The 288,358-nt window shown below is 38.1% G+C and overlaps 1 protein-coding gene across 6 annotated transcripts; it reads right to left on the bottom strand.

The window, feature by feature from the left end:
- Positions 1-73,964: 73,964 nt before the first annotated feature.
- TTLL7 (tubulin tyrosine ligase like 7) lies at positions 73,965-225,081 on the bottom strand. Of its 6 annotated transcripts, XR_009735390.1 has the most exons (22): positions 224,994-225,081; positions 170,176-170,375; positions 169,819-169,950; positions 164,233-164,354; positions 163,056-163,123; positions 158,852-159,010; positions 156,785-157,001; positions 151,995-152,159; positions 146,094-146,252; positions 140,638-140,732; positions 134,792-134,939; positions 134,633-134,706; positions 133,415-133,550; positions 124,872-124,958; positions 120,020-120,218; positions 115,610-115,815; positions 114,417-114,551; positions 112,421-112,501; positions 101,247-101,407; positions 95,470-95,643; positions 92,268-92,410; positions 78,351-78,438 (listed from the first exon to the last, which is right to left on the bottom strand). XR_009735390.1 is itself a non-coding variant. In XM_061411457.1 (21 exons), the coding sequence occupies exons 2-21, from the start codon at positions 170,198-170,200 to the stop codon at positions 78,318-78,320; spliced, it is 2,664 nt and encodes an 887-aa protein (XP_061267441.1). In that variant the 5' UTR covers positions 170,201-170,375; positions 224,994-225,081; the 3' UTR covers positions 73,965-78,317. The 6 variants fall into 6 exon arrangements, 5 of the variants coding, with proteins under 5 accessions (XP_061267441.1, XP_061267442.1, XP_061267444.1 ...); XM_061411457.1 differs by lacking the exon at positions 92,268-92,410 and having other exon boundaries at positions 73,965-78,438; XM_061411458.1 differs by lacking the exon at positions 92,268-92,410 and having other exon boundaries at positions 73,965-78,438; positions 170,176-170,256; positions 224,994-225,078.
- Between the last annotated feature and the right edge of the window lie 63,277 nt (positions 225,082-288,358).

Genomic DNA, 288,358 nt, shown 5'->3' with positions numbered 1-288,358 from the left:
ATCATCTTGTCAGGACAATGGAATTCAGACTATACCTCTGGGTAGGATTAGGAGCATCCCCAAAGGAAGAGAAAGTTTCTACTATCAAGAAGGAAACAGCACAGCCTTCAACACAGAGAGAGGCAAGTAGGGATTAGTGAGTCTTTTGACAATAAGAAGGACTTGATAAACATCACTGCAGAATGGAAGGATAGACCAACATTCTTATAAATGGTATCTTCAAGAAACCATGGCCAGAGGTTTATCATAGTCTGTCTGTTCTCATACCTTTGAGAGTGCAAATTTGTGAGAATACATCCATTCTGCACTAAATGGGCTACATGTGTATTGTCTCATGTGATGCTCATCTTCAATATTCCTAACAACCCTATTATTTTGAAGATTGGGAACTAAATATCCTGAAAGGTTAGGACAAAAGCTGTCCAGGTCTCACAGCCAAGAAATTATCATACTGCCAATGTTCGGACCCAGCTAATCTGACTCTAGAACCCACATGCTTAACTGCCTTCAGCTTTCTGCAGTATGGTTTTCTTATTCTTCTCTGCATTCAATTAAAATCTATCAAGTCAGACTGTCAGCGTTTTTGAGCAAAGTATAACTAGGAGCAAGAAAAGCCTTTTGAAAAATTTCCAATTGCCTACCTGCAACATTCCATTGTCTTCTTGTACTCAATAATAGTATCACCATATACGGCCCTGGATAAGTTACCTAAAATCTCTCATATGATCAATTTTTGATCAATAAGATTTATGCCAAAGTATCCTTGTGATGCTCATCTTCATCCCCTCCTCCATTCTTCTATTTCAAACTTGGATAAGATAGTTCGAGCTCTCTGTTTATTGTAGATTAGTAGATGACCTTGACAATGGAAGCTATTTATTTAGTAGTGGAACAGAAAAACAGGAACTATGCAATCTAATGACACTATGAAGTGGTGAGATCCACCCTAGAAGCTCTTCTTCCTTTTATATGAGCAGGAAAGAAACCTTTAATTTGCTTAAGCCAGTATTGCTTTGGGATTTTCTGTTGCATGCAGCCAGGGACTACCCAGAGTTACTTATGCCTCTATTGATTTTTTATTGCACAAAAGCATCTGACTGGTAAAAGGAATGGGGGCTGAAGTCACCCTGTACTCCCCTCAACAAACCGTGAATCTGATGTAGAGCTGAGTTCATTTGGATAAATAGGACTCTATTTTCTAATTCATCCAAAGGTCTAGTGTGTCTGATCCTGAAACCCTCACCCTATCTGGAAAGGGCAATTTTTCCTGATTCACACAAAGGCACTATGTGGCCTAGCTGACTTCATTTTAACTGATCCAACCACAGAGAGGTGAGTTCTGCAATGGTATGAGGTTACAGGAGAAGTCTGAAACAGAGCTCTTTTATAGGAAGAATAATTTCCAAGGGTATTCTGTAGAACTAGAAGTGTTTTCTTTAGTATTCCCAGAAATAACTTGGGGAAAGGGGATACAATGGAAAATTGGACTTTTTAGAATAAGTAGAGTGAAAGATTATGATAATTTATGAAAGTGACTATGGCTTTACTTTTAAATCACGGATGATTTTGCATTCATTATCTCATTTAATTCTCAAAATGACTTTATAATTACTATTGTCCCAGATCTGCATGAGAGAAAGCAGAAATGAGAGAGAGAGAAAAATATATTATTCAAGGTCACAGCTAATTAAAGGCAAAGCCAGGATTCTAACCTGTGTGACTGTGTGACTCCTAAATCTATGCCCTTAACCATTATTGAATATTCCAGCCTACTTATTACATGTCCAAATTAGTGAAGTCCTGAATTCAGTTGAGATTGTGGAAACTTAAAAATACTTCATAAGTGGGCCAGCTGATGGGTTAGAATCCCTTTGTTTAGAATCAAGAGTTTGTCTCACTTCTTCAGTTATTTCTGTTTCTGAGAAGTCGAGTGTTCCCCACATGTGTGAAGCAGCCAGAGTGCAGAGTTCCCACTCAGCGTGATACAGCCCTCCCAGCCTCAAGAAGTCAGACCCGGAGCTCTCTGTGGGAAAGGCCAAGTCCTCTTTAATGAAATTTCTCCTCTGGAGGTGCAGCTTCCTTCCCTCTGGTGCTCAACTCGAGTTCATCTTGGGATCACCCTACCCTAAGTTATTTTAAGGCAGTATTAATGTTTTATGACTCATTTCCTAGTTTCCTGCTGGGGGGAAAAAAATCACAGCCCAGGCACTCAGTCTCAGACATTGCAAACAGCTGATGTGTAATATGGAAAAGTATATTTTATTATGAGTGGGAGGATATGCAAGAAAGAGAAAATTATTTCTGTTGGACTAGTGTCTGTTTCTAGCCTTCTTTATCATGGTGGCCCTGCCCCCACTTTCAATCACGCATACATATACATGGCAGACCTCTGCGCTAACACCTCCTCTAGGACTATAAAATTTACCTTAGAGAGACGAAGTTTTGTTATTGAGTTGACTCAAGATCATTTCAAGGATATGTCCTTGGATTATTTTACTTTATTTTGGTCTCTCTGAATCTTACTCAGCCTCAGATATACAGGTATCTGGTGTGTGTGTGTGTGTGTGTGTGTGTATGTAACCATTGGAAGTAATATATATTCTTCCTCCAAATAAAAGCTGATGCTAAATAAAAGGAATACTAAAGAAATTGCCCTAATACCCACATGAGGTCAGCAATGCCTGCTTTTGCATGCAGTTTAAGAGAAGTGGCTGTGTTTTAAGAGAAGGCCATGAACTCTTAATGTCTCCCTCTGAGGAACACAAAGGGTCCTGCTCTGCCCTCGCCCGTGGGGCAGCTCTCTCACATCTGCCCCATGTACAGGCAAACCCATCATGCCTTAGTCATTCTGGAACTACTCCTCCCACACCGTTCTGGGGGGAGCAAAAAGGTTTTCTGTAAAGCAATTGATGAAAATTGTGCTGAAAAAAAAGGGAAAAAAAATCAAAGAAAATGGCTTGAAACAAACTCTGAAGACTCACTCGCTGGGGCTGAGACCTGAAAGAACCCCAGTCATATAGCTGACCCAGTGAGAGCTCTGAGGACAATTGCATTTGAGATTCATAAGGCATTTTGCAGAGCAGAGATCTGCCACCATTTTAAATTAGCATATTGTCAACTTCATATGAATTTCTGGCATAATTGTGGTTATATATTATAAAGAAAATATTCTATTTCTTTATCTCATGTTAGAAAAGAACTGCCTTTCTTAAACCCCCAATCCTTCCACCCCCTCTTTTCTAATGTTAACAATTTTTGAGTGTTAGCTTTATGTTAATCACATTATGTATTATTTTATTTGCATATATCAAACAAGACGTACCCATGATTATATGCTATAATTCTCCCCATTTAAAAAATGAGGAAACTGAGGCATGGAGACTTTAGATAACTTGTCCAAAGGCATATTCATTTGAATCAGATCTGTCTCATTCTAGTGCTCAGGTTTCAGAATCCCAATCTTGTGATACCATATGCTTTGGATTTGCTTGCCAGGAGATGGGAAAGGGGTAGGGTGTTGGGGGTGTGTCAGGGAAAGGACTGAAGTTGTAGGAGGACCTGACATAACATTTTGTGTACATCAAGAGATGGGAGTGTAATTTTCATGATGCGTTTAGTCTAGTAGCATAAAAACTGCACATTATCTTTGTAATAACCTTCTAATAAACTATTGCACATTTGTACATAGACCAAAGTGATAAAATTATAAGCTCATGAATGATCACAAACAACTTGAAGATTCCCACTGAGCAAGGCATCATAATGTTCAATAAATTGAAGCTATTACGTTGCTGTTGTTCTTGTCCTTATTATGGAGATATGGCATCTAGATGTCTTTTTAGAACAAAAGTGGTTTCACAGCCCTTTTCTTACCAAATCACTGAACAGCCTCAGTGCTGTTCTAAATTAAACTATCTCTTCATTTCATCACCAAACATCTACCAAGTGCCTTCTCCAGGCGAGGCACTCTTCTAGGCTCTGGAGATAACACAGCAAAAGGGATACCACAGTGAAGAAAACCATGTCCCTGCATTCTAGAGATCCCATGTTCCAAAGGGAGAGACAGGCTGTAAACAAATGACCAATGTGTGCTTGTGTGTTCCGAAAAATAAAGCGGATTGAGGAACCGAGAGTGATGGTCCCCAGCGCTAATTTAGACAGAGTAGTCAGACTTCCCTGCAGTGATCACATTTGAGTAGAAGGTAGAATGACATAGCTCCATGGAGGGAGGAGCATCCAGGCATAGGTACCACAGGTGTGAACAACCTGGGGTGGGACCTTGACTTCTGTGTGGTAAGGAGACAGCAAGGAGGCCCATGGGGTTGGAGCACAGTGAACAAGGGCAAGAATAAAGTGAGGTTGCAGAGGAATCAGGGCCAGGTCCCTTGGGCTCACCTGGGCCCTGGGGAGCAAGACCCTGATCTTATTCTAGGTAAGATGTGAAGACATTGGACAGCCCGGAGAGGGGTGTGTTCTTTACATTTTTTTTAATTTTCAAGAATGTCTATAATAGTGATTTAAATGCAGACAAGTGGATGGCCATAAGCATTCACTGAAATATTGTTTTCATATTCACATGAAAGTAGTACTCTGAAACATTTTTAATATATGCTGCTGCTGCTGCTAAGTCGCTCCAGTCGTGTCCCACTCTGTGCGACCCCATAGATGGCAGACCACCAGGCTCCGCCATCCCTCGGATTCTCCAGACAAGAACACTGGAGTGGGCTGCCATTTCCTTTTCCAATGCATGAAAGTGAAAAGTGAAAGTGATGTCGCTCAGTCGTGTCTGACTCTTAGCGACCCCATGGATTGCAGCCTACCAGGCTCCTCCGTCCATAGGATTTTTCCAGGAAAGGGTACTGGAGTGGGTTGCCATTGCCTTCTCCGTTTTAATATACACATGTATTTAAATAGAAATTTACATTTGGAGTGAGGTGATGAACACATTTATTCTTTAAAATAATGTAGCCCTCACTGTTCTTTATCTGACATGTTTTAAACAATCACTCTAGCCCTATTTTGGAAATAGGCCATAACACCTAATAGTACTAATGTTAGGTGACAGCCACTCAGGGGGTTGGAGGTAGCCATGATGCTGAGCAGCAGTTGTGGCAATGGCTGGTGTCTCACTTCCCACAGAAAGAGGCCAGGCAACTTGAGTCTACCCTGAGGGAAAAGTTTTCATGTGAAGCTGTATAAATTGAGCAAGAGTATGAATTTAAAGCATGAATGTGAACTTAAAAATCATACATGTTTCTACTGAAACCATCAGGGCTTCAAATAACAGACTTCTGGCTTCTGTTCTGGCTGAAGACATCCTGGGGCACCTCCAAGAATCACAAACGCCCACCTTCCCTATGAGATCAACAAGGAGATGCTGACCAAGTTACAACATCACAGGAGTGGTCCAACTGTAGGGTAAGCTTTGTTTAGTTGTTAAGTCATGTCCAACTCTATGACACCATGAACTATAGCCTGCCAGGATCCTTTGTTCATGGGATTTCTCAGGCAAGAATACTGGAATGGGTTGCCATTTCCTTCCCCAGGGATCTTCCCAGTGCAGGAATGGAATGCAAGTCTCCTGCACTGGCAGGCAGATTCTTTACCACTGAACCACCAAGGGAGTCCAAGGTAGGGTGAACTAGTGATTTATTTATTTGCTTCAGGTTAGAGCCAGAAGAGAAGGGAGAACAGAGAAAGGCAGGCACAAAAAAAGAAAGTCTAGGTGGGCCCCTAGAAATTAACTAGGAGGAAATTAACACCACAGGCCTACTAGGTAGCAGGCTCTGTACAGATGTGTTCTTGTTTAACTGGAACAACAATTGAGAGGAAGTGAAGCAAAGTGAAGTCGCTCAATCATGTCCGACTCTTTGCGACCCCATGGACAGTAGCCTACCAGGCTCCACTGTCCATGGGATTTTCCAGGCAAGAATACTGGAATGGGCTGCCATTTCCTTCTCCAGGGGATCTTCCCAACCCAGGGATCGAACCCGGGTCTCCTGCTTTGCAGACAGACACTTTACTGTCTGAGCCAGAAAACACGGCTCAAATATGTTCAGTAACCAGCCCAAGGTCATGCATGCAACTGATGAGTGGCAGAGCAGACATTTATGCTCAAACTTTTTTCTTTTTCTCCAAAGCTATGCTTTTTTTTTTTTCAATGCAACGTCCAGTTGTACTGATGGTGTTGGCACAGTGACAGTGAGAAGATTGTCCTGAATAAATGTGAAAATAAATCTTGAGCTATTCATTACCCAAGCTTTATAAGCAAGCCATCATCCCTGCAGCAAGTCTGAGCTGCACCAGAGACATTTCAGTGCAAGCATAGGGAAAAATCAGTCTATATTATGGTGACCCTACCTGCCAGGTTGGAGGGCTGGGGTGTAGAAGAGGCAATATCTCCAAAACTGTCCTGTTTTTGTCGTTTAATCGCTCAGTCATGTCTGATTCTTTTGTGATCCCCTGGACTGTAGCCCTCCAGACTCCTCTGTTCATGGGATTTCCCAGGCAAGAATACGGGAATGAGTTGCCATTTCCTTCTCCAGGTGATCTTCGTGACCCAGGGATCAAACCCAGGTCTCCTCCATTGTCAGGCAATTCTTTATCACTGAGCCACCAGGGAAGCTCCCAAAACTGTCTTACCTGGAGCTAAAAAGACAAAAAGAGAAACTGAATTCAAGAAAACAGAAAAAGATCTCTTAGGCTGAGCTCTCTATTTCATTCAAGAAATATTCATCATTAGTTTTAATCAGTTTTTATTAACTCTCTGTCTGGTTTGGAATTCTACCTAATTTGTGAGAACCTGAATTGTGAAATGTTTTAAATATACTGTTAGCTACTTGAGTCCACCTCCATGAATGTTACCATTACAGGTAAATATATTCTTTTATATCTTTATTCACTGAGTGTTTATTGAGCACCAATTATGTGCCAGGCACTCGGTTAATTTAGTAAAGAAATTCTTAAATTCTGCTGGTGTTCTTTCTCAAGTGTCTAAGTCCTCCTGCTACATCACTGATTCTTAATAACAAACACCTGATGGAAAGTTCCTCAGTTAAGTTACATATAAAGTCTGCAGCCTTTGGAACTTGGAAATGTACACTATATGAAAAATATGACATACAGATTATTGCCCTTAATTTTTCAGTAGTCTTGCATATTGTTCTCATTTTCTTAAGTCTGGTTATTATTAAGTAGAGAGCATTCCCAGCACACTATGACATATTAATTTCCATTGGCAAAATGTCAACTGGAATGACTGATTTTTATGTGTGGTTGGCATGTATACATGTGGAGGCTGCTAACATTTCCTCGTGTGTTCTCCAACTTTGACAGGCCAGGGTGTGGGGAGATGGGCTCTCATCATGGACCAGCACTGCCCATCTGGCTTGTCACCTTCTGGCTCTGCCATCATGTCCAGAGTTCACGTTTGGAGACCCTCCAAGGAAATGTTCTCTGTGGCCAGTGTGCAATTGAGTCTCAAGTCACGCTGCTGGAATCATACAGGCCAGAGGAGAGACTGGATTTATCTTGAAGTCATCACTGTACTATTAGACCAGGTTGCACTCCCTTCCTGGAGCTCTGCATGTCAGAGACACTAATTCTCCTGCCTGAGGAGAATTAAATCAAGCCAAGGTGACCAAACTGTCAACTGAAGCAGCACCACATCAGTCAGAGACTTCCTCGGGGCAGCAAGACACAGAGGACTGAGAACTTGGCTGAAAAGGCTGCTGCTGGTGAGCTGCTGTATAGCAGAAGGTGAAATCACAGCATTGGATTTTAGAGCTGGAAGGGAGCTACATCAGCCCCTCATTTTACAGATGAGAAACGAGCCAGCCAGAGAAAGTAGGTATTCACTCTAAAAATATCCCACTGTGAAACTGCAAAATCAGGCCTGAGCTCCCCACTCCTAGAATCCCAGCCTTGGCTGTGTATTGGCACCATCATAGGCAAATTCCCCTGTCACATTTCTAGAGCTGCATTTCCCATAACTATTAAAGAAGCCCCCACTAATGTGTTTGCTGCTCACATGTCTGGACTTCTCCATAGAAACTTCTTTTCCCCTTTCCCAACTTTTAAAAAATAATCTCAGACTTGGAGAAAATTGTGCACACAGTACGAAGAAATATTTTCCCTAAAGGATTTGAGAGTAAGTTGCTAAAATGATATCCTGAATCCTAAATACTTTATTTCAGTTCAGTTCAGTTGCTCAGTTGGGTCTGACTCTCTGCAATCCCATGGACTGCATCACGCAAGGCTTCCTTGTCCTTTACCATCTTCCAGAGTTTGTTCAAACTCATGTCCATCAAGTCAGTGATGAGATCCAACCATCTCATCATCTGCTATCCCCTTCTCCTCCTGCTTTCAGTCTTTCCCAGCATCAGGGTCTTTCCCAGCAAGTCAGTTCTTCCCATCAAGTGGAAAAAGTATTGAAGTTTCAGCTTCAGCATCAGTCCTTCCGATGAATACTCAGGACTGGTTTCCTTTGGGATTGGCTGGCTTGATCTCCTTGCAGTCCAAGTGATTCTCAACAGTCTTCTCCAACACCATATTTCAAAATCGTCAGTTCTTTGGCGCTCAGCTTTATTTATAGTCCAACTCTCATATCCATGCATGACTACTGGAAAAACCATAGCTTTGACTAGATGGACCTTTGTCAGCAAAGTAATTGTCTCTGCTTTTTAATATGCTGTCTAAGTTGGATCACAATAAACTGTGGAAAATTCTGAAAGAGATGGGAATACCAGACCACCTGACCTGCCTCTTGAGAAACCTGTATGCAGGTTAGGAAGCAACAGTTAGAATTGGACATGGAACAACAGATTGGTTCCAAATAGGAAATGGAGTACATCAAGGCTGTATATTGTCACCCTGCTCATTTAACTTATATGCAGAGTACATCATGAGAAACACTGGGCTGGATGAAGCACAAGCTGAAATCAAGATTGCTGGGAAAATATCAGTAACCTCAGATATGCAGATGATACCACCCTATGGAAGAAAGTGAAGAAGAACTAAAGAGCCTCTTGATGAAAGTCAAAGAGGAGAGTGAACAAGTTGGCTTAAAGCTCAACATTCAGAAAACTAGGATCGTGGCATCCGGTCCCATCAATTCATGGGAAATAGATGGGGAAACAGTGGAAACAGTGGCTGACTTTATTTTGGGGGGCTCCAAAATCACTGCAGATGGTGACTGCAGCCATGAAATTAAAAGACGCTTACTCCTTGGAAGGAAAGTTATGACCAACCTAGATAGCATATTGAAAAGCAGAGACATTACTTTGTTCAACAACGGTCCATCTAGTCAAGGCTATGGTTTTTCCAGTGGTCATGTATGGATGTTAGAGTTGGACTATAAAGAAAGCTGAGCACCAAAGAATTGATGCTTTTGAACTGTGGTGTTGGAGAAGACTCTTAAGAGTCCCTTGGACTGCAAGGAGATCCAAACAGCCCATCCTAAAGGAGATCAGTCCTGGATATTCCTTGGAAGGACTGATGTTGAAGCTGAAACTCCAATACTTTGGCTACCCGATGCGAAGAGCTGACTCATTTGAAAAGACCCTGATGCTGGGAAAGATTGAAGGCAGGAGGAGAAGGGAACGACAGAGGATAAGATGGTTCGATGGCACTGCTGACTCAATGGACATGGGTTTGGGTAGACTCTGGGAGTTGGTGATGGACAGGGAGGCCTGGCATGCTGGGATTCATGGGGTCGCAAAGAGTTGGACATGACTGAGCAACTGAACTGAACTGAACTGAACTGAGCTAGGTTGGTCATAGTTTTTCTTTCAAGGAGCAAGTGTCTTTTAATTTCATGGCTGCATTCACCATCTGCAGTGATTTTGGAACCCAAGAAAATAAAGTCTGTCACTGTTTCCATTGTTCCCCATCTATTTGCCATGAAGTGATGGGACTGGATGCCATGATCTTAGTTTTTTGAACACCACTTCAGTATTCTTGCTCTGAGAACCCCATGAACAGTATGAAAAGGCAAATACTTTATTTATATGTCCTATAAGCAGAAGTAACTCTCCTATATTGTTTTAAATACCCATAATTTATCTGTCTACAATTATTTCTCAAAATTAGGAAATTAACACTTATACTTTGCTACCATCTAACCAACAGATCACACTCAAGTTTCCTCAGTTTCCCTAAAAGTCTTTTAGATTAGAAGAATCCCATCAGAATGACACAAAAGATTTGGATTGTTCAGGAGGGAAACTATTCTGTATGATGCTATGATGGTGGATACACGTCATTATACATTTGTCCAAACCCATAGAATGTACACACCAAGAGTGAACCTAATATAAACTATGGACTTTGGGTGATAAGTTACATGCCAATGTAGGTTCATCTATTACTTGTGACAAGTTACCCACTGCAGTGGGGGATGTAGATAGTGAGGGAGTAGGTCCCTGTGTGGGGTATATGAGAGCTCTCTGTACTTTCCAGTAAATTTTTCTATAAACCAAAACCTACTCTAAAAAACAAAATATTAATTAAGCCAAAGAGACTATATGAAAGTCATTTAGAAACAGAAAGCTGCAGAAGTGCTTTCAGAAATCCAGAAAGAAAAAATAGTGACTATTATGAAGCCATGATGCAATGAAAAGAACTAAAAAAGATGGGTGATGGAATTTCATCACCATTAAAAGGCAATTTAGAAAACAAAGTTAGATTCATAGCATATTTACTGAAGGCAAGTTACATGCCACCCAAGAAGCATTCAACTAATGAGACATTGTGTCATGTAATTTCATTTAATCCCTATCTATTTCACATGAACATGTGTCATTGGCCCATTTTAAGATGAGGAAACTGGAACTTAAATTTGATACGTGGCTTGTCCATTTCAACTGATTCAAGTAAGCAGGGTTGTCTCAGTTCAGTTCCGTTCAGTCGCTCAGTCATCTCCGACTCTTTGCGACCCCCTAAATTACAGCACGCCAGGCCTCCTTGTCCATCACCAACTCCTGAAATTCACTCAAACTCACGTCCATCGAGTCGGTGATGCCACGGGTCAAAAAGTGTGCTAAACTCTAAAAAGTTTCATAATAAGTAAGAACAATTGTCTGTAGAGAAAATATTGACAGCTTCAAGAGACAGTGACTATCTAATCCACTAACAATATAGTGTTCAGGGCCAAGGAAATAGAGAAAGGCCTGGAGCAATTAACTTCACTTGGAAGCACAAAATGGCTCCACAAAGCAGATTTGATTAGAGCTGGGACTTGAAAGATGAGTACAACTTCTAATAAGCATAAAATGTGGGAAAGAGTATTTCTGATAGGAATGATGGCAAATGCAAAGCATGGAAAGTCCAGAGTTGTTGAATTATTGCCCTAATGAGGGAGATGGCATAAGAGGTGTTGGAGCAATGTTCCAGGAACATCGGGTCCTGTCAAGGGGCATCAGCTTGACTCTGAAAGCACTAGAGAACCACTAGATCCTTTGGAGAGGAAAGTCACACAATTGAATCTATAGTTTTGGAATATCATTTTACGGCAATGTGGGATTGTCAGTGACAGAGAACCAGGGTTGGGAATAGGAGAACATAACAAGAACAGGGAAATACCATGACATCCAAGTAAGACAAAGGCAAGGCAGGATGTAGTAATCAAGTCAGAAATATTGGGGTCTTATTAAGTTAGAAAAAATGTAGTATATCTTTTGAGTTGTTTCTGAGTAACTTTTTAAAAATGTTTGACTAAATGTCGCCTTCACAATGAGGTTGCTTCTAACCACCCTATGGAAAATTGGGACTCTACCCCAGACTCCTGATCCCCTTAATCTTTCTTAGTATTTCCTTGTTTCATAAAATTTATCAATATAACTGCTAACCACTTTCATCGTTTCTCTTCCTACCTCCACTGGCATATAAGTTTCACAAAGAAATGCACGTTTCTCTGTCTTGTTTATTGATCATCTCAAACACCTATAGCACTGCCTAGGACATAGTAGATGGACAACAAGTATTGTCAAATGAGTGAATGAGCATAGGCATGCATGGGCACACTCCCAGCAGTGCTTTAATGTAGGCAAACAATATGGCATGAACTACAGACAATTTCAAGCGTATTTAGAGGTAAAATATTTTCTATTAAAACATTTATACCCTACCTAAGGAGAAATAATAGGAAGGAATTCCATGATTAGTAAACTGTATATAACACAAGTCCAGGAGACCAGATGTTTTATATGTGCTAAAGCCTTCTATGATACTGAATATATTTGTAGATTGAGCAAGAGATTGATTTTAAGGAGGGATACTTTAGGTGTGGGGATTGAGTCACTGTAGAAATCCTTGACAAGATTTGGTAAACAATATTTTTCACTTTGGTCTTCCCTGATGGCTCAGCAGGTAAAGAATCTGCCTGTAATGTAGGAGACTCAGGAGATTCGAGTTCAATCCCTGGGTTAGGAATATTCCCTAGAGGAGAAAACAGCAATCCACTCCAGTGTTCTTGCATAGGAAACTCATGGACAAAAGAGACTAATAGGCTACAGTCCATGGGGTTGCAAAGAATAGGACACGAATGAGCATACACACACACATGCAGGTTTTTATCACTTTATTAGGCACCTGCTGCTGCTGCTGCTAATTCGCTTCAGTCGTATCCGATTCTGTGCGACCCCATAGACGGCAGCCCACCAGGCTCCCCCGTCCCTGGGATTCTCCAGGCAAGAATACATCATGACTTATTTTTTACATATTTTATCTCTATCTTTGAAATAGTATGTCAGCACTCTAAGACACTGATATTTTCATCTAACAGATGAAGAAACTGAGATTCAGAAAGGCAGCTCGCTTACCCAGGGATGTAGTTCAAACAAGTCCATCTGATTTTAATGGCTGTGTGCTTCCCACTATAGTAAGAAGACTATATAATAAAAAAGAAGACTTTGGTAAGCATTTGTGCAGGATGATACACCACAATGCTATTCACTTTGCAATAACCCTATGAGATGGCTAACATTAATCAACCCATTTTACAGTTGGAAAGCCTCTCACAGAGAGTTGAAGTAAATTGTTCAAGATCTCACGTCTAGAAAGTTCTAGAGCTGGAACTCAAACCCAGGCCTGATGGACTCTAAGTCCCATGTTCTTGCCACTATACCATGTTGACAAGTGAAAAACAATGATATTGCTAGATGAAGCAGGCTGAGGTTGTAGATTTAGGAGAAAGAGAACCAGTAAAAGATCAGTTTCCAAAAGGCAAGTGCAAAGAGATAAACATTCAGCCAATTAATGCAGTAGCGTGCAGGGTAGCTCAAGCAGATGCCATGTGGAAGTTACCGGAGAAAACATCAGTTCTTTAAGCCAAATGGTATTTTGAGAGTAAGATGAGAATGTGCTGATAAGATTTTTAACCATAAGAACAAATCTGTGTACATAAACTCTTAGCTAGGAGAATGGGGCATGTTGTTGAGACTATTACATTAACCATGTTTTTCACAAATTAATAAGACATTGGTCATTATGAAATTACAAGTGCTCAAATACACTAATTATGTTGGGATTTGATGTATGATTACTGATGTTTATGATTATATTCAAACATGCTTCGTCCCCCTCGCTTCTCCCAGTGCGTGCTCGCTCAGTCACATCAGACACTGTGATCCTGTGGACTGTAACCTACTAGGCTCCTCTGTCCATGGGATTCTCCAGGCAAGAATCCTGGAGCAGTTTACTCCAGGGGATCTTCCTGACTCGGGTATCGAACCCATGTCTCTGGCGTTTCCTGCATCAGCAGGTGGATTCTTTACCGCTGGGCCACTTGGGAAACCCTGGGACTTCAACATACCAAGGAGTAACAAGCAACTACGTGAATAATAATACACCCCTGACTACCTATAATAGACCCAGTTCTTCTCTGTTACATGGGGAAATGATAAAAATAAGCCAAATCCACTGCTAATCTGACATGAAGAATAACCTCAGTTGGGTTTCAGCATCACACATCAAGAACCAAGCAGGTGTTACGCTGTGTTTGCACATAACAGTGTGGAAAAAATATGACACGTTTACACTGACTATTATAGGAACTAGAAGCACAGGGAGAGAGGGCAAATCTTTGTAATGAATAGCAATCTTTGTCATTCAACACTGAGGAACCCCCAGTCTCTCCCAACACAGTCCAGCCTGCAGCCTCCAAGAACGGAGAGAACAAATGCTTTCCTCATTCTACAGCATTTATTTCACCAGCAGTCAACATCTCTGCCATTGCCCTTCTGCATTTCAGGCTCAGATGGAAGTCTCTGCCTTCTTATATTGTATAAAAAAAAAATCTTAAAGTTAGAAGTGGAAATAAACTGAAAACAATGATGGGACCAAAACAAAACATTAGAGAAGTGCATGCCAGAGTGAAATCCAATAAACTTGTTTCGTAGCTTACATTAGGTTAGTTATCTGCAAGTCAGTTTCAGAAAAAAATTTATGGGCTTCTCTGGTGGCTCAGATGGTGAAGAATCTGCCTGCAATGCAAGAGACCCAAGTTTGATCTCTGGGTTGGGAAGATCCACTGGAGAAGTGAATGGCAATCCACTCCAGTGTTTTTGCCTGGGAAATCCCATGGACAGCAGAGCCTGCTGGACTACAATCCATGGGGTTGCAAACAGTCAAACACAAATGAGCAACTAACACTACTGCTACTTCAGGAAAATTATGTTATAATATGATAAACATTCACAGACATGATCCATAGTTGGGACCCAGTAAATATTCGTTGGATAGATTAATTAATGCTAGCTTAAGTAGCACAGTGCCAGATGTGAGGATTCAGCATCATTGTTAAAATGTCTCCAGCTCTGCTCACCTGGCTTCTGTCACAGCACACTCTGCTGATTGTCACTTTTCCTCTGTATCAGTCTTCTTCACTGACATTCTCTTTCTCTGTCCACTCAAAGAGATCATATTCCCCAGAGGACTGAGCCTAGCCTCTTGTTCTTACTGAGCACCCTCCATGTGAACATACTAATTACAATTAAGCTGCTCTGAATCTCAGCCTCCACCATGGTGATTCCCACATCCCATCTCCAACCTCAACCTTCCCCTGAGCTTCAATGCCAGAAGATTTCCTATGTCCACCCATTCACTCTGTCTTCTCTCCTACTGTCCTCTCCCACATCCTCATCCATTCCCTCCAGGATAAATGCAATGTCCCTTGACCTCCAGCCTCAGTTCAGTCGCTCAGTCGTATCTGACTGTTTGTGACCCCATGGACTGCAGCACGCCAGGCCTCCCTGTCCATCACCAGCTCCCGGAGTTTACTCAAACTCATGTCCATTGTTGGTGATGCCATCCAACCATCTCATCCTCTGCCGTCCCCTTCTCCTCCTGCCTTCAATCGTTCCCAGCATTAAACTCTTTTCAAATGAGTCAGTTGGCCAAAGTATTGGAGTTTCAGCTTCAACATCATTCCAATGAATGTTTCAGCTTCAACATCATCCCAATGAATGTTCAGGACTGATTTCCTTTAGAATAGACTGGATGGATCTCCTTGTAGTCCAAGGGACTCAAGAATCTTCTCCAGCACCATAGTTCAAAAGCATCGATTCTTTGGTGCTCAGCTTTATTTATTGTCCAACTCTCACATCCATACATGACTACCAGAAAAAACATAGCTTTCACTAAATGGACCTTTGTTGGCAAAATAATGTCTCTGCTTTTTAATATGCTATCTAGGTTGGTCATAACTTTCCTTCCAAGGAGTAAGCGTCTTTTAATTTCATGGCTGCAGTCACCATCTGCAGTGATTTTGGAGCCCAAGAAAATAAAGTATGTCACTGTTTCCATTGTTTCCCCATCTATTTGCCATGAAATGATGGGACCAGGTGCCATCATCTTAGTTTTCTGAATGTTGAGTTTTAAGCCAACTTTTTCACTCTCCTCTTTCACTTTCATCAAGAAGCTCTTTAGTTCCTCTTTGCTTTCTTCCAGAAGGGTGTGTCATCTGCATATCTGAGGTTATTGATATTTCTCCCAGAAATCTTGATTCCAGTTCATGCTTCATCCAGCCCAAAGTTCCTCGTGATGTACTCTGCATATGTTAAATAAGCAGGGTGACAATATACAGCCTTGATGTACTCCTTTTCCTATTTGGAACCAGTGTGTTCCATGTCCAGTACTAACTGTTGCTTCCTGACCTGCATACAGGTTTCTCAAGAGGCAAGTCAGGAAGTCTGGTATTCCCATCTCTTTCAAAATTTTCCATAGTTTGTTGTGATCCACACAGTCAGTCTTTGGCATAGCCAGTAAAGCAGAAATAGATGTTTTTCTGGAACTCTCTTGCTTTTTCACTGATCCAATGGATGTTGGCAATTTGATTTCTGGTTCCTCTAGTTCCTCTGCCTTTTCTAAAACCAGCTTGAACATCTGGAAGTTCACGGTTCATGTATTATTGAAGCCTGGCTTGGGGAATTTTGAGGTCATTCTCAAATCCATTCCACTCTGGCTGCTAAACCCAAATTAAAGCATGCTGGTCCTTCACTTCATGACTTATACTACTCCATTCCCCAACCACTACCTATAGGACCAAGCTTCACCTATTCAGGATGATATTCAAGCACCTCCAGGATTTATCTCATTTTACTCTTCTGCTCTTATCTCCTCTATTCATTATCTTGTTTCTTTAGTCACTAGAAATTCAAGCTGCTGTGTTACCCACACACTCCATGCTGCTTCATGACTCCCAGCCTTTGCCCTCATTGTTCCCCTAGGTCCTACTCTATTTCAAATATTTAGTTCCAGCTGCCCCTCCTTTAACCTTCCTGTCCTCCTCCTCCACTCTCTGAAGGCTGGGTCAAGTACCCCTTATCCCATGTGACCTTATATGATACACTTTGCTACCACTGAGTTTCCCAGGCTACATTATGATAATCCATGAACAATGCTTCTTCCTCTATCAGAATGCACCAAAAGAAAGTATGCTGCTGCTGCTGCTTCTAAGTCGCTTCAGTCGTGTCCGACTCTGTGCGACCCCAGAGACGGCAGCCCACCAGGCTCCCCCATCCCTGGGATTCTCCAGGCAAGAACACTGGAGTGGGGTGCCATTTCCTTCTCCAATGCGTGAAAGTGAAAGTGAAGTTGCTCAGTCGTGTCTGACTCCTAGCTATCCCATAGACTGCAGCCTACCAGGCTCCTCCGTCCATGGGGTTTTCCAGGCAAGAGTACTGGAGTGGGGTGTCATTGCCTTCTCCGAAAGAAAGCATAAATAAGCATAAATAAATAAAATAAGACCATATTTTTTTCAGCTTCGGGTTCTCAGCCCATAACGTGGTATCTATTAGTAGTATAGAGGACAAAAAGAAAAATATTTACATATAAGTGAATCACTTTGCTGTACACCTGAAACTAATACAACTTTGTAAATCAACTGATTCAATTTTTTAATTAACAAAAAAACTAAATATTTGAACTGAGATTTGCAGATGTGTAAATCAATTAACATCTTAACCATCTCTGAGTGCATAACTACTCAAAGCACAATCCATTATTCCATTTCTTAAATTCCCCTGAGGAATAAGCTCTCCACACTCAAGGCCATTCAGAGTCACAGTTGCTAAACTGGTATTGCCGAAACAGACCTCAAGTAGTGAGAAAAGTTTCATTCCCCTTGATTGTGAAGTTTTTGAGATGCACAAAATTACTTTAGCGATACTTGGCTTGCCGGAGTTAGGATTGTGGCACTTATTTTTACAAATATATTGCTAATTAAGCATTCTTTGACTAATAGTGTCACAGACCAGGAGAACAAGCCAGCCATAGGTAGGTTTTCCCTTAACCTCCCTGGAGTATCCATTTCTTTGTCTTTACACTGTGTGCAGAAATATATTACCCATTTTGTTGATTTAAGCACATTCCCAAACAACTTGAAAATACTCCAAACACCGATAGCCACGTGAAAGGGAAAAAGATAAAATGTAGTTTGTAGAAAATAAATTCTTGATTATGTGGGAATTAGAGGGTATATGCTTTGCTGCTCTCTCAAGAATTAGAGATAAGAGGCCCAGCAGGGTTTGACTCCTGTGTCAAACACAGAGCTGGCAATTTACTGTGCAAAATAAACAGTGGAAAAAACAGAAAAGTTGCATCTCTGCTTTTTAACTATATTCCTCAAAGGTCGTCATGAAGAGAGAAGTCATAATTATAGCAACCATGTGGGTGTTCTCTTGCTTCTTGGAAAGCTTTATAGACCAGTTGTTTATTGCTAACTTTTGGTGAAAGACTAGTTTAAGTATATCAAGGCTTTATAGCCTGCATGGGAGCCATTGCATATAGAAGCTGACCTGACTGTTACTTATAAGGAGGCCAGAGACTAGTATTCATTATACTAGAAATAATAATATTACCGTGGCAAAGAAAGACCAAGATTGAACTAGGAGATCATTTGGAGTAATCAAGCCACAGTTTTCTGCCATCTTGATGTACAAGGATGGTATGTGTGGTGACCTCATTGAAAAAAAGAAAGGAAAACACCTTTAGCCTGAAAATTGGTGAGCAGACGTATGTGTATGGGATTTGGAACAGGTCACACATATATTTATGGCTCACTTGGAGGTCACCAAATGGAAAAGAAATAAAACTCAAAACAGCAGGATCTGTACTTAAATAGTGAATGGCATAGTGACTGGTGTTTGGTGATGTGCAAAGTTGTAATAGACGTAATAATGCTGGTGAATGTCGTAAGGTCCAAGTTTTCTTAAATCCTTCTTTGTAACAGTAATCATGGCTGGTCCTTCACTTATATTCCCAACGTCATCAGCCTTGTCCAAGACTTTAGTTCTTCAGACCTACAGTCTCCCAGCTGGGCCTCCCACATAGAGCCTCTCCCTTCTCCACTATCTTTTTTTACAACTTTACCATAGTTGTTTTTTGCATACCACAAACTTCTATTCATTTCCATTCTATTAAGGAGCTGTTGCTTTCCTATTCTAACCATGTGTCTTGGAATGAGGGAAAGACGCTCTTCTCAGAGGAAGCACCTGACTTAGAGGGGACTAATCATGGTACCCAATTCCCATGCCACAGTCAGGGTTCACACTCAAACTTTTTACTGAGGAATCAGCAAAATTTGGAGATTCAGCATAGGTAGATTTACAGTGACACTAAAGAGGTTTAATCTCCAGGGCCCTTTATTAGAACAGGCTCCCGGGAGTGGTGAACATGCTAGGAGATACAGAGCATCCTACTGAGGAGGGAGGAAGCCAGGTTGCAGTCATGAACATTTCCATGTAGGCAGTTCTGATAAAATGCTTAAAGACATCTCAGAGAGTAGAGATCTCACCGTCAAGATTCCAATAGTTTGATGGATTTTTTTCTTATTGTAAAATAATCTTTTATTTTACATATGGAATTTTGCATTCATAATTTCCTATAATTTTTTCTTAGAAAAAGTCCCTCAAATTCTATAAGCTGAAGGCTCTAGTTTCAGAGCAGAGATCTCTGTGTCACTCTTGGAAATCACCTCCAACATGTGCCTGGTACTCGGTCACATTCCCCACCACCTTCCTTACCACCTGTGTCCTAGGTTCCACCCTCCTCATCTCATCACTCCTTCAATAGTCTGTGTCCAACTTAGCAGCCTCATCCCCCCTTTCCACCCTGGAATGCCCATTTGCATCAGCCAAAGACCCATCCTTTAGCCAAAGCCCCATGCAAATAAATTTGCCATAGTTTTATTCTTTTTATTTTTGTCTTTCCATTATCTTTGTCTTTCCAATATCTAATACCATTTGTTAAATAAAATTGAACTGGATTAGGATACTCATCACAGTATGTCTTGCATTAGTTACCTGTATGTTGATCTTTCCTTCTTTCTTTATGAAAGTTCTGAGGTCAGGACTCTATTTGCTTCAAGTTTATATCTCTACAGCCCCTGTCATCGCTTTACACAAATAACTGAATTGAATGAAACACACGTGCTCATTAAGTGGTTGTTGATTGACGGAAGGGTGAGGATTGCTATTGGGTTGACCAAAACGTTTTTTCAGGTTTTTCCAGAACATCATATGGAAAAATCCAAATGAACTTTTTGGCCAACCCAATATTTTAGCAAGTATTTCCTGAACTTAGAGACCTAGTGTACTCCCACAGAGGCAACTATTTCCATTTCTCAAAATTTTCCCCCTTTAGCACAAGGAAGCACACAGTGGGGGGTGGGGAGAGGTAAGCAAGGAGTCTTGTACTTCCTGGAGCAAGAACCAAAGTCCTGTTCAAATGATTTCCCTTCCCCTTTGATCCCAATCAGCAATTATATTGCATCATGCTTCCTGCAAGTCCCTGCCATGAGGAGCTAGCCATTGGTTTGTAACAGCCCCCTGCAATCTATATCTTACTTATTTGCAGCTTTTACTAAACAAATCTTGCTGGAAGATATATGAAGAAAGGCATAGACAGGGAATCTAAGTGGTAGCAGGTAAAGCACAATCACTTTTCCAAACTCTCTCTTTGGAGAATAAAAGTCACCTATGTAAATAAATAGCTGGACCAGCCATGATTCCTAGCCCTTAAGCTACTTCTACTTAAGTTAGGTGAAAGGAAAATAATAAAGATTGTAAATTGCACACAAGGTGGATTGCTCAGGTCGGATTCAAGGCATATCAGTTGGGGTCATCTGGATTTGTTAACCATCTTTATAGTTTTTGCTCAGAGAAAAAAAATATTCTTCTGGCAATTTTTAGGCCCAGGTGTATAGGGCAGGGCTTTTCATGATCAGATGGACCTCTTGAATAAGGATACTGTTGCACGAAAATATTTACTTTCTGAGGCTGGAATACAAGAAGGTTTGTTCCTTTTTTTTCAGCAGGAGTTGCTGACATGAGGGCACCAGCCTCAAGTATCCCACTTAGGAGGCAGAGAGTAGTTCAAGCAAGCAGGACAGTTGCCAGAATCCACAGGCAGAAAGAAAAAAAAAAAGAAAAAAGGATTCTATTTGGGACTTGACCCCTGCCTGGCCCAGGAAGATTGAGTTTGCTATCAGTGTCTGAACAAGCTCCCAAAGGTTAGCGAGATCTCCCTTTCAAGACTGCCCTTTGTCACTGGGTAAAAAATTTATTAGTGAGAAATTTCAATTTCAGACCTTAAAATTGTCTTGCTTGGCCTCAAGCTCTATCCATGCCATGTATTTGTAATACACTTCCTATAACTGTTTGAACTTTTTTTTTTCCACCCTATGATCCTTTCCCTGTTTGTTTTTAAAGAGATTTTCTTTTAAAACAAACTTATTTTTTCATCTGGGCCATTTTATCCAGTGTCCCAAAGGATTCTTAACAGGCTTGTGGCAGTTCTTAATGGAGTTAGTGGAGAATCACAGCTTTGAGTGTGCCTTGTTCCCATGCTGGTTGGTCTGCCCAGATCTGAATGCATCCCAACTGCAGTTCCACTGAGATGGAGCTTATGGGAATCGCTATGTTAGTTTATGAGGGCTGCCATAAAAAGTTTCACAGACTGTGAAACACAATAGAATAGGTTTAAAACAATAGAAATTTATTGTCTCACATTTCTGGAGGCTAGAAGTCCAAAATCAAGATGCCAACAGGGTTTGTTTTGCCTGAGGATGGTGAGAAGAAATCTGTTTAGTGCCTCTCTCCTAGCTTCTTGACTCTTGAGAGCCCCTTAAGGGTTTTCTGGAATTTGATCTCTTGAAAGGAGATCAAACCAGTCAATCCTAAAGGAAACCAACTCTGAATATTCATTGGAAGGACTGATGCTGAAGCTGAAGCTCCAATACTTTGGCCACCTTATGTGAATAGCCAAGTCATTGGAAAAGACCCTGATCTGGGAAAGATTGAAGGCAAAAGGAGAAGGGGACAGCAGAGGATGATATGGTTACATAGCATCACCAACTCAATAGACATGAATGTGAGCAAACTCTGGGAGATAGTGAAAGACAGAGGAGCCTGATGTTCTGCAGCCCATGGGGTCACAAAGAGTTAGATGTGACTTGGGGACTCAATAGTAACAACAATTCTAGCTTCTGGTAGTTGACTGGCAACATTTGGCCCTCCTTGGCTCGTCGATCTATACTTTCATCTTCACACATTTTTCTGGTGTGAGTGCCTCTCTGTCCAGATTTTCCTTTTGATAAGGACATCAGTCATCTAGGATTAGAGCTCATGCTATTGACCCCATATTAACTAATTATGTCTATAACAACACTATTTCCAAATAAGGTCACATTTGGAGGTACTTGAGTTCAATATATGAACTTGGGAGGGAGACACAATTCAGCCCTTAACAATCACTAAGGAGACACCAGAAAGCCTTTAGAAAAATCCTGTTCCTTGAATCAAGACTTTAGGTCATTTATCATATGACAATCCTGAGATAGGTAGAAGAGACTAGGATATGCTCTGGTAGTATATTTGTTGCTGTTCAGCCGCTAAGTCATGTCCGACTCTTTGTGACCTGAAGGACTGCAGCATGACAGGCTTCCCTGTCCTTCACTATCTCCCGAAGTTTGCTCAAACTCGTGTCCCTTGAGTTGGTGATCCCATCCAACCATCTCATCCTCTGTCATCCCCTTCTCCTCATGCCTTCACTCTTTCCCAGCATCAGGGTCTTTTCCAAAGAGTCAGCTCTTCACATCAGGTAGCAAATTAACTCATGGCTTAACACAGTAAAGGTTTATTTCTCCTTCATGTCAAAATCTAATGTGGATCTGGTTGCTTTTTTTGAGGGCAGGGGGATAACTTTCCTCTAACAGTGACTCAGGGGTCCAGACTGCTTTCATCTTCATCTATCACCATCTCAAAGTTTTTCCTTTTTAGCCTAGCCAATGAGTGAGAAAGAGCAAGAAAAACACTCTTGTTCTTAATTGCCTTGGTTTGGAAGTGACACGAGTTACTTCTACTCCCAATTAATAGACCAGAATTAGTCACATGACATCAACACAACTGCAAAGAGAGCTGGGAATTACAAAGAAGCACATGGATTTAAAGAGCACAAACTTCCTTTGCAACATCTTTCTTCACCTAGAACATACTAGGTTTGATAAACTGATTCTAAGAGAGGTAGATAGAAAAGCATTAGTTCAAAACTCTGGGCTTTAGAGTGAGATCGAATTTGACTGCCAGCTCCACCTCTTAGTAGCTAAGCATACTTGGCCAATTCACTTCATCTCTCTGTCCCTCGATCTCCTTCCTATCAAATGAAAATAATGCCACTTATTTTGTAAGCTTGTTCCACAGATTATATGCATTGTAAAATGGCAACCCACTCCAGTGTTCTTGCCCGGAGAATCCCAGGGATGGGGAAGCCTGGTGGGCTGCCGTCTCTGGGGTCACACAGAGTTGGACACGACTGAAGCGACTTAGCAGCAGTAGCAGCAAGTTTTTATTATAAATGTTTCTAGAGCAAGATACTACAAGAATTGAGCCATTTCATTTACAGAAGATGATTTACAGATGTTAAAACCGAAAAAGGAGGATGGTGGGTCATATACAGAATACTGTGAAAATTTTATTGATCTCAGTCTTGGATAATTAAATCTTGAAGCTTAGTAAAGTTTCTGTTTAATAGAGAAAGCTGGCTTCTTGGTGGCCCCATAAGGAAAAGTCATAATTGGTGTCATCACTGTCAGTCATCTCATAAGAAGGGTCAGGAAACTTTGCTCCTACATAGCTGGGAGCAAATTGTTTCTATTTTGTTCACCTCTTACACAGAGAACTTCCATCTTTGTGACGAAATTTCACCAGAAAAGTTATGAGAAAGAATGCAGGCAATCATCTGATTCTTAATATCATCCTTAGTAGAGAAAAAAATGGGACTTCGTTGAAAAAGTTTTTTCATTTTTTAAAATTTTTAATTGAGTTAAAAATTCATACAACATAAATTCATCATCTTAATGTGTATAATTTAGCATCATTTGACACAATCAAAACATTGTTCAACCATCACCTCTACCAACTTCTAGAACATTTTCATAACCCAAAGGAAACCTCTTAACCACGTTCTTGAAAACCAACCACCCGTTTTCTGTTCCTATGGATTCTGAACATTTCATATAAGTAGAATTTTACCATAAGTGACCTCTTTTGTCTTTTGACCTCTTCAGTCACTTGGCATATATTCAAGGTTCACCAGTTTTGTAGTATAGAACAGCACTTCATTTCTTTTTATGAGTGAATAATACTCCATTGTTTGGATTTACCACTTTTGTTTATTCATTTTTCAGTAGATGGATACTTGAGTTGTTTCCATCCTTTGGCTATCATGAATAGTGCTGCTGTGAACATTCAGGTACAGGTTTTTGTTTGAATATCTATTTTAGATATATATCTAGGAGTAGAATTGCTAGGTCATATGGTAATTCTAAATTTAATTTTTTGAGGAATTGCCAAATTATTTTCCACAGTGACTATATCATTTTACTTACCTACTAGCAAAACACAAGTGTTCCAATTTCTCCACATCTTTTTCAACACTTACTGTTTTCTGTATTTTTTTAATTGTAGATATTCAGATGGGTATGCTTCTTTAATGATTTGCATTTCCTTCATTCTAATGATGCGGAATATCTTTTCATGTGCTTGTTGGACATTTGTGTACCATCTTTGGAGAAATGTCTATTCAAGTCCTTTGCCCATTTTTAAGTGTATTTTTATCTTTTTCTTGTGGAGTTGTAAGAATTCTTTATATATTCTGGGTACTAGGCCCTTATCAGATGTATGATTTGCAAATATTTTCTTCCATTCTGTAAGACTGTATCTTTACTTTCTTTATAGTATTCTCTGATGCACAAAATTTTTAATTTTGATGAAGTATAATTTATCTACCTTTTCTTGTTGCTTTTGCTGTATCTGGAAATGCTTCTTAGAAAATTTCTCTTTCTTATAGTTTCACAAACTCATTGAAAAGAAAAACTATAATTTGTCGATTTGACACAGATAAAGTAAAGGAGTATTCTATGATCTTCTATATTAATTTTTGAGCAAGAATTTACTAAAATTAGTTTCCAGTTTGCAATGTATTCCCTCTAAAATGTGTCTGTCATGAATATGTCTTTACGGCTATGTTTAGAATCAGATATGCAGATAAGAAATAAGCAGAATCCAATAAATGTTATTAAAATATCCATAGGTATTGTGGCCCAAAGAGGCAAGAAGGATCCATAATTTAATCAAGAAATTTAGAAAATGAAGAGCAAAGTTTTGGCAGGTAGTTACATCCTGGTTGAATGCTTTATAAGGCTGGTATCCTAAACAGATCAGCTGAGCCAATTAGATAAAACATATCTTGAACCCAGGAAATATGGGTTATACAACAACCTCATGCATAGAAAGTAACTTGAAGTTCTGTTTTCATAGCAACAACTAAAAAGGGTTCCAGATGTCCATATTTGAGATAAAAAGAATAACTCTGAATATGCAAAGCCCAATTCCACACCTGAGATGAAAAAACTATTCCCTTAGTAAGTGTCTTTCCAAATCCAGGATGGCTTAGAATAAATTATGAAGATGATGAAGTATTAATACTTTTGTGTCAAGTTCAAGAATAGATGTTTCATCATTGGGACAATCTGTGTATATTCTGTATTTAAAGTGTTTGCAATGGTTTAAAATTGGCATAGGAGGCAGTCTGACAGATTAGCCTTGTGATTCCAATTTCAAGCATGTAATTGACTTGTGATTTCAGGTCGAGGTATAAGATTTTTGATTAAGTTTGTAAACAGAATTAGAATGTTTAAGAGAATTAGATTTACTATATTTGTAAATTTAACAATTTATTAGATGGAAATGACATATTTGAATTCTCAAGACAGTTTTGCTCATTAGAGGCTTAAACTTATCTGGTAAAGTACCTCAAGTGCTTAAAAAGAAAGAATATATTACATTAATAATTGAGTTTAAAACCAAGTTTGTAAATGAGTCTATTTAAAGAGAAATTAGTTAATTAAACACTTAGCCAATTCCCCCCTCAAAGTTATGCTTCTTAGTTATTTAAAATTTTAAATTTGTAACAAGTAAATTTGTAAATTGAACTGCCAGATTTAGAAAAAAGTAGGGAGTTTTAATTTTGTGAATTCAACATTAATTTAAATTACAGGTAATCCTAATCATACAATATATTGGACTTTAAAATTTTTAAATTTTATAAGCAATGAAGATAATTCCTGATACACAGAGTATCTAGTAATAGGACTGTGGATATTATAAAATAACTTCTAACTTATCTATTTTTGTTTTGATTACATTATTTAAAGAGAGAAAGAACTTTCTGGATAGCAAACCATAAACATGATAAGCTAAAGATGGTTCTAACCCAGAGTAGCAGTTGATATGAATCACAGGACTTAAGTGCTTTTGGTCACACACACACACACACACACACACACACACAATCACACAGGAAAAGAAAGAGAAATGTTTTAGACAGGCAAGATATTTGAAGCACCCCTATCTTCAAGTCATCTTCCAACAGATTGGAGTTATGTTAAATGACCATATGTCATCATGACCATTCAAATTGTTCAAGGAGCAGGTCCTTCTGGGATAAGACAAATGAAATTCGTTAGCAAAGGTCAACATAAGATAGACTGGGGTCAATTCTGCATATATTAGGGAAAGGCTCAACATTTTTTTAATAAGTGGAAAAGTCAGTCTTCTTTCAAGGAATAAAAAAAGAAAAAACAGGAACGTCCCTGCGGTCTAGTATCTAAGACTCCATGCTCCCAGTGCACAGAGCTCGAGTTGATCCCTGGTCAGGGACCTAAATCCCACATGTTGCAAGTAAAGGTTCCACGTGCCACAGTGAAGACTAAAGATCCCGCATGCCACAACTAACACTGGTGCAGCCAAATAAATACAAATACAATAAATCATTTTTTTAAAGAAAAACACAGCTTTAGGTATTGTTCTCTGAGCTCTGTTCATGGAGAAATATAATTGCTGCAACTAATATGCATCTCTGAAACACTGGTGACCAGACTAAACTTCCCAGAAAAGACAAGGTCTTGACATTCAGGATGGCTGAGCTCAACATTCTTTTAAACTACCTGCACATGACTTTGTGGTTTTAAAATGGAAAAGCGGAGATTTTTAAAGACCTCAAGGAGTGAACAGCTGATATGTTTCTCTAGTGGGAAATGAAGTGCAATCAGGTGGCTTAACAAAGCATGACTTTGGAGTCAGATAGCTTGGGTTCAAATCTTAGCTCAGCAACTTATTAAACAAATGACCTTGGACAGGTCACTTTTCCTCTGGAAGTTTAATGATTTAATAGAACTGTAAGTAGAAAAGGCAACAGCTATTTCTTGGGGTTGTGAAATACTGGTACAGACTTATTACCATGATCAACATGTAAGAACCACTCAGTAAGTTATACGGCTGCTTTCACTGTATTGTTAGATACAGGAAAATTCTGTTAAAAGAACAGGAGTCCACCATTAACATGACTGCAAGCTTTTTTCTGTCCTCAGTCTCTGGCCAAGAAATACACATTGCTGTTTTATATTAAGTTCATGTTTTTCATATACCTGAAGCAAGCTGTCTCTTTAAGAATCAAGAATGATACACGGTCATCTGTTAAACATTTGAAGAAAAGACATAAAAGCTGAAGGCTTTTATTAAAATGTCTCTAGATATGAAATAAAGTTCTTCTCATTGAATGGTCATAAATTGAGAAAGAAGAGGAAAGCCAGTTTGCACAGCTGTGAAAGTATTGTTATTATAAACCAAAATTTGACTTTTAAAATCTCACCCATACATGAAGCAACTACAAAATTATTAAAAATTGTGACAGTTTAGAAGTGTTTGATATGACTTTATTGTTATTCTAATTGGTCTTTCAGTATTTCACTGTTTGTTAAATTAATTCTCTTATATCGGGATAATGCCAGTTCCAAAGCATTAATTAAATACAGAGTCATACTTTGTATTTTTTTTTTTTTGTAAATTTGGGAGCCTGGGGATGACAGTATGAATGGAATGTCATTTAAGATCTCTGAGCCCACCCCGAGAAAATACAGTTTCTGGAAACTGGCCACATGTTCACATCTACCTATGTCTCCATGAAGATGGTCCTCTTGCAAGCAAACTGCTCTGCTTAACTGTTCATTTCAAAGAGACTTGAAACTATTAAGCAGCAAATGTCATTTTTCAAAACACTGTGTTCCCCATGGGTTCAATAAGTAGCAAGTTTTACTAAATGTATACGGAGCTGGGATTTCATTTTTTAATTAAGGAATATTTTAAATAAAGAAATTAGGATTTCATTTTTAATAGAGTATGGAAGTGATAAGATAATCATAAATTTAAAATTTTTATACAAATATGGACCAGCTGTTCCATATCTTCACTAGAAGAAAAAAATATTAAGAAAGGGCACAGGACATTTAGATGGTGAAAAGAATTGAAGAAGATTTTGGAACCACTATGCCTGAAGGTCTTCCAAAGGACAATCCATACATCTGGGGTGATTAGGTCCTTCTGGGCCAGATGCTATCACAAAGCCCCAATTAATCTAAATATTCCATTTTTGACAGATATACTCCTGGGGGTTCTACAACAGGAAAGTGAAATTTATAGTTGGGGAGTGAATCTTTGATTGCTAAGCTCAATTTAGGCTGACCCTGGATGTGGACTTTGATCTCAAAAATGGTTGAATCCTGAAAATGCTGTCATTGTCTTTAAAAATCTCAAGGACTGGAGACAGCTTTTTAAGTAGAATAATTAGTATGGAAGCATCTTTCACAGGTTTCATGGCATAACCTTCCATGAATCTGAGAGGGAAGACTTCATCTTGTCCAGAAACTGGGAGGGACTTTCTTTACACTCCCATTTACCAGATTAAAAAAAAAAAAAAAATTCTTAAAACTAACTAAGGCACACTTAAGACTCAAAAGTTGGAGTACTTAGGATTTTTTTAAATCTCCCCACAAAAAGCTTGAAAACAAATCCTGTCAAATGCTCAATTTCCGTATTTTTGTCAAACATTTTTTGCTTGGCCCTTTCCCTTTTATTACGCTCTGAACTGTTAATAACATTATCTTGCAAAATACTGTATATGATTGTTAGCAATAACTTGTACCTTTAAGCATTTTTCAAAGCAGTTGGAAAGCAAAGCTTTGGTATTTGCCAACATGGTAAAGCTCACTTATGAACATATGATTCAGCAAAGCTCAGTTATGAACATATGATTCACCAGAGAAAATAAACTGAGAGAATATTTTTGAAATGCTATAAACACACCACCTTTTCTTCAGAACTTTTTCTCCATTAGCACAAATTGTTAGCTCTCTTAGGGGGCACCGAAACAAAGTTTTAACTGAATATACACAGCAAAGTTTAGTGAGTTTTCCTTGCCCCAGAAGCTGGCAAGGAAGGCCAACCAGGTCTCATTTGCAAGAAGGTGCAACGTATCAAAAAAGCTTTGGAAATACTGAGATTGACACATGACCGGGAGGACTGACATCCTGAACTCTCCAGGAATGAGACTTCCAATGGACCCCAAGCAGTGCACCTGGATAAACAGTGAACAAATGAAGTGGATGGTGCTTACGGTCTGATGGTGGAAACAAGCCATCCCGAGAAGACCAGGTGGAAGTTAATCAGCTGACCCAGGGATGCAGTTTTGGGGTGGGGAGGTCACAGAAGATGAATGACTTTAAGTACTCCTCGGTTTGGTGGCACTCAGATTCAGTTCAGTTCAGTCACTTAGTCATGTCCGACTCTTTGCGACCCCATGGACTGCAGCACGCCAGGCCTCCCTGTCCATCACCAACTCCGAGAGCTTAATCAAACTCATGTCCATCGAGTAGGTGATGCCATCCAACCATCTCATCCTCTGTCATGCCCATCCTCCCGCCTTCAATCTTTCCTAGCATCAGGGTCTTTTCCAATGAGTCAGTTCTCTGCATCAGGTCACCAAAATATTGGAGTTCAGCTACAGCATCAGTCCTTCCAGTGAATATTCAGGACTGATTTCCTTTAGGATGGACTGGTTGGATCTCCTTGCAGAGTCTTCTCTAACACCACAGTTCAAAAGCCTCAATTCTTTGGCAATCAGCGTTCTTTATAGTCCAACTCTCATATCCATACATGACTATTGGAAAAACCATAGCTTTGACTAGACGGACCTTTTTTTGGCAAATAATGTCTCTGCTTTTTAATATGCTGTCTAGGTTGGTCATAGCTTTTCTTCAAAGGAACAAGCATCTTTTAATCTCATGGCTGAAGTCACCATCTGCAGTGATTTGGAGTCCCAAAAAATAAAGCCTTTCACTGTTTCCAATGTTTCCCCAACTATTTGCCACGAAGTGATGGTATGGGATGCCATGATCTTCGTTTTCTGAACGTTGAGTTTTAAGCCGATTTTTTCACTCTCCTCTTTCACTTTCATTAAGGGGCTCTTTAGTTCTTCTATGTTTCTGCCATAAGGGTGGTGTCATCTGCATATTTGAGGTTATTGATATTTCTCCCGGAAATCTTGATTTCAGCTTGTGCTTCATCCAGCCTGGCATTTTTCATGATTTATATTTCATAAAAGTTAAAGAAGCAAGGTGACAATATACAGCCTTGACTTACTCCTTTCCCAATTTGGAACTAGTCTATTGTTCCATATCCAGTTCTAACTGTTGCTTCTTGACCTGCATACAGATTTCTCAGGAGGCAGGTCAGGTGGTCTGGTATTCCCCTCTCTTTCAGAACTTTCCACAGTTTGTTGTGGTCCACACAGTCAAAGGTGTTGGCATAGTCAATAAAGCAGAAGTAGATGTTTTTCTGGTACTCTTTTCCTTTTTTGATGATCCAATAGATGTTGGCAATCTCTGGTTCCCCTGGCTTTTCTAAATCCAGCTTGAACATCTGGAAATTCATGGTTCGTGTACTATTGAAGTCTGACTTGGAGAATTTTGAGCATTACTTTGCTAGCATGTAAGATGAGTGCAATAGTGCAGTAGTTTGAGCATTCTTTGGCATTGCCTTTCTTTGGGATTGAAATGAAAACTGACCTTTTCCAGTCCTGTGGCCACTGCTGAGGTTTCCAAATTTGCTGGCATATTTAGTGCAGCACTGTAACAACATCATCTTTCAGGATTTGAAATAGCTCAAGTGAAATTCTATCACCTCCACTAGCTTTGTTCATAGTGGTGCTTCCTAAGGCCCACTTGACTTCGAATTCCAAGATGTGTGGCTCTAGGTGAGTGATCACACCATCATGGTTATCTGGGTCATGAAGATCTTTTTTGTACAGTTCTTCTGTGTATTCTTGTCACCTCTTCTTAATATCTTCTGCTTCTGTTAGGTCCATACCTTTTGTGTCCTTTATCGAGCCCATCTTTGCATGAAATGTTTCCTGGGTATCTCTAATTTTCCTGAAGAGTTCTCTAGTCTTTCCTATTCTGTTTTCCTCTATTTCTTTTGATCACTGAGGAAGGCTTTCTTATCTCTCCTTGCTATTCTTTGGAACTCTTTGACTGGAATTCAAATGGGTATATCTTTCGTTTTCTCATTTGCCTTTAGCTTCTCTTCTATTCTCAGCTATTTGTAAGTCCTCCTCAGACAACCATTTTGCCTCTTTGCATTTCTTTTCCCTGGGGATGGTCTTGATCTCTGCCTCCTGTACAATGTCACGAATCTCTGCCCATAGTTCTTCAGGCACTCCGTCTATCAGATCCTATCCCTTGAATCTATTCCTCACTTCCACTGTATGGTTGTAAGCGATTTGATTTAGGTCATACCTGAATGGTCTAGTGGTTGTCCCTACTTTCTTCAATTTAAATCTGAATTTGGCAATAAGGAATTCATGGTCTGAACCACAGTCAGCTCCCGGTCTTGTTTTTGCTGACTGTATAGAGCTTCTCCATCTTTGGCTGCAAAGAATATAATCACTCTGATTTTGGTGTTGACCATCTGGTGAGGTCCATGTGTAGAGTCTTCCCTTGTGCTGTTGGAAGAGGGTGTTTGCTGTGACCAGTGCATTCTCTTGGCAAAACTTTGTTAGCCTTTGACTTGCTTCATTTTGTACTCCAAGGCCAAATTTGCCTGTTATTCCAGGTATCTCCTGACTTCCTACTTTTGCATTCCAGTAACATCATCTTAAAGGAAAATGATTATAAATATTGAGTACCATGGAAGATCAAGCCACCAGAGATGAGCAAGGAGCAAAGCAAGAGAGAAAAGAGAGTATTTCCCCATTTCCAATTGCAAGTTCAGTTCAGTACAGTCGTTTAGTCATGTCTGACTCTTTGCAAACCCATGAACTGTAGCACGCCAGGCCTCCCTGTCCATCACCATCTCCCAGAGCTTTCTCAAGCTCATGGCCATCGAGTCAGTGATGCCATCAAACCACAACATCCTCTGTTATCCCCTTCTCCTCCTGCCTTCAATCTTTCCTAGCATCATGTTCTTTTCCAATGTCAGTCCTTCTCATCAGGTGGTCAAAATTTTGGAGTTTCAGCTTCAGCATCAATCCTTCCAGTGAATATTCAGGACTGATTTCCTTTAGAATTGACTGGTTTGATCTCCTTGCTGTCCAAGGGACTCTCAAGAGTTTTCTCCAACACCACAGTTCAAAAGCATCAATTCTTTGGCTCTCAGCTTTCTTTATGGTCCAACTGTCATGTTCATACATGACCACTGAGAAACTATGGCTTTGACTCTATGAACTTTTGTTGGCAAATAATGTCTCTGTTTTTTAATATGCTGTCTAGGTTGGTCATAGCTTTTCTTCCAAAGAGCAAGCAGTCACTACCTGCAGTGATTTTGAAGCCCAAGAAAATAAAGCGCAAGTCTTGCACAAGACTTCTTCTTTATGCAAGACTGAAGGACAACTGGAACTAAACCATTTTAAAATAGCAGAAGAGGATGGGATTAATACACATACTATACTGTATAGCATAGGAAATTCTACTCAATATTCTGTAATAATCTAGATGAGAAAAGAATCTGAAAAAGAATGGATACATGTATATGCATAACTGAATCACTATGCTGTACACTTGAAACCGACACAATATTGTAAATCAACCATACTTCAATTTTAAAAAGATTTTTTAAAAAGGAAGAAAATAGCAGAAGATAATACCTGAGAATATCCTGGCCATTGCTGAGAGTGTGAGAGCAGAAATAACAATACTGGAGATCAGCAGAATAGAAGAACTTGGCAAGAAAACACAGGTACTTCTTTCATTAATAGGAAGTACTTGGGGAACGAGGGCTCCAGTGACTTCAGTGGGAGGTGCTAAGCCACAGATTATTGTTTTTCACTATTATTGTGATCCTGTTGTGACTGCAGATAAGAATCTCATGGAAAGCAAATGTAAGTGGTGTATTGATAAATCTGGACACCACAAGGCTCAGTCCCTGCCTCATACTTTCTTGTAGGCAAGTTTCTCTCTGCCATGATTTCCTCAGATCTTCTCTCTTTATTAGCACCTGGTACAACTCACCTCAGCCTTCTTGCGACTGGTGTCACTTCTTCCAGCACTTGGTCAACATCCTAGCCAGACGTTTCAAGCCCAGCTTGCTCCCACAGGGTCCAAAAGGAAGAATCTCATAGAACTCTCTTAGGCCAGACAGTGGTTGTAGCTGAGGCAATATTTCCATTCTCACCTCTTGCCAATTCCTTTTCCCTTTGTTCACATCAGCAAATCCTCTTCATACACAGAAGGCCACCTGGAGAGAAGATGCAAGCCTCTCTCCCTTTTTTCCAACCACGCATACAAATTTAAGCGGCTCCCTTAGCTCTCCCTTCAAATGATCTGGTGGTACAAGATGTAGGTGCTCCAAGAATGCATTGTCCTCTAAGCTGACAACTTCTCAAATTATTCTTCTTGACTTTTTCAAATAAATGGAGGGGCTAGTTTTGTCATCTCTCTCTCTTTTTTTTTTTTTCAGCTAAAGAATGAAAGTTTGTTTCTACTACAGTTTGCAATGCAGGAGGATTATAGACATTTTCTCATGGATAAATCAGCATAACTAAGGTTTAGACATGCTTGAGGGCAGGGTCAGCAGTATATATCAAGAGAATAAATGGCTTTTATTAGAGTTGCTGGATCTGACAAATAAAAATGTAGGATGCCTAGTTAAATTTAAGTTTCAGATAACCAATGAATAATTTTTTAGGATTGGTACACTCCATCCAATATTTGTCCTTTGTGAAATATTTGGAACATGTTTATGCTAAATAAATGATTCATTATTTTAAATTCAAGTTTAATGAATGTCCTGAGTTATATCTGGCAACCCTACCCCTATTTAATTTGGTTTTAAGTGGGTTAGGGGTGGGATGATGTAGAAAACCCTTCACATATCTTGGCCACCTCTTAGTATGATCTGCAAGGGTTTTTGGAGACAATTTTTAGAATGGGAGGCCTACTATTCTCATTTTAGGGGATTGCCTCCATGTCTGAAACTTGAAAACAGTCAACATCTTGTTCCATCCAGTAAACACCTTAGTGAAGAGATATTAAGAAGGGGCAGCAACAAGACTGCTACTCAAATGAACAATTTCCACAACTTTTTTAGAGCAACATCACTGACATTTTATTGATACAAAATATGATAGAAATACTACTTTTTATTCTTATTCTATAGGCAATGGCAATGAAACTTAAGCATCTTATACAAGATTATCCAGCTAATAAAATAGAGTGAAGACAAGATTCTAACTCAGTTCTCCTGGAACTGAACTTCACGATTTGACATGTTATTTGACATATTCTCACTACTGTCTCACCTGGGCTTCCTTAGTGGCTCAGATAGTAAAGAATCCATCTGCAGTGCAGGAGACCTGGGTTCGATCCCTAGGTTAGAAAGATCCCCTGGAGGAGGGCAGGGCAACCCACTCCAGATTCTTGCCTGGAGAATCCCCATAGACAGAGGAGCCTTGCAGTCTACAGTCCATGGGGTTGCAAAGAGTTGGACACAAGTGAGCGACTAAGCACAGCACAAAACTATTGTCTCATGTGTTATTTTCTCTTTATAGTGGATCCCTTGTATGACTAAAATAATATCCATGCATTCACATGCCTGAATATTTTATGTTGCTAAGATTAAAATTCATAGTTTTGGCATTTTAAGTAGATGTTATTTGGACATATACCTAAATCCTCTGTATAAACATATAGCTAAATCCCCTAACCTAAACATATAGCTAAATCCCCTATATCTAAGAGACTAACCGATTGTCAAGTGACACTTCATATTCTCTTTAAATGATTTGATAAAATTGAGAATCAATTCTTTAGCTATATGAGGAGAACCCAGAGTCAGTAGGTATGTTAGTTCTTATGTAGAAATTCACAACTTGAGACTATCTCATATTGTACATCCCCTAATAAACAGCAGGCCAATTACAGGCCAATTAGGTAATGGAAAAAATCATTAGCAAAACTAGATATAGCATATCTTGCTTTCCAGACAAACATACTGCAAGAGAAAAAAAAATCAATCTGACCCAGCTTGACCCTCAAGAAATTGCAAATCTATTTATTCACTGTACCATGTCCAATATAAAACATCATCTTAAATACTGGTGAATTTTTAACATTCTGTCTGGAAATACTCCTGAATAATGACACATCACTTTGGGATCAGCTTTTTATAGGGTGTTGTATTGTTATTAAGTCACTAAATCGTGTCCAACTCTTTGTAACTCCATGGACTGCAGCACGCCAGGCTTCCCTGTTCTTCACTGTCTCCTGGAGTTTGCTCAAATTCATGTCCATTGAGTCAGTAGCCTATAATATTTTAATAAGTCAGAAGCTTATAATATTTTTTTCAGATTTTTAAAGACTTTTTTTTTTTACAAAAAGGCTTTTAAGTTCACAACAAAAATAAGAGGAAGGTACAGAGATTTCCATATACCCGCCCCCATATCAGCATCGCTCTTCAAAGAGGTACATTTGTTACAATTGATAGACCTACATTAACACATTATAATCATGCAAAATTCATAGTTTACATTAGGGCTCACTGTTGGTGGTGTACATCCTATGGCTTGGACAGATGTGTAATGACAGGCAACTATCACTATAGTATCACACAGAGAAGTTTCAGTGCCCTGAAAATCCTCTGTGCTCCACCTATTCATCCTTCCCCTAAGCCCAACCCCTGGAAACCACTGATAACTTTACTGTCTCCATAATTATGCCTTTTCCACAATGTCATATAGTAGGAATCATATAGTATGTAGCTTTTCAGATTAGTTCTTTTCACTTGGTATTATACATTCAAGGTTCCTCCATGTCTTTTGATGGCTTTGGTAGCTCATTTCTTTTTAGTGCTAAATAGTATTTTATTATCTGATATATGGCAGTTTATTCATTAATCTATTGAAGCGCATGTTGGTTGCTTCCAGGTTTTGGTAGTTATGAATAAAGCTGCTATGAACATCAGTGTATGGGCTTAGGTGTGAACGTAAGTTGTCATACTCTTTGGGTAAATATTAAGGAGAGCAATTGCTGGATCATATGGTAAGAGTATGTTTAGTTTTGTAATTAACCACCAAACTGTTCTAAAGTGGCTGTGCCATTCTGCATTCCAGCTAAGAATGAATGAGTTCTTGTTGCCCCACATTCTTATGAGCATTTAATGTTGTCAGTGTTCTAGATTTTGGCCATTTTGATAGGTTTATCGTGGTATCTTGTGGTTTTAATTTGTATTTCCCTGATGATATGTGGAGCATTTTTATATGCTTGTTTGTGATCTGAATATCTTCTTTGGTGAGGTGCCTGCTAAGGTCTTTGGCACATTTTTAAATTGTTTGTTTTCTAGTTGTTGAGTGTTAAGAGTTTTTAAATATATTTTGGATACCAGTCCTATACCAAGTATATCTTTTGCAAATACTTTCTCCCAGTCTGTGGCTTTTTCTTGATACTTTTGACAAACTTTTAACTTTGTCCTGAGTATACCTCAATTAAAAGCCAAATGCCAATTGGATGCACCCAGAGAAAGCCTGTCTTCATTAACAAAAGCGTCAACTAATTGGGCTTAGGCTGTGAGGATTATATGATGGTTGGATGTGCTGATATAGGTGCCATTTCATATAAAAATGAAGACGAAATGTGTGGGTTTAAGGACCATTGAAGCTCAGGTGTATATGTGAAATAGAAAAAAAAAAAGAGTTAAAGATTCTTTGAAAAATCTCAAAGTTGAAAACAGAGTTACTCTTCTTAAAACAAAGTGACAAATATCAAGTCTACTTAAATGGATGGGATCTGAGCCCAATATGACATAGGAATTGCCAATAAGCTAAATTGAAAGAATTAGCACATCCAAAATGGATCTATCATTTCAAAACAAAGAAGAAGAAGAGTCACATAAGGAATGCCCAGGTGGTGTCCATCAAACACTGTTGTGGGGCAGGATGCCCTGCCAGGCCAACATGCATATAGTAACTTTAACAGATGTCTATATTGAGCAGAATAGTGCAGCCATAAGCACATAATTAAAGATTTGGATCACATATAATTTTTCTTGCTTTGACTCAAAATGTACTAAACTGTGTATAGATTTACATTCATTGGTACCAACCTTAATTCAGTTCATTTCAGTCTCTCAGTCGTATCCAACTCTTTGCAACCCCATGGACTGCAGCACGCCAGGCCTCCCTGTCCAACACGAACTTCCGTAATTTACTCAAACTCACGTCCATTGAGTCGGTGATGCCATCCAACCATCTCATCCTCTGTCATCCCCTTCTCCTCCTGCCTTCAATCTTTCCCAGCATCAGGGTCTTTTCAAATGAGTCAGCTCTTCGCATCAGATGGCCAAAGTATTGGAATTTCAGCTTCAACATCAGTCCTTCCAATGAATATTCAGGATTGATTTCCTTTAGGATGGACTTGTTGGACCTCCTTGCAGTCCAAGGGACTCTGAAGTCTTCTCCAATACGACAGTTCAAAAGCATCAATTCTTTGGCACTCAGCTTTCTTCACAGTCCAACTCTCACATCCATACATGACCACTGGAAAAACCATAGCCTTGACTAGACAGACCTTTGTTGGCAAAGTAATGTCTCTGCTTTTTAATATGCTGTCTAGGTTGGTCATAACTTTCCTTCCAAGGAGTAAGCGTCTTTTAATTTCATGGCTGCAATCACCACCTTGGAGTGATTTTGAAGCCCCAAAAAATAACGTCTGCCACTGTTTCCACTGTTGTTTCTCCTTCTATTTGCCATGAAGTGATGGGACCGGATGCCATGATCTTAGTTTTCTGAATGTTGAGCTTTAAGCCAATCTTTTCACTCTCCTCTTTCACTTTCATCAAGAGGCTCTTTAGTTCTTCTTCACTTTCTGCCATAAGGGTGGTATTATGTGCATATCTGAGGTTATTGATGTTTCTTCCAGCAATCTTGATTCCAGCTTGTGTTTCATCCAGCCCAGCGTTTCTCATGATGTATTCTGCATATAAGTTAAATAAGCACAGTGACAATATGCAGCCTTGATGTACTCCTTTTCCTATTTGGAACCAGTCTGTTGTTCCATGTCCAGTTCTAACGGTTGCTTGCTGACCTGCATATAGGTTTCTCAAGAGTCAGGTCAGGTGGTCTGATATTCCAATCTCTTTTAGAATTTTCCACCATTTAATCAAATGATTAATGACTAGTCTTCTTTTCCCAACAGCTTTCAGATATGTAAGGGTAGCTATTATGTCCTTCTCCACTTTCAAACTATCTATAGGCCAGTCATTTCTAGATTTTCCAATCTTCCTCCTCATGCCAAGGTTTTCATTTCTTTAATCTTCTTGGTTCCCTTCTCTGATTCTGTTCAAGTTTACTGTGTTACTTTCAGGTTATCCTTGATCAGTTCAGATACTGCAATTTCATTTTTGCAAAGTAAGATCATATTAGCTTGTGACTATATCTCATTGTTATCGAGTCACTCGGTCCTATTTGACTCTTTGTGACTCCATGGACTATAGCATGACAGGCTTCTCTGTCCCTCATCATCTCCTGAAGTTTGCCCAAATTTGTGATCATTGCATGGGTAATGCCATCCAGCCATCTCATCCTCTGACATCCTCTTCTACTGCCCTCAATTTTTCCCAGCATCAAGGACTTTTCCAGTGAGTCAGCCGTTCGCATCAGGTGACCAAAATACTGGAGCCTCAGCTTCAGGATCAGTCCTTCCAATGAGTATTCAGGGTTGATTTCCCTTAAGATTAACTGGTTTGATATCTTTGCTATCCAAGGGGTTTGATCTCCTTGCTGGTTTGATCTTCCTGCTGACTCGCAGGAGTCTTCTCCAGCACCTCAGGCATCAAAAGCATGGATTCTATGATGCTCTGCCCTCTTTACAGTCCGGCTCTCACAGCCATATGTGACCTCTGGGAAGACCATAACAGAGTAATGTCTCTGCTTTTCAACACACCGTCTAGGTTTGTCATAGCTTTCCCCCCAAGAAGCAATCAGTTTCTGATTTTGTGGTTGCAGTCACCTTCCACAGAGATTTTGGGGCCTAAGAAGACAAAATCTGTCACTGCTTCCATCTTTTCCCCTTCTGTTTGCCATGAAGTAATGGAGCCAGATGCCATGATCTTAGTTCTTTTAGTATATAGTTTTAAGCCTGCTCTTTCACTCTCCTTCATTCTCATCAAGTGGCTCTTATTTCCTCTTCACTATTTGCCATTAGAGTAGTATCATCCACATACCTGAGGTTGTTGGTGTTTCTCCAGCCTATCTTGATTCCAGCTTGTAACCCATCCAGCACAGTGTTTCTTATGATATTCTCAGTGTATAGGTTAAATAAATAGGTTGACAGTAGGCAGCCTTGTTGTATTCCTTTCTCAATCCTGAACCAATCAGTTGTTCCATACAGGGTTCTAACTGTCACTTCTTGACCCAAATATGGGTTTCCAAGGAGACAGGTATTTCAAATCCTAAAAGATGATGCTGTTACAGTGCTTCACTCAATATGCCAGCAAGTTTGGAAAATGGCAGTGGCCACAAGACTGGAAAAGGTCACTTTTCATCCCAATCTCAAAGAAAGGCAATGCCAAAGAATGCTCAAACTACTGCACTATTGCACTCATCTCACACACTAGGAAAGCAATGCTCAAAATTCTCCAAGCCAGGCTTCAGCAATACATGAACCGTGAACTTCCTGATGTTCAAGCTGGTTTTAGAAAAGGCAGAGGAACCAGAGATCAAATTGCCAACATCCGCTGGATCATGGAAAAAGCCAGAGAGTTCCAGAAAAACATCTATTTCTGCTTTGTTGACTATGCCAAAGCCTTTGACTGTGTGGATCACAATAGACTGTGGAAAATTCTTCAAGAGATGGGAATACCAGACCACCTGACCTGCCTCTTGAGAAACCTGTATGCAGGTCAGGAAGTAACAGTTAGAACTGGACATGGAATAACAGACTGGTTCCAAATAGGAAAAGGAGTACATCAAGGCTGTATATTGTCACTGTGCTTATTTAACTTATATACAGAGTACATCATAAGAAACGCTGGGCTGGATGAAGCACAAGCTGGAATCAAGATTGCCGGGAGAAATATCAATAACCTCAGATATGCAGATGACACCACCCTTATGGCAGAAAGTGAAGAAGAACTAAAGAGCCTCTTGATGAAAGTGAAAGTGGAGAGTGAAAAAGTTGTCTTAGAGCTCAACATTCAGAAAACTAAGATCATGGCATCCGGCCCCATCACTTCATGGCAAATAGAAGGAGAAACAGTGGAAACAGTGGCAGACTTTATTTGCTAGGGCTCCAAAATCACTGCAGATGGTGACTGAAGCCATGAAATTAAAAGACACTTAGTCCTTGGAAGAAAAGTTATGACCAACCTAGACAGCATATTAAAAAGCAGAGACATTACTTTGCCAAAAAAGGTCCATCTAATCAAGCCTATGGTTTTTCCAGTGGTCATGTATGGATGTGAGAGTTGGACTATAAAGAAAGCTGAGCACCAAAGAATTGATGCTTTTGAACTGCAGTTTTAGAGAAGACTCTTGAGAGTCCCCTGGACTGCAAAGAGATCCAACCAGTCCATCCTAAAGGAGATCAGTCCTGGGGGTTTCATTGGAAGGACTGATGTTGAAGCTGAAACTCCAATACTTTGGCCACCTCATGCAAAGAGCTGACTGAAAAGACCCTGATGCTGGGAAAGATTGAGGGCAGGAGGAGAAGGGGATGACAGAGGATTAGATGGTTGGATAGCATCACCGACTCAATGGACATGAATTTGAGTAAGCTCCGGGAGTTAGTGGTGGACAGGGAGGCCTGTCATGCTGCGGTTCATGGGGTCACAAAGAACTGGACAAGACTAAGTGACTGAATTGAACTGAACTGAAGGAGAACACATAAGATGGTCAGGTTTTCCATCTCTTTATGGCAGAAAGTGAAGAGGAACTCAAAAGCCTCTTGATGAAAGTGAAAGTGGAGATTGAAAAAGTTGGCTTAAAGCTCAACATTCAGAAAACGAAAATCATGGCATCTGGTCCCATCACTTAATGGGAAATAGATGGGGAAACAGTGGAAACAGTGTCAGACTTTATTTTTCTGGGCTCCAAAATCACTACAGATGGTTATTGCAGCCATGAAATTAAAAGATGCTTGCTCCTTGGAAGGAAAGTTATGACCAACCTAGACAGAATATTGAAAAGCAGAGACATTACTTTGCCAACAAAGGTCCGTCTAGTCAAGGCTACGGCGTTTCCAGTGGTCATGTATGGATGTGAGAGTTGGACTGTGAAGAAGGCTGAGCGCCGAAGAATTGATGCTTTTGAACTGTGGTGTTGGAGAAGACTCTTGAGAGTCCCTTGGACTGCAAGGAGATCCAACCAGTCTATCCTAAAGGAGATCAGTCTTGGGTGTCCATTGGAAGGACTGATGCTGAGGCTGAAACTCCAATACTTTGGCCACCTCATGCGAAGAGTTGACTCATTGGAAAGACCCTGATGCTGGGAGGGATTGGGGGCAGGAGGAGAAGGGGACAACAGAGGCTGAGATGGCTGGATGGCATCACTGACTCGATGGACATGAGTTTGAGTGAACTCCGGGAGTTGGTGATGGACAGGGAGGCCTGGCGTGCTGTGATTCATGGGGTCACAAGGAGTTAGACACGACCAATTGACTGAACTGTACTGAAGAGCTTTCCACAGTTTGTTATGAACCACACAGTTAAAGTTTTTAGCATAGTCAATGAAACAGGGGTAGATGTTTTTCTGGAATTCCCTTGTTTCTCTATGATCCAGTGAATATTGGCAACTTGATCTCTGGTCCCTCTGCCTTTTCTAAACCTAGCTTCGATGTCTGGAAGTTCTTGGTTTGCATAATGCTGAAGCCTAGCATGAAAGATTTTAAGTATGACCTTACTAGCATGGGAGATGAGTGCAACTGTCTGAGGGTTAGAACATGCCTTAGTACCACCCTTCCTTGGAATTAGGGTGAGAATTTACCTTTTCCTGTCCTGTGGCCACTGCTGGATTTTGCTGACATATTGAGTGCAACATTTTGATAGCATCATCCTTTAGGGCTTTGAATAGCTCTACTGGAATTCCATTGCATCCACTAGTTTTATTAAGGGCAGTGCTTCCTAAGGCCCACTTGACTTCACACTCCAGAATGTCTAGCTCTGAGTGTTTGAGCGCACTATCGTAATTATCCAGTTCTTTAAGGTCTTTTTTGTACAGTTTTTCCATATATTCTTTCCATCTCTTCTGGATCTCTTTGGCGTCTACTAGATCTTTACTGTTTCTGTCCTTTACTGTGCCCATCTTTGAGTGAAATGTTCCCTTGATAATTCCAATTTTCCTGAAGAAATCTCTAGTCTTTCCCCTTCTGTTGTTTTACTCTATTTTTGTGCACTGTTCATTGAAGAAGGCCTTCTTGTCTCTCCTTGCTATTCTTTAGAACTCTGCGTTTAGTTAGATGTACCTTTTCCTTCTCTGTTTTTCGGTTCTCTTCTTTCTTCAGCTTCCCTCATAGCTCAGTTGGTAAAGAATCTGCCTGCAATGCAGGAGACCCCGGTTCAATTCCTGGGTTGGGAAGATCTGCTGGAGAAGGGATAGGGTACCACTCCAGTATTCTTGGGCTTCCCTTGTGGCTCACTTGGTAAAGAATCTGCCTGCAATGCAGGAGACCTGGGTTTGATCCCTGGGTTGGGAAGATCCCCTGGAGAAGGGAACAGCTTACCCACTCCAGTATTCAGGCCTGGAGAATTCCATGGACTGTATGGTCACAAAGAGTCGGACACGACTGAGTGACTTTCACTTTCCTTCTCCCTTGCTTTTCGGTTCTCTTCTTTCTTCAGCTACTTGTAAAGCCTCCTCAGATTAACCACTTTGCCTGCTTGCTCTTCTTTTTCTTTGGGATTGTTTTGTTCACTGCTCCTGTACAATATTACAGACCTCTGTCCATAGTTCTCCAGGCACACTGTTTATTAGATCTACTCCCTTGAATCAATTTGTCACCTCCACTGCATATTCATATGCTTAAATATGATTTAAGTCATACCTGGTTGGCCTACTCTCTTTAGTTTAGCTCTGAATTTTGCTATAAGAAGCTGGTGATCTCAGCCACAGTCAGCTTCAGGTCTTATTTTTTCTGACTGTATACAGCTTCTCCATCTTTGGCTACAAAAAATGTAATCAATTTGATTTCAGTATTGATCTTTTGGTGATGTCTATGTGTGAAGTCATCTTTTGTGTTGTTGAAAAGGGATGTTTGGTATGACCAGTGCATTCTCTTGGCAGAAGTCAGTTAGCCTTTGCCCTGCCTCATTTTGTCCTCTAAGGCCAAATTTGCGTGTTACTCCAGGTATCTCTTGACTCCCTACTTTTGCATTCCAGTCCCTTATGATGAAAAGGACATTTTTCTTTTTGTTTGGTGTTAGTTCTAGGAGGTTTTCTAGGTCTTCACACAACTGATCAACTTCAGCTTCTTCAGCATCGGTGGTAGGGGCACAGATTTGAATTACTGTGATGTTGAATGGCTTGCCTTGGAAACAAACTAAGATCATTCTGTCATTTTTGAGGCTGCACCCAAGTACTGTGTTTTGGACTTTTTTGTTGATTGTGAGGGCTACTCCATTTCTTCTATGGAATTCTTGATCACAGGAGTAGATATAATGGTCATCTGGATTAAATTCACCATTCCTCTCCATTTTAGTTTACCATGTCTCATATGGCTCACTAATAAGACTTCCAAATCATTTTAACAGAAATTGTTGTCAAGCTAAGCCCCCTACTCCTTTTTCTAATTCTGTACCATTGTCATTTATTTAATTTTTTATTTGAACCCACATGCATAATCTTACAGTTAACTCATAACAACTTGTCTTTTTTATATTTTGCTTACCCCTTCAGCTTGTCAATATCTTCAGTTATGCTAGTAATTTTGTCTTCCATATTAAAGTGGCCACAGAATTTCTACACAGTAGTATCTTTAAGGATGACAGGAGCATGAATCTACTTGGAATTTAGTTTTTAAAGGAGCATTTGCTGAACATATTAGACAAGACTAAGAAAACTTCTAATGGAAGCCAATAAAATGTGGTGAACAGGTTTTCCAATTCATCTCTTTTTGTCTTTATTTATCAAATATTTGATATTCTACCCAGCTTCATCCTATCAGCAAATTTGAAAATCATTCATATTTTCAAGCACACTATCAACAGAATGTTGTACAGAACAGGTTTGAAGACAGAAATGTTATAAACTTTCTATCAGATTAATATTGATGAATTCATCAGAAATATTTTTATATAGTTGCTTAACTTGTTATGACACTGTCTAATTTTACTCCCAAGCAGTCTTTTTGTCTCCTCAATTTAAGCTATCATGACACAAAGGAAAAAGTCAAAATAAAATAATACATTTCCAAGATCTTCTAGTAAAATAGCTCTGACAACGAATTAGATTAACATGTCTTGTTTTTATTAAATCCAGCTATCCATTCAATGGCTCACCTATAATTTTGCCTGTGCTTATGTTAATTTCTAGACTTTAACTTTGGGTTTAATAAAGGTAAATGGAAAGCCCCATGATAGCAGGGTACCATAACCACCTTGTATCCTGAAAGCCCTGCACAGTGCCTAGCATCCAGTAGACAATACATGTTGGTAGCTGGTTAGCTGGTTAGTTGGTTGGTTGGTTGGCTGAATGTATGAATGGCTCTGTGGTTCAGAGAATTCACTGGTCCCATTTTTTAAAAAATCAAAATGGCATTTATGTTTCTAGCCTTCTGTTCCCCACACAATTTCTCAAGTTCTCTGCTCCAGATGTCCAGGAAGTAATGTGAGGTTACAGACAGGATCAGCCTTAAATAGACCCTGAGGTGATTATGGCAAAGTATTATCCCTCCCAAGAAGTGCGTATGTCTGTAGTTCTCATACCCTATGATTCTTTAGTAAATTTTGTTCCTTGAGTGTCTAAAAGAGATTTGACCTCTAGCTCTTTGTCCTAACATTGAGCACATATAGATTGGACTGTTTGTTAGCATATGCCTGACTACCCTTGTGACCAATTTTTATCTGGAACTGAGGCCTGGAACTAATTCCTAAGCTTGAGGTACTGAACTCTTCTCTTTATTGCCAGCTGGAGACTGGATCTTGCTTCTGACACTCCTGTTACTAACCTGTTACAACAAGATGAACAATATCAATTGCCATGCCCTATCTACCATTTCAAAGGACCTCTTAACATCACTAGAGTCTTGGTTAGAATTAAAATGTGTTATCTTCTCTTATATTTAGGGGCCTTGTATGTTTGTCTAGCTTCACTGTGAATAGGAGTAACTCTTCTGCAAGTTCTTAGGTATTCTGCTTTGTTTCCTTAATTCCCATTCAGCCAATCCGAACCCTGGAGGGTTCCTAGAATGTCCCAAGATCAAAGAAACAATGGCATTTAAAGTATAGCCATCTAGATTAAGGACACAGTATCATTTAGATATCTAGGTTTTCTTAAATCTCTTTGTCTCTTTGGATCTGTTTTCTCTGTATAACTTCAGTTCTGTCATATTTAGTTGAATATTAGCTTCCTTGACATATAACACAGAAGTAAAAACAATTGAGAAGCTCTGAAAGCTTTCTTTCTTCCTTTTCTTCCAATATTATACCATCAGTTTTTAACAATTAAATTAAACCTCAGTATTTTGTGTTTTAATCTGGTTGACACTATTATTATAGGTATGGTCCACTCTCTTAATCACCACGATTAAATGTCCTCTTCTAAATCTTTTTTACATGTCTTTTTAATTCATTTATTCAAAAAATATCTCTGGTATCCTTCAACTTGCCAGCTCTTTTCTAAATGCCAATGATATGTTCATGAACAAAACAAAGGGCAAAGATCTGGGTTTTGTTGCTTACATCCTGATATGAGGAGAAAGAAAATTAGCAAATATAAATATAATGTCCGGTGGTGAAAGTGTTATAATAAAAAAATAAGATGGTGTAAGAGCATTAATGAACAGGGTAATGAAGGAAGGCCTCTCAAGGTTACATTTCAGCATAGTGGAAGGGAAGGACCAAGCTGTATTGTAAGATATTTGCAAGGAGAGTTTCATAAGCAGAAGGAATAATTAGGGCAAAGCCTTGAGGTGGAACTATGTTTGGCTTTGTTCACCACAATGAATGAAAGTAGGCTGGCAGGTGAAATAAAATGACACTTAAAAACAGGAAATAAATACAGGAAAAAATAAAAAGAAAAGTAGACAGATGGGACAGATTGAAAACAAATAGCAAGATGGAAGATGTAAATCAACCACATCAATAATTACATTAAATACATATGGTCTAAGCCAATTAAAAATCAGAGATTATCAGTCTGGTTAAAAAATCAAGACAACTGTGTGCTATGTAGAAAAAAACAGATGTCTACAAGAATCTTAAATAAAGATTCAGAGAGATCAAAAGCAATGGAATAACAAAAGATATGTCATGTAATCACTAACCATAAGAAACCAAGTATGGCTTTACTAGTATCGGACAAAAGAGACTTCAAGACAAGAAGCATTACCAGATATAAAGAGGAACATTTTACAACATTAAAAGTGTAAATTCATCTGAAAGATGTAAAAATCATTTTTATTGTGGGAGAATATACATTACATAAGATTTACCATTTAACCACTTTCAGGTGTACAGTCCATGATGTTAAATACATTCACAGTGTTGTCCAGCCTTGGCCACCATTCATCTCCAGAACATCATCATCTTCCCAGATAAAACTGTATACCCATTAAATAATAACTTGCCATTTCCCCTTGCCCCAACCCCTTCACTACCACCACTCTATTTTATATCTCTATAAACTTGACTACTTTAAGTACCACTTATACAAGCAGAATCATATGATATTTGTCCTTCTGTGTCTGGCTTATTTCACTTATTTCACATCTTCAAGGTCCATTCGTGTTGTGAAATGTGTTAAAATTTCCTTCCTTTTTAAGATTAAACATTATTTCATTGCATGTATACACCACATTTCATTTATCCATTCATCTGTCAAGGGACATTTTGGTTGTTTCCACTTTTAGGCTATTGGGAATAATGCTGTTACAAAAATGATCATACAAATATCTATTCAATTCCCTGCTTTCAATTCTTTTGGGCATATACCCAAAAGTGGAATTGCTGGAGGATATAGAAATTCTATGTTTATTTTCTGAAGGACCAGCCATGCAGGGGCTGCACCATTTTACATTTCCATCAGCAGTACATGAGAGTCCCAATTTCTCCACATCCTCAATACTTGTTATTTTCTGTTCTTTTTTAAGTATGTAATAACTGTCCTAATGGATGTAAAGTATCTCATTGTGGTTTTAACTACATTCTCTGAAGATTAATGATATAAAACACATTTAATCCTTATTGGTCATCTGTATATCTTCTTTTGAGAAATGTCTATTTAGTTCCTTTGCCCATTTTTTTGGTGGGGGGGGGGATTGTTCTTTTTTATTGTTGAGTTGTAGGAGTGCTTTATATACTCTATATTAATCCTTTATTGGGTATGTAATTTGCAAATATCTTCTTTTATTCCATTGGTTTTTACTCTTTTGAGGTCCTTCAATGCACATATAATAATCTTAATGAATTTCAAAATACAGGAAGAAAAAACTAACTGAATTAAAAGCATAAACTAAAATCTATAATCACAGTTGATTCCTTTGACATTCCTCTCTCAGAAACTGATGGAAACACTAGACAAAATATCTGTCAAGATAAAGATTTGAATAACAAAGTTGACCTAATTGATATTTATTTTTAATTTTAGTAACACATTTCTAAATAACATAGCAATAAAAATACAACATAATAAAATTTGTGTGATGCAACTAAAGCAGTGTTTAGTTAGGAAATTTATGCATTTAAACACATGTGTTAGGAAGGGAAGAATATGTAAAAGTAGTGATCTAAATTTCTACATTAAGAATCTAGAAAAAGAAGAGCAAATGAAAACTAAAGTAAGTAGGGGAAGAAAATGAAAATATTGGGGCAGAAAACAAAGAAATAGAAAACAAACATCAGGGAAAGTTAACAAAATCAAAAGACAGTTGCTTGAGAAGAATAAAAATAGTGATAAATTTCTAGTGGGCAGAATAAGAGATTAAGACAGGAAGTATATTTCTGGCTTAAATACAGAGAGTTACAAGACACTATCACTCTCACCATAATAACCCAGACAAGGTAGATCAGATAAACTATAAAATAATAGGTTTATAAGACCAATCAAAATACTGAGCACAGAAAGAACCCCAGGTAACCCAAACACCAGAAATTGAGGAACCATATTATGTAGGAAAATAAAAATCTCCAGATGTTCTCATCCCAGGCAGAAATGTGAAAAAGCTACCACAGGAAGCATTAGGATACAAGGTAATAAATAAAAGCAATTGTATTTTTGTATCCTATCATCAAAAACTTAGAAAATAAGTTTTCCACTTACAAAGCATCCAAAATGTATAATACTTTTGAATACATCTAACAAAAAACTCAAGACATGTATATTGAAGTTCAAATCATTTTGTGATATACTAAAGAATTCTTACATAAATGGATAGAGATAAACCATATTCAGAGATTAGAAGACTCAATAATGCTAAGATGTTAATTTTACACAAATCAGTATAAAGTCGATGTAATTCCAATAAAAACCCTAGAATTTTGTAAAAAATTAACAAATATGTCATAAAATTATATGATTCTATAAATAACTTAAAACAGCCAAACAGTTTTTTAAAAGCACAATAAAACTATATTGATACTACTATTTGACTTCAAGACTTTACTATAAAGCTACCATGATTATGTGGTATAAACAGAGTGTTGGCGTAATGATGACAAAATAATCTGTGTAAAGAAAAAAGTGAGGGTGAAGATATTTTTGACTAAAGTATAATATCATGACAATTCAATGAGGAAAGGAAAATATTTTCAACAAACAGAACTGAAACAACAGGACATCCTTATGGAAAAGCAAATAAACTTCACCCCCTATCTCACTATACAAAAACTAATTTGAGATGTAAACTAAATGTAAAAACGAAACTTGTAAAACTTGGAGAAGAAAAGATAAAGAATATTTTAATCATCTGTGGTATACAAAGATTTCTTAAATAAGGTACCAAAAATCATTAACCATAAAAGAAAATATTGAGTAGACATCATCAATATTGAAGACTCGTCCTTGACAAAATATACCATTTAAACAAATAAAAAGGCAGATCAGTGGACTGCAAGGAACTCCTATAGTGTATACACTGAACAAAGGATTTGTATACAGAGTATAAAAGAAACTACTACAATCAATAATAAAAAGAAAAATGACCCAATTTTTTCAAATGGGCAAAAGATTGAACAGACAATTTACAAAAAAGATACACAAATGGCCAATAAGCACACAAAAACTGCTCATCAGAGAAATGCAAATTTAAACCAGAATGTGGTACCATCTTACACACACTTTTTAAAAATGGCTTAAATTAAAATACTGACAAAATCATATGTTGGTGGGAATGTGTAGTAACTGTAGCTCTCATATACTGTGCTGGCAGGAGTATAAAAATGCTACAACCACTTTCAAAACTACCAGTTTCTTATACAGTGAAACATACATTTACTCTGATTACCTAGCAGTTCCTATTCTAGATATTTACCTAATAGAAATAATGGCATATGCCAAGACAAACACTTATACAAGAATGTTTGTAGGGACCTTATTCATATTAGCCAAAAAATGGAAACAATGAAAAATCTCAACAAGAAAATACAGTAAAAACAACAAACAGCCATGGTATTTTCATACCATGGGTTAATATTCATCAGTAACAAAAAAGAATGGATTATTGATACAAGCAACAATTGGATGAATTTCAAATGTCTTATGCTGAGCTAAAAAAAGCTGAACACATACTTTATTATTCCATGAAATCCAGAACAGATAGAACAAATATGGCTATGAAAAATAAAAATGGTGATTGCCTACTGGGTTGGGGAATATTCAGATATATATATATATATATCAATAAGAAAAAAAGTGAGAGTTATAAAGAGGGAGAGAGAGAAATAAAGAGGATGAGAAACAGAATAGGAAAAGGGAATTTGAGATACCAAGTAGGAATAACTCTTTTGGGAAGTTCTGCTATAAAGAGACTCAGAAAAAAAAATGGAGCAGGAAGGGAATATTGGGTCTAAGTAATGCTGTTTGTATGAAGTCGGCTGATATTTCAGCACTTTTGTTCCGTGATTCAGAAAAGAAGGAGTGCGTGAAAATGCAGGGAAAGAAGACCCGAACATAGAAGTGGCATTCTTAAGAAGGGGAGATGAGGTGGAGTCAGCCTTAAGTGCAGGGGCTCTTCAGAAAGGGTTATGAGCAATCATCCTGATCTCTTTAAATACCCCAAATTAAAAGAGATAGTGCATTTAAAATGTTTAATACAGTGCTGGCAGATACTCAACTGCCAAACACACACACACACACACACACACAAGCTACTTTCACTCCTCTTTTTTCTTTTGGGTGATTTCACAATTTACACTTCTAGCATACAAAGAAAAGTTTGTCACTAAGGGAGGATGATGAATTTGAGTTAAGGGATTGTCACAAAGGGTTTTCAAAAGACAGGCACTGCATAAAGAGGAAACATAAAAAACTTCTTGGTCCAATGCAGGTTCAAGAGCTGAATTAAGGTTTCAGCAAAATAACTGGTAATCACCCTTTTCTCATTTTGAACAGATTGAAAACTCCAGCTCTTCCATTAATGTTACAAATATCCTAAACTGCCTGTGATTTCTGTAAGCCTCACTGGTTTAGAATTAATATCACTATAGCTCCATTCTCACCACTTAGGACTATCTCACACACACACACACACACACACACACACACACGCACACACAGCCTGTGTTCAACAGTCACAAATACCCACAGCTTGAGATTAATAGTCAGGAATTAGGAGGGCAGAAACCTTCGATAAAAGCCACATGTGAAGGCCAAAGTGGATTTTTAATACTGGGGACAACAAGCATTAACTAATTTTTCCTACTGGAGTGCACTGTCCTTTAGTCTCTATTTCTGTTCCTAATTGTTCCTGCAGGTAGTAGGTTAACATGGAATGTACTTAGAGAAGGAAGCAATTGAATATGGCATAGACACTGAAAGAAAGGGCTCAATAAAAGAGCAGCATGCGCTCTAATCTGGCCTTTTACAACATCCACTATCAAAGAGCTTTGGGGGTTTAAGGGGATTAGATACCATAACCCATCTGTCAGGTCATTATGTAAGGAAATGCTCCTGCTGTTTTCAAGGGAAGATGCCCTACTGTATATTATTACCATTAAGCATTTACAGAGTACTGTAGGCTTGTGAAACACTTTCAAGGCATTTTTATTTGTTGTTCCTCACAACTCCAAGAATTACAAACAAATGACAAAACTGAGGTTCAGGAGGATGATGGCAAAAGTCTCGGTCACCCAGGGAGTAGCCGGAGCTGCAAGGGGAACTTGGAGCCATGAGAAAAGGCAATACTTCCTGTCTCCCTCTACCTGAAAACATGCCAGTGGGTTTATTTTTATTTTTGCTTGCTTGTTTCCTTTTTTTAAAGCCAAGACCTTTTCTCCTGTGTTTTCCTGCAATCTTATGCATTATTTCATAACAAATACTTACGGGTTATTTTCAGTAGACATAGGATGTATCTTAACAACAGCTGTACATCAATGATTGACATTGTTCCATATGGGAGGAGACGCAGGATGCATTCAAGCATGAGCATGTGTAAAGATGGCCTGATATATCATAGCTATCATTTACAAAACTGGAGATCCCAAATCTAAGGCATAATGAGGCAAAAATGAAATACTACATGTCCATTCATCCATATTGCTCATAATTTACTAGAAAAAAATTTAGTTTTCCAGTAAACCTTAAGGAAGGTACTTAGTATACATGGAAAAAATATAAAGATGCCTGCTGGAAAATAGCAAAGCTGTCTAATATCGGCTTCCTAGAGAGCTGTAATATGTCACAGTAATGTGGGTGCAGTTACCTGACTATGTTTGTTTTTCTGAGATTCTCCTCTGCTTTTTAAAACAGAATTATGGGAGTCATTTTTGAGAATTTTGCAATTGAAAGATTGCAGTTTTTCTTTGAAAAGGAATTAATTCCTATTTAAAATAAAGGAATGAATAGATTTATATATTTAGATCTTAATGTTATAAAATATATTCCTCAATTGTGCCAAATTTTAAAGATACTGATCAAACAGGAAGACAACTGGCGCTGTTTTGTATCTTCTAAAAGTTATGTCTTCCCCCCATTGAGAAGCGGGGGGGTCATATATTCTTAAGCTAGTAAAAATGATTACCAATATTAACTTAGCTATTATCTACTGAGCACCTATCATATGCCGGATACAATCCATTACCTAAGGAGTTCACAGCCTGATCAAAGAGATGAGATATATTCATATATAACTTTACTGCATGGTAAAAAGTGATGGTTTTATCTGTGAATTATAGGTAAACTATTCTGGAGCTTGAGGGAAGGTAAAGCTTCACAGGATTATCATCTCATTCACTGGGGGGAGGCAAGAAGAGGGATGTGGGTAAGCTTTACATGATAAATTTCAATTGAGATGGTTCTCCAAGGATGGGCACACAGGGAAGTAGGATATGGAATATTCCAGAAGAAGGTAATGAGGCAGAGAAGGTAAAGGGGCAGAGAAGGGACTTGTAGCGGAGCACTAACAGTAGCTGGTAGATGTTCAGAGTAACTAGGTAGTTAGACAGGATCAGAGCTACTAGCAAAACGAAGTAGGAGAGAAGACAGAGGCAGACCAATCAGTGCCGTTGTTCACAAATTTGGTTAGTCCTCAGTTTTAAGAAATTCTAACTGACGTGGCCCAGGGTACAGCCTTTGAATCTATAGCTATAATAATCCATGGGTGATCTGATACACAGCCAAGTTGGGAGCCACTGCTTTCAATGTCCTCTCATTCAGTCTGTCTCTTCTTTTCATACCCATCCTCGTTGTCCACCTCATGTCCTCGTTACTCCTCACCTAGATGACAGCAATACCTTCTGCTTCACTTTCTTGCTACTGCTGGAATCATGTTCCTAAATTGTATGTATACTCCTCACCACCCTACTTAACACCCCTGATGACTCCCTGCTGCCTATTAAACAAAAGACATGGTATATACTTATTTAGCCAAAAGCAGACCTCTAACCCACCTTTTACCTGCTTCCAACACAAACGTGCACACACATACACACACTCCCCCCACACATACGCACATACCCACCCACATGTCCTCCCAACGTTTCCTAAAGGCCATTCAGCCTCTGTTGCAATGTCCTGTGCTCCCCTTCTCTCCCAGAAGACATACTAATATTTTGTTCCTGGGAATCTGTTCTAAAGGAATAATGTAAAATGGTAAACTGTCTCTCTTTAGCCCCATCTCTGTCTTCCCAAGGCCCTCTCTGGCTCCAGCTGTAAAGAACTACTGGCAGTTCTCATTGTCTTTCGTGGCCTCCCTCTACTTGATGCCTTCCTGCTGCCTGACTTTCCCCCTTTCTTTTCACATCTCTGTATTTCACCCTTAAAGACCAATTCTGATGCCCCTCCCCTGGTGAGTCTTCTCCATTCCGCTAAGTAGGTTGCTCTTCCCCTCACCAGACTTCATAGCAGCTGGACTGTGTCTCCACTATCACACTCACCACACTGCATTGCAACGATTTACTCACAAGTCCATCGCTCTCTCAACTATGAGGGCCCAGAGAACTAGTAGTATTTCTTTCTAGCTAGGTGCTTTATCAGAGGCCTTCCTACACTTGTGAATAAATCAATAAATGGTTCAATTCAGAAGCAGTAAAGTCTTAAACCAGAGGAGTTTTGAGGGCTGTTGCACAGGTAAATTTATAGGCTTGTTGCCTGTTAAACAGGAATGATGAAGCTGTGAAAGGTGTCAAAGACAAGGTCAGCCCTAGGGGATGGTGAGGATGATCCTGAAAAAGAAATAGAAAACATAGGATGAACAGGAAAGTAAAAGAAAAATGTTAATGAATTCAGGCTGGGGCTTGAAGAAAACAAGGAGGAGAGTGAGCGTTCTATGCATAGATGCACTAGACATGGATGTGAGCTGCTGCGTCTCTCTCTGTTCACGTGAGCTGAGGAATCTGTCTCTCTATGCTCTGCCTGGGATCCTCCATCTTTTGACTCTCACATTTGGGATGTAGTGTGGGTTGCTATTAGTCATTTTATGACTACATGAGAATCGATAGATGTGTAACCAGTCTATTGAAAGGGTTGAACATAATGAGTAGAAACAGGAAGCAGCTGTATTTTTCCTCCTACCACTGCCTTTCAACATGTCAAATTCCCCTCTCCCATACCTGAATGACTTTTCAAGCAGCTCGCGTAACTTTCCAGTCATTTTCAGTATAAAAAAAAATCAGTCCAATTTCAGTAATTATGACTCACTTCCAGGTAATAAAAGCTTCTGTTAAATGTGAAACTTTAATCTCACATCTTATTCAAAACTTTTCTTCTCTTCCTAGCATGATCAGACCCAACCTGAGTTCAGGATCTATAATAGAAAAGCTGGACATGATCTGTTCTTCTCCTCTCTCTCCTGCCATCTACTGTGGCTTTTCTAGAATTAGAGCAGGGAGAGATATGTCCAAAAAAAGGGACAAAATATTGTTATTTAGGCAATGATGCTTATAGTTCTGTACTGGCTGTCCCTAATGCTTTATATGCTATTTGTATATTCACATGTCAGTTTTTTTGCTGGGGTCATTTGTGGGTACTTCAGACTCCCAGGCTGATATGGGCACTCTCCACTTAATTTCTTATGATTCACACACACACACACACACACACACACACATGTGTCCCATCTAAGCACCTGTATCCTGATTACATGGAGAACCTGCTCTATGAAAAATACTTATTTGTGTGACACTGACTGATGGGAGCAGAGGCCTGCCTTAATGCTACCACTTCTGCCTTCATAGGTGGCTCTGTAAGCCCACAAAATCTTGATGAACCATCACTCAATAATGAATAGTCTTTTTTTGTCTCTGGGAGATCAGTACTGTTATAACATGAGAAGAGAGAGAGAAGGGAAACAGTCAGTACTCAGTTTTTAAATTTTAAAGATTTGTGAAACTGATAGCAGAAATAATTGTGAATGATAAAGCTCTTCCTCACAAGAACCAGACTTTTTTTTTTGCAAGAAAGAGACTTTTTTTTTTTTTTAATTCAAAAGCATGGTTTGGGGAATTGGGTAAGAAATAAAAAGGCAAAGCACTGAAAGAACTTGGGACATAAAGTTTATGCCATAAACACTAATTAGAAAGACCAAAAGTGAGTCAGGTTACTGCACTCCAGAGGAGATAAAGATTCAGGGGGCTGGAAGAGGAGAGACAATAATGAAAGAGGATGTGACTAAGGAAAGAGCTCCCTGAGGCTCAAGACAGAGACCTGAGCCTAGAGGAAAAACAAAATGCACCCTGAAATTGCCCAGTCTTTGCCAGAGCAAAAGGTACATGTTATCAGCACCATGAGGTGAAACCGCTCAGTCGTGTCCAATTCTTTGCAACCCCATAGACTGTAGCTTGCCAGGCTGCTCAGTCCATGGAATTTTCCAGGCATGAATACTGGAGTGGGTTGCCATTTTCTTCAAGGCATAGAAAACTGTCTCTTGTCCCATGTCCATTCTAAGAGCATCCAGTGGACCACTACACATCACTGATGCTAAGAAATTCTATTGGCTGCTCTTTTATTACATCCAGGAATTTACTATTCACTGCAATCTGCTTATCACCTGATTATCATGCCTATCTGTTCAGCCCTATCTGAATCATCCTTTATGGACAGTCCACCTCCTCCCACTGATGCTCTGGAAGCTCAGGTCACTTGAGAGTCTCCAACAGAGACTGGGGTCTTAGTGTGGTGATGTGACAGCAGCAGGAAGGGCTACCTGCCCCCAGCTTCTGTACATGGGTTGTCTTGAGTGTTAATCTCACCCATGCCCTTAGTAGCCTCCATGCCAAAACACCATCGTTATCATTGCTTCTCTTAGGATAAGGTCTAAACATATCAAGGTTTACCTAGGGGGAAACACAACATTAACAATAAAACCTGACAACCTAAAAAAAGCAGAATACTGCAAGGTAAGTTTCCGTCTTACCACAGATTGTTACACTAGCTATTGTGACAACTTTCACAACTAAACTATGTGGGGAAGTGGGCTTTCCTGGATAATGGGCCTTCAAAGTACTTTCTCCCAAGGTCTCAAATATGAAGAGTAGTATAACAAGACTAGTTTATTATTTTCTAAAAACTCTAAGTATGTCAGATAAGTTTCTTATAAAAAACTTGATAAGAGAAGAAGGAGGATATGCAGAGGTGGTATAACTATGAGGCATTCTAAAGTCAAATCAACACAGGTACTTAAAGATGCTCTATATTTAATTCAGTAATAATCAGTTTTCAAAATTAAATCGCTAAAATTTATCAGGCCACATTGGAGAAGGCAATGGCACCCCGCTCCAGTACTCTTGCCTGGAAAATTGCATGGATGGAGGAGCCTGGTAGGCTGCAGTCCATGGGGTCTCGAAGAGTCGGACACGACTGAGCGACTTCACTTTCACTTTTCACTTTCATGCATTGGAGAAGGAAATGGCAACCCACTCCAGTGTTCTTGCCTGGAGAATCCCAGGGACAGGGGAGCCTGATGGGCTGCCGTCTATGGGGTTGCACAGAGTCGGACACGACTGAAGCGACTTAGCAGTAGCAGCAGAAAGTGTTCATAGTACATCCCACATTTCTCTAGATATTCACAAGCAAATATCTCATTTCACTTGGAAATCTTTTCGGGATCTTTTGAAATCTATTTGTATTGACCATTTCAGAATCTGTCAGTACTGACCTCAACAATTATAAGTCACAACTCCTTCCATTGCTTTCCAAATCAATAAGCTAAAACATAATGAAAAAACCTTCAATATTCAACAAATCTCTTACAGCTCTTGGATGAGTGACTACAGTTTATATATTCTATTCATACCTATAGTTGCAAAGTATCTTTGTAGGCTACAAGGTGAGATATTGCTCAATAAAAATTTGTTTTCTTCTTTTTTTAACATTTTAACAAACATTTACTAAGAACTTACTTTGGTGTGCTAGGAACTGAAGACACAAAGATGAACGAGAAACAAACCTTGCCTTTAGGGAGTTCATAATCTCCTTTATTTCGTGTATTTATATAGTGTTCTCTTCTTTTTTTCTGTTCAATTTATCTAGATAAATGGGGTGTGCCTGTTAAACCTTTCATTCATACTTGCGCTGCTGTGTTTGAGGTGAAATCTGATTCTCCCTCCCTCTCTTGGTGGTTGTCCTCATGATTGTCAGAGGTTTATTTCTTTTTCTGGTCTTCCCCCTCCTTTCACCTAAGACTTCTTTATATTTCTTCTTCTTTACTTAGTGAGTAAAGTCAAAGTGTATTTTATTTTATTTTTGTTAAATTTGCTAGATTTTTGTGTTCCCTAATCACAAATCTTAATTTTTACACTTAAAATGTCTCTTTACTACTTAGGTAGCCCTTAGGTTGGGGGGCTTCCCTGGTAGCTCAGCTGGTGAAGAATCCACCTGCAATGCAGGGGACCCCGGTTCTATCCCTTGGTTAGAAAGATCCCCTGGAGAAGGGATATGCTACTCATTCCAGTCCTCTTGGGCTTCCCTGGTGGCTCAAGTGGTAAAGAATCTGCCTGCAATGTGGGAGACCTGGGTTCGATCCCTGGGTTGGGAAGATCCCCTGGAAAAGGGAAAGGCTACCCACTCCAGTATTCTAGCCTGGAGAATTCCATGGACAGAGGAGCCTGGCAGGCTACAGTCCTTGCGGTTGCAAAGAGTCAGACACAACTGAGCAACTAAGCACAGCACAGCACAGCACAGCCCAGCCCTTAGATAAATTTCTCCCTATACAAGTCAGTAGAACTCAACAGAAAAGTAGGTTTTCTACCCTCTGAGTTAACAACTTTGAGGTTTTCATATTTAGATGCTTGGATTATATCCTCAGAATAATTTCTTATGAAATATAATGATAATAATAAAAACGCATAAATAATAGAGGATGATTACCTTCATTTCTCATTTCTACCCATTGTCTGATAACAAATTTCTCTCTCTATGATTTTCATTAGACCTAACCTCATTTCTTTCATGTTCTTAGTATGTGGGCCAGAATAAAGGTATTTAATTTGAGAGCAGTAAGAAATGCCTATAAAAGAAATCAGGAAATGTATAGATTTTGAACAAGAAGAAAAATACTGTCATACCTAGAAAATAACATAAGAATAAACCTGGCTCAATCACCATTTCACTGTATTTTGTGCCTTTAGATAATTAACTGACACATACAAAATGAGATCAAGTTTACATGTACATTAATTACACCCTATCTTGTGAAACTCCAGATTTCAAAAAATTAGATTGTGCACCTTTTTCATTCTTATTTGGGGACTGTTTATTATGAAGCCTTACCCTAGTCTTAGGTCCAGAGTACTGACTGAATATATTATCAACTGGTTTCTCTTGAAAACTTCGCCTCCTCCGATCCACTTTATGCACTCCTGGCCACAGCTGTAAACCGCTGCAGCTCCCTGTCTCTCTAACGCTGCACAACAAGCATGTCTGACTTCTCTCTGTGGGGACCTTCGATCTTTTGTTCTGACGGCTGCCTTCTCTCTATGTTGTGTGATGGGAGAAGTTTGAAAGCTCTTTGGTCACATGTCTGCATCTGGACTTTAAACTGAAAATGTATTGTACCACTTCACCACGGCCTAGTGCATCTGTGCAGCGCCAGTTCTCTCGGCTCTCCTTGCCCAACAGTCCTTACTGGCTTCATGCTCAACTCACACCATGGGACTAAAATGATTCAATTCAGTTGAAATATTTGGAATATATACTCCATGCCACACAATCAGATAGGTATTTAGAGATACAAAATGAAAAGACAGGAACCTTATTTTAATTAATTGTCACACAATTTACCAGGCGCGTAGAGATTTTGACTTTAGAAATGCATATAAGCCTTAACATAAAGGACAAAGGCAGTTAGTAATGAGGACGTTAGGGGCTGGTGGAGATTTTGACAGATTTCAAGTAAAGGGAATAGCATTTTACAAAAGGCAAAGCAAGGAGGTAACCAGCAGAGCCTCTTCCAAGAATTGCATGAAACAAATGCTACAGATAAACAAAGAGGCTCAGAGAAGCTTAAGATAAAAAGAGGCTTAAAAACTCTTGTAAAAGGCTTAAGATGACAGAACAAGTATTAGATTTAGAATTAATACTCAGGTCTAACAGACTCCAGAGCCCACGCTCTCCACATTATTGCCCCAAACAGAATGAAATTCACTATCCATATTACACATATGTAGCAACAGGATATGCCCTCTTAATTCTTAATTCCTTGAAGGTATTGTACTTCCCATAATATAGTAAATCTAATTTAAACTAGCTTCCTTTCCAACCACTCTATTGAAACAGCGCTTGTGAAGGTCAGAGACAGCCCCATGTTGACCAGTTCACCTCTCTGCTCATCTCACTCCCCATTGTCTATGCAACTTTCATCTCCTTGAAACAATTTCTCCTCTTGGCACCTATGACCCTTCCTACTCCTGGTTTTCCTTAGACCTCAGTGGCTGCCCTTTTTCAGTCTCCCTTGCTATCTTCTTATCTCCTGCCCTACCTCTACTACAGGAGTATTCAGGTTATGAGTCTTTCTACTCTGTATCTGCCTTCATTTCCAAAGTGAATTTATTCTAACACCATGGTTTTAAATATCTCCAACTCTGACCACCAAAATGACAGAGAAGTGGCTCACAGAGTAGACTTTGAGCCGGACTTCCTGGATTGTAATCCTAGATCCACTGACTAAACTAAACTGAGTTATCTTGGGTTAGTTGCTTAACCTTTGTGTGCCTCAGTTCTCTCATTTGAAAATGGATAGGAAAATAGTAGCTATTTTTATATACAACAATCTTCTTAATAATTCCACTTGAATATCAAATCTCACATGTTAAAAATAAATTCTAAATTCCCCAGTCCCCCACAAACCTTTCCTCTTCATGTCAGTAAATGTCAATAAACCATACACTCAGGTGTTCAAGTCAAAACAATCTAAAACCATCCTTGATTCTTTCCCTTTACTGACTCCCAACACCAGCAAGTCTTACTGCTCTACATCCCAAATATTTTAGATTTCTCCTGTTTTCTTTATCTTCATCTTCTCTTTCATCCTAATGAAAGCTACTAACATTAGCAGCTTCCCAAATGTCCTTCCTATGTTCACTCTTTCTATCCTATAATGTCATCTACAAAGCAGTAAGAATGATCTTTCTTCGAAGGTACACTAGCACCTCACTTTTCTGCTTAAAAGCATCCAGTGGCTTTTCATGGAACTTAATAATAAATATCCAGCCTCCACACCGTGCCTGTATAGCCCATGTGACTAGTTCCTTTTTCTGCATTCTCATCTGCACTGCCCTTCATGACCTTCACGGGTCAATCCCTGCCTCTTGTCACAGCCTTTCTCTGTTCCTTAAACATACCTTGTACTTTTTAAGGACTTTGACTTTGGTGGGCTGTCCTTCCACTGGCAGAGATATTTTACCTTGAATCTCCAGTACTTATCAGACTGCCTGGAACATAGTGTGTGTTCTATTAATAGTTTTTTGATTGATTGACTGATTGATGGGTCTGCAAGTCAAAATTTTATTCTTTTAATTTGTATTGTAAATTCTTTAGGGGAATTTTCTATATAAAGAACTCTGAAGTAAAATATTTTTAAATGTGCAGAATAATTCCTAAGCTACAGCTTTAAAATAGGGATTTTGCAGTTATAAGTATTGTGTGTATGTGTATGTACATATATACATGATCTAGGGATATTTTTATGTATATCTTTTAAAAAGTAAATGACTCACTGAATACATGAAATTTGTTATATTCTGAGGTAACTATATGTAGTATAGAGTTAGTCCCAGAATGTTAAATATAATTACTGTTTTTTCAAAATTAAGTACGAAAGGACAAGAGCAGTACCAGACCTCAAGGGCACAGTGACACAGGGCAATGCCTCCTCGTGGCATTAACATTCCTAACACATGCCTGTCAACAGTCCCAACAGCAAGCTACAGAAAGCATGCAAATATTTACACAGAATCTGTAAAATCCACAAGCTTCTTCCTACAAAGACTTCTAAAAGTAAGTCTTATATAAATAAATGCTTTGAGTGTATTTTTTTTCTGAATTTTCCTAAATTTAAAATCACATGAAAATAACTTTCCTAAAAACAAAGAACTGATGCATTTATTTGTAGCCATGACCTTTTTTTTTTTTTCTGCTTCTGCCCTCACCCTGGTAAATGCCCCCCAGAGGTTGACAAGTATCTAAAGATCCATAAAACATGAATTTAATAAGTATAATAAATCATTTGTCACTGACATTTTTAAGATTTGTGCTTATCGAATTTTAACTGATAGGTTTTGCAGGTTCTTCTGCTGTTATATGGAAGCAATATACGTTTAATATTTAGTTACTGCAACCTAAAGACACTGTCTTACTCAAGTATGAAAACCTTAAGAGGAAATAGTGTCCCTAAAATATTTACGGCAAGACTTTAAGCCACAAAATCCAGCAAAATTTCCAATTAAAGTTAATCACAATTAATTCTTTGAAAGTTCCACTTTTTGGTCAAGTGTCAATTGTTTGTATTCAGAGTTGCCATTCCATTTAATAGTACTAAAATCTCCCTGAGGAAAATTTCCAGATATACCAGTTCTCTTAAAGTCAGATATTATACACCTTCATTATTTTCAAACAATATAAACATTAAAAGTCCACCATCCACACATGTAAAACTCTTACAGTTTTACTTAGTGTCATTAAATCAGATGGAGCAAATACATGTTGAAAATTATTTCTGACCAGACAAACAATGTCAATATTCAGAAACTCAAACATGGATGATAAATGAAATCATAATGAAGAAACATATTGTGCATAGAAAATATTTGAAGGCTAAATACGATCTCTATAAAACTCATCAACTGCCATAACCCTAACTAATCACCGGACCTCATCCATCATGTTTAGAGGCAGGTAAAGTAATAGATTCCTAAGTAAAGCACGGACATGATTCTACCACTTACAATGTAAAATGGCCACTTAATGTATTTTTGTAAAATGTGCTTATGTTGCTCTCTCTTGGCGAAAAAGTGGTACTGTTCAAATTGATTGCCACTGATTTTTTAAAACTTTTAAAAAAGGTTTTCTTGTTAAGAGAAACAGTTTATTTTGAAACAGCATTTTCAGTACCATTTGCACAAATTGAAGTGCTAATTGCTAACCTTAGAACAGCTAGGACTACTTTAAATAATTCTGAGTTTCTAAATTGACATGAATTAAAAGCCAGTTGGAGCACACAAACATTTTCATTTATGGACTCCCAGGAAATTTCACTTTGTAATAAACAGAGTACCAAAGAAAATGAACAGGAGGGTACGAACTACTTAAGAAATTGTACTTTGAAAATCTGATTTAGTGAAAGGTGAAAGTATTTGCTAGCTCCTAAGTGCTCTATCCATTTACATATTTGCAGAAATAAATTATGGCCCATTTGAAAAGAAAACTTACTGTATAAGCACAAGTGGTAGCAAAAAGTCCAATTGATTGGTATAAAAAACAAACAAATAAAAAAAAACAACTGATTACCAATTTTAAAACCAGAGCCAGTGATCTGCTGGAGCCAACTATTGTTGTTGTTGTTTAGATGCTAAGTTGTGTCTGACCCTTTTGTGACCCCATGGGTATTAGCCTGCCTGGCTCCTCTGTCCATGGTATTTCCGCGGCAAGAATACTGAGTTGCCATTTCCTTCTCCAAGGTATCTTCCCATCCCAAGGATCAAACCCATGTCTCCTGCATTGGAGGGGGATCCTTTAACACTGAGTCACCAGGGAAGCCCCAGAGCCAACTATTACCAGCTTGCAAAAGTTAACTGTGAACGTAATGTCGCAATTTCATGTTCACTGACATCATTTTGATATTAGAAATCTGTCACGTGGAAGTATTTCCACTGCAGAAACTGGCAAACACTATAATGACGGTTCCATTTTTCTATGTATTTACCAGCATATCACTAGAATTGCTGAAGAGCACACCACAACCATCTTTTCCATTGGTCAATGACAGCTGATATACAATTAACAAATTGACACAAAACAAAAATTTTCCTAACTGCAATGAGTGTAAATACTGAATAAGGAACCTGTCAGGGTAAGTTTACCTACTAGACACTGTAAAAGTGAAAATAATGCTAAATTAAATTATAGAATCTTGGAATAACCAAGCATATTTTCTTCTCTCTTTAATTCACTTAAAACTCAAGCAACATATAGAATTTTATTATTAGAATAGAAACTTCACAATTACCATTTCTACTCTTCCAAACCAAGAGTCTTTTCAGAGAGGCACTCTAGTCATACTTTAACCTGCATTAGCCAAATAGAGCTCAGTAACCTTTGGGAAATTTAACTTACCAAAATACCACACTCAACCAAAGTGAAAAGACATTTTATGTGCTTTTGTATTTTAAATATGAAACAGAATAAAGTAGATGTTCAATCACGTAAATGAAGACATCAAAGATACAGGCCAAAGTTTGTTTGACAAAGACTTGAAAATGGTGTTCCATCAGCCAAGCCCTTCATCTGCTGATTGAGTTTCTCATCTTTGGAAGGCAACACTCAGGGATTTTTAAGAGCTGTCCTTTCCCTTAGAAGACATACCCATAAGTTTACAGAAATAACCTCAAGAACTGTTATGGTGTTTAAAACTGTAGAGCAGGACCTTCAGTCTATAAAGTTGTTGTTCTATTGTTTAGTTTCTAAGTTGCACTGGACTCTCTGTGACCCCATGGACAGTAGTCTGCCAGGCTCTTCTATCCATGGGATTTCCCAAGTAAAAATACTGGAGTGGGTTGCCATTTCCTTCTCCAGGGGATCTTCCCAACCCAGGGATAGAAGCTGAGACCCCTGCAATGGCAGGCAGATTCTTTACCACTGAGCCACCAGAGAAGCCCATCTATGAGATAAGAAAACTTAACTTCTGAAGTATCAGTATTCTGTAGCTCACAGATGTCAAAGGAAATGCCAGGAACTCACACTGCATGGTCTGGTAGCCTGTGCCTGCTTTAGGTACAGCTCACTGTGTAGGGAGGATTATCAAGTGGAAGTTTGATTGATTATTATAATTCCAGTTCTGCCTCTTCCCCCAGCATCTGTTTGATGATATTATACCTCACAGTGACTATTTTATTGAAAAGAATATAATATTAATTAATTAATGATTACATATAAATAATGAAGAGACTAATTGAGCAATAGTTCAGTTAAGTAGCTCTAACAATGTCACTAAGAATGACAGCAGAGCTATGGAATTGATAAATAGTTCCAGAAACTGAGGACAGAAACGCTGTCTTTTAAATTAATCTTTCCATGTATTTCCTCATAATGAAAACCAATAACAAGGGCATATTTTAGATGAAAAGATTCTAGAGAAGATATAACCATTAAAGCAGCAAGAGTTGTCTCTCTATCATTTAAACTTCAGAATAGAATATCTAGTGATGTAAGATTGCTGCTAATATTATTGACAGAAGAGCAGGAAGATCATCATATCAGTAACACAGAAAGAAAGAATTATCACACTGCAAAGAACAATCAATGGGAATGCAATTTTCACTGTTACAAGTCATTAGGTTGAAGATACATGAGAATCAGCTTTAAATACAACATATAATCAGAATTTATTTTGGAACCATACAATAAAAATAACTTTTGAAACTGCATCAAATCAATAAGGTATTTACTAAATAAAATAAAAGCCTGACCTCCAAGCACCTATTTTGAAGGTAATCTATCATAAGCAATGAAAATAAGACTTTATCTTTCTCTTTGATGACTTCAGAAATACACACATCGATCTTCATAAACACCCTATCAAACCTATCGTTATCATCCCCATTTTACAGATAAGAAAAATGAGAAACACTGTTAAGGAACTTACTCAAAGTCAGGCCATTAGGAGACGGTAGAATTCGGATTCAAATACTGACAGTTCGACTCCTGAGTCCTGCCTCTTGGCAACTGAATTGTATACCTCTCATCATTCGGACTAAAATGAAACTGTAGAAAATCCAGGAATACTTTCTGAAGAAAAATTTTATATTTTCCTCTTCCTACTATATACTCCTCTCACATCCATACATGACCACTGGAAAAACCATAGCCTTGACTAGACGGACCTTTGCTGGCAAAGTAATGTCTCTGCTTTTGAATATGCTATCTAGGTTGGTCGTAACTTTCCTTCCAAGGAGTGTCTTTTAATTTCATGGCTGCAGTCACCATCTGCAGTGATTTTGGAGCCCAAAATAATAAAGTCTGACACTGTTTCCACTGTTTCCCCATCTATTTCCCACGAAGTGATTGGGACCAGATGCTGAGCGCTGAAGAACTGATGCTTTTGAACTGTGGTGTTGGAGAAGACTCTTGAGAGTCCCCTAGACTGCAAGGAGATCCAACCAGTCCATTCTGAAGGAGATCAGCCCTGGGATTTCTTTGGAAGGAATGATGCTAAAGCTGAAACTGCAGTACTTTGGCCACCTCATGCGAAGAGTTGACTCATTGGAAAAGACCCTGATGCTGGGAGGGATTGAGGGCAGGAGGAGAAGGGGACGACAGAGGATGAGATGGCTGGATGGCATCACTGACTCGATGGACGTGAGTCTGAGTGAACTCCGGGAGTTGGTAATGGACAGGGAGGCCTGGTGTGCTGGGATTCATGGGGTCGCAAAGAGTCAGACACGACTGAGTGACTGAACTGAACTGAACTATATACTCCTATTTGTAATCTAAATATTAAACATCAATTCTGCTTTCTCTTAAGCAAAGTACTTATTGTACCTGGATGCTTCTAAGGGAATTCCATCAGGGAACCAGAGCTAAGCCCTCACATTATAGAGATCTTCCATGCTAACAAAAATAAAATGCATTTCATAGAGTTCCTTGCATATTTTTGTTATTTATCCTTATTACATTTCATTATAATTATTTGCATAGATGACTTTTTCCTGTACTGGATGGAATTGCAGCTCCTGAAAAGTGAGCACACTGTCTTATTAATCATTTGTTTCTCTGGTATCTAGCATAGCTCCTGACATACAGCTGATACTTGATAGCTGTTTGTCCAAAATGGAATTACACGTCACAGCCAATGAAAGCAGGCTTGAAAGGAACAACTTCAGCCTGCATATTAAACACACAATCATTTTTTACACTAAATTTTTCACAACAATGAAGAAAATGTAGATAACCCCTTGATTTCTCTCCTTTATTCCTCATATAAAATAGGTGCAAAAGTCTGAAAGATTCCCCTCAGAAATTCTCTTGACTCTGGATCCACACACGTCAGCTGAGGCCCTGGTCCTAACTCCAGTCACAGTCATAACTACCTTCCACCAAGCCCAGTCTTCCTCCTTCCACCAGGCCAGCATAGCCAACTCCACAAATCGCAGACCCCATCTTCTTACTACTTGATTTTTTTTAAATGCCCATTGTCTCTGCTGTGTAAAGGAGAAAATCCAGACTCTTAAGTGCAGCATCTAAGGACTGTGCAATTTGGCCTCAACTTACCTCTCTTTGGGCTTTCCTGATGACTCAGGCGATAAAGAATCTGCCTTCAATGCAGGAGACCTGGGTTTGATCCCTGGGTTGAGAAGATCCCCTGGAGAAGGGAGTGGCATCCTACTCAGTTATTCTTGCCTGGAGAATCCCTTGGACAGAGGAGCCTGGCAGGCTATATAGTAATGGGGTCGCAAAGGGTCAGACATGACTAAGCAACTAACACACACACACACACGCACCTCTCTTCATTCACTCAATACCCCAACCCACATTTAGCTACACTGAATTTCTCAGCTCTGTGAGTCTTGCCCTCTCACCTCTGATGCTCCTTGTGATGGAACCCGCCTTTTGGCTGTTGAAATCCTGCTCATATGTCAAGATCTAACTCCACTGCTCTCTTGTGACACTGTTCCCAGTTCTCCCACACAGGAGGCACGTGGTTTCTGCTATTCTCGCACACATAAAACCCTCACATCTTCCTTGTACCACCTGTCTGCATTAGTGCTACCTAGCAGAGACCTGTGCATCTCCCTACCTGGAATGTGAGCTCTATATACCCCAGAGCTCCATTCAGCGGCACTTGGCCAGTAGTAGGCCTAGTACTGTTTTTGGTGCTAACAGCATTCATCAAGCTCTGTTGAGCAAAACCAAGAGCAGCCCACGGTGGTGGTGGGTTAGTCACTAAGTCATGTCCGACTCTTGGGACCCCGTGGACTGTACCTGCCAGGCTCCTCAGTCCATGGGATTCTTCAGGCAAGAATACTGGAGTGGGTTACCATTTCCTTCTCCAAGAGCAGCCCATATATAGCCTTTATTTATTATGATTTTTCTCTACACCTGTTTCAGAGAAGGCATGTACATGGTAATTCTGTGATGTTTATACTTAGTATTTCCAAAAAACAAATACGTAAGTCTCTTCCTTATAGAAAACTCAATTTCCCCTTCTATTCAATGTTTCCAGAGATCTCAATGATTAGAGGATCTTTGGGGGAACTGAATAGCCACAGTGTTTCCTTGTTCAAAACTGACCTACTACACAAGAGGAGGAATGAGCTAGACTGCAAAGCTGAAAATAGGTGATGGGAGGACCTTGATCATGGCCCAGAGTGCCATGATCGGTTGGGGAGCTTGCAATCCTAAAATATCTCCACAGAATTGTGCTTCTCTGGGATGGAGGAAAAAGGCATCACATGGAAATAAAATAACAACAAAGAACATTTATTGGGGGGCATGTACCAGGCTCAGAACCTTGCATCAGTTCAGTTCAGTTCAGTTGCTCAGTCGTGTCCTACTCTTTGCGACCCCATGAATCGCAGCACACCAGGCCTCCCTGTCCATCACCAACTCCCGGAGTTCACTCAGACTCACGTCCATCGAGCCAGTAATGCCATCCAGCCATCTCATCCTCTGTCGTCCTCTTCTCCTCTTGCCCCCAATCCCTCCCAGCATCAGAGCCTTTTCCAATGAGTCAACTCTTCGCATGAGGTGGCCAAAGTACTGGAGTTTCAGCTTTAGCATCATTCCTTCCAAAGAAATCCCAGGGCTGATCTCCTTTAGAATGGACTGGTTGGATCTCCTTGCAGTCCAAGGGACTCTCAAGAGTCTTCTCCAACACCACACTTCAAAAGCATCAATTCTTCGGCACTCAGCTTTCTTCACAGTCCAACTCTTACATCCATACATGACCACTGGAAAAACCATAGCCTTGACTAGACGGACCTTTGTTGGCGAAGTAATGTCTCTGCTTTTGAATATGCTATCTAGGTTGGTCATAACTTTCCTTCCAAGGAGTAAGTGTCTTTTAATTTCATGGCTGCAGTCACCATCTGCAGTGATTTTGGAGCCAAAAAAATTAAGTCTGACACTGTTCCCACTGTTTCCCTCCCAGCACTATAAGGGAAAGCCCTATGCTACTATGAAGAAACTGAGACTCACAGGCAAGGAAACCCAGGTCATCTGGTATCTGAGGCCACTCTTTCAACCAGCATCTTACTTTACTGAGGATAACAATATCTAGGGATTTTGGTTTAGCTTGGTCTAAAATCTCAGTGTGAATAATTTTAACTTACTTGTGATCTTGAGAGTGGATTTTGTGGGTACATAATAGGTGATTTTACAGAATGGATGAAGGTGATCAGCACTTGGTAACAAGTTTCTTTCATCCCATTCCTACAGATACTGACATCCTGATGACACCCCGACAGACACAGATCACAGGAAGAGTCTTCTGATCATCAGTGAGATTATTTTTTTATACAATGAGAAAATGACAATACTACATAGTTGAGTGCTTCCTATATTCCTCACCGGAGAAGGCAATGGCACCCCACTCCAGTACTCTTGCCTGGAAAATCCCATGGATGGAGGAGCCTGTTAGGCTGCAGTCCATGGGGTCGCTAAGAGTCAGACATGACTGAGCGACTTCACTTTCACTTTTCACTTTCATGCATTGGAGAAGGAAATGGCAACCCACTCCAGTGTTCTTGCCTGGAGAATCCCAGGGACAGGGCAGCCTGGTGGGCTGCTGTCTGGGGTCGCACAGAGTCAGACACGACTGAAGCGACTTAGCAGCAGCCCAGCATATTCCTCACAAAAAAACTCTCACATAGATAAAATCAGTATTTATTTTTAAGAAATGAAGACCCTGTCCCACACAGCAGAACCAGGATTGGAACTCACACCATCTGTTTCTTGTTGCAATGGATGTTCTCTTACACAAGAAAAGTAAACAAGACAATAGATGAGAGAGAAGAAGCTAAGGGAGATGATAAAGCAGACTCCAGCCTATATAAGGAGCTTCATTTTATTTTCCCAAACCTTGGGATTACTTGGAAAGGTGTTATGGTGCCATGGAGTTCTTTAAGAAATCTATAATCCCCTATTTAATAATGAAGTACCTAGGTCAGATGTGCAAACTGGTGTGAAAAATTCTAGTATGTATAAGATCAATATTAGAAATTTCAGCTCTAGAAGTAGGCTTCTCATGGTTTATCAGGATGCACATTCTCTGGAGATTCTGAGTACCCACAGAACTGAGAGAAGTGAAACCATTTACTTGCTGCTCAGAGAAAATGGATACTATGCAGACCAAAATGCTGGGGAAAAAAATATCAATCCAAAGTATAGATAATAATGCAGAAGTGGAATCTGCCTTTGCTCTTTCTATACATTTATGATAAGAACTTGATGTTTTACTTAAAACAACCAAACTAGGCAATGATTACTTAGTATTTTTAGAGTGAAAATAATCACAAGGGAATAAGTGGAACTAGGGAGATGAAAAATATAAAAATTAATAGTAGTCAGGAAAAAAATTAAGAAAAAACAAATATAAGTAATCTTTGACTGAGAAACCTGAGGCTAAAATAAAAAACCAAGCTAATTCTAAGGAATTTACTTATTCTTTATTTGTAGTAAATGTTTCACAGCAACAAGACTATTGTTTCAGTTTCAAAGAGTCAAAAACATAACGGAATTAGCTAGATTTGCTTTTAAAAAAATCCCTTCATTTTCTTCCACAAATTTGAGTTTTCCTTTGTACATCACATTATGATGTAGAACATTTGTTGAACAAATACCAATTTGAGTTAAAATGATATTAGGTTTTGATGATATACCTATTTTTAGCCTAAGTAATTTTCTGAACTTACATTTTCATCATTTAATGAAAATGAGGTATTATGTGAAATCGTATTTTCTTAGGTTTCAGGCTTGTATTCAGCTTTATATAGTCTATATATTTTCACCTTCATTGCCACATATTTTCCGTCAAATAAGATATATTATAAATATAACAATATATTAATGTTTTTACTGATAACAACATATTGCAGTTTGAAAAAATAAATTTTGTGTTTCTTGATCTTTTAAAAGTTATGTTACTCTAACACTAAAAACAGCAGCATCTGTAATAGAACAGAGCTTGGCTAAATTTACATAGTTTTGTTATTATCCTTGAAAGCTTTTGTCACAACAGTGCCAGTTTAGGTGGTTTGTGCTTATCTGCACCTGTTCTTAGTACAAAATCTGGAATTCGCTTACTCTTACTGTATATTTCTATTACTACATAAAATACTATAGGCTGCCTTGCTGTAAAGCTATAAAAATGGTGAGTGTCATTTCCGTGCAACAGTCTAGATACTACTTTCCAAGCCAAAGTTTCAGTATTTTTGATAACTACATAAAATAGTTCAGTTTAGGTCATTATAGTACCATTCAGTGTATAACTCCCTAAATATACTGAATGGCAGTATTCTTTCAATATTTGTAAAGAGGGAGGCTAATTTGGCAATATTTCCTAAAGGACAAATAACTGAAACACATAACTTCTGAAGGCTTTCGAAGTGTCTAACATACTGCTTAAGGAAAACTTAAACACTAGGAAAAAACGGCTCAATAAATTTTGTTTCTCACAAATAATGTAACACATTTTAAATAAATTCTAGCTTTGTAGGAAATCTATCAGTCACAAACTGACCTTTTTTTGTTTATATAAGAAGATTCTTTCAGAAGGCCAGCAAGGGCTTATAGGTATTAATATATTGTCTGTTATATAAAGCTCTTATCATCTGCAGATGGGTACTGTTAGAATCTCAGTGAAGACAAACTTTTATCATGTTAGCTCCTCCAGAATACTGGAGTGGGTGGCTCATCCCTTCTCCTGCACTACTGCCCAACCCAGGAATCGAAAGAGGGTCTCCTGCATTGCAGGTGGATTCTTTACCAACTGAGCTATCAGGGAAGCCCCTACATCATTAATAGTTTCTCATAAAGACTTGAATCACATTCTGACTACATCTTAAGCATTTTATATTACTTTTCATATCATGATTACATTTCAAATATCTAATATAGCTCATGTTTACCATTAAGACTATTTATGTATGGCCATCTTTCTCAGGTCAAGACATTGCAGCTGAAATACTTGGTCAAATATTCTCTGGAAATGGCCAAATTCTCAAGTGACAAGTGCAAGTAAATTCTTGCACTAGATTTGTCAGTGTTAATAATTATACCACAGTGTATATTTAGTAAAAAAAAAAAAATAGTCTGATTTCTTTATTAGCGAATGACTTCATTTTGGTAGTTGTTTTTCAAATGTTAGTCAATAGAAGAATTGTCCTGGGAGGTGCCTTTCAATAAAAGATCCCATAGTGAAATTAGTTTAAAAATTACCATATGTTCCAGTCCCTTGCTGGGGAATCTTAAAGCATCTTAGAACACTAAAGGCTCTTGGGAGGTTCTGGAAGTAAAAAGAAACACATTCCCATTTATACACCCAATGTTTTCCACATTTACGAGACCCTGGTGATGGACATTTTTGTCACCATATTCTGTATTTCATCACCATATTCTATGTGTATATGAATAGTCATTAAGAGAGAACTTTCTGATAAACCAGTTTAAAGATCTATTAATATTAATCTTACTTTCTACAATACAGCTAAGTGATAATTTTGTGTTAAGGCACTACACAAATTTTTCTAACACTTGAGATTATTTTTTGTTGTTCAGTCACTAAGTCATGTCTGACTCTGTGACCCCATGAGCTTGCCAGGCTTCCCTGCCCTTCCCCATCTCCCAGAGCTTGCTCAAACTCGTGTCCATTGAGTCAGTGATGCTATCGAACTATCTCATCCTCTCCCACCATCTTCTCCTTTTACCCTCTACCTTTCCCAGTATGGTCTTTTCCAATGAGTTGGCTCTTCACATTAGGTGGCCAAAGTAATGGGACTTCAGCACTTTTTTTAGAGATTATTTTAGGATGACTTATTTAGAGTTTTAAAAGATTTTCAATCATTTACTATATGTATATTGATCTTACAAATTATTTGATAAAATAGGGAGATACTAAACTAACCACATTGGCCTCATGTATATCTGTCATTGAAAAAAAATAAAAAATTCAAAGTTTAAAGCTTTTACAGAATATTTTTACTTTGTAAAAGAACAAATTTTTAAAAATATACTTAAAAAGTCCATGTCTATGTCACTTGTTGAGTTGTCAACTCAAAAAAATAATGTATACATGCATTAAAGTTCCTGTCATATGATAGATTTTTCAATTTCTTTGTATATAATCATGTTATAGACAACAGTAATAGTGGTAATAAGACTACTAGGATATGCTTCTTATTGAGGATCAGTGTTTTAATCCTGACAAAATTATAAATTCCTGAAAAAAGTAACATCATAGCTGAGACGCTGATGTACTTCTATTTGGGTTAGTAATCCTATTGTCATAATTAATGACGCTAGAAAGATGCTATGTCATATTCAACGATACTAAAAATGCCATTTATAAATTTTAGGCCAGTCTCCTTTCAGCTAACTGAGAGGAACTGACACCAATTTTGTTTACTTGACCTGACTTTAATAGCAGGTAAAGTTATCCCTGACTTCCCAGGTGGCGCAGCGGTCAAGAATCTGCCTTCCAATGCAGGAGCCATGGGAGACACAGGTTCAATCCCTGTGGGGGACTGTCTCCAGGGGAGATCCCCTGGAGAAAATGGCAACCCACTGCAGTATTCCTGCCGGGATAATCCCATTGACAGAGGAGCCTGGTGGGTACAGCCCATGGGGTTGCAAAGACTCAGACATGACTAAGCACACGTGCACAAAGTGATCCTCACGGTGCTATTGTCAGTGCAGCAGAAGAAATTTACTGTGAAAATATGTTTCATCACCCTGAAAGCTTAATTGAGAACCAGTCTCTTCTACTACTTAAAACTCTGTGTGTGTGTGTGTGTGTGTGAGAGAGAGAGAGAGAGAGAGAGAGAGAGAAACAGAAATAAGCATTTGATGACATATGCAGCTTTCTTATGTTAAACATTTTTATTACAGTAACATATCTGAGTAGTTGAAATATGTCATCATACAGGTATCACATGCTGAAGCATGATGATGCAATACTAACTGCACACTGTGCTGACATTTCAAGCATATTTTCTGTAACAACATTTGCATTCATAGACAGGCAGTAAAACACATGGGGATAATCTGCATCATGATTCACGGGAGCAAATGTATTGCTTTCAAACTAATCTTCAAACCTAAAATCTTCAGCCAATCTATTAATATTCAAAGTTGTAGTATGTATATTAGTTATTATATGAACCAACCAGCTCAGGACTAAAACTGTTGTTTTAGTCTTTGAAAGAGAAATATCAGCATCATCTGATAACTTTTGTAAGGTAAGTCTTACTAATTTAGAAAATATTGGCCTATTGAATAATGATTTTACCAATAGTTTTCAAATTGGCAGGTGAGGATAAAGTAAAAACTTTGTGTAGCTCTTTTTAGTTAATACAGTCCAGTTAATAGAAACTGTTTTACCTGCATAGTTTCCTTCAATACCATATACCCAACTCATAATAAGGCAAAAAGGAAAAACACCAAGAAAGGCAACAGTCTCAAAGTGTGCAATTAATTTTAATTTAACATTTTTGGTCACCTGCCAATTTATTGCTGAGGCAAAAATATACCACTATAAACCAATATTTTAAAAAGCAGAATTTCTCTTTTCTTGACCTAGTCCATGCAAAGGTCAAAACTTTAAATGGAACTTGAAGTTTAAAAAAGAAGAAAAGAAAGAAAAAAAACAATGTAAGGAATAAAATTTTGATTAATACACTTTCAAATTTTATTTGTAAGTAGCACTTGTCCAAAATATTTAGATAACTAATTCAGTTCTGGAAAGCTTTATTAAATTTCTCGATCTCAAGATAAAAGAAATTTTCACAAATCACCAGGTCATAAGAATAGAACAACTGTACTTACACTTTTTATTGTTTAACCCTTAGGACCAAGTAAACTAGGACTCAAAATGTTAAAAAAGTTTTACAGAACAGAAAAGGAAGGTATTTATTGTCACTCTTCTCAACATATTTGCTATTATATTTTAAAGAATATACATATAAGAGTTAATCAAATGCTTTAAGAAAACTACAAATAATAGAGCTTACGCAACTATCAATTTTTGGTACTTTTGAAAATGTCAAGTAATGTGGAAGTTTAGATTTAAAGAGAATTTTTAAATGGAATGACTTTGTCATGCTAAAGAAGAAAGCATTTGGATTAATTTATATTAAAACATGAAATTTAAAGTTTGATAACTAAAGTCTATAATCATATACTTTCTAATGAAAAAAGACTTAGAATGAAATCTTTTTCTTGATGTCTACAAGCCACTATCATCTAGCTGTGTGTAAGTATTGGATGAGAAGACTGGGGTTTTTTGCTTGAGTTTGGTTCATATTAGTTTTAGGGGGAGAACTTAAAAAAGTTTTGTGTATTTAGACCTAATTCAGATATATGAAAAAACGTGTGTAGATCTTTGCATCTAACATTCCTATTGCCATTTTCATATTTGATCCTACTATAATTTAATTTTTATACATGCAAGGTAAAATAAAAATTGTTGCTAATAATCATAATATGAATCACAATAGTTCCTTCAACAGAATACATGAAGCAAATACTATTACAATGCTGGATTATTACAGTGAAAACTAATCTGCAATCTCATACAATATTCATATATGATAATTTAACATTAAAAGGTTGCTTCTTGGACAGTTCTGGAATAACTTCAATCATATACAGTTCTGGAAAGCATCAGTCACAGAATGATCAGGGATATATCTTTTAATGACAGAATGAAAATATGCTTTCATCACAAGTAAACCAAACTCCCTATTAAAAACTCTGGTAAGACTGAATAGTTTCTGGAGTTTTTCAGATAAAAAAGTATGTTCTCTCCTAGAAGAGAGTCAGACCCATACTATCACTTATACTGATATATTTTAACTCTATGAATAAAAAATTTATAATAAAAACTAAAAAATATTTTATATTACTAAAACATTTCTATGGCCTCTAGAGACTTTCACAGTTTATTACTGTGTCTTCTTAGTTTCTCATTAAGGAATAAGCGTGAACACAACCATAGTCCACAGGGTACCAGGTAGTATACTTAAATAATGGGCACATGGCTTTTATTCACATCTTCCTCATATCAGAACTAGATGAGTCTAAAGAAGCAAATGTGGGCAAGAAAATTCTAGCACTCAAAAAAAGTCAGACTTGGGTAGCTAGAGGAATCAAATTTGATTGTTAATAACTAACTGGGTAGTTTCATATATGTAAAGTTACTCTTTTTAAAATATTTTTTCCTAGGGGGAGACATGTTAGACATTCTTTTCACTCTAGCAAATTAAGTCACCACTGTGATTTAAGCTAACGCAAGTGAGTGGCCAAGAAACTGGACTGATATCATACATCAGACCTTTGAAACTGTGTCTCATTCATGAACAAATCATGAATCTGAGCCAAAAAAATGACTAAAATTGCTCCATGAAAAGGCCTACTTGCTGATCATTCTTACAATGATTTTATTAATATCCCAATTTCAGCATTATTTATTCTCCAAAATTCTAAACATATTTAGGAATTCACAAAATGGTGTCATAAACACTCAGAGCTACACTGTGATTTCCTTCATCCTGACATCCTTATCCTCTTTTCCCACAGACAATAACTCTCCTTTGGGATGCAATTACCATGGAAGAGTATCCATTGGAATATGAGTGTTTGGTAGTCACAAAGAATCCAGTAACTAGCAATAATTTAGGGAAGAACCTATTTTATCCAAATACAGCCTCAGATTATGACTTTAAAAGCAAAACATATCTAACTTACAACCTTGGGTTGTCAGTTACCCAGCTTGTGAATTAAGCAGGCCAGTTTGCCCCCCTCAGTTCTCCTTCTGCTTTGGGACCATTTCTCGATTTACTGGAAAAAGCTTTCAGGATAGTAAAAGGAGGTAAAACATTCATGAATGTTGCAAATAATTACCATCTGTGAAAAATAAAACTACTGTGAGAAATTAAAATAAAATTCTAAAAGGTGAATATCACAGTCTCGAAGGATATCCATGGTATTTATTATATTTGTATAGAAAACTGAAAGCTCACTCATAGTTTTTGAAACTGTAAGCAGAAAAGGAAGTAAACTGCTATGAAAATTATGCATAATAACTTTGGACAAGAAGAAAACTTCATACTATATTTTGATTTTTTTGAAATTCTCAAGAGAACATCCATGACTAATAATAGTAATCAGAATCTTCTTTTTGTAATAATTTAGATGACTTTCTATGGTGCAATATGAAACTCTGTATTAGTCTTTGCAATGTATGTTGGTCTCAAAATTGAGAGACTTATAAAATAATGTGACATATTCATTCTGTAACATTGAAATAAGTTTAAAATATCAGCTCTTCCCCTTCTGAAGAGAAGAAATTGTATTTGACCATATGTACCCATCAGAGGTATACTTTCAAAAAAGAAAACGTAAGTGGTATGAGTGGTAAGAGATACAAAAACCATATGGAAAGATTTTGCTATTACCACCATTTTCTGTTCCCTTTATGTGACTCTCAATAAAAAGTAAAAATATAAGCTAGTAAGTTTAATTTTTAACCCACTGGATTGTCTTCCATTTTAGACAGTATTGTGATCTTACTAGAGCCTTACTGAACATTTACATTATCATTTTCACAAGTAGCTAGATTCCCACACTGAGGAATAAAAATATTGGAGAATCCAGGTGGGATTTTTAATATTAATAGCATACTACTGTGTGCTACAGTAATGACAAACCCATTTTATACTTAATCCTATCATCAAGCAACACCAAGCTTCTAATTTTTGTTTTCATTTTAAATGGCTACTAGATATATACGAGAATTAATAAAGTAATATACTATTAGTTCTTTTTAAGTCAAAAGTATTATCTAGAAAATAATTTAACACTGTAATGGGATCTTCAAGATCAATTCTGTTTTATATACTCTGCAGCAAAAATAACATTTCTAGTAGGAAGGTATTAATTATAAACCTAGCAAATTCTAGACATTCACATATTTGTGTAAACAATTTTAACATGGTTTATTAGGTTAAATCTTATATCCAGTTTCCTGCTAATTCTTCTTTCATATATTATAATAAATATATGTGTTATTTGAGTGCATGTGTGTACATATTTTCACACACATATATGTCATATATACATAAAACAGTAGTTAATGGTCACTGTCTTTTCAATATTAAATTGGGGAAAATATGAATTGCTATTATGCATAACCCATGGTGATCTTCCCTTCTGTTTCACAAATGGCCATATCGGGATGTAAACAAAACATTGGAGCGAGCCATTCCAGGTGAACTGTATTTCAAGTTGTAGGTTGGTGTTCTCATGAAGAATTGTGTACTTCCTGGCAGTAAATACCTAAAAATAATAGTTTAAAAATTAGACTTTTACAAACAAATTAATATTAATATCTCCCACTAAAGTGTTATGTGGTTAATAATTTGTACATCTTACATGAGAAATGACACTGTAACAATGCAATCCACATAAAAGGATTTCATCTCCTGAGGAGGGGAGGCAGGAAAGGGTCATGAAGCCTCACTTAAAGAGCTGCATATAGATGCAAAATGTGGTCTTAGTATCCCAAGATATTCCATAAAAAGCCATGAACTTACAAGCTAGGAAACTGTTTACATCACTCATGTTAATTTGGAATTCATTAATAATCTCTGTAAATAATATGTGTAGCCAGTCAAATATTTCTTAAAAACATGTAACATCATGTAACATGAGAATTTGGCTAACCACATTAAAATAATTATTTCAAGGATGTTGAAACCATTGATTTTAATTTTATAATATATCACTGATGTATTATGACTGTAGTTAATCTGAAAGAAAAAGTTAAAGATTAAAATTTATAACTAAATTATAAATTTTATACTCCTAGACTACTGGGTGCTTAGATTACAGAATACCAGAAACAATCATGATTACAGGTTGCATGCAACCTTTGCACCCAAATGTATTTCAGAATATATGAATATTCCAGATTTTAGGACAATATGGTGTATATACTATATATAATGCAACATCTTCATCAGAGTCTTAGGGCAGCATTGTGCAAACAAATCATTAATATTTCTGTAATGAAGTGCAGAAACATTCACAATAAATTGGAAAAAGACTATAAACAACTTTGTGTCAATTTAGATGTGCCAATAAATGGGTTACTTTTACTTTATTTCTATTAGTTTGAGTTTTCAGAGCTTTGAGATTTAGGAGTTGCAAATAAGAATGTGTGCCTGTATAATCTTATTCCTCTGGAAAGCCTTTGATTGGCATTAGGCCATTCCAATCTATATGTCAAGAGAGAAATGATTAAGGAAATTGACATGAGCAAACACAAGTATCACTATTAAAAGCCTAAGTCCAGATGATGATGAGGACAGGCTAGAAAGTCAAGACAAAGATATCTATAAAAAATTTCTAAGAGAAGTAACAACAGAAGGAGATTTATAATTAGTCTTAAAAAGAAACAAAGGTAGAGATCAAATCATTTTTTTTCTTCATGTGACTGTAGAATCTTCCAGCCACAGGATCATACTTCCAAAGACAAATGAAGAAACCGAGGACCAAAGATATTATTAGCTACCAATTCTTTATTAAATAATACTGGTAACTACTAACTTCTGTGTCAATGGAAAATTACATTTATATTGTTGTTACATGAATTTTGTAGAAGAATACGAATTCATTATGATCAAACTGCGTACAGCACTCAGATTAAAATGGCAGAATTCCACATAATATTCATAGACATCATTTCATTCTGAATTATCTGATAATATCCCCTAAATCTATTACTTAATATCACAAACTATAAATAATTGCTCAAATCATTATGTTAATAGAGCAGTAAAATAATCTACAACAAACTAAATTAAATCAAAAGTGCACAATGGGTGATGAATAATGAAACAATTGATTTCTCACATCATAGATTATATAAATCATTTTCTTAATATCACTTGGGTAATTCATATGAATTAATTATTATGTCAAGAGCTAGTGTATCATGATGACTGATCTGATATCTTCTGAAAGAAACAGGCTGCCCCTCCTATCTAGGGCAAAGGTGCAAAGGAAACTAAGGTGTCTGATCAAAATGCACTATTCCATACTACCTGAGAGTTATTCTCTCTCCTACTGAAAATTGGTTACATCCTGGTTACCCTGATAATAATTATAGTAAATAGTAACTTTTACCAACTTTCTTTTAAAGACTCTCCAAGCAATAGTTATTACTGGCATTACAATAACATTCACATTGCCTTCTGAGCTAAAGATTTTCATTTACACAGGTGAAAAAATAAAAGTACAAAGTCCAGGGTTACAGTGAACTTATACTATTTTATTTAACACTATTTTGTATTTAAAAAGTATTTGTGTGTGTGTGTGCCAGCACCATTATACTTGCTTTAAAAATATTTATTTTTAATGATTCTCTAGTACTCTTGCCTGGAAAATCCCATGGACAGCGGAGCCTGGTAGGCTGCAGTCCATGGGGTTGCTAAGAGTCGGACACGACTGAGCGACTTCCCTTTCACTTTTCACTTTCATGCATTGGAGAAGGAAATGGCAACCCACTCTAGTGTTCTTGCCTGGAGAATCCCAGGGACGGGGGAGCCTGTGGCCTTCCGTCTATGGGGTCGCACAGAGTCGGATACGACTGAAGTGACTTAGCACCAGCAGCAGCATGGTATATATTATTATCAGCTCCATTTTATAGATGAATACACCAAAGTGTACAGGCGTTAAATGACTTGCCCACAGTCACAAAAGTGACTAGAGCCAAGATAAAGATCCATTTGGTCTCACTACAGAACTATTGCTCCCCAAAAATACTATATTGCCATTTCTGTGTATGAATTCCAATTTTAAAACTGACAAATACAATGATTACATTTATTTTTCAGAAATATGAAGTATACAAACTTAGAAAGTAGAAAAATATTAGCCACAAAACTAAACTTTTAATAGAAGCAGAAAAGGCTAAAATGAAACTAAAGATGTAAAAAGGAAAATAAATTCAGTATGAACGTAAAAAAGCATATAAAATCACACTGTAAGAAACACTTTGCTTCCCTAAAGCAAGGGCTGTGGGATATTTTAAAGCATTACAGTGAAACACAATGGATTATTTGCCTTAATATCTCCATTAAGATCTCTTGGGAGAGCCCACAGTAGCTGAATATCAAAGATTATTTTTAAATTTTCTCTGCAATGAAGTTAATACAATTTGATTTTTTAGCAAGAAGAATCTCTAGAAAGTGGATTTATAGATAGTATCTAAAGAGTGTCTGTTAAAGCACAAAAATATGTGAAGTCTCCAGCTTTATTTCTATTGTAGCTTACTCTCGAAACACAAATATAGCTAACTCGTAGCTAACTCATTCCAAGAAGAAATAACACAAACTATCCTCTTTGTTTCACACACATACCCTTACTCCTCAATTCTGAGATGAGGGATACACATCTTCACATATCCATCATATAAATGTAAAATATGCATTTATCTACTTCCTATTTGACATAGAATTGTTTGGTTTGTCATGTACCAATTTATTGCTGACCATGAAGAATCTCTAGAACATGAAACATGTCAAGACTGGTAAGTTAATTAACCTTGAAACTTAAAATACACACACCTCTGAGATTTTCCTGGAGAAAGATCCAGGACCCCTGACCACACCTCCCCCTTCCCTATCCAGAGTAAACTCAGCTTCCTGGTTTGGGGAACACAAGGTAAATAAATTATATCACTTTATTTAGGCTGTGTTCTTTTTAACTATTTTGATTGTGGTAAAATAAATATATAACATGAAACTCCTTATGATTTTTAGGTATCCATGTTCAGTGTAAATATATTCACACTGTGTAATATTGGCTGTGTAAAATGGTTGTGTAACCAAAACTACAACCTGGTTCCAGATCTTTTCATCATGTCAAGCAGAAACTCTGTACCCATTAAACATTAAATTCCCGTTTCCTCCTCCTCCCAGTCCCTGATAACCTCTATTCTGTTTTCTGTCTCAATAAATTTGTTCTAGATACTGCACATAATTGGAATCATACCATATTTCTCCTTTTATGTTTGGCTTATTTAATATGCTTTGAAGGTGCATCATTCCTTTTTACGTAGTATAATATTTTTATGCTTTTATATTTTTATACATAGTATAATGTATTTTATACTAAGTATAACCTTTTAACATAGAATAATATTTTATATTTATAAATTTTATATAATACTATATTTATATTTACAATTTTACATAGGCATAATAATAAACATGCAAGTAGCTCAGTGATAAAAGAATCAATCTGCCAGTGCAGGAGATGCAAGTTCGATCCCTGGGTCAGGAAGATACGCTGGAGAAAGAAATGACAATTTACTCCAGTATTCTCGCCTGGAAAATTCCATGGACAGATGAGCTTAGCTGCAGTATTTGGGGTCACGAAGAGTCAAACACGACTGGGTGACTAAGCACAGAACAAAGAGTCAGACCCAACTGAGCACACATGCAAAAAGAGCAAAGAGTAGTAATACACACATAAACATATCACATTTCATTTATCCATTCCTCTGCTGATGGACATTTGGGTGGCTGTCACCGTTTGACTACTGTAAATAATGTTGCTATGAACACTGGTATACAAGTACTGGCTTGAGTCCTTGTTTTCAGTTCTTCGGGGTATGTACCTAGGAGGGGGAATGCTGGCTCATATGGAACGGCTACCCACTCCAGTATTCTTGCATGGAGAATTCCATGGACAGAGGATCCCGGCAGGCTACAGTCCACGGGGTCACAAAGAGTAAGACACAACTGAACGACTAATACTTTCATACTTTTCATGGTCATTCTATATTTAACTTTTTAAGGAACTGCCACTGTCTTCTACAGCACTCATGCCATTTTACATTCTGAACCAGTACTAAATTCTCAATATACTTACCAACACTTATTATTTTGTATTTTAAACATAACACCCAGAACATTGTACTGTGGTTTTAACTGCAAATCCTGCCTCTTGTCATTTGCTAACAACATGGATTTGGATGAGCCATTTCACTTCTTTGGGCTTCAGTTTTCTCACTGGTGAAAAGAATCCAATAGTTCTGCCATGCCTGTATTACAGAGTAAGGACCAAAGGGAATAGTGCGTATAGGTGAAATATTATTATTTATGTGTTACTAACATCAGCCTTGCTTCCCAGGTAGCAAAGCGGTAAAGAGTCTGCCTGCCAAGACAGGAGATGCAAGGGATACAGGTTCAATCCCTGGGTCAGGAAGATTCCTGGGAGAAGGAAATGGCAATACACTCCACTATTCTTATCTGGAAAATTCCATGGACAGATGAGCCTAGTGGGCTACAGTCCATGGTGTCGCAAAGAGTTGAACACAACTGAACAACTGAGTACTCACTCAACATCAGCCTCTTTAGCAAGACCATGCCTGTTTTAAGATAGATGTACCAAGCTATCTTAACCTAAGATCAAAATAGTATCATGTATATAACTTGATTTTTAAAACTTTTCAATCAAAAAGTACATAAAATAAACATCTAGTAAATGAATATTATAAAGTGATTACTCATATAACTGCTACCCAGGTTAAATGACTGAATATTCCTAGCACCCCAAAACCACGTACTGCTGCCCCATAAACTTACCCACTATCCAGACTTCTGAATAGCCATGATGGTGTGATCACTCACCTAGAGCCAGACATCCTGAACTGTGAAGTCAACTGGACCTTAGGAAGCATCACAAAGCTAGGGGAGGTGATGGAATTCCAGCTGAACTATTTCAAATCCTAAAAGATAATGTTGTGAAAGTGCTGCACTCAATATGCCAGCAAATTTGGAAAACTCAGCTGTGGTCACAGCTGACTGGAAAAGGTCAGATTTCATTCCAATCCCAAAAAAGGCAATGCCAAAGAATGTTCAAACTACCACACAGTTGCACTCATCTCACATGCTAGCAGAGAAATGCTCAAAATTCTCCAAGCTAGGATTCAACAGTATGTGAACCAAGAACTTCCAGATGTTCAAGCTGGATTTAGAAAAGGCAGAGGAACCAGAGATCAAATTGCCAACATCTGTTGGGTCATAGAAAAAATAAGGCAATCCCACAAAAACATCTACTTCTGCTTTATTGACTATGCCAAAGTCTTTGACTGTGTGGATCACAACAAACTGTGGAAAATTCTTCAAGAAATGAGAATACCAGACCACCATACCTGCCTCCTAAGATCTGTATGAAGGTCAAGAAACAACAGTTAGAAACAGACATGGAACAACAGACTGGTTCTAAATTGGGAAAGGAGTACGTCAGGGCTATATACTGTCACCCTGCTTATTTAACTTATATGAAAAGTACATCATGCAAAACGCTGGACTGGATGAAGCACAAGCTGGAATCAAGATTGCCAGGAGAAATATCAATAACCTCAAATATGCAGATGACACCATCTTTATGGCAGAAAGCAAAGAACTAAAGAGTCTCTTGATTAAAGTGAAAGAGGAGAGTGAAAAAGCTGGTTTAAAATTCAACATTCAAAAAACGAAGATCATGGCATCCGGTCCCATCACTTCATGGCAACTAGATGAGGAAACAATGGAAAGAGTGACAAACTTTATTTTCTGGGGCTCCAAAACCACTGCAGGTGGTGAGTGCAGCCATGAAATTAAAAGGCACTTGCTCCTTGGAGGGCTTCCCTGATAGCTCAGGGAAGGGATAGGCTACCTACTCCAGTGTTCTTGGGCGTCCCTTGTGGCTCAACTGGTAAAGAATCTGCCTGCAATGTGGGAGCCCTAGGTTTGATCCCTGGGTTGGGAAGATCCTCTAAAGAAGGGAAAGGCTACCCACTCCAGTATTCTGGCCTGGAGAATTCCACAGACAGTCCATGGGTTCACAAAGAGTCAGACACGACTGAGTGACTTTCACTCACTCACTCACTGCTCCTTGGAAGGAAAGCTATGAACAACCTAGACAGCATGTTAAAAAGCAGAGATATTACTTTGTCAACGAAGGTCCATCCAGTTATAGCTATGGTTTTTCTGGTAGTTATATATGGATTTGAGTTGGACCATAAAGAAATCTGAGCACCGAAGATTTGATGCTTTTGAACTGTGGTGTTGGAGAAGACTCTTGAGAGTCCCTTGGACTGCAAGGAGATCCAACCAGTCAATCTTAAAGGAAATCGATCCTGAATATTCATTGGAAGGACTGTTGCTGAAGATGAAGGTCCAATACTATGGCCACCTGATGCGAAGAACTGACTTATTGGAAAAGACCCTGATGCTGGGAAAGACTGAAGGCAAGAAGAAAAGGGGATCACAGAAGATGAGATGGTTGGATGCATCACCGACTCAATGGAAATTGAGTTAGAGCAAGCTCTGGGAGTTGGTGATGGACATGGAAGCCTGGCATGCTGCAGTCCATGGGGGTCACAAAGAGTCAGATATGACTGAGTGACTAAACTATCCATACTTCAGTGGCAATTACTTCCTGTTTGCCACCTAAGTACATATTCTGTAATACTATAATTCAGTTTTTCTTGTTTTTTTTTTTTTAATTTAAATATAAATGAAATATGTAGTCCTTTGCCTGTGGCTTCTTTTGCCCAATTTCTGTTAGAGACTCATCCATATTGCTGTGTATGCATGCAGTTTGTTCATTTTCAATGCTGTCAAATATTCCATTGAGTGGACATTACAAAACCTGTCCATTCTTCCTTGAATAGACATTTTCAGTTCAGTTCAGTTCAGTTGCTCAGTCATGTCCGATTCTTTGCGACCCCATGAATCACAGCACGCCAAGCCTCCCTGTCCATCACCAACTCCCAGAGTTCACTCAAACTCATGTCCATCGAGTCGGTGATGCCATCCAGCCATCTCATCCTCTGTCGTCCCCTTTTCCTCCTGCCCCCAATCCCTCCCAGCATCAGGGTCTTTTCCAATGAGTCAACTCTTCGCATGAGGTGGCCAAAGTATTGGAGTTTCAGCTTCAGCATCAGTCCTTCCAATGAACACCCAGGACATTTTAGGTATTTCTAATTTCTAGCCATTATAAGCAAATGCTACTGTGATGATTCTAAGATGGTCTTGATGCACATGGGCATACATTCTGCTTAGAATCATTGGGAATAAGATAACTGAGAAAATGGTAAACTTTAGTGGGTTATCCAAACTTTTTTAAAGGTGATGATGCTCACCATCATCAGCAGTGTGAAAGAGTTTCCATTACTCTACATTCTCAACAACTCATGGTCTGAAAGATGGGTTTCATGTCTCCCTGAGTACGAGTTTGAACACTTTGAATACTTACTGCCTTTAAAAATGCCTCTTCAAGTATCTTCCCCATTTTTCCATGGAGTCTCCTATTTTCTTCTTAGAAATCTGTAGTTCTTAAATAGTCTGTATAACAATCTTTTGTAGGTTAAACAGATTGCAAATACCAACTTTCATTCTGAGGCTTGCTTTTTCACCTTAATGGAGTCTGCTAATAAACATATATTCTTAATTTTAATATAGTAAAGTTTATCTTTTCATTTATAATCTGTACTTTCTTGGTCTGATATTTTACACTGTTTGCGTACCTCAAGGTCATGAAAAAATCTCCTATATTTTCTTCCAAAATCTTTAGTTTTGCCTTTCACATCTGTGTACTCAATAATTTGGAAATGATTTTGTATATGGTGTAGGTAAATTCAAGTTTCTTTTTTTATTATTATTTGGAAACTCAATTGCCCCAGAACCATTTGTTTAAACAAACTGTTAACCCATTTGTTATAAGTGTCCCCCTTTTGTCATAAATCAAGTCTCTATATAAATTTGGGTCTATTTATAGCCTTTCTGTGGTGGTTTAGTTGCTAAGTAGTGTCCAACTCTTGCAACTTCATAGAGTGTAGCCTGCCAGGCTCCTCTGCCCATGGGATTCGCCAGGTAAGAATACTAGAGTGGGTTGCCATTTCCTTCTCCAGGGGATCTTCTCAACACAGGAATTGAACCCGAGTCTATCCTGCATTGCAGGCAGATTCTTTACCAAATGAGCTATGAGGGAAGTCCATGGCCTTTCTGAGTGCTTCTATTGGTCTATTTGTCCATCCTTTTGGTACTAGTGCATTGTCTTCAGTTCAGTTCAGTTCAGTCTCTCAGTTGTGTCCGACTCTTTGTGACCCCATGAACCACAGCACGCCAGGCCTCCCTGTCCATCACCAACTCCCAGAGTTTACCCAAACTCATGTCCATTGAGTCGGTGATGCCATCCAACCATCTCATCCTCTGTCGTCCCCTTCTCCTCCTGCCTTCAATCTTTCCCAACATCATGGTCTTTTCAAATGAGTCAGCTCTTTGCATCAGGTGGCCAAAGTATTGGAGTTTCAGCTTCAACATCAGTCCTTCCAATGAACACCCAGGACTGACTTCCTTTAGGATGGACTGGTTGGATCTCCTTGCAGTTCAAGGGACTCTCAAGAGTCTTCTCCAACACCACAGTTCAAAAGAATCAATTCTTCTGCCCTCAGCTTTCTTTATAGCCCAACTCTCACATACATACATGACTACTGGAAAAACCATAGCCTTGACTAGATGGATCTTTGTTGTCAAAGTAATGCCTCTGCTTTTTAATATGCTGTCTAGGTTGGTCATAACTTTCCTTCCAAGGAGTAAGCGTCTTTTAATTTCATGGCTGAAATCACCATCTGCAGTGATTTTGGAGCCCAAAAAAATAAAGTCAGCCACTGTTTTCACTGTTTCACCATCTATTTGCAATGAAGTGATGGGACCGGATGCCACGATCTTAGTTTTCTGAATGTTGAGCTTTAAGCCAACTTTTTCTCTCAGACACTATAGCTTTATTATAATTCTGAGTACACTGTAGTAAATCAATCCTACTATTTCAAGAATATCTTGTCTATTCTTGGCCCTTTGTTTTTTTGTATAAATGTTAGAACAAACGTTAGTCAAATTCTTCACTCTGCAAAAAAATTGTTAGGATTTATGTAAGGAATATGTTGAATTTATAGATATGAAGAACTATTTGAGAAGAAATGACATATTGATATTGATTTCAATATCAATATAAGGTATAACTTTACATATAACTTTACATCTTTTACATTTTTCTGCATAAGGGTCTTACATGTTTTTGTTACTTTTATTCTGAAGTATTGGTTATTCTTTGATGCTATTAAAAATGACATTTTATCTAATCTGTTTGTTATTGATATAGAAAAAATATTGATTTTATTCACATTTTGATTTCATCAAAATTAGTAGGTTTACTTAGTAATTTATCTGTAGAGTTATTTAGATTATGAATGCTATGAATGTCATCACAACCATTAGTAAGGAGTTTTATTTCTTTCTCTCAAATCCAATGCCTTTTACTTTCTTGACTTGCTTCCTTGAGTAAGCCAGGTCAAGTATAATGATAAACAAAAGTTGTAGTTAATAGGTAATCTTGTCTTGTTTCTCTTCTCAAAAGAAAAGCCTTCAACATTTCACCATTAAGTATATGCTTGTAGGGGTTTTGTAGTTACTTTTTATTAGATTAAGGGATTCCCTTTTGTTTTTAACCTGCTATTCATTTTTTAAAGCAAAAATGTATATTGAATTCTATCAAATGACTTGTCTGTGTATTTTAAATGATTTTTTAGTCTACTAAAATTACACTGATCACATTTTAATTTTAATTGTACCTTTAAATAGATTCAATAAACAAAAGTTAGTCATGATACATTATCCTATTTAAGGTTTCTAGGTTCATTTTGCTAATATTTATGTAAGATTTTTGCATCTATATTCAAGAGTGAGACTGAATTTTCATTATCCTTTGCCTTAATGTCCTGGTCAGGTTTTAGTATCAAAGGTATGGTAGCCTTTGGTATCGGTAGCCTTCTATATTGTCTTGTGTCATTTTGGTAGTATGTGTTTTTCAAGGAATTTTTTAACGTAAATTAACAAATTTATCAGCATGAAATTTTTAATATTTGTAGTATCTGTAGTTATCTCTATTTCTATTCTTGATGTTAATTGTTTCTTTTATATTCTTGATCAGTCCCAACAGTGATCAATTTTATTAGTCTTTTTGAAAACCCACTTTTGCCATGTTGATCTTCTTTGTTCTGTTTGCTTCATTATATTATTAACTTCTGCTCTTGTTTTTATTATTTCCTTTTTCTGTATTCTTTGGGTTTACTTTAAAGTTATGATGTCACCATTCAAGATGATGGATCATTTAATTTTTGCCTTACACTCCCTAATATGTTCTTTTAAGTCTATAAGTCTCCCTGTGATAATGATTTATGTACATACTGCAAGTTTTTATTTCTAATATTTTTGTTACCTAAGTACATTTACATACATAATGATTTTATTTTTTATCTTTCCAAAAAGGATGGATTTTGTTACTTTTAAAGGCCTGTGATGATACTTTGCATGATTTCAATTTTTTGGATGTTTCATCATTCCACTAGTTGATTTTTATAAAAGATTCAGGTATGCTTACTGTATTGTATTCTGAGGTGACTGACTTCACTATTATGTGACAGTTAAATCTGTTAATCATATTGTTAAAATTTTCTTCTTTTTTAAATCTTTTGAGAAATATATATTAAAATCTCCTTCAATGGTTGTAGATTTGTATATTTTCCCCTGTAATTCTGTCAACTTTTGCTTTGCAAAATGTTTGGGATATTATTACATGTAGGAATCTATGCTGTTTATCAAAGCCCCAATCTTTGACAGGTCCTGAACTCCTACTTTTTTCTTTTAGGTCCGAGTGTCTGTCAAAAGCACTATTCAGTACTAACAAGTACCTGGTTTTGACTCTCCGATGTTTTCACAGCAAATGTTTTGTTGGTATTTTGTCCAGCTTTTCCTGTCAACATCAGAGGGAGGATTTGTCCGAACACCTAGTACTCTACTGCTAAAGGCAGAAGCTCTAACTCAGAGATTTAAAAAATGACTTTAGCCACAAAAATGAGCTTATATGAAGGCTCAGTACATAAAAGATAGAAATACAGAGATGCTGAGACTAAAAATTGTTTGGCAATCCCAAAGCCTTTGAAATAAGGCTAGCTATCGTGAAATACTGACTCTAGTATCCTAGATACATGGATATAGATATAGATATGCATACAGATATAGAAACAGAGGTAGATTTAATGATCCAGCTGTGAATATCAGTTAGATTTGCTTAGTTATGAGTCCACCTCTGAGAAATGGCTTCTCAGTTGGTATGGCTATTTTTTTTTTTTTTCTTTTTTTGGTCACACCACACAGCATGCAGGATTTTAGTTCCCTGGCCAGGGACGGAACCCATGCCCCTTGCACTGGAAGCAAGAGGTCTTAACCACTGGACCATCAGGGAAGTTCTGCTGCTAAGTCACTTCAGTCGTGTCCAACTCTGTGCAACCCCATAGATGGCAGCCCACCAGGCTCTGCCGTCCCTGGGATTCTTCAGGCAAGAACACTGGAGTGGGTTGCCATTTCCTTCTCCAATGCATGAAAGTGAAAAGTGAAAGGGAAGTCGCTCAGTCGTGTCTGACTCTTCGCGACCCCATGGACTGAAGCCTACCAGGCTCCTCCGTCCATGGGATTTTCCAGGCAAGAGTACTGAAGTGGGTTGCCATTGCCTTCTCCAAGGGAAGTTCTTGGTATGTCTATTAAATTGCTATCTTTCTGAGACTGCAAGGTTGAAGGCCACTCTCTTCCATGTAACAGGTGCTACATATACCTTTAAGCCACATATACCTTTAATATATTCTTAAGAAATATTAATATCCTGCAGATGTGTGGTCAAGATAAAGATGGTCCATTAACATGACTGATGGGAGCTTTATGTTCTAATTTTACAGATAAATTAGTCAAATATATATTTCCTCATGAAATATTTAGCTATACCCTCTCCATTATTTATATTAGGCATACTTATGAAAGTGAACTGATGAAAGTGAAAGTGAAAGTGAAGTCATGTCCGACTCTTTGCAACCCCATGGACTATAGCCCACCAGGCTCCTCCATCCATGGAATTTTCTAGGCAAGAGTACTGGAGTAGGTTGCCATTTCCTTCTCCAGGGGATCTTCCCGACCCAGGGATCAAACCCTGGTCTCCCACATTGCGGACAGACGCTTTACGATCTGAGCCACCAGGGAATCCCTCTATTTATACTTACACTTACTTATAAATATAAATTTATATTTTAATAGGTATACTTTATAAATACAACTTATCAATCTATTTTTGTTATTGTCATTCAGTTGCCCAATCATGTCTGACTCTTTGTGACCTCATGGACTGCAGCACATCAGGCCTCTCTGCCCCTCACCATCTCCCAAAGTTTGCCCAAGTTCATGTCCCTTGCATCAGTGATACCATCCAGCCATCTCATTCTCTGACACCCTCTTCTCCTTCTGCCCTCAATCTTTCCCAGCATCAGGGACTTTTCCAACGAGTCAGCTGTTCACATCAGATGACCACAACACTGGAGTTTCAATGTCAGCATCAGTCCTTCCAATTAATATTCAGGGTTGATTTCCCTTAAGATGATTGGTTTGATCTTCTTGCTGTCTAAGGGACTCTCAGGAATCGTCTCCAGCATCATAGATTGAAGGCATCAATCCTTCAGTGCTCCGCCTTCTTTACAGTACAGCTCTCACAACCGTACATGACCACTGGAAAGACCATAGCCTTGACCATACAGACCTTTGTTGGCAGAGTAATGTCTCTGCTTTTCAACATACTTTCTAGGTTTGTTGTAACTTTCCTGCCAAGAAGCAAACATCTTCTGATTTCATGGCTGCATCATGGATGCAGTCACCATCCGCAATGATTTTAGAGCCCAAGAAGAGGAAATTGATCACTGCTTCTACCTTTTCCCTCTCTATTTGCCATGAAGTAATAGGGCTGGATGTCATGATCTTAGTTTTTTTTGATATTGGTGTAGTCTATGAAACAGAGATAGACTTTTTTGGTAATTTTCTAGCTTTCTCTATGAACCAGCACACGTTGGCAATTTGATCCCTGGCTCCTCTGCCTTTTCTAAACCCAGCTTGGACGTCTGGAAGTTCTTGGTTCATGTAATGCTGAACTAAGCATAAAAGATTTGAAGCATGACCTCACTAGCATGGGAGATGAGTACAATTATCTGATGGTTAGCGCATTCTTTAGTGTACCTTCTTGGGAACTGGGATGAGGATTGTCCTTTTCCAGTCCTGTGGCCACTGCTGGGTCTTCCAGATTCGCTGAAATATTGAATGCAACACCTTGATGGCATCATCCTTTAGAGTTTTGAAGAGTTTACTGGAATTCTGTCAATCTATTAATAAATATCAAATTAATTGACTCCTATATATAAAGTAAAATGCTATAGGTTCCTAATATACAAGGGAAAGAATGTGTAGCCATTTTTCCCATTTTTTAAAATTAATGTGACTCCGGGAGTTGGTGATGGACAGTGAGGCCTGGTGTGCTGCGATTCATGGGGTTGCAAAGAGTCGGACATGACTGAGCGACTGAACTGAACTGAACTGAACTGACATTAACTTGGACTTTAATAGCTTGATATTAGATGTGCTCAGTCACTCAGTCATGTCCAACTCTTGGTGACCCTATGGACTGGGGCCCACCAGGTTCTTCTATCCATGGAATTCTCCAGGCAAGAATACTGGGGCAGATTTCCATGCCCTCCTCCAGGGGATCTTCCCAACCAGGGATTGAATCTGCGTCTCTTGCGTCTCCTGCATTGGCAGACGGATTCCTTATCACTAGAGCCACCTGGAGGGATGTGTTAGTTTCTCTCTCTTTGTGTTTCCAAGTAAAACTTTGACCAATATATATTTTCTGGGCTCTAACCAGAAGTAAATTATTTGATTTGCAGGTTTAAAAGAAGGAGCCAGTCAGGCTTGGCTCAGCCGCTTTCTCTTTTTGTATCAGCCTACCTGCAGAAAGAATGCATTTTTACTTGCTCTCCTCCCAACACTAATAGAATAAGACTTTATGGATAGTGCTAGTGGAAGGTTTGGGTTGATAGAGTTCTGTCTTTGACTGGATGGATACACTTAATTCTAGAATTCAACATTAGAAAACACGTGACTCTCATCTATATCATGTCTCTCAATAGCTTTTTTCAGTAATGAAGCTACATTTTGATGATCATCTGTAATGCTCCTACATTTCTCTCTCAAATGGTTCTGAACTTGGCAAGGAATAAAGGATGTGTTTACTGACCTCTCTCCCCTAAGAAGCTTATAATCACTATACTGGGGTCATGCTGAACATTTATCAGGGTCCATAACTCAAGATCGCAAGGGGAGAAACATTTCTTCCGATCAAAAGAAGGGGAGGAAAATTTTAAAAACTGAAGCAACTGTAAGGTATAATTTCTTCCTCCAGAATAGCCAGCAAAACTCATCTTATTTTGCTTAGCCATAAAAGTAACATGATCCTTCAACAGAAAATAGGTTATGAAATCTGGATTTTTAAGAGTGATATTAAAGAACCTGAAACCATCCTTCTTAGAGCAGAATTAAAGGTTTTTCTGATCATGATCCCAGAGTATCATTCTTAAAGAGAAGGCCCTTCACTTATATGTTGTAATGTATTAAAGATGGCCCTCATTTTTTTAAAATCATATGAGAATATTAATAAAAGTAATATGAGCTTTATTCAATAATTTGCTTCTGTCAAACCATTAAAACTACAAAATACAGCTTTGGTATTTTAAATATTAATGTCTAACTTTACCTCCATCATTTTTAAAATCAATCAGCTTCTGTTTGCTGGGGGATAGTTAAAGATACTGCATTATACCTCAATAGTGTAAAAGACAAACAAAGGTTAAACATATCTCTCTCAATACTTTTTGTGAAAAGCATTCCAAGCCATTCTGCTGTTGCAGATGAATTTTGTAGAAAGTTAGCTATATTATATCTCCATGATTTTTTAATAAACAGATTAATTTCTAGATATTTCAAAAAGAAAACCCAAGCTATGGTAGTTCATTTTCCTCACCATCTATTCAGTTACTGCTGTTTGTTGTTTACTAAGTCATGTTTGACTCTTTCATGACCCCATGGACTGGAGCCCACCAGGCTCCTCTGTCCATGGGATTTCCCAGGCAAGAACACTGGAGTGGGTTGCCGTATCCTTCTCCAGGGATCTTTCCGGCACAGGGATTGAGCTGACAGTCCCTTCCCAGGTGGCACCAGTGGTAAAGAACCTGCCTGCCAATGCAGGAGACAAAAGAGACTTAAGTTCAATTCTTGGTTGGAAAGATCCTCTGGAGGAGAGCATGGCAATCCACTCCAGTATTCTTGCCTGAAGAATCCCATGGACGGAGGAGCCTGATGGGCTACAGTCCAAAGGGTGGCAAAGAGTTGGATATGACTGAAATGACTTAGCACGCTCCTGCATTGGTAGGTGGTATAGTTGCCACTGAGCCACCAGGGAAGCCATTCAATTGTTACCAGATCCTATTATCTTTTGATTATCACTTAGTTTTTCAAAATCATGGTTTATACTTTTCTCTCTTAATAATACTACAAAAACTTACACATACTAAAAGTCACATGAAAGTGAAAGTATTAGTCTCTCAGTCATGTCCAACTCTTTGAGATCTCATGCTAGGCTCCTCTCTCCACGGAATTCTCCAGGCAAGAATGCTGGAGTGGGTTGCCATGCCCTTCTCCAGGGAATCTTCCCTACCCAAGGATCAAACCTGGTCTCCTGCATTGTGGGCAGATTCTTTACCATCTGAGCCAAGACATTTGTCTTTAATTCTAATGGGAACTACGATTGTCTTGAGAAGCGCTAAAATGTACTTCTTGTTTACTCTGTGTATCTTTGCAGTAAACAATATCTTCATGTTTTTAGAAAACTACCTATTTTAACTGGACAATATTTATAAAAGTCCAATTTTTAAATGGATCTTAAAATCCACCTCCCACAGATCTATTTGGTGATAAAGGGAATAGTAGAGCCATACTGAACATTAAAAATGAAACTAAAGGCATCTTCTCAACTATATTAGGATAGAGGAAAAAGACAAAATATCCCTGCTGAGGGAAAAGTTAAATTTATTACCATTTTGTATGCTCTTACTTGGCTTTTGAAAAAAAAAGTATGTTAAGTTACATAATATCATTTCCATGTTGGTTATCTTTGAAACCTTCAGGTTTGTGATTGTTGTTCTTGTTCAGTCTTTTAAAGGTAAAGATTGTTCAAGTTAAAAGAATCTTGTAGATAGTAGCAAGTATAAATTTTTAGTCTTTAGCTTTTCTCTAGCCATCTAGACAAAAAGAGACTTTCACTTTCAAAGTACGTTGCAGCATTACTTTATATAAAACACACAGGATCTAGGAAATGTAAAACAAGTACCTGGAATTACCCCAATCAGTACCAATGCCTGAGAGTGATCCTCTTGAGTCACTTGCATATTTGTAAACCACTAGCAGGCACTGTTTACAAAGCTCGACTAGGCGCTGGCAACATTGAAGCTGCAAAGGAGTCACCACTTCCGGGCTTTTATTGAAAATACTCTCCCAAGAGGATCTGTTGGCATGGAAACAGACATGACCTCATGTGGCTGTTAAAAATGGCAACCAATAATATCATTTACCTAGCAACAAACCAATAAAGAAAAAGTATAAATGGCCTCACATATATGAAGTAACTACAGATGGTTAAAGTTATCCAGTAAATATGCAAATGAAAGGTAATCTTTATGTTAAAAAAATACAACACAGAATTCCTATCTTTAAAGATTTAACTGATGCCAGCTCTGAGTAGCTAACAGGATGGTTTCCCAATAGCTCCTAAAAACTGAGTTACTTTACATCGAAGGAATTGTAAAACACTGAACTAATTTCTCAAAACTTAGGTATTCTAGAAATACAGATTTTCTAGGAAGCTATATTTATTTTTATATTAATGATGATTCCACAGATTAAAAGGTCACTGTAACTTAATTTGTGATCTCTCTGAACCAACAAAATTTAGATTAATCCCATGATTATGACCACTGCTTTCAAAACATGTTCATATGTAATTATGTCCATGATATTCCTAGAGCACACACTCTATACTGTAGAAGTAATGAATCTCAACAAGTGCTGCCCTGCCGCAGTTCCAAAGGCAGTGTCCTTCAGCACACTCAGCTTAGCGCACAGCACACGGTAGTACACAGTGCCTTGGTAAACTTGAATGAGCACACGTGTGTGTGTGCATGTGTGTGCATGTGTGTGTGTGTACACATATATATTTGTTCACAATTCCTAAGTTGACTGTTATGACCCAAATGAGAAAACATGTTACTACCCCCCCAGCATCGGGAAAGAGAGAGAGAGACTGATTTCCTTAGTGTAACTGAAACTCCTTTCAAGCTTCAAGGGGAAAGTTTGCTTTGAGACTTGGTAATGGTCCAAGTCTCATTTTACATAAACCAATTCACTTAATCCTCAGAGAAAGAAAAGACTAGATTTTAAGAAAGAAAAAATATATTAAGAAAAATATTTTTCTGAAGAACTGCATTTCCCAATGGGAAATTCAAAGACTCCATTTTCAGTCTTCTGTGGATATTTGATATCTTTGGAATTTTTAAAAAATGCTGTAGGAACTCATAAAGGTATTTTTTAGTAGAAAGTCTATTGTTTATTTTTTCAGGAGAAACATGGTCCCAAAAAGACAGCATGTCATCAGTGAATGACATATTTTCTTAAAGGGAATAAGATTCAAATAAGTAGACTGAAAGAAATAAACTTTCTTCTATGTTCTGAGATGTTCAGGGCTAATTATATAATAGAGTTTTTATTATTTAAAAGGGATTAAAGGTTATTTTCATTCAAGAAACAGTAATATGTTAGTTAACTCTAAATTTTTATTTTATTACTAAATGTAAGAAAAACTAGATATGACATACATGTCTATATATCTATATTTGTATATATATACACATATATGTCACCAATTTACTTTATGTGATCAAGAAAAATATTGGAGAATGCCAATTAATAAGGGAATTTGTTTATGTCTTGGCCTAGCAAGTCTTACATGACTGGGTTCAGAGAAATTACAGTTTCATCTGAATGTAAATACACAAAGAAAATGTTCTGACTTTTGACTGAGCACTTTACATTCTCTTCTCTGGGGTTCTAGTTATTTCCATAAAAGCCTACCTCCATCACCACCCTCTCTTCTGAATAAGAATATATTTCTATTTTAATACTTTGGAGCCATTTGATTAGATTCACTATCAGATCACTTACATCATGGTAATTTTTGTTTTCCTGACTTGAAGTAAGAAAAGAACAAACAAAATTGAAGAAAGACAAATGAGCTTCTTTTATCAATATAACACCTTAATTTGACATAACATTCTGAGTAATATGTGAGTTATAATATGGGCAGCTTTGGCCTTTCATTCTGTCATTGTTTCTTAAAAACTGAAAATAAACATGACAAGGTTCTCTACCGAATTTTGCTGTGTATGTTCACTACCACTGACCAAAGGCTACATTCTACACTATTAATCCATATTTAAGTGTCAGAGTGCCAGAGTCACTCATAAAGAAAAAGAAAATGACCAGGACTAGCTTTGCTTGGCACTAGGCTAATGGTACCCCTCTGCAGAAAAGAAACCTATTCTTCGTGTGTTTAAGAACTGTGTCCCCTGCCACCTGGCACAGCTGAGTAATGTGAAATCCCTCTACAACACTACAGTATCTCAATTTTCAATACTAACACAAAAAATTTAAATAAGTGAAAGGATGGAGAATAATTTATGACACTAATGCCTTTATCAAAGAACTCAGGGTCTTATCTGCCTGCTTTCTGAATCTAAATTTCAAGGAAACGGGAGGACCAAAATCCACGAATTCAGAAAGAACATTTAAATGGTTAAAAAGTTCTCTCTGGCACTCCTGAATCCTCAGAGAAATATTAAAAGTAACAACTTCAAATGACATGTTAAAATAATATAACAATAAGATACAGAATACTGAATAACCTCCTGGTAACAAAGGGGAATCATTAATGAAATCCAGAAACTTGAAAAGCCACATATTATCCAATAATCCAATAATTTTCACCACCTTTTTCATGAAAAATATTTAATAAAGCAGCTATCTAAAAAAAAAACATTTATTTCTTTTTCCTCTGGTAGGAGCCCTAATGAATGATCAAGGAGCCCAAAGTTAAGTAGCAAAAAGAAGAAAGTAAAAAAAAAAAAAAAAAAACTGGATATCAGCTCAGAAAGATTAATGAGCTGAAAAGTACTAACAACACAACATCCAACTAAAGTGATACAGAACAGTAAGGGTCACATCCTTTTATTAATAAGTAGCATATATGATATGCATACATTTTCACATAGGCATATAATTCAGCCTAGAAGCAGACCCTTGCCTTAGAATATTCCTTACAATTTCTTCCCCCAAGATTGTTAAAAAATAAATAAAAATAGAAAGCATTTCTATGATGAATTTCCATAAAAAAATGTCTTTGACTAAACAGTCTAGATTCTTTTCTCTAAGGTTTACACACCAGGATTTTGAGTGAAGATGGGGTTTTTCCAAATAATACATTCCTTCTCCCATAGGCCCCTGTTTCCTCTTCTTCCTCCTCCTGCAAGTCTAAGCTGCAATGTTACTTCCCTTGGACACCTCTTGTGAGCTCTATGGCCCAAGTTTAAGTCCCATAGCACCCAGGCTTGCCTTATCTCAGTAAAACGTGGTGGATAATTTTATTTATGAAAATTCCAAGAGCTATTCCCTTGGAGAGGACACATTCAGAATGTGGAGCATCATTCTGAATAGCACTCCCAGGCTGCATGTGATTAAAAGAGTCTCTGGGCATGGGCTTCAGCAGCCTGAAAGAGCAAGAGAAAAGAGTGAGCATGTTTTCTATTCAGTGCATCAGCAAAACCCCTGGGCCAATTGTCAGAAAACCAATGACAAACATCCACATTATTTGATGTTTTGAGATGTAGACAGGGAATGGTTTATTCATTTTGATTTATTATTGGGAGTTGAGACAGGAAGTGGCAGGAATCAAGGTGGTTCAGAGTTATTTGGATTATATTTTTTCCAAGAGTTTTATACCTAACTGTGAAAGCTGCACCTTTTATTAAAATCATTCCTTTAGAACTAAGCTTAGAGTAGATTTTTTTACCTAGACCAATAGGTTGTTAGATCAAAGGTTAAAGTATACATTGACTGGACATGATTCAAAGAAAAAGTAGAGCTATCCTGGATTCAAAGTGCCAATCAAACACACACACAGAATTATCTGACTTCATTAAATTAAGGAACCCGAGGAATGTCACTTGTAAAGGTATAAAATGAAATCTAGTATAAAACTCATCTCTACAAACCACCAAGTTTTTAAAGAAATGGTTAGCGAGAGGAGGTCAAATCGGATGCAGAGCTATTCCTGCTGCATCTGCTCAGTTTGATGGGTTGAGGATTTGGCTAGTGCTACAGGGCTTGCAACATAGCAAGCTTGGCAACCACTGGTAATGCTGCTTTGAGAAGCGTGAATAAAGCAGAGAGTTAAGAACCTGGACTCTTGACAAACACAACCTGAGTTTAAATGCAGGCTCACTATGAAAATTTGGGCAAGTTATATACTTTATGCTTCACTTTTTTAATCTATACAATGAAAATAATAATAATAGTTTACTAAAAATATTATAGTGGCAATTATAAAAATATTTAATACGTAACACAGTATCAGACATTTAGTAATCCTTCAAAAAATGTTATTTACTTTCATTATCATTACCAGTAGTAATAGACACCACCAGAGAAATGTGAGTAGAGTACTGTTCCAGGTACAAGAAGAAAGGATTCTGAATGGAGTCGAAGTAAATGACCAAAATAGAGTCACCAGCACGCATTTCAATAGCTGACTATCTTACTGTCTTCCATTTGTGAAGAGAAGCTGAAATTCATGTTCAACATTCCAACCAATGGATCAACAAACAGAAAGAAAAATCTCTAATTATGATTTAAGATAAGAGAAATTCTGTAGATAGTCAGCAACTAAGGGTCATGGCTGCTGCTGCTGCTGCTAAGTCGCTTCAGTCGTGTCCGACTCTGTGCGACCCCAGAGATGGCAGCCCACCAGGCTCCCCCGTCCCTGGGATTCTCCAGGCAAGAACACTGAAGTGGGTTGCCATTTCCTTCTCCAAGGCATGAAAGTGAAAAGTGAAAGTGAAGTCGCTCAGCCGTGTCCGACTCTTTGTGACCCCATGCACTGCAGCCTATCGGGCTCCTCTGTCCATGGGATTCTCCAGGCAAGAGTACTGGAGTGGGTTGCCATTTCCTTCTCCAGGGGATCTTCCCAACCCAGAGATCGAACCTAGATCTCCCGCACTGCTGGCAGATTCTTTACTGTTTGAGCTACCCCTAGAAGCCTCTTAAGGGCAGGGACTGTATCAAATTCAGCACTATATCTCCAAAAGTATTTAAATTATCAAGTAAATACTAGATAACTGTTAGGAACAATGAAGAACAATCTTGAATTAAATAATTGAGAACTGTTAAGAAAAATGAAAAATAATCTACAGTAGCTACAGTGGGGATGTGATAGAAAAACTAACAAGATTAGCCCATGGCTGAAAAGACAATGAAGGAGAAAAAGGACATGGATGCCCCTGAGATACCAAACCTGTATGACTGAGAGAGTAATAATGGGATTTTGGGAAGTCCAGAAGGGAAGCCATTTACGAATAAAAGGGAAGTATGGAATGCTTGGCTTTAGATACCTTGAGGACAAAATGACAGTGAGTCACAACAGCTTTGACAGGACTGAAAGTCTGGAAAGGAGCAGGAGTGTAGCCATGATTTTGGAAGATGGTTACATAAAGGAAACAGCAGAAGAACCATAAGGATACTGATGTAATTGAGTTTTTTCATTGGGAATACTTTCTCTCCATTGAATTCAAATTAGTTAGGTGGTATTGTGTTCACAGCCATCATCTCATCTACATCAGCTTAAATATTATAAATTATAGTTAAGCACTGAAACTTATATGCAGTTACAAAACCACATTTTAAGAGAGTAAAGAAATTCAGCCATTTGATTGGGCTATCTTTATAATTAAATAGTAAAAGATTAAAAAAAATGAAAGTAATAGAAAATAACTTAAAACTTACCCTGAATCACAAAAACAGTTCCACAGACCTTGGCCATGACTCCAGAGTAAGCGATTAAAAACTCGGTTGAAAATCCTATACAAATTCACTTCCTCAACATCAGGTACCTTCCAGATACGTGGAAGAACTGTGCGGACACTTGTTTTTACTATGTCCAAAACCTAGTGCAAAAACCAAAATATTTAAAAATCTAGGTGTATAGGTATGTGTCTAAAATTCAAAGATGAATATATTTAATTCAAATATGACTACACACACACATACTGACTCACTTATTCACTAAAAGACAGCATAGAATGAAAAATCCAGAAACAGATCCAGTATTTATGAAACTTTGGTATATGACGTAAGTGGTAAGTCTGACCATTGGAGTAAGAAGACATTAAATTTAAAAATTAAATTTAAGTTAAATTTAAAGTAAATCAATAAACAGATATTTTTTAAATAGTAATATTCTTGAAAAAATAGCTGAAGCTGAAATCATTACTCAATCCACAAAAATCAACTCTACAGTGATTAGGGCTTTAAGTTTGAAAAATAAGCCATTAAATATCTTAGTGGAAAGTATTAGTGAATATCTTTTATCATGGGTTAGAAAAAGATTACTTAAATAACAAAAAAGTATAGAATATAAAATATTAACAGATTTTGATTATACTAAAATTAAGAACTCTGGACATCAAAAGATATCTTAAAGGCAATAAAAGATCAAGTTACAAGCTAGGAAAATACATTCAAAACATATACATCTAACCAAATAATAGTATCAGGAGTATATAATGAATGCCTAACCAATTGTTAATATACACACCAACAAATTAACAGAAAAAAATGGACAAAAATACATAATTCACAAAAGAAGAAAAATATGCCCAATAAACATAAAGAATAAAAATTGAGACTATAATTAGATATCATTTTCTATCCATTTAATTGACAAAAATTAAAAGTCTGACAATACCAAGTATTGGAGAAATATGGATCTATAGTATCTCAAACAAAACTGGCAGGAGTACAAAATGGAAAATATTAGCTGGGCATTAACTCCTGAAGTTGAAAATGCATATATCCTATGACCCAGCAAGTTTATTCCTAAGAGAAAATCTCTCATAGGTTAAAAGCAAGAGCATGTACAAGAATGTTCATACAACTGGTCACAATTGTAAACACCTGAAGAAAACCTAACCCTCCATCAGTGAGAAAGTGAATAAATAAATAGTCATAGGCTCATTCCCTTAAGACTTTTATACAGCAGTTGAATAAAATAAAAGGGCACATAACAGAGCATCTTAATTATTATAGGTTAAGTTTTTACAAAATACATACCAGTCAATACATACAAGGTGAAACTTTTTATATAAGTAAAATAGTTAAATTTTTAAAATACTTATGAGGAATACACATAGATATAATAAGATCATATTAAAAAAAGGGGGTGGGGGGGGACTGAGGAATACCGAATTCCAGAAAATGGCTACCTGAGACATGAAGGGCCAGGGGGATAGGAAGGGAGTCATTTGATAAGATCATAGGTTGCCAAAATCATTGCCAAAATCCTTAATTTGGGTGTTGGGTTCACAAATGGTACAGTAACTTAAGAACACTATTTAATAAAAGCAGGCCATATATGGACCAGTAATGAGAGAGTATCACAAAACAATGGCTAGGATTAATCTAATTCTACGCAACTAAAATCCTGCTGCTGCTAGATAGATATTCTAAAAAAGTATAAATCCCAGAAAGCTACTTTGTCTAGTTTGACATATTTAATATTTTTTCAATTCACAAATTTCCAATGAAATGTTTTCTTAAAAAGTAAATATCACAAATATAGTATCCTAATTTCAATCCACCAAAGTAAATTTTTCATTTATTTTATTCATCTAATATAAGGAACTGACTGTAAATAAGACAGTAAAAGATGAAAAAAGAACAACTTTCAAACATAAAGGCTGATAGAAGATACGATTTTTTTTCCATAGGCACAAATGTATAAGAGAATTGGAAGCAGATAGAAGAATTTAATTTGTTTCTCTTTAAAACAGCCATATTTAAAGAAGTGATATTAGTTCTCTCTGATGAAGGGAAATTTAGAATCAACATATGTTTAAAAATCAATTCAGGAAAAAATATCTCCAAATAACATTTTATTTATAGAAGAATATCAACTACAGCTTCTCACATTAGTTGTGTAAGCACCACGGTGCCGTCCCTTCCTGCTCCAGCTTCTTTCTGTGAAGTGGGAACAGTATGTAAACTGAGAAAGGATCAGGGGTGTGTGGGTTGAAGGGGAGAAGAATGAGGAAAGATAATGCCATCTGTAATAAAGCAGCTTGTGAAAAAAACTGTCCCAGAAAACCTTGTTATTACAGATAATGAAACCTTAATTATGAAGAGGGATTTTAAATTTTTAATATGAATTATTCACAATAATACTGATAAAATATGCACATCAGACATTAATTCACACCTTTTTTTTTTTTTTACAATTGCAGTTGAGCTAATAGTTTAACCTCTTATATTTTTAATGTGGAAAACAGGACTTACGATTGATGTGATAGAAGAATCAATACTAGCAGTACATGGTGAATTTTAATCAATGCTCTTCTCAATTTTTCTTCCTCCTTTCTATGTATTAGTGAGTAATAATTTACCCAAAAGTCATAATGCAGGAAGAATTTTAAAAAGTAGCAAAGATAATCCATAAACTGGTTTTAAGAATAAATATGAGTTCTATATAATAAATGAAATTAAAGTGTTAAAAAATGTTAACTATCTTCATTTTGTATTCTATTATTAATTATTCAACTTTAAAGTAACAGAAGGCTTCCCCACTAGCTCAGTGGTAAAAGAATCTGCCTGCAATGCAGGAGACATAGGAAATGATAAGAAATGCAAGTTTGATCCCTGGGTGGAGAAGATCCGCTAGAGCAGGACAAAGCAACCCACTCCAGTATTCTTGCCAGGAAAATTCCATGGACAGAGGAGCCTGGCAGGCTGTGGTCTATGGGGTCACAAAGAGTTGGACACGACTGAAGCAGCTAAACACCCACGCACACAAAGTGACATAGCATTTGAGATGATAGGTTATTCATTTCTTTCTGAATATGTGCACAGTGAAATGCATATGATGCATAAGAGCCAAAGAGGAGGGTGAATCACACGTACAGGCTGCTTGCTCCGTGCCAAGTACTGCACTAGTACATCACTTAGAGGAGACTCTCTTGGCCACCACTCTGTTTATGTTTTATTCTTAATTTTGATGGAATTTTAAAGCATGATGGCCTAATATACTAGCCTTGCTGTTATTATTTGTTGTTTTAGTTAATAAGTCTTCAATTCTTTTGTGACCCCACGGACTATAGCTCACCAGGCTCTTCGGTCCATGGGATTTCCCAGGCAAGAATACTGGAACGGGTTGCCATTTCCTTCTCCAGGGGATCTTCCTGACCCAGGGATCAAACCCACATCTCCTGCATTGGCAGGTGGATTCTTTATCACTGAACCACCTGGGAAGCCAAAACACATGGCTAAAAGCAGCAACTTCAGAAAGTGGTCAGAGAGTTAGGGGTGGGGAATGCAGCTGCTCCACTCCTAATGTTTCCTCCAACATGAAGATGGATAGACCTTCAGGTCTCTTGCATGCCAGCAAACATCACTGCCTGAGGGGTGATTTTCCTGACTGTGGAACTAGCATGGTCTGGGCAACCCACAAATTTCTTTCTTCTTTGCCAGAGTGCCTACTGGAAAGATTCTTTTGCTTCCTTTGCCTTTCAATTTCAAGCTCTGGTCCTGGAGAAAGGAGTGGTTTAGAGAGACCTGTAATTTGGAAACCATAAGAGAATAAAAATCAAGGGATCAGGAGCCCAAACTCTTCATCTTTCCTCTGAGTCTTCATATAGACTCTCCACTGCCTGTGTTCACCTGGTGAATTTCCATGTTTTACCTCAAACATCACTTCTTCAGGGAGACCTTTGCTGCTGCTGCTAAGTCGCTTCAGTCGTGTCCGACTCTGTGCGACCCCATAGATGGCAGCCTACCAGGCTGCCCCATCCCTGGGATTCTCCAGGCATGAACACTGGAGTGAGCTGCCATTTCCTTCTCCAATGCATGAAAGTGAAAAGTGAAAGTGAAGTCACTCAGTCGTGTCCGACTCAGGGAGACCTTTACCTGTCACTACATACCTTATGATCCCTTAATGCCCAATTCTACTATTAATAATTATCTCACTTTATTTTAATTTCCTGTGTAGTTAATGGAGATTGTCAGCTACATAAAAACAAGAATTATACCTACCAGGTCCTCAAGGCCCAAGACAGGCCTAGCACTTAGTAGGTATTTGTTTTAGTGAAAATGCTCCTTGCAAGGAATTGAAACCTATGTCAACAAGGTAAAAATCAGAGCTAACACTTATTGAGGGCTTACAATGGACAAAGCACTGTTCCAATCACTTTTACAGACAGCAATTCATTTAATACTCAAGATAAAAACATTGAGATAGATATGAATTGTCCATAATTTCTTTCCAAAAATCTTGAGGCTAGATTCCACAATCATAAACATTATATTTCTATAGGAAAACATGTGAATACTCAAAGGAAGAGACAGACAAAAATAACTTCCTGTCATGTCATTGTCACTGAAAGAGTTCAGGTGTGTTAGATTTTGCTGCCTAATAGTTTTGAAAAATGTTTTAGTTTTGAAAATGTTTGGATCTCATTTTATAGGTGAGAAAATTCAGGCATAGAAAAGATAAGGAACTTACCCAAGATCACACAATTAGGTAACGGATAGCATTGTAGCTGGACCCTTGTTCTTAACCACTACCCAGCAATACTTCACAATTAATTTGATCTGTCCAGGGGACAACAGCAAAATCAGAAGATAATCAAATTGTCTCTGCTTAGATTCAGATTCACCTTCAGTCAAGCAATACTTGAGAAGATGGGTGGAGTCACTGTGTACATACAAGGCTACGCAGGCATGCCCTCCAGCAGAGCCATGGAATCCATCAGGGACCAGTTTGCTTAAAAGGCCACACAGATGGGGAGACAATGCCTGCACCTCTAGTAAAACACCAACTGAATACTTTTAGGAAGGCAGAAAAGAGGCAAGAAATCAGACTGGAATGAGGCAAATTAGTGTCAGTACTATTTGCAATGCTATTTGATTTTCTGGGTGCTTTGGTGTTAAAAGCAAATGGATGGAAGATGAATAATTTGTGAAACACAAAAACAAGTGGTCAGCAAGGTGCCCTTTGTGTTTATCTGTGGACTCAAGTGAGGCTAACTTGTAGAATATGGGTATCCACTTACTGACATTGTGACTTTTAAAAGCATCATGATCCAACATTAAGCTCTCCAAGGGAAAAAATAAATGGGAGATTCAGTCAATGAAAGCATTAATAAAATGAAAAGATATGTCTTTTCCATATGAAATATAGCACATTTGAAAGCATAAAGCACACAGACAAATTCATATTTTGCAAGTACATACAGATGTTGAATGACAAACTGCTCCATATGGCTGAACAGTTGGTCCTAAATTAAAATAATGGCACGAGGTGAGGGAGGTTTAGAAATAGCATTAAAATCACTACATGCTGCACTAATGATGCATGCAGCAGCCAAGGCTATAGGGTAAAGGCATCTTTGCTGATGCAAAATGAACGGCCTGTACAGCATCTGTGTCAGCGCAAGTGAAAAAGAGGTAGAAAATAAGAACATCAGAGGGATGGTATGGGGAGGGAGGAGGGAGGAGGGTTCAGGATAGGGAACACATGTATACCTGTGGCAGATTCATTTCGATATATGGCAAAACCAATACAATATTGTAAAGCTAAATAAAATAAAATTAAAAAAAAAAGAACATCAAAATCCATGCAGAAGCAGCTACTGTAGGTATTTTTAAAACTGTTATTTAGAGAAGAAATACTTGATAAACAAGGATTTCTTAGAATCCTAAAATAAATGTAAGTATAATACAACCTTTTTACCACTACTTGATATCAGAGAAAAAAGCTCTTCAGAAAATATGGCATTCTTCACCACCCAACATCACGGTAATATTTTCATACTTCAGGTATATTCCTTACAACTGCATTCTTGGGAGAAGGCTAAATTATGCTAGTGTGAAGTTACCACAACATGACATTAAGTAAGATTAGCTGATTCAATTTTCACCTAGTGAGGATTATTTTCAGTAGTTTAGTCCCACATCATTGACCTTTAAATTTTACACCCATTAAGGAAGTTTTTAAATAAGATATGTGGAAGCGTTTGTGTGTGTGTCGCATTCTAATCTGAGAGTTTCACAACATTCTAATGAGCAAGTAGCAAAAGCTTTGATACTAGAATGGAAAAAGTAAAATACATATTTCAACAATGGTTTCTAATGAAATTAAGAGATTTAAATGAGTCTTGTGCATTCCACATTTAGAACTGTGCTTGGGACATTGTAGTCTCTCAATTAATATTGTTAAGTACATGCTTTGATGTGCAAATAAATGAATGAATGAATGAACAACTCTCAAAATCCCCAACAGTGCCCAGTATAGTTCTTGTACAAAGTTGGCAACCAATAAATGTTTGTCACACTAAATTTTATCACACACAACCATTGTGGCAGCCTTGGAGATATGCCATTTGAATCAACTAATCTCTAAGAGTGCAGTTAGCTGACAGCATCCCCATTGAGGATCAATGATTTTACAACTTCAAGCCAAGTTTAGGTACTCCCCAGACTGCTCTTGGCCAAGGTTGAGCATGGCTGAGTACCAGAGGGAAGCCATTTCTGCCCAGTGTGATCGCTCTCACAAGCAACTTGTGTTCTGGGCTCCCAATCAGCCTGACAGGTCTTACTCAGAACTTCTCTAGTCTGAACTTCTTCCTCCCCAGTCCTCCTGTTTTCCATTCACTGGTGTCAGACCAGCTCCAGTCAGAAGGCTCTTCCTGCCTGCTCAAACTCTCTCCACCTTTATCTTTCTTGTATGTCTTTCCTCAGAAATTTCTTTCACTTCTAACTCTGTCATATGTCTGCTTTCCAGGGGACTGAACTGATATAGCCATCCAATAATTATTGACTATACTCATAGTCCAAAGAAAGATAGTTCTGATTAATGCACATCTAGATGTTAAATTAGTTAAGTTCTTGGTCCTCTAGGTGGGTAACTTTTAATAATACCTAATTCTACTTGGGCTCGAAATACACTGTGGACAGTGACTGCAGCCAATATATTAAAAGATGCTTGCTCTTTGGAAAGAAAACTATGACAAATCTAGACAGCATATTAAAAAGTAGAGGCATGATTTTGCTGACAAAGGTCCATACAGTCAAAGCTATGGTTTTTTCCAGTAATCAGGTACAGACATAAGAGTTGGACCATAAAGAAAGGTTGAGTGCCAACGAATTGATGCTTTCGGTGCTGTAAAAGACTCGAGAGTCCCTTGGACTGCAAGGAGATCAAATCAGTCAATCCTAAAGGACATCAAGCCTGAATATTCATTGGAAGGACTGATGCTGAAGCTGAAGCACCAATACTTTGGCCACCTGATGCATAGAACTGACTGGAAAAGACCCTGATGTTGGGAAAGATTGAAGGCAAAAGGAGAAGTGGGTGCCAGAGGATGAGATGGTTAGATAGCATCACCAACTCAATGGATATGGATTTGAGGAAACTCCAGGAGATAGTGGAGGATAGAGGAACCAGGTGCGCTCCCGTCCATGAGGTCACAATGAGTCAAATATGACTTAGCGACTGAACCACAATTCTACATTCCAAAGTTGATCCACATTTCTAGGTTTCTTTTTATTTTTCTTTGATGCAGTTTCTTAAGCAATAGCACATGTATCAAACAGATAGTCCAATGAATGGTTAGCATGTTACAACCCAACAGACAAATTTTCAGATCCCTTTAGTCTAATATCAACATGTAAAAGCTTTTAAATTTTTTTCAATACAGTTTGCAACTTATTATTACACTGGCTTTCTTGTTGTCAAATATTTTTACTTGAAATTTATAAACACAATTGAGCATGACACCCTTAAAACACAAAATAGTTTCACCTAATTCATAAATAGTACTACTATCAGACACATACATCATTTGATCACTCTGTATAATCATATCACATGTAAAAAAACAACAGCATTTTCTAGAATTTATTGTTGCATAGGGTGAGAGATAATGCTCCAACTTAATTTTTTTACAAATCATTGATTGTTTTAGTATCATTTATGGGAAAATTTATCTTTACTCCATCGATTTGAAATGTCATATTTATCAGGTATTAATATCTTATGAACATTTTAATCTGTTTCTGGGCTATCTGTTTTAAGTACCAACTTACTTATCTATCATCTAGTTTAGAAAAAATACATTGTACTCACAAAAAGATTCAGCATTCCAATAAGAGGTTCCTTTTTTAATGAATCAAGGCTACGTACAGTCAGTGACTCAGAGAACAGGAATTCTGGGCTTACAGAATGTTTTCAATCTACCTCTGCTACCAGCTTTGCTACACTCTCCTGAACAGCACTTGGCACGTGACAGGACACTAAGTTGTCCTTTGTTGAATGAGTTAATGCTTAATTCTGGTTTCAGTTTACTCAGAGGAAAATACCTAATTTCAAAGTCATCATTTGATCAGTGTCAACTTTCACCTTATTAGCAATACATTTCAGAAAGGGGAAGTGATAGTTTGCATTATTTAGGGATACAACAGCTTCACTATAGCTACTAAAATAGCACAGATCAGATCAGATCAGATCGGTCGCTCAGTCGTGTCCGACTCTTTGGGACCCCATGAATCACAGCATGCCAGGCCTCCCTGTCCATCACCAACTCCCGGAGTTCACTCAAACTCACATCCATCGAGTCAGTGATGCCATCCAGCCATCTCATCCTCTGTCGTCCCCTTCTCCTCCTGCCCCCAATCTCTCCCAGCATCAGTCTTTTCCAATGAGTCAACTCTTCACATGAGGTGGCCAAAGTACTGGAGTTTCAGCTTTAGCATCATTCCTTCCAAAGAAATCCCAGGGATGATCTCCTTCAGAATGGACTGGTTGGATCTCCTTGCAGTCCAAGGGACTCTCAAGAGTCTTCTCCAACACCACAGTTCAAAAGCATCAATTCTTCGGCGCTCAGCCTTCTTCACAGTCCAACTCTCACATCCATACACGACCACAGGAAAAACCATAGCCTTGACTAGACGAACCTTTGTTGGCAAAGTAATGTCTCTGCTTTTGAATATGCTATCTAGGTTGGTCATAACTTTCCTTCCAAGGAGTAAGCGTCTTTTAATTTCATGGCTTCAGTCACCATCTGCAGTGATTTGGGAGCCCAGAAAAATAAAGTCTGACACTGTTTCCACTGTTTCCCCATCTATTTCCCATGAAGTGATGGGACCGGATGCCATGATCTTCATTTTCTGAATGTTGAGCTTTAAGCCAACTTTTTCACTCTCCACTTTCACTTTCATCAAGAGGCTTTTGAGTTCCTCTTCACTTTCTGCCATAAGGGTGGTGTCATCTGCATATCTGAGGTTATTGATATTTCTCCCAGCAATCTTGATTCCAGCTTGTGTTTCTTCCAGCCCAGCGTTTCTCATGATGTACTCTGCATATAAGTTAAATAAGCAGGGTGACAATATACAGCCTTGACGTACTCCTTTTCCTATTTGGAACCAGTCTGTTGTTCCATGTCCAGTTCTAACTGTTGCTTTTTGACCTGTATACAGATTTCTCAGGAGGCAGGTCAGGTAGTCTGGTATTCCCATCTCTTGAAGAATTTTCCAGTTTGTTGTGATCTACACACAGTCAAAGGCTTTGGCATAGTCAATAAAGCAGAAGTAGATGTTTTTCTGGAACTCTCTTGTTTTTCCGATGATCCAGTGGATGTTGTCAATGTGATCTCTGGTTCCTCTGCCTTTTCTAATAGTGACTCTTAAGTTTTGTATCTCCATATACAGCCTTAGCTCTGAACTCATATATACAATGACACATTCAACATCTGCATTAGATGTCTAATCAGTGTATCAACTTTAGTATGTTCAAAACCAAAGCAAAACAAAACAACAGGGAAAATAAAGCCCTTTTCTTTCTCCAGTGTATACTCAATTCAGTTATCAACCTAGCTAAGCAATGGCACCCCACTCCAGTACTCTTGCCTGGAAAATCCCATGGGCGGAGCAACCTGGTAGGCTGTCGTCCATGGGGTCGCGAAGAGTTGGACAGGACTGAGCGACTTCACTTTCACTTTTCACTTTCATGCATTGGAGAAGGAAATGGCAACCCACTCCAGTGCTCTTGCCTGGAGAATCCCAGGGACGGGGGAGCCTGGTGGGCTGCCGTCTATGGGGTCGCACAGAGTCGGACACGACTGAAGTGACTTAGCTTAGCTAGCTTAAGCAACCATTAGTTCTCAGCTCAGTTACTCTAAAAACCATAGAGTACCTAGTCTCTACTTCTGTTCTGCCATTTTCCATTTGCCCTTGTTCTGTTCTTCACAAGTAGCTCTCATGATCCCTCTAAATTAGAAACCATACTATGTAACTCCTCTGCTCAAAAATTTCTGGTGGTGTTCCATCACTTGGAATAAAACCCAAAGTATTTCCCCAGCCTGTAAAGCTATGACCTGATCCTGCTTATCTATTCAACTTCAACTGTCACCAACACATCACACACTCTTGACCAGCACAAACCAACCATCCTGTCAATCAGGAAATAAATGGTGTCCCCTATGTCTCGTGGACAGATCAGGCTAACTTATACCCCAGGCCTCTGTATCTGTTCTTCCCTCTGTTTAATGCAATGTAGCTAGATGTCTACATAGTATTTTTCTCATTTCATTTAGGTCATCTTCTCTCAATTTTTAATCCTGATTTATTTTCCTCCACAGTACTTAATACCACCATACATTCTGTTATATATTGATTTATTATCAAACACCTTAACTAGAATACAACTCTATGAGACAATAGTATTTTTTTAATCCACTTGTTTATTCTCAGAACCTAAAATAGCACCTGAAACATAGTAGATAACAAATGTTTGTAAAGGAAACTAGGAAACAAATGAGCATGTGTACAGTTTGGTTATGAATGTGGTTTAATGATCCTAGGTTAATACATAATCCAAAAGAGCAAAAACCTGCTTGGGGGTATTCATTACTCACTTTTCGTTGTTTTACAGAATCCAATTTTATGAGCCAATATGAAGCCACTTTTGTTTTATGATACTTCCAGTTATCAATGATCTGTTTGAGGGAAGACATATTAAGAAATTTAATGTAGTTAATTTGTGAAATGAAAACACCATAATACTATTTGAAATAAAGGATGCCTACTTTCATTAAAAAAAAAGAATGCAAATATTTTTTTTAACATAAGGTAAAGAAGCCATCTGAATTTAAATTTTTTCTCTTCTTGCTGTAAAAAGCAAACAATCTTTAATTAATGAAACTCAAATGTCTTCAGAAATATAAGGACTGGGAAGAAGCCCAAACTATAGGTTTTTCATTTTAATTCCAAGAACTGTATTTATAGCATCATTCATAATAACAAAATATTGAATAGCACATTAGAAAATAGCCTATATATAATTAGGATTCTATTATCCCCTTTTATTTTTTGGTGCAAATATGCAAAATATCTGAATATATATTCTAGTTATATACACTATAACAAATAGATTAAAATAGTTGCTGCATAAGTAAACATGCTGTAACTAATCTAATGTCTAATATATCAATTATATAAGCCTATACACATGTTCTTTACAGAACAACCACAGTTATCCACAAACATTAGTTTTACCCTCAGATTATCTAATTTTTCATCTACCTGACTGAAAAATGTAGTATAGTATACAACTTACATCTTAAGAAATATAAACAAAATGTCTGGTGCAAAAACACAACCTCTACTCTGTTGAATAAGATAACAATGTCAATAGAAATATATCTGGCATAATGCTTTACAACTAATGTTCATTCTTCTTCGTTCTCCCTTGATGTAACAAATAGCATCTCATCTGTGAACAAGATACCATTTTCACTTTTTAAAATATATATATAACAAACACAAAGCATAATATTTGGGGGCTTTGGTTATAATTATGTTATGATTGCAAAATACAAATTGCCATTATTGATTTTTAACTACAAAAGTCTTTTTTATTATTGTTTTCGGTTGTTTTGTTTCTAGACAATGCTTTAGATAGGTCTGCTGCTGCTGCTAAGTCGCTTCAGTCGTGTCCGACTCATAGGTCTACACACACACACACACACACACACACACAGACAGAAGTCGCTCAGTCGTATACGACTCTTTGCGACCCCATGGATTGTAGCCCACCAGGTAAAGTACTGCTAAAAAGTGAAAAAAAAGCCAACTGCATGGCTGTGGTTTCTATCCTACAACTGGCCACTAGATGGTGCCTTCTCCGGGTGAAAAACAAAACGAAAAAAAAAAAAAACCCAGAAACCAGAAAACAACATTCTATTACTGAGAAATTATCTAAGAATGACAATTTGAAAGGATGTGTCAATGAAGAAATATCAGTAGAACTCTGGGTGAAGAAATGCTATTTCACTCGAATATTATATCTTGGACCTTCTTTCTAAATCAGGAGTAAGTTACCAACTTTAATGTGAATTTTAGGACTCTGCCATTTTAGAACATTCCACTGGGTGGCGCAAATGCATATGTAACAAGAAAATACACACCACGTAAGCCATTTCAAAATTTCACTAATACCATTCAGGTATCATATTCACACATGTACTTCATGCCCATGGCCCACTTTTTCCCTTATTATCTCATTCCATATTAAATCTTTCAAACTCTTTATAGAAGCAAGCTTAACTTGATGTGTCTTTAATCATTCGGAACAAATAACTATTTAACACTAATTATTTTCAACTTGATGAAGCATCATTAAAATAGGACTATACACTAAAAGATATTTTGCATTGCTGATTATAAATGTGATCTAATTGCTCATGAATCATAATAATTCAAATAACCCCTGTATCTTCTAAAGCTTGTGGAGGTCATTTAAGTTTACTATGTCACTGGAGATAATGACATCAGGAAACAAATTTTAATATTTTAGGAAGAAGAATAAAAATGTATGAGCTCCTTGGAATTTTATATACATCAAATACTCACATCTTCTATCAGAATTAATGATTCTGCATCTGATTTTCCTGGAAACCGGATCTTCATATCCTTGAGAACAAATAAGGTCTGACTTGTTAGATCATCTTCTTGTTCTTTTGGTCTCAGTTTCCGCAAAGACTCACTCTTAAATTTGAAAGAATACAGATATTTGGAGGGGGTCTTATTTCACTGTGTCACTATAATCTAAAAGATATGTCTAGGTAAAAACGATGCACTTTCAATTGAAAACATAACGATGAAAAAGGAAGAAAATAATGTTTTTGCATTTCTTCTTAGCATTAAAATCTTAGGATTAAATGGATATGATTCCCCAAGAATGTCTTTCATGCTTCCACACAGTTGCATTTTATGTAGTTCAAAATACCCAAACAAAAACATGAGTGTTTAAAAATTTTCATTTTCTACATATATCTCAGGCAATTCTTGATTAGCAAAAAAAAAGAAAGAAGCTTGTTACCAAGTGAAATTCATTCACTTATACTTTTCATATTCTTTCCTTTGGAAGCAACATCCACATTAAATAAACAAACTAAATAAGTCATTGGTCTATGTGAAGGTACATGGAGGTATCTGCTGAGTTGGCCAACAAGTTCATCTGGGTTTTACACCTGATTGAACTTGTTGGTCAACCCAATATTTGAGCATTTACTAGAAAACTTGGTTGCAAAAAAGTTCACTGACTTCCTCAATACTGAATCTCTAAGATTTATGCTAAAGGAGGAAATATTATATATATGTATATATATAATTCTATATGCTAATTTAATATACAGAAAATGTTATTAAAAATTCCATATTTCAGTGCTCTAAAGATAATTTACCAATAGTTAATTTTTTGACTTATTTATCAATAGTCCCATTAAGGAAAATTTTCCATAAAACAAAATTCCCCAAATTCAGACACACTGTACAATCAATGCAAAATTACCCTACTCCATGAGCAAATGGAAAATAAATATATTCTCAGTGTTCGTCCTCAAGTTTTGTGATATAGTGAAGCTGGCCTTTTAAGAATCCATACTTGGTTATAGGTGAAGAAAGAGGAATAATCCAAATTCCAGGAGACCAGGAGTTGAATAGAAAGGATTTGATGTTCAATCTGTCCTCCTCCCAGCTAATCCCTCTGCCACCTAATTCCTGAGTACAGTGCTCATTTCAGGGCAGCAAAACAGAAGACTTACCATCAGAGAGTCAGAGGAGCTGGCATCATTACTTTGAGGCAGATGCCTCGTGTAGGAGGAGGCACGGTTTAAAGAATGTGACCGAGACCCTGAAGTCGGCCGGGATGCTGATATCACTTGTTGAGCAGAAAAGGGGCGGATGTCTGCACAGGATGGTGACTGAGAAGAGATGGACCGAGGACAACTGACTGAACGCCTTATGGAGCCTATGGATGATGAAGAAAAGGGATGGCACAGTAGCAGAGTTAGTAGAAGTCCTCCACTGTATTGTATCTATACAAACTAATGATTAGCAGGGTGACTTGTTTTTTTAGTTTCTAAGTCATGTCTGACTCTTTGTGACCCTATGGACCATAGCCCACCAATCTCCTCTGTCCATGAGATTTTCCAGGCTAGAACACTGGAGTGGGTTGCCATTTCCTTCTCCAGGGGATCTTTCCAGCCCAGGGATCGAATCCACATCTCCTGAATTGGCAGGCAGGTTCTTTACAGCTGAGCCACCAGAGAAGCCTTAGAAGGGTGGCAGTAAGTGTCAAAGCATCGGCATCACCATGAGAATATAAATTTGGAGTTATTTCTTCAATTTAAACAGTGAACACAGTGCAGAACCCCTGTCATGTATAAAGAATGGCTCTTGTGAGAATAATACTTAAATAGTACCTTAGTGTTCTATTCTTGAAACTTGACAAAAGGACCAGAAGAACAGAAAGCTAACATGTATGGAACACATTCTACAAAGCAGGCATCATGCTAGGTGGTACACTATTATCTTTGTTCTCACAGAAACCCTCTGAAGTACAAATCTCTATCATGTGGAGACTCCGAAAGAATTTGTCACATGACAAGAAGATTGCCAAGTTCAGTTCTAAACCCTGACTTAATGCCAGCACGCTCCCTTTTTCTATAATATAGACTGGTCACTTATTAGAATCTGCGCAGATGTTAGAAACAGAATATTTTACAGCAGGATTTATAGGGGCAAATGAATAGGGGAGAATGGCCAGGATAAATTGATGTTATCAAATTTAGGGCCCATGAAAATAAAATAATAATAATAATGTGTGATGGTGTGCTCAGTTGTATCCGACTATAACCTGCCAAGCTCCTCCGTCCAAGGAATTTTTCTGGCAAGAATACTGGAGCAGGTTGCCATTTCCTACTCTAGGGGATCTTCCCAACCCAGGGATTGAACTCGCATCTCTTGCAGCTCCTACATTGGAGGGCGGGGTGATTATCACTGCGCCACCTAGGAAGGATGCAATTATTGCAATAATAATAATATAACAGAAGAAAAACAAAGATTATATAGCTGGTTATTATAAAAGTAGTACTAGACAGACAAGTCCTTATTCACAGGACAGACAAATTTTAAAAATTAGATTTAAATTACCATAGTAAAATATTTAAATGAAGAAAAAAACGTCTGGATCAATGATTGTTATCAGAACAACTTAAAAAATCATAGAATATCTTCTATGCTTGTGCAAATTGAGAACATTTAAAGGGAGAACCAATTATTCCTGACAAATTTTAATGCCTGACACAAAGAAATAGAATGTTATTCAATACTATCAACATCTATAACTTTCCTAGCACATATGTTCTATATACCCTCCATTGTATATTTTCTCTCTGCTTAGGAAATATATCACTCTTCATTAATTAAATAATTTCATAAAACTCACATGAAGGCAGGTTCAATACCCAAATATTTCTCTTCAATAGCTGTTGATAAAAATGTAAACCTTTATAAAGGCAATGGACTTGAGCCTTATATTTAGAGATGTATTTCTAAAGGATTTTGAATTGATGATAAGTCTAATAGTTCTATTTAGTTCTGCAGAGTATAAAAAAGTATACTCATTCAAGCTATAAAAAATGTCAAACAAATGAACCAAAAAAGCTTCCATTTGTTCCAACTGTTAATCTCCTTCTAAAAGTCACACTAGTTTTTGAAATGGCACTTCTAAAAAGGGCTGTGTGGGAAACATACCATTGGTCAATCTTCTCCTAAGAAATACTCATAAGCATGTACTAATACATATACCTTGGCCCTGCTTTCTTCAAGGGCTTATGATGGTGGTTTGGATATGTATAATCTGATTATAGCTGCAGAAGGGAAACAAGACTTTTTCTTGAATCACAAGAGATTTTCATTTTTTCTCCTGCATACACTAGAATTCAGACAGAATAACTAAGTAGTTAGATATGTCAATGAAATTTAGGTAGACTAACAAAAAATGGTTGAAACTTTCATGCATAAATTATCTGAGAGAAAATACTTCATACAGTTTTGCATAGGACTGCTGCTGCTGCTGCTAAGTCGCTTCAGTCGTGTCCGACTCTATGCGACCCCATAGACGGCAGCCCACCAGGCTCCCCCGTCCCTGGGATTCTCCAGGCAAGAACACTGGAGTGGGTTGCCATTTCCTCCTCCAAAGCATGAAAGTGAAAAGTGAAAGTGAAGTCGCTCCGTCGTGTCCGACTCTTAGTGACCCCATGGACTGAAGCCTACCAGGCTGCTCCGCCCATGGGATTTTCTAGGCAAGAGTACTGGAGTGGGGTGCCATTGCCTTCTCCCTACCATATATCAAATCAAAATATATCCTTTGGTACTGTAACAAGTTTAAATTTCCTATATTAACCCCCTACAACAGAAAGCGTTGTACATAATCTGAATTTTTATCCTCAGTTATCAACATCTGTTTGGAGAGAAAATTCAAGGAAGGCTTGTGGCTATAACATTCCTTAGTGTAAGATTAAGGTTCGATGCATGATGCTGGATATGAGGATTCGGGATGGGGAACACATGTATACCTGTGGCGGATTCATTTTGATATATTCCTTAGTGTAAGATTAAAAAGAGAATATAAGAAATTGAAACCTTTGTTGCAATTCTTAATGGCTATGAAAACAAAATACAACTAATAAGGAGAAAGATATTAAGTGAATTAGACAAGCTTTAAAATGTAAATTTATACTTAAAAACATTTTTAGTACATTCTTGTCTAATCTCAATTTATTAAAACTACAGGTCTCAGAAGAAAAAAGAATCTGAGTACAAGAACCCTAGTAGTTTTTCTCATCCCTATTCCATCCTCTGTCAGTTCATGCTGTTAGGGATACACACATTAGCCAAGAGGAAAGGGGCTCCAAAACCGATTAAATCTGGGCAGAAAAATGTCAGCTTCCAAAAGAGAAACAGAGCCATACTTACAGAGACATACTGAAAGTACTTAAGGAGTCTTTAAAATAAAGGAAATAACGGATAAAAGAGCTTACAAACTCTGAAACAGGTGCTCAATAAACATAAATTAAAAGAGTAAATAAAAAATGAAATATAATATACTAGTTCCCCTCAAAACATAAAAGCTGTCAAAGACAGGAAGTATTTTTATGGAATAATTTGAAAGTAAAAGAAAGATCATTTAAAATCTTCATATATTAATTCTGCATTGCTTATGCATTTTCCCCATAAGTATGGAAGGCCGAGTTTATCAGGAAACTACCATATTAAGCCATTGCTGCAGACAGAGCAACAGAGGCTCAGAAATGTGTTTACTGAGTGACTGAAGCAGTCCCTTGTGGAGCTCTGGGACAGTGGAGGACAAGGCAGTCAGAGAGATGAGTGACAGAGGTTAAGAAAAGCCCTGCATTGGAGACAACATCAGGAAGGGGTATCCAAACAAGCCTGGGCAACACCAATACCAAGCTGGATATCTGGGGATGAAAGAAGAATCAAAGACACAACACTGGACATTGGGATTGAAAAAGGAATGAAAGAGAGAGAAAATGGGGAAAGAAATAAAGGAAGAAAGCAGAAAAGGGCAGCAGGAAAGAAGGAAACAGAGAAGCTGGTTGGTGGTTCTCCTGAATACTTCCTGTACACCAAAGTCCTGACTGAAGTGCTTACCCGTGATGAAAATGGGAGGGAACAAAACTTCAACTATTTCACAATTGTGTGGCTCACAGATACATTCAATTCAAATACCAAGAGAGAGACACATTTTTTGAAATAGGGGAGAATATAAAACAAAATGAATGACAGAGTGGGGAACGGAATGAGAGAATATTGGGGCTTAAAAGAGAATGCCATCAGCAGATCAACCGATCATCATGAGGCATAGGTTCAAAGACTCATGCAGAAATTTAGGACTTAACGAAGACTTTGAAATATGGAACAGAAGACTACAGAGATCCTTAAGTCAAACTCCTTTTGTTTCCCATTTGCAGACCCCGAAAGGGATTGTGGGATCCAGACCTAACTGAGGTCTGGTTGGGGAAGGAAGTGGGGTAGAATCTAGGTCTCCTCACACAAGGGTTCATTTGGCCCAAGGTCTTTTATTGAGTTCAGTGATTTCAATTCCATACTTCTTCACATAACAGCTAAGCTAGAAGAATTTAACTTACTGGATGGTTGGATTAATTTGTAGTGGTTGGACTGCTTAAGATTATATGTAACTTGCTTTTCTCTTTTCTTATTTTGGTACTCGTCTTTTTCATTTTCGTCGGATTCTGAAGAGCTGTTGCTACTGCCATAGCTGCTGTCACTGCTGTAGTACTTCTGTCTTTTCATGATCTCGGTACTCTCAGGCATGGAAGACAGAGGCTAAAATGGAAGGAAATGTTTATTTTGTTAGAATTCAGAAAGTCTTATGCACATGATTAGTTTAGCATTTCTAGTTTCCCACTTGGCAAATAGATGAGGAAAAGGAAAAGGTGGCAGGTTTTATTTTCATGGGCTTCGAAATCATTGCAGATGGTGACTGCAGACATGAAATTAAAAGACACTTACTCCTTGGAAGAAAAGCCATGACAAACCTAGACAGTGTATTAAAAAGCAGAGACATCACTTTGCTGACAAAGGTCCATATAGTCAAAGCTATGGCTTTTCCAATAGTAATTTATGGATGTGAGAGTTGGACTATAAAGAAGGCTGAGTGCTGAAGAATTGATGCTTTTGAACTGTGGTGTTGGAGAAGACTTGTGAGAGTCCCTTGAACTGCAAGGAGATCAAACCAGTCAATCCTAAAGGAGATCAACCCTAAATATACATTGGAAGAAATGATGCTGAAGCTGAAGCTTCAATACTTTGGCCACCTGATGTGAAGAGCCGACTCATTGGAAAAGACCTTGATGCTGGGAAAGATTGAGGGCAGGAAGAGAAGGGGACAACAGAGGATGAGATGGTTGGATGGCAACACCAACTAAATGGACTTGAGTTTGAGCAAACTACTGGAGATAGTGAAGAACACTATCTTCTGTGCTGTGTCCACAGGAAACCTGCTGTGCTGCAGTTCATTGGGGTCGCAAAGAGTAAGACTCAGAGGCTGACCAACAAAATGTTCAAAATCACTCAATAAATGTGTATATGTGTATGTGTGCATGTGTGTTTGTGAGAGAGAACGGAGGAGGAGAGAAGGAAGAAAAAGAAAAGCAAAAGAGGCAAAAAATAAAATAAGAAAGCAGCAGTCCGATAAGCTATTATAAGTAAGATAATTCACTATAAACAAAACAGGCCACATCTTAAAACAGTCTATGAGCCTATCCACTTGAATAATGTGCAACAAGAAGCGAGATATTCCTCACATGTCTAACTTCATTATGGACACTTTAAGAAACAAAATTTGTAGTTAGTTTTCCACGTTTCCCATTGGCTCATGTCTTTTCTTGGAGGATTCCTACCTCTGACACATAGGGTCTGGTCATAATGGAACAACATTGCTTTCCATTGCCCACACTAATTTTAAAAGGAGATATAAAAATTTCAGTATTACATAATTTTCTTAGAAAATAAGTGCTATGTAGATGGGTAAGTTTGTAAAGATTCAAAATGCCCTGATATCATGTTCCAGTATCTCTATCAGAATCACCTGTCGCTGAATCTCCCAGTCAGTGTGTTTCCAGTGATGACAGCGGAAGGAATAAAACATAAGGGAAGTGGGGAATCTGCACTTCAGAAAGAACGTGCACAACCAAGTGGAGTAAGTCAGTTTCGTAACTTAGTCATTTTAAAAGACAATTACACATGCTATACGCCTCCTATTCCTGCTAGGGAAGGTTCCTGCAGTTGTATACTAGTTTCTTGTTCTTGTTAAATCAAACAAAAATGTTTTGATGTTAGCATACCCTGTAATGAAATCCTTGGTTACTCTGGGATTTCATGGAAATGAGGAATGTCTTCTTATGTAGCAGTGTAGGATGGAAAGATAAAGAAAGAAAAAGCATTTCACAAAGTGCCTAGAATACACAGTAAGCCAAAGCACAGTCTTAAAGTCACTGTCTTAGCAAAGGATGAGAAATAAAGCAGGGAATTAATTTTATACACTAAAGTACCAACTTGTGTTTAAGATATGTTCTTCTTTTGATAGTTTAATATTTACTGAGAGCTAACCATGTTCAAAGAGATACACAGAAAAACATTTACCAGTAACACAATCTTCAAACATTTTGATAGTCTTGGGGAATATGAATTCTAGAGAAAGGATGTTTCTTCAGAAGTCTAGCATACCCAGAAGAAACAATGGCACAACGAAGCTTGCTAGTAGTACCTTCCTTCAGGTAGGCAAGCAGCTTTAAAGTTTCTTAAGGAACTTGACTACATAATGAGCTATTTGAGTCTACAAAGAATCGCAAACAGAAATGGACTGCTAAATCTTTGTTTCATACATGCATTTGGGACTAGTTAAAAATACATTGTTTACGCAGTAATTAATAAGAAGTCATAGCAAATAAACTCCAAACAGTGCCTTAACTACAAAATGAAATTTGCAAACTGGTACTGAGTTCTAACACAAACCGTATCATTCATTTTTATGTCCAACTGTATTATGAATGGGGTTGTATATTAAATATATATAAATGGTATAAAGAATAATAAAACAAATACCAAATACATTCTACCTGACTGAAGAACAATGATAATACTTTATGTGATATTATTCATGTATACACAACTGAGCGAATAAGCACTTATTTATGTATTTAATACCTAATTAATATTTCTTATATTCTTAAATAATTGAAACTTTGTTTCTCCTAGTACCAGTTTCATTTAACCTTGATTACCTTCAATTATTCTACCAGTAAATACATTGGAAATCAATATTTGGTGTGTGATAACATCCCTCTAGCTCAGTCGGTAAAGAATCTGCATGCAATGTAGGAGACCCAGGTTCGATTCCTGGGTCTGGAAGATCCCCTGGAGAAGGAAATGGCAACCCGCTCCAGTATTCTTGCCTGGAGAATCCCATGGACAGAGGAGCCTAGCAGGCTACAGTCCACAGGGTCGCAAGAGTGGGACATGACTTAGCAACTTAACTACTACTACTAACTACTAACATCCCTCTAAAAGGAAAGGCCGTTTTGAAATTTAGTATACTCCAGACCCTCAGTGTACAGGATATTAGAAGTTTTAAAAGTACTTTTATTTCAGATTGATTATGTAACTTTCAGTACTTCAAAATATTTCTAGTGTTAATAACTACAGGAATTAATCAATTCATTTCAAGAAATACATTGTTGTGCTGTGCTATGTGCCAAGTTGCTTTAGTCATGTCTGACTCTTTGCAACCCCATGGACTGTAGCCTGTCAGGCTCCTCTGTCCATGGGATTCCCCAGGCAAGAACGCTAGAGTGGGTTGCCATTCCCTTTTCCAGGGGATCTTCGCAACCCAAAGATTGAACGTGTGTCTCTTATGTCTCCTTCATTGGCAGGCGGGTTTTTTACCACTAGTGCCTCCATTGTTAGCCCCTACTATTTGCCTGGAATAAGAGGGGTTGAAAAATACACAGTGTGAATTCTGTCCTCTTGGAGGTAATATTTTTATTTGGATGATAAGCCTTATTTGACGAAGCTAAACAAAATTATAAGACAGTAGAAGGGTGACTTAGAGCCTTTGCATTTGCAAATCTTCCACAAGTATTGTGCACCCAGGTTGCCTCACATCTGGTTTGCCAAATTGCTAAATAATTAATATACAAAGTCTAGAAACTTCCCTATATTTTCCAAAATGAAGCAATAACATGAAGGTATTCACTTCTACTCATACTCTAAAAATATATTTGTTCCAAAGGAATTACCAACAACATCTTCTACAGTTCTTTAATATAGAACACATAATTCAAAGGAACAATGCCTGACATCCATGTTTCTGGTCTTCACTAGATACGTATCTTTCACCAGATTCGTCTTATATCCATTTACTCTCCAAGAATCTTTCACTTGAGTCATACCAAATTCCTTGTTGTTTTTCCAATACTGTATGCAGTGTTTCACCTCCATGTCTTTGCCTTTAATGTTCACTCTACCCTAAATGTCCTTCTATCCTTCTTGTATGTTTAGAGAACTACTCAAGACGCAACTCAAATGGTGCTTCCTTTACGAAGTCATCCATAGTCTACCAATCCCTTTCTTCTCTATGTTAATGTAGCACTTTTCACTCTCTTAATTGCAGTACTTGCCACAATATACCTTGGTTTTTGGTTCACCTATCTGCCCTTCCACTAGTCAACAAGGTCCCTGTGGACATATTCAACAAATGGTTTTGAGAACCTACTAACTAATGGTTTTGAGAACCTACTAAGACATGTAATAAGAATCATGAATGCATGACAGAGCAGGATATCTGTGAGGATGAAGTGATAGTTTTAGTACTGCTCAAATGTAAAGTGAAAAAAAGTAGAATGCGTATCTTCCCAAGATTTTAGGAATTCAAATTTCCTACTTTACTTGCAAAGCCTTTGACATATAACAAAAGAACACATGGATGAAGCACAGAGCATATTAAGGTAAAGCAAACACTTGCCTATTTTTGCCAGCATGATAGATTTCTATGTATTCTTACAAACTTTAACTGTTTTACCTTACACAAATTTAATGTTGCAGGGCTAGTAAAAGATGGGGCTCCTCATTAGTATCTCTAGAGTCATGATTTGTCTTATCTAAAATGCTACGCATCTCTGAAAATTATATGTCTGGAGATATAAGGAAAACCTAGTACTGAGTATATAATGATGGTACCAGTTCTAGGTCTCATTTGACCCTGACTCATAGGGCTTTCACTCAATTAAGGATAGAATCAGAAAATGAGAAAAACTAACAAAATGAAGTTTCTCCTAAATACAAGATAATGTCATCTAATTCTGTAGTCCACAAAGTTTCATGAACGTGGCATCAGTCATTCGTAGAGTCAGAAAAGTGAAAAGAAAATCAACTGTCCATAGAAGAGTCTACTTTGATAGGAAGTAAGGGAGATGGTACCTTTGGTCCTCGAGACTTGGTAGTTTTGCCCATCAGCTTTTCATCATCAATTTCACATTGTTCCAGAAGATCCAAAATGTCTTCCTCCTTAAAAAAAATTAATTAAAATCATGATCACTAATGGACTCCAGAATTTTTCCAAGTTCATTAGTCTTTGTGTATAGTAAAGATTCTGAGAACTATTTAACAAAGATTGCTCAGATCAAATGAAAAATAAAGGATCCTGGCAAACTCTTGAAAAAACTTTCACTAAGATCTGGTAATAAAAATAGTACTAAGCTGAAATTATTATGTATTAATAATCATACACAATATATCCTTATGTTTTCATAAATTATTAAGATCTTAGAATACAATACTTCAATAAATTAGCCTATTGGATACTTTAAAATTTCTAAAAGTTCACTCTGATTTCTCTAGACCACAATTTCACCAATCATTTCCATATCGATTCGTGTAAAATAAAATTACAACTTCAGGCAGAACACTGACGACTGGCCTAATAGGTTCATTTAGAACAGTCCAATGTTCATATTTGGGTAACGGACACAGTTTAATGAAACTCAAATTTTTAGTTAAAATGAACAATATCTTTAGAACTTTATGAAAGGTTTTCATTTTATAGGCCTAATATCTTCTCTTACACTCTTTGAGAGTCACTTTGAAGTCAAAGGGTAACATTATGAAAAGACAGGAGCAACAGGAGTATAACAGCTATACTAAAAGAGGCGTAGTCAACTGCTTTCATTGAGTTACTTATTCAACATATAAAATATCGTATCTTTACTTATATATTTATGATTTATATTTGTGTTTCTTTTTTTAAAGGGGGGTTAAAATAAACCAGAAATATCACTGTGCAATGGAAATCCATAACAAAGGTCACTCATCATCCCAACCTAAGATTTAGTTATTAAAAAACCAAAAGATTCTTGTTATAAAGCTTTGATTAAACAACAATCCTACAATGAATTCTAAAGACAGCAGTACACAATAGTTAAAAAGTAAGGAGTTCCGATTTTGTTAGGAGAAAGAAGGTCATATAGACAATATTTTCATCGTAACAGCTAAAAAAAAGATGATAAACTAAATAGTCATCGGAAAGCTTTTAAAGTCATTTTTAAGACATCGGAAAGCTATGGATAAAAGTAATGTAAAAGGAATTATACCAGAGAGGGAAAAGTGCTTCGTAAGTGAGCAGAGATAAGTGGCCACTTTCCACTTTGGGGTCATTTGTCAAGCCTAGAAACAGTTGAGCAGAGATTAGGCCTATAATAAGCATAGAGATTCTACAAGGATAAACAGAATCTAGTGGAATTTTCTAATGTCATGTGGGCTAGTGAGACACCTAGAAGAGCCCCATAGACCTGGTTCTCTTCACCTTCTGCCTCTCCAACAGCAATTTTAGTTGAGTGTGTAGTGGAATAGGAGGATAGAGGCACAGATAGAAAACCAGAAACACTTCTCTATAGTCTTGAAATTACTAGATACCAGTAGAGATGAGGCCTGTAATAGACTGAATAGATATCACTCAGAAGGTGTTTGAAACCAGAGGTAAACTAAAGCAAACCTTTTGCAATGCAGCCTGAGCCTCAGTTCAACCGTTTTCTTTTCTTACTTCATTTTTAGTTGAAATATATTTGACATATAACATTGTATAAATTTAAGGGAGACAAAATGTTGACTTGATACTTTTATGCATTTAACATGATTGCCCTTTTAGTAATAGCTCCTTTATCACATCACATAATCATCATTTCTTTTTTGAGATTGAGATAATTAAGTAATGTTTGATAATTACAATATGATAGTGTTGTCTATATTCACTCTACTGAGCATTAGATCTGTAGGGCTTATTTACTTCTAGTTACAAGACCCTTAAACAGGATTTCTCCTACTCCACCACACCCCAGCCCTAGTAACCACCATTTTACTCTTTGTGTTACGCTTGTCTTTTTTGGATTCCACATCTAAGCAATATCATACAGGATTTGTCTTTCTCTGTCTGACATCTCACTTAGTATAATGTCCTCAAGGTCCATCCACATTGTCACAAATAGCAGGATTTCCTTCTTTCTCATGGCTGAATAATATTCCATCTATATACACACCACATCCTCTTTATCCACTCATCCACTGCCAGGCACTTAGGTTGTTTCCATAACTTGGCTAGTGAGAATTATGCTGCAATAAACATGGGAGTGCATTTATCTCTGATATCCTGTTTTCATTTCCTTTGGGTAAATACTCAGAAATGGAACTGCTGGATCATATAGTAGATTTATTTTAATTTTTTGAGGAACCTCTGTATTATATTCTTTAGTGGTTGAACAAATTTATGTTCCCACCAATGGATTATAAGAGTTCCCATTTCTCTACATCCTTTCCAACACTTGCTACCTCTAATCTTCTTGATAATAGCCATTCTAACAAGTGTGAGGTGATATCTCACTGTAGTTTTGATTTAAATTTCCCTGCTGATTAAGGATGCTGAACATCTTTCTATGTACCTGTTGGCCACTGGAATATCTTCTTTGGAAAACTGTCTACTTAGTCCCTCTGTTCATTTTTAATCAAGGTGTTTATTTGTATGTGTGTTATGGAGTTGTATGAGTTCTTTACAAATTTTAGACATTAACCCTTTCTCTTATATATGGTTTGCAAAAATGTTCTCCCATTCTGTAAGTGGCCTTTTCATTTTGTTGATTGTTTCTTTTGGTGTGCAGAAATGTTTAAGTTTGATACAGTTCCCATTGTTGATTTTTTGCTTTTGCTTTTGCTTAACTTTTCTTTGCCTCAAAGAGCAGCCCCTTGACCTAGCACCCTGAAATAAGAAAGAAATTCTTCTTTTGAACAAAATAGTATCAGTTCAATTTTGATGCTTTTAACAATGTCTGTAGAATAAATGAAAATTATAGGACATTCAAACTAACAGAAAAATGTGACCCACAATTAAAAGGAAAAATCATCAATAAAAGCAAGTCCATAAATGATCCAGATGTTAAAATTAACAGACAAGGATTTTAAAATAACTTATATACATATTAGATAAAATTGATAAAAACAAAATGAATAAAAGATGCAAACTTTTAATAGAGAAACAGAATTCAAAAAGCCAAATGGACATCCTTGAGTTGAAAAATATGTGATTGGATAGCCTTATTGGCACACTGAATTAAAGATACATCAATAGAAATCATTCAAACTGAAGGACAGAGAGAAAGAGAGAGAGAAGGAAAACAGAACATGCTATCAAAGATACAGTTTTTCCCTTAGTATCCATGGGCATTGGTTCCAGAACCTCCTGCAGATATCAAAATCTGTAGATGCTCAAGTTCCTCATACAAAATGGTGCAATATTTGCATATGACCTACAGAAATCCTCCTATATATTTTAAATCAGCTTTAGATTACTTATAATACATTATACAAAGTAAATACCATATAAATAGTTACAAATATAATGCTATTAAAGTAGTTGGTGGAGCATGCCAAATTCAAGCTTTGCTTTCTGGATCTTCCTGAATTTTTTTCCAAATATTTTAACCTACAATTGGTTGAATTCACAGAGCAGAACCTGTGAATACAGAAGGCCAACTGTATGTGAGATACTGTCAAATGACCTAATATGTGTAATGAGAGTCCCATAAAGAGACAATATACAAAATAATGCAGCAAAAAATCTGAAGGAAAAACCAAAGACAGGTTTCCAAAACCAATGAGAGAGATGAATCCACAGGTTCAAGAGGTCAAGAAAATTATGAGCAGGGTGAATAAAAAAAAAAAAAAAAACACACAGACACATCAAGGTTAAAATTCTGAAAATAAAGAAAAAAGGCTGCCAGGAGAAAAAAAAAACAGCAACATATTACATTCAGATGTGCTGGGATTTAAAAAAAGAAGTGCCAACATAGAATTCTATACTCAGTTAAACTGTAATTTTAAGTAAAGGCATAAATAAGACAATTGCAGACAAAAACCAAAAGCAAGAAAAACAAACAAACAAACAACAAAAAAAAAAAAAAAACAAGCAGAAGACTCATCACCACTACACTCATGCTACAAGGAACATGAAATAATGGACTTCTTCAAACTGAAGGAAGACAAACCTTGTCAAAAGCATGAATATGCACAATAGAACGAAGAACACAAAAGGCAAATATGTAAGTAAACATGAGAAGTTATATAGGAAACAATTTAAAATCACTGAATGCTTAGGTAATAGTAACAATAATACATTTTGAGGCTTGCAACTTATGTAAAAGTATAGTATATGATAACAGCACAAACTATGGAAGGAGACACTAAATGAAACTAAACTGATATGGTCCTTATATAGTCTATGATGTGGTAAAATATCAATTCAGGGTAGATTATTATGATTAAAGGATGCATACTGTAATTTCTTTTGAGAAAAAATCATATTATACCTATGGCTGATTCATGTTGAGGTTGACAGAAAACAGCAAAATTCTGTAAAGCAATTATCCTTCAATAAAATATTAATTTTAAAAAATCATATTATGCTACAAATATAAACAGAATAATAAGATAAAATAGTACAATAAAAATAATTGATAGAAAAAGTTAAAAGATAAAATAGTATAATAAAAGATTAAAAAGTATGAAAATAAATGGGTGGAAAAGATATGTAATTGAAATAGCAATCATAAGAAAGAAACTAGTATGACTGCATTAATCACACAAAGTAAGTCTTAAGCCAAGAATTATCACCCAAAAGATTTACATTTCGTAGTGGTAAAACAGAATATATGAATTCATTAAAAAGACACCTTTGTAACTTCAAAGGATATGAAATCAAAACTGACAGAACTAAATCCACAATCAAGGTTGGAATGTTTAACAAATCTCTCAGTAATTGCTAGAACAAGTGGGACAAAATAATATAAAAGGTTATAGAATATTTGAACAAAGTAATAGCCAAATTTACTTAAAAGACATATATAAAACTCTATAACCATCACCTGTAACATACACGTTATTCTCAAGTAAATTGGGAAATTTATTAAAATAGTTATATCAAGTTAAAGCAAGTCTCAATTTATTTTACAAGACTAAAATCAGAATATTTTTTCTAACACCAATGAACTAAACTAGAAATCCTTACCACAAGTAAAACTAGAACTTTTTAAACATATGGAAATTAAGCAACAAAGTTCTAAGTAACCAAAATAAAAGTCAGAATATAATTTGAAATTCAGTTAGTAAAAATACAATACATAAAAATGCTATATATAAAGGCAATATACAAAAATAACCAGATGTTTACAACCTGGCAACAAATCAAAAACAAAAAAATTTACAAACAATATTATCAGCAACAATAGCAAAAAAATTAAGAATTAAATACTTAAGAATAAATTTAATGAACTATGCACAAGAAATATAAACTGAAAACTATTAACATAGAGAAAGATCCAATTAAAGATCCAAGTAGATGGAGAGATATGCCATATTAATGGATCAGAAGACTAAGTATTGTTAATTCCCTAGAAATTGTTTTATAAATTCCTCAATCCCAATTAAAATACCAGCAGCCTTTTTTGTAATTAAACAATTAATCAAGATTTAGAATAAAACTGATTCTAAAATTTATAAAAGAATAAAAGGACTAGAAAAGCTAAGATTTTAAAAGAAAAAAAGAAATTTGAGGATTCACTCTCCCTAGTTTTGACACTATGAAACAACAGGAATGAAAATTGTGTGAAGATTGTATAAGAATAGGCTCATAGACCAATGGAATGGGGCAGGCAAAGTGTTGACATTTAAACTAAATTTTGAAATGTATTCATTGGAAGGACTGATGCTGAAGCTGAAACTCTAATACTTTGGCCACCTGATGCGAAGAACTAACTCATTGGAAAAGACCCTGATGCTGGGAAAGATTGAAGGCAGGAGGAGAAGGGGACGACAGAGGATGAGATGGTTGGATGGCATCACCAACTTGATGGACATGAGTTTGAGCAAGCTCCGGGAGTTGGTGATAGACAGGGAAGCCTGGCGTGCTGCAGTCCATGGGGTCGCAAAGAGTTGGACACGACAGAGAGACTGAACTGAACTGAACTGAACTGAAAGTACTTTAAACAGACTATTTTAATTAACTTCAATTTTATTTTCACAACCTGTCACGTATACTTTTAATACTACTATTTTAGTGATCCAATTGAACAAATAGTTTAGTCTAAGGTTACAAAATTGAAACATAGGGGAGCTGGAATTTGAACATAGGTCTGTCTGGGTCCAAAATGCTTAGGATTTCTTAGTGCAGAGTGATGGGAAGATGGATCAAAGACTGTACTCACAGGAGAGAGAAATAACATTACAGAACAGGTAAAGGAAAACTAACAAAGGTCTCTAACTATCTGGGTCAGGAAAAACAAAAAAGCTACAGAACATAATTCTAAAAGTGGAAATAATTGCATATGTCAAAAGAGGAAATTGGAAGGAAAAGAGCATTAAAGTATACAATATCCCTTCTGCTTCTGTCCCTTAGGCCTATTCCGCTTGAAAATGGCTTTATAACCTTCTATTGCAGAATTTAAGTGCAAAGACTATACAAAAATATATTTATAATAAACTTTACCACGATTTTTAAATCACTCAGTATAATAGTGTAGCCAAGATATGGAGGTATCACACTAGGGAGATTTCCAGCAATATAAAATGTAAACAAGTATAATAGGTCTGCATGCTGGAATTAAGAACACAAGAAAATGTAAGTATGAGTAAATATGAATACTTAAAAAAACTATTAAAGACCACTGACTCTTTAGACAACAACAAAAAAATCTTATTTGTCCAGTGGGACATTAGTGAGCACAATGCTAGCAGGGGCTTGATTAGCCTCTGCATGCTGGGTTTGTCCTCTTGAAATGCTCCTTTTTGGAAACTTGAGCCATCATATTGAGTTCTGATTACCCTCCTTACATGGTCATGTAAAGAGAAAGAGACACCCAGCCTACTCCCCAGATGTTCCATCTCTCAACCGAGGCACCAGACATATGACTGTAGCCACCTTGGATTTCCATCCCCAGATGAGCTTTCCAATAAATGCAAATATACGATTCACTCCAAGCTAGCTCAGCAGAAGAGCCACTGAACTGAGCCCAGCCAAGATTGCAGAATAATGAACAAACAAATGAAACGGCTTATTATATTGCAGTAAATAACTAATAGACCTTTTAGTTATACAGATTATTCTGTATAACTAAATAGGCATACAGGTTATTCTGCATGTGAATGTGTGTGTTTCAATTATTTCTCATATGCCATGTCTATGCAGCATCAGGAAGAAAACCACTATGAGGTACCATTTCACGCCAGTCAGAATGGCTGCGATCCTAAAGTCTACAAGCAATGAATGCTGGAGAGGGTGTGGAGAAAAGGGAACTCTCTTGCACTGTTGGTGGGAATGCAAACTAGTACAGCCACTATGGAGAACAGTGTGGAGATTCCTTAAAAAACTGGAAATAGAACTGCCTTATGATCCAGCAATCCCACTGCTGGGCATACACACTGAGGAAACCAGAATTGAAAGAGACACGTGTACCCCAATGTTCATCGCAGCACTGTTTATAATAGCCAGGACATGGAAGCAACCTAGATGCCCATAAGCAGATGAATGGATAAGAAAGCTATGGTACATATACACAATGGAGTATTACTCAGCCATTAAAAAGAATACATTTGAATCAGTTCTAATGAGATGGATAAAACTGGAACCTATTATACAGAGCGAAGTAAGCCAGAAAGAAAAACACCAATACAGTATACTAACACATATATATGGAATTTAGAAAGATGGTAACAATAACCCTGTGTACGAGACAGCAAAAGAGACACCGATGTATAGATCAGTCTTATGGACTCTGTGGGAGAGGGAGGGGGTGGGGAGATTTGGGAGAATAGCATTGAAACATGTATAATATCATGTATGAAACGAGTCGCCAGTCCAGGTTCGATGCACGGTACTCGATGCTTGGGGCTGGTGCACTGGGACGACCCAGAGGGAGGGTAGGGGAGGGAGGAGGGCGGAGGGTTCAGGATGGGGAATGCGGGTATACCTGTGGCGGATTCGTTTCGATGTTTGGCAAAACTAATACAATGTTGTAAAGTTTAAAAATAAAATAAAAGTTAAAAAAATAAAAATAAAAATGTAAATCAGAAAAAAAAAAAAGAAAACATTGTATAGTACTATTTATAATCCAAACAATGAGAATATCACAAACCACTAGCTTATTTCAATCTATTTTTATTCAGTTATGTATACACAACTCTACAATAAAACATTTATTACAACAGATTACAAAATAACATCAACATTCTCTACCTCGTAATTTGTCCTGTTAAGACAACTTACTTATGAAATCTTTTGGCTGGTTATGAAACACTACCACCTGTTAAAATGGAAGAAAAGTGCATCTTAAAAGTGAAACGGTTTTACATGTGGAACTAAGATGGGTTGTTTTTAAAGACATATTGTTTGGCTTCATTCTTTTCTTTATAAACATTCATTCTTTTACCTTCATCCTTTTCAAAGGATTATTCAGCTCTCGCTGGAATGAAGCCGCTCTTCCTGAAAGGAAGGTCTGAAAGGCAACAGCCAACAAATTTTCATACTTTTCAAGTAGTGTTTTATCTTCAGGAGGATAAATTCGCCTACAATAAAATCAGATAAACCAGCTTTTTTAAAAAGCTATTATAGTGCAAGATGTAAGGTAAACTACAAAGATAATCCATGACTCTGTATCAGTCACTTCACTAGGTGCTAGAAATAAAGATGAATACAGTACGAGATATCCATAAATTTTTATCTGTTACCCATACAAACTGAAGTTTATCTAGAGAATTATCATTAAGTGATGAGTTCCAAAAGGCATAGGATAAAAATCTGGTTGAGGGGAGGTGGTTTAAGAAGAATTGCAATGGGACATATTGGAGAAATCCTGGAGAGCTTTATCAGAGATAGTTTAAGTGATAAGGTTTGGAAAGTTTTAGACTTAGTGTGATTATTGATGTATACAAGAATGTCGGGATTAACCCTAATGATCTTTTGAGGGGTGGCAGAATTTTCCTCTCTGCTGGAGAGAACTAGGTAGACAATTAGGTTGAGAGGAATGTGTTTTCATCACTACTGCTGATGGTATTAAGGCTGGAAAGAACACCTTGCCAGGAGGGCAGGAAGTTCAATGATCTCAAATTCACCTAATTCTGCTGAGTCATTATCAAATCTTGGGAGGAGGGGCAGTCTTTACAGGAACACAAAGAGCTTAGAGGGGCCCCCGTCTTCTCTTGTCAAATGTGGCACTGGAGGGGGTCCAGTCCCACACAGTCCACGTCCCTTTCTGTCTCATACCTGGCTCCTCCAGACAGTTTCACTATTTGCCTGGTTCCTGACACGTTTGAATTTACAACAAAGTACAAAAACGACTTTGAACTGACAGAAAGAATACTAAGAGACCTGACTTTCTCAAAACACCATATGATAATAAAATAAGATAACAGGATAACATCAGGCTTAAAGACTACACAACCACTCTTGAGGCTGGCAAGCAGGAGCTCTCACCAAGTCTGAACCATCTACTTGACTATCTTTCCTTGCTGGAAGTAAATTAAACAAAAAGCACGGTCTCAGCATGATATAAACACGACTTAAAATAAGCCTAAAAGTTAAAAAATATAGATACTGCTGTTTTGACACTTCACTTTTTCAATCTATAAAAAAACAAAAGCACAGTTACCTGTAATTCCCCATGTGTCGATTTTCGTGTTCTTCTTTCGAGATCTGCTTCCGTACCTGAGCGAGTCTCTCCTTCTAGAAATGAAGACGTTTTACAAATAAAACCCGACAAGCGAATTATGTAATTCAAACTGTAGGTACATTGTTAAAGTTTTCATACCAGCTCTTCTTTCCGCTTCTCCAACTGATGTCTCTGTTGTTCCCAATCTGAGGAACCTGGTAAGGGTCTTTTTATTGAATTCTGACCATAAAGCCTCCTTTGAGCTTCAGCTTTTTGTTTAGCCAAGTTTTTCCTTTTATCACTGGTCCTAAAATATAGAACATAAGACCATATTCCAGAATTCAAATAAGCTCTGATCTTATCCCTGTAAGGAGAATTAGCAGAAGAGGAGATACAGTGGGAATAGGAATCAATGTTTATTAAATTTATATATTCACACATATATTCATCTAGTCATTCATCAAATATGGATTTCCATACAACAAACAGAAGTTTTGAAGATAACAAGAGAAAATGGTGAGAGTATAGCAACTGATTAGCTATACAATCTTAGGTCAATTAATTGCTGGGTATGTTTTTCCATCTATCAAATGTTAACAACAGCACTTCTCCTCAAAAGTTCTTATAAAGATTAACCCAGAGTGACACTGCAAGCATGACCATCTGCTCAGTTGTGTCAGACTCTTTGCGACACCACGGACCGCAGCACACCAGGCTTCCCTGTCCTTCTCTATCTCCCGCAGTTTGCTCAAACTCACGTTCATTCACTTGGTGATGCCATCCAACTACATCAGCCTCTGTCTCCCCTTCTCCTCCTGCCCTCAATCTTTCCTGGCATCAGGATCTTTTCCACTGTCACCTCTTCACATCAGGTGGCCAAAGTACTGGGGCTTCAGCTTCAACATCAGCCCTCCCAATGAATATACAGGGTTGATTTCCTTTAGGATTGACTGGTGTGATCATCGTGCTGTACAAGAAACTCAAGAGTTCTCCAGTCACAATTCAAAAGCATCAATTCTTCAGCACTCAGCCATTTTTCTGGTCCAACTCCCACATCCATACCTAATTAATGGAAAAACCATAACTTTGACATTTGTCAAAGGCCTTATACAGACCTTTGTCAACAAAATAATGTCTCTGCTTTTTAATATGCTGTCTAGGACTGTCATAGCTTTTCTTCCAAGCAGCAAGCATCTTTTAATTTTGTTGCTGCAGTCACCATCCATAATTATTTTAGAGTACAAAAATAAAATCCATCACTGTTTCCACTTTTACCCCATGTATTTGCCAAGTGATGCGGCCAGATACCATGATCTTAGTTTTTCTGAATGTTGAGTTTTAAATCAGCTTTTTCCCTCTCCTCTTTCACCTTCATCAAAAGGCTCTTTAGTTCCTCTTCTCTTTCTGCCATTAGAGTGGTATAATCTGCATATATGAGGTTGCTGATATTTCTCCCAGTAATCTTGATTCCAGCTTGTGCTTCATCCAGCCCAGCATTTCCCATAATGTGCTCTGCATAGACATTAAATAAACAGGGTGACAATGTACAGCCTTGACGTATTCCTTTCCCAATTTGAAACTGGTCCATTTTTCCATGTTCGGTTCTAACTGTTGCTTCTTGACCTGCATACAGATTTCTCAGGAGGCAGGTCAGATGGTCTGGTATTCCCATCTCTTTAAGAATTTTCCAAAATTAGTTGTGATCCATACAATCAATGCCTTTAGTGTAGTCAATGAAGCAGAAGTAGATTTTTTCTGGAATTTTCTTGCTTTTTCTATGATCCAACTAAGATCATGGCATCCAGTCCCATCACTTCATGGCAAATAGATGGGGAAACAGTGGAAACAGCAGCTGACTTTATTTTGGGGGGCTCCAAAATCAATGCAGATGCTGACTGCAGCCATGAAATTAAAAGATGCTTACTCCTTGGAAGGAAAGTTATGAACAACCTGCTGCTAAGTCGCTTCAGTCATGTCTGTCTCTGTGCAACCCCACAGACGGCAGCCCACCAGGCTCCCCTGTCCCTGGGATTCTCCAGGCAATCTAGACAGCATATTACAAAGCAGAGATGTTACTTTGTCAACAAACGTCCATCTAGTCAAGGCTATGGTTTTTCCAGTAGTCATGTATAGATGTGAGAGTTGAACTATAAAGAAAGCTGAATGCTGAAGAATTGATGCTTTTGAACTGTGGTGTTGGAGAAGACTCTTGAGAGTCCCTTGGACTGCAAGGAGATCCAACCAGTCCATCCTAAAGGAGATTAGTCCTGGATGCTCATTGGAAGGAGTGATTTTTAAGCTGAAACTCCAATACTTTGGCCACCTGATGCAAAGAGCTGACTCATTTGAAAAGACCCTGATGCTGGGAAAGATAGAGGGCAGGAGGAGAAGGGGACAATAGAGGATGAGATGGTTTGATGGCATCACTGACTCAATGGACATGAGTTTGGGTAAACTCTGGGAGTTGGTGATGGACAGGGAGGCCTGGCGTGCTGTGGTTCATAGGGTCACAAAGAGTAGGACACGACTGAGCGACTGAACTGAGCGGAACAGATGATGGCAATTTGATCTCTGGTTCCTTTGCCTTTTCTAAATCCAGCTTGTACATCTGGAAGTTCTTGGTTCACATACTGTTGAAGCTTAGCTTGAATGATTTTGAGTATTACCTTGCTAGCATGTGAAATGAGCACATTTGTACAGCAGTTTGAATATTCTTTGCTTTTCTTTGGAATTGGGATGCAAACTGACCTTTTCCCGTCCTGTGGCCACAGCTGAATTTTCCAAATTGGCTTTGGTGATTAATTACTATTATTAATTAAATGTGAGAAGTAACAAAAAGGGTTGAACTTGAGATGGCAGCAAGACTTCTAATTTTAATGACTGTATGATTAAGAATATCATTTTTCCAGTGATAAGTATGAAATTTGGCTGAGTTTCCTTTCTTTAGGGAAATGGAAAATGTGATTTAGGTAGCTCTTAACTTTTATTTTATTCCATTTTACCTAGGACAAATCATTTCTATATACCATACAATTTAAAGGAAGAACAGGAGAGAAAGGGGGAATGGAAATAAAAGGAAGAGGAAAGAACAAAGACTAAACAATTGGAAAGGGAAAAAGGTAAGAGAGAAAGAAAAAATGAAATGACAGAATAGAGGAACGGAGAACAAAAAAAAAGGACTGAGAATACCATGATGAGAATGTTGAGGAAGAAATGAAGGCAGAGATATATGCACCTCTACACAGCAAACACTTAAGTCACAGACAAGGACACTGACACACACCCAGCTCAAGCACGTACAAATAAAGAACTATGTTTGCATTCCTATAAAAACTGGTATGAATAAGCACTAATGACTCTTAGTCCAAAACAAAATTTAACCAGAGACCAAAGGATCTCCATTCACTCAGCATTTTAATCAGTGTTTTTCCGCTCAGCTATATCCAAACAGTGACCTAAGGAGTTTTGTTTACACTTTCTGGAGTTCTTTCCACTACTCATTATCCTGTGATTCCATCCAAGGGTTTTCTCTTTCTAATAAGCTGGCCTCACACATACAAGCTCTTGTAATATGGAAACTCTGGAAGTTCTATGAACATGCTGTGCTTGCCTCACTTCCTTATCTTACTACAAGGAGTTACCTTGAATGAAGTGTCCTTCCCCATCCTTGTCATCATTTTATTTAGTACTCACCATACTCTAGTTCTAGACATGGGCCTGGAAAGACAAAGATGAATAGAGACATTGCCCTCAAGCTGCAATGGTCTAAAGGGGGAGAGGGGAATATCATGTGAATAAATACACAGGTTACAGTGGATGCTACTTAAAAAGTGACAGTAGTAGGGGTGAGGGCAAAAGCGAGGAAGTAAACCACTTTGCTACAGCAAAGGCTTCAAACAGAAGGTCAGGTTTGCACTAGGTATTCAAGAATGAGTTAATCAAAATGTGGCATATACATGCAATGGGCCTTAACAGGGAAGGAAATTCTGACTACATGCTACAAAAAAGAGAAGAACAAAAGGTGATCAGGGAAAAGAGAAGAACAAAAGGTGATCAGGTTGGCAAGAGATGCAAGGGCTAGATGATAAAGAGTCTGTGTCTAAAGATCAAAAATGACTTGTAGGCAGTGTTTAAACTTTCTGATAATGTGGCAACAATCTGAGCAGAATAGTAGAATTTACAAGTATCTCTTTAAATGTTGGCATCCATCAGGCTCTGCCCCTGCCCCTCTCTACTTCTCAATATATACACTCTATGTTCTCATCCACTGGATTCAACAGCAATCTATACATGTATGTCAGTCACATGGAGGTCTCTTATCTCCTGGGACCTTGTATATCAAATCTCCCACTTGACAATTATGCCTGAGTGTCTTAAAGCACTTCAAAATCAGCATGTTTAAAACTGAATTATCTCTTAATTTCTACTTCCCCCATCACTTCTAAGTCTGTTTCTTGCCTAAAACCTTTATCTAAATAAAAGACATACTGTCAAACAACTCATCCAAGCCAGAAACCTAGGAATCATGGGAGACTTTGAGCTCCCAGCATTTACTCCTATAGCAGTAGGCACTCAATAAACACTTTTTAAATGACTTGGAGAGCAACAGAATGGAAACCACAAGATGGGGTGAAAGTCAGTGCTGAAGCCAGGGAATCAATAAAACAGACCAGGAGAAAAATGAGAAGTCCTTAAACTTGAAGAGGAGACTAAGAATTTAAGTCATACATTTAACAGGACTACTTAAACAATATGTATGCCAAAAAAATGTATAGGCCTGTTGCTTAAATAATCTAAAATACCTGATACAACTTGAATAAGTGAAATAAAAATTTCCCATTCTATATCTCTTTCCTCCCTATTCATTTCCTTTAGAATAACTGAAATATTAGAATTTAGGCAAATCATTCTCTGATCACACAAAAGAAGGTGTCATATGAAAATTTCTAAGCAAGCTATATCTCAATCTCTTTTTAATAATGCCTTTCATATGAATCTACTTCTCAATCAGGCATTTACTAAATGTTTGAAAATATTTCAAGTAAATAAATTGCTTGGAGGCATCCCACAGCTCTTAGAGAGTTCTTGAAATAACAATTAGAATCAATTGAGATCACAAAATTCCTGAGCTTAAGTGACCTCAAGAGGTCCTAGAAGTTATTTAAACACTTATACTAGCAGACAGCTCACTATTTCATTAAACAATTCAGCTAAACTTCTAACAAGTTTCTCTCATAATAAGATAACAGCTTCCCATATAGTAACATTTCACATATTTGATTTTCATGATCATGTAAATGGCAGCCAGTCCAATAATATTCCATTGATCCAGCAATCCCAATTTTGTGTATATATCCAAAGAAGTTGAAATCAGGATTTAGAGTGATACTCACACTCCCATGTTCATTGCAGCATTATTCACAACAGCCAAGACTAGGAAGCAACCTATGTTCATCAATGGATGAATGGATAAAAAAATGTGGTACGATGGAATATTATTCAGCCTTTAAAAAGAAGGAAATCTTGTCTATTCTTTTCAATGGGAAAAGTTAAGCTCACTTAACTGCTTCTCTTATCCGTTTACCCTAGCAGCCTGAAATACTAGGAAGACCTCTGGACAGAAAGGTAGGAAATGCATTTTTTTAGTTTTCTTTACTTTCTGAGTGACCTTTATGCTTTAGTTTCTTCTTATGAAGTAAGGAAACTTCTAGAAGGTTCCCTAAGGTATGCTCCAATTCCACCTCAATACTCTGTATTAAATAATTATACCAATAATGAAATTTAAGCATATTTATTATAGGTTCAAATCATACAGGGGGAAGGGGAAGTAGAGTTCAGGAGGAGAGGAAAAGATATTTAAAAAGAAGAAAATTAAGTGGGTTTAAAGAACAGAATCAAGAAACTCAAAATATAAAATACTAAAATTATAAGCCAATTTTATTTACAAATGACTGTTCTACACCAAACATGTGAAAAAATTCCAAAACACAGAGGAAACTATTTACCTAATATTTAGTAGCTTCAGGGCATTTAGCAGCACTCCCTTTTTCACATCATAGTCTATTTTCTGATCAGTGCCAAAGCTCGGAGCCCGATTGATCTGAAATTAACAAAGAAAACAATGAATATCCAAATGTTGGCAGATCAATCTATATTCAGTAAAATTTTTTTAACCCAATGTGGGATCCCCAACCAGTAAAAGGACTCTACAATAAATCTCAAAGCTCTACACAGTCGATGGTCCAGTCACCACCGCCACACCTGCATTCCCCACCACCTTAATTTAAGTCAAGGACTTGCAAGGAATTGACTGTCATCACTGCTCCTTCCCGCTGCTGTCTTAGCTCAGGATTTTTCAGTCAGCATTATCTGCTCTCTCTCCAGTCCACTCTCTCCAAATTATCACCCCATGCATTCCAGGTATTAAATTTAGAAAGTTAAAGTGATTCATCCTGACAAAAAGTTTGGACGACCAGTAATAATAAGAAGAATAATAACACGGAACAAAAAATAACATGCATGTTACCAATATAGTAATAATTATATTCATATATCTATTTTGCATGTTGAAATTATCAGTGCCCTCTTTTCACTGCTTTCAGATCTTCTGGATGGATCATCCATTGCTGCCTAAAAAATAAATTTTCTCTCTTTCTACCTGGGTCAGACAATAATTCATCAATTTTCATTTTACTTCATTTCACTGAAGTTACTTGGAGGATACCATTAAAGGTATCTGAAGACTAACCTGTATTAGCTTTTCTAACTGTTTAAGGATTCGTGGAAATCAATGAGCCATTTGTGGCTGTTCTACTTTACTCCATCATTTCCAAAGTTTCATTAAGAAGAAAAATAACAAGCCACTATATATACTTTATATATTTATACACACCCAGAAATGTAGTTTATAATATGCTACAACTTTAAGAGCTAGAGTTTTCGTTTTTTCTTTGCTGTTGTTGGGTTTTGTTGTTATTGCTGATGTTATGAAAATGCAATTGGGATAGCAGATATTTAAGGAAATTACTTATTCTATTAACTCAATTGATGAGGACACTATTGAGTTCAAAACTACAGGTTAGCTTCTTGACCACCAACTAATTCCACAGGCTATCTCAAAAAACATGCATGCTGCTACTCATAGAAGAGGGTCATCTTATACAAATCCAGCACCACAAGAGACAAGGTAACTGATAGCATTTTTTTTTTACAACTGGCAGCTTAAGGAAATACCACATTATAGTTAAATCATCCAGGAATATAAGTGCTTCTAATCAGAAATGTGGCACAAGATCGCTGCAGAAAAATTAGAAACAAAAGTCCAAAAGGACAATAGAGAGATCATCTGCAATCCCAACATCTAGCATACTGTTAACCATCTGATAAATGGTGTTCCAGATATTTGCTACACATATTCATCATATTCATTTTACCTTCCAAATATATCTCTATACTAAATATTTTATAACCAAGGTTTTCCCTGAACGGTGTGTCATATAAATCTTGTAAGCCATCATTTTGATGGCTACATGTTATTCCTTGCGTAGAGATACGGTAAACTAATTTCTTCAATAGAGATGTGCCTTACTGTACTATGTCCTTGCTGATTTCTGATTTAAAAGGTGATGAACCTATGTCTATCTTTGTGATGTAGTCTCAAGGGGAAGAGTATAACTTGGTAATTGCAAGAACATGCATTTATTCCAGGGAATTTTGAGAGAGGGAGTTTATTCTACTTCAAAGTTTCACGCATTTCCTCTTACAAGTGCAGAGAAAGGATAGAGTAATATATTTTATATATAAAAAAAGTTTCAGGCATTCCATCTCTATAACTTATAAAACAAAGACAGTTCTGCTGCTAGATATAACAGGATTATTAAAATAAAACAGACATTTAGGAATTGATGATTAAGTGGTTCACTGAAATGTTATCTATCTGCATAGAAAATCTTAGTATTTCATTTCAAACTTGCAGCCTGGAATTCTGCCAGGCATATCCCTCCACCAGGATGGAAGGGAGGTCTTGATACAATACAATCACAATCCTGTCTCTTATCTATTTCAGATTCTTCACTCTACTATCATTTGAAAGAAATTGGTCTATGAAGAAATATGCCTACATACTAAATAAACTAATATATGGAAAGGTAGAAAAACTTAATTAACATTTTGGATTTTAAGTTTTATGAGAAATTTAAAGGAAAAAAAGAAAAGAAAAGAAAAACCACAAATGGCGGACAGAAGAAATGCCAAAAATTATGGCTCCATCCAGCCAAACTTCTACTATGTGATGACTTCTTTGTTCTCATTTCCTAACATGGTTGTAAAAGAGACAAAGCTCACAAGTGTTAGAGTCTTAAAGCACAGCAGCTTGTAAATGCACACAAAAGGAAAATCAATAGAAAGAATTAAATTAAATTAATGTATTTATTAACTGTCCAAATCATAGTTTTATTATCAAGATAAGCATAATCATTTCATGCACAGATGAAAGTTTCCATAATAGTTTCTGGGCTCCTAAATTAGTGCTGTTGCCTCTGGCCTGTAACTTACCCCAGCCTCAACCTCAACTCTCCTAATCCCTGGCCCCTCCCCACTTTCTACAGCCTTAAGTACTCTGACCAGGTGTTCACTCCTTTGCAAAGACTTTTTTTTAACACACAAATATACACATGTATACAGAGAGATTAATCATTGTTCTGCTTCCTGTTTCCTACTTATACTTGCAATTATTATTATAAAACACATAACTGAGTCCCCTACAAAAACAGGACAAGTATTCTCTTATTTTTCTTTTATCTCCACCATCTGGTGCAATGATTTGCAAATTAAGGATACTTAACATAGTAGAAGTATATTTATACTCCACTTAATTTCCATGTTTTTCCCTAAAAATGTTTTCTATGATTGAAAATCTCTGTAATTTGCCACTATGAATCATCGCCTGCGATTAATGAAGTTAACTAAAAGTTATCACGTGCTCAGAGGCATCCTCTGCCTTCTTCCACTTGATGGCGCCAAAAGGTTTTTAACAATGTATATTCGCACTACTATGATCTCAGATTCTTTCAACTGTTTTGATATAATACATGTTCAGTACCCACAGCTGCCTATTATTGTGGTGTTTTTTTAAAGGGCTATGACTGATTTGAAAATGATGAAACAATGAATATAAAATTAAAATAAGTTACTGTGGTGTTGTTTTTTTTTAAGTGGTTTGTTGATCAGGAAGTTATGGAGGAAATAAAGTATGAAGAAATATGAATGCAAACAATGTATTTTTGAGCTTTTAAAAAATACATAATTCAACCATTCAGTCAATTCTGATCTAACCAAGCAACAGTCAGCTTCAGTTAGGCAAATGCTTTTAAAATTAGGTGAATAAAATACGTATAAAATCATTATATCTTATTATCATTTCAGTTCTATTTCACGCACGTGCCTTCACTTCTTTCCCACCCCATCAAAGCTAAAAGACAAGTATAGGGCAAAAAAAAAAATACAGGTAAGAACAGGAATTGATACTTTCAAATAGTAATGCTGGAGAAGATCTTGAGAGTCCCTTGGACTGCAAGAAGATCAAACCAGTCAATCCTAAAGGAAATCAACACTGAATATTTATTGGAAGGGCTGATGTGGAAGTTGAAACTCCAACACTTTGGCCACCTGATGCAAAGAGCTGACTCACTGCAAAAGACCCTGATGCGGGGAAGAAAGATTGAAGGCAAAAGGATAAGGGGGTAGCAGAGGGTGAAATGGTTAGACAGCATCACCAACTCAATGGACACGAATCTGAGCAAACTCCAGGAGATGGTAAGGGACAGGGAAGCCTGGTATGCTGCAGTCCATGGGGTCACAAAGAGTCGGATACAACTGAGCAACTGAACAACAAAGAACAGGAAAGGAAAGTAAGATAAGAAAATGGTATCAATAAAGAAGAAAATGTCAGGACTAAGAGGAAGGGCCACTGTTCAGAGTCAAGTGCTTTCACATTCAAGGAACGGAGGAAGTAAAAGGATACATAAAGTTCTTCACATTTATCTTATTTCTAGGATCCAAGCCAGGAGCATAATTTGAATACCTGACAGAATTGTATTTGATTAGCAATATAATACACATTATTTGTTCACAGTAGATTCAACAAACACACACATGAAAGCAGGAGCCCTCAAACTGGAAGTGTTCTTTCCTAAAAATATATTTTGAATGTCTTGATTTCATCTATCACTCATTCAATTTGCTTTCCAAAACCTTGGTATTACAGATGTAACTTCTAATTTCTAAATCATTAACAAAAAAAAAAGGTAATCAACTTAAAGGTAGTTGATGATGATATCTTCTATAATAATATAGTCCTTAAAATATAAGCAATCTAGTATACTGTTTGCTGCTGCTGCTGCTAAGTCGCTTCAGTCGTATCCAACTCTGTGCAACCCCACAGACGGCAGCCCACCAGGCTCCCCCGTCCCTGGGATTCTCCAGGCAAGAATACTGGAGTGGGCTGCCATTTCCTTCTCCAATGCAGGAAAGTGAAAAGTGAAAGTGAAGTCGCTCAGTCCTATCTGACTCTTAGCGACCCCATGGACTGCAGCCTACCAGGCTCCTCCGCCCATGGGATCTTCCAGGCAAGAGTACTGGAGTGGGGTGCCATTGCCTTCTCCATACTAAGTGTTTAGATAGCTGCTATTTTCCTAAACACAGTATTTTGTGGCCCTGCGATCTGTGACAATGGAGCTTAATGATCAGAACCAGGTGTACTGGTTGGGGTACTCTAGGACCACATGACTTCTTAGGTTTCTTCTATATATAATAAAAACATGACAGAAAAGAAAGGTAAAAAAATCTTAAACAGATCATTTTTATTTTTCCTTTATATTATTCTGTATTTTCTAAATGTTAAGTGACCTTTTATAATGGAAGAAAAATAATGATGACTCTAACCACAAAGACTGGCAGAAAACCAATCCAAAAGCACAGCTGACGAGCTAGACATGAGGGGAGCCCTAGGCACATAATACGGTCTTGAATAATTCATGTTACCCAGTGTGTTAGCTATTAACTAAGATTGATGAGCTAACTGGAGCCTCTCTCCTCTAGGAGAGTTTGAAGGGGAAGGGCACTGAAGCCCAGGAGCTACAGTCCAGCAGCCCAAGCACCCACACAGAAGAAACACAACATCCTGAAGTCATGAGGTGGTAGATCTGTGAGGCTGAGAAAATAGTAGAGTAAGTAGACCTCAAATCAGTAACAGCAAATCCATGCATATATGCAAAATGCCCAGCCTAGAAATTCACCCAATGCTGATTTGGGAAAAGCAAGATCAAACACATTGATCCACTCTAGCAAATGTATTCCTTGAATTCTCATTCTCTTCCTCCAACAGACTCCACTCAGGCCTCTTCATTCTCAATGAATGAAATAACAGTACTCATTTCTCTTTCTTCTTAAAGAAACACCTTACCTCCAGAAGCCATGGCTTTAGTTTTCTATCCAACAAAATATCAAATCCCAGGACTTCAAAGCAGACACTTTCACTTCCTGGAGGTTGACCAGGTCTGCACATTCGATAGGCATGTAGGACGTGAGGTTCTGCTACAATCAGAGTTTTCACCACCAATTCCTATAAGGATTGTGATAAAAAAAAAAAATGAAAAGCTTTATTTCTTATTGTCTCATTTATATACATGGAAACAAGGCCTGGATTTATGAAGTAGCATCCAGGCCAGGTTCACGAAACTATCGTTATCTTATCCCTACTGTTGCTCAGACTGTATTTCACCCAACTCACGCCCTGCCCACTGTGGTCCAGGCATGCTCTCCTTCTCTAGGCTTCTGGCACTAGCTGATCCCTCTCCCTGGAACACTCTTCTCTCAGTAATTCAATGTCTGGCTCCCTGATATTCAGAGAGTCTTTCCCTGACACCTGAGTTAAAAGTAGGCACCCAAACATTATTCCTTACTGTGTCACTACACAGCATAGGCCCAGCTGATCTTTTTTCTTTTTTTTTAGAACAGAGTCTTTGTATCATTTACAACCCCATTCCCAGTCCTTACAATAGTGCCTGGCATTTAGTAAATGCTGAAAATCATTTGTGAAAAAACAAAATAAAAGTTTATGAATGTGGCTTGAATTTGTTAAATAGGTAAGCTAGGATCATAAGTGCACCTTCTCAGAAACCCATACAAAAGGGGAGGGGATGGGAGGGAAAAAAAAATTCCAAGGAGAATAACTATTTCACAAACAACATTATAGAATCTCCATTCAGAGAAAGGCTGAAAGGCCAAGAGGACAAAATTTGGCAGAGGTGGGTTTCTCCATGCAGTGATGATTTTGTAGTTCAAAAGGTTTATCTGAGATCAGAGTAATGCCAATCAACAAACAATCAACATTTTCTGTAAGGGCACATAACATGACTAGGGTGAGTTACTAATGCTAATAAAAGAAAAAGTTGGTTTACTGAAGTCTGAGAACAAGCTATGGATTGCATAAAAGCTGTCCCCCTGGTTTTTGCTTAGAATATATTCTTTTTAAGCGCCTCTCTACAGGTAGACAGCATATTAAAAAGCAGAGACATTACTTTGCCAACAAAGGTCCATCTAGTCAAAGCTATGGTTTTTCCAGTAGTCATGTATGGATGTGAGAGTTGGACTATAAAGAAAGCTGAGCGCTGAAGAATTGATGCTTTTGAACTGTGGTGTTGGAGAAGACTCTTCAGAGTCCCGTGGACAGCAAGGAGATCCAACCAGTCCATCCTAAAGGAAATCAGTCCTGAATATTCATCAGAAGGACTGATGTTGAAGCTGAAACTCCAGTACTTTGGCCACCTGGTGTGAAGAACTGACTCATTTGAAAAGACCCTGATGCTGGGAAAGACTGAAGGTAGGAGGAGAAGGGGACGACAGAGGGTGAGATGGTTGGATGGCCTCACCGACTCAATGGACATGAGCTTGAGTAAACTCCAGGAGTTGGTGATGGACAGGGAGTCCTGGCATGCTGCAGTCCATGGGGTCACAAAGAGACGGACATGACTGAGCAACTGAACTGAACTATTCAATATAGGCAATATTGTATGGCAATTAAGAATCTGGCTCCAAAGTCAGACTTTCTGGGTTATTCCAGGCTTTTCTACTTGCTGGATGTGCAACCCCAGTCATGTTGCTTAAACTTTGTGAGTCTCATTCTTCCCAAATGTAAACTGGCAATAATAGTAATAATACCTGCTTTTAAAAGACTGATGGAAGGAAAAAATGAGACTCCATGTGAAATGCTCAGCATAGTGCCTCAGTTCAGTTCAGTTCAGTCGCTCAGTCGTGTCCGACTCTTTGCAACCCCATGAACCACAGCACGCCAGGCCTCCCTTTCCATCACCAACTCCTGGAGTCAACCCAAACTCATGTCCATTGAGTCGGTGATGCCATCCAACCATCTCATCCTCTGTTGTCCCCTTCTCCATAGTGCCTAGAACAGAGTAAATCTTCAAGAGGGGTAAGCAACTTAATTACTATTGCTATGTGTATCCTTCATTCTTCTAGAACTCCACTTCATATGTCTGGTTAGTCACAAATATTCCACTGCCTGGAGAAGCAGCACTGATTATATGACATAAAAAATGGAAGACAAAGTTAATTTCACTGTTACTCAGAATCCCAACACAGACTATTTGGGTCTATCAGAGAAGCCCTGTAAGGCTGTTCTCAGAAATTTTATTCAAAATAACAAATTCATGGTATTAATAGCACCACAGATATGGAGATAAAAGAGAAAAGACTACTTTACATAAATTTTGAGATATTATTGAAACTACTTGACTAGGGAAAAAAGTTAAAACTTTGGCTAATAATTGTCTATGTGAAATAAGACATGCTGGGGGTGAGGAGGTGGGGATGAATACTTAGACTCTGAATTGCAAATCTGTGTTTTTTTCTACATAAAAAACAACATATTTTCAAGAATGTAAAGACAAGATTGCATGTATATGTGAAGTCAGGAATGACATAATCAAACACAAATTCTACTAATGCTTCTAAGAATTTCCAGTATTGATGATTTTTTTTAATTTTTACCTAAAGTATATAAAAAGCATTCAGTAAGGATGATTTTATGAATGGTTTTAGTCATTTTTAACCTTTATGGCCTGATTTTCTCTTGATTTCTTATTTATTCTTGACCAGCACAAAAGCACACATAGAGAGTATTGATGAATGTTAGTTTTCATATACAGACAGCTACTTCTTAGAAAAATTATCATCAATAAAGTGGTCATTGAAAAAAGTTCTAAGTTAAATTCATGAAATTTGTAAACTATTAAGATAAAAATTTACTGCACAATTGCCCTCTCCACTTTCTCTTGTCATTCTTTTTATATTATCCCATTGATTGATCTTAAGAAGATATCTGTAGGTATATGCAATTCTTAATAAAGAAGGGAAATTTTAAAATAATTACATAAATACAGTCAGTTTGACAGGATAATTGTAGGAAAGTACTTGGAAGCTATCAGTCTATTATTTATTAATTGGTTATTTATAAGATAATATGTAACTAATATAGGCAAAATTTATCCATTTATAGAAAAGATCATGAAATGGGTCAGAGCACAATTACTATGTTCAGGTCATATCTGAAAATTATATTCTAGACTCTAACTGAAAAGTTAATTTCCATACTCATTAGTATTAGTTGTACTCCTAATTCAATTATGTGGGGAAAGTAACACTTAAAACCAATGTCTGTAAAGCTGATGGGAATCATTTTTCTCTCTGATTGACTCTCTGTATATTCCTCACCAAGACAACCCAACAGGTTCCACCTTTTCACAAAGACTTCCCTGAAGAATCAAAGTGAAGAATTTAGTAAAGAAAAAAGAATACCAGAGCGTGTCTAAAACTTGGGTCTCTGAGCTAATCATCAAACAACCCATTCACTAAATCATCCAGGTATCACAAAGTAGGATTTACCATCAATGAGTTATTTTCCAAAATTACAAATTTCAGCCATTTGATGCTTCTGACCCACAGGATAGTAAACTATCACTATGAGAATATTTTTGGAATTTCAAAAAAACTGGCCTATAAAATACACAGACAAACAAACAGCATTGTTGGAATCAAGTTTCTTGTTTGGATGTATTTAGTCTCTCGGGAAGATACAATAAAAAGTTAACAAATTGGTAAGAATTTGACCAAATCCAAGTGACAAACTTCAAAATTTGAAGGCACCGCTAAATTTCTAAAAAATTTGAATCTGCTGCCAACGTTTATAAGTCAGGAGACTTATGGTAGCTACTGACGAATTAGGAGAATTGTGGCCCAAAATGCCACAAGGCACCAATAAGCCGGTGCTGAGTAGTGTCTGTCTCCCTTAGACCTCACATACTCTTCAAATTACCACTGTTCTAAGCATCCCTATTTTCTTCTATCCAGATTACTTCACGCCTTTTTACCTGTCTGACACCTAAGGACCTTTGGGTTTACATTCTATGACACAGAAAAGATTTAGAAAGAAACAACCAACAAAACATCCAGAAAAGGAAGAACTATAATGATGCTGACTTTTTCTCTGATTTTCTCAAGAGAATTGAGTTCAACCAACAGTGAATTTCCATGTCCATTTTCCATGATACCTTTATATAAATATATGTCATTTGTCCCAGAAGGAAAGCAACATCGAATTGTATAGCCCTCATCACATTAAGTATTTTCAGTAGACATACTCCTCTAACTATAACTTTAATATTTCTGTTAAGATTAATAAAAGGGTCTGTTTTTATCTTCTCATATGTGTTTCCTTCTCATAAAGGTTATCTTCTCATATGTGTTTCCTTTTCTCTCTCAACCATTACCATTTGGAATTGCATCCCCTGCCATGGCTTTAGTTATGAATTTCACCCCATACATACACTGTTAACTGTCTGCTTTTCTACCTGAGAGAGAATTTCAAGTTCAATGTATCTAAAGTAAAATCCATCATAGCCTAGTGGACTTTTAAAAACTTGATTCAGGTGTTAATTCCTCCAGGAAGTCCTCTTCCTATCTCCATCTACACTATACTCCATCTATACCCTCTATAATATACAGGCTACTATATGTGATCTTAATCTATATCCCCACAAATCCAATGTATGCCTATATTTTTGTACTTGATACACTGCATTTCATTAACAATTTATTTGCAGGTTTTTCCTACCAGACTCTTAAGGCTTGGAGTTGTATCTTGTGTATCTTCAAATTAACAGCCACAGACAGGCTTATAGTACAGCTTCAGCAAGTGTTTACTGAATAAATGAACAAATAAATATATAGAGAGAACTTTTCTCTCACCTGCAAAACTAAGCTCTACATCTTCTTCTCACAATAGATTTCTTTCTATTCTATTTCAAATAATGCCACACCCATTTGCCTTATAATTATTCCTTAGAACTACAAAGGAATCTCTGAATACTTCTATCCCACCTCCCCATTCTGAACATTCAGGTCATCTCTAAGGTCCACCTCATTGTCACCTCTTTCAATTCAGACCATCATTTTCACTTGAGCTACTCTCAAGTGCCCTCCTCTATCTACTCTTGGTCTTCACTCTAGCCCATCTAGCACTCATTCTCAGATTTATCTTTTAAAGTCATGGCCTTTGGCATTATTACTCTCTTCCCTTAAAACTAAATGAATCCATAATGTCTACCAAGTTAACCCTTGCTTTTCAGAACTAAAACTTAGTCTTCACATATATTATCCTAAGTCCTCATGAATCTCCCACAAATACAATATGTGCCAATCTGGACCTCTTTTAACTATTCTCATACCTCCATGCCTTGACTTATGCTTTGGAAAGTGAAAGTTGCTCAGTTGTGTCAACCCTTTGGGACCCCATGGACTGTAGGTTGCCAGGCTCCTCTGTCCATGGAATTCTCCAGGCCATAATACAGGAGTGGGTAGCCATTCCCTTCTCCAGGGCATCATCCCAAACCAGGGATCAAACCCAGGGTCTTCCTCATTGCAGCCACCAGGCAAGACCAAGAATACTGAAGTAGGTAGCCTATCGCTTCTCCAGCAGATCTTCCCAATCCAGGAATAGAGCCAGGGTTTCCTGTATTGCAGGCAGATTCTTTACCAGCTGAGCTACCAGGGAAGCCCAACTTATGCTTTGGCCTCCACTTAAAATTTCCTTTCCAATCATGAGCAGTAAAAGTACTACTTATCTATTAGTACTACTTATCTACTTATGACAAACTTCACTTTCTTCATTAAAATACACTACATCTGCCCAATCTAATGTAATCGGTTCTTTATTTAAAATGGTTGATGATCCTTTCAAGTAATATGAGGAGAGAGAGACAATTAAAATTATAAAATGGTACAATCTTACTGAAATATCACTCCAAAACTTAGCAACATCATGCTGATTTGCTTGTAGGAATTCTGTAAACCATTTGATGGAACGTTTGCTGCCTTTGTTTTCAGTTTCATCCCTTTCAAAATGTTCATTATGCTTGTTCACAGAGTAGTTTGTCAGATGCATGTATAACTGGGTCTGTAACAAGTAAGAACCAAAGTTGTTATCACCTATGAAACTCTAGAACCATGAGGTTTCACAGAAAAGAAAGTATCCAAGGAGAAAAGACAATTTTAAAGTTTAAAATATACAGATTGCTAATTTCATGATTATATAATTTTCAAATAAAATGCAATGGCACATTTTTCTAAAAAGGATTACGAATATAGTCATCTACAAAGTTACTCTGTATGTTATTAAAAATATATCTACCTTAGAAGTATGAAAATAACAATGATATGTAGGCTGATTAAATCAAAGTGCAAAACTATATATTGCTAAGCAAGAAAAGTGCTCTAACTCTGAAGTTTGCTTTTCTTAGTTGGTTTCTTTTCATGTTTTTCAAAATTTTCATCCTAATTTGTTTTGGGAAAAGAATTTTCTGAGATAGCATTCTGGGTCTTTTCAAACAAAATGTTTACAGTGAAAGTTAAGTAAGTAGCAGAAACTGAGAACTGTATACCAACCACAACCTCTGCTCTCCCATCCTGACTGGGAGATCACTGTACCTTGTTAACACGACAGAGTGCACTTAGAGTCAGCAGCAGAAACAGCACACAATGCTGTACACATCTAAATGACTAACAGTAAATTTACAGTGCTCCATATTGGCGCTCTTAGGGCTTATTCTCCTTATAGTCTTATGTTGGTTGACACTGTTACCCTCAAATAAACTTGAAAAAGAACTCAAAATTTAAAACTTCTCATAATTTAATGGCTCCATGTCAATCTATCATAAACACTCACTCATGATCCTTCTCCCAGAGACCACTTTAGATAACTATGTTGCATCGCAACTAATATATACTTCAAGCATATGATTATTAGTTTCATTTGTTAATAACCAATGATCTATGATTATTATTTTGATTTGTTAATAACCAATGATATTAAGATCATATTTTATTTTTACTACAGTTACTTAAGTCTATAGTACTGAAATCTTTGAAGCAAATATATAGAACTGCTCATATGAGCTACAAGTTATTTACTAATCCATATGCCCACAAGTAATTAAGAATCTTTTTTTCATTCATTGAACAAAATTTTAGGAACATCCACTACTGGGAGGAATGTATGCTGGGCACTGTGGACACAAGGATGAACAAGACAGACACAGTCCTTCCTTTCATTACAATTAGGAAAAGCTTTAAGTGATATTTAAAAGAAAGTGCATAAATCTCAAGCTTGTCTAATTTTAAGTGTTTGATTTAAAGGAAAAGGAAACTAATCAAACTGTAACATTTCCTAGTTTCCAAACTAGAAATCATTTTTTTGTTTGGAAAATAATTTTTAAGGAGCTCTCCATTTGGCAGAATACTAACAGCAATAATAAAAATTCTAGCTATCCTAGTGAAAGAGAAATGAAACTGCATTTTTCTTAAAACATTATCTTTGTAAGTAGGATTGGAAATTCCACAATTTCACATCTACCTTGACAAAAAATCCCCATCTAAACAGTTAATTGTCGTTTGTCACAAGGAGAAGTGATGGCAGCTATGAATCAATAGCAACCTACATTCCCTACCCTATTTTTCAATGTATAGGCTCAAAATAATTAATTGGGATTACAAAGTTTTACAAGGATTGGTGGACTGATACATTGGTAGCAAAAAAAATGAATGTTCATTATGTTTCAATTTCTGAATTCTCTTATATGATCTCCTTATATGTAGTTTATCAATATTTAATTCTTACTTAAGACAAAATGCATAAAATACACACTATTTAAAAAATTAGAAATATGAAGAGGGAAAAAAATATGCAGCAGTCTGCTGCCCAAAACAACCAAATGGGAGCATTTTGGTTTCCTTTTTCCTCCTTTTTTTCTTAAACTTATCTTTTACATAAAGTGACCTCATTTTAGATAAAGTTTTGTATTTCATTCTTTAAATTTTTCATACCTTCATGTAGGAACTCAATCATGAAATTCTAGAGATATATGAGGAACACTGAGGTTTATACAAGAGAATATACTTTTTCATACATATGAGAACCGAAGCCAGGAGACCATGTGACTCGACAGTACTTGGCAAAGCAAAACCTAGAGGCCACATCTCCTGACTCTCAATCTTCAATACGACTTCTTAACCCAGTGTACTTAAGCAAATTATATACATACAACTTAAGAAACTGGAATAAACCACTTTATCATCCAAATTAGCTTCTAAGTCTTACCTTTTCCCCTCTGTCCCCTTCCTCTTTCCTCTCAAAACCTAACTGCCTTCTGTTTATATAATCCAGTCTTACCCATACCAACTATTTTAATTATAATCTATGACCTGACAAGCCCCAAATTATGCCTCTGGCTCAGCTCTCTCATCTGAACATTAGACCTACATTGTATATCCAAATGCCAATAGTATAGATCCATTTCGAAGTTACACGGGCATCTCAAACCAGACACATCAGCTTTTTGCAAAGCCTTTAAAAGCTGCTGTACTCCCTATCACAGTGAATGTCACCCATCCACCCAACTGTCTGTGCCAAAACTCTTGAGTTTTAACCTTAATTTCTCTCTTCATTCCCTCATCCAACAACTCAACCTGTCAGTATATCAATGCTATCTATGTTACCATAGATATATCTGAAACCTATGTTCTTATTCTTTACTTCAAATTATGTCATCTTTTTTCTCACACATGGTTAGACTAGAATATAGTTTCTTATCCCCCTTACTCTAGTCTCTCCCATCCATTTATAGCACCATCTCACATTCCCCATACTATAGACCAGGTGACCTTTTTAGGACAAAAATCTCATTCCTTCTTTCCCTTGTTTAATATCTTTCAATGCTTCCTTTATTATAAGGGTAAATTCTATAATCCTAGCCATGGTCTACCAAGATCTGGCCTCTAGGACTCCACATCCTGATATACGAACATCCTTTCTTTCTTAGTCTGTGCGTGCGTGTTAAGTTGCTTCAGTCGTGTCTGACTCTGTGCAACCTTATGAATCATAGCCTACCAGGCTCCTCTGTCCATGGGATTCTTCAGGCAAGAATACTGGAGTGGGTTGCCATGCCCTCCTCCATGGGATCTTCCTGACTCAGGGATCAAACCCACATCTCTTAAGTCTTCTGCATTGGCAGCCAGGTTCTTTGCCACTAGTACCACCTGGGAAGCCCTTCTTAGTCTGGGCTTCAGCCATGCTGAACACATCTGCTCTCTGCAGATATAACATGCTCCCTTCTCATCTCTGGGCCACTCTTCTGCCTGGAGTTATAATCCATCCCACTCCATCTCTGGCCTAGCTAGTACCTCACTATTTAAACTATTCACTATTTACTTTATAAGCTCCCTCTCCAACCTTCATCTCCAGTTGAGTTAGATGCCGCTGCTAACACTGCCATAGTACCCTCAGTTTCTTAAAACACTACACTCATCACCGGGCATTATAATTGCTTATCTTATTTTCTGCCTCCCCACTAGATTGTTGCTTTGTAAGATAAAGTACATGGTCACTGTTTTTCCAAAACCAGCACAATGTCTAGAATGCAGCAGAGTCCAAACATTACTTGGAGACTGGATATATCTATACCTTATGACCTTTAAAGAGATGATGCTTTCTTTCATCTTCCTTTCCTGTAAAAATTTTGGCAGTTCCCTTATTCTTCCTTGGCCAGGTCTAAAACATTTTTAGATAATTGAACATAGTAACCTTTATAATCAGTCATTATTTAATTTTGGAAAATGACCACTTGGTATAGTTAATTATGTGCATAATATTGGAGAAAAGCAATAACCAGACCTTTGACAAAAATGGGAAACAATACTTAATTAGGTGTAATTTTTACTGTAATTAGTAGATCCAAAAAAAGAGGTAGAGGTTAACTGAACTTATAAGTGTGGAGAATAAACTATAGTTTATCTCTCACAAACTATAAATTATGATAATAAATTATAGTTAGAACTTCAAAACTATACAGGCATGACTTTCATCTATATATTATGGCTGCACAAAGGTAATCTTAATGGAAAAATACAAAAATCTCCACTAAATAGAATTAAAAATGTACCCCAAAACTGCCAATGTATTTCTCTACTTCATAATTAGTTAATGTAAATTTAAAACCCTCTCTTTTCTTCCAATAAAAATTAATAACTCTACTTCCTGATAAAATTTTCTTTCTCTGTTTCATGTACTTTCTCCCACATTCTAAAATATACCTTTCATACAAAACCTGCTCAAATACCACCTTTGCCGTGAGAAATTGAACAAAATCTATTCCTACACTCAATCCCATTACACTTTATCTGCACTTCTCAATGGCATATTATTTTAATTTATATTTCCATATCAGTCACTTCTATCCAGGACCACTATATACACTTACATACTTCAAAATCCAGCCTTATGCTCACAGCACCCAGAGGGCGTGCCTTTTTCTAATCAGCCTTCCTGGAACAGCAGATACATATTTTTTTCTAATTTTCACAAAGCTGTCTATAAATTAGAGGCAGTCTTGTTTATGTATATAATTCTTCTAGACTATAAAATTCTGACAGGAAGAATTTTGTTCATTTAGTATTTATACACAATGGGTATTTTAAAAAGTAGATCCTGAACAAACGAATAAAATCATAGTGTCTAGTACCACTTACCAGGTTAGACTCATTAGGTGGAATGTACTTCTCTGTTCCCATTCGCACAAGTCCATCATGGTAGAGAAATATTTTTAGTGGATCACATGATGTTACCAGGATATAAATTCTTAAATCAAACTTGTAACCTTCCATTAGGAAAGGCTTTTCAATATATTCTTGAACAATCAAATGATCCTGAGATGGAAGCTTGTCACCATTTCTTATCAAAGAAATTCTAAATTTAAAGAAAAGATCAAAAGAATAATTTTGGAGTCAAGATGTTTACAAAGTTGAAGACAATACTCAAGAGGAAAGTGATTCCACACACACAAAAATAGCACAAAGATACTGTCAGAAACAATTTTTTGGAATCCTTGATACAAACCAAAAGCTTGTAATAACCAGGGAACTTGTAATAAAAAATAAAACAAAAACAAAACAGTTGAATCTCTCTAAAAGAACTTCTTGCATTTTAATTTACTCTAGTACCACTCCATCTCCCAGCTCAGCAGTGGCCTTGAGCAGCAGCCCCTGTTCCTACTATAGGCACTGGTTCTAGAGGGAGCAGAACAGACCTATTCTTGTGGTTTTTTTGTTTGTCCATGTGTTTAAATCAGTTTGGGGGTTCCCTGGAGGATCTCAAAGGATTTGCTTTTATCTTGTCTAATTGAGAACTCTCCCACTGCTTAGGCAGCTACATGGGAGAGGGGGATGGGAGACAAATGCTGATAAACATTTAGAGACAGATGTATTAGTCCCTGCTGCCTAAGGCAACAAATATTTGGGGAAAACAACAGACTAACTGCAAAGATTGGGATAAAAGACTGGGGAATGCGAGTGTTTGGGGAAGAAGGGCTTTGAACTATTTCTAAGATTCTGGAAGCCCATATGCATGCCCAGGGTTAAATACATGCTCAGGAAAAGACTTGAGAAGGCCCTAAGCTCTTACTTCTAGCTAAGCATCCAGCTCTGTACAAGCAGGAAGTGAAGGCTCAGGCAGAGTTGCAAATGCCTAGCTAAGCACTGAAGGCATGCTACAACATGCATACAGACATACACACACACACACACACACACACACACACACACACACCCCGCATCTGCAAGGATTGGGGGAATTTTTTTGTTTCAAGTGTTTATAGAAATCTCTGTTCAAATACTAACAGATTGGACAATTACAGCTGACCACTGGCCTAATAGAACAGGAACTTCAGAGGCCACTCACAATAAAGAATACAGACTTTACAAAATTGTTTCAGAAAGGTCACTAAACAAATAAACAACATCTAGAATGAACAGTAACAAAAAAACCCTGTAGAGGAGAATCTAATTATCAAAGTTGCTACATTACAATATTCATAATGTCCAGTTTTCAACAAAATATCATCAGTCGTGCAAAAAAAAAAAAAGTGTAGCCCATACAAAGAAAAACTCTCAATTAATAGAAACTATGTCTGAAGAAATCAAGATATTTTGTTTACTAGACAATAAATATTTAAAATCAACCATTTTAAATTTGCTCAAAGAGCTAAAGGGAATCATGTACAAAGAATGGAAGGAAATCATAGGAATAATATCTCACCAAATGCAGAATATCAGTAGAGATAGAAATTATATTTTAAAGGTGTTGGGGAAGGAGGGTGGGAGCTGAACAGAAATTCTGAGGTTGAAAAGTCCAGTAACTGAAACAAAAATTTATTGGAGGGGTTAAACATAAGATTTGGCAAGGCAGAAAATAATCAGCAAACTTGAAAATAAATCAATTGAGATTAGTCTGAGAAATAAGGAAGTAAAAATAAAAGAAAAATGAACTGACTTGAGTCCTACAAGACAATATCAATAATATCAACATGCTCATAATGGCAGTCTCAAAAGGGGAAAAAATCCTCTGAAGAATTAATGGCTGGAAATCTCCCAATCTGATGAAAAATATTATCCTACACATCCAAGAGGCGTAATAAGCAACATTAGGAATCTATTTTATTATTTTTTTCATATTAGAACTCAACCATGAGCAAATGGTCACATTTATTCTTTCTCCCAATTCTTTAAAAATTTTATGTATTCCAGATGAAAAACACCTACCCATGACCCATTGCACCATTAGCTGGTTTTACTATAAAAGTCTTCTGCTTTCTTTTTTTCTTTAATTCTTTCATATAGTTTTGAAATTGTGTATATTCAGCAGGGAAGATCCATGTTCGAGGAACAAAGGCATAATCCAGAGGCCGGGACTTGATCATTCTGTAAATTAGAGATAATATGAAAAGTACTTTCTATTCCAACTTGTCTAAACTTCCTTTCTCTGTGCTACTGACATTTACTACAATGATTTCAATTCCCTCCATTTCTTCATTTATTGATCCATTCATTGACTCATTTTTTTAAATGCCTATTAATCACCTACTACTTGTTAAGCACTATTCTAGATACTAGGGATACAGTAGTGAAAAAAAAAAGACAAGAATTTCTGCCCTATGTACTTACAATTTACATATTAATAGATCAAATGTTTGAGTATGTGGTATACATTGGGCACTGAGGATTAACATGGTCTTGGTTCTAAGGTATTTACATACAAGCCATTAATTAAATACAATGTGATAGTTGCAAAAAAAGGTATATAAGGCAAGGTAAAATGTGGACGGAATCATTAGCTCTGGCTCTGGGATGAGGGTGGTCAGTATGGTTCACAGCCAGGTGTCATTCATACTGCCTCTTAAAAGATGATTTGGAGTTCACTGGGTCATACATGGGGAGGAATTTTCAAATTGCCTTTTACCCAGTACTTTTTGAGTGTTACTACTTCTGTGAGAAAACCAGTGAAGCCTCTGAGTCAGCAGAGGTTTTGCTTATATGAACTACTATCTACCTACACATGTGTTTTTATTGCTATAATGTTTGTCCTGACATTTTTGTATTTGCTATAAATCAGGCTGCCTATACGATACGTAACTTAGGGATACTGATACAATACTAGATATAAAATGTTTGCTTTTGATTAATCCAAATGCCATTTATTTCATACACACTGATTCTCAATGACAATTTTTAAATCAGTAGAAATATTTTAAATTATTGTCTATTAAAGAAAAATCTGATTGTCTCAAAAAGTCTTCTTTATAAATGTATGCAAGTCTTTTATAGATGAGCAAATATTATTCCCAAATGAGATTAGTCAAAATTAAAATGGGACCCTAGTATACAATATGCACAGAGGTAGGGCCATTTTGTAAGACTAGGGTGTGGAATATATAAGCCACTGGACTCCATGACTAGAAGGTCATATAGTTATACTTCAAGTGCTCTTTCAAGAGAACGCTGTAAAAAAAATTGCTTCCACTATGAGAAGAAAGATAATCACCAACTCCATCTATCAAATCCAAAATAAACCAACCAGCTAAACAACCTCACTACAAAATAGGCTAACATTGATTAGTCTGAAACACACAAACACACACAAATCTAATGGAAGCACAATAACAGTCCTAATGTACACTGTTGCTTCCAACACCCTTATATGTGTTTATAGTTTTATAAATAAATTTGTAACAATAATATAAAATTAGATTAAGTTAAATCTTTAATAGAGCAATATATTTAAAACTAACCATGAACTGTTGATGAATAATACCATTTCTTCATATATACATTTGAAAAAAACCCAAGCATACATATATTCAAGAAAAATACTTTATTCAATTTAGGTGATCTAGCACAAATCATTTAATGTAAAAATATGTAGCTTCAACAGAGACAAGCAGTCTCACTTAGGAATTTGGGATACTGGAATAATTTCTGCTCAGAGTTCTGTCATAGATTTACTAAATGATATTGAACATGTTTTTTTAAACTCTATTTTTAATATTACTTGGTCATCACTTTTTACCTAATAGAAGATCTTTTTTTCCTCAAGGAGACTTGCAAGGATTCTACAGAGTGAAACACTGCCTAATTGCAACAGCCTACTAATGGGTCTACATTTAACCCTCTTGCCTCTCCTGGGCCATACAGACTTCTGTTGTCTACAAAGCAGCCAGAAGGATCTTGGAAAAATGCAAATTTGGTCATATTATCAACTTCATCTACCCCTCCTCTTCTGTGGCATTTAGGATAAAGATCATCATCCTGAAAAACCACTCTTGAACCAATCTCCCCCACTGCTCCCCATCAACCTCTCTGTGCTCCAGCTACATTGGCCTTATTTCAGAATCTTGACTATCCATGTTTTCTCCCAGCACAGGACCTAGGCCCATACTATTCTTCTTGCCCTGTAAAGCTATTACATACCATCTGCACCAATAAACTCCTACTCATCATTCATATTTCAGCTTCCATATCACTTCCTCAGGGACATTCTCCAAAGCTTCCCTAAGTTAGAAGTCCTTCACTATGCACTAATTTAGGACTACATACCTCTACTTCACAGCACTTATCACAACTGCAATGCAAGGCTGTAAAAGCCATAACTCTGCTTTTGATCACCTCATGTGCTCAGAGCCCAGCACAATGCCTGGCATTTAATAGACACTTAATAAATATGTGTTAAATGGAAATAAATGACTTAAAAGAAACACATGTCCAAATTAGAGGTTAATTTCCATTCCTCTAAAGTCCATCCTTCTTGTAATTCCTATGTTAACAAATCACACCCTCCACATAACATCCTAATCCAGAAACCTAAGAATCTTGGTGACTTCTATCCCTCTTTCCTTCTCTTCCCTTTTCTCACATCAGAGCAGTTTTCAAGTCTCAGCAATTCCATGTTCTTCATATCTTTCAGATTTACCTTCTCTTCCCCATTCGTCCTATCTCTCTTTTGGATCAATAGATGTTCATTATTTCTGAACTAGATAATGACAAGCATCTCTTCCAGAGTTTTCACTTTCTGGTCCTATCATCATTGAATCCATTATCCTGTGATGCCACCAAAACTACCTAAAACAGATTATTTCTCTGCTTAGGCCCATTAAATAGCTCCTCATTTCTCTCAGGATAGGCAGAAATGTTTGTTGAGTAAAGAGGTTAAAGAATCAATGATTAAATGATTAAACAAAACACAATAATACAGGGTACACAGCTTAGTCTTTACAGTTATTTCCAGCATCATCTGAGGTTGAGCCTCCCAATATCCTATTTAACCAGAAAAATTGCTTGAGGTTCTCCCAAACATATCATGTGATTTAAGTCTCCATATACCTTCTCCCACTGTTGTCTTTGCCTACAAGTTTCCTTTCTTCTTCTCAAAGGGTGAACTCCTTTACTCCTTTCAATATCCATCTCATAATTTAATTTCTCCAGAAACCCTTCCCTGCTGTCTCATAAAGAATCTCTCCCACCATCTTCATCGCAGTCTCTACCTCGAATGTGACAGCACCAAACTATTTATGTATCAGTGCTCCTCTCTTACCAAAATGTGAGTTCTAGGCAGAAACTAGGCTTTAATTAACTTGTTTACTTCAAAGCTAGCAGTCTCAGGGGCATACAATAGACATGCAAAAAATACTGTTGTGTGAATGGATTATAAGCTTTCACGTGGATGAATACTAATATTTCTTGAATTACATGCATCTTCCTAACCTTTATCTGTGAAAGAATCCTCTTGTTAATATTTTTTCTCAATATATCAACCCTCTGAAAATAAAAAATCTAATAAACAGAAATATAAACTGCACAAAAATTCTGCAATATATTCATTATAAGACTTTACCTGTTAACAGTTTTTCCCATGAAAGTATATTAGTACTCTAAATAATGGTCTCCAAAATAAATATCTGTGCATGTAGCCCTGAGTGGGCACATCTACATGTGTTCTGTGTGTGTGCACACAGGCACCTACTACAGTGCTTGGCACATATCAGATGCTCAGTAACCAGTATTCTGAACACACCCACATGAGGGATAAAATGCGACAAATTAGTCTGTGCAAGGTTTAACTGAAAATAAGTAAGTATATATTGAATGTTAAGTACAGAAAACTTCTTACATTTAAACGAAAAATTTATTTTGCTGGAGAGATAGCAAGTTGCAGTGAAAAGAACCCTGAAATTCTGAAGACCAAGATCCTACTCCAGCTCTGCTCTTAACTTTGACTTTACACAAGGTATTCACATCTCTGACTCTCAATTACCTCCTCTGCAAAGTCAAAGAACAGAACCAGTAAAATTTTAAGACCCTTCCAGATCTGAAATTCTTCCATTGAATTTCCATTTCAAATTAGTTAATTTGTTAAAGATAGCACTATGTAATTTTTAATAGGTCTTCTCTATAACAAAAAAATGAAGATTACTTGGTCATATTTCTTGCTAGGAAATCCTTCCTACAGATCTCCCCCATTCCTGGAAAATGGTTGATCCTCTGCAAAATAAAAAGGCAAACATTAATATTCTTATTGACCTAATGAATATATTCATTTATACTGTGATACAGTTACAGGCATCCTTTGAGTTTAGTGTTTTTTAGTAAGAGACTAAAGACTAAAAAAAGGGCTTCCTTGGTGGCTCAGAGGTTAAAGCGTCTGCCTGGAATGTGGGAGACCCGGGTTCAATCCCTGGGTCAGGAAGATCCCCTGGAGAAGGAAATGGCAACCCACTCCAGTACTCTTGCCTGGAGAATCCCATGGAGGAAAGACTAAAAAAACAGGTGAAAATGGACTTAATGTCTACAGTCAATTTTGTACAAGTCACTACAAATACAGGTAAAGGAGAACTATACAAAATCTCAATTACCTAAAACTCCATGTATTTGGCTTTTATTTTTTAATACACTTGTATTACATTCTAATAATAAAATAATGAAGCCAAACTACACATAGCTGACATTACAAGGGGTAGTTGTATTCGGATCCCTTTATGCAATCTATTCCACATCGTTCATCTGTATGCATAATGCAAAGCACCAGTCTAGGAAGAGCTTTCCTCTATCAATTCTTCCTTAAAGATGGAAAGAGGTTAAAGTTAAATCTGAAAGGATGCAGTCTTCAGGCAACAGGCTACTGAGGTAAATTGTGTTGTGTGTATAGCTGCTAAGCCGTGTCTGACTCTTTTCAGGACCCCGACTATAGCCCATCAGGCTCTTTTGTCCATGGGATTTCTCAGGCAAGAATACTGGAGCGGGTTGACATTTCCTTCTCCAGAAGATCTTAACAACTCAGGGATCAAACCTGTGTATCTTGCATTGGCAGGAGGATTCTTTACTGCTGAGCCACCGGGGAAGCCCATTCAGGCAAGAATACTGGAGTGGGTTGCGATTTCCTCTTCCAGGGAATCTTGCCAACATAGGGATTCAACCCACATCTCCTGTGTCTCCTGCATTGCAGGCAGATTCTTTACCCACTGAGCCATGGGGGCCATCAGGGAGAAATGAATTAATATGTCAACATATTAATAACCCTACCTGAAGAAAACTATAATGGAATTCATAGAATTTTCCTACTGACCAATAATTGGTCATGATTAATTTCCTACCTGGTAATTTTGCAGCTCCGCAATCTTCTCTTGCTGAACAGCAGAATCACACCATATAAGATTGCTTGTTTCATCCTCATCTGGCGTTTTCATAAATCCCATTTCATCTATTACTAAACGAACTGTAAGTAAACAGTTCAGTTAAACCAAAATTAAAATGCTTCTGAAACATAGTCATTGCGAAAATCTTATATATGTATATTGTGTATATATATCAATTTTAGCTCACATTATTTTATCTGTAAAATTTCCTTTAGTTATAGAATAACCTTAATTTAGGTACAATGAATTATCTAAAGCTGGATTATACTCAACAGCAACAGAGAACTGCTTTTAGTTGGCACCCAAAATCCTTAGTTTCAATTTTCTGAGATATAACAGGTACACAATACTGTTAAAGAGCTTAATGATTATTCATAGCTCAGTGAAAACACACACACAGCTGACACAACACCTCGACTCAGGAAAATGTACTTTTATGGCTTTTTCATGACCTTGGGCTAGGAACAAAAAGAAAGGATAAAAATAGTCCCTGATCATCAGACCCATCCTATACTTTCCACCTCCCTAATTCAAATTATTTTTAGCAGTAAAAACCAAGTCAGTTATACTGACACAGGATACTAAATAATAAAGCAGAATTATAGTAGAGATTTAGAAACTCTGGCCCTCACATCAGCTCCCAACCCTCTAATCCTAAACACAAAAAATATGTTGAGAGAAAATCTTGCTTTATAGATTCCATAATATTGGCTATAACAATTAACATATTGATATCTTTCTTCCAATGAATTTCAAATTTAGAATAAAGATCGGAAAATACTTAGGATAAATTTTGGGTTCCAGTAGAATTTGGAGTCTTAATATAATGGTGTAACTAGATAGGAGTGTTTCAACGCCTACTTTCCTTTTATTGCCCATAGATAGGAAGATATGGAGAAGGAAATGGCAACCCACTCCAGTGTTCTTGCCTGGAGAATCCCAGGGACAGGGGAGCCTGGTGGGCTGTTGTCTATGGGGTCGCACAGAGTCAGACACAACTGAAGCGACTTAGCAGTAGCAGCAGCAGGAAGATATAGTAAAAAGGGGTTAACTGTCTAAGTGTACTTGGCTCAAGTATAAAACTAATGACCAGACACCAGTTGGTCTCAAGTCCAAGGGACTCTTGATTTCTTTATGATAGTGGAGATAAAACAGGCTTTTTATGCAATAGTGCCTGGAACACAGGCATAATAATAGAAGAGGACAGTGACTGGAGACAAATGAGGTTAGGGAGAGGACTGTTGGGGTGAAGCTACTTTTTTCCATGAGCGCAGCTTGATAAGACTTGGGGTTGTTCTGAAGGCCCAGGTGACAGCATACAATACAAATTTGGGGAAACGGTTGTTCATCTCTCTGCCCCAGACTACCAAGCCGCATTGGCGTCCTGAGGCCCAGGAGCTTATATGTCATCTAGAGCTCGTGGGGAGGGGGAGGACCGTAGTGACACAGCCTGGGAGAGTTCTTTTAACTGGCTCACAAACAGAAAACAATGTCAAGGTCAGAACCACAGCTCAGAAGCAGACGTGGTCCCAAGTACATGCAAGTCATTGTCCTAGTCCTCTGAAATCACTAGGAAGACCTTGATGAGAGAAACGACACTGGTGGTAGTTACGGACAGAGGGAGTATCAGATCAGATCAGATCAGTCGCTCAGTCATGTCCGACTCTTTGCGACCCCATGAATCGCAGCACACCAGGCCTCTCTGACCATCACCAACTCCCGGAGTTCACTGAGACTTACATCCATCGAGTCAATGATGCCATCCAGCCATCTCATCCTCTGGCGTCCCCTTCTCCTCTTGCCCCCAATCCCTCCCAGCATCAGAGTCTTTTCCAATAAGTCAACTCTTCGCATGAGGTGGCCAAAGTACTGGAGTATAATGAGCTACTAAAATGTGGATATTAATGTATACATGAGCTGGTGAGGATGGAACATTCAGGATACATAACAATGCTGGAAATAACCCATTCTTTCTCTAAATTCACAAAATCAAATTTGTAAGGTCAGTCTTATATAAATCTCTCCTACTATGAAATTCAAAGCTTGAAGAGCTAAAGAGTTGAACTTCAAAAAAATTATAATGTTGGGCATTAAACTGTCACTTTTTTTCAGCTAAGCTATCTACTCATATTTTTGTTTGAAATGAAATTTTAGAAATCAATTGGCATACTTTTAAGTATACCATCCTCCCTTGCATAGAAAAGAAATTCCTTTAACACGTCAGTTTCAAATACAAGGTTGTTAGCAGCCAAAGTCTAAATGCGTGCTTTTAAATGTTGGCCTTTTCAGAATGTAAAACAAAGTGAAAGTTGCTCAGTTATGTCTCACTCTTTGCAACCCCATGGACTATACAGTCCATGGAATTCTACAGGCCAGAATACTGGAGTGGGTAGCCTTTCCCTTCTCCAGGGGATCTTCTCAACCCAGAGACTGAACTCAGGTCTCCCACACTGCAGGCGGATTCTTTACCAGCTGAGTCTTTTAGGAGTTCTCTTAAAAAAGGAAGTGAAATAATTGCCTCAATATATAATTTCTACCAAACCAAATTCCTTTATTGGTAAAAGAGAGATAACCACACCAACCATTTTTCTCACATTTCCCTTTGCATAATTAAGTACTCCCTTCTACAATCTGTCTTGTCCCCATTTACTAAAAATTGCCAAATATATGTTTCTCACAAATTTGGCCTACTTTTTTTTTTTTTTTTTGCCTTCACCCATAGAGCTTTCAGAAGCTGTTCAGGAGTTTTAAAAATAGGAATCCAAGTAACAACTCTCTGAATTTTAGATACAGAGGGTACTTTAATGTTATTCAATTTAAATTTTGATTCATATTTTATTTAGGCAGTATGATATAGTAAAAAGAACACTAAATTTGGAAGCAAATTAATTCAGGTTCAAGTTCTACTTTTGCCATCTGTGCAACCTGGAGGAAGTTGCTCTTACTGAGCTTTTATTTATTCAACTGTGCCTAAGGGGTGTTTTAAAAAGTAATAAAGTTTCATCATATATTAATTACAGGATTACTGTGACAGTGTAGTTCACCATTCCACAATGTGTCTCCATGAGAAATTATGGGAGAAATTTTTCTCAAGACTTAGCAATAGGAAAATTGCATTTCCCTTGAATAACCAGTATGGTTTTATCTTCTGACCACTGTGCATTCTATAGCTGATTATTTGCAATTATTAGCTTTGCTTGCTAGGCAGCTCAGAGTCAAATCCATATACATCTCTAACTATAGAGGATTTCATGGAATGTAGATTACATTCTGATCAACCACAAGCTTCATCCAATTTTATTATTTTTATTTTTCCTTATTTATTTTCTCACGGCTCTTAGCCACTTTAAATTCACTATTAGAGCAAGTAAAGTCAGAGGAAGTGGCAACAAGGGAGTAACACAGCTATTTCACCAGGTTATTTGGAAGATTAAATGAGGTAATTCATGTGAAAATATTTGGTCCATGGTTATAAAAGCATTAATAGTAAAACTGCTGCTGCTGCTGCTGCTAAGTCACTTCAGTCGTGTCCGACTCTGTGCGACCCCATAGACGGCAGCCCATCAGGCTCCCCTGTCCCTGGGATTCTCCAGGCAAGAAAACTGGAGTGGGTTGCCATTTCCTTCTCCAATGCATGAAAGTGAAAAGTGAAAGTGAAGTCTCTCAGTCGTGTCCAATTCTTAGCAACCCCATGGACTGCAGCCTACCAGGCTCCTCCACCCATGGGATTTTCCAGGAAAGAGTACTGGAGTGGGGTGCCATTTCCTTTCCAAATAGTAAAACTAGTAGTGGTTAAAGTATTCTACATGAGGAAACAGGCAACATCAGGGAGAAAACACAAATGTCCTGACTATGGCTTAATCATCTTTCATTACATAATCCAACCTGTCAAATGAGCAGTAGTTAAATTACAAGAAGTAATCTGTTGCACATCACTAGGTTAAATAAGGGAAAGCAAGGTAGCATTATCTCCTGGACACATGGCCAATTGTCTCTTTCCCTCCCCTATACCTGGCTCTGTTTTCTCCCAGAAGTCTCTGGTCCAAGTATCCAAGTCTGACCAAGAAGGGATTTTGCTAAACACAACTGAGCAGGCTCAGCACAGAGGTCTGGAATCAGTATGAAGAAGGCTAATGCAACTTCAGTCCTTAGGAGTGACTGGGAACTACATCTAAAAACACTCTCCTCTAGATCAAGTTCCTTATAAATCCCACCACAATCTTAAAAGCAAACAAGATGGTAAGTTAACACCACTCCATCTATCACTTTGACAATGGTTACTCTTATTTTTTCAAGCTAGAAAATACCCTGCAAATAACTCACATTTCACTCTCCCACATTAACTTGATTTGAAGTTTTTCCTGTGAGGAATAGAGTATTAGGGGACCTCAATTCCTATGAAATATTCCACTGATTGCTGATGAACTTTGGTGAAATACTGTAAGTGGAAATGTGACTCTCAAAGATTAACAAGGGTAAGAATAATTAATATCATTGAGATTCATATGGTTTTCCTCAACTCTTTTAATGCAAAATTATTTGTTTAAAAAAGGAAGATTATTTGAGTACTTGTAGTAATGATGAGTTTCTCAATGCAATGCTGGGCAAGAATATCTTAATTTAAAGCAATTAATTCTTACCTATTCTCTCCAGTGCAAATACTGCTTACATGTAAAAACAATAAACTACACTACGCTACGCTAAGTCACTTCAGTCGTGTCTGACTCTGTGTGACCCCATAGACAGTAGCCTACTAGGCTCCCCCGTCCCTGGGATTCTCCAGGCAAGAACACTGGAGTGGGTTGCCATTTCCTTCTCCAATGCATGAAAGTGAAAAGTGAAAAGTGAAAGTGAAGTCGCTCAGTTGTATCCAACTCTTAGCAACCCCATGGCCTGCAGCCTACCAGGCTCCTCCATCCATGGGATTTTCCAGGCAAGAGTACTAGAGTGGGGTGCCATTGCCTTCTCCGAAAATAAATAAATAAATAAATAAACTATATAAATAAAAAGAAACAGTATCATCCAAATTATTTTTAAAGCATAGAGAGAAATATGTTGTTACACTATTTTTAAGTCAGTTTCTCATTGTTTAACATGAATCTCAAATTCTGCCGTTTTCAGTGTACATGTAATATTTTTAATCTGTTTTTAAAATTATTTACAAAATAACGAATGTTAAAAATAATTTTAGTCCCAAGTGAAAAATTCATTAGACTCATATAATTGTCCTAACTAATCACGTCTGTATTTCAAGATTAAACCTAGAACTACTGTGTTTTACTGCTCATATTACTTTATACTTGACTTAAAAACTAAGCATTAAAATCATATATATTTAATCCAATCTCATCAATAGCTAGAGCTTTTTAGCTTCATTGATGTTCTATTTGGTTATTGACATGTTAAATATCTCATAAAAAAATTCTATAGAAGGCATACAAAAATCCATTAATAGAAGAAAAATCTCTGAATTTTTACATTGTTTTTAACATCAAATAGCTTTCCCAACAATTATGAAAATCTCACTATTCTGAAGAGACCTACCAATTTCAAACTTTGTCCCAGCAACATTTGCTGTAATGGTTCCCTTCTTTTTCTTCTTTCTGACTTTCCTTTTCATCGTGCTTTGATAAGGCAATTCTGTATTCAGATCCAGGGGAGTGGGTCCCTGAATAACTTTAAAAGAAATGTAAACCAACCAAATGTCATTGAAATAATAAGAACTCCACACCAAAGAACACAAATGCCCCTGCCCTCCCGCCCACCACGACAAGGTAAAAGTATAAATTCTTATTCTTTAAGGGTCCCCAGTTGATTTTTAATTCTTGGAAAGATTACCAGTGATGATCTATAAAATGTAGATCTATATAGTAGGTCCACATGTTAAATCAAGCTGCTTACCTCTTTCCTGAGGCAGAGATGGCATTCTTGTCTGTGCCAATCAACAAGCAGAGTGTGTTGCTGTACAAGCTCTTAGGAAACCTGGAAGACCCACATTAGTCTAAGTAGGATACGGCTCCAAATCACTGCAAGTTCCTATCATACTATCTTGGTGGGATCCTCAGATTTCAGGATACTGAAATTATGAGATAAGAAGGTACCTGCAGGAATTTTAAAACACAGGTATGTAGAAAACAACTCTTATGATTTTTTTTCTTCAATATATGTCAATACTCTTCTTTTTAAAAGTCAAGTGAAAAAAAAAAAAGAAAAAAAAAAGTCAAGTGAAGATGAAAGTTAATGTAGTCAATAAACAAACACAGTTAATTTATTAAACCTTATGCATAAGCAACAGTCCTCTGTTTTTAGAAGAACACAGTCTAAAGGAAACATATTTACATACAGTAAATAACATGATTTACACAAAGAAGAAAAAAAATAATATTATTCACTACCATTTATTGAACACTTTCTATTTCAGGCCACTTATACCACTTAATCTCTCAACAAAACTATAAGGTAGAAGCTTTTATCTCTAACAGGTAAATACGTTGAGCTCAGAAAGGACAAATCTTTACAAAGAAAGTAAGGGACAAAGTGGAGATTAAAACAGTATCTCTCTGATATCAGGACCCCATACAACCTTCAACTCAATGCCTGGAAGCCCAGCTGCAGCTCCCCTTTTAGTATGAAATGGTGAAATAAGTGCCAGGTTAGAGGCCACATGCTGACAGAATGGAGATGAAAGAAATTCCATTTTAAGGTGTGTGTCAGGGGAGGGAGTGGCTACATAAAACAGATCACATTTGAGTTATGCCTTTAAATACGAGAACAATTTTGAAAAGTAGAAAATGGGAGGAGTCATCACCAAAATGATCTTATTTGGGCACACAGAGGAACACAATAAAACATTTTGCAATGAATGAACTAATTTGATCTGGCCATGCCTCAATATGGCCTGTATTACATTTCACTTTTATTTTCATTATGTATGTATGAACCTAGGGGTTGCACCCTGACTATACTATACTATATTATCAGCTTTCTAATTTCTCCCATCATACACCAAGAATCTTGAATGTAAAATGTATCCAAATATAATGAAAATTTATTAAACCTATCATAATAAACAAAGGTATGATATCAACACCTTTATCAAGAGATTATCAGGTTTATGAGAAATTCAGAAGTATTTGAAAATTCAGCTACATAAAATGTGACTCTTATAATTCACTCCCAACAGTCATTAAAAACAAGACTAATTATTAAAGAAAATTTAGAAGTCAGTTTGTTTTTAGGAATCATTTTCACTACAATAATTCTCTAGAATAATTCAAAATCAAAACTAGGGAAATATGATCTATTACAGAAACTGTGGGCAGGTACTGTGTTAAGAATCTAAACTATTTTACCTCAGTAACAAACTTGGAACTTGGGTCTCATCTCCCCCAGTATTCCAGATACGGAAATTAAGGCTAAACAAGTTAACTAAATCAAGGTAAAACATCTTATAAAAAGAAAACCTAGGTTTTGAACCTAATTCTGTCTGATTATTCTGTTCATTGAGCCCCACTATTTTCAGGCAGCATGCTAATATACTATCTAGATGTACAAGAAGCTTGTGACCCTACTGCAGTCCATACTGCAAGATACGGGAGTATTCTGGGAATTCATGATACTTCAAACAGTGAAATCACAGTAAACATCCCTAACCGGATAATAGATCCCTATTCCAAGCTGGAAATAGACTGGATCATTTTTCAGAATAAAAGAAAGGAGTAGTCTGAAGTTCAGTTGATTTCTTTCTGGAACTTCTGATACCTAGGTAACTATTTGAGTTTACAGGTCCTTATCCAGCACATTGTTATTGGAGTAAACAAAGATCCTCTTATAGTAACAGAGTGCTTATTACATTGAAAGTAGGTGACAAAGTCAACAAGAGTTCAAGAACAATATTTGCCTAACTATACTAACAATAAATCAATAATTGTTGTACACCGTAAAAGCAAATTTATTCATTTCTGACTTAAATAATGAGGCTCATAACTTCGATCTATATAGGGCTCAAAACAAGAACTGAGCTTCCCAGGTGGCACTAGTGGTAAAAAAAACGAAAAACAAAAGACCCCACCTGCCAATGCAGGAAACAAGAGATGTAGGTTCAATCTCTGTGTCAGAAAGATTCCCTGAAGGAGGGCACGGCAAACAACTCCAGTATTCTTGGGCTTCCCTGGTGGCTCAGACGGTAAAGAATCCACCTGCAATGCGGGAGACCAGAGTTCGATCCCTGGATTGGAAAAATCCCCTGGAGGAGGGCATGGCAATCCACTCCAATATTCTTGCCTGGAGAATCCCCATAGACAGAGGAGCCTGGTGGGCTACAGTCCACGGGGTCTCAAAGAGTTGGACAAGACTGAGCGACTAAGCACAGCACACAAAACAAGAACTACTATTCCTTCCCCCAACCACACAAGAATTAAAGGCCTTAAAATTATTCTCTCCATAGATAACGCTTAATTCCATTTATGGTTTGGTGAATAACAAGAAAAGTGCTCTAACGAATTCCAGGACTTCATTCTGTCATTCAATTCTAACCATTTCACTTCATTCTAAACAAGAGATGTGAGATGATAGATTGATCACATCACTCAGACAATCCCATGGCTACCTACTTTTCCAAAAGGAGAAGCATGTTTCAGTTACCTCTGAAATAACCCAACAGTTTCTGAAGTTTGGCTACAAAGTAAAATCACCTGGGGCCTTTTGAAAATCCTGGTATCCTGGCCACACCCTAGACCCAGGCGAGGCTTAAGCAGCAGCATTTGTTGTTCAGTCCCAGACCCCAAGGACTGCAGCATGCCAGGCTTCCCTGTCCATCACCAACTCCTGGAGCTTGCTCAAACTCTTGTCCATTGAGTCAGTGATACCATCCAACTATCTCATCCTCTGTCATCCCTTTCTCCTCCTGCCTTAAATCTTTCCCAGCATCAGGGTCTTTTCCAGTGAGTCAGTTCTTCATATCAGGTGGCCAAAGTATTGGAGCTTCAGCTTCAGCATCAGACCTTCCAATGAATAATAAGGGTTGATTTCCTTTAGAATTGACTGGTTTGATCTCCTTGCAGTCCAAGGGACTCTCAACAGTATTCTCCAGCACCACAGTTCAAAAGCATCAGTTCTTCAGGGTCCAACTCTCACACCTGTACCTGACTACTGGGAAAACCATAGCTTTGATTAGACGGAGCTTTGTTGGCAAAGTAACGTCTATGCTTTTTAATATGCCATCTAGGTTTGTCATAGCTTTTCTTCCAAGAAACAAATGTCTTTTAATTTCATGGCTGCATTCACCATCTGCACTGATTTTGGAGCCCAAGGAAATAAAGTCTATCACTGTTTCCATTGTTTCCCCATCTATTTGCCATGAAGTGATGGGACCAGATGCCATGATCTTAGTTTTCTGCATATTGAGTTTTAAGCCAGCTTTTTCACGCTCCTCCTTCACCTTCATCAAGAGGTTCTTTAGTTCCTCTTCACTCTCTGCCATAATGGTGCTGTCATCTGCATATCTGAGGTTACTGTTATTTCTCCTGGCAGTCTTGATTTCAGCTTGTGCTTCATTCAGCCTGACTTTTCACATGATGTAGTCCGCACGTAAAGTTAAATAAACAGGGTGACAATATACAGCCTTGATGCACTCCTTTCCCAGTTTGGAACCAGTCCATTGTACCATGTCTGGTTCATGCTGTTGCTTCTTTACCTGCATACAGGTTTTGGGCAGGCAGGTGGTCTGGTATTCTTATCTATTTAAGAATTTTCCAGTTTGTTGTGATACACACAGTCAAAGGCCTTAGCATAGTCAGTGAAGCAGAAGTAGATGTTTCTCTGGAATTTTCTTGCTTTTTCTATGATACAATGGATGTTGGCAATTTTTAAAACTCTGTAAGTGAGTCTGGTGTGTAGCTAAGGCTGACAACCTCTGCTGTAAGCACACAACTGCACTAAAGCAAATAGTAGTTAATTAAAACATGAAAGTGAAAGTGTTAGTTGCTCAGTTAGTCACTCAGCCTTGTCTGACTCTGTGACCCCACAGACTATAGCTAACCAGGCTCCTCTGTCCACGGAATTCTCTGTGCAAGAATACTCGAGTGGGTAGCCATTCCCTTCTCCAGTGGATCTTCCTAACCTAGGATCAAACCTGGGTCTCCTGCCTTGCAGACAGATTCTTTACTGTCTGAGCCAGGAGGGAAGCCCCAATTACAAGGTAAACATATATAGTTTTAAGAAAAATGTCAAACAAAGACGAAAACATTTATAACTGTATGAAAAGGTCAAATAGGTAAAAGTCGTCTATAAAAATCCTCATATCTAGTTCAAATAAACAAGTTAGGAGAAAAAAGAATTAGGAGATCAGCAGAAATTGATTTCTAACACAATTTTATTTTGCAAGTAAAGAAGCCATTTCCAAGAGAAATCAAGTTACCAAAATTTCAAGGAAATAGTAACTTTAAATGTAGAACACCTAGTGCTACCATGCAAAACAAAGCTGCGTTAACACTGGAACACAAAGATGCTGATACACCGTGACAGTACCCTTTCTGCACAATGCTTCCCACATTTCTACCCATCACTTAAAATCCACATTAATTTCTGCTTTTTCCTTAAAGTTTCTTCCGCTCGTGGCTGAAGAAATTCATTTCTCCCTCTTCTGGTCTATCAGAGACCATTCGCATCCCTGTCATAGCATCAATCACAAACCAAGAAACAGCTCCATGAAAACGGTGGTTCTCTTCTATCCTGTTCATTCCCCCACTCCCAGGCCCTGAAATAGTGCCTAACATAGTGCTCAATAAGAGCTTGTTCATGAATTTAAAGAAAATAATCAATTAACTAATGACACCTGGGAATAAGATGAGGTGGTTATGGAGCTCCAAGAAGCAATATGTATAACTTTTATATTTTTAAGCAAAAAAAGCAAAGTACATAAAAGTTCACATTTCTGTAAAATGATGGATGTGTGCACAGAGCAGTGGTGGCCTTTTGTATTAATATCTAGGGGCAGAGCCAAGGAAGTCTTCCATGTATACCCTTTAGTACCCAAAGCATGTATCACCTATTCAAAAAGATAAATACATGTGATAAAAGTTTGTGTCAACATTATCATGTTGAGAATAAAAATATTCAAATTTTATATTTCAGTTAGATGAAAGAATATGGTAGAAAGAGCTCTGAGCAAGAAGTCAGTTAGAATTCTTACCTTTACCCTGCCATTTACCAGACAGATGACTTACTTTCTTAATAAGGAGAAGGAAAGAACTGATTCTTTCCAGCCCTAAAGTCTAAAATGTCAACCAGTTGAGGATGCTGTTTTGTACGACAACATGATGAAGACATGTAGAAAACAGGTGAACTGTGACCATCCCCAGTAATCCCCCAGTCTATGCCCTGGAGATGCTATACATGGGCTTTTTGTACATATTTGTGAAATTTTAGCTTACCATAAATTACTAAAATAATCTAACAAAAAAGGTCAGTTGGAATCAAAATTAGAGCTGAATTGAAAATACATAAAATAATGTCAAGTAAAAATGTGATAAAAGGGCATTTCCTGGGGTCCAGTGGTTAGGACTAGAGGCTTTCACTACTGGTGCCAGGGTTGAATCCCTGCTCCAGAAACTAAGATCCCACAAGCCACACAGAGTGGCCCAAGGAAAAGGAAGAAAAGTTGTTTTTCTGGTAATGAGAAGGAGAAGAGACTCAAACAAACCAGTACCTACTGTACACTAACCACTTTCACATACCTTTATGTGTAATATTTAGTCCATACAAAGAACTTTTGATTCTAATATTACATTTGGTAAAGTTTATATTCCATGGCAAGTAACTTGCTCAAAGTCACACCTTAACAGGTGACAATGAAGTGGTTTGTCTCTAAAGTCCATGTTCTTTCCCACTTTTTGTGCTACTTTCAAAACTCAAAATATGTCTTTAAACATATTAAGGACGTCTCAAAGAAGCTTAACTCTGTTTGACTGGAACTATTTTAAAAGCTAGGGAATGAGAGCCAGAGAATCAAACTGCGATTTAAAATGTGGTTGAGATCACAAAGTCCTAGGAGATTTAGTCTCTCTTTTTGGATACCCTAGGCAGCTGGTGGTACCCAGATCACCTTCCTGTTTCCCTTCATGAATGTATTGCAATTCAACCAATATTGTTATGGATCAGGTACTGTTCTCAGTAAATAAAATGGATTTAACAGTTTTCTTTCTTTGTGGTGTTTGCATTATACTTGGGGAGAGACAAATAACAACAGCAAACATTAAATAAGTAAACTTGAGAAAATGCTAAGCTCTATGGAGAAAAAAAAACAGAGCTGGTAGTTAGGATTTCAAGAGTGTGGTAGAGGCAGGGCAGCGGGGAGGATGAAGTTTTGTAATTTTAAATATTGTATCCAGACAGGCCTTACTGGGGATGATTTACCAAGGAGGGCAATGACTTGTTATCACAAACGGAGTTGATAAAAATATCATGCATAAGTGCAGATACGGGCACGTAAGCATGGACGGATGTGAACATATATAATAAGGAGGAAATGAAGAAACTGACGACTTTCTGGATACTGAACAATCTTTAAGCCCTTCAAAGTGACTCCTCTTCCTAAACCTTAGTTTTCCTATGTCTTTATTCTCTACATTAATTTTTATATTACTATTTTCACACTGACCAGGGGTGGAACAAATATGTGTCACAATGCTTGTAACTGGTTTTACATACTTTTGAGAGTGAGATCTCAATCACTCCCTCCACCGTGTGTCCCCAGCTTGTACTGACATTAGATTGTGACACACTCCTCAGGACCCTCTCTGGTTCTCGGCTCCTAGTATCACAGTTTTGTGAATCTAGCTCAGTCCTAACCCCACTTCCATAATTTGAGTTCTCAAAACTCATTTTAAAAAAATCTGTATTATCCAGTTCAGGCTATGTAATGCTGAAATAATCTCAGGCGTTTAAAACAACTAGGTCTATTCCTTGATGCTACATATAAACCAAAGACTGGCAGGGTGCTCCACATATCATATCACACAGAAGCCTGAGCTGTCAGAACAGCCATCGTCCTAACAATAACAATGTGCCAGAGGGAAAGAGAGTTTTGGAGGATCTTATCCAGGCAACCAATGACAGAATTTCTGCTCACAATTCAACAGCCTGAAGCAGTCACATGACCACAGTGAACAAGAGTTAGGAAGTGCTATCATATCAAATGACTAGCAGGGGGAAAAAAGCTAGTAAATAACACTAAGAACCACCACAGACTCAAACTTTGATTACTCTCTATTTGAACCTAGTACTATTTTATAGTTCTCCATAGCTCCACTTCATAGTATTCTCCCCTGCCTAGAAAAATAAATAGCTGAAGATTCTGTATTGAGTCCAGTCTCCTTAGATGTATTACATTCTAAATTAGACTGTTGAAAATTTAGGTCCAACTCTGATTCGTGAGCAATGTGATGGGAGTCACTGGAGGATTTAAAGAGGAATATATTGTGTTGTGTGCTCAGTCATGTGGAACTCTTTGAGACCCTATGGATGATAGCCTGCCAGGTTCCTCTGTCCATGTGTCTTTTCAGGCAAGAATACTGGAGTGGGCTGCCATTTCCTCCTGCAGGGTATCTTCCCAATTCGGGGATGGAAACTGTGTCTTCTGTATCTCCTACATTTCCAGGAGATTCTTTACTGCTGAGCCATCAGGAAAGCCCCCAAAGAGGAGTAACATAATCCAAATTTCCTTTTGGTAGGTTATACCAGCAGTTATTGTGGAGAATGGATGGAAAAGGGGCAAGAGTGAACAGGCAATTTCAAGAGTTACAAAACTCCGGGAGACAGATGCTAAGAGCTTGATCTTGGACGAAGCAACAGACACAGGGAGAAAGAATAGGGTTACTACAGAAGAACAGCAGAACCTGGTGATCAAGAAGGAAGTTATCTCGGATGACACAGTTCTCTGCCTTATGAGAACTGAGCAGAAGACGGCACCATTCATCTAGAGAAGGCAGAAAGAAGAGCCACTTTGAGGGATAAGATGATTACAATTTTACATTTGTAGAAAAGGATGGATGGAAAAACATGGAAAATAAGACAAAAGAATTTGTGATGACTAAAGATAAGGAAAACATCCACTTTTATAAATAAAATGCTTTTAGTTAAACACAAAAAGGTCCCTTCTGAAGCATAACTGCTCCTATTTCTGTGCTCTCTGCCAGAAAACAATAATAGATTATCAAAATGCCCAGCTGTCTGATGAGTGAACAAATGACATCACCCAAACAACTGTCATAACAATAATGCATTGCCACCACTCATTGTGTGTACAAATTAAAAGGATTTTTAGAGAAGCTACATACTCCCTGAACATAGAAGCTTTTGTCTCCCTTTCTCAGACTGGGTATATTTTCAAAAGCTAGTTCTATAGTGTGTTCTAGACCTTAAAAAAACCATTTAATCAACCATTTGTAGAGACCCAAATGAGAGTCTTAACATAATGCGACATTATATAAGAATAAACAGAAAAGTACTTATTCATTCTAGCAACAATTAATATTGACCTTGAGCAACAGGGGTAACTCCCACTAATGTACTGCATATTTATATTTCAAATTGCCTTAGCCTGCTTAGTATCTGCTCAGTGTTTATAATTAAATTACAGCACCCATACAAAATTCCACTAAGCTCTGTGGAATCCCTTGTGTTTGGAATTTAGTGTAGTATGACATGAAGAAATTGGGATTGATAAATAGGTAATGATAACATAGCACACCTTGAAAGCATTGTTTTCCTTATTAATAGCTGTATTTCCAGTACTTATGATAATAAGAAAGACAAAAAGCTCACTCAAAAATGTTGAACTAAATAAAGTTCAAAGCCAGTATCAGCTATAAGTCAGATATTAAAGTGACAGATGACAGGCTGATTACATAATATAGCCATCAAATGCTAAAGGACAGTTAAAAACTGCTTTGGGTACATTTCTCCTAGAATATAATGTTGCAGTTCTATACAATTCTCCAGTAACCTAAAAGAAAGTCTCACTTGCTCCCTAGGAATAACACATTATGTTATCAATTAACTTGTAAATATGTCATTCACTTTTGTAAATCCATTTGCCCCTTTCATTTCCCCACCCTGCAAAGAGCTGTACCATATCTAACATAGTTGAATCTCGCATCCTCAAAATACTCAACCCATGCTGGGCTTCCCTGGCAGCTCAGCTTGTAAAGAATCTGCCTGAATGCAGACCCCAGTTGGATTCCTGGGTCGGGAAGATCCACTGGTGAAGGGATAGGCTACCCACTCCAGTATTCTTGGGCTTCCCTGGTGGCTCATCTGGTAAAGAATCTGCCTGCAATGTGGGAGACCTGGGTTGGGAAGATCCCCTGGAGAAGGGAAAGGCTACCCACTCTAGTATTCTGGCCTGGAGAATTCCATGGATTGTATAATCCATGGGGTCACAAAGAGTGGGACACAGATGAACGACTTTCACTTTCACTTTCATGCTGACTCCACAAACACTTCTATCTTGTTCTAAGCTATAAAGGTGTAACTAGAGGTTCTTTGGACCCATCTTTCCATTTCAGTAACCTATACCACACAATGAAAGAAAGGGACTGGGGGAAGCGGAGAATTTTTAAAATATCCGGTTCTCTCTTCCCTGCCAGAAAATGCACAATAGATACCAAAATGCACAGCTGGTGAACAAATGACATCACCCAAAAGTTATCTGATGCCAGCATTCTAGTTCAAAACTTAACTGTTTAGCTTCTGCTGAAAACCTGGCATGTCTCTTATGTTTCTTTTCTTGGGCAAAGGCATCATTACTGTCAAGTAAATCAAAATCATCTTTATCTCTTTCTTGGACTTCCGTGTTTGATACTCATTCAATGCACACCCTATAGCCAATTTTAGGGTATATATTAGTTCTTTATTCATCTTACTATATACTTCTAAAATGTGTTTTAAGTCTGAAGTGTATAAAATGCATTGGGTTGTTAAGCCTCTGATGTCATCCATATCAGTTAGTAAGTTAACACATGAAGAAAGACTATTAGCTACCTAATAGCCTTTCACTAGCTCTTCCTTGAAGAAGGCGATGGTGCCCCACTCCAGTACTCTTGCCTGGAAAATACCATGGATGGAGGAGTCTGGTAGGCTGCAGTCCATGGGGTTGCAAAGAGTCGGACACGACTGAGTGACTTCACTTTGACTTTTCACTTTCATGCATTGGAGAAAGAAATGGCAACCCACTCCAGTGTTCTTGCCTGGAGAATCCCAGGGACGGGGGAGCCTGGTGGGCTGCCGTCTATGGGGTCGCATAGAGTCGGACACGACTGAAGCGACTTAGCAGCAGCAGCAGTTCTTCCTTACTAAGTCACCTGAGTAATTATTAGATGTGGCATTGTGCCGATCTAAATAGCTACATTTCCCAGACTTTGTTACAGGTATACATGGCCATGTGACCAAGTTCTGGCCAGTGAGTGTAGGTGAAAGTTGTTGAGCGAAACTTTCCAGTAAAGGGAGGTAGACAAGTGATGGACACTCATTTATTTTCTTTCTTCCTTCCATCCTGAAATGCAAATGTGATTACATAAAGTGCCAAAAATCAAGAGAAATAAGAGGAGACTTCATTATACGTTTCCTCTATGAGGTAACTGTCTCCAAGGCAGCAGCTTTAAAAATGTCTTTTAATTTACATATTCTTCAATGTCAAACACAGAGCCTGGAACATAGGAGCTAAACTGCTGAGCTTCCATATCAGAGAGATAAAATTGTAGGGGAGATTTTGAACTTAACAAAGAGTACTCACAGATATAGAGAACAAATAATGGTTACCAGTGATGAGGGAGGGGAGGGTCAACATAGGGGTGAGGGAGTGGGAGATACAAACTATCGGGTGTAAGATAGGCTGCAAGGATGTGCTGCACAACTGGGAAGATAGCCAATATTTTGTAACAGCTGCAAATGGAGTGTAACCTTTAAAACTGTATATTCTTTTAAATTTCTACTGTATTAATTTCTAGAATCAGGTAAATTTGTCACAGTGTTCAAGCCCCTCTAAATTAAATTAAATCCCAGTAAAATTAAGCCATAGTCTTAGAGTCATGCAGTCCAAGTGTAGAAAATCCATATGAAAGAAAAGAAAATGCGCAAACCTAGTTCATATAATGCTCTGTATCCCCCAGCAGCTAAACTAAGCTGGGTGTGTCACTATAAGATCTTAAGGATAGAAGGAATAATAAGACTATTTTATTTCTAGATCATTACACAAGGTGTAAAGAGAATTTACAAGAACAGCTTTTAACTAATTAAACTTAACTATATTTTAATAAGTTTGGCTCATTTTAAAATAAGACTCTTTCCCCAGAGTCATTCCAGACCTTTAAAAACACTATCTGGCACCACAATCTTTGCTGTGAAACCAGTCCTTTTATAGAATTGCAAAGAAACAAAACTATTTTTGTCCTTCATTCTAAAAACAATAACAATGCAGAATAGAATTAGTGCCCAAAGTTAACCAGTGCTCAATAATATAATACCCACAGACACTAAACTTTCCAATATTATAAATTTCTTAATAATTCTTTCTTCTCTTGACCTCTACTTTCCCTTCTCACCCAGAATAAATAAATACTATTGAGATGTATCACTACTCTGTTTAAACGTTTAGTTACCCTCCATTATTTCATTACATTTCTAATTAGAAATGTAGGCAATAAACATCTTTTAACACTCACTGTTTCGAAGGTGTTAATCGCTCATTCATGTCTGACTCTTTGTAATCCCATGGACTGCAGTCCTCCAGGCTCCCCTATCTATGGAATTCTCCAGGCAAGAATACTGGAGTGGGTAGCCATTTTCTTCTCCAGAGGATCTTCCCGACCCAGGGATCGAACCTAGGTCTCCTGAATTGAAGGCAGATTCTTAACTGTCTAAGCCACTTTTACTAGATGCCATATTGAGAAAAAATAAATGTGTCCTGCCTTCGACAAACACATTTATCCTTCAGAAAAGTAGGTTAGCATATCCAAAACTACCTAAAAGATAAGAACTCATCTAAAACAAACTGAAATTCTGATTATTTCAACAAAAATATACTTAATGAAAGTCGACCCTAAGAATCGGTAAAATTAAACATATAACCATAAGTTCACAACATGCACCTCGGTGTTATAAATTTACTATTATACAAAATTAATGAAGTTGATTTTCTGTGGTGCCTCACAGGATTTAGCTTTATTATTTTTAATGTTACCTCGTATTCAAACTAACCCATATGCAGGAGATCAAGATAGCAGTGTATGGGGGGGTGTGGAGCTCACCTTTCCCTCCACAAACACAACTACGAGTGCAATAATTCTCATGGGAAACTAACTAGAACCTACAGAAGGACTCCTATATAACCAAGGCTGCGAAACAGATTTACACAGCATTGTGTAGGATGGGAAGAAACACTTCAGGTTGGACCTCTGCCCCTGAGAGAATTAAGAAGGAAAGGGACATCACACAGATGGAGCTTGTCCTGGGGAATGAGTGGGTCAAGCCCAGACTGGATATCCCAGTCCTGGGGTCCAAAGCACAGAGACAAGCCACCTTGACTGCATAGGGAACTGCAGGGACAGATAAAACAGGAAGCCCAGACTCCACTGATGAGAAGTGCACCAGTGCTGGTGTGTCCCAGGGCCAAAGAGGGCAAAAGAGGTCTGCCCTGGCAACTACTGCCTCTCCGCTGGCCAGTCTGAGCCAAGTGAACACTCCAGCCTCCCTCATCCATGCCACAGCTTGACACTGAATCTACAGCAGCCAGGACCTGGGAAAAGACTTGATCTAGGGATGCAGAGATGATCCAGGGGCCTAGGAAGTGGCCCAGGTGGGGCAGCTGCAGGGGCTACTGTTGGTGCTTACACAAACAGCATGCCCCAGAAGCAGCCCAAACTCCCGGCACCATGGCCACCTGAATTTCTGAGACCTCCTTGCACCACCCAGTCCTAGTTGGGTAAATGTTCTGGCCCATCCACTCTATGCCACAGACTAGCAATGGACCTGGAGAAGCCACCACAGGGGAAAAGAGGACTGGAAGCTGCATCTAAGCAGAACCACAGATACTTACATAAGCAGCGGATCAGAGCTCTGTGGACTTACCTGGTGGCTCAGATGGTAAAGAATCTGCTTGCAACGCGGGAGACCCAAGTTCGATCCCTGGGTTGGGAAGATCCCCTGGAGGAGGGAATGGCTACCGTTCCAGTCTTCTTGCCTGGAGAATTCCATGGAGAGAGCAGCCTGGCAGGCTACAGTCCATGGGGTCACAAAGAATTGGACACAACTGAGCGACTGAGTGCACACACGCTCTCACACATACAAAGGAACAGAAAGATATCCACTCTTGGATTGGAAGAGTTAATATTGGTAACATGGCCATACTACCGAAAGCAATCTATAGATTTAACACAACCCCTATCAAAATACTCATGATATTTTCTAAAGAACGAGAATAAATAAATCTAAAATTCATATAGCAGCACAAAAGACCCAGGATTGCCAAAACAATTTTGGAAGAAAAAAAGAAGAAGAAGAAGAAGAAGCTGGAAGTATATCCCTCCTAGACTTCAAACAACACTACAGAGCTACAGTAACAAAAACAGCATGCTATTGGCACAAAAACAGACACAAAGATCAATGAAATAGAATAGAGAGCCCAGAAATAAACCCATGTACCTATGGTCAACTGATCTACAATAAAGGAGACAAGAACATACAATGGAAAAAAGACAGTCACTTCAACAAGTGGTGATGAGAAAACTGTACAATCATATGCAAAATAATGAAATGAGAACATTCTTTCATACCATATACAGAAATAAACTCAACATGGTTTAAAGACTTACATATAAAATGAGAAATCATCAAACTCCTAGAAGTAAACAGAGATGGAACACTTTTTTAAATAAATTGTAGCAGTATTTTCTTGGATAAGTATAAGGTAAAAGAAATAAATGCAAAAATATACAAATGGAATCTAAGTTTAAAAGCTTTTTGCATAGAAAAGGAAACTATCAACCAAATTAAACGACAGACTATGGAATGAGAGAAAATATTTGCAAATGATGTGACTGACAGTGGGTTAATATTCAAAATATACAACCAACTCTTACAACTCAATATCAAAAATACAAACAACCCTATCCAAAAATGGACAGAAGACCTAAAGAGTCACCTTTCCAAAGAAAACATTCAGATGTCTAACAGACATACAAAAAGTTGTTCAACACGGCTAATTGTTAGAAAAATACAAATCAAGACAATGAGGTATCACCTCACACCTGTCAGAATGGCTACCATCAAAAAGTCTACGAATAATACATGCTGGACAGGGTATGGAGAAAAGGGAACCATCATACACTGTTGATGGGAGTTCAGTTCAGTTCGGTTCAGTTCAGTTGCTCAGTCACATCCGACTCTTTGTGACACCATGAACTGCAGCACACGAGGCTTCCCTGTAATCACCAACTCCCAGAGCCTACCCAAACTCATGTCCATTGAGTTGGTGATGCCATCCAACCATCTCATCCTCTGTTATCCCCTTTTTCTCCTGGCCTCTATCTTTCCCAGCATCAGGGTCTTCTAAAATGAGTCAGGTCTTTGTATCAGGTGGCCAAAGTATTAGAGTTTCAGCTTCAACATCAGTCTTTCCAGTGACCATCCCGGTCAGATCTCCTTTAGGATGGACTGGTTGGATCTCCTTGCTGTCCAAGGGACTCTCAAGAGTCTTCTCCAACACCACAGTTCAAAAGCATCAATTCTTCTGTGCTCAGCTTTCTTCACAGTCTAACTCTCACATCCATACATGACCACTGGAAAAACCATAGCCTTGACTAGACGGACCTTTGTTGGCAAAGTAATGTCTATGCTTTCTAATATGCTGTCTATGTTGGTCATAAATTCCCTTCCAAGGAGTAAGTGTCTTTTAATTTCATGGCTGCCATCACCATCTGCAGTGATTTTGGAGCCCAAAAAAATAGTCAGCCACTGTTTCCACTGTTTCCCCATCTATCTCCCATGAAGTGATGGGACCAGATGCCATGATCTTAGTTTTCTGAATGTTCACTCTCCACTTTCACTTTCATCAAGAGGCTCTTTAGTTCTTCTTCACTTTCTGCCATAAGGATGGTGTCATCTGCATATCTGAGGTTATTAATATTTCTCCTGGCAATCCTGATTCCAGCTTGTGCTTCTTCCAGCCCAGCGTTTCTCATGACGTACTCTCCATATAAGTTAAATAAACAGGGTGACAGTATACAGCCTTGATGTATGCCTTTTCCTATTTGGAATCACTCTGTTGTTCCATATCCAGTTCTAACTGCTGCTTCCTGACCTGCATATAGGTTTCTCAAGAGGCAGGTCAGGTGGTCTGGTATTCCCATCTCTTTCAGAATTTTCCACAGTTTATTGTGATCCACACAGTCAAAGGCTTTGGCATAGTCAATAAAGCAGAAATAGACGTTTTTCTGGAACTCTCTTGCTTTTTCAGTGATCCAGTGGATGTTGGCAATTTGGTTTCTGGTTCCTCTGCCTTTTCTAAAACCAGCTTGAATATCTGGAAGTTCACGGTTCATGTATTGCTGAAGCCTGGCTTGGAGAATTTTGAGCATTATTTTACTAGTCTGTGAGATGAGTATTAGTAGTTTGAGCATGCTTTGGCATTGCCATTCATTGGGATTGGAATGAAAAATGAACTTTTAAAGTCCTGTGGGCACTGCTGAGTTTTCCAAATTTGTTGACATATTGAATGCAGCACTTTCACAGCATCATCTTTCAGGATTTGTAATTGCTCAACTGGAAATCCATCACCTCCACTAGCTTTGTTCATAGGGATGCTTCCTAAGGCCCACTTGACTTCACATTCCAGGATGTCTGGCTTTAGGTGAGTGATCACACCATTGTGATTAACTGGGTCGTGAAGATCTTTTTTGTACAGTTCTTCTGTGTATTGTTGCCACCTCTTCTTAATATCTTCTGCTTCTGTTAGGTCCATACCATTTCTGTTCTTTATTGAACCCATCTTTGCATGAAATGTTCCCTTGGTATCTCTAATTTTCTTGAAGAGATCTCTAATCTTTCCCATTCTACTGTTTTCCTCTATTTCTTTGCACTGATCACTGAGGAAGGCTTTCTTACCTCTCCTCGCTATTCTTTGAAACTCTGCATTCAAATGGGTATATCTTTCCTTTTCTCCTTTGTTTTTCGCTTCTCTTCTTTTCACAGCTATTTGTAAGGCCTCCCCAGACAGCCATTTTGCTGTTTTGCATTTCTATTTCTTGAGAATGGTCTTAATCCTTGTCTCTTGTACAATGTCACCAACTTCTGTCCATAGTTCATCAGGCACTCTATCTATCAGATCTAGGCCCTTAAATCTATTTCTCACTTCCACTGTACAATCATAAGAGATTTGATTTAGGTCATACCTGAATGGTCTAGTGGTTTTCCCTACTTTCTTCAATTTAAGTCTGAATTTGGCAATAAGGAGTTCATGATCTGAGCCACAGTCAGCTCCAGGTCTTGTCTTTGCTAACTCTATAGAGCTTCTCCATCTTTGGCTGCAAAGAATATAATCAATCTGATTTCGGTGTTGACCATCTTGGTGATGTCCATGTGTAGAGTCTTCTCTTGTGTTGTTGGAAGAGGGTGTTTGCTATGACCAGTGTGTTCTCTTGGCAAAACTCTATCAGCCTTTGTCCTGCTTCATTGTGTACTCCAAGGCCAAATCTGCCTGTTACTCCAGGTGTTTCTTGACTTCCTACTTTTGCATTCCAGTCCCTTATAATGAGAAGGACATCTTTTTGGGGTTTAGTTCTAAAAGGTCTTGTAGGTCTTCATAGAACCATTCAACTTCAACTTCTTCAGCATTACTGGTCAGAGTATAGACTTGGATTACTGTGATACTGAATGGTTTGCCTTGGAAACAAACAGAGATCATTCAGTCATTTTGAAGACTGCATCCAAGTTCTGCATTTCGGACTCTTTTCTTGACTATGATGGCTACTCCATTTCTTCTAAGGGATTCTTGCCCACAGTAGTAGATATAATGGTCATCTGAGTTAAATCCACCCATTCCAGTCCATTTTAATTCACTGATTCCTAGAATGTCAATGTTCACTCTTGCCATCTCCTGTTTGACCATTTCCAATTTGCCTTGATTCATGGACCTGACATTCCAGGTTCCTATGCAATATTGCTCTTTACAGCATCAGACCTTGCTTCTATCACCAGTCACATCCACAATGGGTGTTGTTTTTGCTTTGGATCCATCCCTTCATTCTTTCTGAGGTTATTTCTCCACTGATCTCCAGTAGCATATTGGACACCTACCGACCTGGGGAGATCACCTTTCAGTGTCCTATCTTTTTGCCTTTTCATACTGTTCATGGGGTTCTCAAGGCCATAATACTGAAGTGGTTTGCCATTCCCTTCTCCAGTGAACCACATTCTGTCAGACCTTTCCACCATGATTCGTCCGTCTTAAGTGGCCCCAAGTATAAGCTGGTATAGCCACTATGGCAAGCAGTATGAAAGTGAAAGTGAGTCACTCAGTCGTGTCTGACTCTTTGTGACCCCATGGACTGTAGCCCACAAGGCTCCTCTGTCCATGGAATTCTCCAGGCAAGAATACTGAAGTGGGTTGCCATTTCCTTCTCCAGGGCATCTTCCCAACCCAGGGATCAAACCCAGGTCTCCCACATTACAGACAGACTCTTTACTGGCTGTGCCACCAGGGAAATCACAAAGAGCAGTATGGAGATTCCTCAAAACACTAAAACTAACCATATGATCCACTAATCCTTTCCTGGGAATATATCTGGAAAAGATGAAAACTCTTAATTCAAAAAGATACATGTACCCCAACTTTCATAAGCAGCACTATTTACAATAGCCAAGACATGGAAGAAACCCAAGTACCCATCAATAGATGACTGGATTAAAAGATGTGGTAAGTAAAGTGAAAGTTGCTCAGTTGTGTCCGAATCTTTGTGACCCCATGAACTATACAGTCCTTGGGATTCTCTAGGCCAGAATACTGAACTGGGTAGCCTTTCCCTTCTCCAGAGGATCTTCCCAACCCAGGGATCAAATCCAAGTCTCCCACATTGCAGGTGGATTTTTACCAGGTGAGCCACAAGGGAAGCCCAAGAATACTGGATTGGGTAGCCTATCCCTTATCTAGCAGATTGTCCCAACCCAGAAATTGAACCAGGGTCTCCCGCATTGCAGGTATATTCTTTACCAATTGAGCTATCAGGGAAGCTCAAAGATGTGGGGTGTATATATATATATATATATATATATATATATACACACACACACACACATACATATACATAATATGGAGTATAAAATTGACTATAACTCAGCCATGAAAAGAATAAAATACTGACATTTGCAGCAATGTGGATATACCTAGAGAATCATTATGCTTAGCGAAGTGAGTAAGAGAAAGACAAACATTGTATGATGTTACACATGAAATCTAAAAAACAACACAAATAATGTATATGCAAAATAGAAACAGGCTCATAGATATAGAAAACCAACTTGTTATCAAGGGGAAAGGGAAGGGGAGAAGGACAAATTAATTGTATCAGATTGAGAGAAACAAACTCCTATATATAAAATAGATAAGCAATAAGGATATACTGTATAGCACAGGGGATTATACTTATCATCTTGTAATAATCTATAATGGATTACAATCTGTGAAAATACTTAATCACGATGCTGTATACCTGAAACTAACATAATATTATAAATGAACTATACTTCAATAAAGGCTTCCCTGGTGGCTCAGAGGGTAAAGCAGCTGCCTGCAATGCAGGAGACCTGGGTTTGATCCCTGGGTCGGGAAGATCCTCTGGAGAAGGAAATGGCAACCCACTCCAGTACTCTTGCCTGGAAAATCCCATGGATGGAGAAGCCTGGTAGGCTACAGTCCATGGGGTCACAAAGAGTGAGACAGGACTGAGCGACTTCACTTTTATACTTCAATAAAAGGAGAAATACTAACAGTTATCCATATACTCTATAAGTCTGACTAGGAAAATATGCAATCTTTAGAACAATTTTAATCCAGGTGTTGTAAAACTATTCACCTGTTTCTCTCTTGGGCTGGCTTTGGTTACCATGTCACATTACTGGAACTTACACTAACAGATTATTTTTTAAAAACTTCATTTATATCATCCCAATAAATCTATTAAAAAAAAACAGTTTGCTTTCTTTAAGAGCATGGAAAATATGAATCTTAAACAGCAATATACATTTGGTGTGCAATCTTAGTCTACCTACATTGTTCTCTGCTATTATTTAGTTTATTAACTATTTTACTTGAATGTCTTCTTTAAATAACTAGAATATAAGCTTCTGTACAGTGTATATATTGCACATTCCCCACAGCACTTCATGTGTTCAAAATATGGGTGGGTCTCCTCCAATCAGGTGAAGTCCTTAAGAGAAAAGAGACTGGAGTCACCAGAGAAATAGGGATCTCAGTCTCAGACTGTCTTGGACTTGAGCTACAACATCAGCTCTTCACTGGGTCTACCTGTGAGATTGCCAATTCCACAGATTTTGAATTTGCCAGTGTCCAGTCACATAAACTCGGAGAAGGCAATGGCACCCCACTCCAGTACTCTTGCCTGGAGAATCCCACGGACAGAGGAGCCTAGCAGGCTACAGTCCATGGGGTCGCAAAAGTCAGACACGACTGAGCGACTTCACTTTCGCTTTTTACTTTCATGCATTGGAGAAGGAAATGGCAACCCACTCCAGTATTCTTGCCTGGAGAATCCCAGAGACAGGAGCCTGGTGGGCTGCCATCTATGGGGTCGCACAGAGTCAGACACGACTGACGTGACTTAGCAGCAGCAACAGTCACATAAATTAATTCATATGCATTGTCGCCTCCTCTCTCTCCCTCCTTTCTTCTCTTCATCCCTCTCCCACTTCCTTGATCTCTCTCCCTCTTCCCCTCGTCTTTTTCACTCTATGTATATACTACTGATTCTGTTTCTTTAGAGAACCCTGAGTAAAATATTCATTATTCCATAGGGTCGGCTACATTTCATGAGACTAAAACTGAAATTTTAAAGCAAAAAGGTTCTGGAGAAAAAGATATACCAATCTAAATATAACCAAGGCCTAAACTAAGGTTTCTAGATTATTATAAAAAGAATGGATGAGGACAGTTGTATAAGGAAAAATCTACAGGATTTATCTCAAGAACAAAAGTGAAAAAACGAACAGAGTATATAGATTATTTCATAATCACCACCATATTTCATTGATTCTAAGCCATACTGCTTTGCTTTTTAACAGTCAGAAACATATAAACCTTTGATGCATCTGGCAATCACTATCAGCCAGGTGGCAGTGCTGATACAGTGATCATTGCCTGTACATGTACATCAAAATCTGCAGAATCGATGTCAGAGACTGGGAGAAAAATGCAGATAAGATGATGAAACACTCTTTTAAGAAATAGTACATCACTAACTCTCAATGACACAGAGGATAATGTACAGAAAAACCCAGAAAATGAGGACTCTAAAGAAGAAGATATTCAAGAGTATCTGCCTTTGAATGTGAAGCAATTTAAGAAATGCCTTGATCAATCTGACTCATATTTTCTCTTATTTTTGTTTCCATGAAAGTTAGGTGACTTTTAAAAATTATCTTTAAAAGGCTCTTTCAACATGTATAAAATAAAATTGTAGTACCAAGAAAGCATCCATGTCGTAGCTGAAATTGTAATAAACAACGTGTCTTACCGTGAATGTAATCTTAACTGTAATGAAAACTAGCAGTGCATCAGCTATTAAAATCTCAAGTGTATAGAACTAATGACAACTCCAACCATTATTTGAACCTTTACTCTACGCGAACAGTTCTCAAACCTGAATGTGCATCATAATCTCCTGGAGGGCTTGAATGAGATCATTAGATCTCATCCCCAAACTTCTAGCTCAAGGCAGCACAACTCATGTCAGACTTATTCTAGCAAGGCTGCAAAACCTCACATACCCTCGACTTGGGCAGCATTAGCTCCGAGTAAAGGGTTAAACCTTCAGAGAAAAGGTATCAGTACCCGCAACTGCACACAGGGAGGGGAAACAATGACTGATACATGAGAGATCCATTTACAAATGCGATTCTGACATCAACAATCTGTGCAGTAACTGCACAACATACTAACATCTCCGATTATTAACATGAAAAATAAAAGAAAGTAGAACTAAGACCCCTTCCGGCTCTAAAATTCTAAAAATCTTGGCCCAATCAAAGAAAAAAATTGTAGTCTAGGTCATTTACGATCTGGATAGGCTTCTATTCAAGCCTCACTCAAAATTCAACTTTTAACATTCCAATTAAAATTGGACTTCAAATGCAGAACTTCTAAAGGAGTTCAGAAATTCTAAAAACAATGATAAAACTGCACAAAACTGTCAAAGGACTCTGGGATACATAAAATTGAAAAGCTTTCATTCAAGAAAAACTACTGAACTTGGAGGAAGAACAGTGGGAGTGGCATTTTAGCCTGGAGTCATCCGCATATACCACTACCTTCTAGCTCCATCAGTACTAGGGCTGGACAGGGCATGAAATGCAGCAACTCTGCAGCTGGATGGACCTGACTTGATTTGGAGTAAAGTGTGAAAAAGCACCATGCCCACAGGCATTATCAAAGACTTGGTGGCAGAGAATCAGGGAAAGTCAACATCACGGTTGCCTGTGGTGGTGATCCTGTCTATGACATTATTGGACCAGAAAAACACTGAAGTCATAAGTACCTACCCTCCATCACTCCTGATCCCAAACTGAAGTTGCTTGCCATTTCCGCTGCCCTCTTTCCTCATCACCTCCACTCCCGTGCGCTCAGTCATGTCTGACTCTTTGTGACTGTAGTTCTCCAGGCTCGTCCGTTCATAGAATTTCTCTGGCAAGAATTCTGGAGTAGGCTGCCATTTCCTTCTCCAGGGGATCGTCCTAACCTATGGATGGAACCCATGTCTCCTGCATTGGCAAGCAAATTCTTTACCACTGAGCCACCAGGGAAGCTCCTCCACTCTTCACCCACCCCTTAAAAGGATAAGAACTTAAGCATGGAATCAATTCCTGTTTTCAATGAAGACACTACTCCCCTCTGGCTAATCGAAAGTCAATTATACCTGCTTCTAGACTTTCAGTTGAGTTCTAGTTAGAAGAGACATATTATAACTAAGTTCTAAGCAAAATAGGCTTTATTAAAAAACACCAAAGTCAGCTAAGATGTTGGCCTAAAAAAGCATCTTTTCTTTTGGCTCCTTCTAACACTAAAGCTAGAGAACTGAGATATCTTTCTCAACTTACGAGTTCCTAATGTTTGCCTGTCTAACAGAGTTTCTGTTTTGTGCTGTCAAAGAAAAATAGAAATGCTGATTTTGTAACTTTGATTTCTATAGCTACCAAATGGAATTTTCCTTCACCACCCAAGGAGGTGGTAAGATGTGGTAAAGATATTAATAATAAACATTAAAGTTGTCTAGAAGTCTGTCTACCCTTTAATTTTTTATTTTATTTATTTTATGTAGTCTATTCTTCTTAATGACAAGAGTTAGTTAAAAGATAAATGTTTATTTCAGCATAAAATCTTTATTCTCAGAATATTCTTATTCACTACAATGGAAAATAAGAAGAATATTCATAAAAGAGTAATTTTCCCTTGAATACAGAAACATCTTTCTGAGCATAGTAGGTACTCCATAAATATTTACTGAATTAAATTAAAAATTTTAGAAAACTGCTGCAAAAAATTTCTATTCAGTTTTATTGCTTATGACTATTTTCTGAAAGTATTAGAAGCTATCAAGAACACTCATTTGATATTTAATTACATTATTTTACTTACCTTAGGCTTGAAAGTGAAAGTGTTAGGTGCTCAGTTGGGTCTGACTCTTTGCAACCCCAGGGACTGTAGCCCACCATGCTCCTGTCCCTGGAATTCTCCAGGCAAGAATACTAGAGTGGGTAGCCTTTCCCTTCCCCAGGAGATCTTCCCAATCCAGGAATCAAACTCAGGTCTCCCACATTTCAGGCAGATTCTTTACTGTCTGAGCCACGACGGAAGCCTCTTTCTAGGTTTACTTTTAGTTAAATGACCATGCAGGTAATACAGTAACTTGGTAAACGGAATATTTAGGCTTCCAGAGAGGACACAAATACACTCAAACAAACTAGTCATAACAGACAACAGTTAAATGTCACAGTTTATTGTCTAGATTATACTGAGTCCAATGTGTGTTACATTACTAAATTTGAAACATTATTTATAAATGATATCTCGTATAACACAAAATCAAATACATCACATTTGTGTACATAAATCATCACTTTAAGAACAATCCACTGACTTTGGTACTACTAACAATAGGAAACTGGAGACACTAAATTTAAAAATCCCAGCAACAGAAATAATACTCAGAACAATTTGTTATTAATTTACTTATTTGAAGGCAGCCTATAATTTTTCCTCTTGTTAAAGAAAATATTCTGGAAAGCAACTAGAAAATACAGCAAAAGTATAACATAAGTAATGTGCTTAATACCACATCTAGGAATTAATACCGGAGAAGGCAATGGCACCCCACTCCAGTCCTCTTGCCTAGAAAATCCCATGGACGGAGGAGCCTGGTAGGCTTCAGTCCAAGGGGTCGCTAAGAGTCGGGCACGACTGAGCGACTTCACTTTCACTTTTCACTTTCATGCATTGGAGAAGGAAATGGCAACCCACTCCAGTGTTCTTGCCTGGAGAATCCCAGGGACAGAGGAGCCTAGAAGGCTGCCCTCTCTGCAGTCGCACAGAGTTGGACACGACTGAGGCGACTTAGCAGCAGCAGGAATTAATACTAGTAAAATCACCAAAAATGCTGAGGCTTCATTGTGAACAAGGATGCTACCCTAACCATCCCTTAACACCTGTAACTAAAAACAACCTAAGTATATCCAATTGAGAAATTATATAAATTAAGATATAGCCAAATAATGGATTGTATGGTCATCAAAACTGACTATGAAGACCTATACAGGTGTGGGAGGCAGATAATTATTTGACCAATATATATATGAATCACAATAAATAAATTATATTATTCACTTTACCATGAATGTGCTCAGTCATTCAGTAGTATCCAACTCTTTGTGAACCCATGGACTGTAGCCTGCCAGGCTTTTATGTCCATGGAATTTTCCAGGCAAGAATACAAGAGTTGGGTTGTCATTTCCTACTCTAGAGGATCTTTCTGATCCAGAAATCAAACCTACATGTCTTGCATCTCCTGCATTGGCAGATGGACTCTATCACTGTGCCACCTGGGAAATCCTTACCATGAATGACTGAATGACTAAAATTGGAGAAGAATTAATTTACTAAACCTAACAAATATGTTTCAATTGAGATATTATATTCACCACCTATCTGCTTTACATATCACATTCCATTGTTTTTGAAATTTTAAAATACTTTAAGGCAAAGACATGAAAACCATCAATTATTAATTATATGCCAGGAAGAACTTTACTGTATTATATTAAAACCTCTTAAGATAAATCTATAAGTTGGCTATTTCCAAAAAAGGACAGATTCCCAAGTAGGACACAAGGATTATGATTGTGAATTATAATGTTTTGTGTTTATTTAAGTCCTTGGAATATTTCCTGAACTACCTCAGAGGTTAACACTTCTATAGCAAATCAAAATTTAAGCTATGTGATCCAGATTTCAGGAATTCAAGCCAAGACTTAGATCATCAAGTAAAAATAGCTAGCAGTGAAATTACAGTACAAGTTACACTTGTTCGAGGTGCTATTCACACTGCAAATCAGAGAAAATTAAGAACATATAGTAAGTAATACTGAATTCCTTTAAAAAATTTTTTTGCTTTAGAGATGAATAGAAAATAAAATCCTAAAAATCTTCTTTTCTTTCCTAATCAATCTGCTTTTTAATCAGTCTGTTCTTTAAGTTCTGATTTCTAGTTTGAGATTACCAATGGGATGCCCAAGTAAAAATTCCAGGAAGTAGTCAGAAATTAAAACAATTGTTAAAAAAAAGTAAATAAATAAGATGCAGTTGTTCGTCACTTGTCTACCTCTCAGCTCAGGATATTATGAAAGAGATCTGCCTTAGTTCAAGATCCCCATAAACAAACACTAACATGAGGATTCAGATACGAGGAGTTTACTTCAGGAAGTACAGGAAACCCTGTTAGGGGAGTTGGGAAGTGAGACAGGGAAGAGAAAGCAATCAAGCTACACTGTAGGTAGTTGGAGCTTAATTCCCAAGGGAACTCTAAGAAACAGTGTAAAACACCACTGGCTTCAGAGTTAACCCACCCAGGGATCAGTCCTTCGCTGATGGCTGCTGTAGGAGGCAAGTGAATATTAATTCCTTAGCACTTTCAGTCTTCCTGAGAGGCTAGAGTGGGGATGGGGGCAGGGGCAGGAGATGAGGCCTGGAAAGGCAAGGGGCCTCTCTTTCCATAGCTTCCAGAAAGGTCCTCAAAACCCCCAAGGGAAAGAAACACAGATATTGGCAGGCAGTTGGAAGTAGTTAGTGTTAGTCGCTCAGTCGTGCCCGACTCTGTGACCCCATGGACTGCAGCCCACCAGGCTCCTCTGTCCATGAGATTTTCCAGGCAAGGATACTGGAGTGGGTTGCCATTTCCTTCTCCAGCAGATCTTCCCAACCCAGGGATGGAACCCAGGTCTCCTGCACTGCAGGCAGATTTTTTACTGACTGAGCTACAAGGGGAGAATTGTTGGAAGTAGGGAGAATATAAAGAAGATTATGAAAGAAATCTGCCTTAGTTCAAGGATATGGGCAGGGCACTGAGGGCTTCTAATCAACAGCTATCCCTAAGTTACATTATTTGAGCCTAAGACTTAATAATCTTACCTGATGATGGATCCATTCCACACTATGGTTTAAATTCAACCCACAGATTATCTACCATGGCCCAGCTATCATATTTATAAAAACAAGTTAAAATATCAACACCAGTTCTTAGCAAGATCTGGAATTCAGTTTCTATATGGAGGAATGACAACCTGATTTAGATGGGTGTGCTAGACGATTTGACACTGTGTAGCAAGCACACTATAGTCGCTTATATTGTTCATTTACTGTCTTTTCAGAGTAGGTATTCTTCATTAGATTAGGCTTGTGTGTGTGTGTGTGTGTGGTTTTGATGAAGTTGATATAGATGTTCTACATATGTGGTTCACATCTACATAATTCACCAGAGTGGCTCACGGCTAGAACCTTTTGTTCTGTCAACTCCACTACATGTGCTTGAGTTTGCTACACTCTTGGTTCTGTGTTACATCCTGGAACGTTTCTTCTCAACACTGCAGTTTTACAGCCAATGTGCACTTACCTTCTGGTTCTTGGCATATCGTGTTTGGTTCTCGATTTTGTTAAAGTTTTGATGCTTCTGCTGCTGCTGCTAAGTCACTTCAGTCATGTCCGACTCTGTGCGACCCCAATGACGGCAGCCCACCAGGCTCCCCCATCCCTGGGATTCTCCAGGCAAGAATACTGGAGTGGGTTGCCATTTCCTTCTCCAATGCAAGAAAGTGAAAAGTGAAAGTGAAGTCTCTCAATCGTGTCCGACTGCCAGCGACCCCATGGACTGAAGCCCACCAGGCTCCTCCGTCCATGGGATTTTCCAGGCAAGAGTACTGGAGTGGAGTGCCATTGCCTTCTCCTTGATGCCTCTATTACCTAGTAATAAACTGCCCACCCCAGCCCCCATGCCCTGTAAAAAACACATCCTAAAAATAGAAGATAAGAAGAAAACAAGGAAGAGATGGGAAGAAATGATTTATATCATTAAAACCTCTAATTCCTGGGAATTTCCCTGCTGGTCCAGTGATTATGAATCTTCCCTGCAAGGCAAAGGACATGGGTTCAATCCCCAGCCAGAGAAATAAGATCCTACATACCCTGGAGTAAGTAAGCCCATACACCACAACGTCTGTGCCTGCACACCACAGCTAGAGATCCTATGTGCTGCAAATAAGACCCAACACAGCCAAATAAATAAACTCCTATTTCCTAACTCTCCTTTAAACTCCAGATTCTACAACCAAAGCTTTTCCCTTGAACATCTCAACCTTAGTGGCATTTTCTATCTCAAAACTTCAACAATTTCAGTAAGGAAATAAAGTCTACCGAAAGACTTGCATGAGAATGTTCCTAGTAGTTTTAGTAATAACAGGCCAAAAGCAGAAAAAAAAAAATCACCTAAAGGTAAAATAAGTCAATTGTGATATAGCAATACAATGGAAAACTACACACACACACACACACACACACACAAATGAACTACGGCTACTCACAATAACATGGATTACTATCATAGCATGATGAGTGAAAGAAGCTGGATACAAAAGAGTATGCCCATATATTCTGTATGATCTCATTTACATGAGGTTCAAGAACGAGAAAAACTAAACCTAAGCAATAATCAAAACTGCAGGGTACTGGCACAAAAGCAGACACAGAGATCAATGAAACAGACCAGAGATCCCAGAAATAAACCCATACCCTTATAATCACTTATTCTACAACAAAGGAAACAAGAATATACAATGAAAAAAAAGATAATCTCTCCAGTAATTGACGCTGGAAAACTGGACAGCTACACATAAAAGAATGAAATTAGCACATATTTTCATACAATGTACAAAAATAAACTCAAAATAGATTAAAGACCTAAATGTAAGACTTGAAACCATAGAACTCCTAAAAGAGAACATAGGCAGAATACTCTTGGACATAAATTATAGCAATATTTTTTATCTGTCTCCTAAGGCAAAATAAATAAAAGCAAAAATAAACAAATGAGACATAAAAACTTAAAAGCTTTTTTCAGCAAAAGAAATCATCAGCAAAACAGAAAGATAACCTTCTGAATAGGAGAAAATATTTGCAAATGTTATGAGTGATAAGAGGTTAATACCCAAAATATACCAAATATTCAAACAACCCAGTATCAAAATAAACAACCCAATTACAAAATGGTCAAAGACATGAATAAACACTTTTCCAAAGAAGATATATAGATGCCAACAGGCATATTAAAAAAAAAAAAAACTGCTCAACATCACTAATCATCAGAGAAATTGCAAATCAAAACCGCAATATCACCTCACACCTGTCAAAATAGCTATCTTCAAAAAGTCTATAAATAATAAATGTTGGTGAGGATGTGGACAAAAGTGAACCCTAGTACACTGTTGGTGGGAATGTAAGTTGGTACAGCTACTATGGAAAACAGTAGGGACATTCCTCAGAAAACTAAAAATAAAACACCATATGATCTAGCAATTCCACTCCTGGGTATATATCCAAAGAAAGTGAAAACATTAATTTGAAAAGATACATGCACTCTAATGCTCATAGCAACATTATTTACAACAGCCAAGATATGGAAGCAACCTAAGTGTCCATCAACAGATGAAAGGATAAAGAAGATGTCACACACACACACACACACCCCCAGGAATATTACTCAGTCATAAAAAGAATGAAAGAATGCCATTTGCAAAAAATGTATATGTACTGATCCCTAGAGGGTATTATGCTTAGTGTAATAAGTCAGACAGAGAAAGACAAATACTCTGTTATCACTTATATGTAAAATCAAGAATAATAAAACAAATATGTATAACAAAACACAAAGAAGCTCACAAATACAGAGAACAAACTATTGGTTACTAGTGAGGAGAGGAAATGGAGGGGCAAAATAGAGGTATGGGATTAAGAGACACAAACTACTGTATATAAAATAAATAAGAAACAAGAATATATTTTATAGCATAAAGAAATATGCCATTATTTTATAATAACTGTAAACAGAGTAGAATCTACAAAAATATTAAATTACTATTTTGTACATCTGAAACTAATATAATACTATAAATCAACCAAGATTCAATTTTGAAAAAAAACAAAAATCTAAATCTGAAGGGATAGAATTCAGAATAAAGGCCACCTCTGGGCAGAATTAGGGGTCATTCATTGTGATCAGTCATGAGAGAAACCTTCTGGGATGCTGGAAATGTTCTATATCTTGACCTGGGTGATGTTTATACAAGTTTAAACATATTTAAAAATCCATCAAGCCATATACTTAATATGTGAGCAGTTTATATGCTACATATATGTGCATGAGAGTGTCTGAGACCTCAATGTTTTTATAGACAGAAATATATAACCATCAGGAGAATAAGTCAACGGAAGAGCAGGGTTTCTAAAAAGGTCTGATATGAGCAACTGTATGAGTACTACAGAAAGAAAGATTGAAAAGACAAAAGACCAAGAAGTAGACGTCTTATTTAGAAAAGTGGAGGTTATGACTGTCCCGGGAATAACAACAGGAAAAGTCAGGTTACTGAGAGTTTACTAGATTAAAGGAGGGAGAGATGACCTTCCAAAGGGAATGGGCAAAGAAAGAGGACATGTAGTTTAGGGGAAAGAAAGTTTAAGGAAAGCCGGGTCTTTGGAGAGGTGGGTAGTAAAAGAGGGATATGATAGGAAAAAATGTGAATATATTTGAGCCAGTAAGTTGAAAATAATTAAAAATAAAAGAGAAATGAAGTGCCTAATGGGTTAGGCCCAAGGATCTCACTATAGCCCACAGGCTAAATCCAGTCTACTGCTTATTTTATAAATAAATATTTAGTGTAACACAATCACCCCATTTCTGTACGTACTGTCTAAAGCTGCTTTTGCCTTAAAAGGACAGGATTGAATACCTGCAATAGAACCATCTGACTTCATATAGAAAAGTTTACTGACCCCAGAATGGGGATACTCTAGGAGTTAAAAGGAAAATACGGTGGTCAAGAGAAGGAGGGATAAAAAAAATTAGGGCTACTCTATGCCAAGGAACGAGCAATGCACTGAGTGTTCACATACAAATTAGAAATGGCTTCAGGCCCCTAGAAAATCAGTCAATTAAATGGCAACCCACTCCAGTATTCTTACCTGGAAAATTCTATGAACAGAGGAGCCTAGGAGGCTACAGTACATGGGGTCACAAAGAGTCAGACATGACTGAGTGACTGAGCAAGCACGCACATGATAATATTAACTACTACTGATGTTTCTTTCCAAATTTGCAAATATACTGAGTGCAGCACTTTCACAGCATCATCTTTTAGTATTTGAAAGAGCTCAACTGGAATTCCATCACCTCCACCAGTTTTGTTTGTACTGATGCTTCCTAAGGCCCACTTGACTTATTCCAGGATGTCTGGCTCTAGGTGAGTGATCATACCATCATGATTATCTGAGTCATGAAGAAGTTTTTTGTATAGTTCTTCTGTGTATTGTTGCCACCTCTTCTTAATATCTTCTGCTTCTGTTAGGTCCATACCATTTCTGTCCTTTATTGGGCCCATCTTTGCATGAAATATTCCCTTGGTATCTCTAATTTTCTTGAAAAGATCTCTAGTCTTTCTTTCCCATTCTATTGTTTTCTCTATTTCTTTGCACTGATCACTTAGGAAGGCTTTCTTATCTCTATTTGCTATTCTTTGGAACTCTGCATTCAAATGGGTATATCTTTTCTTTTCTCCTTTGCTTTTGGCTTCTCTTCTGTTCACAGCTATATGTAAGGCTTCCTCAGACAACCATTTTGCCTTTTTGCATTTCTTTTTCTTGGGGATGATCTTGATCCCTGTCTCCTCTACAATGTCACGAACCTCTGTCCATAGCTCTTCAGGCTCTCTGTCTAGCAGATCTAATCCCTTAAATCTATTTGTCACTTCCACCGTACAATCACAAGAGATTTGATTTAGGTCATACCTGAATGGTCTAGTGGTTCTGCCTACTTTCTTCAATTTAAGTCTGAATTTGGCAATAAGGAGTTCATGATCTGAAGCCACAGTCAGCTCCCGGTCTTGTTTTTGCTGACTCTATAGAGCTTCTCCATCTTTGGCTGCAAAGAATATAATCAATCTGATTTTGGTATTGACCATCTGGTGATGACCATGCATACAGTCTTCTCTTGTGTTGTTGGAAGAGGGTGTTTGCTATGACCAATGCATTCTCTTGGCAAAACTCTATTAGCCTTTGCCCTACTTCATTTTGCACTCCAAGGCCAAACCTGCCTGTTACTCCAGGTGTTTCTTGACTTCCTACTTTTGCATTCCAGTCCCCTGTAATGAAAAGAACATCTTTTTTGGATGTTAGTCCTAGAAGGTCTTGTAGGGCTTCATAGAACTGTTCAACTCCAGCTTCTTCAGAATTACTGGTTGGGACATAGACTTGGATTACTGTGATATTGAATGGTTTGCCACGGAAACAGAGAGAAATCCTTCTGTCGTTTTTGAGATTGCATCCAAGTACTGCATTTCAGACTCTTTTGTTGACTTTGATGGCCACTCCCATTTCTGCTAAGGTATTCTTGCCCACAGTAGTAGATATAATGGTAATCTGAGTTAAATTCACCCATTCCATTTCATTTTAGTTCGCTGATTCCTAAAATGTTGATGTTCACTCTTGCCATCTCCTATTTGACCACTTCCAATTTGCCTTGATTCATGGACTTAACATTCCAGGTTCCTATGCAACATTGCTCTTTACAGCATTGGACTTTACTTCCATCACCAGTCACATCCACACCTGGGTGTTGTTTTTGCTTTGGTTCCATCTCTAAAGGTCCATCTAGTCAAAGCTATGGTTTTTCCAGTAGTCATGTAAGGATGTGAAAGTTGGACTATAAAGAAAGCTGAGTGCTGAAGAATTGATGCTTTTGAACTGCAGTGTTGGAGAAGACCCTTGAGAGTCCCTTGGACTGCAAGGAGATCCAACGAGTCCATCCTAAAGGAAATCGGTCCCAAATGTTCATTGGAAGGACTGATGCTGAAGCTGAAACTCCAATACTTTGGCCACCTGATGAGAAGAACTGACTCATTTGAAAAGAACCTGATACTGGGAAAGATCAAAGGCACGGGGAGAAGGGGACAACAGAGGATGAGATGGTTTGATGGCATCACAGATTAAATAAATGGACATGAGTAAACTCCCAGAGTTGGTGATGGACAGGAAGGCCTGGCGTGCTGCAGTCCATAAGGTCTCAGAGTCAGATCAACCGAACTAAACTGAACTGATGCTTCTACTACTATAGCAATGACTAATATTAATATCAAACTGCTTACTGAACATTTCCATCTGGACATTCTCAATGCCACCACAAACTCAAAATATCCAAAACCAAAACTCACAATCTTGGCATCTTCCTTTCCTTACCCTCTAGCAATGCCATGCCCAAATTCTGCTTTGTTTATCCCCTGACTATTTTTGGAGGAGCAGGCAATGGCACCCCACTCCAGTACCCTTGCCTGGAAAATCCCATGGACCGAGGAGCCTGGTAGGCTGCAGGCCATGGGGTCGCTAAGAGTCAGACACGACTGAGCGACTTCACTTTCACTTTTCACTTTCATGCACTGGAGAAGGAAATGGCAACCCACTCCAGTGTTCTTGCCTGGAGAATCCCAGGGACGGGGAGCCTGGTGGGCTGCCGTCTATGGAGTCGCACAGAGTTGGACATGACTGAAGCGACTTAGCAGCAGCAGCATTTTTGGAACCCACCTACTTGTTTCCATGCACATACTTCACCTCCACATCTAGCCCTGGCTGTCATCACTCTTTCACTTGGACCACTACACTAGGTTCCAAATAGTACTACTCATCTTTATACTCTTAGTCCCCTCTAATCCATTTCCTGCAATGCAGATTACAAAATACAAATATGATCACAAATCTTTTCTTGTTATTCTCCTATTTCCCTTCCCCCCATCATCCTACCTGGCTAACACCCCTTTGACAGCTTTTCAGTGCTCATCTAATGAAATCCAAAGGCCCATTTTTTGGTCCCACTAATGGAACAAAAAGATCTTTCCAAAATCAAAGACTTGTGGTACTAGTCAATTCAGCTGCTGCTGCTAAGTCACATCAGTTGTGTCCGACTCTGTGCGACCCCACAGACGGCAGCCCACCAGGCTCCTCTGTCCCTGGGATTCTCCAGGCAAGAATACTGGAGTGGGTTGCCATTTCCTTCTCCAATGCATGAAACTGAAAACTGAAAGTGAAGTCGCTCAGTTGTGTCCGACTCTTCGCAACCTCATGGACTGAAGCCTACCAGGCTCCTCTGTCCATAGGATTTTCCAGGCAAGACTACTGGAGTGGGTCGCCAGTGCCTTCTCCGAGTTAATTCAGCTACACTAATATTTCCTAGATATCCCGTCCTTGCATGGTTTCAGGTTAGAGTTACCCACAAGAAGAAATCTGTATGCAATTTTGAAGGTAAAGGTAAAGAAGTAGCCATTATATTCCTAAAGTCAGTACAGGGGCACCATGCACTATTGTATTTGTTGGTGTTCAGTCACTAAGTCGTGTCTGACCCTTTGTGACCCCATGGACTGCAGTACACCAGGCTTCCCTGTCCTTCACCATTTCCTGGAGACTGCTCAAACTCCTGTCCATTGAGTCAGTGATGACATCTAACCATGTTGACACTAATCTGCTGGCTCCTCCTTTTGGCAGAGGGCAGGATCTGAGCCTGCAGCTGCTCCAGATCCTACCGAATCTTCTTCAGCTTCTCTAAATCCTGGCACATCTAGCCTTTCCAGACCAGGCACATGTATGGCAAGGAACACCAGCTCTTCCTGGAGGCCACCCACATTGTCAAGACTGAAGAAAGCAAGGGTGAGATATAGGTTCCAGTTTGTTCTTATGCATTCCATTCTGTCCTAGTAAATTCTAATTCATGTTGAATTCTTTGACACATCCAGCCCTCCTGACTCAGCACCAGATGAAAAAATATAAGCCCTCTGTAGACTGCTTTTCATCTTTATAGTAAATGTCTTACTCCCCAACACTCTTAGTGGTTCTGCTTCCCTCATGGAACCCTGATGAGTCAGGCAGCCTGCCTGTCTTTCCATCTTGATTATAAGCCGCTTCCCTTTTACTCTGTGTGATAACCCCCCAGTGCATGTTCCCACCACACAGACTGCACATGATACTCTTTCTGACTGAAATCCACTTGCAGCTGTCCCTGGCCTTTGCCTAGTTAGAGCCCACCTTCCCTGACGTTACTCTCAGGGCATGGGTACTCTTCCTTCATAGCACTGAGAGTAGCAATTATATGTTTATTTTTAATTAATTCCATCCCTCTCACTGGCCTACAAACTTGCAAAGAAAAGGGACTATCTGTGGTTCTGCTCACAAGTGTTTTCCAAGCACCTAGAAAAGCACCTGGGACAAGACAGGTGCTCAATAAATGAATGAATATTTGCTCTTTTATCAAGCACTATGTAAAATGCATGACATAGATTATCTCATGTGACACAAAAACCCTATAAGACTGGAACTATTATCATTCTTATTTTGCAGATAAATAGATGAAGTTACACTGCCATAGGTGGTAAGACGTATCTCACCACTTATGCACAAAGAACAGCTTTACTTCAGCATTCATACTCTCAATCTCTTTGCCCTTCACAACACTATAAGGTCAGTTTAATAAGATTTTTCTTTCTCATTTGACAAATGAAGAAGCTGAGTATTAAGAAGTTAGTTGACTTGCCTAATGCCATGCTGCTGCTGCTGCTGCCGCTGCTGCTAAGTCACTTCAGTCGTGTCCAACTCTGTGTGACCCCACAGACGGCAGCCCACCAGGCTCCCCTGTCCCTGGGATTCTCCAGGCAAGAACACTGGAGAGGGTTGCCATTTCCTTCTCCAATGCATGAAAGTGAAAAGTGAAAGGGAAGTCACTCAATCGTGTCTGACTCTTCGTGACCCCATGGACTGTAGCCCACCAGGCTCCTCCATCCATGGGATTCTCCAGGCAAGAATACTGGAGTGGGATGCCACTGCCTTCTCCAAGGCCATGCTAGGTACCAGTTAAGGCTAAAACCCAGGTCCAATACCAAGTTCATTGCTTTAAAAAAACAACACACACTTGATCCCTCTACCTCTTAGAAACCAGGCACAAAATTCATCCTATACTGCTATCCACATTCAGATTCACCAACTCTCTCCTATTATAACTAACTTTCACAGTAAACTCTACAAGCATGATATTCTTTTCAGAAATCAGTTTAAGTTGATGGGAAGACATAGCACAGCACCTTAAACAATACAGTTGTATGCTGATGTCATACAGTATCACAGCATAGTTTCTGTTAGCATAATTTTTAACACATCTCAAGACCTTTAATCACAGGAAATATAGAGTGTGGGGAAATGCATATCATAGCATCATAACATGTTTATATGGAAACTTTTCTCAAAAGGAAGTTAATTTTTCATAAGGAAAAGGAAGGAAGAAGGAAGAAATATGAATAAGGGAGAAAAGCCCAGGGAAGCAAGTGGAAAGGACAGGTTGAGAGTTAAATTTTTGTTCCTAGCAAGATTATGCCATTTTTTTCAGTCACCAAGTGTATGATTTCATTTTTGCCTCCACGAAATATGCTTAGTCCTTAATCACATGGCCTCTGACAATGGCTGTCCTATGTGACACATTCTAGATTTCAACCGTCAATCACAAGAGAGTCACAGTTCCACAGTGTCAAAGGTAATAATCTGAGAATGACGACAGCAGAGTGAGAGCAGAACATATGTCAATCTTCATAAGATTCAACTCAGTAGTTTAGACATATCTCATAAATTCTAGAATTAAATCCAAGTGGATTATTCCTAACTTGGGTTTTATCATATTGGAATACTCTGGAAACCAATAACCCATCATTCAAACCCTACATTCATAAAGTGTTCCTCCCTTCTCTACTAACACTTCATCTCAAAACCGTTCCAGTGCTATCAACTGAATTTAATTTTATGCCTACAAACACTAACAAAGTAAAGGCGTACGTCCTTCTTAAGGCTTAAATGTCTTCAATTTTCTTAATATTCTCAAATGCAAAGCTTTTTAAATGGAATCATCTGTAAAAGGTCAAAAAGCTAATTTTCCTTCCTGAAATCTGACACTTCAATTTTAAATACCTAATTTCAGCTTTGAATATATGATGCCTGTTGATATATTCCATTTTCAGGTGCACTGACAAGCAGAAATACCAACTTCCATTCTCAGTCACAAAACTTAAAGCTATTCAACTTCTTTTGCAAATATCTGACTCTATCATAATACACTTGCATTGTGCATTTTCTTAAGCCCATGGAAATAAACAATGACTAAAGTATTAAATGCTTACTAAGCACCAAGTACTATTCTAAGAACTTTAAATCTATTAACTCATTTAAATTTACTTGAGTATGTGTATCCTACAAATGCTTTAATACTTGAATAGGTTGAAAGAAAATGAACAAAGGAAAAGGTGAAACAAGTATGCATTTTACCTAAACAAAGCTGGTGTAGCAATTTACAAATCCATTTCCCAGACACAGTGAAAATGTTTATTTTATTTGAACATGTACTAAATGTAAGGAACACATACATCCATGAAAAATGAATGCTTTCCCAGTCGCCATTATGGAAGCTGTTGTTGAAAACTAAGCAGCAAACTAAAGATGATGACAAGAAGTAGGTAAATTCTTATCTAAATGCAAAGAGAACTGATAAATTATATATTTTAAATAAATCATTCAGATAATCTTTTTGAAGCAGTTATATTATAAAAAAAATATTGAAAAGTAATTATAATAAATAAATAATCTTCTTAAAACCAAAACAAACAACAATAGCAAAAAGCATATCCACAGGCTGCTAAGTATACTGACTTAATACAATGGAAAATATACTTTGTTTATAAGCACACACAAAAATGTTCTTGACATCCTAACACTAAGCATAATAGATTTTGATGTCAAGAGGCAAAAGCATTTGTAGGTTAATACTCATTTTTTTTTTACTTTACTTTCTAGAGACTATACACCAGACATCACCCTTCTCAGGCAGTGCAGTGGTAAAGAATCTACCTGCCAATGCAGGAGATGCAAGAGACATGGGTTCGATCCCTGGGTTGGGAAGATACCCTGGAGTAGGAAATGGCAAACCAGTCCAGTATTCTTGCTTGGAAAATTCCATGGACAGAGAAGTCTGTCAGGCTACAATCCATGGGGTCGCAAAGAGTCAGACATGACTGACCACACACAAGCAGAGCACCATACACCAGACACAATCCACTATATAATATCACTGCTGCTGCTGCTGCTAAGTCACTTCAGTTGTGTCCGACTCTGCGAGACCCCATAGACGGCAGCCCACCAGGCTCCCCTGTCCCTGGGATTCTCCAGGCAAGAACACTGGAGTGGGTTGCCATTTCCTTCTCCAGTGCGTGAAAGTGAAAAGTCAAAGTGAAGTTGCTCAGTCATGTCCGACTCTTAGCAACCCCATGGACTGCAGCCTACCAGGCTCCATCCGTGGGATTTTCCAGGCAAGAGTACTGGAGTGGGGTGCCATTGCCTTCTCCACAACATAGGGACTAAAGAACAGCAAACCTGCATACCTGCATATTGGGTATGAAAGGGGATTCCCTATGAATTTTGAACTCTAGTACAGTTTTTTTGGCTTCTTTGTTTTTAAATACAGACCATGATCTATGAATGTCATGGAATCAATTTAGTGAGATTCAATCAGCATTTTTAAATGAAAGAATAGAATAGACAAAAATACAAGAGTGCCAGGCTGCACTGAATGCAGGAAGAAAAGAGTACTGAGTTTTGAAACTTTGATTTCCAAGTGAGGGGAAGGGGGATGCATGGGTGTGTTTGGAGGTATGTATATATACTATGGCAAAAAATAAATCATTATTTCTTCTTACCATGAGTTGCAGCCAAATATGTTCAAAAGTTATCCTAGCTAAACACATGAGATTAAAAAAAAGACCATCCTGAAAATGGTATTCATTTTCTAATTTGAATACACTTACTTGTGTTTTTCTCTAACCCTGGAGTTTCCTCCTTTGCCACCCAACATTCAAGCCTAGCTTAGCTGTCCCTTCATTTTCTTCTCTTAGGCAGAATGGACTGTTCTTCGGTGCATGAAAGCTCACAAAACTGTATCATATTTTTTAAGTATTAGATTTAAAGTTCTTTGCTGTAAAGGGCAATGTCTTTCATTCTCAGCAATATGAATAAAACACAGAGCCTGATACATCGTGGGGCTTAATGTATGTGCTTGTTTGTTTGTTTAATTGGGTTACAGCAACTCCCCATTTTTTACTCATGAAATTTTGGTGTTACAAAATACAAATTAAGAATGAATCACATCTTCCATCTTTCTGAATAATCACAAATATAGTTACTTTAATATCTGGTTTATTGACATCTAGTCTAGATGATACCCTTCCTTGCCAAAAAAGCAGGAAGTCAAACTTTGAAAATATCTCTATTACATTAGCTTACATTGTTTATACAGCTTATTCTCTTATCTATTTTAATATTAAATCGACTTTTCCAATTCCTATTTTCATACTTGGTTTTAATTAAACAGATTTACTTAACACTTACCAAAAAAATACACTGTTACGGTTTGTTTCCATTTTATGAATGGCAATGAGGAAAAAAATATATTTTCACTAAAAGGTAAATCAAAAGGAAACAAATAATGATTTATTCTCTCTTAATCCTACCAAACTCTCTTTATCACCTATGTTGACCTAAATAAAGATATTTGATCATGTCTTTCACATATCTTAACTTCATTGAAGTACTGGGACAATGGGATTATCCCAAAAAAAATCTTTTAAAATATATATTATATATTCAAATATATAAATATATGGGGCTTCCCAGGTGGCTCAGTGGTAAAGAATCCACCTGCCAAAGCAGGAGACACAGGAGATGTAGGTTCCCTGGGATAGGAAAATCCCCTGGAGGAGGGAATGGGAACCCACTCCAGTAGTCTTGACTGGAAAATTCCATGGACAGAGGAGCCTAGTGAGCTACAGTCCATGGGGTTACAAAAAGTCGGACATGACTGAATGTGCACAGACACACACATAAATATATACAAACATACAAATACATGGTTTTAATATATTATATCCCCGACCAGTCAAAAGTTTATCACAATGATCTGAATAATTAAGACATTTAATACGTATTATTCACCCTATATAGTAAGTACTGGCTAATGAAAACTACAGAAATTTAAATAAAATAAAACTTAAATTCATTTAGCATTAGAAGAAAGTAATTTAAAATTATAATAGTATATAAATGAGAATTAAAATTGAAACAATGCCAGAAAGCATACTCCCTAAAAATCTATTTCAAGAATCCATGTAAAAAATTCTGCCAGTCTTTCTGAAAATTTAACTTTCAAAATTTCTAGTTCCAATCTTTTGCAATCATAAAAGGCAAAGAAGAAAATCACACAGCATTCTTAGTTTCAAAATTTTGGCCCAAATCAAATGGTTTAATGACTTTATACTTAATGCAGCTTCACTTAACGCTACGAGTCCAAGTATTAGAAAGAAGAGCCAGCTATGGCTGGAGCTGACTGGCAGACAGCATCGCTGATTCACCTCAGGAAGAAGCAAGCTGCAGCACTGACAGTTCTGAGGATGTCCAAAGAAGGTAAAGCACTGGTTATAGGCCAAGAATTTCCTCCTGGAGCACACACAGAAGCACTGGAAGGAGACAAAACTCAGAGCTTGCTATATTCGAATTTCAATGTAAATGTGGTTCCTTTGGGCCAGAAAAGGGCTAGGGAAAGGTAAAAGTAATAATTTGCAGTGCTATACTATGATCCCAAAATTGGACAATTTAGTGATATTTTTAGAATACAGCAATATTTTCCTTTTTCCCTTAATTTTATTAATGTGACTACTTCACCTGTACTATACTAAGTGTTTAGTTTGTACATCTACAACTTCTTGGAGTAACCTATAACGAAACAATGAATTTCCTATTGTCCTCATTTTAGTCCATTAGAATTTGTATAACAGCTATCTCACCTACCAAATATATATCTAAGGATTTTAGAGTTAAAATAATAACCTTCATCTATTATGGCATCTGAGGCAACTGCTTAAGAAGACTATCAGGATAAAAATGATTCAGACACCAGTCACAGAGACTGAGTTACAAATGTGCCCAGGGGACTACAAGCATTAAAGAAGCTTTTCCTTCTCAAGTTCCCAGTTCACTTATTGGCTCCTCACAGACTAGAATCCACAAATTAGAGGAGATGGCCTAATTCAGGGACCCTAAATCAGAATTAAATCCAAAGCTCAAGAGACAGATAAATGATGGTGGTAGATAGAAAGAAAAAGAAAGAAAGGAAGGAAGGAAGGTCAGGTAAAAGAAGGGAAGGGAAGGAGGAAGGAAAGAGTCGCCCCCTAATTACCCTCTAGAATGTCGTACAATAGATTTTTCATAATATAGCGAAGAAATACTTTTTGTCAAAAATCAAACATTCATCTAGTTTTCCTAAGAGAAACTATAAATCTCAACCATGAAAGCAAGACTAATAAATAGGTGGTATAAGTCTACTATTTAAATATTTTCATATTTTTATAACTGATTTGGTAACTCATTATGTAACTCATTTTTTAAGGATAAGTTTAAATCAAATTAGAAGATATTCCAATAAAACAAGAAGTTTTTGGTACTTGGAAAAGGAAAACTAAATGAGAATTATAGTTTGTTAACATATAATATCATATATTAATAATCATTTATAATTATATAGAGTGTTAATCATAAATATTACAAATAAGTGAGCATTTATTTAAACTCCAAAACTCTAATCTGGCCATTATGAAAATGGAAATTTCTAATATGATGGACATTTGGCTATGTTATAATCAAAATTAGTTGCTTATAATCTTAAAACAATTATTGAGGCTAAGATATAAATTTGACTCTTCATTTATTCATTAGTTCAACACAGATTAAAAGTACCTAATTGACTCCAAACCTAAGACCCTGACCTCCCCATTGGTTTAGTCTGGACAAAAAGGATCTGAGCCCTCCTCTCTCTTGTGAGCCCTGGGAAGCAGAGAGAAAGCTTCAGCCGCCTGCAGACACCACACTGAATCTGAGTTAGGCCACCATGGGCAGCCCCAGAAGGCTTCTAACCATATAGAAAATGTGTACAGATCATAGGACTTACCTGAGGTAAGTCTCAAGAGACAAAGGAAAGAAAATTCAACTCAAACACTCAAAAAGATTTTTAAAAATCAAACACCCATTCCAGTCATCTGATACTTGACTTTAAAAGATTAAAATTAAGTAAGCAAACCAACCTTCTGGAATGCTCATGCAATTACTACAAATTAATTTTACTCCTCTATTCAAAGAAGTCTGAGGCCTAATTCAATTTTTACTAAGAGAGAGTTTACCAAACCCCAACAATTTTGTTTTCACTTTCCCTCAATAGAGACTCAACAATGATTTAAAAAAACACTCGAGAAAAAATGTTTTGGTCTGAAGAGAAAAATTACACTTCTTTACAAGAGAGGTAGAAGTGGTAATTCTGACTATTTTATCTGTACATAGGACTTTCAGCTGAAATGGGCATTTGGAGCTACATTCCATGCCATAAATTTAGGACTTCCAACACCCACTCCTCTGTGCATTGTAACAAATGAAAAATTTATTTTGGAGGAGGTATAAAACCTTATAGGGTCATTCCTTTAGCCTTTTTGGTACAGACAAAAGTCCTCCTATTATTCGGTCTAGATGACTTTCAAATCATGGAATTCTTTACTTGATTGAAAAGAAATAAGTAGGCATTTGACTGAATTGAAAAGAAATCGTATTGATTGAAAAGAAATAGCAGGTAATTCTCAGGGAGCAAAACCTCAAATGGATCGTTCCTCACAATTACAGCTAATAACAATAATATGTATGAAGGATTCCTAAAAGATAGGCAGAACTCCAATTTTTTGAGATTCTATAATGTTCATTCCTGGATTAAGCCAGGTGATCAGAGAGCTATAAACCTGGGACCATGCTACATTGCTGGTCACAGTCACCCTAACAGAAGGATGCTTACTGCTCAGTCGCTTCAGTCATGTCTGACTCTTCACGACCATATTGATTATAGCCCGCCAGGCTGCTCTGGCAATGGGGTTCTACAGGCATGCTGGAGTGGGTTACCATGCCCTCCTCCAGGGGATCTTTCCAACCCAGGAATCAAACCCTTATCTCTTATGTCTTCTACATTGGCAAGTGGGTTCTTTACCACTAGCGCCACCTGGGAAGGCCTTAACAGAAGGATGCTGCTGCTGCTGCTGCTGCTGCTGCTAAGTTGCTTCAGTCGTGTCTGACTCTGTGTGACCCCATAGACGGCAGCCCACCAGGCTCCCCTATCCCTGGGATTCTCCCGGCAAGAACACTGGAGTGGGTTGCCATTTTCTTCTCCAATGCATGAAAGTGAAAAGTCAAAGTGAAGTCGCTCAGTCGTGTAATTTATTGAGCAGACACTACAATCTTTACCTATATTACAATGCTCTCAAGGCAGATATTATTCCCATGTTACAGAAGGAAATCTTTGGAAGTTACTTCCCCAAAAGACATACATCCACACATCCACACATCCACATCAGGTGCCCAGGTTTAAAGACATTGTAAAAAAATAGTCCAAAGAATCCTATTGAATTTCACTGTAATAATATGAAGACATTTTGCATTACACTAAATTGAATTCACTTTAAAAGAAATTACAGCATAAATTTCACTTTGGATTCTATGTAGGAAAAACCTTGTTCCTCTTAGGCAATTGTTTCTTCATGTATGAGATTTTTAATTAATCATTAAAATTTCTGTATGCTCTCTTTCCCTGGAAATTAGAAAACTGGAATCAAATGTGTGCTCAGCTCTAATAAACATGAAGGATTTCACAAAATGGATTTTGTGAGCTAATGTCTCCCCTAGTTGACTTGATCTTAGTTTTTTCCTCATGAATAACACTAAGATTTTTTATCATTTCATTTTGTATGTTGATACTATTACAAACTAGGTATCTTCAAATGCTATTTACCAAAATATTGTCAAAACTCTACAAGGTACACATTTTACTATATACAAATAATATGAAAATAAAGGGCTGGAGAAAAGTACAAAAAAAATCCATTTATAATAATCAAAATCAAAAGACAGTAATTTAAATGTTTCTTGCACTATCTTTTAGTCAATTCTTGACAAAACATTCTAAATTACTTCATCCTTACATAAGTCATCACTGAATTAATATTTCTATTCTATTTATTGTGTGCATATTTAGTCATTCAGTTGGGTGCAACTCTTTGCAACCTCATGGACTATAACTGGCCAGACTCCTCTGTCCATGTAATTCTCCAGGCAAGAATACTGGAAGGGGTAACGATTCCCTTCTCTAGGGGATCTTCCCAATCCAGGGATTGAACCCAGGTCTCCTGCATTGCAGGGAGTTTCTTTACCATCTGAGCCACCAGGGAAGCTCAATTCTATTTATTATAATTTATAACTTAAAATATAGTTTTCTATATATAACATTTATTAGAGTGGGGATAATTTTGAGGGATTTCATTTTGTGACGATTACATTATGGACTTCTATTGGTCTATTTAAGATATTTTTTCTAGGAAGTTAGAGTGCATATCAAAGAATCAATGTGGAAGAAAAAGCATATTTTGTGAAATAAAAATACTAGTGGAGAAAAAAGAAAACATGCACCTGGAGCAACCTGATCAAGCCAATGCCAAAGCTGAGATGCACATGCCCAGGCCTCTGGCTTCACTTTTCTCCTTATCTTGGTCTTCCTAGTAGTGTTTCTCAAACTTTTGGTGTTGGAACTCTTTACACTCATTTAGTTTTGGTGAGATTCATTTTGTGAGTCATATTGATCAATATTCATCCTATTAGAAACTAAAACTGATAAATGTTTGAAATATTTATTCATTTTAAAATAACAATAATAAAACCATTACATGTTAACATTTAATGTTAACATGTAAATGTTAAAGTGTTACATGTTAACAAAATCATTTTACATTAAAAAATATAGTTTTTTTAAAGAAATAAGTGACATTATTTTGTATTTTTTTTAATTCCTCTAATATCTTGCTTCAAGAAAATAGATTCTCATATCTGCTTCAGCATTCATTTTGATAAGTTCTTTTGGTTGAAGTATATGACAAAATTTGGCCTCACAGAGATATATAGTTGGGAAAAGGAGTTTTAGTAGCCTTCTCAGGTTATTATAATATTTGAATTTGATACAACACCCAAACTCAACAAGTAATAGTTTCTTAGTGCCAAATGAGGCCAGTAATAGTCTAACAACATCCAAATAAATGAAGCACAATAAAAAGGAAGCTGCAAACCAATATCTCTTCAAACTTAAAAGCAAAAATAATTAACAACGTTGACAAATTGAATACAGTGAGTGTGTATATTTTTAAGTATATATGTGTATGTTTGTGTCATGTACACATGACCAAATGTGATTTATCCCATGTATTCAAGGCTGATTCAATATTCAAAAATTAATCAATGCAATCCACCATATCAACAGGCTTAGAGAAAAGTCATATGTCCATATCAATTGATAAAGTAAAAAGCATTTGATGTAATTTGACATCCATTCAGGATAAAAAGTCTCAGTGCATTAGGAGCAGAGGGGCAACTTCTTCAACCTAATAAAGAACAGCTACAAAAAAAACATATAGCTAACAGCATACTTGGGCTTCTCTGGTGGTTCAGTGGTAAAGAACCCACCTGCCCATGCAGGAGATGTGAGTTCAATTACAGGGTAAGAAAGCTTCCCTAGAGAAGGAAATGGCAACCCACTCCAGTATTCTTGCCTAGGAAATCCCATGGGCAGATTTCACGGGGATGCAAAAGAGTCAGTCATGTCTTAGCGACTAAACAACAACAATAACATCATACTTAGTAAAATAATGTTTTTTCTTGTAATATTTGGAAGAAGGCAAGGATGTCTACTCTCACCATTCTTACCACAATACTGGAAGTTCTAGCCATTGCAATCAGGCATGAAAAATGAATTAAAGGCACACAGATTGAAAGAAATAAAATTGTTTTCATTCTCAGATGACACAATTGTCTACATTTAAAAAACCCTCAAAGGATCTGCAGCCCTAGATTCAAAATGTATGTGAGCTTAGTAAAGTTTCAGGATATAAGACCAACACAATAACCAACTGCATTTCTATAAACTGACAGAGAAGAAATGGAAACAAAAATTTCAAATGCAGTTTCTTTATAGTAGCTCCAAAGAAAATGAAATACTTAGGTATAAGTCTAACAAAATATAACTATATATAATCAAAATTATGATATTCTGATAAAAGAAATCAAGGAAGACCTAAATATTAATACCTGGAGAAACATACCATGTTTACAAATTGGAGGAATCAACATAGTAAAAATGCTAATTCTCCCTAAATTAACATATAGGTTTAACATAACTCCTTTTATCATATTAAAGTATAGCAACAAAATTCTACATTAAATAGGTTTAAAAGTGGATCTTCCAAAAAGAAAAAGTTAATCAAAATTGTTTAATTTGTTAAATAATTACACCAGGCATCATAATTGCAGTCTCAAAAATAATCTCATGGACTTCAAAGACTAAAGAGAAAAATAATAAACAGCAATTTGAAACAATTTTCTTAATACATTTTTAAACTGCTAAAAATAATGCTACACAGGCAACAAAAGCAAAACTAGATAAACAAGACTACAATGAACAGAATTTTTGTGTACAGCAAAGAACACAATCAATAGAGTGAAAAAAGCAACCTATTGAGTGGGAGAAAATCATTTATTTGATAAAGGGTTAACATCCAGACTATAGAGAGAACTCCAACAACTCAACAACAAAAAAATCAAATAACCAGATTTTAAAATGGGCAAAGGACTTGCATAGACATTTCTCCAAAGATGATATTCAAATAGCCAACAGGTACGTGAAAGACACTCAACATCATTAATCATCAAGGAAATGCAAATCAAAACCACAGTGAGATATCACAGTGAGATATTACAGTAAGCTGCCTACTGTAAATAAATAAACAAGTGTTATAGAGGATATGGAAAAACTGGAACCCTTGCACACTCCTGACAGGAAGATAAAGTGATATAATCACCATGGAAAACAGTATGGGAGGTCCCCAAAAATCAAAAACAGAACTACTATATGACCTAGAAAGCCCATTTCTGGGTATAAATCCAAAAGAATTGACAGCAGAGTCTTGGAAAGATATTTGTACATCTTTGTTCATAGTGCCATTTTTCTCATTAGCAACCCATGTGGAAGCAACCCAAATGTATATCAATGGATGAGTAAAGAAAAACTGGTGTGTATATACAATGGAATATTATTTGGTTTTAAAAAAGGAAATGTCATATTCTATAAATGGGTAAAATTTTAGCAATTATATTAAGTGAAATAAACTAGTCACAAAAAACAAATAATATATGATTCCATTTATACTAAGGTATCCAAACTAGCAAAAGTCATAGAAACAAGAAAATATAATGGTGGTTACCAAAGTCTTGGGGGAGAGGGAAAGGGAGGTTGTTATTTAATGGGTATAAGATTTCTGATTTGCAAGAGGAGAAAGTTCTTGGAGGTCTATTTCACAACAAAGTTAATATATTTAATGCTACTGAACTATATACTTTAAAATGTTTAACATAATAAATTTCATGTTGTGTGCTTTTATCATAATAAAAAGATTATATAAAAATACAAAAGCTGGAAGAAGCAGAAGCTGGAATCAAGATTGCCGGGAGAAATATCAATAACCTCAGATATGCAGATGACACCACCCTTATGGCAGAAAGTGAAGAGGAACTCAAAAGCCTCTTGATGAAAGTGAAAGTGGAGAGTGAAAAAGTTGGCTTAAAGCTCAACATTCAGAAAACAAAGATCATGGCATCTGGTCCCATCACTTCATGGGAGATAGATGGGGAAACAGTGGAAACAGTGGCTGACTTTATTTTTCGGGGCTCCAAAATCACTGCAGATGGTGACTGCAGCCATGAAATTAAAAGACGCTTACTCCTTGGAAGGAAAGTTATGACCAACCTAGATAGCATATTGAAAAGTAGAGACATTACTTGGCCAACAAAGGTCCATCTAGTCAAGGCTATGGTTTTTCCAGTGGTCATGTATGGATGTGAGAGTTGGACTGTGAAGAAGGCTGAGTGCCGAAAAATTGATGCTTTTGAACTGTGGTGTTGGAGAAGACTCTTCAAAGTCCCCTGGACTGCAAGGAGATCCAACCAGTCCATTCTGAAGGAGATCAGCCCTGGGATTTCTTTGGAAGGAATGATGCTAAAGCTGAAACTCCAGTACTTTAGCCACCTCATGTGAAGAGTTGACTCATTGGAAAAGATTCTGATGCTGAGAGGGATTGGGGGCAGGAGGAGAAGGGGACGACAGAGGATGAGATGGCTGGATGGCATCACTGACTCGATGGACGTGAGCCTGAGTGAACTCCGGGAGTTGGTGATAGACAGGGAGGCCTGGAGTGCTGGGATTCATGGGGTCGCAAAGAGTCGGACAGGACTGAGCGACTGAACTGAACAAAATATTAACTGGAGAAAGAGCTGCATTTATTGAATGCCTACAAAATATGAAAAATCATCCAAACAATTACATGAATCATGGTACCTTTATACTACTCTGGACTTTTTTCTTTCAGAAAACATGAATATCACTTGTATGTTACCATAATATGTATAATTATACCAAGGAGAGAAAAATTTTTGGATTACCATTAGGTAATTTTACTTGGAGATCTAAATATCCATATTCATAGGTAATGCTGAGTGTATTCATTTAATTTTGTTCCCAGCAGAAGTTACACTTTAGGACTTTCACTTCATCCTATATTTATTATTTAGTTCTTTATGAATTCAAAAACAAAATTCATAGATACACTTTGGAGCACATTACAGAAATAAATATGCCATACTATAACTAATGAAAAACACATTTAACTTTTAATTCCTTAATCAAGAATGAAAACAGCTATCAATACATATATACCCAAGATACATTTTTAAGGAGAAAATGCCTCCTATTCCAAAATGACAACCTCCTAACATATGTAGCAGCAAATTTTTCTTTCTGCCAGAAACACTCATTCGGCACTGATTTTTGACAAGTGAAAAAGCTTTTCCACATATACACAGCCCACTTGATTTTTAAAAATGCTGATCCCTCCCTTTAAAACTTTTCGTACATTAAAATGTCTATTTTCCTTTAATTTTTGCAGCAAGTTCCAGAAATAACGTTTCAATTTTCCAAAAATAATGCATTGAAATATGTGTGTGTTGACTAAGAGTGAAGCTGATATGGACTAAAAGCAGACAACACAGAAAAAAATATCCAGTGGATTTGACAAGTAATTTTTTTCTCAAATACTGTAACACTAGTAAAACCATTAAAACTATGCAATAAATGAATAAAGGTCATCCCCTTGCTTACATGTTATACCTAGATCTATTGTCAAAACTAGTATCTAAGAGGGGCAGTTTTAGACCAATTTCTAATCCTACTATGATTTTGCACACATTTTTATCTGTTTTTTTCTCTCCCAAGCTTGATTTTTCACGTCATTAAGATGGAAGAAATAATATCTGCCAATCTTTAGGATTCTAGATTAAGAGATGCTAAGTAATGAAATATTACCATTTTCGATGTGATCAAACCAACAGCTAAATGAAAATGCCTCCATCTGGTTTCATGTGAATTATGCTGATTGTAGAAAATGTTCAAGGTCTAGCTTTCCTCTCCACAGAGTAGCTAGCACATAGTTGTTGGGTAACTGCAGACAGACTGATTCTAAATATAAACTGAGATGTGTGCTAAAATTATTGTCCTGGTTTTTCAGCAATCATTATGCTACACACGGTTACAGATTTTATTTATTAAATACCTTGAAAAAAACATATTTTCAATAACAGCAATGACAGAATTACATGTGAAAATTGTCCTATCAAATGATTCAAATTAAATTCACAGTTTCTAAACTTTTCCTACCTAGTACTCCATATGTATGACCATTCATATTCACATATGCAGTCAAACTTAATATTAAAACCACATCAACTAGATTTTACACAAATTTTAAGTGGGCTCATATCTCTCACAGAAGAAAGGTACCTTAAATGAGAAGTACATCTAAGAAAACCCTACAATTCTAATCCAGCGAAGAACATTGAAATAATCTTGAAGCTGCTGCCTAGGTTATTGCTGATCCACCTTCCAAACTGCAAATGCTCAATTTACTTTAGAAAGTCAATGTCGCTGCAAATAAGCTCACGGAAAAGGGAGGAGAGTTTTTATGAAAACAAGCTATTGTCATCTTGTTGAATTAGGTGTGGCACCAGTTCAGACTTTGCAAAGTAGTGGGTAAAAGAGATAGAAATGCTCAAAATAATCTTTTATCAAACATAATGTTCCATTTCACGTGACTATGCAGAAGAACAAAGATAATACAGAAATTTGGAAGCTCGGGTGCCAAAATACAACTCAGAAAAACCAAACAATGTGGATGGTTCAGCATGCCCAGTGGACCAAGAATATCATCAATTTCAAAAGGAAAGACTTCTCAGTCAGCCCCAGGGGAGAATCAGTGACCACTGGGCCATCTAACTCTGAACCTTTAAAGAAGTCAAAGGAAACAGGACAACTAACCACTTGCAAGAAAAAAGAGGAAATTGGATATATCACTCAACTCCCAGAACCTAAACAGTCCCAGAACTTTATGGCTTTGTAAACTACCCTGTGCACTACAGGTAGGTAAACATCGAATGGGAACTAAGGAAAATAGGTGTTGGAAAATACATAAGCAAGCCTACCTAAATTTAAGTTTTTAGCTCTAACTTAACCCTATGCAAACTGCTGACTAAGCCCAGTTGAACTTGGACAAATAATGCCTGGAAGATTTATCACCTTCAAAGAGTTTAAGCAAACTGCTTTAAATAGTAAGTCCCAACTAAGCATAGAACAAATTCTGACCAAAATTGCCCACCTTTATGTCCAACTTCCACCAGAAATCATCTGTCAGGTCCTGAAAGGTAAGGCCTATTTTTGGTTTATAAAGATGCTTCAGTTTTCACTGTTTCCTTTCAGGGCTTCCGAAACTGAGAGCATATTCCAAGTACCTGCCTTTCTGCTCCCTACTTGCTCCCTCAAGGCACATTCATATCCCTAATTCCCCTTCCACTGGTTCTCAGAGACACTTCATGGCCTCCCTGCCTCAGTGGCTTCCTGGCCTCAAAGTCCAAGGAGGGTGGGAGTGGTACCGAGAGGAAACCCAGGCGAGAGCCTAGGGGAGCAAGGCAGAGGCCTGGCCAAAGTAGGAACACCTGTCCAAGGAGGTAGGGTCATGTATTCCTACAACTGGAGGGACATGGGGGAAGAGTCTCTCCTCAATGAGGGGATCTTCCCCTGGTCAAGGGATACTGGGAACGAGAGCGCGAGGGGAGGCTGGGAATGTCCGGCATCTCCTGGGGGCTCGCTGTCTCTAGCAATGTACACAGCAGAGGGGACGGGAGTCTTCAGTGTCCACCACATACTCTTACACCCTGTAACCAGGACTTCTGCAGAGAATTGGAGGAGGTCTGGAATTCCTGCCCTCTCAATGTGGATTCTCCAAATTAGAAGCCGAGAGTGAGTTCATAAGCCTTGTACTCCCAAGATATCGAAGCTGGAGACCTGGGACACTGATACAGGTGGGTGGAAGAAGCTGAAGTTTGAAAGAGAGAGATACTGTGGGGAGAATAAGGGTGGATTCCCAAGGGAAGGACAGGAGAAAGGAGAGAGCCGAGGTCTACAAATACAACACCAGGACCAGAAAGTAGTTTATCACACAAGCTCCTTCTCTGGCTGCAGATTCCTGCTCACTCCCACAAAATCTGTCCTCCACTACCTACATCTTTTCTCTTCAGTGGTCCCAACTACCTGCCTTTCTCCCAGAACCCATGGTTTAACTACTCTTTCATGGTTTAACGAATCAAAAGACAAGTCTGCCTGAAATAGTGTAATCTGAAGAGACACAGACAGGAGTGTTATTAATTATTAATATGCAAATATCCTATACTTAATATACTAATGCTCCAAAGAGAATATACAGAAATCATCAGGGTTTTAAAATGTGTATAAAATTCAGTCAAACTGATAGAGAACTAACTTGTGGATACAGCAGGGGAAGTGGGACAAATTGAAAGCGTAGCACTGAAATATATACCTTACCATGTGTAGAATAGACAGCCAGTGGGAATCTGCTGTGTGACACAGAGCTCAACCCAGTGCTCTGTGACAACCTAGAGGGGTGGGATGTGGTGGGAGATGGGAGGGGAGGGAGGTTCAAGTGGAGGGGACATATGTATACCTATGGCTGATTCATGTCGATTATGGAAGAAACCTACACAACATTGTAAAGCAATTATCCTCCAATTAAAAATACATACATAAAGAAGAAGAAGAAATTAGTCAAATTAAGCATCATAAAAAATCTACAACAATGTGTGGTGATGGATGTTAACTAGACTTATTGTGGGGATCATTTTGCAATATACACAAATACTGTATCATTACATTGTATACCCAAAACTAATATAATGTTATGTCATTTATACCTCAATTTTTTTTTCAAAAAAATCAAACTAAGAACTCATACCTTTTAACCCAGAAATTTTATTTCTGAGACTAGGGAACTAATTTCTAAAATTTAGAAAAGAGCTTATGAACAAAGATACTCATCACAGTGTTATTTATTATCATCAAAAAAAAGTGACAGTGAGGAATGATCAGAAATTTATGGCACATCTACCTAATGGAAAATTATGTAGACATTTGAAATGTTCATGGTCAAACTGCAATTAAGTGAAAAGTAATGTTATAAAATTTAAAATAAAGACTATAATGGAAGAGGGAAATCTTTTAAAAGGCAAACCTCCTTGGAAGAGGAAAAATCTTACTTGCATAGAAAATTTTCTTGGTTTTTAGTGCTTTAAATAGCAGTACCCTGAAAAGTAACATTTTCTGGAAGAGCACTTGGAACATGAAATATGGAGAATGTGAGCAAAACCAACCAAAGAGAAATTTGGCTTGCTTAGAGACCTACGCTAGTTCCCTAGATTACCTGATAACCAGATTTCACTGCCTGATATGCAAAGTCCTTCATAATCTGTCACCAGATATCCAAAAGTACATGACCACTTCTCAGCTGAACTACTTCATCTGCTTTCTCTTTACCTACTGAAAGCCTTCCCATCTCAGAGTGATTTCATTCACTTCCATCCATGAAAACTTTCCTGATCTTCTTATGACCCTAGTCATCACTATTTCTGCTTCTTGAAGTATTGATGTGGCACTTAAATCTGCCTTACCTTTTCCTGGTATTAAGCCAGTATTAATCTATTTGGTTAATTACTAATATGTAGGTAACTATTTCTCCAGCTAAACTTTCAGTTTCCCCATCTAGACTTTTAGAATTTAGATGGTCTGCAGACAGTAGTCATACATACATACACTGAGCGAGAGAATGAAGGGTAGAGAGAGACAGAAACATTCCTAAGGCCAAGTTGGTATTATATTTATAGTCGTGATGAATATCTAAATAAAATGTGCTATGTCTGTTTTAAAACGTTCCTGCTGACCCTCCAGCACTAGAACATGCAGTTTCCTTTTTTTTTAAATAGCAGTGGGATTGAATTTTGCTTATTCATTCATACCAATTCTGCTTTCCCTTTGGGATTAAACAGATTGGACTGCAAAAGGCCTCACTGAAGTCATAAAGAAAAAAAAAAGAAATGACCTTCTAGAAATCAAAATTAAGACTCATCTCAGGACCTTACTTGTCTTAATAGTCTTGTCTAAATAACAAATGTAAATCTGTGCCTCCATTTTATGGCTTTAGTCTATCAATATCCTCATTAACTTAAAAAAGAATTCTCCCGTGCATATGGTTCAATACTTTAGAAATGATGGCCTACAATGACTATGTTCCTATCAGACATCACATATTATTCTAGTAGTCGGAGATAATGAGCATGTGTACTATAGCAACCTGCCTCCTGAGACATCAGCGAGAGTTGCATGTCTTAAGAGAAAATATATAAATCATAAATGAAAGCAAATCAAATGGCCAAGCAAAGAACAAAGAAAAAACCTAGTGTCCATTATTTTCACAGAAAGAGCATACAAGGTCAATACAATTGTTGACTCTGAAGGGCAGGGCAAAAACAAATCAATACAATTTCCCATTAAACAGAATTACACTTTGCTACAACACACATATTTTGTGTAAGAGTCAATGTTGTCCAGATTCCACCACTAGCTGTGTAATCTTGAAACTTCTCTGTATTTCAGTTCCTTCATCTGTAAAATGGAGCCATCACCTGCTATGCCAAATCACAGAGTTGTAATGAATCAAATTGTATTATCAGCCTGGGTTTATCTGTCACCCTATCATGGGTAACACACCCTACAAAAACCATTCAGTCACACATGCCATGTACTAAATAACTGTTCTTATTGCAAATGTTTCCCTAACGTGAAAAAAAAAAAAAATCCAGATTGCCTTTACGTTCCTAAAAGATTTCTCCAACACTTAAGCATTTACCATATATCACTGCTAAAAATGTGTTGAACATCTTCTGTTATAAACTAGCTCTCCTATGCAGTGTTGTTCAGATATTATTTTTTGGCATATGCTTTCTAAGAAAATAGTATTTTTTCATGCAATTCAAAGCATGCTCCTTCTTTTATACTAAAAGAACAATAATTCCATATACAGGAAGTTTACAGGTTATTGCTGTTACTTGAGATTACTTCTATGAAACTTAATTCTATGTTTAATATGTAATAAATCATATATATGTACACACAACTTGGACACATTTGGATACACAACTCCTTAATGCAGTGGAAGATTCGTGGGTTTGGGGACCAGGCACACTTGTATCCAAATTCCTATTCTGTAACCTTGAGCATACGATTTAACTTCCCGCTCTTCACTTACCACATTTGGTTTTGAGTTACGATTTAATGAAATTTTATGTATACGAAGTGGCTAAACTCTAAAAGTATTATTTCTTAATCCCCTTAAATCTTTTCCTACTATGCCAAGACCAGTCAAACCCACTCTGAATACAAGACAAGTTGGATACAGCCTCTTAGCGGAGGGATGCAACACGATGTAAAATTGAGCGGAGAGGGGCACGAATTAGGCATCCAAAGGAAGGAAGTAGAGAAACTGGCTGGTATAGAGAAGGGCCCTAGACTTCACTCGCCTGTGCGAAAAACCCACTCATCTGACACACTGAAGGTTGCACCGCACATTCACGAAGGTTTGTACCGTGATGTGGCGAAAGGACGGAATTATAGAGCAAGCCATCAGGGAGCCTCCTGGCTCACCCCACCCGACCTCGCCCGCCGGGGTCGTTCATCTGGAACCTGGAAGCGCAGGCGAAAGCCCAGCAACTGATCTCGCCCCCCCACCCCACTTCCCCGATTCTGCCCAGATCTCTCAGGGCACGAATGGTGCTGAATCATTAGCACCAACAGTAACAGCTCCCCGTGCCGCTGCTCCCGCAGGGGTCAGTAATCCCGGGCAAGTGACCGTCCGGACGGCGGCCCACACCTCGCGGGCGTGGGCACAGGGAAAGGGGGTCGGGGAGGATTGGGGCAGCAGGTACTCACCCGGGGTGAGGAAAGCCCAGCCCCTGGGTCCTCGCCTCCGGGCTGCGGGCGGTCCCTGCGCGATTCCCGCGCTCCTTGGCTTCCCTCCGCGGCCGCCCTGGGCCGAGCAGCCTGCGTTGATGGTCCGGTTCTCCCCTCCACCAGCCCACCGCCCGCGGCAGCCACAGCTCCGGGCGCCGGCGCTACACCCGGAGCAGCTGGAGCAGCTGGCGCTGCCGAAGGGGTGGCGGCTACCGACGGGCCAGACCATTAGCGGGAGGCGACCGGGGGTGCGCGCCGTGCGCGGCGGAGCGGGAGCGAGGGCGCCGGGTCGGCGACGGTTGGGAGGACCCACGGCCGAAGGGGGCTCCTCCGCGCCCCGCCCCGCGCCCGGAGGGCTTGGGGGCCGGAGGGGCCAACCGGGGGAGAGGCCGCTTTTTCCGGCAGGGCAGTGGGGACGGTCCTAGACTTTTCCGGTCCCCCTCCGGGTTTGCCTTGGTCCCGCTCGGGGCAGCTTTAGAACCCGGCAAACAGAGGACCTAGCAACGCGGGCGCCTGGGCGGTGTCCCCTCCTAAGGAGATGCCAAAGGGCGCCGGCCGGGAACCCTGCCTTCGTGCCCGCTCCTGCTCCCTGCGAGGCCCGGGGCGCCAGTCCTGCGGCTGAGCTCACCACTGACGCCTCACCACCAAAGCCAGCGGGCCGTCTGGAACCCTGCAAGGGGCTCCACATCTTTTATCCAAGCATCTCTGTGGCGCAAAAAATAAAAGCGCCAGCTTTCAAGGCCCGCTTGAAGTTAGAAAATAAAATCAACGGGGATCCCATCATGTAGGTGCTCTAGTAGATAACAAGTAAGCGAGGGACAGTTTGGGATCGCAGAGTTATCCTTTCCTCCGCAAAGATTGAACCACAGCAGTTGGAAAATGTAGATTTAGGAAACCGTTTTAACATAGAGATCTATATAGGATGATTAAAGAAATGCAAAGCTGTTTCAGGTTCACTGTTTACCATTTTACAGATTAGTGTCTCTGGAATGGGGAGAGAATCGTGTCCTCATATGAAATGAACTTTATGTAACTACAAAGAGACGCCTCCGTACGTGACAGCCTTTAGACTTTATTGAAAGCTCTTTTGTGGTCCCTGCCCTTGTCACATCCAGGCTTAAACAGGTTCATGTCAGACCATGGTGGAGATGGACACACGTGTATTGTTCTCCTTATAGAAAGAAAAAATAAATAAAAAAGAACAGAGTTGACGTCTTCCTCTAAAATGTGATTTAAGGAAGACCCCCCCCCCAAAAAAAAGACCCAGCAAATGCTTCCCAAACAGTATGAAATTCCACAGTTAAAAGCCATTTTCTCTGGTTTAAGGTCTTGTTCTCTTTAGAGTGAATTAACCAGATTTTTAATCTTGTTAAAAATTAACAAAATAGAGCACCTGCTATGTACCAAACACTGTACTAATAAGAGCATTTCCAGTTTTATTCTTTCATTTCTTCCATCTAAAATTCCCTGTTCCATCTAAAATCTCTGGTGAAATTGGTAATATCGTTGCTATTTTTAAGAAAGAGAAACTGGCCTCAGAGTTTGCTGCTGGATTCACATCTCATAGAGTGGCAGAACAGGCATTGCAGCCTGGAGTTTTTGACTAATGCCTGTCCTCTAGAATTTCTCTGGGAAACACAGGTCAAGCCTTGTCACATCCACGATTGGCACTTGAGTGTGAGTTTGTTGATCCTGCCCTTGTGAAAACTAGATTTTAGAGTGCAGAAAAGAACATTTAAGTGTCTAAGGTGGATGTCACCTTGAAGTTAGGAATAAGGTTCAGAAAGATGTTGGACTTCATCCAGAACTAGACTAGAAACATCAGTTTCAGAAACACAAGATTAGGGTCATGAAGGTAAGAAGGAATTCTTTATTACCTTTTTGTTAATCATTATATTGCATTTTGGGCTTCCCTGGTGGCTCAAAGAATCCACCTGCAATGCAGGAGACCTGGGTTCGATCCCTGGGTTTGGAAGATCCTCTGGAGGAAGGCATGGCAGCCCACTCCAGTATTCTTGCCTGAAGAATCCCCATGGACAGAGAAGCCTGGCAGGCTACAGCCATGGGATTACACAGAGTCAGACACAACTGAGTAACTAAGCACACATATTGCACTTTACATTTAAACAATTATTGCTTTATTACACTTTACACTATTATTCTTCCAAACCCAGGAAGGGGCAAGAGTTTTTAAATGGGCCTAATGCCATGGGTCCTTATACACCTTGCTTGCATGCTAAGTCGCCTCAGTCGTTTCTGACTCTGTGCCCCTATGGACTATGGCCTACCAGGCTCCTCTCTCCATGGGGATTCTCCAGTCAAGAATCCTGGAGGGGGTTGCCATGCCCTCCCTCCTCCAAGGGATAGTCTTGACTCAGGGATCGAACCAGCATCTCTTAAGTCTCCTGCATTGGCAGATGGGTTCTTTACCACCAGCGCTACCTGGAAAGCCCCCCTCTTATAAACCTTACCAGAATTTTAAAAACCAACAGAGCATTAACAACTTTCACACCACCTTAAGGAAGATTTCTGAGAAATCAGAAATAAAATTAAACTGTTAACTTTGTGTTGTCCCATTGTTATTGTGTTAACTTTTATTGTAGATGTTCATACATCAGTACCAATGCAACAGAAATCTCTAGAGCTTCACAGGCTAAGGATCTGGGGGCACTAGATCTGCAGCAAAGCCAGGCATCTGTGACTCAGGGCCAGGGTGGCCTCAGCTGCAGAAATGTGTGATTCTTCTATCCATGCACAACTGTTCCACCTTCTAATGAATCAGCAAAGGAACAGAAGTAGACAAGATGGAGTGGACAAGATGCCTCTTCAACTAGAAGTCTCTGTCTGTTTGATAGGGATCTAAGAAAGAGGATAAGGTCTTTGGTGGGCCACCTGAGACCAAAGTGAGCTGGAGAACCGAATTGGTTATAAACCGGACGGACTTGCCGACAACTCCAGTCATCTGTTTGTATACACTGCTGTTCTTGGAGCATATGTTTCTGAATAAAGAAGGAAGGAGAAATTTAGTGCCAAAGGCCTTGAGAGACTGTCAAAAGAAATGGAGGGAGTGATGTGGTGCCTGCATGCCCTCCCCTCCCACAGAGACTTTGAAGGGTTTTAAGACCTTGGGAAAAGAACTTAGAGCGAGAAACCGAGGAATCATTTTTGCAAATGATTTGAAGATTTCAGATTTAAGAAGTATTACTTTGGGCTCTGGTGACAAAGCCTAGCACAGAACTGGCAAGAGGGTCCCTCTCTTATCCAGTCTACCAAAAGACCTCTGTGCACCTTGTCACCACTAGGGAAGGGCTTCACCCAAAGAAGGTATAGTCTCATAAAGGACACTAGTGCCCAATACAGGGTCAGGATGAGTTGGTGAGGAGCAGAGAGTAGTAGAACATGAGTGGAACTGTTCCTGAGCATCTGGGAGATACAACTGAAGCTTTCTTGTCCTAAATGGTGGAGCTTGGGCAGACGGAGATGATTGTTAAGATGACTGATAAAATTTATTTCAGTTCAGTTCAGTTCAGTCGCTCAGTCGTGTCTGACTCTTTGCGACCCCATGAATTGCAGCACGCCAGGCCTCCCTGTCCATCACCAACTCCCAGAGTTCACTCAGACTCATGTCCATCGAGTCAGTGATGCCATCCAGCCATCTCTTCCTCTGTCATCCCCTTCTCCTCCTGCCCTCAAACCCTCCCAGCATCAGAGTCTTTTCCAATGAGTCAACTCTTTGCATCAGGTGGCCAAAGTACTGGAGTTTCAGCTTTAGCATCATTCCTAGGCAGTGATATTAAGGTACATTCATTTGTATTCACAAGCCAGATCACCTGATATTACATGATATTCACATGATATTACACTTAAAATTATATTAATAAGAAGAGAGTGGGAAAGAAAATACTTAATGCCTTTGATAAAAGTACAGTACACACCATGTTGAACCTTGATTCAAGAATAGTAAGTACCTACTATGTGTTAATCCCATACTAAGGTGTATAGTAACATTAACTTCTCAATTTACTCCTGTCAAAAAAAGTATTAATATTTACTAGTGTCATTGAGGCCGGAAATAAATAAGTTCCAGGTTAGATATTTACAACTAGCCTCTTATTTATACTTTGGGCTAGAAATAACAATAGGAACAGGAGGAATAATTGGACTTTATGGCCTGTGAACACTTTAAGATAACAGCAATGGCAGGGACAGAAACGGGTTAAGCACTGCTTAGGGAAAAAATAAGGAAGTCACATATTTCTCATTCTTGGTGTCAGGGAGATCTCCCAAATTACACATGCACAGAAAGTTTCCTCAGGGGAAGGAGCGCCAGATCATAATAAGTTTTGCTAACTTCCCAGAGACCCTGAAGTTGAAATTCATCTAGGCTAAAGGATACACACACACGGGGGAGAGCTCTGAGACAAATCAGATACAGGGTCAAAGCACAATGATGGGTCAAAGGAAAACAAAGTCCCAGAAGTCCCTTATAAATGATCTAAACTTCCCAAAGCTACAACTGTTACTGAACCCACCAGGTGTCTATCTGCTCATACTCCTCCCTTCATAAACACTTTACTTGCTTCACTATTTTCCATCTCTTTGAAATTCTTTCTAGAGGGGACAAAAGCCCCGGCAGTGCCACCATCCAGGTTCAACCTCTGGTCAGGGAACTGAGATCCCATTTCAAGTCTCCGAAGCCATGGCCACCCAACAGCTCCTCCAAGATGGTTATTTCTGTTTATTTGCTTTTAGCTAACAGTTTTAAAATCATTAGTATTTTAAAAATAAGTACTATTATCATGTAAAGTACTCCTTTTATCCTCATTTTTTAGGTAAAGATATTTAATGGTTAATTTACCAAAGGTGAGTAACACACTGGAAAAAAGCAGAGCCAGGTTTCAAACTCAAACCAATACATAAAACTCAAACCAATTCATAAAACATTGCTGTCTACATACTTATACTGCCTCCTGCTAAACAGAAAGCAAGTTGCACATTGTATGTTTCTCTACACCAGAAAATCTATTTTCTATTTTTTAAATCTATTTTCAACTCCCATTCTTAAAAGGAAATGAATCATTTCTCACAAAGAGGATTTAAATGAGAATTCTCCCAATGGAAACACTGAGTATGGAATGTTTCAGTGGAACATTGGGCAACTGTTTAGATTTCTATGCTCAGAAAAAGAAAAAGAAAAAAAAAAAGCCCTGAAACAAACAAAAAAAGCCCTGTGATCACTGCAGCATAGACTTGGCCAGTGATTTCTACATTTTTGCTATGCTATGCTAAGTCACTTCAGTCGTGTCCGACTCTGTGCGACCCCATAGACGGCTACAGATTCTAATTGCAGGAACTCATCCAGGAATTCCAGGGTGAAAGCCTGGAATTTTGAAGCACGATTCATGATTCTAATGCACAACCAAGTTTGACCAGTCCAACAGAACTAAAACAGTATGGTGCTCACAAAAACATTCAGTCTCCTAGACTTGCCCATTAACCCAGTCAATTAGTGTGAAGGAAATGGGAAACTGGTATTTAAAACTACTCTTGCCTGGAAAATCCCATGGACAGAGGAGCCTGGTGGGCTGCGGTCTATGGGGTCGCACAGAGTCGGACACGACCGAAGCGAATTAGCAGCAGCAGGAAATGTATTCCCGTGTTCTTGCCTAGAAAATCCTATGGACAGAGGAGCCTGCCAGGTTGCAAAGAATTGGACAAGACTGAGCAACTGAGCGACTTTCTTTCTTCCTATATATAACTTCACATTTATTGTACAGAAATATATTCATTAAATGGTTTAGTGTCTTCGTCATTATTGTTTTGATCATTCTGAAAATTCTTCAAAAATCCTTAAGTTCAAGATTATGCTCATTCACAATTAGATACTTGGAACTTACGGCTGTTTTCAATTACTAGAGGGTACTTTATGTGTAATAAAGAGTCCAATTAGATTTATGTGTTAATTTTTGGAGAACTGACATATTTGTAACAATGTCATGCCATCCAAGATGATGCTAGACTTTTCCATTTGCTTATGTTTTGTTTATATTTTTTCATGCATTTCCCAAAAATATTTTTATAGTTTGTTCTGCACCTTTCTTACTAAACTTTCACCAAATTATTTTCTAGCATTTGTCCTTTGAGTCAAATATTCTTCCTATTTTCTTTTTTAGATGCTTTTGCCTGAACAGAAATAGTCTGGTTATTTCTGTACTTTATTTTATATTCAACACATCAGATTCTCTTATAACTTGTTTTTATCATGAGAGTCTTTTGGGTTTTCTAATAACAAGAAAAACAATAAAAAGAAAAAAAAAACAGTCATAAGCATCAGGAACTTTATCTCTTTTCCCTTTATTTATTCCGGTTTATTTTACTTACCTTTGATAGACTCACCAATACAAGTCATTAGAGAGATGCCTTTCTGATTTCTGGTTTTTAGTAACTTATTTTTTGCCATTTAAGGTAATGTTTGTTAGTGGACTTATTTTTATTATATAAGTAATTCCCCTGTATTCTTATTGAAGTTTCCTTTGGCATTGATCACCTGACCTTTATCTGATATCTTATCACCACATATTGATAATAGTTGGTATTTTTTTCCCTTTAATTTTTAATTTTAATGTAATCAATTAGTTGATAAAATTCCTGGAACTGAACTGCCCTTTCATTCCTCTAATAAAGACTGTTTTATCGTAGTGTACTACTTGTTCGATTCATTCCTCTATTAGGTTCCTCAATATATTATTTAAACATTTGGCTTCACAGTCATAGGTGACATCGGCCTGCGCTTTGGTTGTTGTTGCACTCCTTCTTTAGCTCTGGTATTGGAGGTGTTCAGTAACAATTAACTGGTCTCACACACACACAAAAAACTTTCGGCCGTTTACTAAGACCCACAATAGTTTAAACAGTATTGAAAATTATCTATTCTTTAATGGTTAGATTAAAAATTCACATGTGAATCCATCTGCCTAATGCCTCTTCTGATAGTAGATCATTTATCACTTTTATAATCTCATCTATAATAATTGGTCTATTCAAGTTTTCACTTCTATCTCATTTGTGATCAGGTATATTTCCTAGGAAAAAAAGCCTTCTAGGTTTTTTTTTTTTCTTTTAAATACTATTCTAGTCAGTGTATATGCTTGGAATTTTTAAAAATTCTTTCCTACTTTCACATTGTTAATCTTGTCTAATTTTTATTGTATTCTCTTTTCTTATCATGCTCAAATGGTATTTATCTATTTTATTGGTCTTTTTTAAAAGAATAGATCTTTGAATTTGTTATTCTTTTCTGCTATTTTATCTATTTTAATAATTTCAGCTTTTACCAATATTAGTTCTTTCTTAAAAGTTTCTTTGGTTTTGTTTTTATTGATGTTGTTCTTATCTGTATTCATTAAGATAAATATTTAGTTCTTTTATTTTTACCTTTCTGCTTCCATACCTCTGAGTTCAGTTTTGCTGTTCCCTATTATTTTAGTACAAAGTGTTTGTTTTGCATTGCTTTTAGGAATTTCCATATTGTCTTTTCTATCATCTAAATGTTTATGTCCCCTTCCAAATTCATACATTAAAATCTTAACCGCGAAAAGATGATGGTCTTAGGATGTGGAGTCTTTGGAGAATGCTTCAGTTATTGTAGTGAATTCCTCATGATTGGGATTAGCGCCTTTATAAAAAGGGTTCTAGAAAGATCCTATTCAAGAAATAAAACGTTCTATATTTCTATGTCAAATCAAGTTTATAAATTGCATTATTTATTTCCTCTGTCTCCCCTCTATAGCTTTTTTGGGGGAGAGGGAAATCCATCAAATTATTTCAATTCTTGGAAATTTACTGAAAAATTCAGTACAGTTGGGTTTTTATTGTGTTCTTTTATAGAAATAAATGTCCTCTTGTAAGCCTAAAATTATTGTTTGTGTATATAATTTATTTTATTTAATGAAAACAGTGCATTTAATCAATTGGTAATCTGTGTCCTTATCCTCTTTGGTGTTTTTAACCTTCTATTCCAGTTTGCTATTAATGGTGCCTCTCTTGATGTCTTTCTATCCATTTCCAGTGTTTTGTTTGGTTTTGGTTTTCATGGTTCTTTTTTTACCTTTTATTACTGTATTTTAAGTATGTGTTTTGCAAAAAGCAAAAATCTGCTCTTGTTTTAAAAAAACTATAACAGACTTTTAAATAAGAGAATTTGAGTCCTATCACATTTTATGTAATGCTTGACATGCATCAGTTTATTCTTTCCATCTTATTTTTTACTTACTTAGATGACCATTATATCTACTACTGTGGGCAGGAATCCCTAAGAAGAAATGGAGTAGCCATCATGGTCAACAAAAGAGTTCAAAATGCAGTACTTGGATGTAATCTCAAAAACGACAGAATGATCTGTTTGTTTCCAAGGCAAACCATTCAATATCACAGTAATCCAAGTCTATGCCCCAATCAGTATTGCTGAAGAAGCTGAAGTTGAATGGTTCTATGAAGACCTACAAGACCTTTTAGAACTAACACCCAAAAAAGATGTCCTTTTCATTATAAGGGACTGGAATGCAAAAGTAGGAAGTCAAGAAACACCTGGAGTAACAGGCAGATTTGGCCTTGAATACAGAATGGAGCAGGGCAAAGACTAATAGAGTTTTGCCAAGAAAATGCACTGGTCGTAGCAAACACCCTCTTTCAACAACACAAGAGAAGACTCTACACATGGACATCACCAGATGATCAACACCGAAATCAGACTGATTATATTCTTTGCAGCCAAGGATGGAGAAGCTCTATAGAGTCAGCAAAGACAAGACCGGGAGCTGACTGTGGCTCAGATCATGAACTCCTTATTGCCAAATTCACACTTAAATTGAAGAAAGTAGGCAAAACCACTAGACCATTCAGGTATGACCTAAACCAAATCCCTTATGATTATACAGTGGAAATGAGAAATAGATTTAAGGGCCTAGATCTGATAGATGGAGTGCCTGATGAACTATGGAGTGAGGTTTGTGACATTGTACAGGAGACAGGGATCAAGACCATCCCCATGGAAAAGAAATGCAAAAAAGCAAAATGGCTGTCTGGGGAGGCCTTACAAATAGCTGTGAAAAGAAGAGAAGCGAAAAGCAAAGGAGAAAAGGAAAGATACAAGCATCTGAATGCAGAGTTCCAAAGAATAGGAAGAAGAGATAAGAAAGCCTTCCTCAGCGATCGGTGCAAAGAAACAGAGGAAAACAACAGAATGGGAAAGACTAGAGACCTCTTCAAGAAAATTAGAGATTCCAAGGGGACATTTCATGCAAAGATGGGCTCAATAAAGAACAGAAATGGTGTGGACCTAACAGAAGCAAAAGATATTAAGAAGAGGTGGCAAGAATACACAGAAGACCTGTACAAAAAATATCTTCATGACCCAGATAATCACAATGGTGTGATCACTCATCTAGAGCCAGACATCCTGAAATGTGAAGTCAAGTGGGCCTTAGAAAGCATCACTACGAACAAAGCTAGTCGAAGTGATGGAATTCCAGTTGAGCTATTCCAAATCCTGAAAGATGATGTTGTGAAAGTGCTGCACTCTATACACCAGCAAATCTGGAAAACTCAGCAGTGGCCACAGGACTGGAAAAGGTCAGTTTTCTTTTTTTTTTTTTTTTAAAAGGTCAGTTTTCATTCCAATCCCAAAGAAAGGCAATGCCAAAGAATGCTCAAACTACTGCACAATTGCACTCATCTCACATGCTAGTAAAGTAATGCTCAAAATTCTCCAAGCCAGGCTTCAGCAATACATGAACCATGAACTTCCTGATGTTCAAGCTGGTTTTAGAAAAGGCAGAGGAATCAGAGATGAAATTGCCAACATGCGCTGGTACATGGAGAAAGCAAGAGAGTTCCAGAAAAACATCTATTTCTGCTTTATTGACTATGCCAAAGCCTTTGACTGTGTGGATCACAATAAACTGTGGAAAATTCTGAAAGAGATGGGAATACCAGACCACCTGACCTGCCTCTTGAGAAATGTGTATGCAGGTCAGGAAGCAACAGTTAGAACTGGACATGGAACAACAGACTGGTTCCAAATAGGAAAAGGAGTACATCAAGGCTGTATATTATCACCATGCTTATTTAACTTATATGAAGAGTACATCATGAGAAATGCTGGACTGGAAGAAACACAAGCTGGAATCAGGATTGCCAGGAGAAATATCAGTACCCTCAGATATACAGATGACACCACCCTTATGGCAGAAAGTGAAGAGGAACTAAAAAGCCTCTTGATGAAAGTGAAAGTGGAGAGTGAAAAAGTTGGCTTAAAGCCAACATTCAGAAAACGAAGATCATGGCATTGGGTCCCATCACTTTATGGGAAATATGCTCTAATAAATGGGGAAACAGTGGCTGACTTTATTTTTCGGGGCTCCAAAATCACTGCAGATGGTGACTGCAGCCATGAAATTAAAAGACCCTTACTCCTTGGAAGGAAAGTTATGACCAACCTAGATAGCATATTCAAAAGCAGAGACATTACTTTGCCAACAAAGGTCCATCTAGTCAAGGCTATGGTTTGTCCAGTGGTCATGTATGGATGTGAGAGTTGGACTGTGAAGAAGGCTGAGTGCCGAAAAATTGATGCTTTTGAACTGTGGTGTTGAAGAAGACTCTTGAGAGTCCCTTGGACTGCAAAGAGATCCAACCAGTCCATTCTGAAGGAGATCAGCCCTGGGATTTCTTTGGAAGGGACGATGCTAAAGCTGAAACTCCAGTACTTTGGCCACCTGATGCGAAGAGTTGACTCATTGGAAAAGACTCTGATGCTGGGAGGGATTGGGGGCAGGAGGAGAAGGGGACGACAGAGGATGTGATGGCTGGATGGCATCACTGACTCAATGGACGTGAGTCTGAGTGAACTCCGGGAGTTGGTGATGGACAGGGAGGCCTGGCATGCTGCGATTCATGGGGTCACGCAGAGTCGGACACAACTGAGCGACTGAACTGAACTGATCAGACCACACTATGATAAGTGAAATAAGGGGAACCCATTATCATTTTATGCTTGCTTGTCTGATCACGTTTTATTCATTCATTTTCCCCTTGTTTAATGCAAGTTATGCCTTTTTGTAATTTTTTTCATAAATAATTGTCTTTCCTTCTCTTTTTCTCATAATCAGATAGTACTACTGGACTATTATATGACAGCAAGATATTATTTTCCTTACCAAGGCTCTATATATTTCCCCCTTTTCCACTTCGGTAAGGTCAGTTTTTTAGAACAATACTTTCACTTTCTTTCTCTTCAACATTTTTTCTCTCCTATACTCCAGTTCTATTTTTCTCTTCATCTTTTTCCATCTTGAGATCTCTATTTTGGTCTGTGTCTTGTGTAGTGAAAGCCTTTTTTTGTAGATTTGTCTCTGATGTAGTACATAAGCAGTAAACTCTTTTTTTATTATCTTCAAATATCTACTCTCATGCATGTCCAGGTATTAAATTCTTTGGTTGTGTTCCTATTCTGAGAAAAATCTATAGATACTCATTCACTCTTTTTTATAGCTTCCATTATTACTAAGAAGTCTGGTGTGTTTTTGTTTTTTGATTTTTTTTTTTTTTAGACAATTTCATCAAAAGAGCTAGGAAACTTGTCAGATTTTCCCCTATATTATTAGAATTCAGGAATTTGAGAAGACTTAGGTCTTAAAATAGGGAAGTTTTAATAAGAACAAATTTTAAATTTGTTCTTTCTTCTCCCTTTGAAATTCCATAGGTTTTAGATCCCTTGGACCAGACTTCCATTTCCTTTTGAGATTCACTTTGCTTTGCCTTATTCTTCGAGATGTTTCTTAGCAGTTGATATTTCAGACCATTGATTCAGATTTTAAAAGAGACTATCTTCTCCCTCAGTTCTTCTCCTGAATTTTTTATTTTAAAAGTCACGTTTTCAATTCTGGAAAGAATTTTTTATTCTAGTCTTGAATCTTAGTTCAAAATGTCACCATCATCTTCAATAGCACTCTATCAGTGGTGTGTTTATTCTGATGACTGCTTTTCTCTCAGCTATTGGGTGGATTTTTTTTTTTCTTTCTTTCTTTTTTTTTTTTTTAGCTGCACCAGGTCTTCACTGCTCCAGTTGCAATGCATGGGCTTGTTTGCCCCACAGCATGTGGCATCTTAGTTCCCAGACTGAGTATTGAATCCACATTTCCTGCATTGGAAGGTGGATTCTTAACCACAGGACTCCAGGAAGTCCCGGGTAGGTTACTTTTCTATGTGAACTCATTGGAGTTCAGATGCTAAATGACAAGAATCATGAAAGATGAAGCTAACTATAAGAGCCTGCCAGACCCTGCTGCTGGTCTTGAAGAAAACTCCCTCCCTGCTCTCAGATCTCCCTCAGCCTGCAGAACAGGGAGATCCAGTCTTCTTGCACAGCTTCTGCTTCACCTTGTGAAGGTAAGAGGATCTGAGCCAACATTGTCTTCTCTCCGGAGATTTACAGATCTCTGACCTCCCAGAATCTCCCAGTATTCACTGATGCTGCTGCCCTTCCCAGAAGGGAAAAAGCATTGGACTAATTTCCCTCTGCTAGAATCTCAGCGGAGCCTAAGACCTAACTTCTCCCCAGCTTCCCATGGAAGCCAGCAGCCATTAGAACTTTTGAAAGGCAGATAGCCTAGACCTGAGGCTTAAGGGAAGAGGAGCTGAGTTCTTGTCAACATAACGACCAGACTCTCCCTTAAGCCTATCTATGTTTTTCTATAACTCACACTAACTTTTATTTAAGTCTCTCACTCCATCAGGTAATAAAGATTTAATCTCAGTCAACTCCAGATCCTCCCTTTTTTTTTTTCCTCTGGAACTGGATCCTGATTCTGGAGTTCTTACATGGTGCTGAGATAGTTGAACAGAAGTGAACATCTGATCTGAGTCATCTATATATTTTGCAGACTCCACCTGTGTAGAGCCAGACTGTCTATGTTGGTGATTATTACATGTTCTAACACCTATTTCGTGTCATAAAAAGGACACAAAAAGGGCAATGAAACTGGGGTTCTTGGCTAAGCTCAGGTAGTCCGTGCTTTGAAGCTCAGTTAGGGCTTGTCTACAAGACAAATGTCTGCGAAGAAGATACTTCACTGGGTGGACTGAGGAGTCTCCCAGTTAAAAACAGAGGGGCGGGGTTGAAGGGTCAGGTTCAAAAGCTGTTTCAATAACCCTGCCTCTGTGCCAGACTTCGAATGCAGCTTGGTATCCTTTGGTCACATTGCACCCCAGCCCAGCTCTCAGGTGCAAATCCTGGGAAAGTGAGGGCTCAAGAAAAATTGTTTTACTGACAATTCAGGAAGATGTTGAAAGCATAAAACAGTAATGATTGGGACCTCCAAGGGAAAAAAGGAGCAGGAGTCTTTCTGTTTAATTTTGAGGTTTTTACTGCTTGTTTGTTTTGCTAATTTCAGTTGTGTCCATTTTGAGGATGCATTTTTGAGTCACCTATGACAGGCATCAGCAATACCAGCACTACAGGCAGCAATAGACTCTGATTTCTTGGAAACTCAAGCAGAAGGAAAGGAAAATGGCAAGTGCTCTAAGATAAATGGGCATCACAATTTTTCAGTCAACTCTTCACCAGTCCTATTTTTCTCCCTGAATACACTCTGAGTAAAACTCAACATATCTCAAAAGAAGATGGGTGAAAATCTTAGAAAAGATGGAGAAAGAAAGCAGGAAAATTTACTGTGTCTCTGTTTTTACACACAGCTCCTGAAACTTGAGGAATTTTATAATCACAGCTTTAAAATCACATTTTTATAATCAAAGCTCAATGGAGAAGGAAACTGAGTCACACGACCACTTGCCAGAGTCACATCAGAAGTCAAAGATGGTTCCAAGGACTAAAGGCTAGTTCATCTATTTTGTTACCCATGATGTTACTCCTCTTTTACTTAAGGAAGGAATGATTCAACATAAATCACAACAAAGCAGATAAAAAATTGAAACCGTCAAGTGTTTGTCCTATTGAATAATTTTGTTTGTTTGTTTGTTTTGTTGTTTAGTCACCAGTCATGTCCAACTCTTTCATGACCCCCATGGACTACACCCTGCCAGGCTCCTCTGTCCATGGGATTCTCCAGGCAAGAATATTGGAGTGGGTTACCATTACCTTCTCCAGGGCAGGGATTGAGCCCATGTCTCCTGCATTGGCAGGCAGATTCTTTACCACTGAGCCACCTGGGAAGCTACTGAATAATAGTTTCATGATTTTATAATTGGATTTGAAAAACTACAGACTCATCAGGCCTTCAAGCAAAGAGAGTGATTTCAGTCTTGCATAAGGTTCGCACACAACAGTGATATGTTTTGAAGAAGGAACATGGCCCTTCCTACCCAATGCAACCCCACCTCTTCACTGGGTCAAGGATGTGGCTTCAGGTTTTCTGTTTACTATTCCTAGTAACTGACACTTCTTATTATTACTCTTATAATTGTAATTTGCACAGTTGGTTGTTTAAGATTATAGCATTTCTAGTTGATAATGATAGTAAATCCATGTGTTCATAACAGAATTTCAGTGTATCAAGTTCATTTCAAGAATAAATTATAAGCAATTCAACCTAAATTATCCAGAGAGAATACCAGCCTGTTAGATTTTTATGGTAACAGAGCTAACAATAATAGTATTTTTTATTGAGCTTTCAAGTAAAATACACTACACTAAATACTTCATTTAATCTTCATTTAAACTCATGAAAAGACCATATTATTCTTATATTACTGATAAAGAAAATAAAAATAGGTATTAAATAGCTCCCACAGTGTTACAAAGCTAGAAATTGCCAACGTGGGATTCAGGTCCAGGTTTGTCTAAATCTATTTTGTTCTGATTCCTGAGCTCCCATCCCACTCTCCCGCCTCACTGAAGAAGAGAAGCCAGTATATTCTGTCCAATTTGTGGACCCAAGTATCCTAGACATAGAACATTTTATCATCAGGCTTCCTTAGGAAAAGTTATTCCATTTGCCAAGCAAATAATCCAAAAGTAAACTTGCAAACTGTTTGGCCCATTCTCAAATTTTGAGAAGAATAATTTCTTTAGAAGTACAAGGAATGAAAATCTGACTCACTATAAATAATTCTATCAAATGTACTCCTGTACTGCCTCTGACCTTGGCCTTTTGCCCGAAGTCACTGCCAAGATTACTAGATCCTACAGTATTTTCAGAATATAGAGAATACTTATTGAAATTCACGTAATTATACAAAGATTTTTAAAGCATTTTTGTTTCTAGACAGAACATTTCTCTTCTAAAAGATATTCTCTTAAAATATCACATAATAATCTGCATGATACTTTCACATTTTCAGTCAGTAAAAATATGTTTCCTAGTATGATTGTTTCAGTTCAGTTCAGTTCAGTCACTCAGTCATGTCCGACTCTTTGCCATCCCATGAACTGCAGCACGCCAGGCCTCCCTGTCCAGCACCAACTCCCGAGTCCACCCAAACCCATGTCCATTGAGTCAGTGATGCCATCCAACCATCTCATCCTCTGTTGTCCCCTTCTCCTCCCAGCATTAGGGTCTTTTCCAATGAGTCAGCTCTTAGCATCAGGTGGCCAAAGTATTGGAGTTTCAGCTTCAACATCAGTCCTTCCAATGAACACCCAGGACTGATCTCCTTTAGGATGGACTGGTTGGATCCCCTTGCAGTCCAAGGGATCCTTAAGAGTCTTCTCCAATACCACAGTTCAAAAGCATCAATTCTTAGGTGCTCAGCTTTCTTTATAGTCCAACTCTCACATCCATACATGACTACTGGAAAAGCCATAGTTTTGACTAGATGGACCTTAGTTGGCAAAGTAATGTCTCTGCTTTATAATATGCTGTCTAGGTTGGTCATAACTTTCCTTCCAAGGAGTAAGTGTCTTTTAATTTCTTGGCTGCAATCACCATCTGCAGTGATACCAAGGGAACATTTCATGCAAAGATGGGCTCAATAAAGGACAGAAATGGTATGGACAAAATGGTATGTTAATGGTAACAGAAGCAGAAGATATTAAGAAAAGGTGGCAAGAATACACACAAGAACTGTACAAAAAAGAGCTTCACAACCCAGATAATCATGATGGTGTGATCACTCACACTCACCTAGAGCCAGACATCCTGGAATATGAAGTCAAGTGGGCCTTAGGAAGCATCACTACGAATAAAGCTAGTGGAGGTAATGGAATTCCAGTTAAGCAATTTCAAATCCTGAAAGATGATGTTGTGAAAGTGCTGCACTCAGAATGCTGGCAATTTGGAAAGCCCAGCAGTGGCTACCGGACTGGAAAAGGTCAGTTTTAATTCCAATCCCAAAGAAAGGTAATGCCAAACAATGCTCAAACTACCATACAATTGCACTCATCTCACACACTAGTAAAGTAATGCTCAAAATTCTCCAAGCCAGGCTTCAGCAATACGTGAACCGTGAACTTTCAGATGTTCAAGTGGGATTTAGAAAAGGCAGAGGAACCAGAGATCAAATTGCCAACATGCACTGGATCATGGAAAAAGCAAGAGAGTTCCAGAAAAACATCTATTTCTGCTTTATTGACTATGCCAAAGCCTTTGACTCTGTGGATCACAATAAACTGTGGAGAATTCTGAAGGAGGTGGGAATACCAGACCACCTGACCTGCCTCTTGAGAAATCTGTATGCAGGTCAGGAAGCAAGAGTTAGAACTGGACATGGAACAACAGACTGGTTCCAAATAGGAAAAGGAGTACATCAAAGCTGTATGTTGTCACACTGCTTATTTAACTGATATACATCATGAGAAACGCTGGACTGGAAGAAGCACAAGCTGGAATCAAGATTGCCAGGAGAAATATCAATAACCTCAGAAATGCAGATGACACCACCCTTCTGGCAGAAAGTGAAGAACTAAAAAGCCCTGCAGCCTGTTTTGCCCTGGAGATCAGCACTCCCCACTACCACACACACCTCCAGGCTGAACAGGAAGACCACCCTATAAAGAATATTTTCTTTATCATTTCAAATCAGGGTCCTCCACTTCCTCCTCAGACAGGCCAATACTCTTGAAGGAAACCCTTGCTCTGCCCATTTGTTTACCTCTTCACAGGGCACTCCACCCCTGCCATGACCCCTCATTCTTTCCAAAATTCAAAACCAACTAAGAAGTAAAGTACTTTATACCTTTTGTAATGAAAGATTTATGAACCATAAAGAATTTTTCATGTTTGTGCAATTAATTATTAAGGAGCTCTTGTATGTCTGTCAGATAAGCTATTCAGATAAGGGTTTTAGAGGGTTTTGTTTGTTTTTGCTGTATCATGAGTCCTGTGGGATCTTGCTTCCCTGACCCAGGCCCTCGGCAGTGATAGCATGGAGTCCTAACCGCTGGACCGTCAGGGAAACCCCTCAGATTAGTTTAACATTTGGTTTGAGGTGTGAAGAAGAAAAGGGTTTTGTTCTCCAGCAGTGAGTCTTACTGTCAGCTTTTACTTTAAGAAAAATGAAGGAAAATGTGTGCAATTTTTTTCTGTTTTGTGAGCACATTCGTGCTTTGCTTTTTAGTTGCATCTGTGGCTTTCTTGCCATTTTCAGGCTTGGGAGAGGAGGTGGCTGTTGTGATTGCTGATCCTGTGAGAATGTGAAACTAGATAATATATGAAATGCAAAATTACAAAGCATCCAAAGTTTATTAAAAAAAAAAACAAAACAGAGAGAGTTCCACCTCCCAGGCCCAACTATGCAGGACCTGCCAAAGAGTAAGGCTCAACAGGACCCCAGGAGCTCCTCCCTACCACTGGGTAAGGGGCAGGAATGTGGGCAGAGACTGAAAGGTGAGGGAGGAGCAAAACCATGAGAGAAACTCTTAAGCCCTCTGTATCTCCTTCCAAGCATAAGGGAATAGTAGCCCAACTGTTAAAAGAATTTTAAGCCTGAGGTACACTGAAGAAAACAAAAGCAAAACAACACCCCAAACCAATTCAACTCCTGACTATATTGATTCAACCCTACACTAAAAGTCTGACAGAGGAGGTATTCCCATCTCCAGGACTCAACACTGTTTATCTTAGTCTCTACTGCCTTACACATGATATCCAACAGTCAACACAAAATTATAAGTCTAACTAGCAAGAAAAACAATCCACTGAGTAGAGATAAAACAATCAATGAAAAAAAGATTCAGAAATGACCCAAATGTTACAGCCATTTTTAGAATAATTATGACTAATAAACTAAAGGAACAAATGTAAAAGTTGCAAAAATCAATAAGGAATTTCAGCATAAAAAGTAGATCAAGAGCCTTCTAAAATTTTGAGGAAATCATATTGCCAAAGAGATTATGAACTCTGACTAAAACAGTATTTAACTAATAGAAATTTAAAATCCACCTTCAGGCTCCCAAACTTGCAATCGGAAAAAAAAGGAGCACCAAAAGCTGGACAGGGCTGTCCAGAAGAATTTCCTTATGTATTAGATGTGGAATGTGAGAGAAAGAGGGGAGTCTTGACTAATTCGATGTATAGAATAGAGAAGCATCAACCAATCTGTACAAGCATACTGAAGTAGAAGATTTGGTGATGGTGTGTGCACGGATTGGAGAGTGGAAAGATAGAGATCCATTTTAGACACATTAAGCTTGAGATATTTAATATTGAGCAGTCAAGTAGAAAGGTACCTCCCAGGTAGCACTAGTGGTAAAGAACCCTGCCTGCCAATGCAGGAGGCATAAGAGATGCGGGTTTGATCCCTGGGTCAGGAAGATCTCCTGAAGGAGGGCTGGAAACCCAGTCCAGTATTCTTACCTGGAGAATCCCATGGACAGAGGAGCCTAGTGGGCTATACTCCATGGGGTCACAAAGAGTTGGACACTACTGAGCACTTGCACAAAGATTTTTTAAATGTACATAGTAGTTAGGGTTGTTTTTAGGGTTTTTTGGCTATAACATGCAGTGTGCAAAACTTACCTGACCAAGGTCAAACCTATGCCTTCTACAGTGGAAGTTCAGAATCTTAACCACCGGACAACAAGGGATATCCAATAGTTAATTTTTAAACAAGTTGCCTTTAGGCAGATGTCATGCCATTTTATACATTTGTGAATGTAACAAATGATATAAGAAAAGTATAAGTAAAAGTTTTGTAGTAGTTATACAAGAACTACTTCAAATGGTATTTAAGAAAGTAAACTTGCAGTTAAAATGAAACTATGACTTCCACATGGGTTTCCCTGGTAACTCAGATGATAAAGGATCCACATGCAAGGTAGGAGACCAGGGTTCTATCCCTGGGTCGGGAAGATCTCCTGGAGAAGGGAATGACTGACTACCCACTCTAGTATTCTTGCCTGGAGAATCCCATGGACAGAGAAGCCTGGTGGGCTACAGTCCATGAGTTGGACATGACTGAGCGGCTAACACACTATGACTTCTACATACTGATGAAAACTTCAGTGTTTTTCAGAGTTTTGTTTATTTTCAGTATGAATTTCGGCTGTATTTTTTTAATTTTTCAGTTATTAACTATGACATGTTTCTGTGTAATTATCATATTTTCTACTTTCTGTATTTTGATGTTTGACATCTGAGATCTTACTGAACCAGAAAGACTGCCCTTCCCAGAGATAGTTAATTTCTAGAGATAGCAAGTAATTCACCTCCACTAGCATCACTACAAACAAAGCTAGTGGAGGTGATGGAATTCCAATTGAGCTATTCCAAATCCTGAAAGATGTTGTTGTGACAGTGCTGCACTCAATATGCCAACAAATTTGGAAAACAGCAGTGGCCACAGAACTGGAAAAGGTCAGTTTTCATTCTAATCCCAAAGAAAGGCAATGCCAAAGAATGCTCAAACTACTGCACAATTGCATTCATCTCCCACGCTAGTAAAGTAATGCTCAAAATTCTCCAAGCCAGGCTTCAGCAATATGTGAACCGTGAACTTCCAGATGTTCAAGCTGGTTTTAAAAAAGGCAGAGGAACCAGAAATCAAATTGCCAACATGCGCTGGATCATGGAAAAAGCAAGAGAGTTCCAGAAAAACATCTATTTCTACTTTATTGACTATGCCAAAGCCTTTGACTGTGTGGATCACAATAAACTGTGGAAAATTCTGAAAGAGATGGGAATACCAGACCACCTGACCTGCCTCTTGAGAAATCTGTATGCAGGTCAGGAAGCAAGAGTTAGAACTGGACATGGAACAACAGACTGGTTCCAAATAGGAAAAGGAGTTCGTCAAGGCTGTATATTGTCACCCTGCTTATTTAACTTATATGCAGAGTACATGAGTAATGCTGGGCTGGATGAAGCACAAGCTGGAATCAAGATTGCCAGGAGAAATATCAATAACCTCAGATATGCAGATGACACCATCCTTATGGCTGAAAGTGAAGAAGAACTAAGGAGCCTCTTGATGAAAGTGAAAGTGGAGAGTGAAAAAGTTGGCTTAAAGCTCAACATTCAGAAAACTAAGATCATGGCATCCGGGCCCATCACTTCATGGCAAATAGATGGGGAAACAGTGGCTGACTTTATTTTTCTGGGCTCCAAAATCACTGTAGATGGTAATTGTAGCCATGAAACTAAAAGACACTTACTCCTTGGAAGGAAAGTTATGACCAACCTAGACAGCATATTAAAAAGCAGAGACATTACTTTGCCAACAAAGGTCTGTGTAGTCAAGGCTATTGTTTTTCCAGTAGTCATGTATGGATATGAGAGTTGGACTGTGAAGAAAGCTGAGCACCAAAGAATTGATGCTTTTGAACTGTGGTGTTGGAGAAGACTCCTGAGAGTCCCTTGCACTGTAAGAAGATCCAACTAGTCCATCCTAAAGGAGATCAGTCCTGGATGTTCAATGGATGACTGATGTTGAAGCTGAAGCTCCAATACTTTGGCCACCTGATGCTAAGAGCTGACTCATTGGAAAAGACCCTGACACTGGGAAAGATTGACGGTAGGAGAAGAAGGGGATGGCAGAGGATGAGATGGTTGGATGGCATCACTGACTCAATGGACGTGGGTTTGGGTGAACTCCGGGATTTGGTGATGGACAGGGAGGCCTGGCGTGCTGTGGTTCATGGGGTTGCAAAGAGTAGGACACGACTGAGCGATTGAACTAACAATGTGTCTTTCACATGCAAACCAACCAATCCAGAGCCCACCCCCACCCCCACCACTTTCTCTAAAGGGTTCTCACACTCAGGGATACCCTGCCCTGTCACCCCAGGGCCAGGGACCAGACAACCAGTCCCTGTCCCCAACAGCCTGCTGAAATGCTTCATACCAGCCAAACTTAAACCTGCTCACCCCACCTCACTTGTTTATTCCCTCAGAAACCACAATGAAGATTCTTGCCTGCATTTTGCCTTCTTCCTTTTATTTCCTGTGTGACACCTGCTGTATCTTCTCTCTCCAGAGACCTAGGAGTGTCAACTCCCTTCATGACAACCATTTCTATGCCAGGATCTTACCATACATGATTAGAACAACCCAGGTACCTGATTTCACCTCACAGTATGAGCTTTGCTAGCAGCACCAAAAACAAACAAATGGAAACTAGTTCAGAAAAGGCAAATCTTCCCAGTTCTAACTGTCTGGCTGGCTTCTTTCTCTAGAGAATAAACAATACATTGTCATCTCTGGTTTGCTGCAGGGAATATTAACCAGGAGAATAATGCTTTCCATATTCATCATGTAGCATAACTGAAGATCTCAAAATAAAAGGTTTTCAGGACAAATTTTGTCATTTTTCCCTTTTTTTCCAGCAGTTTTTTATTCATCTCTGAAATGGTTTTGAACTTGCTACAGTACTAACATATTTTCCAGTTTTCTGATAATTCTGTGCAGCCACTTTATTCTAACCCCTCTTATGTAGATCTCAAATTAATGCAAGTTGAGTGTTATTGAATTGCTCCTTTGACATCCTTTTATTGAAGTCATTAATGGAGAGATTAATGACATTTTTCTACAGGGAAAGGGATGTGGAGAGCTTTTGCCCTTAGTTCATCTCTTGTGAGACAGGATTACAGGCAGCTTCAATGTTTATTTTTTGTGAGTGGGTTTTTAAACACATGAAAAAAAAAAAAGAATTGCCTGTAAGTCCTTTCATCATAAAAAAAACCATTAACAAAAGATAAACATTGAAATGTTAGTTGCTCAGTCATGTCTGACTCTTTTGCGACCCCATGGACTGCAGACCACCAGGCTCTTCTGTCCATGGAATTCTCCAGGCAAGAATACCAGAGTGGAGTGTCATTCCTTTCTCCAGGGAATCTTCCCAACTCAAGGATTGAACTCAGGTCTCCTGTCTGAGCCGCCAGGGAAGACCATCTTTAGCACTTAGAAGTTACTCAATAAAAGTTTTTTTTAATATTTTTAAACTCTCATAATTATGCAATATTCATTTTAAATCATATTCAAACATGCAATACATACACTCTCTCCAATGAATTCTGCCTTTACATATGTACTTCATGAGGTAAATATGCTGAAACAAAAATTTTAAATCCATGTGAATAGAATCCCCTTATGACATATGTTGGAGAAGGCAATGGCACCCCACTCCAGTGCTCTTGCCTGGAAAATCCCATGGGCAGAGGAGCCTGGTGGGCTGTAATCCATGGGGTCGCTAGGAGTCGGACACGACTGAGCGACTTCACTTTCACTTTTCCCTTTCATGCATTGGAGAAGGAAATGGCAACCCACTCCAGTGTTCTTGCCTGGAGAATCCCAGGAATGGGGGAGCCTGGTGGGCTGCCGTCTATGGGGTCACACAGAGTCAGACACGACTGAAGTGACTTAGCAGTTGCAGTATGACATAAGTATTTGTAGAATCACAGAATATGGCCATTAGGAAACCATGTAGTTCTGTTCTTTCATTTAAAGATTAGGACCCAGACTGACTATGTGACTAGACCAAAGTCACATAATTATGCATAGCAGAGGTAGAACCAAAAGCCAGACTTCTCAGTTTGTGACCTTTTGAAGTCCACCTGTCATTAATTCAGTTGACAGCTTTCCATCTATGGAAATATAAACTCAGGGATTTTTTGATTACAGGGGGAAATATCTGGTCAGTTGCATTTCAGAGGACGTAATATCATGTGTACATTTAGAGAGCTTAGGAGATGAAAAAAGTGTCAGAATAATACAGGCTGAATCCTTTGGTGGATTCAATACATTCAATGTCAAAGCATAGTGAAGAAAAGACCAGGTGCTGGCATAGGAGTGTTGGTAATAAACTAACAAAAGAAACATGGCCTTCTTTGTAAACAGAAAAGTACTTTTTCTCTTTTTAACTTTGCATTTAGCTCCCCTGTAGCTTCAGCACTGTGGCCATCATTGCATTACTCTACTTGAAACCCTTCCTAAACATCCAGCATACTTCATGAGGGAGCAGACGCCATGCCCTGTCTGGGTAAATAAATAAGAGTCCTGTTGGTGCTGGTGCTAAGACAAATACCCTGTGATCTGATTTCTGAGGGCCAAGAGAGCCACAATACTAAAAAAAAAAAAAAAAAAAAGTGAATCTCTAAAACATATTTGAGAATCCCCTACTTTCACTCACAAAGTATTCACTCAAAAGTGAAATAACTTTGAATGTGTGAAATTCGAACAATAGATATGCACATTAGGCAAATGTGATGATTTCTGTACCAGAAAATTAGAAGTTAATTGTAGTCACATTTTAGACACCATCTTTAATGGTATATTTTAATCTTTTTAAAATGTGTTATTTTATAGTTGATTGGCACCATACCAGGCATTTTATTTCCTGTATTACAGTATCTTGTCATAAATGATGAAGAGACTCTAAAATATAGTGGCTGAAAGGAAATTAGTGCTCTCGCATGTAAGAGTCTGGAGGTAGCTTGGCTATTAGTGGCTTTGCCCCACAAGACCATCCAAGTCCTTAGGGTTCTTTACCTTTGCTTTCCTTGTTCACATAGTTGACAGTTAATTGTCATGAGAAAAGAACAAGAAAGTGAACAGCAAGCAGTTTCCTCTCAAGAATGTCACCCGGAGGCCGCACTTGCCATTCATACTCTAGTCCTTGACCAGATAGTCACATGACCTAAACTAGCTACAGAGTTGACTGGGATATATAGTCATTGGCTGAATCTAAAGTCAGGGAGTCCTATAACCAAGAGAAAGAAGAGGAGAATGAATATTGAGGCATAAATATTAATAGCAACCATAGATATCACTCATTTTATGTATTCAGAGTAAATGGATACAAACATATTTTTCCAGTTTGACTTTTCTATTTTGATCCTTTAAGTATACCTCAAGAAATCTGAATAATCTTTAACAACACTTCAGCTGGTCATCTATCCTTCATCATCATCATCACAAAAGTAATAGCTGCCACATAGTCATTGTTTATCACAGGGTGGGCAATCCGTATTAGGGTGGTATTATGGTATTAAGGCTGGTGTGCTGCAGTCCATGGGGTCACAGAGAGTCAGACACTACTTAGCAACTGAACAACAACAACAAAGTATTAAGGTTAAATATTCTCTGAAAAGTATAGGGGTTTATTGTCACAGTTGATCCAAAATTTTAAAAACTTACTGCCGACTTTCTATGCAGTTTCTGCTACTGTTAAACAAACCATTAATCCTGAAATGTGTCACCATTCCTCCCCAGTGGATGTATAAGATCTATACTAGTTCTGAGCACTGAGAACCTGGAGTTGAGTGAAGGCTCAAGCTCTAAGGCCTCTATTAAGGAACTAAAGAGAGAAGAAAAGTCCTCAAAGATAAGCATTTGTGAAATCAACTAGAATAGACACAGTGGCAAAATGAAAGGTTTTTAGCTTTCTTGTATAAGCGTTTCTTAGAATATCCATTTTGAAGCAAGACTGGCGATGTTCCTGATGAATTTTAGGTTCTTGCTTTGTTGCAAAAGAATTTGGAGATGAAGTGATAGATAAAAAGGGGATTTATTTAGAAAGAAACAGCATGGGCCGTCTCAGAGGTGAGAGAGCCTTGAAATATGGCATAGCTAGTTTTCATGGGCTGGGAAATTTGATAAGCCAATGAGTGGGAGGATTATTCCAATTACCTAGGGGAAGGGGCAATAATTTTTAGGAATTGGGCCACCATTCACTTTTTGACCTTTTATGGTTGGCCTCAGAACTGTCATGGTGCTGGTATGTAATTTATATGCTCATGTATTACAGTGAGCCTATAATGAGACTCAAGGTCCCCAGAAGCTGAATCTTCTGCCACCTTATTTGGGTCTAATCAGTCTGTGTCATGTCCTATAGCTGTATATTTCTCTTAAAGGTTGTGCCTTGCCTCCTTCCCTCCTGTTTCAGACACATTCACGCCCTGTTGTCCATATGGCTTATCCATTCCAGGAATAAAATATCAATCTAGATGGCAGGCTGTCTATCTTAATGTGTCTGCAAGCCTCAAAAATGCCTTAGAGTTTCTCTGAAAGCTTGCACTGGTCACAGTGTGTAAATTCTCACAATAGTTCTATGATAGGAGTATTATTATCAGCTACATTTTACAGATAAGGAAATGGAGATTGGCAAGATAAAATAACTTGTGTAAGATCACAAATATAAGAAGTACCAATGAGGGCTTAACTCAAACCCTGATTTCTATATTTGCCTGGCTGCACCAAGGCCCAAATTTGGCAGTCGTCTGAGTGTTCCTTCTCATTCAGCCTCTCACCCATCAGCCAACAAGACCTATTTTTTTTACTCTATAAATAGTTTTGCATTTGTTCTCACTTTCTGTTACTACTACTCCTGGCCTACTTTCAGAGTCTTTCACTTCTAGCCTGCATTACTCTAGTTCTAATAGTTACCTAGTCTTCCCTCAAATTTTGTTCTATTTCCAATCCATCCTCCATATTATTGTCTGAGTGATTTTGATCCTGAATCTTCCCTGCTTAAAAGTTTCCATTAACTCTTTAGAACCTCCAAAGTAAATCCAGACTCTTAGTTTGGTATGAAAGAGTCTTAGATATCTTCCCTCTTATGTCTTTCATTCTGGTCTAAACCCAACACCAACTCCTCTACCTAGCTGCACGGTCCACACAAGAAGCAGGGTCATATCTGTCTGCTGTCACTCACAGTTGTGGTCATAGACTTCCAGAACATTTTCTGTCTCTGTGACTAATTATTCAAAATTTTATTTTTAAAGTACAATAAGTTTTACCAACTATGTATGGTAGCCATGGATATGAATATTCCTAAAAGGCAAGGATGAAGTAAAAGGAAAATTTTTTTTCCTGCAACTCTACAAACATGCCTCCTGTGAATTCCTGGGAGATCCATCTTCTTTTTCTGCAGTGAAATTAGTAGTAGGTTTTTAGATTACTCAACCCTTTAACAAAAACACGCTTCCACAATATACGCTATTTAAAAAGTTTTTTCTTACTCCCTAGAGATCATTTCGGAGAAGGCGATGGCACCCTACTCCAGTACTCTTGCCTGGAAAACCCCATGGACGGAGGAGCCTGATGGGCTGCAGTCCATGGGGTCACAAAGAGTCGGACACGACTGAGCGACTTCACTTTCACTTTTCACTTTCATGCACTGGAGAAGGAAATAGCAACCCACTCCAGTGTTCTCGCCTGGAGAATCCCAGGGACAGGGGAGCCTGGTGGACTGCTGTCAATGGGGTCACACAGAGTCAGACATGACTGAAGCGACTTAGCAGCAGCAGCAGCAGAGATCATTTATTTCATTGTGTGGAATTGTCAAATATCAAACCATGATTACAAGATTTGATGTAGTACATTTAAATATAGTTAAAATATTTCCTCCCTTTCAGGGCAATTCTTTCTGCTCTTTTGATAGCAGGCTTAGCATAATATCTTGCTGTGACCAATGAATTGGAGTGGAAATGGTGACATCATTTCCAAGGAGAAGTTTTAAGAGCCTCTACATGGTTCCATGATCCCAACAATGTCTAGATACAGGCTTCTTTTTCATCCTGGATGCCAAGATTAAAGAAAGTTGTCTACATTTTTGTTGATCAACAAACATATAAGACGAGTAAGAAAAAAAAAACCTTTGTTATCGTAAGCCACCAAGATTTGGGGATTAATTGTAACTCCAGCATATCTTAGCCAAAGTGAACTGATACCCTTGGGGCTTTGACATTTTCCTTCTCCATACTCCACCATGTGGATTATTTATACAGTGTCATCCATAATCATTTAAGAATCTTTGGTTGGTTTCCACACATAAGTATATATCTTTAAAATTCTAAATGGAGGATATTGTTTCTCAAAAGTCTGATGTATGGGAGGGGCCCTAATGTCATTTGATCAGATTCCCTATACAGTTTGGCCCTTAGTCTCCTCAGATTCAATTAACCTGAGCTTCAAAATATCCATCCCCCCTAAAAAATTGCAGAAAGTTTCAAAAAGCAAAACTTAAATTGGCTGCACAGTGACTGCTATTTATATAGCATTTACATTATGTCAGGCATTTTAAGTATTTTAGAGATGATTATATCTGCTACTGTGGGCAAGAATCCCTTGGAGGAAATGGAGTAGCCCTCATACTCAACAAGAGTCTGAAATGCAGTACTTGGGTACAATCTCAAAAACTACAGAATGATCTCTGTTCATTTCCGAGGCAAACCATTCAACATCACATTAATCCAAGTCTATGCCCCCAACCACTAATGCCAAATAAGCTGAACTTGAATGGTTCTTTGATGACCTATAAGACCTTCTAGAACTAATGGCAAAAAAAGATGTCTTTTTCATTATAGGGGACTGGAATGCAAAAGTAGGAAGTCAAGAGATACCTGGAGTAACAGGCAAGTTTGGTCTTGGAATACAAAATGAAGCAGGGCAAAGGCTAACAGAGTTGTGCCAAGAGAATGCACTGGTCATAGCAAGCATCCTCTTCCAACAACACAAGAGACGACTCTACACATGGACATCACCAGATGGTCAATACCAAAATCAGATTGATTATATTCTTTGCAATCGAAGGTGGAGAAGCTCTATACAGTCAGCAAAAACAAAACTGGGAGTTGACTGTGGCTCAGATCATGAACTCCTTATTGCCAAATTCAGACTTAAATTGAAGAAAGCAGGGAAAACCACTAGATCGTTCAGGTATGACCAATATCAAATCCCTTATGATTATACAGTGGAAGTAATAAATAGATTCAAGGGATTAGATCTGATAGACAGAGTGCCTGAAGAACTATGGACAGAGATTTGTAATATTGTACAGGAGGCAGTGATCAAAACCATCCCAAAGAAAAAGAAATGCAAAAAAGGCAACATGCTTGTCTGCTGCTGCTGCTAAGTCACTTCAGTCGTGTCTGACTCTGTGCAACCCCATAGACAGCAGCCCACCAGGCCGTCCCTGGGACTCTCCAGGCAAGAACACTGGAGTGGGTTGCCATTTCCTTCTCCAGTGCATGAAAGTGAAAAGTAAAAGTGAAGTCGCACAGTTGTGTCTGACTCTTAGCGACCCCATGGACTGCAGCCTACCAGGCTCCTCCGTCCATGGGATTTTCCAGGCAAGAGTACTGGAGTGGGGTGCCATTGCCTTCTCCGATGGTTGTCTGAAGAGGCATTAAAAATAGCTAAGAAAAGAAGAGACGCAAAAGGCAAAGGAGAAAAGAAAAGATATATCCATCAACTAGAAAAGGTCAGTTTTCATTCCAGTCCGAAAGAAAGGCAATGCCAAAGAATATTCAAACTACCACACGATTGCACTCATTTCATATGCTAGCAAAGTAATGCTCAAAATTCTACAAGCCAGGCTTCAAAAATATGTGAACCAAGAACTTCCAAATGTTTAAGCTCGATTTAGAAAAGGCAGAGGAACCAAATATCAAATTATAACATCTGTTGGATAATAGAAACAGCAAGAGAATTCCAGAAAAATATATGTCTGCTCCACTGACTACACTAAAACCTTTGACTGTGTGGATCACAATAAACTATGGGAAATTCTTAAAGAAATGTGAGTACCAGACCACCTGACCTGCCTCTTGAGAAATCTGTATGCAGGTCAAGAAGCAACAGCTAGAACCAGACATGCAATAACGGACTGGTTCCAAATTGGGAAAGGAGTATGTTAAGGCTGTATATTGTCACCCTGCTTATTTAACTTATATGCAGAGTACATCATGTGAAGTGCCAGGCTGGGTGAAGCACAAGCTGGAATCAAGATTGCTGGGAGAAATATCAATAACCTCAGATAGCAGATGACACCACCCTCATGGCAGAAAGTGAAGAGGAAAGAGCCTCTTGATGAAAGTGAAAGAGGAGATGGAAAAAGCTGGCTTAAAACTCATCATCGAAAAAATGAAGATCAGGCATCTGGTCCGATCACCTCATGGCAAATAGATGGGGGAACAGTGGAAACAGTGACAGACCTTATTTTCTTGGACTCCAAAAACACTGCAGATGGTGACCACAGCCATGAAATTAAAAGATGCTTCCTCCTTGGAAGAAAAGCTATTACCAACCTAGACAGCATATTAAAAAGCAGAGACATTACTTTGCCAAAAATGGTCCATCTAGTCAAAGCTATGGTGTTTCCAGTAGTCATGTATGGATTGAGAGTTGGAACATAAAGAAAGCTGAGCACCGAAGAATTGATGCTTTGGAATTGTGGTGTTGGAGAAGATTCTTGAGAGTTCCCTGGACTGCAAGGAGATCAAACCAGTCAATCCTAAAGGAAATCAGTTTTGAATACTCATTGGAAGGACTGATGCTGAAGCTGAAGCTTCAATACTTTGGCCATCTGATGTGAAGAGCTGACTCACTAGAAAAGACTCTGACGCTGGGAAAGATTGAAGGCAGGAGAAGGGGAGGATAGAGAATGAGATGGTTGGATGGCATCACAGAGTTGATGGCCATGAGTTTGAGCAAGCTCCGGGAGTTGGTGAAGGACAGGGAAGCCTGGCGTGCTGCAGTTCATGGTGTTGCAAAGAGTCAAACATGACTGAGTGACGGTGTTGCAAAGAGTCAAACATGACTGAGCGACTGAACTGAACTGAACTGATATGGGAAGATGTGTGTAGGTTATATGTAAAGGCTACAAGATTTTCTGCAACAGACGGGATCCTGGAAACAATCCCCCATGGATACCGAAGGATGATTGGATAATATTTGAATATTTTATTTGATATCCTAGACAAATTTCTGCTTAACCAACTCTAGTGGTGAGGAATTCATTCCTTCCCGAGGCAGCCCACCTCATTTGAGACAGCTTTATAAGTTAGAAATTTCTTTCTTTCTTCCAGCAGTATTTAGTTTTCCTTTAACTTCATACAGACAGTTGTTCTATTACAATTCTATACTCTCTGTGGTCATGTGCCTCTCACTACTCTCTCTCTCTCTGTTCTCCTCCTCATGATCCATGAAAACAATAGTTGATAAGCTGGACTTTATCAAAATTAAAAACTTCTGGGCTTCATTTATGGTCCGGTTGTTGGTCACCTGATGCTAAGAGCCAACTCATTGGGAAGGACCCTGATTCTGGGAAAGATTAAGGGCAAGAAGAGAAGGGGGTGGCAAAGGATGAGATGGTTAGATAACATCACTGACTCAACAGACATGACTCTGAGCAAACTCCAGGAGATAGTGAAGGACAGGGAAGCCTCACGTGCTATAGTTCATGGGGTTGCCAAGAGTTGGACAGGACTTAGCGACCAAACAACAACTATATGACATTTTGGAAAAAATAAAAACTATGGCAACAGTAAAAAAAAGGTCATTGATTGCCAGCAGCTGGGGTTGAGAGAGAGATGAATAGGCAGAGCACAGAGGATTTTTAGGGCAGTGAAAATACTTTGTATGGTACTATAATGATGGGTATGTGTCATTATACTTTTGTCCAAATCCATAGAACACACAAGGCTAATGTAAACTCTGGACTTTGGTTGATAATGGTGTGTCAATGTTGGTTAATTGATTGAAATAAATGCCCCAATCTGGTGGAGAATGTCGATAATAGGGGAGGCTAGCATGTGGGGAGAGGTGATATATGGGAGATCTATCTTCCTCTTAATTTTTCTGTGAACCTAAAACTGTTTTAAAAACATAAAGTCTTCAATTTTAAAAAATATTTCATTCAAGACTCACTTCCCACATCTATAATATTCACCACAAAGAATTGTTGACATCTTATTTCTTCTTCTTCAGGTATGTGCATATATGTGTGTAGACAGCATGGGTAGAGGGTAGGGAGATGTAGGGATGGAAGAGGAAGGAGTAAGTCCAGGTAAATTAAAATAAGCTGGACCGCTAGTGGCTTCCTTATTATTCAGTTTTCTGAAGCAGGCAAGCAGGCTAGGCCAGTCCCCAGCTCCTCTCCCATAATTTGTTGTTGTTTTTCAGTCACTAAGTCATGTCTGACTCTTTGCAATCCCATGAACCACAGCATGCCAGCCTTCTCTCATAATAATCTATTGTAACAACTTTGAAAAAAAAACTGATGTTTAGGGAGGATCAGGATGGGAAACACATGTACACCTGTGGCTGATTCATGTCAATGTATGGCAAAAACCACTACAATATTGTAAAGTAATTAGCCTCCAATTAAAAAAAAAAAAACTGATGTTTTAAGAATCTGTGCTGGTGAACTAAAATCTTACTTTATGCCTTTCCACTAAAATATGCCATGCTCTGATGGTGGCTGACAAAACATTAAATGTAGTTAAATGGAATAATTTAACAGTATTTATAACAATTTGGTTAATAGTATTAAGTGCGTTTCCCTGGTAGCTCAGCTAGTAAAGAATCCGCCTGCAATGTAGGAGACCTGGGTTCAATCCCTGGATTGGGAAGACCCCTGGAGAAGGGAACGGCTACCCACTCCAGTATTCTGGCCTGGAGAATTCCATGGACTGTATAGTCTATAGGGTCACAAAGAGTTGGACACGACTGTGCAACCTTCCTTTTCACTTTCAATAGCTTTAAATAAACTAAGGAATAAGGGAGGAAATGGAGAGGAATACTTTGTTTAACTTGAATGGTTAGCCTAGAAAAGAAATGGTCACAGTCAAGCAAATATAGAGACTCCCCAAGGCAAAGGAAGTAATCCAGATGATATTGGAACAACAGGCAGGGATGAGGACTTGTTATGGAATACATGTCCATATGTGTGTCTTGTCATATGTGTACAGATGAGCAGCAGTACAATCATTTATTTGTTTGTAACCAAAATTAACTTTCTCTTTTCTTCCCCAAAACCCCATTTATGTCAATCAAGAGGAAAACACTCAATCTTGCCACTAAGTATTATAACACATCGATCCCCTGACCTGTGGCATGAGGGCCATGATGACAAGAAAAGCCAAATAGAAGCTACTAGAACTGTCTCTACCTAAGAAAATAGTAAACCAAAAACAATGATACATTCTTAGACTGATTGCAGAAATTAGTGCCACCATCAAGAACTTGAAGGATACAGGGGCAGTTCCCACCACATCAGCATGCAACGTGCCTATTTGGCTGTGAGGGGACAGGCAGCAGAGACCAATACTGAGCCTTCAACGTGACACCATTTCCCAGGGTGATCAGTCAGCTAGCTGGTGGCAGGCTGACTGTTTTCTTCAAAGATTTTCTCCTTATTTCTCCCTTCAGTAGTGTTTGGATCCATAGAGGATAAAAGCCTGAATCTGCCAAATTCTAGAGATATACCATGAATTTTCTGTATTTTACTGCCTCATCTTTACAACAGAGATAACACTACCAATCTCATAGGTTATTATAAAATCAAGTTAGATAAAGCATATAAATGCTTAAAACATAGTAAATCCTCAGTAAATATTATCCAACATCATTGTAGTGGAAGCGGGGCTTTGGATCTCTTGATGCCCTCTGGTCCTTACTTGCCTCCCTCACTAATACTGTAGCTTGTTGTTTGATGCCTGGGAATGAGTAGGACTGCATGATTACCCCAGGCATCACTCTGGCTCTCACAGGCTTACTGATTCTTTGAGACTCAGATAAGCGCTCCATATGGACCCCCTTTGGAGTGGTCTACCTGAAGCTTCTGCTACAGTGTTCCCTTTCCTCCTGCAGTAGTGACTCCCTTTAGATACACTGATTTATTGATTGTTGGTTATTTCCTGTGCTTCCTAAGGTGCTAATATATTCAGTATTTTGCCTTACTCAACATTTATCATTTATAATATCTATGCTCTTGCAGGCTCTGGCTTTGATGATCCAAGCTAAATCATTTTAGAAATCAAAACAAACAACTTTCCTCTGAAGTCTAAGCCCTTGCATATCAAAAGCTCTTTGGTTTCAGACTGTTTGCCTGTTTGCCTGTTTAAAAAATGCCACTTAACATCTCTACAAACGTCTTTGTTGTAGAACCTTATCTGCTTTACCCTGAGGCAATGAACATTAGTCTAGTGGGTGGAGAATTTACGAACATAGAAAATAATTTCAAGGAAAAAAATTCCCAAACAATAGAAATTGGTAAATATGATGGACTGACCTTACATGGAAGATAGATACACCATATACATGCTTTAAACACATAGAAGCACTGCTAAAAATTAAAAAATGCAGCCTTCAATTTTTTGGTGAACTCAAAATTAAGAAAGGGAAAATGCAAAGGGCCAGAATTGAGCAGGAAATCAAAGTTAGAATAGTGAATAATAATTATAAGTTTATCAAGGCAGTGTACAGTTCATAAAAGCAGTGGACTAGAATTTTAATGTTTCTATAAGGAAGCAAATCCATATTATGGGTGCCATGCATGGATTACAACAGAGTTGAGGGAGTTACATTTGGCTGGCAGAAACTATATGCTGCCTTCTCTAAGGACTACCTCTGGTTTGGGATAAAACAAAGCATACATACTAATACATATGAAACAAACATGGAACCAAGTGAAAAACTCAGAATATATGGAATCTTGGTAAGTGACAAGTGGGCAATAAGAAATCATTGGTGGAATGACAGACTATTCAAAATATAGAATACAAAAAAGGTCTTAATGAACCAGATAACCACGATGGTGTGATCACTTACCTAGAGCAGACACCTTGGAGTGCAAAGTCAAGTGGACCTTAGGAAGCATCACTGCAAACAAAGCTAGTGGAGGTGATGGAATTCCAGCTAAGCTATTTCAAATCCTATAAGATGATGCTGTGAAAGTGCTGGACTCAATATGCTGGCAAATGGAAAGCAAAGCAGTGGCTACCAGACTGGAAAATGTCAGTTTTCATTCCAATCCAAAAGAAAGGCTATGTCAAAAAATGTTCAAACTACACCACCATACTCATCTCCAAGCTAGGCTTCAACAGTACATGAACTAAGAACCTCCAGAAGTTCAAGCCTTTCTTAGAAATGGCAGAGGAAGGAAAGTTCCAATTGCCAGAGTCTGTTGGATCATAGAAAAAGCAAGAGAGTTCCAGAAAAATATCTAAGTCTGCTTCATCGACTGCGCTAAGGCCTTGACTGTGTGGATCACAACAAACTGTGGGAAAGTGTTAAAGAAATAGGAATACCAGACCACCTTACTTGCCTCCTGAGAAACCTGTATTCAGGTCAAGAAGCCACTATTAGAGCTGGACATGGAACAACAGACTGGTTCAAAATTGGGAAAGGAGTACATTAAGGCTGTATACTGTCACCCTGCTTACTTAACTTATATGCAGACTACATCATGTGAAATGCCGGGCTGGATGAAATACAAGCTGAAATCAAGACTGCCAGGAGAAATATCAATAACCTCAGACATGCAGTTGACATAACCCTTATGGCAGAAGGTGAAGAGGAACTAAAGAGCCTCTTGATGAAAGTGAAAGAGGAGAGTGAAAAAGCCAGCTTAAAACTCAGCATGGAAAAAACAAAGATCATGGCATCTAGTCTCATCATTTCATGGCAAATAGGTGGGGAAACAATGGAAACGGTGACAAACTTTATTTTCTTGGGCTCCAAAATCACGGCAGATGGGACTGCAGCCATGAAATTAAAAGACATAGCTTGCTCCTTGGGATAAAAGCTATGACAAACCTAGATAGCATATTAAAATGAAGAGACTTTACTTTGACCATAAAGGTTCATCTAGTCAAAGCTAGGGTTTTTCCAGTAGTCTTGTATGGATGCGAGAGTTGTACCATAAAGAAGGCTGAGCACCCAAGAATTGATGCCTTTGAACTATGGTGTTGGGAAGGCTCTTGAGAGTCCCTTGGACTGCAAGGAGATCCAACCAGTCAATCCTAAAGGAAATCAATCCTGAATATACATTGGAGGGGCTGATGCTGAAGCTGAAACTCCAATACTTTGGCCACCTGATGCAAAGAGCTGACTTATTAGAGAAGACTGATGCTGGGAAAGATTGAAGGCAGGAGGAGAAGGGGATGACAGAGGATGAGATGGTTGGATGGTATCACTGACTCGATGGACATGAGTTTGAGTAAGCTCCAGGAGTTGGTGATGGACAGGAAAGCCTGGTGTGCAGCAGTGCATGGGGTCATAAAGAATCGGACATGGAGAGAACAAGATGGCAGAGGAGTAGGTGGACGTGGAGTATATCTCTCTCCACAGATACATCAGGAATACACTGTCAGACACAGAAGTGCATGCAGAACACCAGATGAGAACAGACAGGAGTATCTGAGCAGTGGAAAAGAATGTACAGAACCATGCAAAACTCAGTATGACAAAGGAACTAGGGGGAAATAACAGGAGTGTTAGTAGGACTGGACTTGCCCTCGGCGGGTTGGGGAGCTGAAGCAGGGGTCTAATCCCCACATCAGGGGAATCGTCTGAGTCATAGGAGAAACATTTAAGGCTGAGAGTGAAACAACTGACCTGCAGCGGCCTAAATGGAATGAGGCTCCTTGCCTCATGTGTGGCTCCTTGTTGTAGCCATACCTACCCCAGACACAGGTCCCCTGGAAGGTGCAGCGAGGAGCTGGGAGCTGGAGTTTAGGGATTGTGGAGCAATCCCCAGGCAAGGGCTGCTGTTGACTGTGGAGAGATGGATCAAGGGGATGTCAGGGAGGAGATTGTGGTGGGAAATGCTTGTTGAAGAAAGCCGGGCAGTCATGGAAGCAAGCAGATGCTGCTGAGTCACGTGTAGCGGGTGGAGCCATCACCATAGCCTCTCTCTCCCTACATGCCAGCATCAGCAGCTGAACAATAGACAGGCTGGCCTATCAAACACCTGATGCACTGAACTAAAGAGTAGGACCCCACCCAGACTGCTCCTTTAAGTGACTAATGTGCCAGATGACAGAGTAGGACCCCACCGAGGGTACCCCTTTCAGTGCCTGATGCACGGATCTACAGAGTAGGACCCAGCCAGGGGGGTCCCTCTATATTCCTGATGTGTAAAACAACAGAGAAGGACTCCAGGCAAGGGAGCCCTCTAAGTCCCTGAAAGGGCGAAGCTACAGAGAAAGACTGATCAAAGAGGTCTTCTGATCACCAGCTACAAGAGGCTCGAAAAAAGATTCTGATAGGGCCATCACTCCTTCTGTGGAGGCAGTCCATGTCCCTGCACACTTGGCGCCATCAGTGACCCCACAAGCCAAGCAGCTGTGCCACCTTCATGCTCAATTCTCACTGGGGCAGAGCTGCCACAGGCAAAAATAGTCTTGCGTCTATGCGCACAGGGTCACTTTGGTTGTGTCCAACTCTTTGCAACCTTGGTAGACTGTAGCCTGCCAAGCTCCTCAGTCAGGGGGGTTCTCCAGGTAAGAATACTACAACATATTGGCCAATACTGGTTGTCATACCCTTCTAGAGCACTATATTTCCTGCTTCCCTAACCACCAACTCCCCTGAGTACCTAGTGCTGCCAGAACCCCTGCAACCCAAACAGCTGCACCACCTCCACACCTGGCCCTCACAGGGGCAAACCCAAGTCCTCCAGGGCAGCCTCAGGAGCAAATCCCAGTGGACAACCCACATGCACAGGTGGAAATAAAACCACAGTTGAAACCAGGAGCAGTGTGACTAAGAAAGAAGACCCAAAACCTTCCCACCAGCTGTACAAGCTGCAGATTAAATCCACACAATCAACTAGGCAGACTCTATGTCTATGGAACATACAAAAGGACACTGAGAGCTCCCACAAAAGAAAATGCACTTGTTCTGATAGGTGTGGACATTGGAGGCAAGAACACACAGGAGCAGGACCAGATTAGAATCTGAGTGGCCCCCACAGCAGGTCCAGAGATCAATACAGTGTTGGAGGGCACCCTAGAGAGGTGAGGTGGACTGACTCCTAGTGAGGGAAAGGCCTGGGACAGCACTGACTCAAGAAAAACATTTGTTATTCTTATGTTTTGACTTGTTCTGTAGATTCTTTGAGATTTTTTTTTCTTTTTCTTTTTTCCCCTTCTGTTGTAGTTGTCAACTTTATTGGCACTATGAAATCTAATTAAACTTTTGAGCTTTCTTTATTTTTTTTCTCACTTGTTTATTGTTATAAACCTGTGTAGTCACAGGTTTATATGTTGGACTTTTGCAGTTTTGTGCAAAAAGAAAAAGGAGTTTTCCTTTTTCATTTTTTTTCTTCTTTTCTCTTTTTTAAATTTTAATTTTTAAAAAATATTATTATTTTTCTACATTTATTCCTTTGCTTGCTTCTCCTACTGTTCTTTTCTCCTTGCAGTTAATCTTTAATGTATATAAATCTTCTTTATCTACCTCTATTTAACTTTGCATATCTGTTCTTTCTTTCTTTCCTTTCCTCTCAACATATTTATTAGTTTTATTTTCATTGCTTTTATTCCCCAATTGGCACCTTACTTTAATTTTGTTTTATAGTTTGTGTTTTAATTATTTTGTTAACTGGTAGACATAATTTTTGGTTTCCTTTGTTAGCCAGGTCAATCTATTGTACTCTATTTTTGTTGGATTGTTTTGACTTTGCTTATGGGTGTATATGTATATGTGTATATTCAGTCACACTTTTTATTGTTGTTATAAACCTCTGTCTCTACATTGGGTTTTTGGAGTTCTGTAGAATTTTCCTTTTTTTTCTTTTTCCTTTTTTCTTCCATTTTTATTTACTCTTTTTTATAATTTTAATTTTTAATTTTTTCAAACCTATTATATTTTTTATACATTTATTCCTTTTTTTGCTTTTCCTACTGTTCCTTTTCCCTTGCAGTTAATTGTTAATGTATATAAATTTTCATCTACCTCTATTTAACTTTACATATCTATTCTTTCTTTCCTTTCCTCTCAACATATTAGTTAGTTTTGGTTTCATTGCTTTCTTCGCCACTGGACACCCTGCTTTAGCTTTGTTTTACAGTTTGTGCTTTAGTTAGTTTTGTTCTTAACTGGTAAATATAATTTTTTATTTTCTTTGCTCGCTGGGTCAATCTACTGTATTTATTTTTGTTGGACTGTTTTGACTTTGCTTATGAGTGTATATGTATATACACCATTATTTTAATTATCATTTGCCTGGTTTTGTAACTGCCATTTGTCTAGGCTTCCACTTTGGTTTCTCATTTTTGCGTATTTGTTTTAATTTCACTTAATGCCATGACAAACTACTTGTGGAAACTTCATTCCTGACCAGAGATCAAGCCCTGAGCCTTTAGAGTAGGAGCACTGATTCCAAGACCCTAGATTACCCAAGAACTAACCCTAGGGAATATCAAATAGTAAGAACTTACACAAAGGATATCATTTGAATTCAAGACCCAGCATCACCTGATCACCAGTAGCACCTGACCACCTGACCACCATCCCTATGCAGGATGCCTCATCTAAACAACAAACAAAACAAAAACACAAACCCAATCATCAGCAGACAGGAGTACCACTGCACTCAGCCTTGACCATCAGAGGAAAAACAAACAAACAAAAACTCAGCACAAATCTCAATGTATACAAAGCTTGCACAAACCACTGGACCAAAATTCAGTTCATTCAGTTCAGTCGCTCAGTCGTGTCTGACTCTTTGTGACCCCATGGACTGCAGCATGCCAGGCCTCCCTGTCCATCACCAACTCCCAGAGTTTACTTAAGCTCATGTCCATTGAGTCGGTGGTGCCATCCAACCATCTCATCCTCTGTCGTCCCCTTCTCCTCCTGCCTTCAATCTTTCCTAGCATCAGGGTCTTTTCAAATGAGTCAGCTCTTGGCATCAGGTGGCCAAAGTATTGGAGCTTCAGCTTCAGCATCAGTCCTTCAAGTGAACACTCAGGACTGATCTCCTTTAGGATGGACTGGTTGGATCTCCTTGCAGTCCAAGGGACTCTCAAGAATCTTCTCCAACACCAGAGTTCAAAAGCATCAATTCTTCAGTGCTCAGCTTTCTTTATAGTCCAACTCTCACATCCATACATGACCACTGGAAAAACCATAGCCTTGACTAGACGGACCTTTGTTGGCAAAGTAATGTCTCTGCTTTTGAATATGCTATCTAGGTTGGTCATAACTTTCCTTCCAAGGAGTAAGCGTCTTTTAATTTCATGGCTGCAGTCACCATCTGCAGTGATTTGGAGCCCAAAAAATATAAAGTCTGTCACTGTTTCCAGTTTCCCCATCTATTTGCCATGAAGTAATGGGACCAGATGCCATGATCTTAGTTTTCTGAATGTTGAGTTTTAAGCCAACTTTTTTCACTCTCCTCTTTCATTTTCATCAAGAGGCTCTTTAGTTCTTCTTTGCTTTCTGCCATAAGAGTGGTGTCATCTGCATATCTGAGGACCAAAATTTGGAGGGCAGAAATCACAAGGAAGAAATAATTCAACCTTGAAGCCTGGGAAAAGGAGACCTCAAACACAATAAGTTAAAAAAATAATGAAAAGGAAGAGAAATACTACACAAATGAAGAAAAAACTAAAAACATAGATGTGCAAATAAATGAAGAGGAAATAGGCAAACTACGTTAAAAAGAATTCAAAATAATGTAGTAAAGATAATCAAAAAACCTTGAAAACAAAATGGAGAAAATGCAAGAATCAATTAACAAAGACCTGAAAGAGTTAAAGAGTTAACTAAAGTTAGTTAACTAAAGTTAACTTTAGTTAACTCTAAAAGTTAGAGTTAAACATACAGAGACAAACAACACAGTTACTGAAATTAAAAATACTCTAGAAGGAATCAGTAGCAGAATATCTGAAGAAGAACGAATCAGTGAGCTGGAAGACAAAATGGTGGAAATAACTCCTGAAGAGCAGAATAAAGTAAAAAGCTGAAAAGGACTGAGGATAGTCTCAGAGACCTCTCAGATAATATCAAATGCACCAACATTTGAATTATAGGGGTCCCAGAAGAAGAGAAAAAGAAAGGGTATGAGAAAATTTTTGAAGAGATTATAGTTGAAAATTTCCACAACATGGGAAAGGAAATAGTCAATCAAATCTAAGAAGCACAAAGAGTCCCATACAGGATAAACCCAAGGAGAAACATGCCAAGACACATACTAATCAAACTAACAAAGACTAGACCCAAAGAAAGAATATTAAGAGCAGCAAGGGAAAAGCAACAAGTAACATACAAGGGAAACCCCATACGCTCAACAGCTGATCTTTCAGCAGAAACTCTCCAGGCCAAAAGGGAATGGCAGGATATATTTAAAGTACTGAAAGGGGGAAAATCTACAACCAAGATTACTGTATCCAGCAAGGATCTCATTCAAAATTGATGGAGAAATAAAAAGTGTTCAAACAAGCAAAAGTTAAGAGACTTCAGTGCCACCAAACCAGCTTTATAACAAATGTTAAAGGGACTTGTATAGTCAAGAAATACAAGAGAAGAAAAAAGATCTACAAAATCAACCCCAAACAATTAAGAAAATGGCAATAGAAACATATATCTCAATAATTACTTTAAATGTAAATGGATTAAATGCTCCAACCAAAAGACACACACTGGCTGAATGTATACAAAAACAAGACCCACATATATACTGTCTACAAGAAACCCAGTTCAGACCTAAAGACACATATAGACTGAAAGTGAGAGGATGGAAAAATATATTCCATGCAAATGGAAGCAAAAGAAAGCTGGAGTAGCAATCCTCATATCAGACAAAATAGACCTTAAAATAAAGAAGATTACAAGAGACAAGGAAGGACACTACATAATGATCAAGGGATCAATCCAAGAGGAAGACAGAACAATTGTAAATATCTATGCACCCAATACAGAAGCACCTCAATACATAAAACAAACACTAACAGACATAAAAGGAGAAATTGACAGTAATACAGTCATAGTAGGAGACTTTAACACCTCACTCACACCAATGGACAGATCATCAAAACATAAAATTAATAAGGAAACACAAGTCTTAAATGGTATATTAGATGAGACGGATATCATTGATATTTTCAGAACATTCTATTGAAATGCAGAAGAATACACCTTCTTCTCAAGTGCACATGGAACATCTCTAGAATAGACCACATCTTGGATCACAGATCAAACCTCAGTAAATTTTAAAAAATTGAAATTGTATCAAGCATCTTCTTCAACCACAACACTATGAGTCTAGATATCAATTGCAAGAAAAAAAAAAACTGTAAGAAACACAAACACATGGAGATTAAACAACACATTTCTAAATAACCAACAGGTTACTGAAGAAATCAAAGGGAAATCAAAAAATTTCTAGAAAGAAATGACAATGAAAACATGACAACTCAAAACCTGTGGGATGTAACAAAAGCAGTTCTAAGAGGGAAGTTTATAGGAATACAATCCTACCTCAAGAAACAAGAAAAGCATTGAATAGACAACATAACTTTACACCTAAAACAACTGGAAAAAGCATAAAAAGAAAAAAAATTACTAGAAGGAAAGAAATAATAAAGATCCAAGCTGTAATAAATGAAAGAAACAACAGTAAAGATTAATAAAACTAAAAGCTGTTTCTTTGAGAATATAAACAAAATTGACAAGCTTTTAGCCGGGCTCATCAAAAAAAAAAAAAAAACCAACAACAAAGAGAGAGAGAGAAGAATCAAATCAACAAAATTAGAAATGAAAAAGGAGAGGTTACAACAAACAATGCAGAAATACAAAGGATTATAAGAGACTACTATGAACAAATATACGGCAATAAAATGGATAACCTGGAAGAAATGGACAGATTCTTGTAAAAGTTCAATCTTCCAAGACTGAACCAGGATGAAATTGAAATTATGAAGAACCCAATTAGAAGCACTGAAATTGAAGCTGTGATAAAAAAAAAATCTCCCCAAAAACAAAAGCACAGGACCAGATGGCTTCACAAGAGAATTCTATCAAATATTTAGAGAAGAGCTAATGCCTATCCTTCTAAAACTATCAAAAAATTGCAGAGGAAGGAACACTTCCAAAATCATTCTATGAGGTCACTATCACCCTGATACCAAAACCAGACAAAGACCACACAAAAAAAGAAAACTACAGGCCAATATCACTGATGAACATAGATGCAAAAATTATCAACAAAATTTTAGCAAACAAAATTCAGCAATATCTCAAAAAGCTCACACAGCATGATCAAGCTGGGTTTATTCCAGGAATGCAAAGATTCTTCAGTGTACACAAATCAATCATTGTGATACACCATATTAACAAATTGAAAGATAAAAAACCATATGATCATCTCAGTAGATGCAGAAAAGGCCTTTGACAAAACTCAACACCCATTTATGATTAAAACTCTTCAAAAAATGGGCATAGAAGGAACCTACCTCAACATAGTAAAGGTCAAATACGATAAGCCTATAGCAAACATTACTCTCAGTGGTGGAAAACTGAAAGCATTCCCCCTAAGATTAGGAACAAGACAAAGATGTCCACTTTCACCACTATTATTCAAAATAGTTCTGGAAGTCCAAGCTACAGCAATCAGAGAAGAAAAGAAATAAAAGGAATCCAGATCAGAAAAAAAGTAAAGCTCACTGTTTGCAGATGACATGATACTGTCCATAGAAAACCCTAAACATAGTATCAGAAAATCACTAGAGCTAATCAGTGAATTTAGCAAGGTTGCATGATACAAAATCAATACATGGAAATCACTTGCATTTCTATATACTAACAATGAAAAATCAGAAAGAGAAATTAAGGAATCAATCCCATTTACCATTGCAACAAAAAGACTTAAATATCTAGGAACAAAATAACTTAAGGAGACAAAAGAACTGTATACAGAAAATTATAAGACACTAATGAAAGAAATCAAAGATGACATAAACTGATGGAGAGATATTCCATGTTCCTGGATAGGAAGAATCAATATTGTGAAAATGACTGTACTACCAAACTCAATCTACAGATTCAATGTGACCCCTATCAAATTACCAATGGCATCTTTCACAGAACTAGGATAAAAAATTTCACAATTCATATGGAAACACAAAAGACCCCGAATAGCCAAAGTACTTTACAGAAAGAAGAATGGAGTTGGAGGAATCAACCTTCCTGACTTCAGATTACACTACAAAGCTACAGTCATCAAGACAGTATGCTACTGGCACAAAAACAGAAATGTAGACCAATGGAACAAGATAGAAAGCCCAGAAATAAACCCATGCACCTTTTGGTACCTTATTTTTGACAAATAAGGCAAGAATATACAATTGGGCAAAGACAGCCTCTTCAATAAATGGTGCTGGGAAAACTGGACAGCTACAAGTAAAAGAATGAAATTAGAACACTTCCTAACACCATACACAAAGATAAACTCAAAATGGATTAAAGACCTAGATGTAAGACCAGAAACTATGAAACTCAGAGGAAAACATAAGCAGAACACTTGATGACATAAATCAAAGCAAGATCCTCTCTGACCCACCTCCTAGAGTAATGGAAATAAAAACAAAAGTAAATGAGTGGGATCTGATTAAACTTAAACGCTTTTGTTCAGCAAAGGAAACTATAAGCAAGGTGAAAATACAACCCTCAGAATGGGAGAAAATAATAGCAAATGAAACAACTGATAAAGGATTAATTTCCAAAATATAGAATCAGCTCATATAGGTCAATACCAGAAAAACAAACAACCCAATCAAAAAGTGAGAAGATGTAAACAGACATTTTTTCAAAGAAGACATACAGATGGCCAACAAACAAATGAAAAGATGCTCAGCATTACTCATTATCAGAGAAACGCAAATCAAAACTACAATGAGATATCACCTCGCACAGGTCAAAATGGACATCATCAAAAAGTCTACAAACAATGAATGCTGGAGAAGGTGCGGAGAAAAAGGAACGTTCTTGCACTGTTGGTGGGAATATAAATTGATACAGCCACTATGAAAGAATGTATGGAGGTTCCTTAGAAACCTAAAATAAAACCACTGTGTGACACAGCAATCCCACTCCTAGGCATATACCCTGAGTGAGTGAGTGAATGAAAGTTGCTCATTTGTGTCTGACTCTTTGCAACTCCATGAATTCTATAGCTCATGGAATTCTCCAAGCCAGAATACTGGAGTGGGTAGTCTTTCCCTTTTCCAAGGGATCTGCCCAACCCAGGGATCGAACCCAGGTCTCCCACATTGCAAGCAGAATCTTTACTAGCTGAGCTACAAGGGAATACCCCCAAGCAAACCAAAACTGAAAAAGAAACATGTATCCCATTGTTCATTGCAGCACTATTTACGATAAATAGAACATGTAAACAACCTAGATGTCCATCGACAGTTCAGTTCAGTTCAGTTTAGTCCCTCAGTCATGTCTGACTCTTTGGGACCCCATGGACTGCAGCATGCCAGGCTTCCCTGTTCATCACCAATTCGTGGAACATACTGAATCTCATGTCTATTGAGTCAGTGATACCTTCCAACCATTTCATCCTCTGTCGTCCCCTTCTCCTCCCACCTAAAAACTTTCCCAGCATAAGGGTCTTTTCAAATCAGACAGTTCTTTGCATCAGGTGGCCAAAGTATTAGTTTCAACTTCACATCAGTCCTTCCAATGAATATTCAGGACTGATTTCCTTTAGGATAGACTGACTGGATCTGCTTGCAGTCCAAGGGACTCTCACAAGTCTTCCCCAACATCACAATTCAAAAGCATCAATTCTTGAGTGCTCAGTATTTTTTATATTCCAGTTTTCACATCCATACATGATCACTGGAAAAACCATAACTTTGACTAGACGGACCTTTGTTGGCAAAGTACTGTATCTGCTTTTTAATATGCTGTCTAGATTGGTCATAACTTTTCTTCCAAAGAGCAAGCATCTTTCAATTTCATGGCTCTAGTCACAATCTGCAATGATTTGGAGCCCCCAAAAATAAAGTCTGTCACTGTTTCCACTGTTCCCCCTTCTATTTGCCATGAAGTGATGGGACAAGATGCCATGATCTTAATTTTCTGAATATTGAGTTTTAAGCCAGCTTTTTCACTCTCCTCTTTCAAGTTCATCAAGAGGCTCTTTAGTTCTTGTTCACTTTCTGCCCTAAGGGTGGTGTCATCTGCATATCTGAAGTTATTGATATTTCTCCCGGCAATCTTGGTTCCAGCTTGTGCTTCATCCAGCCCAGCATTTCACATGATGTACTCTGCATATAAGTTAAATAAGCAGGTAGAGACATTATTTTGCCAACAAAGGTCCATCTAGTCAAGGCTATGGTTTTTCCAGTAGTCATGTATGGATGTGAGGGTTGGACACAGTGAAGAAAGCTGAGCGCCAAAGAATTGATGCTTTTGAACTGTGATGTTGGAGAAGACTCTTCAGAGTCCCTTGAACTGCAAAGAGATCCAACCAGTCCATTCTAAAGGAGATCAGCCCTGGGATTTCTTTGGAAGGAATGATGCTAAAGCTGAAACTCCAGTACTTTGGCCACCTCATGCAAAGAGTTGACTCATTAGAAAAGACTCTGATGCTGGGAGGGATTGGGGGCAGGAGGAGAAGGGGACGACAGAGGATGAGATGGCTTGATGGCATCTCTGACTCAATGGACGTGAGTTTGAGTGAACTTTGGGGGTTGGTGATGGACAGGGAGGCCTGGAATGCTGCAATTCATGGGGTCGCAAAGAGTTGGACAGGACTGAGCGACTGAACTGAACTGACTATATACAGCATTGACATACTCCTTTCTCTATTTGTAACCAGTCTATTGTTCCATGTCCAGTTCTAATTGTTGCTTCTTGACCAGCACACATATTTCTCAGGAGACAGGTAAAGTGGTCTGTTATTCCCAGCTCTTTTAATTTTCCACAGTTTGTTGCAATCTACACAGTCACAGCATTCGGCATAGTCAATAAAGTTGATGTTTTTCTGGAACTCTCTTGCTTTTTTGATGATCCAACAGATGTTGGCAATTTGATCTCTGGTTCCTCTGCCTTTTCTAAATCCAACTTGAACATCTGGAAGTCCACAGTTCACGTACTGTTGAAGCCTGGCTTGGAGAATTTGAGCATTACTTTGCTAGAGTGTGAGATGACTGCAACTCTGCAGTAGTCTCAGCATTTTTTGGCACTGCCTTTCTTTGAGATTGGAATGAAAACTAATCTTTTCCAGTCCTTTGGCCACTGCTGTGTTTTCCAAATTTGCTGGCATACTGAGTGCAGCACTTTCACAGTATCATCTTTCAGGATTTGAAATAGCTCAACTGGAATTCCATCACCTCCGCTAGCTTTGTTCATAGTGATGCTCCTAAGGCCCACTTGACTTCACATTCCAAGATGTCTGGCTCTAGGTGAGTAATCATAACATCATGATTATCTGGTTCATGAAAATCTTTTCTGTATAGTTCTTCTGTGTATTCTTGCTACCTCTTCTTAATATCTTCTGCTTCTGTTAGGTCCATAGCATTTTTGTTCTTTATTGTGCCCATCTTTGTATGAAATGTTCCCTTGGTATCTCTAATTTTCTTGAAGAGATCTCTAGTCTTTCCCATTCTATTGTTTTCCTCTATTTCTTTGCGTTGATCACTGAGGAAGGCCTTATCTCTCCTTGCTGTTCTTTGGAACTCTGCATTCAAATGGGTATATCTTACCTTTTCTTCTTTGCCTTTTGCTTCTCTTCTTTTCACAGCTATTTGTAGGGCCTCTTCAAACAACCATTTTGCCTTTTTGCATTTCTTTTTCTTGGGGATGGTCTTGATCCCTGCCTCCCGTACATTGTCACAAACCTCTGTCCGTAGTTCATCAGGCACTCTCTCTATCAGATCTAATCCCTATTTGTCACTTCCTCTGTGAAATCATAAGGGATTTGATTTAGGTCATACCTGAATGGTCTATTAGTTTCCCCCACTTTCTTCAATTTAAGTCTGAGTTTGGCAATAAGGAATTCATGGTCTGAGCTACAGTCAGCTCCCAGTCTTGTTTTTGCTGACTGTATAGAGCTTTTACATCTTTGGCTGCAAAGAATATAATCGATCTGATTTAGGTATTTACCATCTGGTGATATTCCATGTGTAGAGTCTTCTGTGTTGTGGGAGAGGGTTTGCTATGACCAGTGTGTACTCTTAGCAAAACTCCATTAGCCTTTGCCTTGCTTCATTCTGTACTCCAAGGCCAAATTTGCCTGTTACTCCAGGTATTTCTTGATTTCCTACTTTTGGATTCCATTCCCCTGTAATGAAAAAGACATCTTTTTTGAGTGTTAGTTATAGAAGGTCTTGTAGTTCTTCATAGAACCATTCAACTTCAGCTTCTTCAGTATTACTGGTTGGGGCATAGACTTGGATTACTGTGATATTGAATGATTTGCCTTGGAAACAGAGATCATTATGTTATTTTTGAGATTGCATCCAAGTACTGCACTTCAGACTCTTTTGTTGACTATGATGGCTATTCCATTTCTTCTAAGGGATTCTTGCCCACAGTAGTAGGTATAATGGTCATGTGAGTTAAATTCACCCATTCCAGTCCATTTTAGTTCGCTGATTCTTAAAATATCAATGTTCACTCTTGCCATCTCCTGTTTGACCAGTTCCAGTTTGCCTTGATTCATGGACCTAACATTTCAGGTTCCTATGTAATACTGCTCTTTACAGCATTGGACTTTGCTTCTATCTCCAGTCACATCCACAACTGGGTATTGCTTTTGCTTTGGATCCATATCTTCATTCTTTCTGGAGTTATTTCTTCACTGATCTCCAGTAACATCTTCGGCATCTACCGACCTGGGGAGTTCATCTTTGAGTGTTCTATCTTTTTGCCTTTTCATACTGTTCACGGTGTTCTCAACACAAGAATACTGAAATGACTTGCCATTCCCTTCTCCAGTGGACCACATTTTGTCAGAATTCTCCACCATGACCACTTTGTCTTGGGTGACCCTATAGGGCATGGCTCATAGTTTCATTGAGTTAGAGAAGGCTGTGGCCTTCTCATGTGATCAGAGTGGTTAGTTTTCTGTGATTGTGGTTTTCATTCTGTCTGCTCTCTGATGGAGAAGGATAAGAGGCTTATGGAAGCTTCCTGATGGGAAAGACTGACTGAGAAGGAAACTGGGTCTTGTTTTGACAGGTTGGGTGTGCTCTGCTGCTGCTGCTACTGCTGCTAAGTCGCTTCAGTCACGTCCAACTCTGTGCGACCCCATAGACGGCAGCCCACCAGGCTCCTCTGTCCCTGGGATTCTCCAGGCAAGAACACTGGAGTGTGTTGCCATTTCCTTCTCCAGTGCATGAAAGTGAAAATTGAAAGTGAAGTCGCTCAGTCATGTCTGACTCTTAGAGATCCCATGGACTGCAGCCCACCAGGCTCCTCTGTCCATGGGATTTTCCAGGCAAGAGTGCTGGAGTGGGGTACCAATCTTTAATCCAATTTTCTGTTGATGGGTGGGGCTTTGTTCCCTCCCTTATTTGACCTGAGGCCAAACTATTGTGGAGATAATGAAAATAATGGTGACCTCCTTCAGAAGGTCCCATGCACACATTGCTGCACTCAGTGCCCCCAACCCTGTGGCAGGCCACTGCTGACCCACACCTCTGCTGCAGACTCCTGTACACTAACGGGCAAGTCTGGGTAAGTCTCTTGTTGGGATCGTTGCTCCTTTCTCCTGGGCCCTGATGCACACAAGGTTTTGTTTGTGCCCTCAAAGAGTCTGTTTCCCAGTCCTGTGTAAGTTCTGGCAGCTCTATGGTGGGGTTAATGGCAACCTCCCCCAAGAGGGCTTATGCCATACCCAGGTCTGCTGTACCCAGAGCTCCTGCCCCTGCAGCAGTCCACTGCTGACCCGTACCTCCACAGGAGATACTCAAACACAGTTCTGGCTCGGTCTCTGTGGGGTCTCTGCATCCTGGTGTGCACAAGGTTTGTTTGAGTCTCTGAATGTCTCTGGCAGGTTTGGGGTTTGATTCTAAACACAGTTTTGCCCCTCCTACTGTCTCGTTGGTGCTTTTCCCTTGCCCTTGGACATGGAGTATCTCCTCAAAGTTGCTCCATCAACAGATAAATGGATAAAGAAGTTGTGGTACATACATACATTGGAATAACTCAGCCATAAAAAAAAAATGCATTTGAGTTAGTCCTAATGAGATGAATGAACCTAGAGACTATTGCACAGAGTGAAGTAAGTCAGAAAGAGAAAGATATCATATTCTAATGCATATATATGGAATCTAGAAAAATGGTACTGAAAAATTTATTTACAGGGCAGCAATGGAGAAATAGACATAGAGAATAAATTTATGGACATGGGGATAGGGGAGGAAAGCGTGAGATTATGGAAAGAGTAACGTGGAAACTTACATTACCATATGTAAAATCAATAGCCAACAGAAATTTGCTGTATGGCTCAGGAAACTCAAATAGGGGCTCTGTATCAACCTAGAGGTGTGGGGTGGGAAGGGAGATGGAATGGAGGTTCCAAAGGGAGGGGATATATGTATACCTATGCCTGATTCATGTTGAGGTTTGACAGACAACAAAATTCTGTAAAGCAATTATTCTTTAATAAAAATATAAATTAATTAAAATAATAATAAAAAATAAAAATAAATAAAAGAGTCAGACATGACTGAGTAACTGAACAACAACAATTCAGTAAATGTTTCTGAAAAAAATTGCTACTCATATGAAAAAATTCCATATTTACCTACTCCATATATTCAAAATAGAGTCAATTCACTAAGAGGGAAAAACTCTAAAAATACTTTAAAGAAAACATGAAAATAATAGGTTTTATTTTATGTGAGGCTGAAGATTTTGGATTCTGTCCTGTAGGTTGAGGGAGACATTGGTGTGTTTCAAGCATAGGAATGACATGCCTCATGGAGAATGACAGTGAGCTATTGTGAACTTAATCAGATGATAACAACAATTGCAGCTCCTACTCTGTATGAAATTTTGTTGCTGATGCAAATCACACATCCCTAATGCTTTGCATGCATTTTGTTCATCAAGCTTATGTTTTTATTCTCTAAACCTACTAAGAAAATTATCAGAAACTGTTTCTTTTTAACTACTAAGGCCAGCAATACACCTTCATGCTCCTATCTCAAGGTTATAGTAACTCTTCAACCTATGCCAAGATTTGGTCCTCAAGCACCTTGATTGCCCCTGCATTCCATGCTGCTGCTGCTAAGTCACGTCAGTCGTGTCCAACTCTGTGCGACCCCATAGACAGCAGCCCACCAGGCTCCTCCATCCATGGGATTTCCCAGGCAAGAGTATTTGAGTGGGGTGCCATTGCCTTCTCCGCTGCATTCCATAGGATAGTATAATTAATACTATAGTCAGTTTTGTTGATGATGTCATGATGATTTGTCTGGTATGCAGGAAGTAGAAACTCTTCCAGACACTTTGGTAAGACGTATGAATGTCAGGTGGTGAGAAATAAAGTCACAAAAACTCAGAGGCCTGACACTTCAGTGAATTTCTAGGGCTCCAATACTTTGGGGGACACACTAATCTACCCCTTTCAAAGAAGTAAAGGACAAATTGTCTCTGGCCCCTTTATTTCTAAGAAAGAAGTGTAACAATTATTAGGCCTCTTTGAATTTTGCAGGTAATGCATATATTCACTTGGGTATACTATTCTGAAGTATTTACTGTATAATGGGAAAAGTTGCCAATTTTGATGCAGTGTTGAAGAAATAAAGGTTCTGAAATGGGCCAGGCTGCCACATAAGCTGCTCTGCTCCTTGGGTCATGTGACACAACAGACATTATACTTAAAGTATGTGTGGCAGGCAGGCATGCTGCATGGAGCCTTTGACAGGTGTCTATAGATGAATTACAAGGCAGACATTGAAGATTTTGGAGGAAAGCTATGCCACTGTCAGCACATTAACTAACTTCTTCCAAAAAAGACCATCTGGTTTGTTATTGAGCCCTTGTAAAGAAGGGATATTGACTTATCCTGAATCACACTTTCATGCAACCTGAGCTGCCCATTATGAACCTCTAAGTCATAATATTGGACATGTACAATAGCACTCTGATGGAAAATACAAGTGGTATATATGAGACCAGACTTGAGAAGTTCTTGAAGGAATAGTAGTTTGTGTCAACGAGTAACCCGGGTTCAAGGCCCTATAGTTGCTATAGTTCCTTCTTCCTTTTACAGGGTGCTTTCCATTGCCAGTTAACTTAGGGGAAAAAGAGCTTCATTTTACATTTGGTTCTGCATGGTATCTGACACACAACAAAAGAGGACTGTAGACAATTTAGCGCTAGTGTCCCATTCTGGAGAAGCCTTGAAGGGAAATCCTTCCAGCAGGCAGGACTTCAACCAATGTACTTGTTTTTTGTATTCTTCCTTGAATACCAAATGTAGAAATCTACTCTAAATCATGGTCAATGGCTAATAATTTTGTTGGGTGGTCAGGGAAGTGATAGAGACACAGCTGGGAAACTGGTGACAAGGAGATCTGGATAAGAAGTCGGTGGATAGATGTTTTTGAAAGCAAAGATATTTTTGTCCTGCTGCTGCTGCTGCTAAGTCGCTTCAGTCGTGTCCAACTCTGTGTGACCCCATAGAGGGCAGCCCACCAGGCTCCCCTGTCCCTGGGATTCTCCAGGCAAGAATATTGGAGTGGGTTGCCATTTCCTTCTCCAATGCATTTTGTCCTAGGTATTACTAAATGCTTATTAAAGAAAAAGCTCAGCAGAAAGTTCTGTTAATTATCAAGTGGACAAGATGACCAATTCTGTAGCCATCACTCAATCTCTTTCCCTAGCCACTATGTCTTTGCCCAGTGCAATCATGACTGTCCAAAGCAGCAAGAATTTGCTAAGCAATAGAGACGTTTGATCAACCCAGCTGAGGCTGGGTTGGCAAAGTAATCTACCAACAGTAGGGAGCCACTCCCCGTGAAAACCACAAAAAATCCTGATTGATCACATTGCCTATTTCTCTCATTGAAGATAAAACACTTTGTTTTCATTGTAATAGATACTTTTTCTGACTATGGATTTGCTTTCCCTGCCTACAGTGCTTCTGCCAAGGCCATTACCTATGAATGTGGAAAACACCTTATTCATCAACATTATATTCCACACAACTTTGCTTCTCACCAAGGAGTTCACTTTATAGCAGTACTTCAACAAAGTTTTAAAAAATAAGTCAGTGGAAAACTACAACAGCCCAACATAGCCAGGGCTCCTAAAGACAGACCATTTAAGAATGAAAATCTGAATCACCCCACCAAAGAAGGAACCATGAACTGCCAAGCTACTTGCTCTGGGCAAATAGGTAGCCAAAGGAGATACTATACAGCTATAACTATGTGACTAGTTATAGAAAGGAACAATATAACAGTTATTAGTATTTTTCATTATGTTTGATATGAATATGTTTGTGTATATATTGACTAAACTTTTCCCCTTCTTCCATTCCTCTTTTATCTAACATAAGATGTTTTAATAATAGTCTGATATCTTAGAATTTAAGTTATAAGCTAACAGAAGTGTGTGATTCAGCTAGAAAAGAAATACACAAGATCTATTAAAATATATGAGGGGAATTTTCATCTTCTTTGTAAAAATGGTTTGCATAATAGGAGATATTTGCATCATGCTTGATTGGTGTTTGATTTTGCTGTCTCCTAAAGTTTAAGTATAGTTTTAAAGAAGTGTGGACAAAATACCAGGTCTCCCTGGTGGCTCAGATGGTAAAGAATCTGCTGCAATGTGGGATACTTGGGTTTGATCCCTGGGTCAGGAAGATCCCCTGGAGAAGAGACAGGAGGTGACCTGTGGTGTTTTTACTGTTTCAGCTTAGTCAAGCTGGATCTGTTTTTCCTGATAATCCCCTTCCCTGTGTAGTACCAGGTTAGGAATGGTCACAAAAGCAATTTGCTTAAAACTTATATGACAGAAAAAATTTTAAGCTGCCACTTTAGTGTTCTAAAGTTTGGTGTAGGGTGTCAGGGAGTATGGAAGCTCACACTCGTTGTTACTGATCTTCTAGTTAACCTTGTTGGTGTGGGATACTTCTGGAGCTTACAGCTTCTCCAGCTGTCCCCAGATCTCTTCTCACTGTCTGGGGCCAGGTATGTCTGAAACTCCACCATAAAGAACACCAGCTTTTCCAGTAGGTGCCTTACACCATTGAGGTTCCTGATATCCTCACAGAATCCAATTTATTATCATGGATTCCATTTATATTTCCAAGATGTAGTTTGTCCTTATTCTCCTCTCCCCTCCCTGCTCACATCATTCTGAAACAATTCTCTTCAACTGCTGGTCCAGTTAACCTACACTGACTTTGGTCCCAACACCAGGTATAAAGGCCATATAGGCTGGCATAAACTTCCTGGCTAGCTTCTGCATTTGTGTAAGGCCTATATAATCCATATAATAAATCTCTTATGCTGTATAATTCATAGTGGCTTTTCTTCTCTGAATTAACATGGTTGATGCAGAAACCATAGTAACTATGCTGGCAAAAAGTAACCGACATTTTTATTTAGCATTTACTTAGCTCAGACGGTAAAGCATCTGCCTACAACGTGGGAGACCTGGGTTCCATCCCTGGGTTGGGAAGATCCCCTGGAGAAGGAAATGGCAACCCACTCCAGTATTCATGCCTGGAAAATCCCAGGGACCAAGGAGCCTGGTGGGCTACAGTCCATGGGGTTGCAAAGAGGCAGACACAACTGAGTGACTTCACTTGCCTCAGTTATGCTTAAGCACTTTGCATGATTTATGCCATTTTAATCTTTTCAACAGTATCAGAAAGTAGGCACTAATTTCTCCCATTTTACTGATGAAAGAGATGAGGGTTAGACAGTTGATGGAATAGAAGTGCAGCACACCTGATCCAGCACGAAGACTGGCCTTGGAAGCAGTCTGTATCTTTGACTCTAGAGTTGCATCTCTGTACTTATGCCCCCCTCATCTGCACATTTCTCCTGTCACTTTCTCAGTTTAGCAGACTCTAATTACTTCTGAAATTTCCAGAACTAGACACAGCCTATGACTTTGTGCCTTTAAAGACTTGTTTTGTAGAATACTTTACCTAGCCTTCCAGACATTATCAAGGTTCTTTAGGTCATGACCCATGCGCTACTACATGGTCAACTACTTGCTACCCCAGAGACATACTGGCTTAAAAATACCATCCTAAGAGGATGCATGAACTAAAAATTCATGAACCAGACCTCATTTTCTTTATTTTGTAGAATGTTTTTTTAGTTATTAATTCTGGCCTGGAGAATTCCATGGACTGTATAGTCCATGGGGTGGCAAAGAGTTGGACATGACTGAGTGACTTTCACTTTCACTGCATGAAAAAATTATATATAATGTCCTTTCTAAAAGCAGAATGTTTTTCTCTAGTTGAATTATAATATTCCAGATATGTTGGTATATTAACACTGTTCCTTACCTTGATATTTCTAGAGAAATAGATTTATCCAAATTTTCTTATTCTAGAAATTGTTATTTTTCTATTTTTCCCAATTATTTAAGCCACTTTTATTATCTAAAAGATAAAAGTGGAAACTTTTGGTATTTTTAGAAAAACAAAAAGCTATATAAATTACTTACATATTCTGTCAATTTATTTCTTGAAGAAGCTAAAAAAAATGAACTTAGCTTTCAGAAATTAGATCCAGCAAGTCCAAGAAATCACAAAATCACCACTCTGAATCATTTTTCTTATAAATATTGTGTGTGTGTGCTCAGTCCTGTCTGACTCTTTGTAACAACATGCATGGACTGTAGCCTGCCAGGCTGTTCTGTCCATGAAATTTTCCATGCAAGAATACTGGAGTGAGTTGCCACTTCCCACTCCAAGGGATCTTCACAAACCTGGGATCAAATCAGGGTCTCTTGCATCTGCTGCATTGGCAGGCAGGTTCCTTACCACTAGCACTACCTAGGAAGCCCCCTTATAAATGTGTCTTTAACTGAACTCTTGACCTTGTTAAGCCCAAAGAATACAGAAATTTTATTTCATTCAAAAACTATTTTTCATCAATTTAGCAAAGACTTTGAGATTATGGAGATGCAAGTTGTCCTAAAGTAGTTGACATAATACTGCAAAAAAAAAAAAAAAAAAAACTCCAAAAGCATTCTGTTCTAGTTAACTTTAACGAGTATCTACATTAACTAAAACCAAAACTTTCCTGCCTTTGCAATTGTCCTCAAACCTGGAGTCACTCAGTCGTGTCCAACTCTTTGCGACCCCATGGACTATTGCCTACCAGACTCCTCCATCTGTGGGATTTTCCAGGCAAGGGTACTGGAGTGGGTTGCCATTTCCTTCCCCAGGGGATCTTCCTGACCCAGGGATCGAACCCAGGTCTCCTGCGTTGTACGCAGACTCTTTACCATCTGAGGCACCAGGGAAGTTAACTAAAGCCAAAACTTTCCTGCCTTTGCAATTGTCTTCAAACCTAGTATCACACACACATACACACTCCACTCTCACACACACACTCCCAAAATGATGAGTAAATCAGTCTTTATGCTTATTTTTAAGCTTCAAATAAAATGTTATTTTAAAAATACACCAATCCATCAGCAGATGAATGGATAAGAAAGCTGTGGTACATATACACAATGGAGTATTACTCAGCCATTAAAAAGAATACATTTGAATCAGTTCTAAAGAGGTGGATGAAACAGGAGCCTATTACACAGAGTGAAGTAAGCCAGAAAGAAAAACACCAATACAGTATACTAACGCATATATATGGAATTTAGAAAGATGGTAACGATAACCCTGTATACGAGACAGCAAAAGAGACACTGATGTATAGAACAGGCTTATGGACTCTGTGGGAGAGGGAGAGGGTGGGAAGATTTGGGAGAATGGCATTGAAACATGTGAAATGTCATGTATGAAATGAGATGCCAGTCCAGGTTCAATGCACGATGCTGGATGCTTGGGGCTGGTGCACTGGGACGACCCAGAGGGATGGCATGGGGAGGGAGGAGGAAGGAGGGAGGAGGGTTCAGGATGGGAGAAAAAAAATTTTTTTTTTTTAAATTTAAAAAAAAAAATTTTTTTCTTTATTATATGTTAACTTTTTAATTATAATTAATTCTGTAATGTATAATTTTATATGTCTGATTATTTTCTCTGAATAAAACTCTAAAAGAAAAAAAAAGAAGAAAAATCACTTTAAAGTGAGTAATGTATAAATGGAATATTGTATGCTTATTTCATCTTTATTATTCTTTATTAAATACAAAAATTAAAACTGTCAAACCCTATACATTTGAAACTATGTACTGCAAATAGAATCATTGCTAATAAAAAAGTAGAGCTTTATCTGTTTAAAAAAAAAAAAATACACCAAGGCATGAGTCCAGAAAAGACATTATATTGATTGTTCACTGTCATATTCTGTGTGTTCCCTCAATGAGACTATATGTGAGGCTTCTCATTTTATCAGAACTGCAATACTAATAAAAAGAAACAGATATATGCCATTAAATGAACTACAAATGTTACTTGGTGTTTCTGATTTACTTTACTAAATTGAAAGCCTCAAAAAGAAAGTACAGTCTCCGAACCAATCTAATCTGCAAATATAGTATGAATCATGTTCCTAAAGGAGAAGTTTTATCATTGTATTCTCCTTTCCAGATGCCATAAAATGCTCTTTAAATATCAGTTCAATTCAATTAAAATACCTCATAAAAGCCATCAGGCCCTCTGGAAGTGAATCCCACACAAGTTACTGTCTTCTGTATTCTAGCCCCACATTTTGTACTCCAACCCCAGTTAGGTCTTCTTATCATTCAGGCTGTTCCCACCACAGAAAGTTCTTCTCTAATCCCTCCCTTATATAACTATGTCATTTAAAATATATCGCTCTTGGATCTTCTTCCCTGTGGAGCACCAAAATCTAATATTTCTGAGCAACTGAAGTGAGGCTATGGAATTTGGAATTAATTTTATAATCACTGAGAAAAAGACTTCAGGTAATTAAGCAAGGGAATACATAATAGGCTTAAAAATTTCCTGTCTATACTTTAATAATGTGACTTAAGTAAAAGGAGGTGTTTTTGAGAAAATGATTTAAATTCTGAGCTAAAGTAAATAGGTGGCTCAAGGGTAAAGAATTCGCTTGTGATGCAGGAGATGTAAGAGAGGTAGGTTTGATCCTTGGGTTGGGAAGATCCCCTGGAGGAGGGCATGGCTACCCATTCCAGTATTCTTGCCTGGAGAATCCCACGGACAGAGGAACCATCAGACATGATTGAAATGACTGAGCACAGCACACAAAGTAAATAAATAAGAATTTGTTCTAGACAATGATTTAGAACATATGAAAAGATCGTTTAAGCAATCTTATTGGGAATGTAAAGCAAAGTTTGTATTTAACTATGTTACCAATTTTCTTATAACAGATTATTTCTTAATATAGTATCTACTAACATTTTAACAGTATTTATCAAACTAAAGTTTTGACTGAATCACAATGAAAGCATTGAAAGAGGAATCAGGGGAATAGTACTGGCATGAGAATTTAATCTTAGTAGTTACCCTGGGGGAGTAATAAAGCAATATATCAAGGTTAGGTATAAGTCTTCGGAAGGTTTATATTCTTCTAAAAAATTTAGTATCTGCTTTTGCTTGTCCCTGTTCTACCTGATACATGTCATGCTGGTACTGACCCAGCCTCCTTTGAGGAAGTATTGATCAACAAAAAAGACATAACTCCATTGTTAGGGCTAGTACTTGCATCCTCTTGAGTTATCAGGAAGCAGGACACAAACATTCTTTTTATTTCCTAAGGAGTATAGCAGATGGTGAAGAAAGAACAAATAGAGGGGGGGGTGCGGGGCAAATTTTGGTCTGTTGACAGAATTTGAAGGAGAGACAATTTCAGATGCAATATGCAGTGAGTTGTCTCCCTAAATGTCTTCTACACAAGTGTTTCATGGAACTCTTGCCAGGTTCTTAAGTGTAATGATAAAGTCCTGTAAGAGACTTGTACATTAGGTGCAATAATTGTTCTAACTTTTCACGTGAGCTCTAGACTCATGTATGTGGCTGTCTCCTTGACATGTATACTTGGGTGTTTAGTGGTCATTTCTAAATTTCAGTTCAGTTGCTCAGTCATGTCTGACTCTGCAATCCCATGGACTGCAGCACGCCAGGCTTCCCTGTCCATCACCAACTCCCGGAAGCTACTCAAACTCCTGTCCATTGAGTCAGTGATGGCATCCAACAATCTCATCCTCTGTTGTCCCCTTCTCTCCCGCCTTCAATCTTTCCCAGCATCAGGGTCTTTTCAAATGAGTCAGTTCTTAGCACCAGGTGGCCAAAGTATTTCTAAATTTAATGTGTCCAAAACCTAACTCTTGATTTCCACTCTCCTTTCAGTGCCCTCTAAATCAGCTCCCCTTCTCTTCCTTGGCCTTACTACATTTAATACATTTCAAGTTTTATTCTTTGAGTTACTCTGTCTAAAAATCTATGTGTCTTTCTTGGTTCCATTCTTCCTCTCACATCACCCCATTGATTCCTCAGCAAATCCTGTTATTGATTTCTAGTTTCATGCTATTATGCTCAGGAAAAATACTTGGTATGAATTCACTCTGCTTAAATTTAAGATGTGTTTTGTGATTGATCACGTGTTCTATCCTGGAGAATGTTCCACGTGTGTACCTGAGAAGAATGTTCATTCTGCTGCTATTGGATAGAATGTTCTATTTTGTCTGTCAAGACAATCTAGTCTCACATATGGCTCAATTTCACCATTTCATGGTTAATTTTCTATCTGGTTAATCAATCCATTGTTTAGAGTGGATACTTAAGTCCCTTACAATTCGTGCATTGTTGTCTATTTCTCCCTTCAAATCTGTTAGTAGCATTTGCTTAATATATTTAAGTGTTCTTATGTTGGGTGCATTATGTTTACAATTGTTTTATTTTCTAGATAAATTGACCCTGTTGTCATTATACAATGACCTTCTTTGTTGCTAGTTATTGTTTTTGCCTTAAAGTCTATTTTGTCTGATTAAAGTATAACTTCCCCGGCCTTCTTTCGGTATCACTTCCATGATATACCTTTTTCTATCCCTTCACTTTGAACCCATATGTGTTCATAAAGCTGAAGTGAGTCTCTTGTAGGCAGCATATATATGGGTCTTGGTTTTGTTTTTTTTAATCCATCCATCTACTCTATGCCTTTCAATTGGAGAATTTAATCCGCTTACATTTAGAGTAATTATTGGTGAGTATGAAATTAAAAGACGCTTACTCCTTGGAAGGAAAGTTATGACCAACCTAGATAGCATATTGAAAAGCAGAGACATTACTTTGCCAACAAAGGTCCATCTAGTCAAGGCTATGGTTTTTCCAGTGGTCATGTGTGGATGTGAGAGTTGGACTGTGAAGAAAGCTGAGCACCAAAGAATTGATGCTTCTAAACTGTGGTGTTGGAGAAGACTCTTGAGAGTCCCCTGGACTGCAAAGAGATCCAACCAGTCCATTCTGAAGGAGATCAGCCCGGAGATTTCTTTGGAAGGAATGACGCTAAAGCTGAAACTCCAGTACTTTGGCCACCTCATGTGAAGAGTTGACTCACTGGAAAAGACTCTGATGCTGGGAGGGATTGGGGGCAGGAGGAGAAGGGGACGACAGAGGATGAGAGGGATGGATGGCATCACAGACTCAATGGATGTGAGTCTGAGTGAACTCCGGGAGTTGGTGATAGACAGGGAGGCCTGGCGTGCTGCGATTCATGGGGTCGCAAAGAGTCTGACATGACTGAGCGACTGAACTGAACTGAACTGAACTGAAGGACTTCTTAAGGATATCCTCTTAATTATTTTTGGCTATTTTTATAGCTTCCTTGTTTCTTTTTTCCCCTCTTGCTGCCTTCCATTGTCAACTGATGATTAACCATAGTGGTATGCTCTGATTATACTCTTACCTTTTGTGAATTACTACAGGTTTTTGCTCTCTGGTTATCATAAAGCTTACACAAAACATCTTACGGTTATAACAGCTTTATACTGATAGCATCTAACTTCAATCACATATGAAAGCTTTACCTTTTTATACCCCCCTTTCTGTTTCTGATGTCACAGTTAACCACATTTTACATTGTGTATTCACTAACAAATTTTGTAGCTATAGTTGTTTTAAATCCTCTTATCTTTAACCTTAGACTAGAGTTAATTCTAAAGGAGATCAGTCCTGGGTGTTCTTTGGAAGGAATGATGCTAAAGCCGAAACTCCAGTACTTTGGCCACCTCATGCAAAGAGTTGACTCATTGGAAAAGACTCTAATGCTGGGAGGGATTGGGGGCAGGAGGAGAAGGGGACAACAGAGAATGAGATGGCTGGATGGCATCACCGACTTGATGGACGTGAGTTTGAGTGAACTCCGGGAGTTCGTGATGGACAGGGAGGCCTGGCGTGCTGCGATTCATGGGGTCACAAAGAGTTGGACATGACTGAGTGACTGAACTGAACTGAGAGTTAATACACCATATTACAATCTTAGAGTTTTCTAAATTTGACTATATATTTACCTTTATCAATGTGTTGCATTTTTTCATATGTTTCATGTTACTAATGAATTCCTTTCATTTCAGCTTGGAAAACTCCTTTCAGCACTTTTTCAGCCCTTCTCTTTATTTAAAGTTTTTTAATTGAAGTATTACTGATTTACAACATTATATTAGTTTTACATTAGTGTACAGCACAGTGATTTTATACTTTTATAGATTATACTCCATTTAAAGTTATTATAAACTATGGGCTACATTCCCTGTGCTGTACCATATATCTTTGTAGTTTATTAATTTTATATACAGTAGTTTTCACCACAACCCTTTACCTCCAACTTGCCCCTCACCCCTCCCCTCTCCCCACGGGTAGCCACTAGTTTGTTCTCTAAATCAGTCAGTCTGTTTCTGTTTTGTTATATTCACTTATTTGTTTAGTGTTTAGATTCCACATATAGGTGATAACATTCAGTATTTGTCTTTTTTTTTTTCAGTATTTGTCTTTCTTTAACTTATTTCACTAAGCATAATACCCTCCAGGATCATCCACGTTGTTGCAAATGACAAAATTTTATTTTTTTTATAGTTGAGTAATATTTATGTATGTATACACCTCACCTTCTTTAACTATTCATTTGTTGCTGGACACTTAGGTTGATTCTGCATTTCAGCAATTGTCAATAATATTGCTATGAACATTGGGGTGCATGCATGTAGTGGGGTAAGTGTTAAGGTACTGGTACAAAAATAGAAACATAGATCAATAGATCAGAGTAGAAAACCCAGAAATAAATCCACACACTTATGATCAATTAATTTACAACAAAGGAGGCAAGCAGACACAATGGGAAAAGACAGTTTCTTCAATAATTGGTGCTTGGAAAACTGGACAGCTCTATGTTAAAAATAAAAGTAGGACATTTTCTAATGCCATATACAAAGTAAACTCAAAATAGATTAATGACCTAAATATAAAACCAGAAGATCACAAAACTCCTTGAAGAAAATATAAGAGGAATATCTTTGACATAAATCATGGCAATAATTTTGGATCTCTAACCTAAGAAAGAGGAAACAAAAGCAAAAATAAACATATGAGATCTAATTAAACTAAAAAACTTTTGCACAGCAAAGGAAATCATCAACAAAACAAAAGATAACCTACTGAATGGGAGAAAATATTTGCAAACAACATGATTGATAAGCGGTTAATATCCAAAGTATATTAACAGCTCATACAACACAATGCCAAAACAAAAACAAATAAAAAAAGTGCACAACCTCATTAAAAAATGAGCTAAAGGCCTGAACAGACATTTTTCTTAAGATATATAACAGGCACATGAAAAGATGCTCAGTATCATTAAGCATCTGAAAACCAAAATCACAATGAGATAACACCTTACACTGTCAGAATGACTATCATCAAAAAAATAACAAATAACAAATGTTGATGATGTGGAGAAAAGGAAACCTTAACACACTGTTGCTGGGAATATGAATTGGTGAATTGGAGCAGCCACTATGGTAAAGTGAAAACCACAATCACAGAAAACTAACCAATCTGATCACATGGACCACAACCTTCTTTAACTCAGTGAAACTTAGACCATTGCCTGTAGGGCCACCCAAGATGAAATGGTCATGGTGGAGAGTTCTGAAAAAATGTGATCCACTGGAGAAGGAAATGACAAGTCACTTCAGTATTCTTGCCTTGAGAACACCATGAACAGTATGAAAAGGCAAAAAGATAGGACACTCAAAGATGAATTCCCCGGGTCAGTAGGTGCCCAATACGCTACAGAAGAAGAGCAGAGACATAACTCCAGAAAGAATGAAGAGACGGAGCCAAAGCAAAAACAACACCCAGTTGTGTATGTGACTGGTGATGGAAGCAAAGTTCAATGCTGTAAAGAGCAATATTACATAGGAACCTGGAACATTAGATCCATGAAACAAGGCAAATTGGAAGTGGTCAAACAGGAGATGGCAAGAGTGAACATCAACATTTTAGGAATGAGAGAACTAAATGGACTGGAATGGGTGAATTTAACTCAGATGACCATTAAATCTACTACTGTGGGCAAGAATCTCTTAGAAGAAACAGATTAACCATCATAGTCAACCGAAGAGTCTGAAATGCAGTACTTGGATGCAATCTCAAAGCTGATAGAATGATCTCTGTTCATTTCCAAGGCAAACCATTCAATATCACAGTAATCTAAGTCTATGCCCCAACCAGTAATGCTGAAGAAGTTGAAGTTGAACGATTCTATGAAGACCTACAAGAACTCCTAGAACTAACACCCAAAAAAGATATCTTTTTCATTATAGGGGAATGTAATCCAAAAGTAGGAAGTCAAGATATACCTGGAATAACACACAAATTTGCCCTTGGAATATAGAATGAAGCAGGGCAAAGACTAATGGAGTTTTGCCAAAAGAATGCACTGGTCATAGCAAATACCTTCTTCCAACAACACAGGAGAAGACTCCACACATGGACATCACCAGATGATCAATACCAAAATCAGATTGATTATATTCTTTGCAGCGAGATGGAGAAGCTAT

Source organism: Bos javanicus, chromosome 3, assembly GCF_032452875.1.
Source record: "Bos javanicus breed banteng chromosome 3, ARS-OSU_banteng_1.0, whole genome shotgun sequence".
NCBI lineage: Eukaryota > Metazoa > Chordata > Mammalia > Artiodactyla > Bovidae > Bos > Bos javanicus.
The sequence above is the reverse complement of the archived record's forward strand: the minus strand, read 5'-3'. Positions and strand labels throughout refer to the sequence as shown.

Bases quoted from the DNA above. Each gene is read 5' to 3' on its own strand.
- TTLL7 (XM_061411457.1), bottom strand. From the start codon at position 170,200: ATGCCATCTCTGCCTCAGGAAAGAG. The intron at 164,355-169,818 runs GTAGGTCTCTTC...GTTTACTTACAG, and splicing joins TGGGACAAAGTTTGAAATTG to TTCGTTTAGTAATAGATGAA. The intron at 140,733-146,093 runs GTAAGGTGTTTC...TGTTAATTTCAG, and splicing joins TAAAGCCATGGCTTCTGGAG to ATCAATCGGGCTCCGAGCTT.